We start from the raw sequence: 288,358 nt of genomic DNA on the forward strand, positions 1-288,358 counted from the left end.
GTGAGTTGGAGTAAATGGTGAGACATAACGAAAGCTCCAGCACTGGTGGTCAGTGTGAAAGAAATGGCTTGGTCATTGTAGGGATCCTTTATGGTGTTGCTGTGGGGTGGTGCCAACCTGGCGCAGCATGTGGCAGCCATATGGGTGTACAGCGTAAAGTTAAGTAAATCTGGCCATGATGGGGCCATCCCATGCCTCCCGGGCAGCAATGTGCTCAGGTACTGGTGCAATCTGGCCCATAGCTTCCTCCAGCTCCTCCTACTCCTCCTCCTCCTCTGTAGAGGCTGTGCGCTCAATGCCTTGCTCCTCATACAGCGCTAATCCTTGCTGCTGCATTACGTTGTGTAGGGCACAGCAGATCACGATGATTCTGGAGAACCTGGCTGATGCATACTGAAGGGCTCCTCCAGATCCGTCAAGGCATCTGAAGCGCATTTTGAGCATGCCTGTTGTCTGCTCTATGACACAACTGGTGGAAATGTGGCTTTCATTATATCTTTCCTGGGCCTCAATACTTGGCCTCCTCAAGGGTGTCATGAGCCATGTCTTCAGTGGATAGTCCTTGTCTCCAAGCAGCCAGCTGGAAAGTCTGTTAGGGTGGACTGGTGAAGGACAAGAGTCATGGCAGCTGCCAGGGAATTTGGCACACACATGCACGATGATCTTCCTATGATTGCAGACCAGCTGCACATTGAGGGAGTGGAAGCCCTTGCGGTTGACAAAGACACCTGGGTTATGATGGAGTGCCCTGATGGCCACATGAATGCAGTCGATGATGCGCTGCACCTGTGGGAAGCCAGCCAGAGTGGCAAAGCCGAACGCCCGCTCAGTAACACTGGCTTCATCAGTGGCCAAGTTGATATAATTGGCTGACTTGCCAAAGAGGGCATTGGTGACCTGTGTGATGCATCTGTGGGTGGCCGACTGCGAGATGCCGCGAATGTCTGCTGCAGATCCCTGGAAAGGGCCTGAGGCAAAGAAGTTGAGGGCACTGGTGACTATTGACAGCCACTGGTAAGGCATGTCTGATATACCTATCAATTCATCCAATGAAAAGCGACGAGTTAAGAAAGTAACTATAGGTTTTTATTGGCTAAATAACAGAGCCCACCCTCGTGGGTGATCGGATCCAACAAGGAGGAATACCAGCCAGTCGACCACCTTTATACCTGGGCAGGTAGGTGGAGCCATGGGCGGAGTCAGCAGTGGTCAGCCCAGGTATAACAGTGTGACAAGAGGCGACCTCATATAGTGATACAACAGTGTGAACAGTGATAACTATAGTGTAACGATAGTGAACGATAAAAGTGGTTTACCACAATGTCCACCAGGTCCTCTGGGCTGCAGGTCTTGCTCTAGCAATCTGCAAATGTCTGTGATGACCTGGCACAATAGCTTGAGCCTCCTTTGGCACAATAGCTTGAGCCTCCTTTGGCACTGCTGCGCAGTCATGTTGAGGAAGCTCATCCTCTGCCTGTATACCCTGTGTTGGGGGTACCGCCTCCAGCACGATGCAGTTCTGCACTGATGCCCTCTGTCCTGTGCAGCATCAGGTGGTTGAAGAGAAGGTTGGTGGTGTTGTTGCTGGTGTGGGGCTCATAGTGGTCTGATTCTGAGGACCAAGGTGACAGTATAAACGGCACCCATGTTGATGGAAATAGATGGCAGGTCAAGTAAAGATGAGAGAAGCAATCTGTCAATGGTGTGATAGGTTATACCAATGAGGTGAGACTGTATGGTGACTGCAGCCTGTAGAAAGCTACATCTGTGCTGGGAATGCAGTCAACAGCTTCTGTCTGATGAAAGTGATCAGCTGTGACATGGGATCTTTTATATTACATTTCATGTTGTCAACTAATCAGCTGGAGCAATGGCCACTCAACTCCTGCCTGAGGTTGGCAGACGTGGTTCCTGACCTACGTGAATCTGGTGGTCATTCAGGGAAATTTGAAAGGTAGGCTAAAAAAGGAGCTTAAGGGTCTGACAACAAGCTGATAATGATTTGAATTAGGTCGCCCGCCTCTGCCCTTCGGGTCGCTGTCGTACTGGCAAACACGCCCGAGGGAAAGGCGCGTGATCCCGACCCGCTCCAACTTATTTCAAATTTCCCACCCGACCCGCCTCCAATCGCACCCGCCTGGACCACAGAAAATTTCGACCAGTGTGTTTTAATCTTCATTGCTTATCCCCTGCCCCAGAACAATATATGTATTTTATTTTACCTGTTGGCATATACATTTATATTAATTTAAAAATTAATAAGTTATAAACTGTGACAAGCTTCCTCTTTGGGTGCATTTGTTGAATTTTTCTTCCCCCATTCTCCTCTCCTGCAGTCTCTCGACACCATTGTTTGAAATTTGCTCTGAATTACTGTCAGCTTTCTGGTGGTTTTGGGGTGGTAAACAGAGTAAATGTTACAGCTACCGCCTCAAAACAGCTGGTCAAAAATTGCACCTGCATTATCCTCAGTGCTATTTAAAGCCCACCCAACTGCATTTAAATGGGGGCTAGTGAGCTTAGCCTTCGGGATTCATTTTCCCCAACATAAGCTCTAAAGAAACCCCAAATTATGACCGGCACTATATAAGTGGAGATACGGGCATCACTAAGGAATCCCTGAGATGAATATTTAATTAAGGAGACCATTTGTTTTGTTGCAACTGAAGGGTGGTGTTATTTAACGTGCTTATCAAACTCCATAAGCCAGAAGTGTAACGTTTCCTTTGCCACCATCTATATCTAAAGATTAAGCAAGCGTACACAGAAATGAACTCTGAACTCTCTGTGGTCAAACAGTGTTTACTTTGCACAGAAGCATTCAAACAGTGCCAAGAAAAACATGCATTCTCTATAACTATTTTTACCACCATGTCTCCCCTTTGTGCTAGTTAGGTTGCTTGCTCCAGCTCCTAATCTAATGAGGTGTTCCCTGAGTGTACGAGGTTGAGCAGTGGGTGGCTGGGATGGTTCACCTGGAGCTCAGGCCTGAGGTGAAGCTGCTGTCCTGGAGAGCCAAGTTTGCGGCAGTCTTTCTCTTGCAGTGATAAGTGAAGATCCCTCATGCAGGCTTTGCAGGGCCTTTAAGGAAGCAGGTTCCTTGCCACTCTCCAGACAGACATATGTGACCACGTCTTGCAGTCTGTTGGTGCTCGACCCAGGAGCTGAAATGTTGCTGGTCGGTGTTATCACAGATGGAATAATCCCAACTAGATCTTGGAAATCCCGTGAAAGTGTCCTGTTCAAAGCAATCTTTGTAGCACTGTTAGCTGCCTCACTCGAAGCCACCAATATTCTTAGCTGCTGAATTGACACTCCCAAATGGGTCGTCAGAAACTTCCTGCAATATGTTGCTGATATGGATACTGGGCTCCTCCCACTTGTCCACCACCTTAGCCAGCTGCAGGGAAACCATCTCCACGAGATCGATGTTCCCTAATCACAGCTCTTTTGAAGACTGGGCCCCCATGCTTCTCAACGGAGGGCAACCATTTCTGCATCCTCTATGGAGGAATGACACCCTCACTCTCTTCCACTCCCAGGCCCTCATGTTGATTAGTACTCAGTGCCCAGTAACCCTCAAACTCTCTAATTACTTCCTCCCGAATGATGCCTCTGGCTGGTGCTGGAGTAGATGAGATGTGATAACTGAGTTACTGAGGATGGGGGCAGCTGTTGTGGCTCTGGGTGTGCCAACAGATTCAGATCTCAAAGAGCCTGGGTGATACTCTGAGTAGCCAGTTCTTTCCTGCAAAGTACCCATCTGGTGATCTGAACATAGAAGAGCTTGTTCAGTTGCACAGTGACATTTTCCCTTGAAGAAATAGTTGCCCAATTACATAATTTCTAGCTCATTGCAATTCAATTTGAATGAAACACCTATTTTAGGTTCAATGCCTGGACTACTGCCCAACCCCGATCAGAGTGCATATGAGGCACAAATAGAATGGAGGCCAGGCAAAGGGGTCTATGCCCATTTTATTCAGAAACACCACTAATGAGGTGCAATGAAGATGAAAATCAGCCCTGCAGTATCACAGCCAGTTCAAGTCACCCCACCTCACTAGGCTCTGGTGTTTCATAAGAACATAACATAAGAACATAAGAAGTAGGAGCAGGAGTAGGCCATACGGCCCATCGGGCCTGCTCCGCCATTCAATAGGATCATGGTTGATCCGAACTTAGACTCACATCCACTTCCTTGCCCGCTCCCCGTAACCCCTAATTCCCTTATCAGCTAGGAAACTGTCTATCTCCGTTTAAAATTTATTTAATGTCGCAGCTTCCACAGCTCTCTGAGGTAGCAAATTCCATAGATTTACTACCCTCTGAGTGAAGAAGTTTCTCCTCATCTCAGTTTTGAAAGGGCAGCCCCTTATTCTAAGATTATGCCCCCTAGTTCTAGTCTCACCCATCAGTGGAAACATCCTCACCGCTTCCACCCGATCAAGCCCCCTCACAATCTTATATGTTTCGATAAGATCGCCTCTCATTCTTCTGAACTCCAATGAGTAGAGGCCCAACCTACTCAACCTTTCCTCATAAGTCAACCCCCTCATCTCTGGAATCAACCGAGTGAACCTTCTCTGAACTGCCTCGAGAGCAAGTATATCTTTTCTTATGGATCAATGGATGTCCAGCAGAGGGCAAGAAAGCATAATCCTTCAACCACTTTCATGCACCTCCTGACAACCAATTTAGAGTGGCACAGGTGGACGTCTGGGAGCTGGGAGCTGACTGCCTGCCTGCCTGCCCTCCCTCCCTCCCTCCTTTGTAGCCACAGCTTTGGGAACCAGGCAAGAACAATAAAAAAGTTCATCATCAAAATAAAATGAATCAGCTTCACCACTTTGATTTAGTTCAATTCAAATTGTACATGCGCTGTTCTCTACATGTTACACACAAAGTAGTGGTTATTGTTCATTTGTTAATGCAAAAGTTACATGTATTTCAAAGGGCCCTATTTCTTTTCTAATCAAAATATACTCTAAATGGCTGTGCAACCCATCACTTATTAAAAAGCTGTCTTGTAAAGGAATAATGTTTGAGAATTTGCCATCAGTAGCTAAAAGTTAAAACTCCACACTGCTTGGGATGAATCTCCTTATGTCACTTGTGTCCTGGTTTTTCAATGTACTATAGTGTAGTAATTAGAGAATAGCTCTTCTCCCTTGTCTATGTCTCTAAGTGCCACAAGAACCACACATCGCAAGGGCCTGCAATATAAAACAAATGAAAATTTAAGGACCAGAAACAGATGAAGCAGTTAAATTTCAAAATCTGTAAGCACCACAAAGCATCATAGAAATTTAGGTACAGCAGGAAGCTATTTCAATCCATTGTGCCTGTGCTAGCTTCAGAGCTATCTATTTTAATCCTGTTTTCCTGCTCTTTCACTGTACCCTTTAATATTTGTTTTCAAGTGTTTATCCAACTCCCTCTTAATGATGAAATTGGCTTTAATAGTAATGTATTCCATTTTATAACACATTGCAGGAATAAAGCTTATTCTAACCTCCCTCTTTATGCTTCTAGCGCTAATCCAAAATTTATACCCATCTTATTACTGATTCACCTAACAGTGGAGATAATCTTTCACTATTTACCCTCTGAAATCCTTCATAAGTTTGAACACTTCAATTAGATCTTACCGTAACATTTTCTACTGCAGTGAATAAAGCCCTAGTTTTTCCAATTATAATTATACCCTCTCACCCCTGACATCCTCCTACTGAATCCATCTTACTCCTTTTCCATGGCTCCAATGTTTTTTCTTTTATTGGGAACTCCAAAGTGTGTTCCAACTGGGTCCAACCAGTGTCTTGTACAGATTCATCATCAACTCCATGCTTTAGTATTCATATAAAAGTCAGAGACCCATTAGCCTTTTTATGGCCCTTTCTTCCCAGAGTCCAGCTTTTAAAGTTCTGTATTATCTGTACCTCTAGATTTCACCGTTCTTCCATTCCATTGAGAATTGCACCATTTAGCATATATTTCCATTGTGTTCTTTTTTCCCAAAATGTACTACTTGACTTTTATCTTTGGTGAATTGCATTTGCCATATATTTGTTCACTCTCCTAGTCTGTCTAGGTCCTACTATAGTCTAGGTCCTACTATAGTCTAGGTCCGACAGTTTGCAAAGTCCCTGAATTTTGTATCATGAGCAACTTTGATATTATTCTCTCTATACCCAGGTCCAAAGTATTTATGTGTAGAGAACATGAGAAGTCTCAACACAGGACCCTGGGGTATACCATTAGCTCCATCTTAACAATCTGAGTAACATTCATTTGCACCTACTCTCTGTTCTTTTAGCCATGCCATTACTTTAGCTTTAATACCACGCCATTGATCTTTGCAACAAATTTCTTCAAAACCTATTTGAAAGTCTAAATATGTCACATCCCTTTGTCCATCTAGTCAGTAATTTTCACAAAGAATTTGATTAAGTTAGTCAAGTGTGACCTGTCCTTTACAAATCTATGTTGCCTATTCCTAATTAATCCATACATTTCTAAGTGCTTACTAATATCATCTCCTATTGTGGTTTCTAACAGTTTTTCTTTTTTTTTAAATTTCTTCATGGGATGTGGGCGTCGCTGGCGAGGCCAGCATTTATTGCCCATCCCTAATTGCCCTTGAGAAGGTGGTGGTGTGCCACCTTCTTGAACCGCTGCAGTCCATGTGGTGAAGATACTCCCATAGTGTTAGGGAGGGAGTTCCAGGATTTTGACCCAGCGATGATGAAGGAACAGCGATATATTTCCAAGTCAGGATGGTGTGTGACTTGGAGGGGAAATTGCAGGTGATGGTGCTCCCATGCGCTGGCTGCCCTTGTCCTTCTAGGTGGTAGCGGTCACGGGTTTGGGAGGTGCTGCAGTGCATCTTGTAGATAGTACACACTGCAGCCACAGAGCACCGGTGGTGGAGGGAGTGAATGTTTAAGGCGGTGGATGGGGTGCCAATCAAGCAGGCTGCTTTGTCCTGGATGGTGTCGAGCTTCTTGAGTGTTGTTGGAGCTGCACTCATTCAGGCAAGTGGAGAGTATTCCTTCACACTCCTGACTTGTGCCTTGTAGATGGTGGAAAGGCTTTGGGGAGTCAGGAGGTGAGATACTTGTCACAGAATACCTAGCCTCTGACCTGCTCTTGTAGCCACAGTATTTATGTGGCAGGTCCAGTTAATTTTCTGGTAAATGATGACCCCCCAGGATGTTGATGGTGGGGGATTCAGTGATGGTAATGCCGTTGAATGTCAAGGGGCGGTGGTTAGACGCTCTCTTGTTGGAGATAGTCATTGCCTGACACTTGTGTGGTGCAAATGTTACTGCTGCTACCTCCGTACAATCCTTTATCATTATGGTGACTTAACAACTTTAAGTCCCATTAACTCTTTTAATATTTATATCTATTATTAGTTGTTCCTCCACATCCTCCTCTAATACTTCTGCAGTCCTTCCTTCAACCTCGTTTGTACATTCAGAGGCAAAATCCTTATTATGCATCTCACATCTCCGCTTCAGGCCTGGGCCTGACACTGCAAGAGAAGGAAGCTGGACCCTCAAGGGGTTGAAATGACTAAGGGTCAAAGATGGTAATCTGATAGAGAATAAAAGAATGACAGAAGTGCCTAATTTCTTAGCCCTCCTAATCTTCCTTTGACTTCTTCCTTCTCTGCTTTTGGTATTGTTTATTGCTAGCTTTAATTTTGTTTCATGCTTCCTCGTTAAGACTTCATATTTGCCCTAATCTTTTTATTCATTCATGCAATTCAGGACTTTACATATGCAGCATATATATGAACAATAATGGAGTACAATGTACAGTTGAGGGCCCAACATTGTGTTAGCTTTTACCCTTTTACTCTTGGGGAAGGGACTGAATGATTATCTGACTGGTCACATGGTAAATGTGTCATATATGTGAAAATCATGAATGATAATGATAATTCTCATCTGGGAAATATAATTTAATCATCAGCAGTGCTTTAGAATTCATTTGAAGTGGTGTTTAAGGCTTTATAGAACAAATACAACCATAATAAAAAATATTTTCTTTTATTCTTCCAAAAACCGTGCATAATTAAATCCTGTCTATGGCACTTGAAAATTGTGTGCCTTTCCAACTTGAGAGAATTGTATAAGCCTCTGCTATTGGTGAGATATCCTGTATCTCAATAGTTTAAGAAATTTCCCGTACAAAATCCACTGCTTTGCTTGGTGACACATTTTATTTGAGGGTTTCCTCCCATTAGGCAAGAACTCCATTTTTTCCCCACAATTTGAAGGTCTGGAATACAACAACAACAACGTGTATTTATATAGCACCTTTAATGTAGTAAAACGTCCCAAGGCGCTGCACAGGAGCATAAAAAGACAAAAAATTTGACACCGAGCCACATAAGGAGAAATTAGGGCAGGTGACCAAAAGCTTGGTCAAAGAGGTAGGTTTTAAGGGGCGTCTTAAAGGAGGAAAGAGAGGTAGCGAGGCGGAGAAGTTTAGGCAGGGAATTCCAGAGGTTAGGGCCTAGGCAACAAAAGGCACGGCCACCAATGGTTGAGCGATTATAATCAGGGATGCTCAAGAGGACAGAATTAGAAGAGCGCAGATATCTCGGGGGGGGGGGGGGCGGGGTTGTGGGCTGGAAGAGATTAGAGAGATAGGGAGGGGTGAGACCATGGAGGGATATGAAAACAAGAATGAGAATTTTGAAATCGAGGCGCTGCTTAATCGAGAGCCAATGTAGGTCAGCGAGCACAGGGGTGATGGGCGAATGGGACTTGGTGCAAGTTAGGACACGGGCAGCCGAGTTTTGGATGACCTCAAGTTTACGTAGGGTAGAATGTGGGAGGCCGGCCAGGAGTGCGTTGGAATAGTCAAGTCTAGAGGTAACAAAGGTTCCCGTACTAATGTAACAAGGCCTTTCTTTTTATCTCGGCGCTCCAAACATGATTCAGTCTGTACCCCTTTCTGTACACCAACCCTCGCTGCAGCATGTACTGCCCCTTTTACCAATATTGCAACTCTACAAATATTATATCCTGAGACGTTTATTTTCCATTTTTGTCCAGTTTGCAGACAGGTTTTGTTAATGTTATTAAGTTTAGATCTTCCTATAAAATAATTGCTTCCAGTTCCCCCAGTTTATTTCCCACACTATGCGGATTGCAATAGATGCATTTTAAGCTTTCTTTGTTTTTTTAATACTATCCCTTTGCCCATTTTTTTGTCTAAACTACCCCTACCTTTACTTCAATCTTTTCCTCATCCATAACTAGTCCATTTGATTTTATTCCTTTACTCCATATACCTGTTGCTAAATTGTTTTCTGCATGAATATTATCCTCATCTATTTCTTCCTTCTCTATTAGCTGATCCTGGTTGATTTTATTTCCACCCCCTCTCCCCCCCGCCACCCCACCGTCTCCCTCCTAATTAAAATACCTCATCACTTCCCTATTTAACTGCTTTGCCAGTATATCCCTGTTCAGATGTAGCCCATAGAAACACAGAAGATAGGAGCAGGAGTAGGCCATTCGGCCCTTCGAGCCTGCTCCGCCATTCAATGAGATCATGGCTGATCATCCAAATTCAGTACCCTGTCCCTGCCTTCTCCCCATATCCCTTGATCCCTTTAGCCTCAAGAAACATATCCAACTCTTCCTTGAATATATTTAATGAACTGGCCTCCACCGCCCTCTGTGGCAGAGAATTCCACAGGTTCACCACTCTCTGGGTGAAGAAATTCCTCCTCATTTCTGTCCTAAATGGCTTACCCCTTATCCTTTGACTATGACCCCTGGTTCTGGACTCCCCGGCCATCAGAAACATCCTTTCTGCATCTAGTCTGTCCAGACCTGACAGAATTTTATAGGTTTCGATGAGATCCCCTCTCAATCTTCTAAACTCCAGTGAGTATAAGCCCAATCGACACAATCTCTCCTCGTACGTCATTCCTGCCATCCCAGGTATCAGCCTGGTGAATCTTCGCTGCACTCCCTCCATGGCAAGAACGTCCTTCCTCAGGTAAGGTGACCAAAACTGCACACAATACTCAAGGTGTGGTCTCACCAAGGCCCTGTACAACTGCAGCAAGACATCCTTGTTCTTGTACTCGAACCCTCTTGCTACGAAGGCCAACATACCATTTGCCTTCTTAACCGCCTGCTGCACCTGCATGCTTACCTTCGGAGATTGGTGCACAAGAACACCCAGGTCTCTTTGCACTTCCCCTTCTCCCAATCTATTGCCATTCAAATAATAATCTGCCTTCCTGTTTTTGCCACCAAAGTGGATAACCTCACATTTATCCACATTATAGTGCATTTGCCATGTTTCTGCCCAATCACCCAACCTGTCCAAATCGTACTGGAGTTTCACGACATCCTCCTCACAGCTTACCCTCCCACCCAGCTTTGTGTCGTCTGCAAATTTGGAGATATTACATCCAATTCCCTCGTCCAGATCATTAATATATATTGTGAACAGCTGGGGTCCTAGGACCGATCCTTGCGGTACCCCACTAGTCACTGCCTGCCACTCGGAAAACGACCCGTTTATTCCAACTCTTTGCTTTCTGTCCGCCAACCAGTTCTCTATCCAAGTCAATACCTTGCCCCCAATCCCTTGTGCCTTAATTTTGCATGCTAATCTCTTATGTGGGACCTTATCGAAAGCCTTCTGAAAGTCCAAATACAGCACATCCACTGGTTCTCCCTTATCTATTTTACCAGTTACATCCTCAAAAAATTCCAGTAGATTAGTCAAGCATGATTTACCTTTTGTAAATCCATGTTGACTTTGTCCGATCCTGTCACTGCTTTCCAAGTGCTCTGCTATTACATCTTTTATAATGGACTCTAGCATTTTCCCCACTACCGATGTCAGGTAATTCCCCGCTTTTTCTCTGCCACCTCTTTTGAATAGTGGGGTAACATTAGGTACCCTCCAATCCATGGGTACTGTTCCAGAGTCTATCGAGTTCTGGAAGATGACCAGCAATGCATCTACTATCTCTAGGGCCACTTCCTTAAGTACCCTGGGATGTAGACCATCAGGCCCTGGGGATTTATCGGCCTTCAGTCCCATCAATTTTCCTAACACCATTTCCCTACAGATACTGATTTCTTTCAGTTCCTCCCTCTCATTAGACCCTATGTTCCCCGGCATCTCTGGGAGGTTATTTGTGTCCTCCTTTGTGAAGACAGAACCAAAGTATGTATTTAGTTGGTCTGCCATTTCCTTGTTTCCCATTATAAATTCCCCTGATTCTGACTGTAAGGGACCTACGCTTGACTTCACCAATCTTTTTCTCTTCACATATCTATAAAAGCTTTTACAGTCAGTTTTTATGTTCCCTGCAAGCTTACTCTCATATTCTATTTTCCCTTTCTTAATTAATCCCTTTGTCCTCCTTTGTTGACTGCTAAACTGCTCCCAATCCTCAGGATTATTGCTTTTTCTAGCCAATTTATATGTCCTCTCCTTGGATCTTATGCTATCCCTAATTTCCCTTGTTAGCCACGGTTGAGTCACCTTTTTTGTTTTATTTTTATGCCAAACTGGGATGAACAAATTCTGTAGCTCATCCATTCGGTCTTTGAATGTTTGCCATTGCCTATCCATCATCAACCCTTTGAGTGCCATTCCCCAATCAATCCTACCCAACTCGCTCCTCAGACCATCGTAGTTTCCTTTATTTAAATTCAGGACCCTAGTCTCTGAGTCAAATACTTCATTCTCCATCTTAATGAAGAATTCGATCATATTATGATCGCTCCGACCCAAGGGGCCTCGCACAACAAGATTGCTAATTAATCCTTTCTCGTTACATAATACCCAGTCTAAGATGGCCTGATCTCTGGTTGGTTCCTCGACATATTGGTCCAGGAAGCCATCCCGTAAGCACTCCAGGAAGTCCTCCTCCACAGTATTGTTACTAATTTGGTTGGCCCAATCTATATGTAGATTAAAGTCACCCATGATGACTGCTGTGCCCTTATTGCACGCTTCTTTAATTTCCCTTTTAATGCCATCCCCAAACTCTGCCTTACTGTTTGGAGGTCTATATGCCACTTCCACTAATGTTTTTTTCCCAATTCTACCCATACAGATTCCACATCATCAGAGCTAATATCCTTCATTACAATTGTATTAATCCCTTCCTTAACCAGTAATGCTACCCCACCTCCCTTTCCTTTTTGCCTAAGTTTCCTGAATATCGAATACCCCTGGATGTTGAGTTCCCAGTCTTGGCCATCCTTGAGCCACGTTTCCGTAATCCCAACCAAATCATATTCGTTTACCTCTATTTGCGCAGCCAATTCATCCACCTTATTACAAATGCTCCTCGCATTAAGACACAAAGCCTTCAGGCTTGTTTTTTTAACACTCTTAGACCTATTAGAATTATTATTTATTGTGGCCATGTTTGATTTAAACCGTTGATTTCTCTGACTGCCACTTTTGTTTTTCTCCTTCCTATCTTTTGCTTTTATCCCTGTTTTCCTTTCCTCTGTCTCCCTGCTCAGGTTCCCAACCCCCTGCCATTTTAGTTTAAACCCCCCCGAACAGTGCTAGCAAACCTCCCCGCAAGGATATTTGTCCCGCTCTGGTTCAGGTGCAACCCGTCCAACTTGTACAAGTCCCACCTTCCCCAGAAGCAGGCCCAGTGATCCAGGAAACTAAAGCCCTCCCTCCTGCACCAACTCTTTAGCCACGCATTCATCTGCTCTATCCTCCTATTCCTATACTCACTAGCACGTGGCACCGGGAGTAATCCAGAGATTACAACCTTTGAGGTCCTACTCTTTAATCTGCTACCTAGCTCCCTAAATTCTTGCTGCAGGACCTCATCCCTCTTCCTACCCATGTTGTTGGTCCCAATTTGAACCACGACCTCTGCCTGTTCACCCTCCCCCTTCAGAATGCCCTGCAGCCGTTCAGTGACATCCTTGACCCTGGCACCAGGGAGGCAACAAACCATCCTGGAGTCACGTCTACGGCCACAGAAATGTCTATCTGTTCCCCTTACGATAGAATCCCCTACCACTATTGCTCTCTCACTCTTTTTCCTCCCTTCCTGAGCAGCAGAAGCACCCCTGGTGCCAGGAAGTTGGCTGCTGCTGCCTTCCTCTGGTAAGTCATCCCCCTCAACAGTATCCAAATTGGTATACCTGTTTGAAAGGGGGATGGCCACAGGGGTCCCCTGCACTACCTGCCTGTCTCTACTGCTCTGCCTGATGGTCACCCATTTCCCTTCTGCCTGTGCAGCCCTACCCTGCGGTGTGGCCAACTCACTATACGTGTTATCCACGACCCTCTCAGCATCGTGAATGCTCCACAACCCATCCATCCGCAGCTCCAGTGCCTCAATACGGCATCTTTGCAGTATAGCTCCCAATTGTCCCAGAACTGGTGCCAATGCCCAACAATGTAGAATCCCTCTTCCAAACACCACACCATTAGCTATGCATTGATCCCCTAATCTTCCTGTCCTTTCTTATTCTAGTGCATGGCTGCAGAATTAATCCTGAGATTTCCACCCATGAAATCCTGTTCCCAATATTGTTTCCTAATCTCCTAAATTTATTTTCCAGCATTTCAGGCCTTTCTTCACCTACATTATTGACTACCACATGGAACACGATGACTGGTTGCTTTCCCTCCCCTTGCACAATCCTTTTCAGTCTATGTGATGTATCCCTTACCCTAACATCTGGGAGGCAACAAAGCAACTGGGACTGTAAGTCTCGACTGCAAAAGATCATGTCAGCCCCTCTGACTATTGAATCCTTTATCACTACTGCACTTCTAGCTGTGTTGCTAAGCTCCCCTCCTTGAGCCATCTTTTGTTTATTGATGCCATTGATTATTTATTTCATGCCTTTACCCCGTGTCCTCATTTTCTTCACAAGATGCTGAAGCTTCGAATCAGTTTGACAGCATAAGTTGCTCTGGGTGTCCTGTTCTAATTTTTCCTTCCTGCCTTTCCCTGCCCCTTAAATAATCAACCATCGTTCCTCCTCCACTGCCTGCTCCGTATCTCTTATTGGTGTGACTACCAACGTTCCCGCTAAGCTGCGCAGCTCTCTGCTAGTCCCATGCAGCCTGGGACCGGCTTTTTCAATATTAAGTTTCACACATGCACGAAACTGTGAATGGGCCGCACAGCCCCTTAAAGGGGCCGTGCACCCCCCAAAATAATTAGGGGGAACATTGGTGACTACCCTCTCAAACTCTAGCTCCAAGAACTTCTCTCTCTGATGTATTAAATTGTCTCCATCTCCTTCTCACGTTCTGATATTTTGAGCTCGAGCAGTGTGAGTTGGTGACACTTCCCACAGACCAAGTCAACACCTGGTGCTCGAAACTCCCACATTTTGCAGGATTGATACATCCCTGTCCTTTTCTGTGCTGAGATTTTCAGTTTTAATTCGTTTGTTTTACTTTAAAATTTATATTAATTAAGATATATCAGCTTGTTTAATTAGCTCCTACTCCCCCTGTCTGCTTAATTCCCACTTTCACTTAATTCCTGTTTTAGAAGTCCTTACTCGCATTCTGTTCCTCTGTGACGTGCTCTCACTGGTACTGGAGCTCTTGCAGCAACCACTTTATATGCCTTTCATACACAAACCAGTTTTGACTGGCCAATCAGGCCAGCTACACAGTATCTAATTAACACCTGAACAGTGACGTACTTACAGGTGTTTTGCAGTTACACAAGTTAAAATCTAAACTTAAATTTCAGTCTAATAAAAAAACACAGGTTCTATACTACTTAGCCACAGCTCATCTCCAACTCACCATTGAATTCCCACTTTTACCAAATTCCTGTTTTAGAAATCCTCACTCTCGCACTGGTCCCATTTTACTCAACTACCAGCTATGATGGGCTCTCAAAACCGACTTTCTGCAAGCTCACAAGAAACCAAGGGAAATTTCCGAATTGAACAGGCAAGTGACAAATTCCCATCCTTTCAGTTCCTTTACAGGTTTGTAAACTAGTATTTTTGTGCACATACTTTAGACCAGATTCAATTCATTGAAAAAGATGTTATACCCTTAATCTTTTTTCCTAATTGCCTGCAAGTAGTTTCATGTGCTTTTTCTTTCATTTTCCTTTCCTGAATTGATGTGCATCAGATGCCTCATGATGCCTCAGAGGTAATATGTGCAGATCAATTTCCGTCTATCTGCTGACAAGACCTGGCTTTGAGTTTGCAGCACCGCCCTTGATTCTATGGCCTGTCATTCTCTCAGACTGCCTATGTAACATTATGTTCTGGATGAGCCGGAACTTTCTCCAAATAAGCAATAGGAGTGGTTCCCGCCAAAAACTACCATGGCCTCTAACTCTATCTCTGCCCCCACCCTTGGCTGTTTGCTCAGGCTAAATGAGAATGCATGTTACCTAGGTATACTGAGCTACTAAATGCTTCAAACTCCATATTATATCCATCATCAAGACCACCAGGTTCTGCCAGCTCCTTATTCATACTCCAATGCTGTCCTTTTGAGCTCCATCCAAAACATTCAAAATTCCACCGTTCACATCCAACACTTTTATCCTCATCGCCTTCACTGGTCCCCCATCCTCTAATGTATTGAGTTCAAAATCCTGGCCTTGTTTACAAATCCCTTCATTGCCTTGCCCCCACCCTACTTTTGCTACTGCCGACAGCATTGCATCCAAGCCTGCACTCATTGATCTCTGACTCTGGCCTCCTGTATGACCCTGCACCCACTGCTGCTTCTGCAGTGGCAGAGCCTTCAGCCACACTGGCTGTGCGCTGGAACTCCCTCCATACACCTCTTTGCCTTGCTACTTCTTTTCCTGCTTTTAAAAGTTGTTCATTCAGTCACCTCTCCTAATTCTTCAATTGCTTCTCAGTGTCTGACCATCATAGGAACAGGAGTCGAGCCAGTTCCGCCATTCAATTAGATCATTGCTGATCTGTAGCTTAACTCCATCTACCCGCCTTGGATCTGTAATCCTTAATACTCTTGGCTAACAAAAATCTATCAATCTCAGTTTTGAAATTTTCAATTGACGCCCAGCCGCAACAGATTTTTGGGGGAAGAGAGTTCCAGATTGCCAGTACCTTTTGTGTGAAGAAGTACTTTCTGACATTACCCCATAATGGCCTAGCTCTAATTTTAAGGTTATGCCCCCTTGTTCTGGACTCCCCCACCAGAGGAAATATTTTCTCTCTATCTACCCTAGCAACTCTTCCACGTGAAATGTTTTATTTCATTAAGGGTGCTATAAAAATGCAAATTGTTGTGCAGTTGCATGTTGTGCCATGTCACTGTCCTATGTATCATTTTGGTTGTGTTTTTAAATACAGAAACTAAATAAAACGCATCAAATACTTTGTACATAAATGACTAACAATTAGTGAGCAATATTTCATTTACTAAGCTTGCAGTACCTCTTCTATACATTAATTATGTGCAGTCACTGTCCAAATCTTTCTTAACTGAAGAAAGTTTTGGATAGATATTTATAAAACTTCTCATTCAATATATTCTGATGCTGCTTTTTGATGACAAAAATAATAAATCATAGCTCAAATGCCAATTGGGACCAACCTTTCCACATCGTGACCATAGTTGACATTAGGAATGTACTGACGGAGCTCTACAGGAAATGTCATAGGAACATCAAACTCCTGATAACATACATTAGCTGCTTTCTCTGAAACACAACAGTTTAAAGGATTAGTTTTTATTTAAACACACTAATGACATCTGCAGATTTTTTTTCTTTAATTTTCTGAATGCTTATTACTGTACTTGAAGTGCCTAGCTGCTGCCAGCTTTCAAATTCTGGTCTAATCCACAATTGTTAGCATGGCTTTTCATTGATCTTGCAGCATGTGTTACACACCTCTGGTAGTCTGCTCCTGAACATAGTGATAATTCCTCTGTCATTGCCTTGAACATCTCCAAAGCTTCTGACAGAGTCTGACATTGTGGACTTTTAAAAAAGTTTCCATCATATGGTTCTCCATCAAAGTTATATTCATGGCTAGTTTCGATCTGTGCTAGCTCATTTCCATTAACGGAGTTCCCCAGGAATTTGTTCTATTTCACATTCTACTTTTTCTTCATATCAATAACCTCCTGCATTCATCATCTAACACTATCTATTACTTTCCTTGGAGCAAGGGAGTTATCCCCAGTGTCCTGGTCAATATTTATCCCTCAATCAACATCACTAAAACAGATTATCTAGTCATTATCACATTGCTGTTTGTGGGAGCTTGCTGTGCACAAATTGGCTGCTGCGTTTCCTACATTACAACAGTGACTACACTTCAAAAAGTACTTCATTGGCTGTAAAGCGCTTTGGGACGCTTTGACGTTGCGAAAGGCGCTATATAAATGCAAGACTTTCTTTTTCTACACTCATCAATTCCTTCACATCACATGCTATCAGTTATTATGTCTATTAAGTATTACATTTGCTTCTTTCTTGTTAAGGTACATATGCGGTTAAGGTACATCTGCGATTAAAACTAAGTTCAATTAAAGAAATAACCGTGTCTGGCTGATACATATTTGTGCAGGAACATAGGGTCAATTTTAACTCCCCCTGCCTGGCAGAAACCAGGCGGGAACCAGTTACAATGGAGCAGGGGACTTGAACACTGCTTTCTGGCCCTGATCTGACTTACTGCAATTTTAAACTGCAGGCGACAAGGTCACTCGCCTGAAGTCAGCAGGGTCCTCTTTAAATATGCAGATATGACCCCACTGATGTAATTGGAGCCCCATCTGCTATTTTAACCTGAGGCCTGAGCGGGGGAACAGTGATGGCTTTCCCGCCGGCCTAAACCTGCCGAGAACAGAAGCCTCCTGGGCCAGAAGAGGCTCAGCAAGGTGAGTTTTAAAAAAATGTTCTTTTAATTTCCTTGTGGGCCGGGAGTAGCGTGAGGAGGAATAGTTAGATTCTATATTTCAGAAATTTGCTGTTTATTATAAGTGACAGGAAACAGAGAGTAGTGGCGAATAGTTGTTTTTCGGACTGGAGGACGGTGTTCCCCAGGTCCCAGTACCAGGACCACTGCTTTTCTTAATATATATTAATGACTTAGACTTGGGTGTACAGGGCACAATTTCAAAATTTGCAGAAGACACAAAACTTGGAAGTATAGTGAACAGTGAGGAGGATAGTGATAAGACTTCAAGAAAACATAGACAGGCTGGTGGAATGGGCAGAGACGTGACAGATGAAATATAATGCAGAAAAGTGTGAAGTGATACATTTTGGTAGGAGGAGCAAGGAGAGGCAATATAAATTAAAGGGTACAATTCTAAAGGGGCTGCATGAACAGAGAGACCTAGGGGTATATGTGCACAAATCGTTGAAGGTGGCAGGGCAGGTTGAGAAAGCGGTTAAAAAAGCATACGGGATCCTGGACTTCCTAAACAGAGGCATAAAGTACAAAAGCAAGGAAGTTATGATGAACCTTTATAAAACACTGATTCGACCTCAACTGGAGTATCGTGTCCAATTTTGGGCACCGCACTTTAGGAAGGATGTAAAGGCCTTAGCGAGGGTACAGAAAAGATTTACAAGAATGGTTCCAGGGATGAGGGACTTCAGTTATGTGGATAGACTGGAGAAGCTGGGGTTGTTCTCCTGAGAGCAGAGAAGGTTGAGAGATTAGATAGAAGTGTTCAAAATCATGAGGGGGCCAGATAGAGAGAAACTGTTCCCATTGGTGGAAGGGTTGAGAACCAGAGAACACAGATTTAAGGTGATTGGCAGAAGAACCAAAGGTAACATGAGGAAAAACTTTTTTACGCAGCGAGTGGTTAGGATCTAGATGCACTGCCTGAGAAGGTGGTGGCAGCAGATTCAAATGTGGCTTTCAAAAGGGGATTGGATAAGTATCTGAATTTTTTTTTTTTGCAGGACTACAGGGAAAGGGCGGGGGAGTGGGACTAGCTGAAGTGCTCTTGCAGAGAGCCGGCAGGGGCTCGATGGCCCAAATGGCCTCCTTCTGTACTGTAACCATTCTATGATTTGTTTATGTATTGTTAATAAATCTGATTGGTACTTCATAGCCTAAGCCATGTACTTATTCTATTGTCTTCTAAAGTTAAAGAGATTATGTGTGGCCATGGGACATATAAGTGAAGCTGAATACAGTGACAAGGCTTTGCTTTTTAAGCCCTGGGCTTGTTACAATTACCCAGGTACTAGGTGTGTGAAGTCATACTCTGGTTTGTAGGGAGCAAGAGCTTGCTTATGGGAGAGGTCTTCGACGCTGAACACAAGGAAAGTGTCTGAGATAAAAGTCCAAAGATGTATTAGGGTCTACACTTAGTTGTCTTCATCAATTGACTTTCTTGGTTTCACTATCTCCTCTGATCTCAAAGGGAACTCCCACATCTCTTCAATTGCTAATGCTGCCTCCAAGAATCTCAGTTTGCTCTTTGATGAGTTGCAAATTTATTAATTACACGGTTCCTATGCGTAGCAACATGTTTTACAAAGAAGATCCAAAAAGAATGCAACATACCATTAGAACAGTTGTTGACGTATTGACCCACACCTAATGGATTGAGTGGGGTTTCTGTAAGCCAAGTGACATCACTTGTTTTATAAGGACCAAGCCTGTACCGCCCGCTGCATGATCTGAAAGTAGGCAGAGGAAGAAAATGAAAAAAACTATCGATGCAAATTCACTTATTATGATAAATGTCTAAATAGTAAACCTTTCCTCAGCAAGCTACATTTTTTTTTTAATAAAAGTCCTCGGTAATGTAGTTTGTAGCATTCCATTAAATAACAGTTAAAAAGCTGGTCCAGTACTGCAACATGTCAGAGCTTTGACACACTGTATCACAAAATGATATGATCTGAGTGTGAACCTGCAATTAGCCACACACCAAATTCTCAGTCCCAGCTACGCCATCAGGGGGAGGTGCTGAGTGAAGCCAAGATGCTTAACCATGGAAGGGAAGGCAAAATTGGAGATAAGTCACGTGAGCCAGTGTTATGCACCTTCTACCAGATACTTAGAGTGTCAGGAATAAGAGGGCTAAGAACAAGTCACCTGCTCCTAATCTTGTCCAAGGAGGGTGCATTGAGACAACTAAAAAGTGAAGGGGGAAATAAGAGACTTCAAACATCTTTTGCTTCAGTCGTGAAAGATACAGACAAGATTAACAAACTGTTAAACATTCCAGAGGTGCTACTTACATCACCATATGTAACCAATTTTAAGGGCATTAATCTGGGGAATAAATTGGTCACATTGAATTTCCATTTTTAACTGAATGTGTGTCCAACATTACAGGGTGGGCTGGGACAGAGAGGAAGAAAACACACAGCTTTTGGGGATGGGAAGAAAGTGTCCCAGTGCGTTAAGATAAAGCTATACTGAAACTAAGCAATTCTAATTAGGTTTTTATTTTGCAATTGCTGAAACAAAAGGTTGAAATATTAAACTGTATTTTTTTTAAAGTTACCATTTTTGATTATTAATTGAATTTTTATAACTATGTTAAATATCTTTGAATGCCCTTTTCTTAGTTTGCTGCATAGAAACATAGAAGATAGGAGCAGGAGTAGGCCATTCGGCCCCTCGAGCCTGCTCCGCCACTTAATGAGATCATGGCTGATCATCCAAATTCAGTACCCTGTCCCTGCTTTCTCCCCATATCCCTTGATCCCTTTAGCCTCAAGAAATATACCCAACTCCTTCTTGAATAATATTTAATGAATTGGCCTCAACTGCCCTGTGTGGCAGAGAATTCCACAGGTTCACGACTCTCTGGGTGAAGAAATTCCTCCTCATCTCTGTCCTAAATGGCCTACCCCTTATCCTTAGACTGTGACCCCTGGTTCTGGACTCCCCCGCCATCGAGAACATCCTTTCTGCATCTAGTCTGTCTAGTCCTGTTAGAATTTTATAAGTTTCAATGAGATCCCCTCTCATTCTTCTAAACTCTAGCAAATATAAGCCTAATCGACCCAATCTCTCCTCATACGTCATTCCTGCCATCCCAGGTATCAGTCTGGTGAATCTTCGCTGCACTCCTTCCATGGCAAGAACATCCTTCCTCAGATAAGGTGACCAAAACTGCACACAATACTCAAGGTGTGGTCTCACCAAGGCCGTGTACAACTGCAGCAAGACATCCTTGCTCCTATACTCAAATCCTCTCGCTATGAAGGCCAACATACTATTTGCCTTCTTAACCGCCTGCTGCACCTGCATGCTTACCTTCAGCGACTGGTGCACAAGGACACCCAGGTCTCGTTGCACTTCCCCTTTTCCCAATCTATTGCTGTTCAGATAATAATCTGCCTTCCTGTTTTTGCCACCGAAGTGGATAACCTCGCATTTATCCACATTATACTGCATTTGCCATGCATCTGCCCAATCACCCAACCTGTCCAAATCATTCTGGAGTTTCTCTGCATCCTCCTCACAGCACACACGCCCACCCAGCTTTGTGTCGTCTGCAAACTTGGAGATATTACATCTAGTTCCCTCGGCTAGATCATTTATATATATTGTGAATAGCTGGGGTCCTAGCACCAATCCCTGTGGTACCCCACTAGTCACTGCCTGCCACTCGGAAAAAGACCCGTTTATTCCAACTCTTTGCTTCCTGTCTGCCAACCAGTTCTCTATCCAAAACAGTACCTTACCCCCAATCCCGTGTGCTTTAACTTTGCACGCTAATCTCTTATGTGGGACCTTATCGAAAGCCTTCTGAAAGTCCAAATACACCACATCCACTGGTTCTCCCTTATATCTATTCTACCAGTTACATCCTCAAAAAAAATCAGTAGATTAGTCAAGCATGATTTACCTTTTGTAAATCCATGTTGACTTTGTCCGATCCTGTCACTGTTTTCCAAGTGCTCTGCTATTACATCTTTTATAATGGACTCTAGCATTTTCCCCACTACCGATGTCAGGCTTACCGGTCTATAATTCCCCATTTTTCTCTACCACCCTTTTTAAATAGTGGGGTTACATTGGCTATCCTCCAATCCATGGAAACTGTTCCAGAGTCCATAGAATTTTGGAAGATGACCAGCAATGCATCTACTATTTCTAGGGCCACTTCCTTAAGTACCCTAGGATGTAGATTATCAGGCCCTGGTCAATCCCATCAATTTCCCTAACACCATTTCCCTACGAATACTGATTTCATTCAATTCCTCTCTCTCATTAGACCCTATGTTCCCCGACATCTCTGGGAGGTTATTTATGTCCTCCTTTGTGAAGACAGAACCAAACTATGTATTTAATTGGTCTGCCATTTCTTTGTTCCTGATTATAAATTCCCCTGATTCTGACTGCAAGGGACCTACGCTTGACTTCACCAATCTTTTTCTCTTCACATATCTACAAAGAGAATAGGAATGCAAACCCAATGGTAACCTCTTACTGGAGGCATTTTATTCAAATTGATCTCAAATTATGGTAAGAAGAGTGTTACTAAAAGCAAAATTAAAACAAAAAGCAGTGCAGTGATCCTTCAATATATCGGTTTTCTTCAGTTCCATGCAGCATACTTAGAAGCAGCAGAATTTTTTTCATACTTCAGAAAAAGTTCAAATAACTAATCGCTCTCCTGTGACATTGCGCAAGGGTAGTCATAACAATTTGAATTTTTCAGGTCAAGCAGGGTTAATGAATGGGGGATAATGGAATCAATTTTGAAGAGCAGGGAGGGTGAAGAGGAGGCAAATAGGAGGGGGACAGGGAAGCAGAATGGGTTAATGGCAGAAGAGGAGAGGCAGGAAAGATGAACAGGGAGAGAGAGGGTAAGGGGAGCGAAGAAGGGAGGGCGAGAGCGGAGGGGAGGCAGAAAACAGTAGTGGGGTAGAAGAACACAGTGGGATGAGGAGAGAGCGGAGGGGAGGGTGATGGGGCAAGGAGAGGGGAGAGATAGGAAAATGTTTGGGGTGACTAAGAGAGGAAATAAAGCGGAGTATGGCTAGTCTGTGAGAGGGTTGAGGGAAGGAGGGATTGGCAGCTAATAGGTGGGTTGGAACAGAAAATGCAAACAATAGAGGGAGGAGTCAAAATCTTGTTTGTCGGGGCTGGGGCTGAAATCTTGCTCAGTGTGGGGAGGTTTTGAGGGCTTAGTGGTGAGGAGAGGACATGAAGTCCAAAGGCTTGCTCTGTGTAGGGGTAGAGGACCAATAACTTGGTCAGTGGAGTTGCTGAGTGGTGAAAAAGGTTGAAATCTTTCTCAGTGGGGAGGGGTTGTGGTATTGGTTAGGGCAGAAAAATTGCTCAGTGGGGTGGTACGGGTGAAGGTTAAGAACTTGCTATGTAGGGGAGGGTAGAGGGCTAAATTCTTGCTGTTGTGGGGGGGAGGGGGAAGGAAAAGTGCCATGAGCTTGCTCAGTGGGGAGGAAAAGTGACGTGAATTTCCTCAGTTGAGGGGCCGAAATGTTGATCAGTGTTTTTTTAAATTCATTCATGGGATGTGAGCGTCGCTGGCAAGGCAGCATTTATTGCCCTTGAGAAGGTGGTGGTGAGCCGCCTTCTTGAACCACTTGTAGGGGGTGGTGTGGGGTGGCACGTACGCCCAGTCAGTTATGCCTCTGACTGTTTATGAGCGGTTCGAATCGCTCCCACGCCCCTGGGTTCTAGACACCGGACTTAGGTACAGGCGGCGATACAGAAAAGACTCGAGTAGACAGGTGGTTTGGAAGTGAGAAAACCAAGATTTTATTAAAGCAGAAATTAACAATCTTATGAAAAGTTACTAGTATAAAATTACAGGCAAGTACAAAATAACTATACTTAATACAGGGAATGGGGAACACACAGCACATCGAGGGAAAATGACTATCTTAACTATCCCCTTATCCTTATCCCACCCCCTATACCTAACTAGATTAAGCTATGAGGGGCCAGAATTCATGCTCACCAATCAAAAGATCTGCTGAATTCAAAACAGCGGTGGGGTTTGGGGTTCGCTCTTTGTGCTCTCTGGGGCCTGCCGTCATCACGTGGTCTCGGGGTGCTGCAAGGGCGTCATCCAGGTACAAGTACCCCAAAGTTAAAGTTTCTGCTTGGGTACTTTACCTCGCAGGGATGATGGTTCCTCTTCCTCGGCCGGCAGTTGGAGTTTGCATGAAGATAGTCGACGGTGAGCTGGATTGAAGGCCCGATTAGTCGAAGCTTTTCTTCAATCGTCTTCCCATTCGTCTCGCCTCCTCGCGTCCCGCCTGGCATGGCCTGGTTTGTCCGTGTCCGCCTGGTGCAATGCCGGGCGTTCCTGATGGAATGGGAAAGGCATGGGCAGTGGCCGGGCGGTAAGCGCGGGACGGGGAAGAGCAGCAGCCACGAGGGCGAGGGGCCAGAGCAGGAGCCAAGAGCAAGGGCAGAGAGCAGAGAGAGAAGGTTGCCAGTGGGCCTACAATTATACTCCTTCGGATGGCCCTTATCTGCGTGACAAATCAGGTTAGTTCATTGTCCCAATCTTGGCGGGCTAGTTTAAATAATTGTAGCAATCTAAACTAACCGTTTTTAGATGGCCGGTAATCGCACCTACTGGCCTGATTCCTGAGTTGCTTTTGTTATTAATACATCTTAATCGGCCTGCCCAGCTTCGATGGCTTCCCTAAGCTGTTTCCGATTATTTATGCAAACAACTTGATGGCCTTAAGTATAGGCCTCACTGGTTTTGATCTGTCTCCGATTTGACTTAATGCATAATTCAAAGTCCTGTCTGCTTTCAAAACACAAAAGTCTCTCTTCACAGAAACTGCAGCTTGGATTTCAATTTCCCAAAAGCTGCTCGTGCCACAGAGTCCAAGCTTTTTAAATCTTGCAGGCTTTTGGCCACGAGGTGCGGCCGCCATCTTTGGGTGCCCTTTTCATTAAAATGTCCACGCAGGGTCCCTTTTATTACTAATAACCTTTTGGGGAAATGTAGAAATTTTGCGAATTTTACACACTGCAGTCCGTGAGGTGAAGGTGCTCCTACAGTGCTGCTGGGGAGGGAGTTCCAGGATTTGACCCAGCGGCGATGAAGGAATGGCGATATACTTCCAAGTCAGGATGGTGTGTGATTTTGAGGGGAACTTGGAGGTGGTGGTGTTCCCATGCGCCTGCTGCCCTTGTCCTTCTAGGTGGTAGAGGTTGCAGGTTTGGGAGGTAATGGTAAAAAAAACTGCTCTATTTATATGGGGAGGGGGGCGGGTGCATGCCAAAATCTTACTTTGGATGAGGTAGCAAAGAATTCCTCAGCGGGGAGGGGAGTGGTAAGATTATTTGAGAATAACACATGTACCTTGCGATGTTAGTTGGGATGCTTACCTCTGCTGCAGTGTATTCCAAGTTGTCTCTTACTCTACAGAGCTTCAAGGTATAGAAACATAGAAACATAGAAACACAGAAACACAGAAACATAGAAACACAGAAACATAGAAACATAGAAACACAGAAACACAGAAACATAGAAACATAGAAACATAGAAACACAGAAACACAGAAACATAGAAACACAGAAACATAGAAACACAGAAACATAGAAACACAGAAACACAGAAACATAGAAACATAGAAACACAGAAACACAGAAACATAGAAACATAGAAACACAGAAACACAGAAACATAGAAACACAGAAACATAGAAACACAGAAACACAGAAACACAGAAACATAGAAACATAGAAACATAGAAACACAGAAACACAGAAACACAGAAACATAGAAACACAGAAACATAGAAACACAGAAACATAGAAGACAGGAGCAGGAGTAGGCCATTCGGCCCTTCGAGCCTGCTCCGCCATTCAATGAGATCATGGCTGATCATCCAAATTCAGTACCCTGTCCCTGCCTTCTCCCCATATCCCTTGATCCCTTTAGCCTTAAGAAATATATCCAACTCTTTCTTGAATATATTTAATGAACTGGCCTCCACCGCCCTCTGTGGCAGAGAATTCCACAGGTTCACCACTCTCTGGGTGAAGAAATTCCTCCTCATTTCAGTCCTAAATGTCCTACCCTTTATCCTTAGACTATGACCCCTGGTTCTGGACTCCCCGACCATCAGAAACATCCTTCCTGCATCTAGTCTGTCCAGACCTGACAGAATTTTATAGGTTTCGATGAGATCCCCTCTCAATCTTCTAAACTCCAGTGAGTATAAGCCCAATCGACACAATCTCTCCTCATACGTCATTCCTGCCATCCCAGGTATCAGCCTGGTGAATCTTCGCTGCACTCCCTCCATGGCAAGAACATCCTTCCTCAGATAAGGCGACCAAAACTGCACACAATACTCAAGGTGCGGTCTCACCAAGGCCCTGTACAACTGCAGCAAGACATCCTTGTTCCTGTACTCGAACCCTCTTGCTACGAAGGCCAACATACCATTTGCCTTCTTAACCGCCTGCTGCACCTGCATGCTTACCTTCAGCAACTGGTGCACAAGGACACCCAGGTCTCTTTGCACTTCCCCTTCTCCCAATCTATTGCCATTCAAATAATAATCTGCCTTCCTGTTTTTGCCACCAAAGTGGATAACCTCACATTTATCCACATTATAGTGCATTTGCCATGTTTCTGCCCAATCACCCAACCTGTCCAAATCATACTGGAGTTTCACGACATCCTCCTCACAGCTTACCCTCCCACCCAGCTTTGTGTCGTCTGCAAATTTGGAGATATTACATCCAATTCCCTCGTCCAGATCATGAATATATATTGTGAACAACTGGGGTCCTAGGACCGATCCTTGCGGTACCCCACTAGTCACTGCCTGCCACTCGGAAAACGACCCGTTTATTCCAACTCTTTGCTTTCTGTCCGCCAACCAGTTCTCTATCCAAGTCAATACTGTTGTATCCGTGTGTTAATGGAGACACGGAATGTAGGAGTTGCTTTAACAGGTGTTTACTGAACAAAGTCTAGAGGTGAACTAAAAGATACAAGACACTATACAGGCTTATATAGCCCGAGTGGCCACTACCGGCATTACAGTACACAGGGGCTCTTAAAGGCACATACACCACAATTCCTCCCCTTCTAGACAACCAGTACATAACATTTTTAAGTAATCATTAATTAACATGTTTACAAGAACAATAATCTACACATTTGCTGCAGTTAATCAATTATAAGTTAGTCTCTCTGGAGGCTTCCTGACTCGGTCCGGATAACGCCTCGGTGGTGTAGTAGTTTTTGGTGGTGTAGTAGGTTCTTTTGGCAAGGTCGATTCGGTTTGAATGCCAGTGTCGGGTTCATCTGGTTCCGGTATCACCGGATCGGAGGTAGATACTATGGGTATCTCTGCTTCATCATTAGGTGTATAGAGTTGTGGTGTAGGTTGTCCCTTTTCGGATGACTCTATGATCTGGTCAGCATGGCACCTTATTATGCTTTCTCCAATGTCCACGGTATACATCAGCGGTCCTAGTCGTGTGCAAATAGTTCCAGGCTGCCATTTCTCGGTACGGTAGTCCCGGGCCAAAACTTGTTGACCTATCTGGAAAGTTCTAGTTGGCCTTGAAATTGCCGGTTCTCTACGTCCCTTCTGATGTTTGGTTTGATCAAATCCAGCCGGCATCTTAGTCTTCTACTGAAAAACATCATGGCGGGAGTTTGGTTTGTAACCACGTGTTGCATTCCTGTATGCAAACAAGAAGTTATCTACCTTATGCTGTACTTTTATGTCTTCATTACCCATGGCCTTTATGGCCTTCTTGAAGGTCTGGACAAACCTTTCAGCCAATCCATTGGTGGCGGGATGGTATGGGGCGGACGTGTAGTGCTTAACCCCATTGTTTTTTAAGAACTTCCTGAATTCTTCGGACACAAATTGCGGTCCATTATCAGAACAGATCTGTTCAGGCAGCCCATTCCTGGCAAATATGGTCCTTAATACTGTGATGGTTTTTTCCGTGGTGGTGGAGGACATCTTTATTACCTCCGGCCACTTGGAGTGTGCATCAACCGCGATTAAGAACATTGGCCTAGAAATTGAGTTTGCGCTGCGCCAGGGCTTTAGCGCCGGAAGTTAGCGCCGGCGCTAAGTCCCTTTGCGCGCGCCAAAAATTCAGTAGCGCCGCCCCCAAACGGCTGCCGGCGCTACTGAAGGGTTTTAGCGCCTGAAAACTGGCGCAACGCGCCGCTATTCCGGCGCTGCGGCCCCCACTGCGGTGCGGCAGGCTCGGGAAGTGCAGGCCTCCTCCTTCCGTTAAGGAGGAGCTGCCTGCACCCGGCCGCGGCCCGCGCAAATCTCTTCAAAAATGAGCCCGGCACCTCGGACAAGTGCCGGGCTTGCATCTGTTCCGGGGGGGGGTGGGGAGAAGTCCGGGGAGGGAGCTGCGGGCAGGCGGCCGGCGGGAAAGCGGCCGGCCGCCGCGCCTCCTTAAAGCGCCGGCGCAGACTCCGGCAACACTCGTTTGCCGGAGTCTTAGTTGCGGCTGCCACTGGCGAGGCGGCCGCAACTGAATTTCGGCTTGGGGCCGGGTTACCACGGCAACCGGGACGCTGCGCACACCGATGACGTCATCGGTGCCGGCGCAGCGCTACCGGTCTACCGCCGCGGAAGGGCCCCAGGCAATTTAGGAACCGGCGCCAATTGCAGCGCTAGGCCCTCTTCGGACACAAATTGCGGTCCATTATCGGAACAGATCTGTTCAGGCAGCCCATTCCTGGCAAATATGGTCCTTAATACTGTGATGGTTTTTTCCGTGGTGGTGGAGGACATCTTTATTACCTCCGGCCACTTGGAGTGTGCATCAACCGCGATTAAGAACATTGAGTCCATAAATGGACCAGCAAAGTCGATGTGTACCCTTTGCCATGGAGATGAGGACCACTCCCATGGATGTAGAGGGGCTTGTGGTGGGGCGTTTTGGACCTTCTGGCATCCTAGACAGCCCTTGGTCATTTCTTTGATGTCTCCATCGATACCTGGCCACCACACAAACGCTCTGGCTAGGTTCTTCATTTTCACTCCACCCAGATGCCCCTCGTGAAGCTCCTTTAGCACTTTATCCTGGAGTTTGGGTGGAATCACCACTCTGGATCCACACATCAAGGTTCCTCGGCACACTGACAGCTGTTCTCTTCTTTGTGAGAATGCTGGCAACAGTGGTTCGCCATGTGCTGGCCATCCCTTCACCGTTAAATTGGAGACTCGTGAGAGAGTCGGGTCATTTCTCGTTTCCTTTTCAATGGTAGAATTTGTTACTGGTAGACATTCCACTATGGTTGAGTGGAACATCTCCACTGGGTCCACTGTAGGTGCCTCTTCTACCGTTGGCAACGGTAGACGCGATAAACCGTCAGCATTTCCATGCTGTTTTGATCCTTTGTATTCTATGTCATATTGGTCTGCCCCTAGGAAAAGGGACCACCTCTGTAGCCTTTGCACTGTCATAATGGGAACGCCCTTTTTAGGGTTGAATATGGAGACGAGGGGTTGATGGTCAGTCAACAAGGTAAATTTTTGTCCGTGTAGGTAATGGTTGAATTTCTTCACTCCCCATATCAGGCTGAGTGCTTCCCTGTCGATCTGGGCATAGTTACGCTCAGCTGAGTTCAATGAGCGTGACGCAAAAGCTATCGGCCGCTCCGAGCCATCGGGGAATCTATGCGATAATACCGCTCCTACGCCGTAAGGGAATGCATCGCACGCCAGTCTGATTGGCAGTGATGGGTTGTAATGAGCCAAAACTTCCTTGGACGTGATCAAGCCTTTGCATTTATGGAAGGCACGTTTAGAGTCTTCGCTCCATTTCCAAATTACTCCTGTTTGTAGCAGTTCATTAAGAGGGTGCAGAACAGTTGACAAGTTCGGTAAAAATTTATGATAGTAATTTATCAATCCCAGGAATTACCTTAATTGTGAGACATTTTCAGGTGGTGGGGCTTTTATGACCGCTTCAATTTTTTCAGGTGACTTATGCAACCCTTCTTCGTTAATTATGTGGCCACAATATGATATTTGTTTCTGGAAAAATTCGCACTTGGGGCGATTTGCTCGTAGGCCCTGTTCTCTCAGCCTAGTGAGCACCTGCTCCAAATTGGCAAGGTGCTCATTGTCGTTTTCTCCTGTTACAAGGATGTCGTCTAGGTAGCATTGAGTCCCCGGAATCCCTTGCAGGACTTGCTCCATAGCTCTTTGCCAGATAGCTGGAGCTGATGCTACTCCGAAAACCAGTCGATTGTACTGGTACAGGCCTTTGTGTGTGTTTATCGTGAGATACTTTTTAAGAGGCCTCCTCAACCTCCATCTGTAGATATGCCTGTGCCAAGTCAATTTTGGTGAAACGTTTCCCTCCGGATAGTGAGGCGAAAATATCTTCTATCCTCGGAAGAGGATACTGTACCGTGTGAAGGACCGGGTTTACATTCACCTTGAAGTCCCCACAGATGCGAATTTTTCTCTGTTCAGATTTATCATTATTCAACATTTTCTTCATGACCGGGACGATGGGTGTTGCCCACTCGCTCCAATCTATCTTGGATAACACGCCTGCCTTTTCCAAATTCTCCAGCTCTGCCTCGACTGCTGGACGAATTGCGTATGGCACCGGCCTTGCCTTAAAAAACTTGGGAATTGCCGCATCTTCCACTTTTATTGAGGCGGTGACGCCTTTCAAGGTTCCTAGTTCCTGTTGAAACACTTCTTTGGCGTTGGCCAAGATGTCTTTTAATCGTTCAGGTATGACGTCATCATCATTTTTTTTCTTACTGGTCACCGTCAGTGCCTGGATGGAGTGCCAGTCTAAACGTATCTTCCTGATCCATTCACGTCCCAACAGCGGTGGACCACCATCTTGCAGAACGTATAAATACAACTTCTGTATTTCCTTGCCGTTGTATACAACAGGCACCCTTATTTTCCCTCTGGGGTATACTTTCTGCCCCGTATATGTTTTCAAGATAATGGATGTGTCTTTCAAAGGTATATGCGGAAATAGCCGCTCGTAATCCCGTCGATTTATGATGGTCAGAGCTGATCCTGTATCTAGCTCCATTTTAACTGGGGACCCTGCTATCATGAGGGTAACCCAAATGGTCTGGTAATCTTCTTTGGCAATTACATTATGTAATTTGAGACAGCTTAGTCTCTCGTTTCCGGAGTCGCTATCGCTCTTCTGGTCTTCGGAGCTACTGTCCGTCATCATTTGTACCTTTCTGTACTTTTCCTTATTGATTTTTTTTCTGTCAGTGGATTTTTTGTTTCCAGATCGGCATACACGTGCAATGTGTCCCATCTTTCCGCATTGCCTGCATGCTTTGTCCTTGAACCAGCAGTCCCTCTGATCATGGGTGGATCTGCCGCCGCGATAACATCTCTCGAAACCCTGTGTCATTTCATGGGTGCCGAAGTCCTGTGGCTTTTGCTGTATCTCTGCAGCTCCTCTTGCTGCTGCTTCGTATGATACAGCTACACTAAAAGCCTTGTCCAGTGTTAAATCTTTCTCAGAAAGTAGCCTTTTCTGTGTTCCTTCACTTAGGAGACCGCAGACGAATTTGTCTCGAACAGAATCTGCCAGTCCTGCCCCGAATTGGCAGTGCTTTGACAGCTTCCTTAATTCGGTGAGGTAATCAGTGTTACTTTCATTCTTGTGCTGATTCCTCCTGAAGAATTTGAATCGTTCCGCTATCAGCAGCAGTGTTGGGTTTAAGTGCTCCTGTAGGGTATCAACAATCTCCTTAAAATTCTTGTCCATCGGTTTGGCTGGAGTGATTAAGTTTCGTAACAGCCCGTATGTCCTTGCGCCCATTAAATTTAGAAGTACCGATGCCTTTTTATCATCCTCTATTTCATTCGTTGTGCAATATACCTCCACTCTTTCCACATATGTGGTCCAATCCTCTACATCACTATCGAAAGCAGTAATATTGCCAGTCTTAGGCATCCTGAAAAAAAAATGGCGCCTCCCGCGCTTTCCTTTCTTCCCTGCCGAGAAAAAATGGCGCCTCCTGCGCTTTCCCGCCGCTGCCGCTGCTGACAACGCTGTTCTCCGCGGTTTTTATTTATACAGATATTTTTAATAGTTGGAGACTCGTTCCCGTCGGACTCTCTGGGACTTTTCCCTCCCTCTGCTTGGTCCGAACGCCGACCTGCTTTGCAGCGCTGGCCGTCTCCCGAGTGCTCCACCCTCCGTCTCTGTTTGCCTCCGCCTTCGCTGCTCGACCCCGCTGCAGAGCCAGCCGATCGAGCCCCAGCCCGCCGCCCAGGAAGGATTATTGCAGTACCTGCCACCAGCCCGGCTAGCTGGTGAAACCACAGTTTTTTTCCCCCTTTTTTTTTCTTCGACTTTCGTCTGAGGAATCGACCTCCTTGAGGTGCTGCCGAATTGCAGGTAAGTCCGTTTCCAATTCGTCGCCACTGTTGTATCCGTGTGTTAATGGAGACACGGAATGCAGGAGTTGGTTTATCAGGTGTTTACTGAACAAAGTCTGGAGGTGAACTAAAAGATACAAGACACTATACAGGCTTATATAGCCCGAATGACCGGCATTACAGTACACAGGGGCTCTTAAAGGCACATACACCACAAATACCTTGCCCCCAAACCCTTGTGCCTTAATTTTGCATGCTAATCTCTTATGTGGGGCCTTATCGAAAGCCTTCTGAAAGTCCAAATACACCACATCCACTGGTTCTCCCTTATCTATTTTACCAGTTACATCCTCAAAAAATTACAGTAGATTAGTCAAGCATGATTTACCTTTTGTAAATCCATGTTGACTTTGTCCGATCCTGTCACTGCTTTCCAAGTGCTCTGCTATTACATCTTTTATAATGGACTCTAGCATTTTCCCCACTACCGATGTCAGGCTTCCCCGCTTTTTCTCTGCCACCTTTTTTGAATAGTGGGGCAACATTAGCTACCCTCCAACCCATGGGTACTGTTCCAGAATCTATTGAGTTCTGGAAGATGACCAGCAATGCATCTACTATTTCTAGGGCCACTTCCTTAAGTACCCTGGGATGTAGATTATCAGGCCCTGGGGATTTATCGGCCTTCAGTCCCATCAATTTTCCTAACACCATTTCCCTACAAATACTGATTTCTTTCAGTTCCACCCTTTCATCAGACCCTATGTTCCCCGGTATTTCTGGGAGGTTATTTGTGTCCTCCTTTGTGAAGACAGAACCAAAATATGTATTTAGTTGGTCTGCCATTTCTTTGTTCCCCATTATAAATTCCCCCGATTCTGACTGCAAGGGACCTACGCTTGACTTCACCAATCTTTTTCTCTTCACATATCTATAAAAGCTTTTGCAGTCAGTTTTTATGTTCCCTGAAAGCTTACTCTCATATTCTATTTTCCCTTTCTTAATTAACCCCTTTGTCCTCCTTTGTTGAATCCTGAACTGCTCCCAATCCTCAGGATTATTGCTTTTTCTGGCCAATTTGTATGTCCTCTCCTTGGATGTTATGCTATCCCTAATTTCCCTTGTTAGCCACGGTTGAGTCACCTTTTTTGTTTTATTTTTATGCCAAACTGGGATGAACAAATTTTGTAGTTCATCCATGCGGTCTTTGAATGTTTGCCATTGCCTATCCACCGTCACCCTTTGAGTGCCATTCCCCAATCAATCCTACCCAACTCGCTCCTCAGACCATTGTAGTTTCCTTTATTTAAATTGATTGAGGACCCTAGTTTCTGAGTCAACTACTTCATTCTCCATCTTAATGAAGAATTCGATCATATTATGATCGCTCCGACCCAAGGGGCCTCGTACAACAAGATTGCTAATTAATCCTTTCTCATTACATAATACCCAGTCTAAGATGGCCTGATCTCTGGTTGGTTCCTCGACATATTGGTCCAGGAAACCATCCCGTAAACACTCCAGGAATTCCTCCTCCACAGTATTGTTACTAATTTGGTTAGCCCAATCTATATGTAGATTAAAGTCACCCATGATGACTGCTGTGCCCTTATTGCACGCTTCTTTAATTTCTCTTTTAATGCGATCCCCAACCTCCGCTTTACTGTTTGGAGGTCTATATACCACTCCCACTAATGTTTTTTTCCCCTTAGTATTTCTCAATTCTACCCATACAGATTCCACATCATCAGAGCTAATATCCTTCATTACAATTGTATTAATCCCTTCTTTAACCAGTAATGCTACCCCACCTCCCTTTCCTTTTTGCCTATCTTTCCTGAATATCGAATACCCCTGGATGTTGAGTTCCCAGTCTTGGCCATCCTTGAGCCACGTTTCCGTAATCCCAACCAAATCATATTCGTTTACCTCTATTTGCGCAGCCAATTCATCCACCTTATTACAAATGCTCCTCGCATTAAGACACAAAGCCTTCAGGCTTGTTTTTTTAACGCTCTTAAACCTATTAGAATTATTATTTACTGTGGCCACGTTTGATTTAAACCGTTGATTTCTCTGACTGCCACTTTTGTTTTTCTCCTTCCTATCTTTTGCTTTTATCCTTGTCTCCCTGCTCAGGTTCCCAACCCCCTTCCATTTTAGTTTAAACCCTCCCCCACAGCACTAGCTGAGCAGTTCTGCAGTCCTCTACCAGCAGTCAAGATGTAACATTATGTACATTGGAGTTAAGTAATTTTTTATGACAACAAATTTTTCAAGGTTGTTATAAAGCATTAGTCCATTCAGGAAAGAATGCACTTTTCAAGAGACAATAATATGAACTACACAGACACTGGTTCTTGAAAAATCACTTTCTAAAAAATGGTTTCTCCCAAGTGTACTATTGGACATCGGTGGCATGTTTTCCACAGTATATCTTGTACTTTCTATGTAATTCAGTAACATAAGCAATAGTGTCTGGATTTATTATGAGGGGCATTCACACAACAAGGTTTCTGTTTTAAGAATGTGATATGACTCACTGACATATTGCTAAATCCAATCAGGAAACATTTAATAGAATTAACAGTCAATGCTTAAGGGGTGAAGTCCTTAAGAACTCATTAATTGCTCTGAGCTTGCTCTTAATCCTTTAGTTACTAATATCGGAAATCTAAATAAGCATACCTAACTCAAGGGGAAAATTCCAACGTACCAGTGCATTCATTCCTGTTATACTTAAGTTCTGATTTGAAGCATAACATTTACTAGAAGATTAATTATATATTAATCAGGAGTCTTGTAAAATCCTACAATCTTTGAATAATAAGTAAATTGTACAAAGAGCACCTAGTCATCCCCTTGGTTGCTATTACAACAATAACATTTATATAGCACCTTTAACATAGTAAAAAGGTCCCAAGGCACTTCACAGAAGTGTTATCAAATAAAACTTTACACCAAGCCACATAAGGAGATATTAGGACCAAAAGCTTGGTCAAAGAGGTAGGTTTTAAGAAGCATCTTAAAGGAGGAGACAGAGGTAGAGAGGTGGAGAGGTTTAGGGAAGGAATTCCAGAGCTTAGGGCCTAGGCAGCTGAAGGCACGGTCGGCAATGGTGGAGTGATGAAAATACGGGAATGCGCATGAGGCCAGAATTGGAGGAGCGCAAACATCTCGGAGGGTTGGAGGGTTGGAGTAGGTTACAGAGATAGGGAGGGATGAGCCACTGAATTCAGTTATAAATTCCCACAATAGACTACTTTCACAAAATTACAGGTGCATCCAGGATTTTTAAAATGCACTCTGTGTTCACACCTGGAACTACAAGGTGAATAAAACTTACCTATAAATAACTTTAGAAATCCCTTTGTCGTTCCCATCAATCAACACACCATCTATACATCGAAAAATGAATGGGTTGCACATAGACTGGAAAAGGATTGGTTCATATTGTTGATAGACAGTACCTGTTACACATAAAAACAAAGCATCAGTTAAATACGGTTAAGGATGTGCTTCTTAGATTTTATATATGCACACATACAGACCTGTTGAGGGGAGGGGAAGAGTTTACTCAATGGGGATGAAGCTGTAATTTATCATAAGGTGAAATCTCTTAACTTTTCAAATTTAGCCAATGTTTAGTTTGGCTTCAGTGATTTGTACATTTACACACACAGTTTACAAGTACTTGTACCAAAGTTAGATAAGTAATACAAAGGGGAGGGGCATTCATTCTGCTTTATTTTATCGACTGAATCATACTCATTTTGCTAACTTAGGGGGAACAACTATTCCTCATGTTACTATACAATGTAGTCCCAATCTGAAACAAGTCCTTGCCTTGATTGGAACGTGCTCCTTGCCAGCATGTGGCCTCCATGGTACAACTTGACAGGGATGGGTGGTCAAGAGCCTGCTCTTTTGTGGAAAGAGATTTTTAAACTGTTTTCCCATGTGCTTAAGTTGGAAATTCAAATCGGCTTTGGGAGCAAAATTCATATAGGACAGCTGAATTTTGGCTCCAACACGCGACCATGACTATTGAGTGTAGCGTGATGTCTGTACCCTTGGGAAATATTAATTAAGCAACAACTTGCATTTATAAAGTGCCTCTAATGTAAAACGTCCCAAGGTGCTTCACATGAGCCTTATCAAAAACATTTGACACCGAGCCACATCAGGAGATATTAGGACAGGTGACCAAAAGCTTGATCAAAGAGGTAGGTTTTAAGGAGCATCATAAAGGAGGAGAGAGAGGTAGAAAGGAAGAGAGAGAGGCGGAGAGGTTTAAGAAGGGAATTCCAGAGCTTCGACCTAGGCAGCTGAAGGAATGGCTGCAAATGGCGGAGCGATGGAGTTCACAGGGCAATTCTCGTCAATATGTAAACCTGCAGGTAAATGACTTAAAATGTATAAGCAGATTTAAAAACACGAAAAAAAGTCATTGAGAATTGGCAGATGATGAAAGCAGAAATTTGCCATGTTAATGCCCCATCAGCAAGTATCATAGTGAACACAGACAGCCAGGATGCTCAATATAGTTGGCGCACAATGACGTCCATAATTCAGAACTAATGAGTTATAGTCCAGAGTTGATTAATATTGAATAATACTATCTGCATGTAATTTTTTAAATATATATTCACTGTGTTCACTATAACACTTGCTGATAGCAAAAGTAAGGGAAATATGGACAAAAATAGCCCTGTGAACTACATGGTGTACAAAAACCAATGGATATGCATACTCCCATATGAAATGGGTGGATGCGGGGAGGATGTTCCCGATGATGGGTGAAACTAGAACTAGGGGGCATAGTCTTAGAATAAGGGGCTGCTCTTTCAAAACTGAGATGAGGAGGAACTACTTCACTCAGAAGGTGTTAGGTCCATGGAATATGCTGCCCCAAAAAGCTGTAGAAGCTACATCATTACATAAATTTAAAACAGAAATAGAAAGTTTCCTAGAAGTAAAGGGAATTAAGGGTTACGGGGAGCGGGCAGGAATTTGGACATGAGTCTAGGTTCGGATCGGACATGGCCCTGTGGGTAGCGGAGCGGGCCCAGGGGCCGTGTAGCCTGATCCTGCTCCTATTTCGTGTGTCTAATTCTGTTAGATTCAGGAGATGGTTCTGTGATAGTAGATTGGCGGTTAGGATCAGATCAGCCATGATCTTATTGAATGGCGGAGCAGGCTCGAGGGGCCGATTGGCCTACTCCTGCTCCTATTTCTTATGTTCTTAAATACTCTTCTTCTTCTTAGGCAGTCCCTCGGAACCGAGGATGACTTACTTCCACATTAAAAATGAGATCTCAGGTGACTGAAGAGTCCAATGCGGGACCTACAGTCTGTGTCACAAGTGGGGCAGACAGTGGTTGAAGGGGCAGGTGGGTGGGGTGCTTGGGTTAAAATGCGCTCCTTGCGCTTGGCTTCCGCTTGCTCCCAGCGAAGAGACTCAAGGTGTTCGGCGCCTTCCCGGATGCTTCTTCTCCACTTTGTGCAGTCTTGGGCCAGGGATTCCCAGGTGTCGGTGGGGATGTTGCACTTTTTCAAGGAGGCTTTGAGGGTGTCCTTGAAGCGTTTCCTCTGCCCACCTAGGGCTCTCTTGCCGTGCTGGAGCTCCGAGTAGAGCGCTTGTTTTGGGAGTCTTGTATCAGGCATGCGGACAATGTGACCCGTCCATCGGAGCTGATTGAGCGTGGTCAAAGCTTCGATGCTGGGGATGTTGGCCTGAGCAAGACCACTGACGTTGGTGCACCTATCCTGCCAATGGATTTGCAGGATCTTGCGGAGGCAGCATTGGTGGTACCTCTCCAGTGCTTTGAGGTGCCTGCTGTACATGGTCCATGTCTCTGAGGCATACAGCAGGGCAGGTATCACTGCTGCTCTGTAGACCATGAGCTTAGTGCCGGGTTTGAGGTCCTGGTCTTCAAACACTCTCTTCCTCAGGCGACCGAAGACTGCACTGGCACACTGAAGGCAGTGTTGGACTTCCTTGTTGACATCTGCCCTTGTTGACTGTAGGCTCCCAAGGTATGGAAAGTGGTCCACATTGTCCAAGGCCTTGTCGTGGATTTTGATAATCGGGGGGCAGTACTGTGTGGCGGGGGCAGGTTGGTAGAGGACCTTTGTCTTACGGATGTTTAGTGTAAGGCCCATGCTCTCGTACGCTTCGGTGAAGGTGTTGACGATGGTTTGGAGTTCGACCTTCGAGTGAGCGCAGACGCAAGCGTCGTCTGCATACTGTAATTCGACGAGAGGATGTGACAATCTTGGATCTGGACTGGAGGTGACGGAGGTTGAACAGTTTCCCGTTTGTTATGTAAATTAGCTCCACTCCAGTGGGGAGCTTACTGAGGGTGAGATGGAGCATTGCAGCCAGAAAGAGCGAGAAGAGCGTTGGTTTGCAACAGTCAGTCTCAAAATGCTGTGAAAACTTGTCAGGGTTTGTCAATAGGAAAACCCATTTTTAAAGTGTCAACATTTATCCACAGTATCTCTTATGCCTGTAGATGATACTGTGATTGCCACTTATATTAAAAACCTGTCAACTAACAATATTTTTGGCCTTAAAGTCAGTATGTGTCTAAGCCTACAGTTCCATTAAAATTCCACTGGGTGGCAATGCAGAATAACTCTACAGTATATAGAAAGGTCGCTCTTCATAGCAGCAGAAATGGAGATATGTGAAGCCTCCTGCCATCTAGGAATTAAGGAGTCAGTCGCCAACTGTAAGCCCTCCCTTAGGCTCCTGGTCAGATCCCGAACTCAGAGTTACACTCCTATGCAGAAATATCAGACCACCCCGATCCGATCAGTCATTCCAGCTCATGCATCTGAAGCTCGAATGTGCACTGGCGATCAGCCTGCCTATGGTTCAACAAGAATTGTGACTCAGAATTTTCAGGTCACCCGCCTCCCCCCCGAACTGTGAGCACTCACCAGTGCTTTCCCTGTTGCCGTTCTCCCCAGTTACCCCAAAATAGTACGGCCTATTACAGCCTCCTCACATTCCAGCAACTTAACAATCAGCCTTGTGCTTTTCCCCCTCAACACCGTCAGGCACTGCCCCCAACAGGTTTTTCCAGCCCTGCATCCACCATCGCCCTCTCCCACCTTTGACTATTCTCAGATGGCAATCCTCCCTTAACAATGGAATGTCTGTCCTGGCAACCACCCCCCACCAAAACTGACGGACTTTCTGGTGATTGACAACCCTCCTCCCCCAGTTGCAGACTTGTGGGGTTGGTAAACCCCCCCCTCCCCCCCCGCTGCTGCCGCCCGCCCTACTGATCCTTTTTAAAGTCCTGTTAAAACCTTCCCGCCACCCCCCCCCCCCCCCCAACACTGACGGTCATTCTGAGCCTGTTGCTGAAGGACATTTGTTCCCCTCCCCCACTAATTATCTTTTTGGCACTGGAACCCCTCCCACAGGAGGAAAGTTGGCAGGGGAGAAGTGGGGAGGGGGTGAGAGCAGAGGAGGAGGTGACCGCGGGTGGGAGAGGGGGCAAGGGTGAGGGGAAGATGGGAGGGGGAACGAAGAGGAGGGAAGGGACAAAGGGGAATGAGATGGCAATGGGTAGGGCTAGAGAGGAATGGTGGGAAGGGGAGGGGTAAGAGGACAGGAGGAGATGGGTTAGGGGAGGAGAGCAGGCAAGAGATGAGGCGGTAGGGTCAAAGGAGATGGGGCAGGAAAGACTAAGTGGACAGGGGAAGAGGTGGTTACAGGGGAGGAGGTGGTTACAGGGGAGGAGGTGGTTACAGGGGAGGAGGTGGTTACAGGGGAGGAGGTGGTTACAGGGGAGGAGGTGGTTACAGGGGAGGAGGTGGTTACAGGGGAAGAGGTGGTTACAGGGGAAGAGGTGGTTACAGGGGAGGAGGAGAAGGGGAATGGAGGTATGAGCAGTGAAATACCGTACTCTTAGCAACTAGTGAAAGCGGTCTCATCAGACAGTATCTGAAGTAGTCCAGTACCACTCTAGTTAGAGATCAAAGCAAAGTGGTTGCACCATCACAGACAGTAATTTAACATTTCACATATAAAATGCTACCAAAGCATTGCAAGAAATAAAAGTTGTAAAAATGGCTTCAGTACCAGGATACATGCAAATGACTGCTCCTTTAGGCACCCTTCCTGTTGTAACAAACACCCCTCTTCCTGCAAAGGAAAGTGAACTAGTTGCTCGACTTAGAATGAATCCAAGTGTTTCAAGCATTGCCTCATCAGGGTTAAAAGCCATTCGATTTCCTTTTGTTTCTTTCTCGGTTTCTTTAATTGATTGAAAATGAGTTAACATATTCTTGTATTTTAATTGGATACTTTCTGACAGCAGATTAAGAAGCTCAGTTTGATTGCTCAAATCACTCAAGAACAAAGCATGAAATAGCTTCAGTAATGACGTCTCAATCACTTGGTCAGAAATAACTTTATCCAAAGAATCTTCGGCAACAAATCGTAGTGTCCTGCAATAACAAGAGAAAAAGATTAGTTATATGCTCTGGGAATGCCCTGCACCATTGCGCTTCTGGGGGGGGGGCGGCGGGGGGGGGGAGTAATCAAATTCCTTCAAGACTGACGACAAGTTCAGATTCTCTCAACCCTTATTACATCTTGCAGGTACAAACTACAAATGAAGAATGGTGCTTCTTGGACTGCATCCAGCTAGGACATGTATAATATATTGCTGGAATAGACATAGAAACATAGAAGATAGGAGCAGGAGTAGGCCATTCGGCCCCTTGAGCCTGCTCCGCCATTCAATGCGATTATGGCTGATCATCCAAATTCAGTACCTGGTCCCTGCTTTCTCCCCATACCCCTTGATCCCTTTAGCCTTGAGAAATATATCTAACTCCTTCTTGAATATATTTAATGAATTGGCCTCCACCGCCTTCTGTGGTAGAGAATTCCACAGGTTCACCACTCTCTGGGTGAAGAAATTCCTCCTCATTTCTGTACTAAATGGCCTACCCCTTATCCTTAGACTGTGACCCCTGGTTCTGGACTCCTCGACCATCGGGAACATCCTTCCAGCATCTAGTCTGTCTAGTCCTGTTAGAATTTTATAAGTTTCAATGAGATCCCCTCTCATTCTTCTAAACTCCAGCGAGTACAAGCCCAATTGATCCAATCTCTCCTCATACGTCATTCCTGCGATCCCAGGCATCAGCCTGGTGAATCTTCGCTGAACTCCTTCCATGGCAAGAACACCCTTCCTCAGATAAGGCAACCAAAACTGCACACAATACTCAAGATGTGGTCTCACCAAGGCCCTGTACAACTGGAGCAAGACATCCTTGTTCCTGTACTCAAACCCTCTCGCTACTAAGGCCAACATACCATTTGCCTTCTTAACCGCCTGCTGCACCTGCATGCTTACCTTCAGCGACTGGTGCACAAGAACACCCAGGTCTCGTTGCACTTCCCCTTCTCCCAATCTATTGCCATTCAGATAATAATCTGCCTTCCTGTTTTTGCTACCAAAGTGGATAACCTCACATTTATCCACGTTATATTGCATCTGCCATGCTTCTGCCCAATCACCCAACTTGTCTAAATCATCCTGGAGTTTCTCGGCATCCTCCTCACAGCACACACGCCCACCCAGCTTTGTGTCGTCTGCAAATTTGGAGATATTACATCTAGTTCCCTTGTCTAGATCATTAATATATATTGTGATAGCTGGGGTCCAAGGACCGATCCCTGCGGTACCCCACTAGTCACTGCCTGCCACTCGGAAAAAGACCCGTTTATTCCAACTCTTTGCTTTCTGTCTGCCAACCAGTTCTCTATCCAAGTCAGTACCTTGCCCCCAATCACATGTGCCTTAACTTTGCACGCTAATCTCTTATGCGGGACCTTATCGAAAGCCTTCTGAAAGTCCAAATACACCACATCCACTGGTTCTCCCTTATCTATTTTACCAGTTACATCCTCAAAAAATTACAGTAGATTAGTCAAGCACGATTTACCCCTTGTAAATCCATGTTGACTTTGTCCGATCCTGTCACTGTTTTCCAAGTGCTCTGCTATTACATCTTTTATAATGGACTCTAGCATTTTCCCCACTACCGATGTCAGGCTTACCGGTCTGTAATTCCCCGTTTTGTCTCTACCACCTTTTTTGAATAGTGGGGTAACATTAGCTACCCTCCAATCCATGGGTATTGTTCCAGATTCCATCGAATGTTGGAAGATGATCAGCAATGCATCTACTATTTCTAGGGCCACTTCCTTAAGTACCCTAGGATGTAGATTATCAGGCCCTGGGGATTTATCGGCCTTCAATCCCATCAATTTCCATAACACCATTTCCCTACAAATACTGATTTCTTTCAGTTCCTCCCTTTCATCAGACCCTATGTTCCCCGACATCTCTGGGAGGTTATTGAGACCGGTCAAATGAAACTAAGTCTCTGGTTGGAATTTTAGACACGTACGATCGGCTACCAGCAATTTCACCCCATTCATTTTAATGGACAGGAATATCATGGGCTGGCACAAGCTGAAAACCCCAGCTTCTAATTCTAAAGTGACTTGCAACAACCCACATCTCCCTGTTCGAGACCCTCCAATCCAGTTTCTGCCCTTGTCCCTCCACAGCACTGTGACTACACTGGTCAAAGTCACAAATGACATCCTGCGTCACTGCGACTCACTGTTGGCCTTCATCCTCTCTGCTGCTTTTGACAGAGAAACCTTGGGGGTGTATGTATACAAATTTTTGATGGTGGCAGGACAAGTTGAGAAGGCTGTTAAAAAGAAGCATATGCTATCCTAGGCTTTAACAGAGGAATAGAGCACAAAAGCAAGGAAGTTATGCTAAACCTTTAGAAAACATTGGTTAGGCCTCAGCTGGAGTATTGTGTTCAATTCTGGGCACCACACTTTAGGAAGGATGTCAAGGCTTTAGAGAGAGTACAAAAGAGATTTACTAGAATGGTTCCAGGGATGAGGGACTTCAGTTATGTGGAGAATCTGGAGAAGCTGGAGCTGTACTCCTTTGAGCAGAGAAGGATACGAGGAGATTTGATAGAGGTGTTCAAAATCATGAATGGTTTTGATAGAGTAAATAAAGAAAAACTGTTTCCAATGGCGGAAAGGTCGGTAACCAGCGGACACAGATTTAAGGTGGTTGGCAAAAGAACCAGAGTCGACATGAGGAAACGTTATTTTTTACACAGCGAGTTGTTGCGATCTGGAATGCATTGCCTGAAAGGGTGGTGGAAGCAGATTCAATAATAATTCAAAAGAGAATTGAATAAATACTTGAAGGGAAAAAATTACAGGGCTATGGGGAAAAAGTAGGGGAATGGGATTAATTGGATAGCTCTATGAAGGTGCCGGCATAGGCACGATGGGCTGTATCCTGTGCTGTATCATTCTATGATTCTATGAAACCACATCATCTCACTTCCAGAAACAAATGCTACAATAAATCAACTTTCTTCTAAAAGACCGTATCCTCTCACTTATCTATGGTAAATGCCACTGTAGATTTATTTTATATCACATACACACAAATATATGTACAGTAAGTATGAAGGTACAGAGTCTGTCCAGTTATACAAGTCTGAAGGTGTCACTATAGGTATATACTCCTATGAGGTAAAGGAGCCACTTTTGAGTACAGAATTTAATTTAGGATTTATACATTTTCCCAAGTTCAAAATAAGAAGGCTGCAGAAAACCTGGCTGCTTCTTCTCCTTTAATGATATACACCAAATAGGAGGTTGTGGTTGACGTAAAATGAGACAAAGCATCTAATTTCTTTGCTCCCCTCACTCACTCCAACCTACCTCCCTCTGAACTTGCAGCACTCCGTTCTCTCTGATCTAACCCTAACATTGTCATTAAGCCTGCTGACAAGGGTGGTGTTGTTGTTTGGCGAACCAACCTCTACCTTGCGGAGGCTGAACGGCAACTCTCTGACACCACCTCCTACCTCCCCCTGGACCATGACCCCACCATCAAACATCAAGCAATCATTTCCAAGACTGTCACTGACCTCATCTCCTCTGGAGATCTTCCCTCCATGGCCGCCAACCTCATAGTCCCCCAACCCCGCACAGCCCTCTTCTACCTCCTTCCTAAGATCCACAAACAGGACTGCCCTGGTAGACCCATCATTTCAGCCTGTTCTTGCCCCACAGAACTGATTTCTTCTTATCTCGACTCTATTTTTTCCTCCCCTTGTCCAGTCTCTTTCCACCTACATTCGCGACTCTTCCGACGCCCTCCGCCACTTTAACAGTTTCCAGTTTCCTGGCCCCAACCGTTTCCTTTTCACTATGGACGTCCAATCCCTCTACACCTCCATCCCCCACCAGGGCAGCCTGAGGGCGCTCCGCTTCTTCCTTGAACAGAGGACAAACAAGTCCCCATCCACCACCACCCTCCTCCACCTGGCTGAACTTGTTCTCACATTGAACAGCTTCTCCTTTGACTCCCCTCACTTCCTCCAAATTAAAGGTGTTGCTATTGGAACCCGCATGGGTCCTAGCTATGCCTGCCTTTTTGTAGGATACATGGAACATTCTTTGTTCCAGTCCTACACAGGTCCCCTCCCTCACCTCTTTTTCCGGTACACTGATGACAGTATTGGTGCCGTTTCCTGCTCTCACCCTGAACTAGAAAATTTCATTCACTTTGTTTCCAATTTCCACCCTTCCCTCACCTTCATATGGTCCATCTCTGACTTGTTCCTTCCTTTCCTCGACTTATCTGTCTCCATTTCTGGGGATAGGCTATCGACCAACATCCACTATAAGCCCACTGACTCCCACAGCTACCTGGACTACGCTTCCTCCCACCCTGCTTTCTGTAAGGACTCTATTCCATTCTCCCAGTTTCTCCGTCTCCACTGCATCTGTTCTGACGATGCCACCTTCCACATCAGTGCTTCCGACATGTCTTCCTTTTTCCTCAACCGAGGATTCCCCTCTACCGTGGTTGACATGGCCCTCGACCGTGTCCGTTCCATTTCCTGCACTTCTGCTCTCACCCCTTCCTCTCCCTCCCAGAACCACGATAGGGTTCCCCTTGTCCTCACCTTTCACCCCACCAGCCACCACATTCAACGGATCATCCTGCGCCATTTCCGTCACCTCCAGTGTGATCCCAGCACCAAACACAACTTCCCCTCCCCCCCTTCAGCATTCCGAAGGAACCGCTTCCTCCATGACACCCTGGTCCACTCCTCCATCACCCCCAACACCCCTTCCCCCGGCACCTTCCCGTGCAAGCGCAGGAGGTGCAACACCTGCCCTTTTACATCCTCCCTTCCCACTGTCCAGGGTCCCAAATACTCCTTCCAGGTGAAACAGCGATTTACTTGTACTTCTTACAATTTAGTATACTGTATTCGCTGCTTACGATGCAGTCTCCTCTACATTGGGGAGACCAAACGCAGATTGGGTGACTGCTTTGCGGGAACACTTCCGTTCAGTCCACAAGCGTGACCTCGAGCTTCTGGTCGCCTGTCACTTTAATTCTCCGCTCCACTCCCACTCTGATCTCTCCATCCTCGGCCTCTTACACTGTTCCAACGAAGCTCAACGTAAGCTCGAGGAGCAGCACCTCATCTTTCGATTAAGCACTTTAGAGCCTTCTGGACTTAACATCGTGTTCAACAATTTCAGAGTATACCCTCGGCCCCTATATTTTTTCCCCCTTGATTTCTCACATGATAACTGTTGGTGATTCTGCCATCACTATTCACACCTCTAGAGTCATCTTTTGTTTAACTTGTCCCATTGCCTCTCTTTTTGCCTTGCACCATCATCCTCTTTTGTCAGTCAATCTCTCCTGCTTTCCAGCCTATCACAGACCTTCCCTTTGTTCTTTCCTCCCCTCCTCCCTGCCCCTGCTTAAAAATCTCTCTTCAACTTTTTCCAGTTCTGATGAAGGGTCCTCGACCCAAAACGTTGACTCTGTTTCTCTCTCCACCTGCTGAGTGTTTCCAGCATTTTCTGTTGTTATTTCAGATTTCCAGTATTTTGCTATTGTATCTAATTTCAAATCTGTGGCAACCAAAGGCTGCAGTGATAAGCAGCCTACCAATTTTATTCTAATGAGGCCTGACCATAAAAATGGTTCAGTCCTCCTGCTGATATATTAATATTTGATTTAATGGTTCAGTCCTCCACGCATTGCGTGTAAGTAGAGAATATCTTGCCCCACTGCATTTGCACCACAGGTTGAAATTTTGCTCTATGTATTATTTTGCTATATTTATTGTACGGTGTGACATTTTGCTGTATTCATATTTTGTTCAATGTATTATATGGTTTGATATGATGTATTTATTATTTTGCTTTTATTATATGATTTAATATTTTGCTATATTCACAAAACTGGTTGATACATTGCTGTATTTAATATTTAGCTGTATTTGATTGGCTGTATTTGATATTTTGATCTATTTAATATTTTGTTGTAGTTATATAGTTTCATATTTTACTGCATTTAATATCTTGCTCTATTAAGTGGTTTAAAATGTTGCTAAATTTATTATTCGACTGTTCATAGAAACATAGAAGATAGGAGCAGGAGTAGGCCATTCGGTCCTTCGAGCCTGTTCTGCCATTTAATGAGATCATGGCTGATCATCCAAATTCAGTACCCTGTCCCTGCTTTCTCCCCATATCCCTTGATCCCTTTAGCCTTAAGAAATATATCTAACTCCTTCTTGAATATATTTAATAAGTTGGCCTCAACTGTCTTCTGTGGTAGAGAATTCCACAGGTTCACCACTCTCTGGGTAAAGAAATTCCTCATCTCTGTCCTAAATTGCTTACCCCTTATCCTTAGACTGTGACCCCTGGTTCTGGAATCCCCCAATAATTTCCTGTATTTATTATATGGTTTGATATGTTGCTCTATTAATTTGCTGAATTTTTTTTGTATTTAATATTTTTCTCAGTTTAATGTGTTTATTGTACAGTTTTAATATGGCTGTAATTTAATTTTTTGTTGTATTTAATTCAGTTTGCTGGTCTGGGGATTGATTTATTGATCACACGGTTTGATAGTTGGTGTTTTTACCTCGGGTTTTTCCCCATGTTCAGTGCGATCCAGGGCACCAACCTGTACTTGTAGCAATTCCAGCGGGAGAGAAGCCTTTTCAGCATCGCCGCGTCCCACAGCCCAAAGCCCGGCCTCAGCTCGGCTCCGGGGGAAGGCCCGAGCTCCGGGCCCCGCTCTCACCCTCCGGGGGAAGGCCCGAGCTCCGGGCCCCGCTCTCACCCTCCGGGGGAAGGCCCGAGCTCCGGGCCCCGCTCTCACCCTCCGGGGGAAGGACCGAGCTCCGGGCCCCGCTCTCACCCTCCGGGGGAAGGCCCGAGCTCCGGGCCCCGCTCTCACCCTCCGGGGGAAGGACCGAGCTCCTGGCCCCGCTCTCACCCTCCGGGGGAAGGCCCGAGCTCCGGGCCCCGCTCTCACCCTCCGGGGAAAGGACCAAACTCCTGGCCCCGCTCTCACTGGAGCGGCCTCGCGCTCTGAGCCGGAGGTCGACTGGTCGATGACAGGAATGCTGGGAGTGTGTGTGTGTGTATTAGTGAGTGTATGTGAGAGTATTAATGTACGTGAGAGAGTGTATTAGTGTGTGTGTGTGAGAGTGTAATGGTGTGTGTGTGTGTGTGAGCGTATTATTGAGTGTGTAAGTGAGAGTATTAGAGTGAATGTATAATTGTGAGTGTATTAGAGTGTGTGTGAGTGTATTAGAACATAAGAAATAGGTGCAAGAGTAGGCCCTTTGGGCCTGATTCAATAAGATCATGGCTGATCTTCTACCTCAACTCTACTTTCCTGCACTATCCCCATATCCTTTGATTCCATTAATATAAGAACATATACGTTAGTGTGAGTGAGCGAATTAGTGAGTGTGAGTGTATTAATGTGAGTGTGTATTAGTGTGAATGTATGTGTTATAGTGTGTGTGAGTGTATTCATGTGTGTGTGTGAATGTTGGTGTGCATGTCAATATAAGTGTGAGTATTAGTGTCAGCGTCAATGTTGGTGTCAGTTTATTAGCGTGAATGTATTTGTGTGAATGTCAGTGTTGGTGTCAGTGCATTAGTGCTGGTGTCACTGTTGGTGTGAATGTCAGTGAGAGTGTCAGTATTGGTGTCAATGTTGAAGTCAGTGCAAGTGTTCGTGCTCGTGTCAGTATGAGCACTAGCGTTAGTGTCAGTGTATGTCAATGTTAGTGCTATTATTAGTTACAGTGTTGGTGTTATTGTCAACGCTATTGTTGGTCAGTTTCAGTGTTATTGTTCATGTTGGTGTTAATGTCAGTGTTATCGGTGTGTGTATGGCTGTCACTGTTGCTAGTTTTAGTGTTACTATCCATGTTGATGTCAGTGTTAGAGTCCATGTCAGTGTTGGTGTCTGCCAGCGGCCTCTTCCCGCTGTGGTGCTCATAGAGCTATGCATAGAAACATAGAAAAATAGGCCATTCGGCCCTTCGAGCCTGCTTCACCATTCAATATGATCATGGCTGATCCTCTATTTCAATAGCACCTCCTTCTCTTCTTAGGCAGTCCTTCGGAACCAAGGATGACTTGCTTCCACACTAAAAAATGAGTTCTCAGGTGACTGATGAGTCCAATGCGGGACCTACAGTCTCTGTCACAGGTGGGGCAGACGGTGGTTGAAGGGGCGGGTGGGTGGGGTGCTTGGGTTGACGTGCGCTCCTTCCGCTGTTTGCGCTTGGCTTTCGCTTGCTCCCGGTGAAGAGACTCGAGGTGTTCGGCGCCTTCCCGGATGCTTCTCCTCCACTTTGTGCGGTCTTGGGCTAGGGATTCCCAGGTGTCGGTGGGGATATTGCACTTTCTCAAGGAGGCTTTGAGGGTGTCCTTGAAGCTTTTCCTCTGCCCACCTGGGGCTCTCTTGCCGTGCCAGAGCTCCAAATAGAGCGCTTGTTTTGGGAGTCTCGTATCGGGCATGCGGATGATGTGGCCCGTCCATCGGAGCTGATCGAGCGTGGTCAAAGCTTCGATGCTGGGGATGTTGGCCTGAGCAAGAACACTGGCATTGGTGTTGTAAGGTTCGCAAAATTTCGGCAGCCCCCGAAGATTATTTGATTAAAAAAAACTTGTTGGAATGTATTTTAAAAACCCAGGACATCAAAGATGGCTGCAGCAGGCCTCGTGGCAAAAGAGAAAGACAGCCTGTGTGAATATGTTTAAGTACTTGAGGCTGTCAATCAACTGCGGTTTAGGAAGTTTTCAATACGGAACAAAGGACTTTGTTTACAAGACCTCCACAGTGTTGACTCAAGGGCTTAAGTACTTGGAGCTGTCAATCAATTGCGGTTGGACTGTAACCACAGGACAAAGGATTGTTTACACTTGTTCTCAAGTACTGTCTACAGAGCACTCAAGGTTTGTTTGCCCAGCACTCAAGAGACCAGTGGGACATTTCAAACTGGGTCAGCTCCATTCACAGACCAGTTAAACGAATGGGAAACGCATCATAGCCACATTCAAACCCATTACGGTCAATGGGGACAGATTGGTCACTTTTGTGTAACCCAGATACGTCCAGATTTGGGCGAGAAGATAAGGGCTCCCAATGGGGTATAAAGGTAGCCCCTCAGGAAGCCATTCTCTCTTTCTCTACCGCCTTGCCTCCAGTGCCCTGCCTTCAAGAGGACCGCCACAGCCCGCCCAAAGAAGTGGAATACCAGCAGTTACTTTTGAATTACTGGGGTATCTCTACTTGGGCGGTGAAAAATCCAAGGCAGACTGCAGGGCACGGAGCAGGCGTCTCAACATCGTAGACTGGTGGGCATAAGCTTTCTGGCCCATTACAAGGCAACCTAGATAGGTATAAGGGATGGGAACTAAAGGGGAATTTTGTTAAATTGTAATTTTAGTCAATTTTCCCTCGATGTGCCCGTCTTTTCTCCTCCCCGTTAAGTAAAAGTGTGCTGTATTCATAATTATTTTCACTGTATAGCAATTTATTCTTTATTTCACTGTATAGCAATTTATTCTTTATTTTAATAAACATTGGTTTTCTTTGCACCCAACCACTGGTCTCGTCTTGTCTATATCGCTACTGAAATAAGTCCGGCGGTCAGAACCAAAGGGGAAGCGATTCGAACCGCACGGGGCTGGAACAGTTCAGACACACGGCTGACTGACCAGGCAAAATACCCCAATACCAAAATAAAACCCTACAAAAGTCCTGCCGCGGTCGCCATTTTGTCGGGGTTGTTTTTGGTATTGGGGTATTTTGCCTGGTCAGTCAGCCGTGTGTCTGAGCTGCTCCAGCCCCGTGCGGTTCGAATCGCTTCCCCTTTGGTTCTGACTGCCGGACTTATTTCAGTCGCGATGTAGACAAGACGAGACCAGTGGTTGGGTGCAAAGAAAACCAACGTTTATTGAAATAAAGAATAAATTGCTATACAGTGAAATAAAGAATAAATTGCTATACAGTGAAAATAATTATGAATACAGCACACTTTTACTTAACGGGGAGGAGAAAAGACGGACACATCGAGGGAAAATTGACTAAAATTACAATTTAACAAAATTCCCCTTTAGTTCCCACCCCTTATACCTATCTAGGTTGCCTTGTATTGGGCCAGAAAGTTTATGCTCACCAGTCTACGATGTTGAGACGCCTGCTCCGTGCCCTGCAGTCTGCCTTGGAATTTTCACCGCCCGAAGTAGAGATACCCCAGTAATTCAAAAGTAACTGCTGGTATTCCACTTCTTTGGGCAGGCTGTGACGGTCCTCTTGAAGGCAGGGCACCGGAGGCGAGGAGGTAGAGAGAGAGAGAATGGCTTCCTGAGGGGCTACCTTTATACCCCATTGGGAGCCCTTATCTTCGCGCCCAAATCTGGACGTATCTGGGTTACACAAAAGGGACCAATCTGTCCCCATTGACCGTAATGGGTTTGAATGTGGCTATGATGCGTTTCCCATTTGTTTAACTGGTCTGTGAATGGAGCTGACCCAGTTTGAAATGTCCCACTGGTCTCTTGAGTGCTGGGCAAACAAACCTTGAGTGCTCTGTAAACAGTATTTGAGAACAAGTGTAAACAATCCTTTGTCCTGTGGTTACAGTCCAACCGCAATTGATTGACAGCTCCAAGTACTTAAGCCCTTGAGTCAACACTGTTGAGGGCTTGTAAACAAAGTCCTTTGTTCCGTATTGAAAACTTCCTAAACCGCAGTTGATTGACAGCCTCAAGTACTTAAACATATTCACACAGGCTGTCTTTCTCTTTTGCCATGAGGCCTGCTGCAGCCATCTTTGATGTCCTGGGTTTTTAAAATACATTCCAACCAGATTTTCTTTAATCAAATAATCTTCGGGGGCTGCCGAAATTTTGCGAACCTTACTGTCTGCCCTTGGATACTAAAACTTGCTTGCAGTATCCTATTAAAGGTGAGCAAAAATTTCTGACCCCCCCACAAACAACCTTCCCTTATACTTATCTATATCTATCTCTGATCCCTCGACACCTCCATCCCCCTTACCCAGAGAGAATCGCAGTGCACGGTAGGCATCTATCGATAGAAAAACATGATTATTTACAATAATTCAAGCACGGAGGGGTCCAATGTCCCTGCACCACTTGTGACTTCATAGAGCTTTATCACGATACAACATCTTTAATGAAATTAACACCAAGCCAAAACATATTTGATAAAAATACAAACGGAAGAAAACGAGCTTCCCCTTTTCTTTTTCCTGTTTTTTATAATGCAATTGCCTGACACTTTAATAAATGGCACCATTCTTCAGCCATACATGTATTTCAAACTTACACAATCTGCAAACACAACAATTCACAGGCATATGCAATTTGTTCAATTGACTCCAAACAAATAGTACAATCTCACAGTTAGGAACTAAATTCACACATTATTTCCTTTGGAGTTGGGATCAGTACATAATACAAAATATACAATTAAGAAGCTTTTTGTAAACACTTTTAATCTGGATTTCCAATAACAGTTTAATTGCTGTGAACAATAATGTACCAAGTATTGTTACGCATCCTACACGTCAATCCATGTGTTCTAGTGTGTGAAACTGAATAGGAAATTTAAATTACTTCTCACGGATAGCGCAATTATTTTCTATGCTAAAGTAAACAGTTATTAAAATATTTTCCAATGCCGTTATCCTTTTGATTAAAAAAAACCGAATCTGCCATCACTCATGATTAGTTACAATTCGGTCTTATTGACCTCCGAAAAGTCAAATTTGCAGAATTTCCGAAACATCTTTTCTTTGGGGTGACGATTCGTATCCCCGGGCACTGGAGGGAGGCCTCCCCATACGTGAAGCCGGTCTCCCTAGAATATTGGGTTAAATTGGATCCCAGTCATCCTGGCCAGCTCCCCTCGTGGGCATCTGCCTTACGCAGACCCCTCCCGCGGTGGGCTAGGGGTGCTCCCTTCCCTGAGCATCCAAAGACACGATGGTCCTCCGCACCTTTCAAAACTCTGAAAAAGACTTTAAAAATATCTAGCCAGGCTCGGGGGAATGTGATCGGGTCCCGCGACCTCGGCTCACATAGATAACCTCTGGAACGGTTCCATACTTAAAACTTACACTTTAATACTTAAAACTACCGATTGCAATATAAAATTAAAATTAACACACTCTAACTTACTTGTACACATTATTAAACTTAAACAAAGCTATATACAAGCGCCACCCGTCTCCGGGCAGCTAGCCTAATCTCTGTTAGGACTGTTGCAGGCTACTGCCTGCAGCGAAGCTGGACTGATCCCAACTTCTAGTCCCTCACAGCTTATGGCTGCTGGTTGGGGACCTCTGTCTTTTGGCTTCTCCCTAACTCAGGAGACCGCCCTTTTTAACTGGAAAGCTGGTGACCATACTTTCCTGGGCTGGGGTGCCCGAAGAGACCTCCTAGGGAGTGTCGCTGGTGGGGCTACCCTGGCGAGCGGACCCTTAGCTCGGGTCACATTCCTTGCTGGCTGGGGACCTTCTCCCTCGGGTCCCTCCCCAAACCTGGGCTGAGGGCAAGTAACCCCTCACCACCGGCTGCCGGTGGCTGAGAGTCTTCCCCTTCTGGTTTAAAACCTGGTTCAGGCTCCTCCCCGAAGTCCCATAAGAGAGGGGGAATCGCTCGGGCCAAGTGCTGGGGAACTTCCCCTTTCACGCACGCGACTGCGCCTGCGTGTGCTGTCTGTGTGAGTGTACCCACTGCAGGCTGAGGATTTCCAACCTCGGGTTGGATCCCAACTGGCTGCTCTTTCTCTTCGGGTTTAAACTTACTTTGTTTAATATAACTAGCAGCCTGCCAGTAACCCTGTTCTAAATTCTTTCTCCTTACCAGGGCGGCCTTAAAGGCGGAATCTTGGGCTTGGACCTGCTTTTGGTCCGGGGCCAAAGCTATCCCCTGTGTGCCTCCCTTGTCCCGGATTGCTGCTACCGGGCCTGCTCTACAGGGGCCCCAGAACTCTCCTTCCCTGTCCCCCTGCTTGGCCACCTTGTCGGTCTTTTGGTTACCCTCCCATGTGGTATGGAGGGATCCTAAACCTATGGCCAAAGGTTTTGACCTTTCCCCAGCCTGCTCGTTCCCTGTGGGTCCCATTAAGCTAAATGGAACCTTGTTAGACCGGGGTGAATTGGTCAGGTCTTCCGAATGGACCACCGTGCTGGAAGCTCCAGTGTCCACCGAATATCTCCCCTGCACCATCTTCACCCCCATCTTAACATAGGGCCTGCTCCCCTCAGCATTTTCGCGGGGACACAGGTCGACAGGCTGCGCTGGCTCTAGTCATTGCTGGGAGTGGGAGGGGGCAGACGGAGTCAAAGCACTGGTGGTGGCTGCTACTCTCCCCTGGCCAGTCAGAAGAGACCGCATTGCCTCCAATAGTGACTCGACCGAGGCGGGAGGAATTCCTGTCTCTACCTTTTGGACTGGGGCTGTGGGATTCTTTCCCTTGTTATCTTTCCAGGGATTCTTACAGTCTTTTCTCCAGTGACCGTCTTTCCCGCACCAATAACAGTTTAACTTAGTCTGGGAGGGACGGTTCCCCTCCTGGTGCCACTCTTTCTTATTCGGGCCCCCAGGTTTAACCTCATGGACTTTTCCCTTGGGTTGGTGCGTCTCGGTACCCCTCATGTTTCTAAATGCTACTGTGAGCTGGCAGATCACCGCTTCTTCGGTGGTCCGGGGTTTCGGGGGTCAAACCAAGCCACGGCCTGGGCTTGGATCTGAGGTAGGCTGTTTGTCATAAGACAATGGAGCCAGTGAGTCAATTGGGCTGGGTTCAGTGCTACTCGCCCTGGCATTCCCGGGCATGCGCTCCGGTAGACTGGCCACAGCCTGTCTGCGAACTCCTGCGGGGTCTCCCCTGGGAGCTGTACCGTTCTTTCTACCCGGGCGAACGGACTACCATTATTGAGTCCCATGGCCTCCAATATCTCGTTCCTCAAATCCTCGTATTCTTTCTGCCCCCTTTTACATTCGCCAGATAGGGCCTGGAGGAGATCACCTCCCAGGGAAAACAGCAGCATTTTAGCTTGCTCTGCGTCATCGCAGTCATTAACACAAGCTGCTTGTTCTATCTCCCTGAAATGCAGAGAGGGGTCTCCCTTTTTAGTGAGCTTGGGGATGTGGCTAACCATGGCCCTGAGCTGTTGGGTGCCATACGGCACCACAAACTGATTCTGGATGGCCCCTGGGTCATCGTCATCAACGGGCGGACCGTACCTCCGTTGTCGGAGGGGGTACACTGGTCCTGGTCCCGGCCTATCTAGCGGGGCCTACTGTGCTTCTACCACCTCATCCTCCACCCCCCTTTGCTGCCAGAGCTCCTGAAAGCTCGGAGCTATGGGTGGCGGTCGTGGGACCTCTGATTCCCTAACCAACTTTGTTCTGGGTGTTGCCTGTGGGACGGTTCTATTTGGGTTGCCGGTAAAGTCCGACTGGCCTATCTTCGGGCTGATAAAAAAGATCATCCCCTTTGCCCTCCTTAAAGCCATATTCAAGCTTTCTATCTCTTCTCTACAGGGGCCATGATCTGCTTCCTCGAACCCTTGGTCGCAGGCCAGCTTATACGCTGCCTTTACCTCCCTAACCTTTTCCTCCTGCTCTCTTCTTGTATGAGGTGGGCGTTCTCCTCCCACACCCTCATCTCATTACTCTTGGCCTCTGTAACTAGGCACTTCAGGTACTCTAACTCGTGCCTCGTGTGGCTTTTGCCCTCACTAAACTGGTCCACCAGGCGCTCTATCTTGGCCTGGTATTCTTCAATCTCCATTTCCTTATCCCAACTCTCTGTTTTAACTTCCCTAAGCTTGCGGGTACCTAACCACAAACAAATCAGTGGTGTGATAAAAAGAAAACCAACAACTGCTGCTCTCTCCAGACCCAGACCACCGTCTGCTACGTCGCATACTGTCGCCGACGGTCCTGCCATGGTCGTCATTTTGTAGGGTTTTTTTTGTTGGTATTGGGGTATTTTGCCTGGTCAGTCAGCCATGTGTCTGAGCTGTTCCAGCCCCATGCGGTTCGAATCGTTTCCCCTTTGGTTCTGACTGCCGGACTTATTTCAGTAGCGATGTAGACAAGACGAGACCAGTGGTTGGGTGCAAAGAAAACCAACATTTATTGAAATAAAGAATAAATTGCTATACAGTGAAATAAAGAATAAATTGCTATACAGTGAAAATAATTATGAATACAGCACACTTTTACTTAACGGGGAGGAGAAAAGACGGGCACATCGAGGGAAAATTGACTAAAATTACAATTTAACAAAATTCCCCTTTAGTTCCCACCCCTTATACCTATCTAGGTTGCCTTGTATTGGGCCAGAAAGTTTATGCTCACCAGTCTACGATGTTGAGACGCCTGCTCCGTGCCCTGCAGTCTGCCTTGGAATTTTCACCGCCCGAAGTAGAGATACCCCAGTAATTCAAAAGTAACTGCTGGTATTCCACTTCTTTGGGCAGGCTGTGACGGTCCTCTTGAAGGCAGGGCACCGGAGGCGAGGAGGTAGAGAGAGAGAGAATGGCTTCCTGAGGGGCTACCTTTATACCCCATTGGGAGCCCTTATCTTCGCGCCCAAATCTGGACGTATCTGGGTTACACAAAAGGGACCAATCTGTCCCGATTGACCGTAATGGGTTTGAATGTGGCTATGATGCATTTCCCATTCGTTTAACTGGTCTGTGAATGGAGCTGACCCAGTTTGAAATGTCCCACTGGTCTCTTGAGTGCTGGACAAACAAACCTTGAGTGCTCTGTAAACAGTACTTGAGAACAAGTGTAAACAATCCTTTGTCCTGTGGTTACAGTCCAACCGCAATTGACTGACAGCTCCAAGTACTTAAGCCCTTGAGTCAACACTGTTGAGGGCTTGTAAACAAAGTCCTTTGTTCCGTATTGAAAACTTCCTAAACCACAGTTGATTGACAGCCTCAAGTACTTAAACATATTCACACAGGCTGTCTTTCTCTTTTGCCATGAGGCCTGCTGCAGCCATCTTTGATGTCCTGGGTTTTTAAAATACATTCCAACCAGGTTTTCTTTAATCAAATAATAATCTTCGGGGGCTGCTGAAATTTTGCAAACCTTACAGTGTGCCTATCCTGCCAATGGATTTGCAGGATCTTGCGGAGGCAGCATTCGTGGTACCTCTCCAGTGCTTTGAGGTGCCTGCTGTGCATGGGCCATGTCTCTGAAGCATACAGGAGGGTGGGTATCACTACTGCTTTGTTTGGTGCTGGGTTTGAGGTCCTGGTCTTCATATTCCCGCTCTCTCCCCATACCCCTTGATGCCTTTTGTGTCTAGAAATCTATCTATCTCCTTTTAAAATATATTCAGTGACTTGGCCTCCACAGCCTTCTGTGGTAGAGAATTCCACAGATTCACCACCCTCTGAGTGAAGGAATTTCTCCTCATCTCAGTCCTAAATGTCCTACCCCTTAACCTGAGACTGTGACCCCTCGTTCTAGACCCCCCAGCCAGGGGAAACATCCTCCCTGCATCCAGTCTGTCTAGCCCTGTCAGGATTTTATATGTTTCAATGAGATCCCCTCTTGTTCTTCTAAACTCTAGTGAATACAGGCCTAGTCAACCCAATCTCACTCATTCGACAGTGCTGCCATCCCAGGAATCAGTCTGGTGAACCTTCGCTGCACTCCCTCTATGGCAAGTATATCCTTTCTTAGGTAAGGAGACCAAAACTGCACACAGTACGCCAGATGTGGTCTCACCAAGGCCCTGTATAACTGTAATAAGACATCCTTGCTCCTGTACGCAAATCCTCTTGCAATGAAGACCAACAAACCATTTGCCTTCCTAACTGCTTGCTGCACCTGCATGTTTGCTTTCAGTGACTGGTGTACAAGGACACCCAGGTCCCTTTATACATCAACATTTCCCAGTCTATCACCATTTAAATAATACTCTGCCTTTCTGTTTTTCCTACCAAAGTGGATAACTTCACATTTATCCATGTTATACTGCATCTGCCATGTATTTGCCCACTCACTCAACTTGTTTAAATCGCCTTGAAGCCTCTTTGCATCCTCCTCACAACTCACAATCCCACCTAGTTTCGTGTCGTCAGCAAACTTGGAAATATTACATTTGGTTCCCTCATCCAAATCATTGCTATATATTGTGAATAGCTGGAGCCCAAGCGCTGATCCCTGCGGTACCCCACTAGTCACCACCTGCCACCCTGAAAAAGACCCATTTATTCCTACTATCTGTTTCCTGTCTGTTAACCAATTTTCAATCCATGCCAGTATATTACCCCCAATCCCATGTGCTTTAATTTTGCACACTAACCTCTTATGTGGGACTTTATCAAAGGCCTTCTGAAAATCCAAATACACCACATCCACTGGTTCTCCCTTATTTATTCTACCAGTTACGTCCTCAAAAAAACTCCAGTAGGTTTGTCAAACACGATTTCCCTTTCATAAATCCATGTTGACTTTGTCTAATCCCGTTGATATTTTCTAAGTGTCCTGCCCTCCTCCCAATACTCTCAGGTTTCATTCCTGGGTTAACTTTGTGTTTGGCCATTTATATAAATGTGATAAATATTACAGGCTGAATATCCACATTTTGGACTCAGGCCCTCAAACTCCTGGATTCAGAAAGGACAGAAAAGATTTCTTTGGGGTTGCTTTAAATTCCAGTCAGGCCTTCTTCCCCCCATGTTAAAGGGGCATGTTTGGGGAGTTTCCAAGCTACCCCATTCCATTCTTATAAGAATTCAAGCCAGTTAACAAAGGCCCAAAACCTTCACAAAGAAAAATAATCCCCAGTGGGTACAGGTCATCTTCCTCGAAAGGCCTGCATGCTCCATTGGGAGCAGAAGATGAAGAAAGACTGCTCTTTGTTACCTTGCTGGGCCTTATCTCCACTGCTGGAGTGGCATGGGGCTGCTCTGATATTCTAACAAATGGTTGAATGGTGGGCACTGCTGGTTACATGAAAATCAGTAATATCAGCGGCAATTGAAACTTCCTATGCTCTGCTGCGGTCTCTACATGAGCCACTGTGACTCAATTGTCATGGCCCCATACCTGAATCTGCTTTCATGCTTTTCAGACTGGGAGGCCGCTTTTGGATGTTCGGTTGTCTTCTTGATGACATTAGCTGGCAAGTTCTCGGTGAACTAACACACTCAGGGAGACCACGTGTAGGTTGCCATTAGCACAGGGCTTGTACGATGCAGCCACTTGCTCCACGACCCGAAGTGCGACTGTGGCCATGAGTCACATGAGTTGGGTAGAGATTCCACTTTGGGCACAAATTGTGCTCAAAATTGCACTAGTTTTCAGAAGTGATTTTTGCATATTACCAAATGTAAAATCTGCCAAATACCAGCGCAATCGGACTGCATTTTAGATAAATGTGCTTATCACAAAAAAAATCAGCATTTTTTAATCAGAATGTCTGATCCACCACCTGTGAGTAACCTGATTTTAAATAACTGAACATGACTTTAAAACTATACAGAACCATTTACTCGTTTTGTTCGTGTACAGTAGTCAGTTTCTTAGTAAATTCATTTTTGTATTTAAAAGCTTTTAAAGGGTGCCTATTAAATTCCATGCACCTTAAAAAAAACAGCGACATTTAAAGAGCCTCCTCAAAGGCCCGCAAATGGGTGTAATTGGTGGAAACTCGCAAGGTTGATTAATTCGATCTGGGGGCGTGGCCAATTTTGTGGGTGGGTCAGCTTCCGCGCGATGTTTTTTAAACTAGCGCAAAAGATCACGGAAACTCGATTTGTGCCGGATGTAATTTGTGCTTGAAATTCCTCGATCTTTTGCGCAGGTTTGGCTGATTTCGGGTGACTTGTGCTGAAAAAAACCAGTGAAACCTTGCGGAAACTCCACGACATATGCACTGTCGTCAAAAAATAATTATTTTACAGATATTGCTATTAATATCAATTTTAAATGAAAACTACTTCTAAAGTAAGATAATTACAGCTTTCCAAAGTAACTATCTTTTGATTTGAAGATATATGTCAAAGCTAACATGGGACAATAACCAACTTTGTGGAGCTAATAAACTTACTGCAGCAGCATACCGAACCACTAGGAAATGCTAATGCATAGTGTTAAAACCAAAGTTTGCAAATGTCAACCACACTGCATCAGAGCTCAAAACTATACACTATCTTAAATGAAAAATATAAAACACAAAAGGTAAACAAACTAAAATGACCATTTAAAGATATGTGTGAAGACATAATCAAGCAACATACAGTACCTGGTGAGAAAGCAGCGTGAGAAACTCAACCTTAATTAAAATCAGAAACTCATTTACTAATCATTTTCCTGCTGGTACATTCTGGATCTCCAGCATTAACAGAGTTATAAATGAAACACATAGTAATTAGAACTTTGTAATTCACATCAACACTCAGTAGGTAAATGTACTACCAACTGTTGTACCGAGTCACATAGACGACCAGACCAAGGACCAACCCCTTAGCTGATGAAACGGGGGGGGGGGGGGGGGGAGTTTAACCCAAAAAATGGGTGGGTTTGGGTCGGGCGGGAAGTTGGTGTTAAAAATTGGAATCCTGCCCTGAACCCGCCCACTTCCGGTTTTAACGGGGGCGGGCAGTCAACCTACTCCCAGGAGACGGGTTGGCCATTTAAATATTACAGAGAGGGTGCAGAAAAGATTTACAAGAATGGTTCCAGGGATGAGGGACTTCAATTACGTGGACAGACTGGAGAAGCTGGGGTTATTCTGCTTAGAGCAGAGAAGGTTGCGAGGAGATTTGATAGAGGTGTTCAAAATCATGAGTGGTCTGGACAAAGTAGATAAGAGAGAAACTGTTCCCATTGGTGGAAGGGTTGAGAACCAGAGGACACAGATTTAAGGTGATTGGCAGAGGAACCAAAGGCGACATGAGGAAAAACTTTGGTGTGCCAAAAAAAGAGGGTACAATGGCCTAGTGGTTATTGTATTGGATTAGCAATTGAGTTCAAATACCACTGTAGTGTATGTAACCTGTACCACCTTAAGAGGATACCTTAAGGTGATGGACTACTTTTTGATGGCTCCTGTACATTGTAGTACCGGTGGTGACCACACCGGTATATTGATATACCTATCAATTCGTCCAATAAAAAGCGACGAGTTAGGAACGTAACTAAAGGTTTTTATTGACTAAATAACAGAGCCCACCCTCGTGGGTGATCGGGTCCAACAAGGAGGAATACCAGCCAGTCGACTACCTTTATACCTGGGCAGGTAGGTGGAGCCATGGGCGGAGTCGGAGGTGGTCAGCCCAGGTATAACAGCGCGACAAGAGGCGACCTCGTATCGTGATACAACAGTGATAACGGTGATAACAATACAACAGTGATAACTATAGTGTAACGATAAAAGTGGTTTACCACATTCACCCCTTGTTTAGATTTGAGTCCGGCGGGGTGAAGTATACTACCAGTTCTGGTATGTCAGTCTGTCCGGAGGCCTCGTAAGCCTCTCCGATCGTCGCAGCGGCGGTGCTGCATTATCCGGTGTTAGTGCTGGTGTCTGCGTGGTCGGCGAAGGCTCGTGGGGTTCCGGCATGCCGTCTACCTGGGCTGGAATTGGGGGGGTGGTGGGGGGGGGTAAAGGTGGTGTCTCCGGAGTGCCCGAGGGTGCGAGGTCTCGTAAGGAGACAGTGTCCTCCCGCCCGTCTGGGTAAGCCACGTAGGCGTACTGGGGGTTGGCGTGCAGGAGGTTCACCCTCTCGACCAGGGGGTCTGTTTTATGGGCCCTCACGTGCTTTCGCAGCAAGACGGGCCCCGGAGAGGTCAGCCAGGTTGGTAGAGTGGTTCCCGTAGTCGACTTCCTGGGGAAAACAAACATTCGTTCATGGGGGGTGGCGTTAACGGCAGTGCAAAGTAGTGACCGGATGGAGTGCAGCGCTGTCGGGAGGACTTCCTGCCAGCGGGAGGTTGGGAGGCCCTTAGACTTTAAGGCTAAGAGGACGGCCTTCCATACCGTCGCGTTCTCTCTTTCCACCTGGCCGTTCCCTCGGGGGTTGTAGCTGGTGGTCCTACTTGCTGCAATACCTCTCGCTAGTAGGAACTGACGGAGTTCCTCGCTCATGAAAGAGGAGCCCCGGTCACTATGTATATAGTTTGGGAACCCGAACAAGGCGAAGAGGTCGTTCAGGCATTTAATGACCGTGGTACTGGTCATGTCTGGGCAGGGGAAGGCAAAGGGGAAACGGGAGTACTCATCAACAATGTTGAGGAAGTACACATTATGGTCAGAGGACGGGAGGGGCCCCTTAAAGTCGATGCTCAGGCGCTCGAAGGGGCGGGTGGCCTTGATCAGGCTTGCTCTGTCCGGCCTAAAGAAGTGCGGTTTGCACTCGGCACAGGTCTGGCAGTTCCTGGTTATGGTCCTGACCTCCTCGATGGAGTAGGGCAGGTTGCGGGCCTTAATGAAGTGGTAAAGTCTGGTGACCCCGGGGTGGCAGAGGTCGTTGTGGAGGGTCTGAAGTCTATCACTTTGCGCGCTGGCGCATGTAATTCGTGACAGAGCATCGGGGGGTTCGTTCAGCTTACCTGGCCGGTACAAGATATCATAATCGTAGGTGGAGAGCTCGATTCTCCACCTCAAGATCTTGTCATTCTTGATTTTGCCCCTCAGCTTGTTATTAAACATAAAAGCGACCGAACGTTGGTCGGTAAGGAGGGTAAATCGTTTGCCTGCCAGATAGTGCCTCCAGCGTCGTACCGCCTCCACAATCGCCTGGGCCTCCTTCTCGACCGACGAGTGTCGGATCTCAGGGCCCTGTAGGGTCCTTGCTTGTTGGACCCGATCACCCACGAGGGTGGGCTCTGTTATTTAGTCAATAAAATTGATATACCTATCAATTCGTCCAATAAAAAGCGACGAGTTAGGAACGTAACTAAAGGTTTTTATTGACTAAATAACAGAGCCCACCCTCGTGGGTGATCGGGTCCAACAAGGAGGAATACCAGCCAGTCGACTACCTTTATACCTGGGCAGGTAGGTGGAGCCATGGGCGGAGTTGGAGGTGGTCAGCCCAGGTATAACAGCGCGACAAGAGGCGACCTCGTATCGTGATACAACAGTGATAACGGTGATAACAATACAACAGTGATAACTATAGTGTAACGATAAAAGTGGTTTACCACATATATAAACCCTGTGGAGCAAAGTGTATTCCAGTTCAGCCCTGACCCTCAGTTACTAAAGACCTGTTTAAGTATTTCTGTAGTCTGTGTCCAGTTATTCAGCATAACTACCTTTGAAAGCGCAGACTCAACAGTGGCGACGAGTCTGATCTTACCTAGCGGCAGTTGCATCAAAGGAAGCTTCGCCTCTGAAACGGGCGTTGAACAAGGACATCCACCCTCAACATCCTGCTGGGCACTGCATAGCACGGGAGGCAATCGGGAACCCGGGTTGGGCTCTGGCCACGAAGTCTAACATCAGTGAACATCCCTTCGACGACAGCGGCGGGTAAGCCCGATCGAGCGGCACGGGGGGAAGTCGGCCGAGTTGTCAGTAAGAGAAGGGGAGGGAAACGACAAAAAGGGCGGAGAACACGACCGCAGCCGGTGTCAGGGGCCGGACTGCAATCGGGGCAGAGACGCGCAGCAGCCAGAAAAGCGTTTATGTCCACAAGGACCGCGGGAGCGGCGGGGAACAAGAGCAGCAGCGTCGGGGAAAATAAAGGACCGCTGGGAGGCGAGAACAGCAACAGCGCAGTAATCGCCATTTTTAGTCGGCGGGGGAAGAAGACAAGCGCGGGAAAAGCCGCCAAGCGCGGGAAGCCACCATTTTGAAAAATAAAATAAAATAATAATCATAATCCGAAGGAAAGGAAACTCAAGGATGCCAAAAACGGGTAACATCACTGCTTTTGATAGCGATGTGGAAGATTGGGCCACTTATGTGGAATGCGTTGAAGTTTACTGTACAACGAATGAGGTACCGGAGGATAAGAAAGCACTAACCCTATTAAACTCGATGGGTGCGAAGACGTACGGGTTATTAAGGAACCTTGTAACACCAGATAAACCGGTAGGAAAGAGTTTCGCGGATATTGTTACTATCCTGCAAGAGCATTTAAACCCCACACCGCTGCTGATAGCGGAACGATTTAAATTCTACAAAAGAATTCAACTTAAAGAGGAAAGCAACGCTGAATTCTTAATCGAACTGCGCAAGTTATCAAAGTACTGTCAGTTCGGTACAGGACTAGCAGACGCACTGAGAGATAAGTTTGTGTGTGGGCTCCTAAGAGAAGGAACCCAGAAGCGACTGCTAGAGGAAAAGGATCTTACGCTGGACAAAGCTTTCAGCATTGCAGCAGCAGCATGAGGCACTGCAGAAATGCAGCAAAGGCCATTGGAATTCAGCACCAATGAAATGGCATTGGGCGCAGTAAAGTGCTATCGTTGCGGAAGGACAACGCATGACCAGAACCAGTGCTGGTTCAAAGATAAAGAATGCAGGCAATGTGGCAAACTTGGTCACATAGCGAGAGTATGCCGGTCAGGAAAGAAGACCAGCAGCAAAAAGTTGCCGCAGGAGAAGTACAAAAAAGTACACAAGGTGACAGAGAACAGTTCGGATGAACAGAAGACGGATTCAGACTCCAGCAGTAAGGAACTGGGTTGTCTAAAAATACATAATGTGGGTAACACAGCAGACCACCAAACTATCTGGGTCATGCTTCGGATAGCAGGAGTCCAAGTGAAGATGGAATTGGACACTGGATCGGCATTGACGGTCATGAATAAGCAAGATTACAAAAGGTTATTCTCACACATTCCCCTGAGGGATACGGAGATTGTATTGAAAACATACACGGGGCAAAGAGTATACCCCATCAGAAAGATAAAGGTAAATGTGGTCTACAATGGTAAAGAAAGTCAGGAAATGGACTTGTATGTGTTACCTGATGGAGGTCCGCCACTACTGGGATGGGAATGGATCCGGAGAATAAATGTGGACTGGCATTCCATACAAGCACTAACTGTAGATTCCTGTAAAGAGGACGACGTCAAACCTAAACGACTGTCCAAAATATTGGACGATGCTAAGGAGGTGTTCCAACAGGGACTGGGAACACTAAAAGGAATTACGGCAAACATCAAGGTTGAAGAACATGCAAACCCAACATTTTTCAAAGCCAGACCGGTACCTTATGCGATACGACCTGCTGTGGAAGCAGAGCTGGAAGGGCTAGAATGTTCAGGAGTACTGTCAAAGGTGGACTGGAGTGAATGGGCCACACCCATTGTTCCTGTCATGAAGCGTTCATTGAGCAACAAGCCGGGGGAACCTGGGAAGGTTTGCATCTGTGGCGATTTCAAGATCACTGTTAATCCGGTTCTTCACACGGTGCAATATCCGCTTCCACGATTGAAGATATCTTCGCTTCGCTGTCTGGTGGGAAACACTTCACCAAGATAGACCTGGCGCAGGCGTACCTACAGATGGAAGTTGGAAGTTGATGAAGCGTCATGCCAGTATCTCACGATCAACACACATAAGGGCTTATATCGGTATAATAGACTGGTTTTTGGAGTGGCATCGGCTCCAGCGATTTGGCAAAGGGCCATGGAGCAGGTATTGCAGGGAATTCCAGGCACACAATGCTACCTGGATGACATTCTGATTACAGGAGATGATGATAAGGAGCACCTCGTGAATTTGGAGCAGGTGCTCACCAGATTGAAAGAATATGGACTCAAGAGTTAATCGCCAGAAATGTGAGTTCTTTCAAAAGCGAATCTCATACTGCGGCCACGTCATTGACCAGGAGGGGCTCCATAAGTCACCTGACAAGATCGAAGCTGTTGTGAAAGCTCCCGCTCCGGAAAATGTATCCCAGTTGAGGTCGTTCCTTGGGTTGGTTAACTATTACCACAAGTTTCTTCCAAATTTATCCACGGTGTTACACCCGCTGAACACTCTTTTGCAAATGGGAGTACCATGGAAGTGGAGCGAGCATTGTAAGCGGGCTTTTCAAAAAAGCAAGGCACTGATCACCTCTAAGGAAGTGTTGGCTCACTTTAACCCAACGCTGCCTATTCGCTTAGCTTGTGATGCTTCTCCATATGGTATTGGGGCAGTGCTCTCACATAAGTTGCCAAATGGCTTGGAAAGGCCAGTCGCGTTCACATCCAGATCATTGACCTCCGCAGAGCGCAACTATGCCCAGATAGATAGGGAGGCTCTCAGCCTCGTGTGGGGAGTTAAGAAATTTAACCATTACCTGCAAGGCCAAAAGTTTACACTGCTGACACGGCGCAGAGGCTTCAGAGATGGTCCCTTTTCCTAGGGGCACATCAATATGATATCGAATTCAAAGGTACAAAGCAACATGGTAATACTGATGGGCTGTCGCACCTGCCACTACCTACAGCGGAAGAGGCACCGGCAGTTGACCCTGTCGAGATATTTCACTCGACCATCATCGAGTGCTTACCAGTCACCAATGCGAGTATTGAGAGAGAGACCCGAAATGACCCGACACTGTCTCGGGTCTACGATTTGACAGTGAAGGGATGGCCAGCACATGGCGACCCACTGTTACCAGCATTCTCAGCCAGACGAGAACAGCTGTCCGTCTGTCAAGGAACATTGATGTATGGAACAAGGGTGATTATTCCTCCTAAATTAAGGGAGAGAGTTCTGAAGGAACTGCATGAAGGTCATCTGGGGGGAGTCAAGATGAAAAGCCTTGCTAGGGCTTATGTGTGGTGGCCAGGTATCGACAAACAAATAGAGGATCTGACTAAAAGCCGCTCAGGGTGCCAAAAAGTTCAAAACGCACCTCCAATTGCACCGCTGCGTCCGTGGGAATGGCCTTCAACCCCATGGCAACGTGTGCATATCGACTTTGCAGGTCCATTCATGGATTCCATGTTTTTGATAGCGGTAGACGCACATTCTAAATGGCCAGAAGTGATTAAGATGTTGACCACTACCTCTGAAAAGACGATCGCAGTTCTAAGAACCATATTTGCAAGGAATGGGTTGCCGGAACAAATATGTTCAGACAACGGACCACAGTTCGTGTCAGAAGAATTCCAGAAATTCATGAAAAAGAATGGGGTGAAACACTATACATCTGCCCCATATCATCCGGCTACCAATGGGTTGGCCGAGAGATTTGTACAAACGTTCAAAAAGGCGATAAAGGCCATGAGCGAAGACCATATTCCACTACAACACAAGGTGGACAATTTCCTGATGGCATATCGAAACGCCACGCATGCAGTGACAAATCAAAGCCCTGCCATAATGTTCTATAACAGGAGGTTGCGGTCCCAGTTGGATTTGTTAAAACCCAATGTGCGTAGGGAAGTCGAAAACAAGCAATTCCAGCACGTAAAAAACAAGGCCACTCGGAGTTTTGAAATAGGACAACCAGTGTTGGCCAGGGACTATAGGAATGATAAATGGCAATCCGGAACAATTCGTGCCCGACAAGGACCCTTGATGTACACGGTAGATGTTGGAGAGAACGTAATACGACGTCATGCTGACCAACTTGTGGAATCGAGAACAAGGGTCGACCCCATGTCTACGGCAGAGACACCAGTTGAAGAAGTTATTGAGCGTGTAGCATCTACCTCAGACTCGAACGTACATGATGATGTTCAATTCATAGGAGATCAAATGGATGAGTCACCCCAGCAACGAGAACCAGAGACCCCTGAAAGGCGTTATCCAGCCCGGATCAGGAGGCCTCCTCAGAGACTGAATCTTTGAACAGTTTTGTGTGAAAGTTGTATATATGTTATCCATGTAATGTTTAAATTGGGGTGTACACTGTTAAGCTAAAAGGGGAGGAATTGTAGTGTATGTAACCTGTACCACCTTAAGAGGATACCTTAAGGTGATGGACTACTTTTTGATGGCTCCTGTACATTGTAGTACCGGTGGTGACCCTGTGGAGCAAAGTGTATTCCAGTTCAGCCCTGACCCTCAGTTACTGAAGACCTGTTTAAGTATTTCTGTAGTCTGTGTCCAGTTATTCAGCATAACTACCTTTGAAAGCACAGACTCAACAACCACCATAACAAGTTGTGAAATTGAATTCAATGAATCAGGTAATCTATGAACTAGCACTAGAAAAATGACTGTGAAAGTTGCTGGATTGTCATAAAAACCCAATGACTAATATCCTTCAGGAAAGGGATCTGTCACCCCTAGCCAGTCTGGTCTACTGATTAATATTCTGAGGGCAATTAGGGGGATGGGCAATAAACACTGCCCCATCAGTGGCATCCACATTCCAAGAACAAATGATAAAGATAGAAACTGTGTGCTGACCTACCTACTGATCATCAAATAAGATGTATTTGAGAATTCTCTCCCAGATTATCTTTGCTGTATCTGTATTGTCTGAGCAAATGGAAATAATGACTAAATATCGTTAAGAAACTAACTTGGCTGTGCCTGCCCTCTATAGGAAGTAAAGAGGAATTCTAGGGTTGTGGGTCTGGGTGACGCTGACTGCCTCATTTCCCAATTTATATGAAATAGTAGGAAGTCCTAAATCAAGTTTAGCTACCTAAAGCTCTGATGAGAAATCTCTCCCAAACTACCTGCACTATATACATGCACCCAAGCACCATTGTTTTCAGCATCAAAAGGCTGATTTTGAGTGGGACCCTGGACGCTCAGGAAAACAAGTGAGAAAATATCTAAATTTGGAAAAACAAATTACAAAATGATTGGTGCAATAGATTAGACGCTGCTCTCAAGTTGAGTTGAAGCTCATTTGGTACACAGAAATTGGACAGAGCAAAAGATCAAAATAGCCTTGTTTTCCCATTGGAAAGAAAAAGAACCACATCACTATTATTGGATACAGTTGAGTGCCTCAACTGGGTCAGATATGAAATGTCACATCGGAAGGCAGCGAGACAAATCATCAATATCAAGCTAGAACTCAAAGGGCCTACTGCCCCAACTCTTGCCATCTGTGATTGGCATCCAAGATCCTTACCAAAGCAGCAATGGAATCTTCTATCATTTTCTGCAGAGCAGATGTCTGGGTTAAGCCAGAGTGGAGGGATCAGAGGAGGAGCCGGTAAGGGGGTGGGGGGGGAGATGCAAATTGACAACATACATTTTACTATGTGGTCTCCTCTACATTGGGGAGACCAAACGCAGATTGGGTGACCGCTTTGCGGAACACCTCCGTTCAGTCCGTAAGGGGGGACCCCGAGCTTCCGGTCGCCTGTTACTTTAATTCACCACCCCATTCCCACTCAGACCTCACTGTCCTCGGGCTCTTGCATTGTTCCACGGAAGCTCAACGTAAACTCGAGGAACAGCACCTCATCTTCCGATTAGGCACTTTACAGCCTTCCGGACTCAACATCGAGTTCAACAATTTCAGATCATAACCTTGGCCCCCATTACATTTTTGCTTATATTTTATCCACATCTTTGTTTTGGCCCTTTTCCCCCCTGCCTTTTTTTTCCCCACATGGCAGCTGTCTCTCATTCTGCCAGAACATTTCACACCTAATCTAGAGCCGTCTTTTGTCTCCACTAGTCCTATCATCATCTCGTCTCGTTTTCAATACCTCTTAATAACTCTTCACTTCTTTTGTTCTCTCCCAGCCCTGCCTTTCGATCTATTTCGTTTCCTTTCCAGTTTTGAAAAAGGGTTTGACCCAAAACATCGACTCTATTTTCTCTCCATGGATGTTGCCTGGCCTGCTGAGTTTTTCCAGCATTTTCTGTTGTTATTTTGGATTTCCAGCATCTGCAGTATTTTACTATCGTACATTTTACTAGGCTCACAATCTAGCCAGACATGGGAATGGGGCTTTGCCATGGGAGTACCTCCATAAAAGTATAGGATTGTTCTTTCATGACCTAAATATGTCTACTCTCCAGGATGCATTGCCAGTCAAAGCTCACAACTATAAAATTACAGTTATGACTGAAATTGCTCAGCTTTAAAAGATCTACTGCTCAGTAACCTATCTCGACAATGATCTAGATATACCTAAAATGGTAGGGGGTTGGGAAACATAGAAACATAGAAGATAGGAGGAGTAGGCCATTCGGCCCCTCGAGCCTGCTCTGCCATTCAATGCGATCATGGCTGATCATCCAAATTCAGTACCCTGTCCCTGCTTTCTCCCCATATCCCTTGATCCCTTTAGCCTTAAGAAATATATCCAACTCCTTCTTGAATATATTTAATGAATTGGCCTCAACTGCCTTCTGTGGTAGAGAATTCCACAGGTTCACCACTCTCTGGGTGAAGAAATTCCTCCTCATTTCTGTCCTAAATGGCTTACCCCTTATCCTTAGAATGTGACCACCTGGTTCTGGACTCCCCGACCACCGGGAACATCCTTCCTGCATCTAGTCTGTCCAGTCCTGTCAGAATTTTATAAGTTACAATGAGATCCCCTCTCATTCGTCTAAACTCCAGCAAGTATAAGCCCAATCGACCCAATCTCTCCTCGTACGTCATTCCTGCCATCCCAGGTATCAGCCTGGTGAATCTTCACTGAACTCCCTCCATGACAAGAACATCCTTCCTCAGATAAGGTGACCAAAACTGCACGCAATACTCAAGATGTGGTCTCACCAAGGCCCTGTACAACTGCAGCAAGACATCCTTGTTCCTGCACTCAAACCCTCTTGCTACGAAGGTCAACATACCATTTGCCTTCTTAAACGCCTGCTGCACCTGCATGCTTACCTTCAGCGACTGGTGCACAAGGACACCCAGGTCTCATTGCACTTCCCCTTCTCCCAATCTATTGCCATTCAGATAATAACCTGCCTTCTTGTTTTTGAAACCAAAGTGGATAATGTCGCATTTATCCACGTTATATTGCATCTGCCATGCTTCTGCCCAATCACCCAACCTGTCCAAATCATCCTGGAGTTTCTTGGCATCCTCCTTACAGCACATATGCCCACCCAGCTTTGTGTCGTCTGCAAACTTGGAGATATTACATCTAGTTCCCTTGTCTAGATCATTAATATATATTGTGAATAGCTGGGGTCCAAGGACCGATCCCTGCGGTACCCCACCAGTCACTGCCTGCCACTCGGAAAAAGACCCGTTTATTCCAACTCTGCTTTCTGTCTGCCAACCAGTTCTCTATCCAAGTCAATACCTTGCCCCCAATCCCATGTGCCTTAACTTTACACGCTAATCTCTTATGGAACCTGTGCAGGGAGACAGAGGAAAGGAAAGCAAGGATAGAAGCAAAAGACAGGAAGGAGAAAAGCAAAAGTGGCAGTCACAGAAATCAAGGGGTTAAATCAGACATGGCCACAGTAAATAATAATTCTAAAAGGTCTAAGAGTGTTAAAAAAACAAGCCTGAAGACTTTGTGTCTTAATGCGAGGAGCATTCGTAATAAGGTGGATGAATTAGCTGCACAAATAGATGTAAATGGATACGATATAATGGGGATTAAGGAGACATGGATCCAGGGTGACCAAGGCTGGGAATTCAACATCCAAGGGTATTCAATATTTAGGAAAGACAGGCAAAAAGGAAAAGGAGGTGGGTAGCATTGCTGGTTAAAGAGATAACACAATAGTAAGGAAGGATATTAGCTCTGATGATGTGGAATCTGTATGGGTAGAGCTGAGAAATACCAAGGGGCAGAAAACGTTAGTGGGAGTTGTATACAGACCCTCAAACATAGAAACATAGAAGATAGGAGGAGTAGTAGGCCATTCGGCCCCTCGAGCCTGCTCTGCCATTCAATGCGATCATGGCTGATCACCCAAATTCAGTACCCTGTCCCTGCCTTCTCTCCATATCCCTTGATCCTTTTAGCCTTAAGAAGTATATCTAACTCCTTCTTGAATATATTTAATGAATTGGCCTCTATTGCCTTCTGTGGTAGAGAATTCCACAGGTTCACCACTCTCTGGGTGAAGAAATTCCTCCTTATCTCAGTCCTAAATGGCTTGCCCCTTATCCTTATACTGTGACCCCTGGTTCTGGACTCCCCGACCATCGGGAACATCCTTCCTGCATCCAGTCTATCTAGTCCTGTTAGTATTTTATAAGTTTCAATGAGATCCTTTCTCATTCTTCTAAACTCCAGCGAATATAAGCCCAATCGACCCAATCACTCCTCATACGTCATTCCTGCCATCCCTGGTATCAGCCTGGTGAATCGTCGCTGAACTCCCTCCATGGCAAGAACATCCTTCCTCAGATAAGGCGACCAAAACTGCACACAATACTCCAGGTGTGGTCGCACCAAGGCCCTGTACAACTGCATCAAGACATCCTTGTTCCTGTACTCAAATCCTCTCGCTACGAAGGCCAACATACCATTTGCCTTCTTAACCGCCTGCTGCACCTGTATGCTTACCTTCAGCGACTGGTGCACAAGGACACCCAGGTCTCGTTGCACTTCCCCTTCTCCCAATCTATTGCCATTCAGATAATAATCTGCCTTCCTGTTTTTGACAACAAAGTGGATAACCTCGCATTTATCCACATTATATTGCATCTGCCATGCTTCTGCCCAATCACCCAACCTGTCCAAATCACACTTGAGCTTCTCGGCATCCTCCTTACAGCACACACTCCCACTCAGCTTTGTGTCGTCTGCAAACTTGGAGATATTACATCCAATTCCCTCGTCTAGATCATTAATATATATTGTGAATAGCTGGGGTCCCAGGACCGATCCCTGCGGTACCCCACTAGTCACTGCCCGCCACTCGGAAAAAGACCCATTTATTCCAACTCTTTGCTTTCGGTCTGCCAACCAGTTCTCTATCCAAGTCAATACCTTGCCCCCAATCCCATGTGCATTAACTTTACACGCTAATCTCTTATGCGGGACCTTATCGAAAGCCTTCTGAAAGTCCAAATACAGCACATCCACTGGTTCTTCCTTATCAATTTTACCAGTTACATCCTCAAAAAATTCCAGTAGATTAGTCAAGCACGATTTACCTTTTGTAAATCCATGTTGACTTTGTCCAATCCTGTCACTGTTTTCCAAGTGCTCTGCTATTACATCTTTCATAATGGACTCTAGCATTTTACCCACTACTGATGTCAGTCTTACAGGTCTATAGTTCCCCGTTTTCTCTCTACCACCTTTTTTGAATAGTGGGGTAACATTAGCTACCCTCCAATCCATGGGTACAGTTCCAGAGTCTATCGAATTTTGGAAGATGACCAGCAATGCATCTACTATTTCTAGGGCCATTTCCTTAAGTACCCTAGGATGTAGATTATCAGGCCCTGGGGATTTATCGGCCTTCAATCCCATCAATTTCCCTAACACCATTTCCCTACAAATACTGATTTCTTTCAGTTCCTCCCTCTCATTAGACCCTATGTTCCCCAACATCTCTGGGAGGTTATTTGTGTCCTCCTTTGTGAAGACAGAACCAAAGTATGTATTTAATTGGGCTGCCATTTCTTTGTTCCCCATTATAAATTCCCCTGATTCTGACTGCAAGGGACCTACGCTTGACTTCACCAATCTTTTTCCCGTCACATATCTATAAAAGCTTTTACAGTCAGTTTTTATGTTCCCTGAAAGCTTACTCTCATACTCTATTTTCCCCCTCTTAATTAATCCCTTTGTCCTCCTTTGCTGAATGCTAAACTGCTCCCAATCCTCACCTTTGCTGCTTTTTCTGGCCAATTTATATGTCCTCTCCTTGGATCTTATGCTATCCCTAATTTCCCTTGTTAGCCACGGTTGAGTCACCTTTTTTTTATTTTTATGCCAAACTGGGATGAACAGATTCTGTAGTTCATTCATGCGATCTCTGAATGTTTGCCATTGCCTATCCACCGTCAACCCTTTGAGTGATATTCCCCAATCAATCCTACCCAACTCTTGCCTCATACTATCATAGTTTCCTTTATTTAAATTCAGGACCCTAGTCTCTGAGTCAACTACTTCACTCTCCATCTTAATGAAGAATTCTATCATATTATGATTGCTCCGACCCAAGGGGCCTCGCACAACAAGATTGCTAATTAATCCTTTCTCATTACATAATACCCAGTCTAAGATGGCCTGATCTCTAGTTGGTTCTTCGACATATTGGTCCAGGAAACCATCCCATATACACTCCAGGAATTCCTCCTCCACAGTATTGTTACTAATTTGGTTAGCCCAATCTATATGTAGATTAAAGTCTCCCATGGTAACTGCAGTGCCCTTATTGCACGCATCTCTAATTTCCCTTTTAATGCCATCCCCAACCACCGCATTACTGTTTGGGGGTCAAAATACAACTCCCACTAACGTTTTCTGCCCCTTGGTATTTCTCAGTTCTACCCATACAGATTCCACATCATCTTTCCTTACAATTGTGTTAATCCCTTCTTTAACCAGCAATGCTACCCCACCTCCTTTTCCTTTTTGCCTATCTTTCCTGAATATTGAATACCCCTGTATTTTGAGTTCCCAGCCTTGGTCACCCTGGAGCCATGTTTCCGTAATCCCAATCATATGTTCATTTACCTCTATTTGTGCTGCCAATTCATCCACCTTATTACGAATGCTCCTCGCATTAAGACACAAAGCCTTCAGGCTTATTTTTTTAATGCTCTTGGACCTTTTAGAATTATTATTTACTGTAGCCATGTTTGATTTAAACCCTTGATTTCTCCGACTGCCACCTTTGTTTTTCTCCTTCCTGTCTTTTGCTTCTATCCTTGTTTCCCTTTCCTCTGTCTCCCTGCTCAGGTTTCTAACCCCTGCCATTTTAGTTTAAACCCTCCCCCAGAGCACTAGCAAACACTCCCCCTAGGACATCAGTCCCGGACCTGCTCAGGTGCAGACCGTCCGGTTTGAACCGGTTCCAATGTCCCAGGAATTTGAATCCCTCCCCCTTGCACCATTCCTCTAGCCACGTATTCATCTGAAATATCCTTCTATTTCTACTCTGACTAGCACGTGGCACTGGTAGCAATCCTGAGATTACTACGTTTGAGGTCCTATTTTTAAATTTACCTCCTAACTCCCTATATTCAGCTTTTAGGACTTCATCCCATTTATTACCTATATCGTTGGTACCTATATGCACCACGACAACAGTAATGCTGAGGTTGGGGATGGCATTAAATGGGAAATTAGAGACGCGTGCAATAAGGGCACAGCAGTTATCATGGGTGACTTTAATCTACATATAGATTGGGCTAACCAAATTAGTAACAATACTGTGGAGGAGGAATTCCTGGAGTGTATACAAGATGGTTTCCTGGACCAATATGTCGAGGAACCAACTAGAGATCAGGCCATCTTAGACTGGGTATTATGTAATGAGAAAGGATTAATTAGCAATCTTGTTGTGTGAGGCCCCTTGGGGCAGAGCGATCATATGATAGAATTCTTTATTAAGATGGAGAGTGAAGTAGTTGACTCAGAGACTAGGGTTCTGAATTTAAATAAAGGAAACTACGATGATATGAGGCGCAAGTTGGCTAGGATTGATTGGTGAATGTTACTCAAAGGGTTGATGGTGGATAAGCAATGGCAAACATTTAAAGATCGCATAGATGAACTACAGAATTTGTTCATCCCTGTTTCACATAAAAATAAAACAAAAAAGGTGACTCAACCGTGGCTAACAAGGGAAATTAGGGATAGCATAAGATCCAAGGAGAGGACAGAAAAAGCAGCAAAAGTGAGGATTGGGAGCAGTTTAGGATTCAGCAAAGGAGGACAAAGGGATTAATTAAGAAGGGGAAAATAGAGTATGAGAGTAAGCTGGCAAGGAACATAAAAACTGACTGTAAAAGCTTTTATAGATATGTGAAAAGAAAAAGATTGGTGAAGTCAAGCGTAGGACCCTTGCAGTCAGAATCAGGGGAATTTATAATCGGGAACAAAGAAATGGCAGACCAATTAAATACATACTTTGGTTCTGTCTTCACAAAGGAGGACACAAATAACCTCCCAGAGATATTGGGGAACATAGGGTCTAATGAGGGAGGAACTGAATGAAATCAGTATTTGTAGGGAAATGGTGTTAGGGAAATTGACAGGATTGAAGGCCTATAAATCCCCAGGGCCTGATAATCTACATCCTAGGGTACTTAAGGAAGTGGCCCTAGAAATAGTAGATGCATTGCTGGTCATCTTTCAAAATTCTATAGACTCTGGAACAGTTCCCATGGATTGGAGGGTAGCTAATGTAACCCCACTATTTAAAAAAGGTGGTAGAGAGAAAACGGGGAACTATAGACCGATATGCCTGATATCGGTTGTGGGGAAAATGCTAGAGTCCATTATAAAAGATGCAATAGCAGAGCACTTGGAAAACAGTGACAGGATCGGACAAAGTCAACATGGATTTACAAAAGGTAAATCGTGCTCAACTAACTACTGAAGTTTTTTGAGGATGTAACTGGTAGAATAGATAAGGGAGAACTAGTGGATGTGGTGTATTTAGACTTTCAGAAGGCTTTTGATAAGGTCCTGCATAAGAGATTAGCGTGTAACGTTAAAGCACATGGGATTGGGGGTAAGGTACTGACTTGGATAGAGAACTGGTTGGCAGACAGGAAGCAAAGAGTTGGAATAAATGGGTCGTCTTCTCCTCCCCCCCCTCCCCCGAGTGGCAGGCAGTGACTGGTGGGGTACCGCAGGGATCGGTCCTGGGACCCCAGCTATTCACAATATATATTAACGATCTAGACGAGGGAATTGGATGTAATATCTCCAAGTTTGCAGACGACACAAAGCTGGGTGGGCGTGTTTGCTGTGAGGAGGATGCAGAGAAACTCCAGTATGATTTGGACAGGTTGGGTGATTGGGCAGAAGCATGGCAGATGCAGTATAATGTGGATAAATGTGAGGTTATCCACTTTGGTGGCAATAACAGGAAGGCAGATTATTATCTGAACAGCAATAGATTGGGAGAAGGGGAAGTGCAACGAGACCTGGGTGTCCTTGTGCACCAGTCGCTGAAGGTAAGCATGCAGGTGCAGCAGGCGGTTAAGGCGGCAAATGGTATGTTGGCCTTCATAGCGAGAGGATGAGTACAGGAACAAGGATGTCTTGATGCAGTTGTACAGGGCCTTGGCGCGACCACACCTGGAGTATTGTGTGCAGTTTTGGTCGCCTTATCTGAGGAAGGATGTTCTTGTCATGGAGGGAGTTCAGCGAAGATTCACCAGACTGATAGCTGGGATGGCAGGAATGACATATGAAGAGAGATTGGGTCAATTGGGCTTATATTCACTGGAGTTTAGAAGAATGAGAGGGGATCTCATTGAAACTTACAAAATTCTAACAGGACTAGACAAGACTAGATGCAGGAAGGATGTTCCCAATGGCGGGGGAGTCGAGAACCAGGGGGTCACAGTCTAAAGGTAAGGGGTAAGCCATTTAGGACTGAGATGAGGAGGAATTTCTTCACCGAGTGGTGAACCTGTGGAATTCTCTACCACAGAAGGCAGTTGAGACCAATTCATTAAATACAAGGAGTTGGATATATTTCTTAAGGCTAAAGGGATCAAGGGATATGGGGAGAAAGCAGGGACAGGGTACCGAGTTTGGATGATCAGCCATGATCTCATTAAATCGCAGAGCAGGCTCGAGGGGCTGAATGGCCTACTCCTGCTCCTATCTTCTATGTAACTTGCAGGCACCACTAGGATCAGAGGTGAAATCATGTATGGAGTGCAAGAGTGGATAAGGGACATCGGAGGCAATTCTGGGATTTGGAGAAAAGGGGGAGGAACATATGCCAATAAAATTTGAGGAAATAGTTTCCCCCACCATCCCATAGTTGCACCTATGCAGAGCTGTATGGGAGGTGCCAATTATCACTCGAGTCCAAGATGCTTAGAGTAGCTAGGTTGTTCCCAGAGGTGCAATCAAAGGAGGTTGGGTCCACTCTTGGTTTTACGTGATTCATATGATTACAATTAAAATCGTTTGGGATCTACTGTGGGATTTAGTGAAACTAAAACATTTGTTGTATATAATGGCCCAGATTTACCTGTCAAAATAATGGTGCTCACTGTTATTTATGTGCAAATGGTACAGCAACTTCAGGTGAGGGGCAGATGTGTGGTTAAAAAATCCAAACGTTGCTGTCCAAGTTGTGCCACTCCACCGTTAACTTTGCAAAAACAGCATCTCGCTGTCTGCCTCACCATTGAAATGCATTGAATGGCGTGAAGTTGCTGTATTTGCGCAGTAGATACAAACTAAATTCACCACAGAAAGTTAAGTCTTGTCTATTCTAAGTACATAAGCATTAATTATTGCCAATCAACCTCTAAGCCACTGAAAGTTAACTATTACAAGTGTGAAGTCTCTTTCCTTCAGGTTTTAATTATTGGAGATTTTAATATAAAATTTAAATTAATTTTTTCACTTTTCCTTTCTCTTAATCCAATCTTTCTTTCTGCCCCTTTATTTCTTTCTGTACCTGATTTGACATTGAATTCACCCCCTCTAATTTACACTTCCTTCTCAGTTCTTGCACTGTAAATTTCACAATCCTTCAATCTGATTGGTTAAGGAGATACAGTTGCTTGCCCTGTTCATTCAGATCCCGATGTCCGGTTTCCCTCACTGTGACGTTATCAGCTCGCACTTTCAGCAACTTGCCATACAATAAATTAAAAAACTTAAACGTGCAAGGGCAACGAACAACAGATGCCGTTAGACACTGTCCGACAGCAAAATTTGAACCATTATTATTCATGGACACTGAGGGGGAGAAATTCAGTTGGTTAGCGCCTCCCGTTATAGCCTCTGGGGGCAATAACGGGGTGCTAATGACTTGCCAACTGGGCGCGGGAAGATGAACGACTCCTGCTAACTTGGCAGAGGGGTTTGCGGCCGGAGATCGTGACGTCATTGCTGTGCGCATCACCCCGGACCCTAACTTCGGTTCTGCCCCCTGCAGCAGCCAGGTGACAACACAGACAGCTGCAGGAGGCATTGTTCGGGAGGCACAAATAAAAGGGGATGTTGGCGCGGGTAGGAGAAAAATTTTAACGCTTCGTGATTTTTTTCGATTGCTCCTGGGCTACGATCGATCAACATGGCACTCTGCTGGAGTGCATGGGGCTGATTGGGCCGGATCGCGGATGCCATCGGGGACTAGCTAACTAATGCAGAGCCTGCAGCGATGGCCCTTCCCTTTAAGGGAGGGAAGGAGCCTCGGATCACGGCAGCGCTGCACCACTACCACCCCGCCTGCGTCCTTTAGCGCTCCAGGAATGAAGTGGAGCGCTTGATTTAGTGCTCCACTTCCTTCCTGGAGCACAAACACCAAATTTTGAAAAAGCTGGGAATCATTAGCGCCTGGCGCCAAGTTTCCCAGCTTTCAAAAGTTAGCGCCCCAAACGGGGCGATACTGAATTTCTGCCCGAGGCTTTTTATGGCAAAAATGTGTTTAACCTCTGGGGCATTATTTGCCTCTGAAGATCAATGGATAGTAACCTTACCACGATTAATTTATATTCTCGGGCTATTCAGATCAAAACATTGAAAAGAACAAACATTATTGGTAAGCTAACTCCCTAAATTACCATATTATTCTCCTGTAGGAAATTTGTAACTGAAAATAGTCTGAAAAAAATTAAAAGATTAATTGGATCAATAATTAGCCTGCTTCAGTTCTAAAAGCAAAGGTCAACAATTACCAATTCTAGTGGGTTATGCAGGCCGTTAGGTCTTCCTAGTCACGGTGATTTCAGACCCTATAACACCATTATTGAAGCTAGGGTCTGGCTAGTGGATGTGTTGGCAGACATTCCTACCAGTCCCTGCTTATTCTTGACCTGGATCTTTCCTTATGTGATGGTTAACAATTCATCCCGATGCTCTCCCTTTCTTCATTACCTTTTGTGCATCTTCCAGCTCATTCTCATGTGTATCTTTCTATTATGCTGGAAATACTTCAAGTTGATCAGCATCCATAACTCCAAAAATGGTGAGCTCCTCATCTCAACTGTGCTACTTTCTCTCCCATCTTTCTTGTAATGTGGTGACCAGAACTGCACGCAGTATTCTAGCTGTGGCCCAACTAGTGTTTTATACAGTTCTAGCATAACCTCCCTGCTCTTATATTCTATGCCTCGGCTAATAAAGGAAAGTATCCTGTATGCTTTCTTAACCAAATTGCTTCAGATTGGAAAATACAACAAACTAATTTGCCAGGTCACAAGGCAGTCTGGGACAAAGAAAGCCCTTTGAGCCCATTTGATCTCACCCTTCTAGGCACCAACTCTGCCATCTTCCAACTATAGCAGATGGCGGTTTCTTAAATGTCACTTAGTGTGTGCAGCGAAAAACAATGGAGATGCAGAAGTTGTTCCAAAAAAAAAACCTTTTATTTACTAGAAAGACAAAAACACCAAAATAGGTCCAAATTATGCTATAAAATGTTTCAAAATGGGGTAAAAATTTCAATAATTAAAATATTTGATATATTTAAAATTACAAAGGATACATTTAACCAAATCTCTCAACCCCAGAGGTTTTTTTAAAAAAAAATTTTGCTTGCACAGTAAGGTGCTAATAGAAGTTAGCCCTTAAGCCCTGGAAGTTTTAGAAATTACAGTCACATAGCAAATATAGTTTCATTGTGAAAGTGTACTTTGGTAGAAGAAAAACTATAGGACACCTGAGGTAGTAGAAACTGGAATAAAACAGCAGTAGACGTTATTTACAATTTAAGAAGTACCAAACAACATAACAGGAACAGCACAAATAATTACACATTACATTTTCAGTCCAGCTCTGATCCAAAGGAAAAGAATATTACATCACATGTGCATAAAATAAAAGAAGAAAATTACACAAAATACATCACAATCACCAGCAAGCTGAGGGCAATGCAAACAATCTCAATTAAAACGCATCTTGATAATAAAAAGCATCAACTTATTAAACAAGCCAGATGCTGAGATCTACGAAGTAATACTGATTAGCCGAGGTTCATCAGTTCAATGTTTTTGTCAGAAACAGTGAAAGTTGACAAAAACATTTCCAGTATAAAATGGCAAGAGTGCATCATTTAAAGCTCAAGAAAAAACACTTTTTAAACAAAACTTATTGACTTGACAGGAACCCAAAATATGATTCCAGGTTGTCAATAAATTAGAGTCACTGCTATGAAGTATGCTACATACATCTCTGTACATCTTTAACTCTTCAAGCAATAACAGCACCTTTTTAACCAATGAGGAATGTGATACAACATTAAAACATTCTTTAAAAAAATTAACATCTATACTTTCAGGGCTTCACATTATAATTTAAAAAAATTGAACATGGGGACAGAAACCCCTTATTTCATTGATAGTTAAAAGCCTCTTACATTTTTTTCAACCATGTATATCAATTTGACATGAATATTTTTATTTACTAAACTTGCCACAGTTAAAGTGGAAATAACAAGTAGTACAAATCTGTAAAGACAGTCAGACTTATTGCTGGAAGAGTTAAAATTCCCAAACTAAAATGTTTAAAGGATGCAAGCTTTTACAGCTAATCACTTCTCAAAACACTTACAAAATATTTAGATTCAACTAAAAAATGTCAAAGCAAAATGCCATTTTCCTTCAGTACTACACAAGTGTGAATTAATAGATATCTAATGTGAATAGTTCAATCAGAATTTGTCTTGCCGTTTAAAAAGATACATTGGTTGATGCAAATTATTTCATCTTTTCATTCGTTTTCAATCCAATAGTACTATTTTACATACAGCAATATGTATCTGCCTTTTCTTTACTCGTCTTCATGTGAAGACATAAAAACATTTAAATACCATAAAACAGCAGTAGGGTTTACTTAATGGCATGTCCTGAAATGTGGACTTAAGTCTAATTCAAACTTCTGTTCCCCCTCATCCTTAGTTTAAGGAAGTAAGGTGTTGGAAACACTAATACTCTTTAAAGTTATCAAAGTCTTGCATGCAGTTTTGTAACATGCTTGTAATTCAACTAAGGTTTCAGGATACTGCATTAAATTACATCTGCCCTTAAGCGGATTTGTGACTGAAGGCCAACATTCAAAATAACTATTCCGAAAAGAGGACCAATTGGACTAAAACCAATGTTAAAGACATTGCAATGAAACAACAATTTTAAGTTCTATCCTAAGAAATATGGCAACAATGAGTTAAGCCTTTTGCTGAAGGAAAACTGCAGACCAAGCTTTGAATATAACATTTTTGCTGTTTTTTTTTTTTGTTTAAGAAAAGGTAGAGACAGTAAGACTTTCTTGCAAAGATTCCAGAATCTTACAGCAGCAGCCGAAGGTGAAGTTCAACTGATTGAAACGTTTACGTTTCAAAGTTGAACAGAAGGCTTCAAAACAGTAGCACAACTGAAACCACAGCATGGCTGCTGCTTAACATTCATCAACTGAAACTGAGTAACAGGTTTAAACAGCAGGTGCTACCGTAAAAGTTCTGTAACGGGCACAGTGATGGTATGACACTGGAATTGTAAAGGTAATCTGTTCAGCATCTTACAAGAAATAGTACACATCAATAAACTGTAAAAACCAAGTAATTTTTCAGTAACTTTGTAACCCAAACGGCTGAATTATGGCAAACAGTTTTACAAATACAAATTTTGAAAATAGATTTCACACATAACCCTTCCCTGAATATTAAACAAATTAAGCCGCAAGTGAATACCACAGAATTCCTTTCAATTACAACAGCTAGTAAAACGACCCGTTCATTAAGACTGGACAAAGATACAGCAGGCACCTTTCTAGTAAATCGTCCAGCAGGCACCTTGCTAGTAAATTGTCCAATCAGCTTAGATGATTTTCTAACTTGGCTATCTTCCACAATGAAAACCTTATAATCAAGTACTTAAGTGGACCGTTGAAGATATTAAAGAGTAGAGTTTCCGCTAGGCTGCGCTGCAATTCGCCAAAAATTGACCAAACCAGTGCAAAAGATTGCGGAATTTCAAGCGCAAATTGAGTTTCCGCGATCTTTTGCGCTAGTTAAAAAAAAAAAATCATACTGGAAGTCGGCCCCATCCACAAAACTGGCCAAGCCCTCAGATCAAATTAATCAGCATGGCGAGTTTCTGCTGATTGCCACAGTTTGCAGGCCTTTGAGGTTTAGGCGCAAGGACACTAACAGGCACCTTTTAAAAATTAAAAAATGTAATTTACTAAGAAACTGAATACTGTACACCAATGAAACTTAAATGTTTCTGTATAGTTTTATAAAGTAATTTTCAGTGATTTAAAATTGGGTTACTCAAGCATGGACTCGACACATTAAAAATGCTTATTTTTTGTGATAGACCCATTTTCAGCTGTATTAATAAAACTGCAGTAGTTTACCACTCAAATATATCAAGGAACATTTTTTAATGCAAGAAAAAGAAAACAAATAATTATGTTCTAAAACACTGCCTGATTGCACTGGTTCATGGAAGATTTACGTTCAGTGATATGCAAATGAGTTAACAGAAACTTGAGCAAAAAATTCAATTTGGAAAACGCGCAATTTTTTGCGCCCAAAGCGGAAACTCTACCCAAAAAGGTCTCAGTATTAAACCCAGAAAAAAACCCTTTTCAGAATCATTTTGTAAGTAAGGAGTTTAACAGGGAGAATCTGGCAATATTAATATATCCTCAGTTTACTTCAGAAATGTATAAACCATAACCAGTGGCAGTTTAAAAACAGCAAAAACTCCAAGGAGCCACTCAGCTGCTAGCATTTGCTGAAAAAGTGCTCTGACAGAACAATGTTCTTCCCAACTGCCCCACAGCTTTCAACTGGCAGATCCAAACTACATTTCTGAGCGCTAAGGCCAAGTCTGATCAATAGGAAGGCACAACTTTTACAAGCAAGAACAAGACATTTGCATACTATTTTAAACGTATAGATCCTTGTGTGGCAGTTGTTTACTGAGACACAGGCTCCTTTTGGCCTTTGCTGATTTTATTTCAAACTTGAGGCCAATTAACTTATTTATGCAGCTCTACAGTGCACTGCAGGACAACACAAGCATTTTCTTTGTTTCAGTAGTTTCTTCTTGCACAGCTTTTATTTGCAATGGTCTCCATCACCACGTTCGGAAGACTGGGTGTTTCAGAAGCTCCCGTGATGGAGGTCTATCCTGGGGCTGAAGTTCCAGGCACCGGAGAGCCACATCCCGCAATGCAGGGGATAAATGGCTTGGAATTGTTGGGGCACTTGTTGCACTGGCAATCTGTTGAATTTTGAGATAAGATGCAATATTTAGAAATATTTGCTAGTATGCATTATAGTAGTCGAATTCAACCACAATATCGTCAGCAGTTTCCTTAACACCCTGTGCAAATGTATTAATAGGTAGTACTCAAAAATAGTCTTAAATTGTAATCGTCAGCAAGTGAGGGCATTGCACTATAATTCTATACACATTTATATACATCTTTATTTAAGAGCATAATCCTATATTTAATTTTATTTGAGCATTGTTGTCCTTTCTTCCAATTGGTTACAAGTTCAAAAATGTTTTACTAATGCTCAGTACAATAAATTGTCAAATCAGACAAGTTCATATTTATTGTGGGTTTGTAATAATGGTTTAAAAAGTTAACAGTGCTCAATACACAAAACACACTATTGCAATAATTGTACTTTTTAAATAATGCATCCAATCTTTCAGTATTTAACCGGGATAATTTTCTGCCAATTTACCTACCTTAAATATTAGAGCAAGGTGATTGGAGTGCTTCTCTGCATTCCAAGGAGGTTTGGCACAGGCCATCTCTATAATAACACAGCCAACACTCCACACGTCACAGCTTCTGCCATATTGTTGGCCCCGTAACACCTAAAAAAGTAAACGCAAGGGTTTGGATCAATGTAGAATGTGATTGACTATTGAGGGCTGGCTTCTGTAAACATCTAGTGTGATTTGGAAAGCAGAACATGAAAACCTATACCACCAGTAAAGCATGCATTACAACTGAAGCTACGACAACATTCTCAACTAATGCATGGTGGCATAGTGGTTAGCACTGTTGCCTCACAGCGCCAGGGACCCGGGTTCGAATCCGGCCTCGGGTGGCTGTCTGTGTGGAGTTTGCACATTCTCCCCATGTTTGCGTGGGTTTCCTCCGGGTGCTCCGGTTTCCTCCCACAGTCCAAAGATGTGCGGGTTAGGTTGATTGGCCATGATAAATTGACCCTTAGTGTTAGGGGGATTAAAATATGTGGGGTTACGGGGATAGGGTGGGATATGTGTTGGTGCAGGGGTTACGGGGATCGGGTGGGATATGTGTCGGTGCAGGCTCGATGGGCCGAAATGGCCTCTATCTGCACTGTGGGGTTTCTGTGATTCTGTGTGAATATGAAAGAAGAATCCTTAATGTCTAACTCAACCATTTTCTGTATAACAGGGCAGTTGAAACAAATTCTACCGCTGCCAACATATTGTATTAGGAGATTGTGTGTGTGTGGTCTAGGACAGGAACAATGACATACAGCGGAATGCGTTACAATGAAACTCCCAATTCACTAATTATTTTAATGAATCATATTTTGCACAAAATAGAAATTATTTACAGGCATTACTGTTCTTCAGAAATCATGTTAAAAATTTGCTTAAACAATGTTATATTTTCCACATGTTAGAGGGATCTTGAGTGGTCGCTTAAGCAGCAATGCATCATAGTTGAGCGCTCCAAAAATCAGGGTAGAGACACGACAGATGGAGGACAGCCAAATTAAAAAAAAGACAATTTAAAAATTGTTCAAGTAGGAAGATTAAACAAAGTCTGGATTATTTAAAGCTTCGATTTTTTGCTCATTGTGAATGATATGTGGAAACAATGGATGTTGACAATGGGAATACACTTATAAGATGCAGTAAAGGGGCCAGGGAAATGAGGGAGATCACTGTTACTCTGCACCACTGTCACAACTCCTAGTGGCTTTCTCACCAGAAGGTTTGGCCATAGGTCACAGCCTGTCCAGGGAGGTACGTGCGAGAAGAGTACTCAGAATATAGGAAAGGGGGAGAAAGATATCGGAAACGGGGGAAAAAAGTGTCCGTCAGTTAAAGCAAATACAGTTTGCTCCACAAATAAGGATGCATTCCACAATTTTCCAAAATTATTCATGAGAATATCAGAATACACAAAGATTTCTGCAGCACTGACACAATCTGTAAAAATGGATCACTTAGAGGAAATAATTTTTAACAAGATTTGCAGCCTGTAACTTTTCTTGCATTTGTCCTTTAATCTCAATACAGGCTACCATCATATTTAAACCCTTTGCCTAAAACAATTATGCCAAGGTAAAACTCCAATATTTAGTGTTGATAGGTTACTTTAATGTCAATGGTAATGCCAATGACTGGAGAGCAGCAGCAACAAAAGTATTGCATAAATACATAATATAATAAAGTTTACAGTCCATTTCACCTCAGGTGCCATGAATGCAATAGTTCCCAACAGCTGCCCTTGAAATTCGCCTGCACCAGTGCCTTTTGATGCCAACCTGGCTGCAGCTCCAAAATCGGCTATTCTTAGTCGCTGTCCTGTGCTGTCAATTAGCAGATTGGCACCTAGAAAACCAAATACTGCAAGTTAGTACAGTAATCAGTAGAGGAAGCAAATACCTTTCCCTAGTTACAATCCCAAATATTCTCTTAAATGCCACATACACATTCCAAAGAGACCCCATTCCTTGACAACTGCAGGGAGGCATGTATTCTTAAAAGTAGTAACCATGTTATTGGATATGGTTCATACTCAGTTAAAGGCTTCTAAATCAAAAGGTCAGGGCAAGATCATGCTCTTGCTCTACTGTGACAGCACCACAAAGCATGGTTGCTCACAGCAGGGCCTGCTCTCATTTCATCCATTTGTCTTTTGAACCCTTTGTATTTAGCTGTGGATCAAGGCATTCTTACCTTTGATGTCCCGGTGGATGATTTGGTTCTCATGGAGATAAGCCAGGCCACGCAGCAGCTGCTCATTGTAATTAATAATAACTTGTTCCTTGAAAGCACCGTACTTGTTCAACAAATGAGAAACCGATCCACCTAAAAATAAAATGCAATGTAAAGAGATTCTGAAACGTATCAGAACTGCTCAACATAGCATATCCCCCCACTTCATTTAATTGCAAAATCAAAAATTAAATTTTCATGTGATGCAGCACTTAAGTCTGTTTAAGGTTTCACCAGGAGCCACAGAATCAGGAATCTCTTACCATTAACAAAGTTCCAGACATTTCTTTCAACTTATGTAAAAATACTTGTAATTATTCATGAACCACTGTAAAAGTCAAATCAAGGGTATAGAATCAGAGAACGACAGGACAGAAGGCCATTCAGCCCATCATGCCTGTGCCAGCTCTCAAAGAGCTAGCCAATTAGTCCTAACCTCCTGCTCTTTCCCCATAGTTCAGCATATTTTTCCCTTTTCAAGTATTTATCCAATTCCCTTTTGAAAGTTATTATTGAATCTGCTTCCACCACCTTTTCAGGCAGTGCATTCCAGATTACAACAACTCGCTGCATTAAAAAAAAGTTTATAAAAAAGCCAGTGACAGCATGCGGAAAGTACACTCCCAACAGCAGGAGTCACTGGATGGGTATCAAGAATAAGACTCCAGGCTGACTTTCTCTCCTCTCCAGCCTAGGCGTGCCAGATCCATTTTAGCACCCTTCCAACACCCCAGCAGGGATCAGCTAATTTAGCATAGATTGGCACATACGTCTCAGTTCTACAATGGATAGTGGACTTACTGAGCAATTGGAAGAGCTCAAAGTATAAATTCAAAACTAATTACAAGCTAATTAGAAGTGGAAAAGGTAGAAGCAATGGAAGGGGTGAAAATTGAGAGACAGGATGTACTAGAAAGGCTGGGTATGCTTAGAGTGGACAAGTCGCCTGGTCCAGATGGCTTGCATCCCAGGTTGCAAAGGAAATTGGGGGAGGAGATAGTGGAAGGGCTTGCCATCATTTTCCAATCTTCCCTAGATGCGGGGGAGATGCCTGAGGATTGGAAAGTGGCAAATGTGACACCATTGTTCAAGAAAGGGTGCAAGGACAATCCTAGTAACTACAGGTCGGTCAGTTTAACATCAGTGGTGGGTAAAGTTTTAGAAACAATAATCAAGGAAAAAATTATGCACTTGGAGAGGTTTAAGCTAATTAAGGAGAGCCAACACGGGTTTGTAAAAGGAAGATAGTGTCTGACTAATCTAATTGAATTTATTGATGAAGTAACAGAGAGGATTGATGAAGAGAATGCAATGGATGTTGTCTACATGGATTTTCAGAAGGCATTTGATAAAGTATCACATAGAAGGCTGGTTAACAAAATTGAGGCTCATGGAATAGGTGGGTCAGTGGCAGCTTGGATAAGGAATTGGCTTAAGGACAGAAAACAGCGAGTTGTGGTAAATGGATGTTTTTCAGACTGGAAAACTGGTAGACAGTGGTGTTTCCCAAGGGTCAGTGCTGGGGCCACTGCTTTTTTTGATATATATACATAAATGACCTGGCTATTGGAATACAGAGTAGAATTTCTAAATTTGCCAATGACACTAAACTTGGGGGTGTGGCAAACAATGATGATATCATCAATCGACTGCAAAAAAAATAGAAAGGCTGGCAAAATGGGCACACAAGTGGCAGATGGAATTTAATAGAGAGAAGTGTGAGCTGATGCATTTTGACAGAAGGAACAGGGAGAGGCAATATACACTTAATGGCACAGTTTTAAAGAGTGTGCAGGAACACAGGGACCTGGGAGTTAATGTGCATAGGTCCCTGAAGGTGACAGGACATATTGAGAGAGTGGTTAACAGAGCATATGGAATCTTGGGCTTTATGAATAGAGGTATTGAGTACAAACGTAGAGAAGTTATGCTGAACCTTTATAAAGCGCTGGTTAGGCCACAACTGGAGTATTGCATCCAGTTCTGGTCACCACACTTTAGGAAGGATGTGAAGGCCCTTCAGAGGGTGCAGAGGAGATTTACCAGAATGGTTCCGGGGATGGGGGATCTTAGCTACAAGGACAGGTTGGAGAAGCTGGATTTGTTTTCATTAGAGCAAAGGAGGTTGAGGGGTGATTTGATAGAGGTGTACAAGATTATGACAGGTACAGCAAGTGATTAAGAAGGCCAATGGAATGTTGGCTTTCATTGCTAGGGGGATAGAATATAAAAATAGGGAGGTATTGCTTCAGTTGTACAAGGTATTGGTGAGTCCGCACCTGGAATACTGCATACAGTTTTGGTGTCCATACTTAAGAAAGGACATACTTGCTCTCGAGTCAGTACAAAGAAGGTTCACTCGGTTAATCCCGGGGATGAGGGGATGGACATATGAGGAGAGGTTGAGTAGATTGGGACTCTACTCATTGGAGTTCAGAAGAATGAGAGGCGATCTTATTGAAACATATAAGATTGTGAAGGGGTTGGATCGGGTGGATGCGGGGAGGATGTTCTCGATGATGGGTGAAACTAGAACTAGGGGGCATAGTCTTAGAATAAGGGGCTGCTCTTTCAAAACTGAGATGAGGAGGAACTACTTCACTCAGAGGGTGGTGGGTCCATGGAATATGCTGCCCCAAAAAGCTGTAGAAACTACATCATTACATAAATTTAAAACAGAAATAGAGTTTCCTAGAAGTAAAGGGAATTAAGGGTTACGGGGAGCGGGCAGGAATTTGGACATGAGTCTAGGTTTGGATCGGTCATGGCCCTGTGGGTAGTGGAGCGGGCCCAGGGGCCGTGTAGCCTGATCCTGCTCCTATTTCGTGTGTCTACTTCTGTTAGATTCAGGAGATGGTTCTGTGATAGTGGATTGGCGGTTAGGATCAGATCAGCCATGATCTTATTGAATGGCGGAGCAGGCTCGAGGGGCCGATTGGCCTACTCCTGCTCCTATTTCTTATGATGTCACTGAGCAGCTGCAGGTCATTCTGAGGGGGGGGGGGGGGGGGGGGGGGGGGGGAGAGAAGAGTGACAGCCGGAGGTTGTGGTCCATATTGGTACCAACGACATAGGTAGAAAAAGCGATGAGGTCCTGCAGGCAGATTTTAGGGTGCTAAGAAAGAGATTAATATGCAGGATCTCAAAGGTAGTAATCTCCAGATTACTCCCGGTGCCACGAGCTAGCGAGTGCAGAAATAGGAGGATAGAGCAGATGAATGCGTGGCTAGATAGACGGTGCTGGAGGGGAGGGCTTTAGATTGCTGAGGCATTGGGATTGTTCTGGGGGAGGTGGGACCGATTGGCCTACTCCTGCTCCTATTTCTTATGTTTGGATAGGCTAGACGGGGAAAGGCTGTTCCTGCTAGTTGATGGAACAAGGACTAGGACACAGATTTAAGGTTTTGGGCAAGAGATGGGGGGATGTGAGGAAAAACTTTTTTACGCAGCGAGTGGTGAGGACCTGGAACTTGCTGCCGACAGAAGTGGTGGAAGTGGAGACACTCAATGTTTTCAAGGGGAGACTGGATAAGCACTTGAGGGAAATAAACTTGCAGGGCTACGGGGATAGAGCGGGGGAATGGGACTGACTGGATTACGCTACAGAGCGCTGGCACGGACTCGATGGGCTGAATGGCCTCCTTCTGTGGCGTTATGACTATGACAAGGTCAGGCATAGTATAATCAAAACATGTTTTTTGCTGTCTATTTGATGCTTCCATTCTTTCCAATGGGATGAACAATGACAATTTTCCAAAACTGGCAGCTAGAAACAAGCCAGTTAGAAAAATAAAATGACTTCAGATTACAGATAATTTATTGATTTAAAAAATGTTCAGTCTCACCTGCCATCCATTCAACAAACAGATTATAGTTACTCTTCTCACAGGTGGCACCTAACATCCGAATTATATTAGGATGGTTAAGGTGGGCCATCATCCTGATTTCTTCTCTTAGGGTTTGTACCACTTCTTCTTGCTCAGATGATGTGTTCCTAACGTAAGTCACCTGTTTACAAAGTTAGAAAAATAAATTTAGAACTCTAAATTGATAAAATTAAATTGCATATACTTACAACAGTGACTACGGTTCAAATAGTACTTAATTGGCTATGACATGAAAAGTACTACATAATGAAAGTTCATACTGCCACACACACACACAACCAGTGAAACAGGGAGAACTAAGAAAAATCTTCAAATTCAGGTCAGGTGATTTTCTCCACACTGTTATAGAAGGCCTGTTATGAGGTCCATCCTTTTTTATTTGGAGAAGCCAGTATTAAGGCTCCAATTAACAGCACTGAATACAACAGTAAAGAATGTTGCTCCAAGCAATACTAATCAAAGAGAAATGAGGGTTGGATAGAAGGGAGCTAAATGTAAATATTGAAGTCCATTCAAGAGCACAGAAAAACATACCTTTGATAAATAATGTACCATTCTTCCACATTCACTTAACCATCACATAGGAAAAACAACAAAAAGTACACAAATTGGTGGTGGGGTCTGGAGGGCCAAGATCTTTAGGCTGGCTTGAAACGCACATGCTGATGTGCTCACCAGTCTGATCTAGCAAAACAATAATACTTAATACAAATGTGAATATTTCTACTCATCACTGCCTTGCAAATGGCATCCAGACAACCCCCAATATGTTAGCCCAAGAAGTGGTCACACCACAAGTAGAACAAACTAATTTTAAACTTGCTTTTAAACTCTTCCGAGAGAGAGTGCACAAGAGCAAGAGAGATAAAAATGGCCCTGATGTGATCACTTACATGGCACTGTTGTGAAACACTATTCTCTAACAAAGCATGAGCAATGCCACAAGAGTTCTGCTATTCCACAAAAATAAAATTAGCATTAGAATACCTGAAGAGGACATACAAATGGAGAATTACTAACTGTGATGTAAATTAATCTTTGTTAATTGAGATGAAAGTGCAATTAAACAAAAATAAAACATGATAAAAGCTCCTGGCATAATAAGAGTGGCAAAAATCAAATATATTGCATGTTTTCACTTAATTGCCAAAAGCAGTTCACTCGGAGCACCAAGACATTGCTCGCTGTGGGATGAATTTGAAATGCTGTCACATCTTTACTCCAACATTTTGTTGATGGTGGGATCAGCAGAATATTTGAAAATTACCTGTTTCACAGCCATTAATGTCCCTGTTCCCACATCTTGTGCCTGGTAACATGAAGAAAAGGCCCCAAGGCCTATCTGTTGTCCTTTGAACCATTCTACACCCTCTCTGTAAGCGAGTTTTGCTTTGGTATGTCCAGGGAGGGTTTCTGGTGTCTGCAAGTTAAATCATTATAAATAAATAATACATATTTATAAAAACTTATTCAATTTACAATTCAAATTTAATACTACATATTAAAATACTGTTCTGATATGTACAATAGTTTCACAATTATGGAAGAAAGCTATGCACATTATTCAACATTATTTTTTGTTTGGAAGTAGGTTTGAGCATTTACTGTGTCCCATTTCTGATAACGGAGAACAGTTCAGCAGTAAAGCCAAGTGATTTAGAGTTATAAAGCTCTGCGCAAATAAATTGACTTACATTTTCAAATAAGGTTCGACAGAACTCGTGTACTAGAGATGTTTTACAATCTATTATATACAGTACAACAGATTGAAATGTTAAGTGCCTACAGTACCTGTTATTCCAGTAGATGGTGTTATGATAGGTATTTTCAAGGTTAAATGTGTCATACGTGAGACACATAGCTGCAAGTTTATAGTTAAGAGCAAATGTTCCCTCTAATTTATTTTTGGGTGCGTGGCTCATTTAAATTTCCGCGCACGTGTGGTTTTTCATAGAAACATAGAAGATAGGAGTAGGCTATTCGGCCCTTCGAGCCTGCTCCACCATTCAATGAGATCATGGCTGATCATCCAAATTCAGTACCCTGTCCCTGCCTTCTCCCCATATCCCTTGATCCCTTTAGCCTCAAGAAACATATCCAACTCTTTCTTGAATATATTTAATGAACTGGCCTCCACCGCCCTCTATGGCAGAGAATTCCACAGGTTCACCACTCTCTGGGTGAAGAAATTCCTCCTCATTTCAGTCCTAAATGGCTTACCCCTTATCCTTAGACTATGTCCCCTGGTTCTGGACTCCCCGGCCATCAGAAACATCCTTCCTGCATCTAGTCTGTCCAGACCCGACAGAATTTTATAGGTTTCGATGAGATCCCCTCTCAATCTTCTAAACTCCAGTGAGTATAAGCCCAATCGACACAATCTCTCCTCATATGTCATTCCTGCCATCCCAGGTATCAGCCTGGTGAATCTTCGCTGCACTCCCTCCGTGGCAAGAACGTCCTTCCTCAGGTAAGGCGACCAAAACTGCACACAATACTCAAGGTGCGGTCTCACCAAGGCCCTGTACAACTGTAGCAAGACATCCTTGTTCCTGTACTCGAACCCTCTTGCTACGAAGGCCAACATACCATTTGCCTTCTTAACCGCCTGCTGCACCTGCATGCTTACCTTCAGCGACTGGTGCACAAGGACACCCAGGTCTCTTTGCACTTCCCCTTCTCCCAATCTATTGCCATTCAAATAATAATCTGCCTTCCTGTTTTTGCCACCAAAGTGGATAACCTCACATTTATCCACATTATAGTGCATTTGCCATGTTTCTGCCCAATCACCCAATCTGTCCAAATCGTACTGGAGTTTCACGACATCCTCCTCACAGCTTACCCTCCCACCCAGCTTTGTCTCGTCTGCAAATCTGGAGATATTACATCCAATTCCCTCGTCCAGATCATTAATATATATTGTGAACAGCTGGGGTCCTAGGACCGATCCTTGCGGTACCCCACTAGTCACTGCCTGCCACTCGGAAAACGACCCGTTTATTCCAACTCTTTGCTTTCTGTCCGCCAACCAGTTCTCTATCCAAGTCAATACCTTGCCCCCAATCCCATGTGCCTTAATTTTGCACGCTAATCTCTTGTGGGACCTTATCGAAAGCCTTCTGAAAGTCCAAATACACCACATCCACTGGTTCTCCCTTATCTATTTTACCAGTTACATCCTCAAAAAATTCCAGTAGATTAGTCAAGCATGATTTACCTTTTGTAAATCCATGTCGACTTTGTCCGATCCTGTCACTGCTTTCCAAGTGCTCTGCTATTACATCTTCTATAATAGACTCTAGCATTTTCCCCACTACCGATGTCAGGCTTACCGGTCTATAATTCCCCGCTTTTTCTCTACCACCTTTTTTGAATAGTGGGGTAACATTAGCTACCCTCCAATCCATGGGTACTGTTCCAGAGTCTATCGAGTGCTGGCAGATGACCAGTAATGCATCCACTATCTCTAGGGCCACTTCCTTAAGGACCCTAGGATGTAGACCATCAGGCCCTGGGGATTTATCGGCCTTCAGTCCCATCAATTTTCCCAACACCATTTTCCTACAAATACTGATTTCTTTCAGTTCCTCTCTTTCATCATTGAGAAACCGCCAACTGAGCTGCATGGGGGCTTCAGACAGCTGCGCAGCTAAACGGGAACATTGGTTAAAAGTTTATTGCAGTGCAGTCTAGCCACCGGTTCCCATAACACTTTAAACGCTTCCTGAATTATTATTATTATTATTTTTTTTTTTTTAAAGCCATGTTCCCCTTACGCAAGAACATAAGAAATAGGAGGAGTAGGCCATATGGCCCCTCGAGCCTGCTCCGCCATTCAATATGATCATAGCTGAACTTCAACCTCAACCCCATTTTCTCGTCCGATTCCCATATCGCCAAAAATCTACCTATCTCAGCCTTGAATATGCTCAACGACTGAGCATCCACATCCCGCTGGGGTAGAGAATTCCAAAGATTCACAACCCTCTGAGTGAAGAAATTTCTCCTCATCTCAGTCCTAAATAGCCGAACCCTTATCCCGAGACTATTCCCCTTAGTTCTAGACTCTCCAGCCAGGGGAAACAGCCTCTCAGCATCTACCCTGTTAATCCCCCTCAGAATCTTGTATGTTTCAATGAGATCATCTCTCATTCTTCTAAACGGCAGAGTGTATAGGCCCAATCTACTCAATCTCTCCTCATAGGACAACCTTCTCATCCCAGGAATCAATCTACTGAACCTTTGTTGCACTCTCTCAAAGGCAAGTATATCCTCTTTCTCAGATAAGGAAACCAAAATTGTACACAGTACTCCAGGTGTGGTCTCACCAAAGCCCTGTACAATTGTAGCAAGACTTCCTTACTCTTGTACTCCAAACCACTTGCAATAAAGGCCAACATACCATTTGCTTTCCTAACTGCTTGCTGTACCGGCATGTTAACTTTGTGTTTCGTGTACAAGGACACCCAAATCCCTCTGAACAAACATTTAATAGTTCCTCACCATTAAAAAAAATCAATTTTCTATTTTTCCTACCAAAGTGAATAACCTCACATTTCCCCACATTATACTCCATCTGCCACCTTCTTGCTCACACACTCAGTCTATCTATATTCTTTTGCAGACTGTGTCTTTCTCAGCTTACTTTCCCACCTAGCTTTGTATCATCAGTAAACTTGGATACATTACACTCGGTTCCTTCATGCAAGTCATTAATATAGATTGTAAATAGTGGAGGTGCCAACACTGATCCTTGCGGCACACCCCACTAGTAACAGCCTGCCAATCTGAAAATGACCAGTTTATCCCTACTCTCTGTTTTCTGTCTGTTAACCAATCCTCTATCCACACTAATATATTACCCCCAACCCAATACCCCCTTATCTTGTGTAACAACCTTTCATGTGGCAGCTTATCGAATGCCTTCTGAAAATCCAAATAGCCTACATCCACTGGTTCCCTTTGATCTACCCCGCTAGTTACATCCTCAAATAACTAATAAATTTGTCAAACACGATTTCCCTCTCATAAAACCATATTGACTCTGCCTAATCATATGCCCCGTTACCACTTCCTTAATAATGGATTCCAGCATTTTTCCCGACGACTGAGGTCAGGCTAACTGGCCTGCAGGTCCCTGTTCTATCTCCCTCCTTTCCCTGAGTAAATTATATTTTAAATGCCCAAAATAAAAGTTTAAACAAAATAAATTCAAACACATAATTCACAATAATGTGATTAAATTTATCCATTGAATTGTCTTTTGTGTCTTTAAATGCTGTCATTAAGTTTTTATGTGTAGCCCTCATCCCCTTACAACAGCTTTGGCTTGGCCGTGATATTTGTGCCCAAAGCTGCAACTCTCAGCTGAATTTGGATTGTGCACAGAACATGTACATTATACCCGATTTCCCAGGATGCATCAGTACTAGTCCACTGCACTGCTGAGATTTTTTTCCTTTACCTCCTACCACTTTCTGTCCAGTAGTTTTTCTTCAAATAATTGAAAAACGAGAACACAAATTTCAAATGCTTTACTGAGGCAAAATATATATAAGAGAGGCCGTGTGGCTGTGAGAGTGCAAGGAAAAAAGTGAGTGTCTGATCACACACTTGTAGTAGCTTTTACTTTGCATTCTATAAACTAAAAATCTATATTAAGCTGAAGTGTAGCGAGACAGAAAAAAGAGGTTTGCAAGAGAGCACGCAAGAGGGATAAAAAGTGATTTTGTTTTTGTATAAAAAGAGATTTTTTCATTTAAGGTTTCTTCAATTTATGAAATGAAAACTCCAGTTGAATTTTTATGCCAACTAATTATTTCCATCCGACAGAAAATAATTTGCATTTATATAGCACCTTAATGCAGAAAAACATGCCAAACACTTCACAGTGGCATAGTCAGAGAGGAGGGATTAGGATGGGTGTCCAAAAGCTTGGTAGATTTTAAGGAGGATCTTTGAGGAGAGGCAGAGGGGTTTAGGGCATGAGGTCTAGGCCGCTGAAGGTGCGGCCACCAATTGTGGGGGAATAGGATGGTTGTGATACACAAGGGGCAAAAATCAGAGGAACGTAGAGTTGGGAGAGGAAGGGCTGTTGGGCTGGAGGAAGTTAGAGATAGGGAGGAATGCGACCATGAAGGGTTTTAAACAGTAGGATGAGAATTTTAAATTTGAAACACTGGGGGACCGGGAGCCAATGCTGGTCAGATAGGACAGGGATGACGAGTGAGCAGGACAGGATATAGGTTGGAAGTTTTGGATGAGCTGAATTTTGCAGAGGGCGGAGAGTAGGAAGCTGGCCAGGAAGGCAGTGAAATAGAGTCTGGAGGTGACAAAGGCATGGATAAGAGTTTCAGCAGCAAATGGGCTGAGGTTGGGGAGTGGGTTGGGTTTAAGAGGAGTCAACTGCTGGTAGATGTGGAAGTCGGTAGCCATTGTAATTGGTGGACAGAGTCGTAAGCTCAGCTCGGGCACACGGGACATCAAGGTCGTGAACAGTCTGGTTCAGTCAAGGGAGCTTGTGGTGAGGACTGAAGATGATGGCTTTGGTCCTCCCAATGTTCAGCTGGAGGAAATTGCAGCTCATCCAAGACTCGTTGTTGTTAGGCTGTCTGCCAAGCACCAAGGCACTGAAGAGTTCGAGAGAGCTGGTGCGGAGGTAAAGCTGGATTTTGTCAGCATACATGTAGGAGCTGACCCCATCCTGCAAATGACATCACCAAAGGGCAGCACGTAAGTGAGGAAAAGGACAAGGGCAAGGATAGATCCTTGGGATACTCTGGATGCAAGGGTGAGGGGGTAGGAAGAAAAGCCATTGCTGGAAATATACTGGCTACAATCAGATAGCTAAGAGTGTGGTAGGGCAGACACCGGATTGGAGGGATTCAAACCTGGAGTTGCGAGAAAGACAAGGCACAGATTTGGAAGGCAACAACTCATTCAAGGAATTTGGAGATGAAAGGGAGGCTGGAGCTAGGGTGGTAGTCTGCAAGCACAAAGGGGTGGAGGATGGAGTGAGGATGGTGGTTTTAAAAAGGGAAGGAGACATTTTGTGGAGAGAAAACCATTTACAACATCAGCTAGCATGGAGCCAGAAAAGTAAATTGGGTGGTTAGCAATTTTGGATGAATGGGGTCAAAGGAGCAGAAGGCAAGTCTCATGGAAAAGGTATGGGTGACGATGGGATAGAAGCTAGAAAAGTGGATTTGGAGCAACCAGGGAAGGAAGCAGCAGATGGTCTCAATCTTAGTGACAAAAAAGTCCATGAGCACATCACATTTCTTGTTGGCGGTGAGTGTAAAGGGGGTAGGGAAGAGGGACTCAAGTAGACAGCAGGAGTGAAGAAGCTGGGGTTGGGGTGTATATTTAACTCCAGAATGATTCTGGAATAGCGGGCAGCTTTGAGGAGAGTGAGGTTTGAAAGCGATGTGTTCCAGCCTGATCTGGTGATGGGTGACTAAAGCAGTTGCGCACCAGATATGGTCCAATGCTAATGGCTCACATGAGAGACAAGAGATTCCAATTTCTAAAACCTGAGACAAGGAAAAGGAGGGAGAAAAGGGCAGAGAGAAAGGCAGCTTTCCCCCCCATCTAATTTGAAATGCATCATCTCACTGGCAGAACTTCAAATTTCCACCCCAACAATAGCCCTTTAAATATTAGTTATACTAAAGCTAAAACATTTTCAAGCATTTTTGAGACCACTAGGTGAACCAATTAGATTAGAGCAGGATCCCACTCCGGAGGGGTTTTATTTTAACATGTCAAAAGATGCAGCTTTTGGGCCCATCCTTCCTGAACCTCCACCAGTCCATTTTAGAAATTTTTGCCAGTTAGGCATCAATGTTAATCTGGATGAGGAGCAAACCATCACTTCAAGATAACTCACCTGCATTCTTTCGGATATGGTCACTTTCAAAAGGTGAGGTTCTGCAGCACAAGTCAACTTCACATGCATTCTTAGGCAACAATAGAACAGCTATATTTCTCTAGTTAACTAAAATTGAGTATGCATTTGACACAAAATTAGGTTTCATTCCTTCTATTTTCATCAACTGTCAAGTTTTTGTTTCAGAGTTTCTTAATTTCCTCCCCAACACACCTCTTCTACCAAGTATGGAAAATATGGAAATTTGGCAACTGATTTGTTACAATTATTTCAAATGCTCTTTGGTATGGCACATACAGATCATATAATTGGTAAATGTGTACAGTGTTTCATTTTCACACAAGAACATGAGTTGCAATGGTTTGAAACATATGAAACAAAACCAAGATGGTCACTGTCAAAATTTAATTTAGTTATCAGTATTTATAAGATTAATGGCTCCAAAAGGCCAACACACTATAGTCAACAAACAGCATTGCTGTATTTGCAACTGTACCACACTAGTCTTGGTCATTATTTTGACCGTGATCATTTTTCAGGATGGTTCACATGCTGCATTTTCTAGTTATTTAGAGTTATGGGCAGTGGCAATACCAGTCTGAGCCTTTCACTCGTGTAAAAATTAGTTTAAGGAAAAGACATTTTCCAAAGGGATTTTAATGGCTGATACCACCCATCTTGTACACTGCAGTCTTTACAGAAAAAAAGTATATTGAAAATATATAAAATTCCCCAGAGGCACAGGACAGGATGAGAATTAAAGACCTTTTTGGAGGGGGGTGGGGAAAGAACACTTACATCCAACTGAATGAGAATGACATCCTCTCCATTCTGAACCTGTAGTTGAGGAATAGCAGGCAGGGCATCCTGGGATGCTGACATAGCTAAGACAACAGCTAGTGCCTCCTCCTCCTCTGCTTCCATCTTTTCTTTGCATTTCTGATTCTGATTAACATCATCATTGTAGGTACAGTCAGTCTCTGCCCTCTCAGGAGAGAGCACGGCAACTTCAGATTTAAATGTAACAGTACTATCACACGTAGGCATCGAAGCTTCAAGCAGATCTTCCATACTGGAGTTCAGTTCTGCTGAAGTATCCAGGCGAAAAGTATCCTCCACTGGAGTAAATACAGTTACATCACTGGGAATAACTGGATTGCTACTACAATGGTCACTAAGCGTCAGATCTTTTAGTTCAAGCATCATACAGCTTCTGCTTAAGTCACATGGTGATTTCCCTGCTTCGTTCTGGCACGGCCGAGATGGTTTTGGTCTGTGGATCTGACTGGATGCAGGGGGCCGTGCCTGGGTAAAAATTGGAGACAGCTTTTCAGTCTCTTTACCTCCAGTGACATCCTTAGAACAGTTGTTCTGAATCTGAAGAGAAAACTTGCGCTGTGCTTTTGGGGAAGACGATGCAAATTTGCTAGGAACAAAACCCTGAGGTCTTAATTTGGAAGTATCAATAGCTGTTTGTCCAGCTAAAGGACTTGATGATGATGGGGAAGGCAAAGATGGGTAGGAAGGCTGGGAATGATTTAATGGAGTCACTGATGAACATGAGTTTACACACTGACTCAGTGGCCTGGGACGTGCTTGAATGGCTGTCTTTGGTTGCTCACAGGGCACTGTTGTCAATGCAAGTCTTGTAGATGAATTATTTCGTAGTATCTCTCCCACTTCATCTGGATTAGCACCAGATTTAGTATCAGGACTTAACACACTTTTTATTGCTCTTCCAGATAACTGCACGGTGTTGACTGGGGAGTTGTTTTCTGTAGCATATGGAGAGTTATGTGGTGCTGAGGGCTCTACAAAATCATCATGTCTTCCTTCCACAGTTTGTACGTTCTCTATACGTAACTGAATGGTGTCAAGAATGTCCATTTCCTCTGCTATAGCCATCAAGCGCCGCCGCATACGTGTGTAATGGGTCGAGCTGGTTACACTCAGCATATGTATCAGTTTCACAAAAACATGAGGCACTCTTGCAACCATCCGTGCAGCACTGAGAAAGACTCTCCGGGACATTTTCCCAACCATTGAATGGGAATTATCAATGGACTGCAGTGCAAAGTTCAAAAGTGACAGTAGCTTCTTGTATCTAGAAAATAAACCAGAACATAGTAAGAAACAAGAACTTCTCTATAATCAATTTGCTAAGCTGAATGCAGAGATGGGGACACATAGACCATAGGTTTTCAATATGTAATGTTCAAGCATTGAAATCACAGTACGCACTGCAAGTGGTTATGGAAAGTCTCTCTTATACATTCTATTATGGTAAGCAGTAATAAAAACCATGAAGCCTCAACTTTCAACATAAAGTCTACTTATCAGATTAGACTGTTCTCAGGTCCTATAATAAAATGCCTTCAAGATTGGCCAATCTGCTGTTCTTGCAGCGATACAATGCCTAGCACTAGGCAATATCGATTTCTTTGAGGGATTTTCAGGCCTTACCAACACAAATTTTAACAATAATTCACTCCATTGTGTCCAGCCCTGCCCCCCCCCCCCCCAACCTATTGCACCGAGTAGGCCTCATTTCATATAGAATAAAAATCTCCACTCCTCTTCAGCCCTCTGATTGCACCTGGCAACCTCCAACAGCACCGCATGTGACACTCTACCCCTCAAATGGCTCCTGGATCCACCCACACTGCACAACTGACTCCAAACCTGGACATTGGTTTGTGGACACTTCAAGCTTGAATTTTGTAATATCATCTCCTCGCCATCCTGTTTATGATCAAGACATATCTTGCCTAATCTCTGTTGCCCATGTAGCCCAAACTCCCTTTGCACCTATTTGCATGTGTATTTTGGTTGCGGCTCTGGAACCAAGCCCATTACTTCCATCTTTTCTGTTAACTCTCCTCCCGTTCCTGTCACCTGGCCGTGCCACCTTTATTTCTCCCCTCATCCCTCCACCCCATCACTACACCGCTGCATTTATATTCTCTAGTCGTCAACCCAGGCCTGAATCCCTCATCAATATAGATAGTTACCATCTGTGCCTCTTGGCATTCTCCATAACACCCGTTGAACCATCTATTGCTGCCTTATGAGCAGCAACTTGGAACTGCCCCATCCTCCTCTCATGAACTTGCTGCACAGCACATCTGCTGGGGGATACCTTCACCAACCGCCTGCCCATTTCCACTGTCCTCTTAGACTCTGCTGGTGGATTAATCAATGCCCTGCTCTGCATTTCCCTCCAGAATGTCTGTTCACTTGCAAATAAAGCCCATACCATCCATGATCCCCTCCACCACAGACATTTATGCTTCGACCAAAACTTGGCTCACAAGTGGCAACGCCTTGTCTCTTCCCAAAGTCTTCCCACCAGCTATACTTTCCACCACCTGCCCAAACTGCCACTCTTTCAGCGTGGCCCTTATCAAGTCACACCGCAGTTTCTTCTCCCTATTCTTGAGATATTTTTTTCTTCTTCGAGCACCTCAATCTATTCCACCCCTCTCCTTTAAAATCCTTGTTGACAACTGTACACCAAGCCCCAACCTGTTGCTCCCAGAGGCAGCCTCCTTCCCTTGGCCTCTGCATGGAACAAAACCGTATCCTCATTCAGCTCTCCAGCTCAGCTCCCTTTGCCCTCCTGTCCTTCCTAAACCCCTCACTCCATATAAACCACTCATATTTATGGCCACTCCCTCGACCTCACCATCTCCTATGGCCTCTGGCTTCTAATGGTTTTGATCACTGTTGAGGCCATCTCCAATCGCTTCCCTCAGCACCCACATCCCCCTATACCGGTCAAAACCACTTTCTTCTGCATTTGCTCTTTGGGGTTGGGGGGGGGGGGGGGGGGGGGGCGGGGGGGGGTGGAGAACTCCAGTAATTTAAAACTGCACTTTCCAACTCTCAAACCTTTGGCCCTCCATTCACAATAGCTTTGTGACTGTAAGTTTGCTCAAATCACTCCCTCAACTCTACTTTTGATATCCATGTCCGGATCAAAACCGTCATCTCCCATCCTGATTTTCCCCCCGGTACAGACCGCATCTTTGCTACCCAGAGAGAAAGGGGCACAGACTTGAGCGTATCTGGCACACAACTGGTTTAGCCATCCACTGTCAGATCTGGCTGGACCACATTAAGCTCTATCAGGCTTCACTCCCCTCTGCTGTCCAAGATGACCACGGTATCATTTTTCCTCACAACTAACCAGCTCCTTAAACCACCCCTCCCTGCACGCTCCACTTTCCTCTAACAAGAAGTTTGAAGAACTCATTGATTTCTTTGTCACCATGATAAAGACCATCCATTCAGCTGCTCTGCTTTATCATCGCACCCCCACCCCACCTCTCCTTGCACACTATCCAAACCGGCTCCACCACCCTAGCTCAGAACTCGTTCTGTTCTCTCCCATCTCACCCACATGCCTATCTTATTCAGCAGATCCACCTATTGTTCCGTTAACTCCATTCCCACTGAACTGACCACTCAATGTCTTTCCTGGCTTGCATGCTAGCTGACATTGCAAATGGTTCCCTCTTCTTGGACACTGTCACCCTCCCTTTAAAAACTACAGTCATCACCCCACAAAAAAATCTTCAACCCCTCTTCCATTGCAAATTACAGCCCCATCAATAATATCCCTTTCCCCTCCCAGAACTCTGCCCATTTGTCTTGCAACTCTGTTAGAATCCCTACAATTTTAAATTTCCACCCCTCCCACAGCACTAAAATGGCAATAATCAGTCACAAACAACATTCACTGACTGTGACCATGGTGCATTATTTCTCATCTACAACCTTTGCGCGGTTACATCAATCCCAAAAATCTATTAACCCCACCCTTCTCAACTACATGCTGCCCTTTAGTGACATCATCCAGACATGGGGCCAGCTTCCACATGTGGATGACACCCAACTCTACCTCTCCACTCCCGTGCTGCGAGACTGCTGGTCTAACATCTAATCTTGGATGAACCACAATTTCTTCCGGCTAAACAGTGGGAACACCAAAGCTACTGGTTTCAGATTCTGCCACAAGTTTTTGGGGAGAAATTTGGCAAGTTAGCGCCTCCCGCTAGCATCCCCGGGGGTGGGGGGGCGATAATGGGCACTAACGACTTACCGCCCGGGTGCAGCGAGAGGAACGACTCCCGCTAACTTAGCCGGGAGGTTTGCGGCGGTGGCAACACTTTGCGCCATGATCTCCGGGCACGCGGAGATCACGACGTCATTACCGTGCGCATCGCCCCGGACCCGAACTTCAGTTCCACCCCCTGCAGCATTGCCAGGCGTAAACACAGACAGCTGCAGGAGGCGTTGTTTGGGAGGCCGGACGCTTTGGTGGCAGAAGTTAAAGGGGAGGTTGCCAAGGTAAGTAGGAAAATATCAAGTGCTTTTTTCCCCAATTCTCCTGGGCCGCGACCCGGCACTCTGCTGGAGTGCATGGCGCTGATCGGGCCGGATAGCGGACGCCATCGGGGACCAGCTAACTGGTCCCAATGCAGAGCCTGCAGCAATGGCCCTTCCCTTTAAGGGAGGGAAGGAGCCTCGGATCGCGGCAGCGCTGCACCACTAATGCCCCGCCTGCGTCCTTTAGCACTCCAGGAATGAAGTGGCGCGCTTGATTTAGCGCTCCACTTCCTTCCTGAAGCGCAAACACCGAATTTAGAAAAAGCTGGTAATTAGTGCTTGGCGCGAAGTTTCCCAGCTTTCAAAAGTTACCGCCCCCAAATGGGGCGATACTGAATTTCTCCCCCTTTATACCCTCACCGATTCCATCTCCCATCCAGTCCAGCGTCTCTGGTTGAACCAGGCTACTCGCAACCTCGGTATCCTACCCGACTCAGAGCTGAGCTTCTGACCCAATATAATCATCACAAAGATCACTTACCACTACCCCGGCAACATCACCTGCCTCTGCCCTACCTCAGCCCATCTGCTGCTGGAACCCTGATTTATGGCTGTGTCACCTTCAAATTAGACTATGCCACTGCTGTCCTGGCTGGTCTCCCATTCTGTACCCTCCGCAAACTTCAACTCATGCAAAATGTCGCTACCTGTATCATATCCCAGACCAAGTCCCGCTCACCCAGCCCTGGTCCTCGGGCCAAGTCCCGCTCACTCAGCCCTGGTCCCCAGGCCAAGTGCCGCTCACCCAGCCCTGGTCCTCAGACCAAGTGCCGCTCACCCAGCCCTGGTCCCCAGACAAAGTCCCGCTCACCCAGCCCTGGTCCCCAGACCAAGTCCTGCTCACCCAGCCCTGGTCCCCAGACCAAGTCCCGCTCACCCAGCCCTGGTCCCCAGCCCAAGTCCCGCTCACCCAGCCCTGGTCCCCGGACCAACTCCCGCTCACCCAGCCCTGGTCCCCGGACCAACTCCCGCTCACCCAGCCCTGGTTCTCGGGCCAAGTCCCGCTCACTCAGCCCTGGTCCCCAGACCAAGTCCCGCTCACCCAGCCCTGGTCCTCAGACCAACTCCCGCTCACCCAGCCCTGGTCCCCAGACCAAGTCACGCTCACCCAGCCCTGGTCCTCTCTAACCGACATTAGCTCCCAGTCCCCCAATGCCTCAAATTTAAAATTCTTATCCATGTGTTTAAATCCTTCCATGGCCTCATCTCATCCTATCCCTGTATTCTTCTCCAGTGCTACAACTCTCCCTGAAGTCTCATTCTCTGATTCTGTCCTCATGCATGTCCCCCACACCACTGGCAGCCAAGCCTTCACCCACCTAGGCCCTAAACACCTGTAATTTTCTCTCTATTTCATTCTGCCTCTCCGTGTTCCTCTCTTCCTTTGATTCTCCTTAAAACCCACCTCGTTTGACCTATCTTTTGGTCACCCGTCCTAATTTCTCCTCCTTTGGCTCAACGTTCATTTTTTTCCCCTGCACCTGTGAAGCCCACTGGAATATTTTTCTAGATTAAAAGATGCCAATATAAATCCAAGTTGTTGTACAGGAGAGTTGGATTTTTAAGAAGCATCTACTACTCTCTACTGCAGGCTCTACAACCATCACAGGTTTTACCAATTCTCCAGTGTATAAAGTTTACAACCTCACGCCTTTATACAAGATCCCTGCTTCTCCATTATGCACTTCACAGGCAAATTATAGATTATAAACATTTCAACCCATAGTACATGCTGGCAGTGCATGGCTGGCTCAAAAATATAAAGAATATTGCATTCCCCTTTCTACATTGCACCAAGCACATCATTGTTGGTATGACTAGCAAGTCTCAAACTTTTTAACATGCATCACAGAGACGAGCTTCTATTAATTATTTTATGCTACTGCCAATTATTGCATTTCTATGCACTTTTGAGTGAACCAAGACTTTTTGGGCTATATCTTTGACAGGCTGGATATGGTTAGAATAATAAAGGAACAGAAGCAAGAGAGTTAAAATCCACTCACTGAGCCAATAAATCATAATAGGATTCTACAAAATTAACATTAAAAAAATCAAGTCCACTGATGGCATCCAGTGTGCAACTATTAAACCAATTTATTGCATTGCAGAACAGCTCTCAGCTGCCAGAAGCTGGCCCTGCAAAAGGCACTAGATCGAGACCCACCAAATGCAAAAGTGTTGATAGGCTTGACTAAAGCAGACAGGCCTCTCTCATGACCCATGTGACAGTTGAAGTGCACTACTGTGAACTAGTGTTTGGCTCAAAGCAATGCCAGAGGTGTGCAACTGGCTCATTACTTAAAATCCCACACCCTAGCCAAGCTGTTCCAGTACAGCTACAACACTGGCATCTACCCAGCAATGTGGAAAATTGCCCAAGTATGTCCTGTCTACAAAAAGCAGGACAAATCCGACCCGGCCAATTACCGTCCCATCAGTCTACTCTCAATCATCAGCAAAGTGATGGAAGGTGTCATCGACAGTGCTATCAAGCGGCACTTACTCAGCAATAACCTGCTAACTGACGCCCAGTTTGGGTTCCGCCAGGGCCACTCAGCTCCTGACCTCATTACAGCCTTGGTCCAAACATGGACAAAAGAGCTGAACTCAAGAAGTGAGGGGAGAGTGACTGCCCTTGACATCAAGGCAGCATTTGATCGAGTGTGCCATCAAGGAGCCCTAGCAAAACTGAAGTCAATGGGAATCAAGGGGAAAACTCTCCATTGGTTGGAATCATACCTAGCACAAAGGAAGTTGGCTGTGGTTGTTGGATGTCATTCATCCCAATCGCATGACATCACTGCAGGAGTTCCTCAGGGCAGTGTCCTAGGCCCAACCATCTTCAGCTGTTTCATCAATGACCTTCCCTCCATCATAAGGTCAGAAGTGGGGATGTTCGCTGATGATTGCACACTGTTCAGCACCATTCGAGACTTGTCAGATACTGACGCAGTCCGTGTCCATATGCAGCAAGACCTGGACAACATTCAGACTTGGGCTGACAAGTGGCAAGTAACATTCGCACCACACAAGTGCCAGGCAATGACCATCTCCAACAAGCGAGACTCTAACCATCTCCCCTTGACATTCAATGGCATTACCATCGCTGAATCCCCCACTATCAACATCCTGGGGGTTACCATTGATCAGAAACTGAACTGGACCAGCCATATAAGTACTGTGGCTACTAGAGCAGGCCAGAGGCTGGGAATTCTGCGGCGAGTGTCTCACCTCCTGACTCCCCAAAGCCTTTCCACCATCTACAAGGCACAAGTCAGGAGTGTGATGGAATACTCTCCACTTGCCTGGATGAGTGCAGCTCCAACAACACTCAAGAAGCTCGACACCATTCAGGATAAAGCAGCCCGCTTGATTGGCACTCCATCCACCACCGGCGCACTGTGGCTGCAGTGTGTACCATCTACAAGATGCACTGCAGCCACTCGCCAAAGCTCCTTCAACAGCACCTTCCAAACCCACGACCTCTACCACTTAGAAGGACAAGGGCAGCAGACGCATGGGAACATCACCACCTACAAGTTCCCCTCCAAGCCACACGCCATCCTGACTTGGACCTGTATTGCCGTTCCTTCACTGTCGCTGGGCCAAAATCCTGGAACTCCCTTCCTAACAGCATTGTGGGTGTACCTACACCATATGGACTGCAGCGGTTCAAGGCGGCGGCTCACCACCATCTTCTCAAGAGCAATTAGGGATGGGCACTAAATGCAGGCCTAGCCAGCCAGCGACGCCCACATCCCATCAATGAATTAAAAAAAAAAAATGATCAATGTTGACAGTTCCACATAATCAGCAAAGCTCATGCAATATACTGCAGAAAATGACCTTCCTAATAATGAATCCAAAACCTACATACATTTTAAAATAAAAAGCAGGACATTGAAAATTACTGGACCCGTTTAGCCCATGTAGCTTACTTTGGCAGAATCTATATGTAGCTGTAGACATCAAGTCAAATATCTTTATTAAACTATTGTCTCAGATGTAAAACATATACAGTAAAGCAATACATTCCCATCAAGTTGTAAAGGCAATTTAAAAAGAAATACCATTACCTTTCTAGCACAAGTTCTGTTTGAGAAACTGGGCCCTCACTACCAGAGACAATGTGAGGATAGAATTCAGCAGGGAATTCCAGTAAAAGTCGGTCGATAAGACACAGACGGCCAAGCAAAGCCTGCCAATTAGTGGATTCTGTTGAGGTGCCCAGAATACAGTTTAAGACATAGTCAACACCTCCAACCCCAATGGACCCTATGAAAAGAAGGAAATAACAGGTTACATTTTAGGACTTAAATTTCAAAAGCAGGATGGCTAATTAATATTATTTTCTTCTACAACTAGCAAGCATAGGTCACAAGGATATTAGTCACTGGAGTTAATAGCCGTGAATGGGGAACCACCACCACTGCAGTAGCCACAGACTACTGCATCACACAAGCACTAAAATATGCCAGTTTTCGCTCTCTTCACTCCATTACATTCCCCTTTAAGGAACATAGGAACAGGCCTAGGCTACTCAACCACTTGAGCCCATTCCCCCATTCAATTAGATCACGGCTGATCTGTACCTCAACTCCATTTACCTGCGATTGATCCATATCCCTGGATACCCCACCTAATAAAAATCTGCCAATCTCGGTCTTGAAAATTTCAATTGACCCCCTGGATCCACAGCCTTTGAGGGAAGATAATTCCAGATTTCCACTAACCTCTGTATGAAAAAGATTGTGTCCCCTTGTTCTGGATTTCCCCACCAGAAAAAATAGCTTCTCTCTATCTACCCCATCAAATCCCTCAGATTTAAAACTCAATTAAATCATCCCTCAATCTTATAAATTAAAGGGAATAAAAGCCAAGTTTATGCAACCTGTCCTCATAATTTAACCCTTTAAGCCCTGGTATCATTCTGGCGAATTTGTGTTGTACCTCCTCAAAGGCCAATATATACTTCCTGAGGTGCGATGCTCAAAACTGGGGGTCTGACCAAGGCTCTGTACAACTGAAGCATCACTTCCTCCCTTTTGTTATCCAGCCACCTTGAGATAAAGGTCAACATTCCTTTAGCCTTTTTGATTACTTTTTGCACCTGCTCTAGCTCTTACTAATTTGCATACATTGACACCCAAATCCCATCTCTCCTCTACACTTCTATTAATATATAGGGGACCAATACAGATCCCTGGAAAACACCAAATGTCACATTATGCCAACCAACCAGAGTACATTCCCTTTACAAAGAAACATAGAAGATAGGAGCAGGAGTAGGCCATTTGGCCCCTCGAGCCTGCTCCGCCATTCAATGTGAGCATCCAAATTCAGTACCCGGTCCCTGCTTTCTCCCCATACCCCTTGATGCCTTTAGCCTTAAGAAATATATCCAACTCCTTCTTGAATATATTTAATGAATTGGCCTCTACTGCCTTCTGTGGTAGAGAATTCCACAGGTTCACCACTCTCTGGGTGAAGAAATTCCTCCTCATTTCTGTCCTAAATGGCCTACCCCTTATCCTTAGACTGTGACCCCTGGTTCTGGACTCCCCGACCATCGGGAACATCCTTCCTGCATCTAGTCTGTCCAGTCCTGTCAGAATTTTATAAGTTTCAATGAGATCCCCTCTCAATCTTCTAAACTCCAGTGAGTACAAGCCCAATCGACCCAATCTCTCCTCGTACGTCATTCCTGCCATCCCAGGTATCAGCCTGGTGAAGCTTCGCTGACCTCCTTCCATGGCAAGAACATCCTTCCTCAGATAAGGCGACCAAAACTGCACACAATACTCCAGATGTGGTCTCACCAAGGCCCTGTACAACTGGAGCAAGACATCCTTGTTCCTGTACTCAAACCCTCTCGCTACGAAGGCCAACATACCATTTGCCTTCTTAACCGCCTGCTGCACCTGCATGCTTACCTTCAGCGACTGGTGCACAAGGACGCCCAGGTCTCGTTGCACGTCCCCTTCTCCCAATCTATTGCCATTCAGATAATAATCTGCCTTTCTGTTTTTGCCACCAAAGTGGATAACCTCACATTTATCCACGTTATATTGCATCTGCCATACTTCTGCCTAATCACGCAACCTGCCCAGATCATCCTGGAGTTTCTCGGCATCCTCCTCACCGCACACACGCCCACCCAGCTTTGTGTCGTCTGCAAATTTGGAGATATTACATCTAGCTCCCTTGTCTAGATCATTAATATATATTGTGAATAGCTGGGGTCCAAGGACCGATCCCTGCGGTACCCCACTAGTCACTGCCTGCCACTCGGAAAAAGACCTGTTTATTCCAACTATCCCGACACTGTCTCCTACCTCCCAACCAATTTTCAATCCATGTCACAAGGATAACTCCAATATCATGCGCTTTTATTTTTGTTAATTTCTTGTATGGATCCTTATCAAATGACTTCTGAAAGTCCACATAGACAACATTCAGATATTCCCCTGTTCACCATGTTGGTGATAGCCTCAGAAAATTCAACCAAATTAGTCAGACATGACCTATCCCTCACAAATCCATGCGGACTCTCCTGACAGCTCGTACTTGTACAAGTGCTCAGTTACTCTGTACCTGATGATAGATTCCAGACCTTCACCACAACTGACAGGTCTGTAGTTTCCTGGTTTCTCCCTCTCTCCTTTCTTAGAGGAAAATTGGAAATGTCACAATACAAAAGGCAGAATTCCCCAATCTAGTCTGTGGGAAAATTATGACCAACACATCGGCAATTTCCACACCCGTTTCTTTTAATACCCTCAGGGTGGAAAACATCAGATCCTGAAGATTTATTTATCTCAAGTCCCATTGTTTTCGCCATTACCATTTTGTTACTAATATTAGATTCAATAAGTTCCTCCTCTTGACTTCTTTTTAAGTTCTCTTGTACTGCTGGTACTTTGTTCTATTTCTCTACCATGAAATGGATACAAAATGTGTTCAATTAACATGTCTGCCATTTCCTAATTGTCCACTAAAGTAGCACCTGTGCCTATCTTGGATGGGTCCACATTCCCCCTTGCCACTCTCTCGATGTATTTATAAAAACTTTTAATGTTAGCTGTGATATCCGATTCAAGTTTTTTTCATACTCCTTTTTGCAGTTCTTATTTTCTTTGTAGCCCATTTTGCATTTTATAGCTCTCCCAGCCTACTGCATTTCCACTTTTCCTTGCATTTGTAAGCTTTTTTTTAAAGCTTGATACTGTATCATACCATTTGTTGATTATGGTTACTTAATTACACAAGTGTAGCAGCTGCTTTTTAGGGATATGTACTGGTTTTGTACTACATCAAAAACTTCTTTGGATACTTCCCACTGTTTGTCTGCACGTTCATCCATTAACAACTCAGTCCAATTTACTGTGGTCAACTTAGTTCTCATCCCTTCAAATACTGTCTTAATTCAATTTAAAACCTTGGTTTGTGACTCTCACTTCTTCCTCTCAAACTCAACATCAAATTCAATCATATTATGGTCACTATTCACAAGATGTCCATTTAGTCAGATTGGTTTGTTACTCATCACTAAATCTAGTATGGCCTTATCCCTCGTCGATTCTAAAACATATTGTTCATGGAAAATGAATGGCCCAAAATACATTCTAGAAATGTGTTGCCTTTACTACTTGAGCTATTCGGATTCTCCCAGAATGTGTGAAAATTACAATCTCCCATTGTAACCACAGTTTCTGCTACATGCTTCCCTGACCTCCGAATTTATACAACAGGCTCAGGTGGTCTTGATTTAGCAATGACACTTGCTGGGGTACTGTTCAACAAACACTGGAGCCTAACTATCCAGGCTTCATGTATGAACCTGGTACAGCATGTTGCTGATTTATTGTCCCAAGGGAGCCACCACAACCAAGTCTGATCCTGTCCTCACCCAATGTCCACTTCCATTTTGAGCAGGGCCAGTTCAGGAGCAAGAATCCTCTCTAATATTTCCACCTTGGCTAGGGTGCTGAGGCTAATTGCAGCATTTCTAGCAGTACCCCCAGCCTAGATGGGCTAACTAAGTTTCAAACAGGATCATACTTAGAGGCTCCCTGATTTATATGGAGCACTTTTATAGGTGTGCTCTTGTAGACATTCATTTCTGCAGAGACCGAACCAAATAGATTCCTGTAATGCAGTGAGATATGAACTATTGGCAATTTTCAAGTCAACTGGCCTTGTGGTATCTGATTTCAACAGCCACATTTATGAAATAAAATGACAAGACATCCATTCCTAATTTCAGAAAGATGTGCATCAGTTATTCCCCAACATTACTTTATGTCCAACTCAATCCATGCTGTACCCTATTAAACAAAAGGGATCAACAGTTTTGCTTTTTCAGCTATGAGAGACAGTTTAAAAAAGACACTTACACAAAGGTGTAGCATTAAATACAAATTATTTGTAATAGCAACTGTTTCTTGCCTGATTTAAGAATTTCTCTGCCCACAGCAAGCTCTCCTGACTGGCCTTTGCACAGTTCCAGCAGTGTAGAAATAGAAAGCTGACTTGTACGACTGGAAATAAAGTGCAAAAAAAGTGATAATGTAGTTTTGTGCATACTGCTGTGCTTCGAATCTAAATTATCACATTATTATTTCCTAAATACTTGTACAGTTTATATTTGAACAAAACTCATTCAACACAGCTTTTTAAATATAGGCCAACTAATACACCTGAAAAATAACTTCTGTGTTTCTAAATGTACAAGTAATTTTGGAAAACAGCTCAGTTATTGTTAAGTGCCAGAAGGTTGCTGTTGCAACAGTCAAATTGCTTTGATGTACAAAATAAAAAGACTGACCAGGTTAAGTTGGCAGGTTATAGCCTCAAGTTTTAATAAACCAGTATCTTTGTATCAAAATATTTTAGTTCCAAGAAACCAATTTATTGCAGGATTAGATTTTTAAACATTGCTAACTATATGGCTAATACTAGAATGTTACTTCAAGATTCAGGCCAAGAAACTTGTGATAAAATAACTAGATTTACATTTAATGGGCCATAAATTCCACTATAATCATTGCAGAACACAATCTAGATACCTTTGAAAAAAATCACATGACAATTTACTGTGTGAGATTACAATTAGGGTTGTATAGCTGCTAGTACTTTCAGCTTTGTTGCAATCAACTAGTAAAGCCTAAGTGCTATTTATAAAGAGAACAAGAAAATGAAGCATGGAGTAGCTGAATTTAGATATAAATAGTGAGGGCAAAAGGATTGCAAAACAAATTTGGGATTGGAAAGAATCAAAAAATTTGAGTGTCTGCAACCAGAGGACACAGATTTAAGATAATTGGTAAATGAACCAGAGGGGAGAGGAGTTTTTTTTTTTAAAACACAGTGATTGGTTATGATCTGGAATTCACTGCCTGAAGGGGTGGAAGCAGATTCTATAGTAACTTTCAAAAGGGAATTGAATATATACTTGAAACAGGGATATGAGGAAAGAGCAGGGGAGCGAGTGGGTCCAATTAGATAGCTCTTTCAAAGAGCGCTGTATGATTCTATCTATGTTTCGAAAAGGATGCTTTGGAGCCTCAGAGTAAACAGAGCCCATTGATCAAGGACATCAATTCACCCTTAGTTCACAATATATATCGCACCATAATAAATGGTTACTAGACAATTAAGGTAACTGAACGGACAAAAAAACCCTCAAACAAATTCTCACTTCAGATTAAGTATTACTTGCCAAGCAATTTTTTAATTTAAAAAAATGAACAGATATTGTGGAGGAATTTAAGCATTTAATATTTTAGTTACATAAATTTTCATATAACATTAAAAACTCCATTGTAGGACACTACCCAACCACCATTTATACACTACACACTACAAAGCAGAAAATATTTTAAAAACTGCCCAAGTCCAATAAAACCAATGCTCAATTTGCCTCACAGGAGAGGGATACCTCATCTAGCTTTACAACTGTAATGAACCAGTTCACTTCATATTATAAGGCATTCCAGAGATTACTTATGCTTACTAGTTAAATATAGCCAAGTGCTCCAAAATGAACATAGGGACATTGTAATCACTGGAGTGGCCTGATAAGTGGGTAGCCACTTATGACCAGAAAGGCCAAAACAGAAGTCTTAATCAGTTTTTACTTCACGGAGCGCAGTTACTATCCCCAATATATTACATAGGATATATAGCACAGAAACAGGCTATTCAGTCTAACCAGTCCATGCCGGCGTTTATGCTCCACACTAGCCTCCTCCTGTCTTTCCTCATCTAAATCTATCAGCAAAACCCTCTATTCCCTTTTCCCTCATATGCTTGCCTCGTTTCCCCTTAAATGCATCTATACTATTCGCTTCAACTACTCCCTGTGGTAGCGATTTCCACATTCTCACCACTCTTTGGGTAATGAAGTTTCTTCTGAATTCCCTATTGCATTTCTTGGTGACTATCTTACATTGATGGCCTCTAGTTATGCTCTTCCCCACATGTGGAAACGATCTCACTGTATCCACGCTATCAAAACCTTTCATAATTTTAAAGACCTCAGTGAGGTCACCCCTCAGCCTTCTTTTTTCAAGAGAAAAAAAAGAGACCCAGCCTGTTCATCCTTTCCGGATATGTATACCCTCACATTTCTGGCATCATCCTTGTTAATCTTCTCTGCACCCTCTCCAGTGCCTCTCTATCCTTTTTATAATACGGTGACCAGAACTGTACACAGTACTCCAAGTGTGATCTAACCAAGGTTCGATACAGGTTTAGCATAACTTCCCTACTTTTCAATTCTATACCTCTAGAAATAAACCCTAGTGCTTGGTTTGCTTTTTTTTTTTAAAATGACCTTGCTAACCTTTGTCACAACTTTTAGTGATTTGTGTATTTGTACTCAGAGATCCCTTTGCTCCTCTACTCCACCTAGACTCGCACCCTCCAAGTAATAAGTGACCTCCCTATTCTTCCTACAAAAATGTAATACCTCACATTTGCCTGTGTTGAACTTCATTTGCCAATTATATGCCCATTCTGCAAGTTTAATAATGTCCTCCTGTAATTTGTTGCAGTTCTCCTCAGTATTGACCATCTCCCCTCCCTCCCCCCATTTGGTGTCATCCGCAAATTTAGAAATTGTGTTTTTGATTCCAAAGTTTAAATTGTTAATGTAAATTGTGAACAGCAGCGGTCCCAGCACTGATCCTTGTGGAACAGCACTACCCACCTTCTACCACTGTGAATAGCTACTCTTTACTCCTACTCTCCGCTTTCTGTCCTGAAGCCAGCCAGCAATCCATTCTGCTACTTGTCACCTGACTCCGCATTCTCTGACCTTGTTCATCAGTCTGTTATGGGGTACCTTATCAAAGGTATGTTATATATGTTCCTTTAACTACCCCTTTACTATCTTAAACCTTTATTTGCAATTAAAAATTAAATACAAATATCAAATACAGAGATCTCTATTTGGTGAATTATTTACTTTCATATATTTCTCAACAATACTAAAACTGCCAGAGTTTTTAGATCTACCCACTAGTCAGTTACCTGTTAGCATCTGCACATTTGACCAATATAGTTTCAACTACTGGCCTGAGAAGTCGTTGAAGTCGTGTCCTTTCTGCCATTGCATGACAAGGTGTGTAGACCAACATGGCTCGTAAGGTTTTCTATTAAGACAAGAAACGGAAAATAATGAATTCAGTTACCAAGTTTCATTTTACAAGCTTCTAATACATTAAGGATGAGCAAACACCAAGAGCCTGGGACGTGGAAATACGTTGGAGATAATTTGGTAGGGTTTGTTCTTATTCCATTGAGCAAACCAAAAGAAGCTTGATAGAAGTTAGCCTAACTTATTCAGTTATTTATATTTTGCTGGCCAATTAACCCATTTACTAAAGACTCTTAACTGTTTGAAACAAAACTTTGCCTATACATTTTATAAAATGGTCAAATAAATTACTTTTTGAAAGCAGATTATATATTTATTAAATTTCAAACTAAATGAAAATCAATATTTTGGTGCACAGGTTCATGTTTACCTCACTGATACATTCATAAATCACCAAGCAGCCTAAAACCTTGAGACTTGAAATTCATGTCACCATTCCACACCTTTTCCCTTAGCTTAAGACACCCATATTGCAGGCAGATTATTGATCATTCAAGTATCATGTGTCCATCAGGACATTAGCATTGATACCATATGCTGAACTGATAAAATAGACATAAAACACATTACTAGGTTTTGCTTACAGGCACATGACAACCATAAACTTTAGGACTAATGTCCCCCATTTCCTTGCATACACCAACAGCAACAGATAGCACCAGTGTTTAAAATCAAGTTGACAGTTGGTTATGCAGTCTGAACATCCAGCACCTGACTTAGAGGCAGCACAATGTGTAACACAATAAAACACTAACGTGCAATGCCACAGTAGTGAGAACATATATTCCATCTTCCATTCTGCTATGGGGATATGACGAGTGCAGGACAAAGAGGGAATCATCCCTAAACTACTGGTATATTACTTCCTTGAAACTGGCTCAAACTTGCATTTAGGGAGGGTGGGAGGGATCAAGGAGGACAGGAAGGGGATAAAGGATTTTACACTAAAAATACAAATTTAGCACATTTTGTCTTGGGAATGTAATGGCTAGTCAGTAGTAGAGTTTAATAGATGAACCATTTGCTGGGAATGTTCATGAGAATTTATCAGCAGCAGCACAAATTGACACAGAAGTACTGAGGAAGCACTTAAGGTGCTATATAGATGTAAAAAGAGGGAAGTCACAGACTGGTGCAAGAACTCAAGGGACAGCCTGAATTAGCCAGAGAGAAATTACTCCAGAGTTGTTAGTCATTGTTTAAATTCCAGAAAAAATGTAATGTAAACAAGAATATATTGTCTCCATCTATAGTTGACACATTGTTAGCTATAAAGCAGTGTGCACAATATTGACAGATTCCAATTTTAATCACAGTGCTTTATAGCTATGTAGAACTGTAAATACACATCATGCCGTAAGAACAGTACTTCCCACTGCACATTTTGTTGCATGAACAATGATGTACAGCTGCAGCACCGAGATTTAACTTTCATTAATAGCCATTGTTTCCAGGTTTAACAACAACTAACTGCAGTGGTTTTTTTTATAGTATACAAGTACAGGATGCCAGAAACAGATCAGTGTAAAGTTAAGCTGATCTCAACTGGGGCCCTACAATTATGACTCAGCATGCCTGGATTTGGCAAGGGTAATTCATCGCGCCCCTGCTCGACTGGCTTCTAGTAACTCCTGCTGGAAAATGCACCTGTTGGCACTGTGCAAAAACAGGATTGGGCTCAGCTGTGATACTCTCAGATAATGGACACGGTCTAGGTTCACACAAATAAATCAATCAATCACTTGGTTAAGGTCCTAGAGGTCTCAGCACTTATGGAATGATATCCCAACAAGAGTCAGCACCTCAGGAGAGAAGGGGAGGTAAGCCTTTAACAATTTGGAGCCCAGTCCAAATAAAAAGTTGGAGATGGTCACGGACACAAAACATTCAAAATGCTCAATTATTTAATATTTGAAAGTATGATAAAGCTACATGGCAGGAAGAGGTTACTGCCCAAAAAACAGTAGTAAACATTTATACGGTGACTTAACGAACAGCAACATTTTGTTCTGCTGGCCATTTGTATCCTTGAAGACACTATTCATTCAATTGATTAACCAGATATCATGGAAATCTTAACTACCAACTAGTTATTCTTAAAAAGTCTTGTTTTAGCATTTGTATCAAGAGCCTGTTATAGTATGTGTTAATATTTGCCTTTTCTATTACCACCAAATTTCCCCCACTCATCGTTTTTTCCCCCTGCTCCTAATTCTTATGTTTTTAGGTTGATGTTCTTGCCCCCACCCCCAAAGAAGTAGTGCATTCAGTACAAGGGTAGAGTCCACTGGGACGATCCACAAGATCCTGCAAATTCATTGGCAGGATAGGCGCACCAACGTCAGCGTTCTCGCTCAGGCCAACATCGAAGCTCTGACCGCGCTCGAGCAGCTCCGATGGACGGGTCACATTGTCCGCATGCCCGATACGAGACTCCCAAAACAAGCGCTCTACTCGGAGCTCTGACACGGCAAGAGAGCCCCAGGTGGGCAGAAGAACCGCTTCAAGGACACCCTCAAAGCCTCCTTGAAAAAGTGCAACATCCCCACCGACACCTGGGAATCGCACAAAGTGGAGGAGAAGCATTCGGGAAGGCGCCAAACACCTCGAGTCTCTTCGCTGGGAGCAAGCGGAAGCCAAGCGCAGGCAGCGCACGTCAACCCAAGCACCCCACCCACCCCTTCAACCACCGTCTGCCCCACCTGTGACAGAGACTGTAGGTCCCGCATTGGACTCATCAGTCACCTGCGAACTCATTTTTAGTGTGGAAGCAAGTCATCCTCGGTTCCGAGGGACTGCCGAAGAGGAGGCGAGTCCATTACAAAGCAGCTATCACTCCATCTGTTTGGCCATATGTATTAAAGTGAAGATCACCTGTGTTCATCAAGTCTAAACAATAATGCTTTGTTAAGTTCTGTAGATTACGCCAGGTCAGCTCTCAACAGAAAAGTAGCTTTGATTGGCCCATTAGGAAGCGGTGATCAGAGGGGAGCATCTTTTGAACACAAAGTTTTCCTGCTTGCTGTGTGATGAACAACGGAGACAGATTTGCCAAGAAGCTTTGGGTCAGGATATGAAGAGTTGTTGAACCTACAAATGGACTGTATTCAGTCTACATAAAAAGCTAGTTGCCAATGTGCTAGTAGCAGACCCTGGACTTCATTTAAAAAATTGGCCCCTGTTCCATATGAAACTGAAAATCCACCACCTGAAAGAAATCTCACAAAGATGTAGGACTGTATGAACTTTTTGCATATTAGATATCATTCTTTTAAATTCCTCAATATGACTACACATAATTTCATAAAACTTTCTAAACTACAAACCCCTATGCATTGATAGGGGTGCTGTGGCTTACTCACTCACTATCCCATATTCCCAAATTACCTGAAACAAAACAAGTACATAGTGTACACTAATCAGACAAAGTAAATCATGTAATCAGACTTCTCCAGTGTGCACAGGGAATGAAAATCTAATTTCCCTTTGGGGGGGGGGGGGGGGGGGGGGCTGGGGGGAGAAAGAGAATCACTTTTCTGGACAAATGAACTCTCGTCTATATTAATAGAACAACTGGAACAGATGTTTAAAAAGAATGATGACACTTGCATCCTGGTGTCATCCTCCATTACTGAGGCATAGTATTATAATGGTGGATACTGTAGCCAAAACACACACAATTGACCACTTCATTAATAGTGGAGCATTCTACAGTGATACAGATCAGGGTTGAATGCTCAGATGTTTGCCCATGAATGTGCCCGTGTGCAGGGAAGAAAAAAAGTTAGTCCTGTGTCTTCTATGTAAAAACATTTTTCTTGATGTGATGTGTGATGAAATATTCGAGTACTAACCATTAATTTTTTATAGATATTGTCTTTACCAGTTATTTATAGGCCTGGATGCTCCTTTTTACTACAGCAGCATAATATAAATGTGCAACAGAAGACCCTTTCTACAAGTCACATGCTGGCAAACCTAAATGAACAATGCTTTTCTATGTTCATGCATGCCAACCTCTCTAAACAAAATGCCACAAGCAAATGTCAGCCTCAGTAAAGTGACTATGAATTCAAAGGGACAGTGTTGACAATACTAAGAAGGAATGATTGGGTTTCAAATTTCACCCTTTTGCACTGCTGAAAGTCATAAATGCTTAGTTAAAATTACTCCCATCTTTCACAGGTCAGGAAACCACAGAACCCAAGTATGGCTATTTTCCCATAACCATCAATAAGACTATTTTGAATGTAATGAACCAAAGTTTTGTTTTACTTTAACAAGCACAATGAACACCTAAATATCATGCATCACATCACAATAAGTGTGTAAAAAAAACTTAAAAATCTAGGATGTCAGAAGTCTTCTGTCACAATCAATTTCAATTTTTTTTTATTCGTTCATGGGATGTGGGCGTCGTTGGCAAGGCCAGCATTTATTGCCCATCCCCAATTGCCCTCGAGAAGGTGGTGGTGAGTCACCTCCTTGAACCGCTGCAGTCCATGTGGTGAAGGTACTCCCATAGTGCTGTTAGGGAGGGAGCTCCAGGATTTTGACCCAGCGACGATGAAGGAAGGTCAGGATTTTCAAGTCAGGATGGTTTGAGAGTTGGAGGGGAAGTTGGAGGTGGTGGTCTCATGTGTCTACTGCCCTTGCCCTTCTAGGTGGTAGAGGTCGCAGGTGTGAGATGAGCTGCTGAAGAAACCTTGGTAAGTTGCTGCAGTGCATCTTGTACATGGTACATTGCAGACACAGTGAAGGAGGGAGTGGATGGTGTGCCAATCAAGCAGGGTGCTTTGTCTTGGATATATCACAGACAGACACACACCAATATTGACCCGAGGGGCATTGGATATACCTCCAGTCTGGAAAAACATCCATTAACCATTACTCTCCTTTCTGTTCTTTAACAAACTCCTTAAACATGTTTCCACATGTCCTTTAATACGAGGAACCTTATTGTATTAACAAGTCTCCCATGCAGCACTTGACCAAATGCCCTTTCAAAATCTATATACTGTACACAAATTCCATGATTTTCCCACTACTTGCCTTTTATAAATAAATGTTGATTGCCCTTAAATTGTGTAATCATAAATGCAGTTCCTCCTTCGGTTTTATAGAAATGTGATTCCCATACCATTAAATAAATACAATCTCAAGGTTAAGCAACATCAACCCATTTTGGGGTGGGGATGTGCCCACTGCAAAAAAAACATGAACGGCAATCTCATTCAAACTACAGGGAGGCTATTGTGGGAAATGGATTTAAAAAAAATCATATTTGGTGCAGAGAGGATGCACTTCTGAGTTTGGGATTGACACACATTACAGGGGCAGAGTCAAGGAGTGTTGTGCTTTACCCAAGTTGAGAGGTAATTAAAACTTGGGAGTGATTAATGCTGACACGGAGGACCTGAAGTAGGGAAGTGTTCCATTCCCAACTCAAACATAACTCAACCTAATAAACACAAATGTTACAAGAAAACAAAGCAATCTAACTTCAACTGGCCCATGCAAAATTGAGAGGTTTGCCATTTTGAAAATGCTAGTGACATAAAACTAAACTAACATAGTAGCCAACATGAATTTGAGAGAGAATTACATTAGGCCAGGGCAGGCTGGGACATGCAGATTTCAGGAAAATAATAAATTGTATCTCTGTACATAAATATTGGTGCCTAGGCAAAGAGGAATCAAACACACCAAACATTTTGATGCCATAAATCAAATACAGCACGGTCGCTTGTCTGTGAAGAAAACATTTCACTTATGAACTGACTGATAGTCACTTCTACCACTTGACACCACAAAATATAGAAATACAAATAATTAAAAAATGGACAGCTGTGGAAGAATAAATTTAAGATAGAAAAGGCAAAAGTAAGGCAGTGAAAAGAAAGATAATGAAATTAAAGTTGTAAAATTCAAGTGATTCCTATTTGTATACAAGTTAGGTAACAGTAAAAGGAAAAACAAAATCAAGTAAATAAGGAAATAAAAAGCAGTCAGAAGATATGAAAAGAGTGAAAAAAGTACCAACAAAAGACAGATCTGAAGGCAAATGTGCCTTGCATTTGAAAAAAAGACATTAAGGCTAGAAACTACTGCTTGCAATATCAGTCGACGCACAGCACATTCATATGACATTTCTTAGCCTGCTAGTCCAATGCAGACATTAACCTATTTAAAATTAAAGAGTTAATGCCTCCACTAAACTAGGAGACAGGCAAATGTCACAGAAGAACATTAAATGTCCGTCTGCTGGTAATGCCAAGTCATTTCTCAGCTTCGGTTTTTAGAAAGTGAGAATTAATCTATACAAATAAAAAATACCAAAAAATGAATTACTTACTTTTCTACGGGGTTTTTCTACCAGTCAGACACAATTAATGAAATTACCGCCATAAAATAAATTACATGTGAAATAATAAACTCTGTGCCGGTTACAAGCCTATAACATAGCTAGATGTCTTGGTGGCAAATTTTGAGAGCAATTGAATTGTATCAGCACCGTAAAATATTATACCTTAACATCTGTATAGATTTTTTTTTTTTTAAATTCCAATTTTTAAAAAGTCCAATTTTTAAAATCAGACCTACTTGAGCAGTCTGGATTTTTTGCACTCTAACTGCGGGATTCGAGATGATGTGATTTGCACAATACGTTAATGGAATTGTTGCCCAGTTTCAGTATTTCATAGATTGAGCATTTTGTATAAATAGTGCTATATTGCATTCTAAACATTAGATTAGCAGTATCTTACCAAAGCAGCGACATATACTTTGTAGACTGGGTCAGCACAGACCATAGAGAGTACACTGCAACATGACTCCACCACCACGTCTCCTGAGATATCAGTCTGAGATGACCCACTGGCTCGTGTCAGACTACTAGATCCAGTGTCGCTTCCATTACTACAGGAGGAACTTCCAGTACGGATTTCGCCATTTGCCAACAGCAAGGCACCACTAACATCATGTGAAAGACGCCTTAACGCCATCTCGCGTACATTCCAGTTCCGAGAAAAGAGACAACTAACCAGTTCCATTCCAAATACCTAAATAAGAAAATGGACAGCATCACAGCAACAGACCAAGGATAAAGTTCTAAATCATTAGGAGCATAACATCTTCTAAATAGAACATACCGCATTTTGGTAACTAGAATTTTTTTTTTTTTTGTTGAAAAAAAAACCAATTTTAAAGAAGTATCTTAGAAGCATAGAAAAATAGGAGCAGGAATAGGCCATTCGACCTTTCAAGCCTGCTCCACCATTCAATATGATCATGGCTGATCCTCTATCTCAATACCATATTCCCGCTCTCTCCCCATACCCCTTGATGCCTTTTGTGTCTAGAAATCTATCTATCTCCTTCTTAAATATATTCAGTGACTTGGCCTCCACAGCCTCCTGTGGTAGAGAATTCCACAGGTTCACCACCCTCTGAGTAAAGAAATTTCTCCTCATCAGGCCTAAATGTCCTACCCCGTATCCTGAGACTGTGACCCCTCGTTCTAGACCCCCCCCCCCCCCCAGGGGAAACATCCTCCCTGCATCCAGTCTGTCTAGCCCTGTCAGAATTTTATACATTTCAATGAGATCCCCTCTCATTCTTCTAAACTCTAGTGAATACAGGCCTAGTCGACCCAATCTCTCCTCATTTGACAGTGCTGCCATCCCAGGAATCAATCAGTCTGGTGAACCTTCGCTGCACTCCCTCTATGGCAAGTATATCCTTTCTTAGGTAAGGAGACCAAAACTGCACACAGTGCTCCAGGTGTGGTCTCACCAGGGCCCTGTAGAACTGTAGTAAGACATCCTTGCTCCTGTACTCAAATCCTCTTGCAATGAAGGCCAACATACCATCTTAGTGCTGGCTTTACCATGTAAACCCTCCACCAATTTCTTGCAATTAGGTGTAAGCCTAATTTGACCATAATCAAATAAAGTTTCAAAACATTCACAGTAGGAATTATGTTGTACTTTTTAAAATTTCCAAAGCATTTGTACCAAGCTGCAACAACTGTTCTTGTGGCAAAAAATAATTTATAATTTTGAAATCCCCTCACCTGAATCCAGGGTTCTGCCAACTCTTTGTAAGCTTGTGGGATTTGTTGAACCCCATAATGAAGCAGGTTAAAGTCACTGTCCTGCTGTCGCCGCTGTGCATCTACCTCCAGCGGCTGGTTCTGGATTTGTATTGAACTTTGTGCTTCATGGCTTTAAAAAGGCAAAAGTATAAAACTGCATTGTGAAATTTAGTGATAAATGCGTTCAACAAATGAGCGTTAATTAATTATTAGATTCCTGTGAAACCATTATTTGAAGGAATGTCTTCCATGCATACATAATCTTGCAACTGATCATCAAGCTGAAGTTGAAGGAAATAAGGCCTTCCAAAGTCCTGTTACCTGTAGTTTTAGCCAGATTTAGGTAGTGTATGTAAAAAGCTAAAATTCAATTTTGCTGAAGCAACATTAACATATTGTGAGGAGGTACATGTGCATGTGGAGACATCACAACTGCTGAAACAGAGACAATTCATAATTATGAAAATGATTTGTGTCGATACTTGGGTCACATCTGATGGACTACTCACAACTACAACTCCAGGTTTTATACAGTGAATACCAAGCATCTTCAATAAACCTACAGCTGCATAAAATCTTGTGATTGAATATAGGTCTACCACAGTTGGACTTGATGAATAATATCTCAAATATCAAGATGGTGATGGTGTGTTGTGTCAATAGGAACCTCCTTTGGGTGCCCTGATGAAACATTCATCCAGGCACAGAGCTGATGCTCTAAATTTTAGTGGCTACAACTGAAAGAGATTTGATGAATTCCAATAGTACTATCTAGCACAGAACAGGACGTATCTCCATCAATACTGTATGGGAATATAGAGCAATTTTGGTCCCAAAGGACACCATTTTGAGCTATTCTCACTTGACAATCTATTCAAATTTACAAGATCTAAAATGTAGTGGGGGAATTGAAGCCCAAAATGCAATATTCCATAACCAACATTGAGTAGTTTGAACTTTATACCGCATAAAGCAGTTTCCCTACCTGTGCAGTTCATGGGACTTCCATTTGGCTCTACAAAGAGGACAGATGAGAGTCTCCTGGTTTCTTCTGCATTCCTCAGCCCCTGGAATAAAGTCCAACATAACTGAATACACCCATCAAGCTTCACTTTAAAATTTGTAGCAAACCCATATATTTTGTTTTGCTTTCAACATCTAGATATTTTGTAGACCACCACCTCCCCATTCCATGTTAAGACATGATGCATTCCTCAGTGATATCTAGGTGACTACTCCTCATGCAATCACATTGTACAGTATATAGCACTACACATGGAAATCACACTCATATTTTAGGGCATACACCATGAAAGCAATCCAGGCACTTGGATCTCTGCTCATGTTTTGCTCCAGTAAAGTAGCTGGACAAGGCTGGTCTTTAACCACTTCCTAAATAGCAGCTGGATTGGCAATGTCATCATAAGTCATGATTTTAATAAGCATAGACCCCACACAGAAGATTTACAAGATTCTTATACCAATTTAAAACTTGTTTTCAAGCATATCCAGAAAATGGGGCCCAGTAATTCTCACTTCAGGAGTTTAAATTTCAATTGAAGACAATTCTCAACTGTTTGCTAAGAAAACATTTTAAAATGGTGCAAGAATCTTCTAAAATCAATCAATATCATCATCAGTTAGGTGCATGGTCAAAGGCCAAAAAATGTAGACTAGAACCTAGCAACCAAAAACAAAAGTAAAGGAACAAGTAACCAATATATCAATTTAAAGTTACGAAACACCAACATGAGCTTTTCAAACATGTATAGATCCACATTTTTTAATTTTTTTTTTTAATAAATGAAAATGAAAAATTGAGCTATCAAGCAAGTAAAATAAAGGTTCCAGGCAACCTTGCTATCCACTGGTCCCCAGATAAAACAGCCCCAACTCAAAAAATGACCGATTAGTAACAAGCCACTAGCAAACCAAAATAGTTCAACATTGGATAAAAAGAAACTGCTTTGAAGTTGAAACATTTCATCTGTTTAAAAATTAACTGAACATAAAAAATTAAATCTCTAAAAACTTACAGATTGACATGCAGTGATGGTGAAGTTTATTCCTACAGCCTTCTTCACACACTGTCAAGCTTTCCTCATCAAGCATATCCAGCAGACAAATGGGACACATTTGTTCTTCTTCATCCTTCAAGCTAGAAAAACAAAGAAAATTTATATGTTTATAACTTCATGTAGTTCAGGAGTTTCCAAACTTTTTGTATGTGGGTCACTTAGATGCACATCACAGAATCTCAGAAATTTAAACAGGTTTAAATCAATGTTCCTATTAATATGCATAGTTCTCAATCTGCAGATACCGAGAGATCTTGGAGTTCCATTTTAGGAGGCAATCTTCAATAATGAGGCAATCAACAAAAGTCCCTTTCAAATACGCAGGCCCTTAAAATTCAAACAAGTAAACTAGTGAGTATAGAAAGGAGTTGCTTTGTCTTCGCGAGCTGCAGTGCCGGGGCTTGCCAACTGTATGTAGCCCACAGGTGTGCATTCGTTCTGCAAAAATGAAAAATTAAATCGGCAATCTAATTAAGTACCATCAACTTACAAGTGTCTTTGATTTGAGTCATTACTGCAAGTTGTACAAGTTGGTCTCCTTACCTAAGGAAGGATATACTTGCCTTAGAGGGGGTGCAAATAAGGTTAATTAGATTAATTCCTGGGATGAGAGGGTTGCCCTAGGAGAGATGGAGTAGGATGGGCCAATATTCTCTGGAGTTTAGAAGAATGAGGCGATCTCACTGAAAGTACAAAATTCTTGGAGAGCTCGACAGGGAAGATGCCGAGAAGCTGTTTCCCCTGGCTAGATCTAGGAGGTTGGCCATTTAGGACCGAGATGAGGAGAAATTTCTTCACTCAGGGCTGTGAATCTTTGGAATTCTCTACCCCAGAGGGCTGTGGGTACTCACTCACTGAGTACATTCAAGACGGAGATCGATAAGATTTTTGGACACTAAGGGAATCAAGGGATATGGGGATAGGTGGGAAAGTGAAATTGAGGTCAAAAATCAGCCATGATCTTATTGAATGGCAGAGCAGGCTTGAGGCGCCGTATGGCCTACTGCTGCTCCTCTTTCTTCTGTTCAAGACAATCATTTTCCACAGGAGCCAATGAATGTTACAGTACTCTACTTTTTGTTTTTAAATAAATGATCAGAGTGAAGCTGAAGTGTAGGGGGGAGAAAGAGAGAGAGAGAGAAGTATGGAAGAAGGATAAAAGTAGCTATCACAAAATGCTCGACTTCTGCACTTTATGATTTCCAAGACTTTTGACATTATCATGGCTCAACATTTTTGTCCCCCGACGAATCCACGATTCTCCCAAAAAATTACCATAACAAAACTATATCCACATTAGGAACATAGTAAAGTACAGAACTAGAAGAGTACAGACCATCTGACTAGTTCCAAATACTAATGGCCCTCAATCACCCAACTCATTACCTTATTTTGCTCACATTAAATGCTATTTGCCAATCACAACCTCACCCCCAAACCTATCTAGTTCTTTTTATATTTAGTATGCCAGTTCCCTAATGTGCAATCCCCTCTGCCCCAAAATTTGGCAGCATCTGCAAACTAGACAGCTTTGTTCTGCCCCAGCTCCAAATCATTTATATATACACACTAAAAGCAACAATGGCCCCAGCACTGATCCCTGTATCACCCTGCTAGTGAACAGATAATGATGCAGATCCATTCATAACCAACCTTTTGCTTTCTCTGGTTTAATCAATTTTCATTCCACTCCTATTCTATGCCTGCCTAACTTTGGACTAATCACTTTTCTGGCACAGGGTCAAAAGCTTTGCTGAAATCCATCACATCTACAGAATTTCCAGTCAACAAGGCCAGTCATTTCCTTGTAAAATTGCAATAAATTTGTTAGCCAAATGATCCCTTCCATAAATACACACCAACTCCCTCTTAACATATTATATTCATCTAGATGTTTATCTCTCCTCCTGATCTGGGGTCTATAGCAGACACCCATAGTTAATTTCATATCCCCATGTCTCATCCCTTTTCATAAAGTTTCCACCCAGGTCATAGGTCCATTTGTTATAATCAGATTTTCTTCCACATAAAAGGCTACACACCCTCCCAATTTATCTTTCCTACTTCTACAAAATAGCCTTTACATTCACCCAATCTACATCATTACTGAAGCAGATCTCATTCATAATATACTGTAGAATTTGTAGATGCCATTAACCAATGATCTTCCAAATATGGCCCATCACCGTGAACAAAATCAAAAGACTAACTTCAGGAGGACAGATTCATTGAACACCTGTTTGAAGAGATTTCCTCCCCACCCCCCGTATGTTGGGGATGAAATTGGATAACGCCTAAAAACGGGCGCGGGGAGCTACTCTTAATTTTTTTGCCTTGAATGGTGGTGCTTAGTTGGGTACCGTGCGAATTTCAGGAATTATAGGTTTCTGTTATTATTTCTGAGAACTGACCAGTGCTTTACTTAATAGCAGGATTTTTGATCTACAGTCCAGTTCCTCTTTTTATGCAACCCAGCACCTCTGTCTTTAACAGCAGTCAACATTGGCTTCATCATTGGCGGAATCTATCTACTACAACTCCCAGATCCGTCTTGATCATTATTTTCCCATTAATCACATAATACCTGTCTGTTCCCCAACTCCAAGTCTGTTCCCCAACTCCAAGTGCTTCCCAAACAGTCTAAACCCTTTTGAAGCTTGCCTTAATTTTCCATCATATTAACCATCCCTGTTTTTTTCTGTTACTCACAACACTTTGAAATGAACCTTCTAATGGATCACTTATGGAAGGAAGCATTGAAGAGTACTGGTCCCAATGCAAAAGCCTGTGGGATTCTATTTGTCCAGTCATACAGACCCTGCATCTCCTATTGTCCAGCCTCAATTCAATCCATCTCCGTACATTGCCGCCAATGCCATGTCTTCTAATTTTCATTCATTTTATATCGGGTACCTTATCAAAAGCCTTACTAAAATCCAAGAATATTATACATTTTCACCTTTATCTAAATATTTTGTTACTTCATAAAAGAATTCTTAATTCTTCTGGCACGACTTCCCTTTTGCAATTCCATGCCATCTCTTATTAATTAGTTTATATCTCTCAATGCTTCACTACCTTTGTCCTCGTTCACATTCCCTACTATCAGCTGAGTCAGAAGGTTGTGGGTTCCAGTCCCACTCCAGGAACTTGGGCACAAAATCTAGGCCGACATTCCAGTGCAGTATTGATGGAGTACTGCACTATTTGAGGTGCTGCTTTTCAGATGAGAAGTTAAACAGAGGTCCCGTCTGCCCTCTCAAGTGGACGTAAAAGATCCCATGGCACTATTTTGAAGAGCAGGGCAGTTCTCCCGGTGTCCTGGCCAACATTTATCCCTCAACCAACATCACTAAATAAAAACAGATTATCTTGTCATTCCCACAAACAGCAATGTGACACCTCGCTGTGTGCAATTTGGCTGCCATGTTTCCCTACATTACAACAGTGACTACACTTCAAAAGTACTTCATTGGCTGTAAAGTACTTTGGGACATCCTGATGTCGTGAAAGGCGCTATATAAATGCAAGTTCTTTCTTTCTGATGAGGCTAAATTGTCTCTGGAACTCCCCCCCACCCAGAGATCTCTTAAGTAAGGTTATTTATTACCGAATACCTACCTATGTTCTGCACTGGATGTAGAGGTACTGGATGAAGCAGATATATGCGAGTTAGACATACGGGAAACAAATTTTTGTATGGTGTTACGTGATGGAGCTTTGATACGTGAACTCCGTCTACTGTGGTATTTCTGAAACAGACTCTCCACCTTTTGAGAAAAAAAACAAATTTAATTCCTAACCTCAAAGCATGCAGTTCATCAACTTTTTGTTTAAAACCAATCTCTTGCAGTCTCTCAAATAACTCTACTTTCAATACTAGAGCTTCTGAAAAAGCTTCCTTCTTCCCGAGCAGAGGTTGCACCTACACAGTAATCGACAGTACCCTTTGACCGGGTCCGACCCATTTCCCTCTGTTCTCATTCCTCCCCCTCCACTCTCAAGAGTCCCTTGCAGTCATCTTCCATCCCATAAGCCTCTGTATTCACCATCACATCATCTGCCAAATACAACATGATCCCATCACCAAAGATATATTCTCCTTCGGGATATCCTTCGTCACTCTTGTACCACCTGCACGTCCAGCTGTTCCCATCTTCCCACACAACTCAGATCCATTTCGCTCAGGCCCAAACATTATTTCCATTTTACAATTTACACTTATTTGTTGTCCACGGTGCAGCCACTTCTAGAATGGTGAAGCCGAATGCAGCCAAATTAGCCCCTCTTCTCGCCATCACTAATCTCATCAGTATTCTTTAGTGTAGAGCATCAGGGTCTGGTGACTTAAGTTCAAGTCCCGTTAACTTTAATATAATTTACTTTTAATTCTCGCTATCAATTTGTTGCTCTTCCACGCCCTTCTGGTATTTCTGTAGTCTTTCTTCACCTATCTCTAATTAAAAGGTAAACATCTCTGCCATAAAATTATTTTCTTCGACCTTTAGGTCTGCCCAATAATTAATCATAAGAACATAAGAAATAGGAGCAGGAGTAGGCCATTTGGCCCTTCGAGCCTTCTCCGCCATTCATCAAGATCATGGCTGATCTTCTACCTCAACTCCACCTTCCCGCACTATCCCCATATCCCTTAATTCTCTTCGTTCCTAAAAATTTATCAACCTCTGTCTCGAATATACTCAATGACTGAGCATCCACAGCTCTCTGGGGTAGAGAATTCCAAAGATTCACAGCCCTTTGAGTGAAGAAATTTCTCCTCATCTCAGTCCTAAATGGCCGACCCCTAATTCTGTGACTGTAATCTCATGTTCTAGATTCCCCAGCCAGGGGAAACATTTTCCCAACATTAACCTTGTCAAGCCAGTTAAGAATTTTATATTTCAATTAGATCACCTCTCATTCTTCTAAACTCTAAGGAATATAGGCCTAGTCTACTCAATCTCTCCTCATAGGGCAATCCTCTCATCTCAGGAACCAGTATAGTGAACCTTTGCTGCACTCCCTCTAAGGCAAGTATGTCTTTCCTTAGGTAAGGAGACCAGAATCCATTCTGCAATATGTTTATAAGTAGTCTGCATGTAGTTAGGATGTAGATGTTCGAGAGTCTTCAGCATGGATACTTTTCTGTTCATTATATCAAATATTTATATTACCTCTGCAAATAGCAAAGTGACAAGTAATAATGCAAAAATATACACTGCCGTCTTACGGATGAGTCGTTACACCGAGGCCCTGTCTGCCCTCTCAGGTGGACTTAAAAGATCTCACGGCACTATTTTGAAGAGGAACAGGGGTGTTCTCGTGGTATCCTAGCTAATATTATTCCCTCAACCAACACCATTTATCTCTGCCATTTGTGGGACATTGCTGTGTGCAAAATTAGCTGTCGTGTTTCCCACATTACAACAGTGACTGCCCTTCAAAAGTACTTCACTGGCTGTAAAACGCTTTGGGACATTGTCATGAAAGGTGCTCTATAAATTCAAATTTTCTTTCTTTAAGCACATCTTAAAAATTATGAATTCATAGCCCCCAAAAGTTAGGAATGAGTTTTATTTTTCTGCTTACCTCAAAGTTTTTTAATGTCTTTCTCCACAGCAATGAGTCAGAAGGCTCTAACTGGAAGACTCGTAGCATAACAAACAGAACATGAATGCAGAATGTTCCACGTCCACAACTGCAGGTCTATAAAAGATTGAAGAGTTATAATCTTGACAGAAACTAGATCAAAGCCCAATAGCATAACACTCAATTTTCTCAGTAAATAATTTTCAATACATTTGAAAACAGCAGGAAAGTCTACCATAGGTGTTGTTAATATCAACTCACCCACATACTTTTCTTCCTATCCTCCCCTAGGATAGTTACTCCATACATCTCACTCCTCAGCTGGGAGTGAGCATGCAACTTTACCAAAATAACTAAAATGGCATGTTTCCCCTTTCTAGTAGCAAAAGAACAATGTGAATTATGTATAACTACACTATACAGTACAAGCTCAGTATCTCACACACATTGTGTCCTGAATAGTCTTTGCGAGACTAGACGTTCTGTCCACCCTGCGGCCAAAGCCATCCAGGTGCCGAAAGTCGCACGAAGCCCTGATTCCACTGGGTGTATTGAGGAAGCACAAGCGTGTAGAGCGGTCCCGCCTGATCTTCCTCCCATTTGGGCGGAATTTCTCAATCGCTGCAGGGCTGTGAAATCTCCACCTCTTGGAAATTCCTTCCGTGCCATTCCACTGTGTGGAGGGATTTCCTGTACGAGTACACTCTCCACTTACTCGTCCTTGATCCAGACAAGTCCTGTTTTTCAAATCTTGCCGTTCAGCAGAAACTGGAGTCGGGGTTGCGCGCAAGAAGATTTGAACTTATTTCACAAATTCTCAGGCCGCTTACAACTTTTGCGCCCTGGATGAGTCTGTGTTCCAAATTTTTGTACAGCGCGAATGGTTTTAGCCCCTATTTAGTTATTTGAAGGGGCTCTCTCAATTTTTAGTTGCACTTCAGCCCTACACTCCTTATCTTTGGCCAGGCAGTGCAGGAGGGGTGGGCAAGTTGGAGGACTTTGTCAGTCTTTTCCTGGGCCTGGCGAAAACGGATATTCATAGGTCCAGGATGGATGCGGGCCATGGGGAGAGGTGGGGTTCGCTCTGGCTGCCTCCCTCTCCTCTGCGGCTCTGTCATGTCCGGATGGCCCTGGGAAGGAAGCATGCCGCACCCGAGGCGTTCTGTGACCGTTGGGCATCGCAGGAAATAGTGTCTACTAGACACGCAATAACATTATGATTTAGTTTTAGAAGTTTCATTTTGCTTCTGTTAAAATCAGACTTTATGTTTCAATTATTTTATTAGTTGCACCTCCTCAAAACAAAAGGGGCATCTGCACAGTTGGTTCTCGGTTGATGACATTGATCGATTAAAAAAGGCACCAGAAGGCACCTAAGCAGCTCCTGCGCTGCAAACTCCACATTTAAATAACAAGGTGAATAACCTCAGAAGTTAAATCTCAGAAAGGACAATCATGTTTTTCACTTAATTGTAAGTGGTTATAGTAATCTACATCATTACAGATTTAGAATTTGCTAGGGAATGCTCTAGATCTTGGCAAACAGAAAGTACCAAAATCAAGAATTTATCAAATTCATTTCTAATGCAAGAACCCATAACATTTCATATAATTTGAAAAACAATGAATAGTTTTGCATAGATAATGCAATGTTTACTGGACATTATACGGATTTCAGGAGTTTCTTAGGTGACAGAAGAAATGGGATTGTAGCAGATGGTACCGTGCACATTTCATTACCCTATTTAGCAGTAATACAATATAATAGATGTAAATACTGTAATGGTTTCTGGATATACAAAGTATTTTGCCTGCTTTGAATGCAAAAGGCTCTGAATGCACAGAGTTCTCGAAGCAGAGACATCATTAGGATTATGCTTTCCATTTTACCTTAAAGCATACCAGAAAACAGCAGGGCTCCCTGGCACGTGAATGTTCACTATCCACTACTCTCTACATTTCTCACTCTCCCACCACTAGTTTTGTTAGTTTTTTTTAAATGCTTATGAACACACCAGGCATCCAAATGACAACATCCATGAATATAGAATGACAGGGTTACTATCATTGAAGCCAAGTCAATATATCCTTTTGTGTAAAGGCAACACCTTCCATTCCTCATAAGGAGACCTGTAGCATTTTGGTTGCCCCACACCCCTTTTAAGGGCAGACACATTTTTCCTATGGTATGGTGCCTAATACTGTACAAAGTACTCCAAAATGAGTGTTACATCATTGCCTTCCATCCAAACACCTACTTAAATTTGCACATGGTGAGAAGGTTGGAGCAAGATCAATCTAAAAGAGCCAAACTTGTTGGGCCAAATAGACTTTTCTGAATATAAATTTTCCTATTCTCCCAATCTCATACACATGATGAGCCTGTACATTTTGCTGACAATAGGTGAAAGAGATGGTCAAGAGGGGAAGGTCGGTCAGGTTATGGGATAAAATAATTTGTTCTTAAAATATTCCCAAAAAGATAAAACAAAACAAATAACTCTAGGGGATTTGTAGTTTTAAGGAATGCCCATAATATGTGCACAAGAATAATAGAAAGAAGAAATGCGTCACCTGCCAGGATCTTTAGTGTAATTTTCTCTTTGGTCGTATGTAGATACATTTTGCTTGTTAAATACCATTCACAATGCATTGCATTTTCCAATAGGTTTAGGGTATTATAAGAATATATAAATAGTAACTTGATTATCTACAATCCAATTATCTGCCAGAATCTTCACTGGATAAAAACTTTGCACAAGGCATCAAAGCTACATAATGTTTATCTTGTTATGGAAACTACATAAGTGAGCGTCATCAAGTGCCTTGCCTTGCACGTTTCTTCCCCCAAAACAAAACCAAGATGGTATTAACACAAGACATTAGACATTGCTATCCAACTGACCTGAGGACCAATAAACACCCTGTACTTGTTATCAGGAACATCACCTCCAATAAGGAAGGAGTTTGGCCCTATTTGCTGCAGCAAGTACAGTCGTGCTCGCATTACTTTGTTGACTCTACGGTTAGTTTCCTCGGGGCTGTAAGGTGAGAAGCCATCTGGTGAAGGAGCTCTCCTAGGAGGAGTCACACGTCCACTCTGAAACTACAAAATAATTTAAAAAATTTCAATCTTCTGGCACAGACCCATCAATCAAGCTACATTAGATTTCCACTTATTTTTTATTTTAAAAAACTCCTCTGTTCATAAGCTGCAAGAGCAATTATCCTTGATCGGTACAGACTTGACAAACCAACTATACACACAAGCAGAGGGAGTTTACCATTCAAACATACTATGGCTTGAGCCACATTCAAAAATAAAGAGAACTTAAAGACAGAATGAGATTCTTATCACAATTAGACATTACACAATTTAGATTTGTAAAATTTGATGCATTTGGGAGTTTTTTTTTGGTGGGGGGGGGGGGGGGGGGGAAGGAAGAAAGAGAAAAACATTTACACCAAAAAATAATCATTTGAGGTAACTTTCCAGCAACACTATTTATAAGTACAATGTTGATAAAAATAAGACACTGAAAATATTTAGCACTGATGTGAGCCAGAAGTGGACCACTTCTGGCTTCCTCTTCTTCTCTTAGGCAGTTCCTCGGAACTGAGGATGACTTGCTTCCATATTAAAAATGAGCTCGCAGGTGGCTGATTAGTCCAATACGGGGCCTACAGTCTCTGTCACAGGTGGGGCAGACGGTGGTTGAAGGGGCGGTTGGGTGGGGTGCTTGGGTTGACGTGCACTCTTTGCGCTTGCTCCCGAAGAGACTGGAGGTGTTCGGCGCCTTCCCGGATGCTTCTCCTCCACTTTGTGCGGTCTTGGGCCAGGGATTCCCAGGTGTCGGTGGGGATGTTGCACTTTTTCAAGGAGGCTTTGAGGGTGTCCTTGAAGCGTTTCCTCTGCCCACCTGGGGCTCTCTTGCCGTGCCGGAGCTCCGAGTAGAGCGTTTGTTTTGGGAGTCTCGTATCGGGCATGCGGACAATGTGACCCGTCCATCGGAGCTGATTGAGCGTGGTCAGAGCTTCGATGCTGGGGATGTTGGCCTGAGCAAGAACACGGACGTTGGTGCACCTATCCTGCCAATGGATTTGCAGGATCTTGCGGAGGCAGCGTTGGTGGTACCTCTCCAGTGCTTTGAGGTGCCTGCTGTACATGGTCCATGTCTCCGAGGCATACAGCAGGGCAAGTATCACTGCTGCCCTGTAGACCATGAGCTTAGTGCCGGGTTCGAGGTCCTGGTCTTCAACACTCTCTTCCTCAGGCGACTGAAGGCTGAAGAGCTCCTCAACTCATTCCAATCTCAGACAACCACCAACGCCTACTGCACAAGTATGAATTCTATGCATTTTCACACGTTGCCCGTAGAGATTGAGCGAGATTTCCGATTTGTGCTGTAACTAACAGCTGGTGCCAAAACAACACTTAATGAAGCCTGGTCAAACTAGTTAGAAATGCAGGTGCAAATCCAACCCACCCTCGAGTTGGAATGACTCAACAGTAATATGATTGATGTTTATGCAGCTAGTGGAAAGAAATGCAAGTACAGCAGGCAATTTGCATATAGTAAGGTCCAACAATCAGCAATGAAAGAAATGACCAATTATTCTGTTTTTTTTTTAAAAAAAAAGTGGTGTTGGATGATGGTTACATGTTTGTCAGAATGCCAGAACTCCCCACTTCTTCAAATTGTGTCATGGGACCTTGGTGGAAAACTGAGTCAAGTACAAATTTGCTACGCACATAATATTGGCATGGCAGGGCAGCAGTCGGATCCAGTTGCAATCTCCCACTCTTAAATCCCTGATTTTAGCCACATGGCTGTAGGGATGGAGAGTGGTCACTGGGCTATTCATGCACAGGGCCATCTTAAGAATTGGATTAGCAGAGGGCTGAAAGACTTTGATCCGAAGTGGACAGTCATTCAGGAAGACCAGAAAGCATGGAAAGAAAAGGAAGAGGATGTTTAAATTTAGACTAAAACTTTGCACATAAAATGCTTATGGCAAAACCAATGCAGGTTCAAATGCATTTAACACTATTTAAGCTATTCTACCAATAGCTGTTCCTTAACAAAATGGCTTCCATTTTGTGCAATTTCTCAGTAAGTCAGGCAACGTTCCCTGTAAGCTGTGCTCTGTTCGGTTTCTTTTAATGCGCGGTCCCTTTAAATTTTTGTGCGTGTGGTATTTACAATGTAAAAGCCGGTAAGCGGCCTGCGCGGGACCTTTGAGATTACTGTGCACCTTAGGGGAACATTGGCGTCATGTTCTACCACAGAAACTACTAAAAAGAACTTTATCCCCTTACTGCGTTATTTGAATGAACCCTCTCCACTTCGAATCCCATCCCAATTGTTCCAACTTGTACATTCTTCGGTTGTCATGCTTTTAACATGCTGAATATAACTAGGTACTTAGATTTCCAGCAGTGGTGGTTCACACTGGTTATAGGGAAATGTTACCGATGGGAACTTGAAGTTTTCCAAAGCCCACAAGTAGTAGAATACTTTAGGACACCCAGAACATTACACTGTCAGAGGTGCCCTTTCTCATTTGGATGTTAAACCAAGATTTGTCTGCTTTTCTTTTATTTGTTCTTAGGATGTGGGCAAAGCCAGAAAGGCACATTTGTTACCCATCCCTAGCTACCCTAAAGTGGTAGTAGGGCTTCTCCTTGAACCATAGTCCTTTCAACAATGGTGCTGCACGATGGCGTTGGGTAGGGAAATCCAGTAATCAAAATATTGGCCTTTATCCAAGGGAATTGGAATACAAAGGGGGGGAAGTGATGCTTTTGTTGTAGAGTACTGGGTTCAGTTTTGAGTACCGAACCTCAGGAAGGTTATATTGGCCTTGGAAGAGGTACAGCATAGATTCACCAGGATGATACCAGGGCTTAAAGGGCTAAATTATGAGGGCAGGTTGCATAAACGTGACTTGTATTTGTATATTGTAACAGAACAGAGGTTATAACATCAGGAAAGACGAACACGCTGGGCTGTTCTCTGGAGGAAAAAAAAAAGGCTGAGGGGTGACCTAGCAGTGGTCTTTGAAAGTATGACGGGTAGGGGAGACGTAGAGATGTTGCCACTTGTGGGGGGCATTGAAAACTAGGGGTCATAAATACAAGATAGTCACGAATAAATCCAATAAGGAATTCAGGAGAAAGTTCTTGGTTAGAAACACAGAGCTTGCTACCACATGGAGTAATTGAGGCAACTAGCATAAGTGCATCAAGGGGAAACTAGCTCAGTACATGAGGGAAAAGGAATAGAAGGATATGCTGATAGGGTTACATGAAATAGGGTGGGGAAGGCTCTTGGAGTCTAAACACTGGCATAGACCAGTTGGGCCTAATGGCCTGTTTCTATGCTGTATATTCTATGTATCTCATGCAGTTATAGCTGCAATTTCAGTTTCAAATGGTGGCAGTGCTGACACTATAATCACAACATCCAGTGCATGCATTGAACAGTTCTGGAAAATCCCCACTAATAAGCCAGGAGCTATTATTTTCCACCATGACTGGCAAGTTGAAACCGAACAACATTCCATCTTCCAACTATCAGCATATTTCTCACTCCAAGTTTAATCTTTATGGATTCATTTTTCATTTTATCCCATCTTTTGTGGACTATGGCAGTTCTATCGCACCACAGACCAACTCATTTATCCCAAAGGTGCACTTAATTTTAGTATTAAATGTCCACAGGTTAACTTCAAATATCATTAACAACTGAAGAATTAAGTTAGCAACATTCAAAAGAAGTCCTATTCAGCAAGCTGAAAATAACTTAAAACTCAGTACTGGGAAAAGAAGGTTTTAAACTCAGTACTGGGATAAGAAGGTTTTAAACTCAGTACTGGGATAAGAAGGTTTTAAACTCAGTACTGGGATAAGAAGGTTTTAAACTCAGTACTGGGATAAGAAGGTTTTAAACTCAGTACTGGGATAAGAAGGTTTCATCAGTCTTCCATGTTAAAGGTGTGGTAGAATCTGGCCAGCCTGCTTCTCTAGATGGGCAGATTGTGAGATATGAATGTGAAAGACGACAAAAAGGCTAATTCAGATGAGTTATCATATTTTGATACTCATTCAGCTTGTGGAAATTTGGCTTCTTGTACATCTAATATACTAATTTAGATTTTTCCGAAGTAATTGGAGGGGATAGAAATTCTTACTTCTTGCACTTACAGGAACTGGTGATACTCTTTTCCTTCTTACACCGGGAGATTCAGACTTTGCAGTAGTTTTTGAGGAAGATGAAGACGACGTGACAGATGAAGATGAACTGCCAGGGGAAGGACTACGCCTCCCCCGTTGCATTTGTGGGGAGGCAATTACACCTGTCTGACAGTCAGTCGCTTGCTTGCCAAACTCTGTCCCATCAGCTTTCACTGGAATAGGTTTCACAACCTGCAAGGCAGACAGAAAAGGCTAATCATTAATGCATTTCAGATTAATGCGATTGGGATTTCAAAGGAAAATGAATGATTTAAAAATCTTGTAAAACATTATTTGCAATTTCTGCCAAACATATATAGGCAAAACTTAGAACTCTCACAGGTCACAGTCTACAAAATTAATCTAACATATTCTGACCATTTATTTCACCAAGGAACTTTAATGCATCAATAAGGTTCTCAAAGTATTCTAATTTGGTTATTTACCGTCAGCATTTTATAATCTCTGATCATTTACCCATGAAGTTGCCACTTTACTGTAATGCTACTTATTTGTAATGTCATTAAAATGCATTTTGTTACTTATTAAAAGAACTTTCATAAAGGTGAAAAAGACCTAATATTTTTAAGTCCATCAAATCTGAATCTTTGTTTCCATTAATAGATTTGAACAAAACTTCAAAGTTTGTATTCTATATTTACAGATATTTATGAGGCATGCATGATCTTTCACAATTATACATGTCTGAAAATTTAAATCTTAATCAAATAGTTTAATTAACATACCCAAGGAACATTAGACATATATCAATGTCTATTCTATATTCATGGTGCATATTTCAAGGAAACTGGTTATAAGTACCCGCAATACCTGCTATGTCTGTAGGTGGCGCTGTGATAAAGCTTTTTAATGTTAACCGAATCAACAGTCCATCACATCACTGATACAATAGCTGCTATTTTACAATGAGGATAGCAATATGGTTAATGGTTTCCCACAAATCGCTCAACGCTTTCTGAAAATATTATTCAGTACCATTATTTTCCCTCACTAAATGAAATTTCTAATGTTCAAAATGAGGGTTTAAACAAAAAAATGACAATGTTATTAACTCATGCACTGAATTGTCTTCTGTCTTTTAATGCCTTCATTAAAAGTTTTTATTTGAAAGGCTCAATCTTTCCCAAAAGCCCGGGCTTTGTCTTGATCATTTTGCATAGAGCCATCACGGAGCTGTATTTGGATTGTACAGTCTGAGCATGTGCAGTATACCTAATTCCCCAGGATGCATTAGTGCTGTTCTGTCAGCTGTACCGATAGAATTCTAACAGCCTCTGCTCAAGTTTTTCCAAAACTATTTGAACAGCAGCTAGAGAGTAAACTTCAAAATTTTTACGCAGCATGTATGACAAAGAGAACGAGCAAATAAGACATACAGATAACACCTTCAGAAACCACTCACAAAACACCAAATTGAATGTTGACAAAGATGCTTCAAAAGTCAAACCAATGCTGCTAGACATTGGAGTTTCTCCCAAACAATGCTATCAGCCCATGCCTTGCCCCTTGCTTCACTGCTGACAAGGCACATTCAACCTTCAGTTATGCAAAACCCCAGGTTCACTGTCCATAGTTCAGCCAAACCCCAGTTTCTACTCCACAGTTATGCCAGATCAAAGGAGTGCTGAACTTCAACAGCCCCACTGCAGTACATCAAACTCCAGGACCCTTAACCCAGTTCCACCAAAGCAAACTATCCCCCACTGATACTAAATACAAAGATTTCCCCCATTGCTACCAGAGTGCTTGTAAACATAGAAACATAGAAGATAGGAGTAGGCCATTCGGCCCCTCGAGCCTGTTCCACCATTTAATGAGATCATGGCTGATCATCCAAATTCAGTACCCTGTCCCTGCTTTCTCCCCATATCCCTTGATCCCTTTAGCCTTAATATATCCAACTCCTTCTTGAATATATTTAATGAATTTGCCTCAACTGCCTTCTGTGGTAGAGAATTCCACAGGTTCACCACTCTCTGGGTGAAGAAATTCCTCCTCATCTCTGTCCTAAATGGCCTACCCCTTATCCTTAGACTGTGACCCCTGGTTCTGGACTCCCCTGCCATCGGGAACATCCTTCCTGCATCTAGTCCTGTTAGGATTTTATAAGTTTCAATGAGATCCCCCCTCATTTCTTCTAAACTCTAGCAAATATAAGCCTAATCAGCCCAATCTCTCCTCATACGTCATTCCTGCCATCCCAGATATCAGTCTGGTGAATCTTCGCTGCACTCTCTCCATGGCAAGAACATCCTTCCTCAGATAAGGCGACCAAAACTGCACACAATACTCCAGGTGTGGTCTCACCAAGGCCTTGTACAACTGCAGCAAGACATCCTTGCTCCTGTACTCGAATCCTCTCGCTATGAAGGCCAACATACCATTTGCCTTCTTAACCGCCTGCTGCACCTGCATGCTTACCTTCAGCGACTGGTGCACAAGGACACCCAGGTCTCGTTGCACTTCCCCTTTTCCCAATCTATTGCCGTTCAGATAATAATCTGTCTTCCTATTTTTGCCACCAAAGTGGATAACCTCGCATTTATCCACATTATACTGCATTTGCCATGCATCTGCCCAATCACCCAACCTGTCCAAATCATACTGGAGTTTCTCTGCATCCTCCTCACAGCACACACGCCCGCCCAGCTTTGTGTCGTCTGCAAACTTGGAGATATTACATCTAGTTCCCTTGTCTAGATCATTTATATATATTGTGTATAGCTGGGGTCCTAGCACCGACCCCTGCGGTACCCCACTAGTCACTGCCTGCCACTCGGAAAAAGACCCTTTTATTCAAACTCTTTGCTTCCTGTCTGCCAACTAGTTCTCTGACCAAGACAATACCTTACCCCCAATCCCGTGTGCTTTAACTTTGCACGCTAATCTCTTATGCGGGACCTTATCGAAAGCCTTCTGAAAGTCCAAATACACCACATCCACTGGTTCTCCCTTATCTATTCTACCAGTTACATCCTCAAAAAATTCCAGTAGATTAGTCAAGCATGATTTACCTTTTGTAGGAATAGCTAAATCTCACCCCCTTTCCAATATTGCCAAATGCCAACCTCCAAATGAAGCCTCTTGTATACCATCTTGAGTTATTCTCAGCTTTATTTTAATTTTAAATCTCTTAAACACATAGGTAAAGGTATATAAAATCACATCATTTCCAGTTGTACTTACTATAGGTCCTCGCCTGTTCCTTCTTTCTAGCCATTCATGTTTCCAGGCTGGCATGCATGTCACTTTGAGCTTTTCCCTGATCATGCGCTCCTCTGGGCGGTCATCCATTTTCGGTAACCCCCTGAGTGTCTCCTTATTTTCAAAGTCATGACTGGAAGAAGAAAAAAATTAACAAAATCTATTGACTTTTTAAAAATTACACCATCATACAGTGTTCATTAGTTCTTTTTTTCCTTCAATACAGTTGCAGTTTATCGTATCATGAGCCAACTGTCATAGTAACAGCCAATAACAAGTCCAAGGGTGGGGCAGGATTGTAAGGTAGTCTGCTTGGCTCTTCGAGCTAAACACGTTTCAACAGCAAACAGGTTACAAAGTCTGTAGTTGCCAGAAGACATGTTTGTTCAGATATTTTGGTGATCAAGTGCCTGAATGCAAAACTTCAATTGCAATTATACAAATTAATTCTGTAACAATTTTAAATGCAAAACAAGTTAAATATGCATGCACTGGGGAGAGCGAGGTAAAGAAGTACCAAGAAAGTAGCTGCTATATAAAATAATGAACAAGTCCGTCCTTTTTTAACGAATTCTCCAAACTTCATACGCCTACGTGCCCTTGCCACATGAGATGGGGAGAGAAGATCAATACCAAAATGTGAGCACACTGACCCCAAGGCCAGTTACAGAATGTTCAGGCATTTTACAGCAGTCCAGTGTTGTCATGCTGTAAACTTGTTTCGGACACTAGAGGCCCTCAGCAAACTAGCAGCAGGGACACTTTACAGTAGATGCACACAATAGATTACAGTGAGCAACCACTCATGCACACACAAATAAGTCAACATACGATCAAAAAAATATAGAAACGTATTAGGACAGTGCATTTAACCCATTTACAATAACTGCAACATGTTGGAACAGAGCACAGAACCTTTCAGTAACGGAAAAAACAATGCAGGTATGTATTAGGTACAGGACGACAGCAACATCACTAATTTATCTCCAAGTTCAAGGGCACAGAAGCTATTTTTGAGAGTGTACACAACTGCTTTGACAGAATGTTGTTATGCTCAGGGTAAAGACAAGAAATCGTAGGAAATCAGCCCATATATTACAACTTTATGCCAGAGTCTTGAAAAATAAACCGCACAAATTTTCAGTATTGCAACGATATAAAAAAAAATTGCCCCCACCTTTTCAGCCAAAGTTTACAAATTCATCCTCGCCAAGATTCACATAAACACAGTTTTGCTTCTTGCCAAATGGTGCAGTGCTAGATTGCCATTTATAAAATCCTTAAACTGGATCTTCTGTTGAAGTATATCTACATAATAATCTTGCATATGGCACACATTTCCTGCTCAAATACTTGACTTCCTGTTATGATTTTTGGTTATTCTCTTCTGCTGCAGGGGGGGGAATCATAGCTGGCAGGGGAGCCAGCCTAAAAGCTGCTAGTGGAGCTAGGGCAATTTAGATTCAATGGCAACAGATGCAGTATCAGGATTATTGATGCAATTACCTAGGACTCTACACTAAATGGATGAGTGAGTCATTGCAGGTGTAATTGCAGAGAGTGCTTCAAAAAACATTCAGAAATTCCTGAAAGAGCAGAAGATCATGGGACAGTTGGTGTGCACTTTATTCTTCTTCACGTTGGCTTACATACGGGACAACTGTGTCAACCAGAGGGGAAACCCACAATGACTCGAGTGCAGGGAAAGGGGGGGTTAGACCATGACAATGGAACAGGCCACTGGAATACCATCGATGGGAAGGGAGAAGCATCTGCATCCTACCAGCTGTGATAGATCTGGAGCGGGAGAAGGATGGTGGAGAATAGGAACAAGACTGGGGAGATGGAGGAGCAGGGAGCAAGGTGGAGGGGACTGGGAGAGGAGGAAGAAGGGTGGAGGGGATTGGGAGAGGAGGAAGAAGGGTTGAATGAATGGAGGGTGGGGAGCACAGAAGGCTTATTAAATTAAATTTGTTTAAAATATTTAATTTAATGTAAACTCATTTTTAAAAATGTTTTAAAAAAAATGTAATTAATGTTTGTGTCTTTTTTAGGCAGTATTGTTTAGTAACTGCACCTCAGCCGTTGAAATCAGGGAGGGTTTATTGAGTAGACTAGGTCTATATTCCCTAGAGTTTAGAAGAATGAGAGATGATCTCATTAATGGCCCGTATTTTCCGATCCCTACCAGGTGGGTATGCGCGGTGTACACACCCGTAGGGACATCGGAAATGCTGGTTTCAGGCATGCAAAGCGCATGCGCCGAAAACCGGCATTTCCGATCGGTCAAGAATGCTCGACCGATCGGACGCCTGCCATGGAGAAGGGCTTCTGTGGGTGGAGAGTTCCGCTTTTTGCAGAACCTCAGCTGAAAACACTTAGAAATCTTGCGCCTGGTTTTACCAGCGTAAGAGTTGAAAAAAGTTTTTTTTTTTTTAAATTTCCCACTCATTTAGAATTTAAAAATACTTTTAAAAAAGTTTATTTTTAGCCCTGTAAAAAACTAATTATTAAAAAAATGTTTAAACTTGTTTAAAATATTTAATTTAATGCAATTAAATCTTACATTTTTTTTTTTTTAAATTTATTTAATGTTTGTGTCTTTTTGGGGTGATATCCATTCATACTTAAGGGAGATTTCCCTTCTCCTATTGGCTGGCCTGGCCCACGTGATCCAAGGGACGCTTGCGAACTGCATGCGCCCCTCGACTGTGGAGAGGCTCAACATCGGAAATGCCTGGACCTCGGGAGCCCTCAAGTAAGATTTTTTTCCCCAATAGGAGGCATCTGCACGCAGGAAGCCTCCCATTGGAAATTACAGGCCATAAAATACTTCCAGGGCTTGACAGGGTAGACGCTGGGAGGATGTTTCCCCTGGCTGGGGTGTCTAGAACTAGGGGTCACAATTTCAGAATAAGGGGTCGGCCATTTAAGACCAAGCTGAGAAATTTCTTCACTCAGAGGGTGGTGAATCTTTGGAATTCTCTACCCCAGAGGGCTGTGGAGGCTCAGTCGTTGAGTATATTCAAGGAGGAGATCGAGAGATTTTTGGATACTAAGGGAATCAAGGGATATGGCGATAGTGCAGCAAAGTGGAGTTGAGGTAGAAGATCAGTCATGATTTTATTAAATGGCGGAGCAGGCTCGAAGGGCCGAATGGCCTATGCCTGCTCCTATTTCTTATGTTCTTGGGATGCCAATGGCAGAAGGTTCAGCCAGCAGTGGGCTCGAAGAGATGTAGGCAGCAATGAACAGATGGAAATGAGAGATGGGGATGGGAAAGGGTTTGAGTGCAAACCATAACTTGCTGCTCAGTGGGGTTAGGGAAGGGGTTCAAGTTTCCTGCTCAGGCATGGGGGTACTTGCTTATTAGGTGAGGGTGGGAAACTTGTTTTCTTTGCCACTCATTTCACAGCTTCTTCAGGTTTTCTACATCTAACATATTGCCAGCTACTTGGACTCATTGCCTTCCAGTCATTTGAGTGCGGTTCTTCATTTTAGTGAGGAGGACAGGAATGGGGACTGAATGCATGCTCAGCAGGGGAGGGGGTAGAAGCGGGGGCAGAATGCACACTCAACAGTTGGGGGGGGGGGGGCGCAAAAATGGGGTTGGGATTGAGGTGAGGAATGAAGTGCGAATAGGTGCTCGGCAGTGCGGGGAAGAACTACCACTACGCAGATTGGTACAGATTAAGTAGAGCAGTTTTTAGAAGGTTGCCGATTCAGTTCATCTCCCACTTCCTGTTCTGGTCACTCTGCTGCTATAGGACCGCCAGTCAAAGATTTTTCAGTCTTTGCCTTTTGGGGTTCTCCAACACGCTCCATGTGTGTCGCTTTTTCCACTTAGAATGTCTATTTAAGCTAGCATTTAACAATGTTACTTGGAAAGACAAGGGCAGCAGGCGCATGGGAACACCATCACCTGCAAGGTCCCCTCCAAGTTACACACCATCCTGACTTGGAAGTATATCATTGCTCCTTCATCGTCGCTGGGTCAAAATCCTGGAACTCCCTACCCAACAGCACTGTGGGAGTACCTTCACCACATGGACTGCAGCGGTTCAAGGCAACAGCTCACCACCACCTTCTCGAGGGCAATTAGGGATCTGCAATAAATACTGGCCTTGCCACCCATGCCCACATCCCATGAGTGAAAAAAAATCTAAACACAACATGTATACACCTATTTTGCATAGATTAAAGCATATTTTAAGAAAAATAGGTGATGGTAAGAAAACCAATTTCTAGTATAGGCAATTCACCGCAAATATTAAGTCTTTCTAATTTAGGTATGGTCTTCCTTAATACTTTGCATGTAGTTCATCCTGATGGCTTGGTTGGTGAGGATAGGTTGTAAATAAAGCCATACAGGCGTTCCCAGGTTCAAAGCTAGATATGTGCGGAGGTACTTGATCTCACCCAGGACAGAAGTTGAGTCACTGCAATTGGCTACAGTGCTCTTAGCTCATTAATAGCCATGGTGTGGAGATGCCGGAGTTGGACTGGGGTGGACAAATGTAAGAAGTCACACAACACCAGGTTATAGTCCAACAGCTTTATTTGAAATCACAAGCTTTCAGAGCGCTGCTCCTTCGTCAGGTGAAGTGGAGAAATGCATAAAGACACAGCTTATATAGTCAGAGAATAATGTCAGATGTTTACAGGTAATCGTGCCAACTGCCATTTATCACACCTCGGCAGAGAGATAATCACAGCAATCAAAGGTGTGAATGGTGTCCAAACAGGTCAGTCAGGAAAACATTACATCAAAGAACAATGAGGTGGGGTCACAAGGGGTCAAATATTGCAGATGCTGGGGTCTGTATGAAAAACAAAAAAAGACAAAACACATTTTTTTTGCTGGAAATCACAGCAGGTCCGGCCGCATCTGTGTAGAGAGAACAAGCCAATGTCGACTCGAGTCCTATCGCATCAGGCAACGGAACCCTGTGTGAGAACCTCTCTGGATATGTCGAGGGCATCCTGAAACCCATCGTACAGGGAACCCCCAGCTTCTGTCGCGATACTACAGACTTCTTACAGAAACTCAGCACCCACGGACCAGTTGAACCAGGAACACTCCTCGCCACGATGGACGTCTCGGCACTCTACACCAGTATCCCCCACGATGATGGCATCGCTGCGACAGCCTCAGTACTCAACACCAACAGCCGCCAATCTCCAGACGCCATCCTACAACTCATCCGCTTCATCCTTGACCACAATGTCTTCACCTTCGACAACCAGTTCTTTACCCAAACACACGGAACAGCCATGGGGACCAAATTCGCACCCCAATACGCAAACATCTTCATGCACAAGTTCGAGCAAGACTTCTTCGCTGCACAGGATCTCCAACCAACGCTATACACCAGATACATCGACGACATTTTCTTCCTATGGACCCACGGCGAAGAATCACTGAAAAGACTACATGATAACATCAACAAGTTCCATCCCACCATCAAACTCACCATGGACTACTCCTCAGAATCGGTTTCATTCTTGGACACACGAATCTCCATCAAAGACGGACACCTCAGCACTTCACTCTACCGCAAGCCCACGGACAACCTCACGATGCTTCACTTCTCCAGCTTCCACCCTAATCACGTTAAAGAAGCCATCCCCTATGGACAAGCCCTGCGAACACACAGGATCTGCTCAGACAAGGAGGAACGCGATGGACACCTACAGACACTGAAAGACGCCCTTGTAAGAACGGGATATGACGCTCGACTCATCGATCGACAGTTCCGACGGGCCACAGCGAAAAATCGCAGAGACCTCCTCAGAAGACAAACACGGGACACAACCAGAGTACCCTTCGTCGTCCAGTACTTCCCCGGAGCGGAGAAACTACGCCATGTTCTTCGCAGCCTTCAACGTCATCGATGACGACAAACACCTCACTAAGGCCATCCCCACGCCTCCACTACTCGCTTTCAAACAGCCGCCTAACCTCAAACAGACCATCGTTCGCAGCAAATTACCCAGCTTTCAGGAGAACAGCGACCACGACACCACACAACCCTGCCACAGCAACCTCTGCAAGACATGCCAGATCATCAACACAGATACCATCATCACACGTGAGGACACCACCCACCAGGTACATGGTACATACTCATGTGACTCGGCCAACGTTGTCTACCTCATACGTTGCAGGAAAGGATGCCCCGGAGCATGGTACATCGGCGAGACCATGCAGACACTGCGACAACGGATGAACGGACACCGCGCAACAATCGCCAGGCAGGAGTGTTCCCTCCCAGTCGGGGAACACTTCAGCAGACAAGGATATTCAGCCTCTGATCTTTGGGTAAGCATTCTCCAAGGTGGCCTTCGAGACACACGACAACGCAAAATCGTCGAGCAGAAACTGATAGCCAAGTTCCGCACCCATGAGGACGGCCTCAACCGAGATCTTGGGTTCATGTCACGCTACATGTAACCCCACCTGACGCAGGGTCATCCAGACTCGAGTCGACATTGGCTTGTTCTCTCTACACAGATGCGGCCGGACCTGCCGGTGATTTCCAGCAAAAAAAAAAGTTTTTTGTCTGTTTTTTTGTTTTTCATACAGACCCCAGCATCTGCAATATCGGACCCCTTGTGACCCCACCTCATTGTTCTTTGATGTAATGGTTTCCTGACTGACCTGTTTGGACACCATTCACACCTTTGATTGCTGTGATTATCTCTCTGCCGAGGTGTGATAAATGGCAGTTGGAAAGATTACCTGTAACCATCTGACATTCTCTGACTATACAAGCTGTGTCTTTATGCATTTCTCCACTTCACCTGACGAAGGAGCAGCGCTCCGAAAGCTTGTGATTTCAAATAAAGCTGTTGGACTATAACCTGGTGTTGTGTGACTTCTTACATTAGCTCTTTAAGGAATAAGACACTTGGGGTTCCTGATTGCTATCCAGTGACCCCCAGTGGACAAGGTGAAGATGTGGACAGAATCAAGCTCAACTATTATAGCCCTCCATAGTCAAATATCCTGGTAACCGTCTAGGCTCACAAAAGAATGTGGCGAGTTGCTGGAGACCGACATGCCCATGGAACCATACCGCAGCAACACTCAACCCACTCAACCCATTCAGGAGAAAATTGAGACAAAAGGATTTTTTAAAATATAAATGCAGTTCAAATTGTCCATACAATTATCACCCAAACAAGGAAATCTTCTGGACACGGATGTGTTATTAATACAAATACATTGACAGCTGTACCCCTCATCAACACCAATATGAAAAAAATGTACTCTGCACCTCCAGTGCATCTAGGATCTAACTTTGCGTGGATGCAGAGAACTGGTTTCAGAGGTAGCACAAAATGCATGCTTCCTTCTGACTGGGCCTCTAATAAATCCTTGAGACCCAACACAGCAAAAGGAAAAGGGGCAGAGAATCATTTGCAGATCATGGATCTCCACATGCCTTTCCTGATCCCTGCAATCAACATAAAAGTGCCTTTAGAGTTTGGGAATATACAGGTGGCATATTGCACATGCAAGATCCCACCTTAGCCCACTGTATTTAGGCTTAGCTTTCCAAATACATGTTATTTTGAAGGTTTATAGAAACAGTTATGATTGATTTAAACACAGTTTGGAGCAAAAATGGGCTAAAAAAAACTGGAAGTAGATCACTGGCTTGTAAAGTGTCAAACTCAAAGCTTCAAAAACGTAACAGAAAATTAAGTTTGCAAAGTATAACAATATGACAAGGTACAGGGTCAGACAACTGGAGGGGAGGGGGAAATGATGAACTTTACACCTGGTGTGCTAACAGAACAAACTGTTGCTGCTTCCTTTACAGCAAACTCAAAAGGGGCAGTTTCAAACTGGTTTCTTTCCTCCCTTCCTCTCTCTCTCTCCTCCACTACAGAGATTGGATAGATAGAGAGAGAGAGAGAGAGAGAGAGAGAGAGAGAGAGAGAGAGAAAGAGAAAGAGAAAAAGAGAGAATGACCTACATGGAACAGAGATTGAACGATGAGGAAGAACGCACAATAAATGCATATCCTATGTAATACAAGGGAATAAGAAAGTGACAGTTGCTGGACCTCAGTTTGGTGCTCGAGTGAATCCTGTGCTTAACATATTGGAGGGTTTGTGTGTTTAGGAGTGGAACACTGCCACCTTTACTGCACATCCTACATTGCAGCTTTTCTGACTTAATGGATAAGATTATTTGAACCACATATTTAGCGCATAGCTTTTTTTCAAATTGCCAGATGCAGAGTGCTGCGCTGGCTTATTTAAATTGACTTCAGGTGCAATGCTAGGGTGATTCCAGTTTACTGGTGATCTGTGAACTCCGAGGTTCAAACATTCCCAGGTCAAGTATAGCATTTGCAAAGTCAAACACCATTTACTTTGCCAAATATGGCTTAGCCACTACCTCAGAAGGACTCTCTGAATTTTTCTATTTTCCCCAGTCATCCTTACTATGCCTTCAATAGCCACTCACTATAATGTATTCCATATTCTAATCTCTATTAGCATTAAACAACTCTTTCATAAACCTTTCACAATTTTGAACACTTCTACCAGATTTCCCTTCTCTGCTCTATGGAATATAGCTCTAGTTTTTCCAAGTCTTTCTTCATAACCGTATCCCCTCAATGCTAGTATCATCCTGATATCAGAAGTGAGGAAAGTGGGATTAAAGTAGACGGCTCTCGCCGCTTAAAAATAACAAAAGACTTTGATGAACTAAAATGGTTTTACCCTGTATTGTAACAGAATGGGAAGTGGTAACTGGAGTGGGAGGAGGGTCATGTGGAGTATAAACACTGGCATACACCAGCTAGACTGAATGGCTTGTTACTGTGCTGTAAATTCTATGCAGTTCTATCATCCCAGTGAATCCACATTGTGCCTTTTCCATGGCCCCAATATCCATTCTATAGTGGGGTGCCCAAAACATCACAACACTCCAACTGGAGTCTAACGGTGAACCATTTCCACTGCGGTTTGTAAACTGGAGCACATCCAATTTCTAGCATGGCGATTTACAAATCCTCATTTAAACACTGACTGCTGAGCAGAACATTCAATGCCCAAGATTGTTTGTAGAGTCCACAGATCACCAGTAAACTGGAATCACCCTAGCATTGCACCTGGAGTCAATTTAAATAAGCCAGAGCAGCACTCTGCATCTGGCAATATGAAAAAAAGCTATGTGCTAATATATGGTTCAAATAGTCAGAATCTTATCCATTAAGTCAGAAAAGCTGCAATATAAGATATGCAGTAAAGTACACAATGGTACATAACCAGTTGTGCAATTAACTAAGTTATTTAACAAAGCTGGACGTTTTGTAGTCAAGAAATTTGAAAAAAAATCTCTAGCTTACACTGTATGCATTGGCACATGACCATCAGTGGCATGCAATTAGGGGTGGATACCAGAGCATTCATTAGTTTTCAAGGAGCTTTAGAGCAAATATACAGCTTTTAAATAATTGTCCTCTTCCATTTTTTCTTCTGCCTGCCCAATTTGCTTCAAATTGAACTTCATTTTGCATCTACCTAATCAGATTTTCCCTTGCCAGTTTTGATTTTCACCCCATCAAGCCAAATAATTTTCTCCTGGCAATGACCAATTTCACTAGAACTTTTGGGCTTCACTGGCTAAAGTAATGAAAATGTAAAGTTTAAAAAAAACTATTACATGCCTAGATATAATCCCTTATAAATATAATAATCATTGAATAATTTCTGAATTCAGTTCTAAGAGCTGGCTTAACAGAAGCTCCTTGCAACCACACATTCAGCTGTTATAAAAATAACATTTTGTATTCATACACAAGTGTGTGCATGGTATCCTAAAACATAGTAACATTTGCTTCATTTCATAACAGTTTGGTTATTGAAGTTTATAGAAACCACTGTATGCACAAAACTTTCTAGCAAGGGAATGGTGCATTTCTTAACTATTTTAAAAACCACTCCAGAAAACCTCCCGTGACACGCTTACAATAAATCAGAACTTCCACTGTTGCAAAGGTTGGGGGGGGGGGGGGGGGGGGGAAAGAGAGGAGAGAAGAAAGGGGGATATGCAAATCTACAGTGAAATCATTTGCAATGAAGCTGAAGTTGGAGATTTTCCCAGTGACTGAAGTAAATATATGTTTTTTGGATTGTTTCCTGGAACCTAAATTGTTTTCCTTACCCATTGCAAATAAATGAATAAATAAATACCAGTTATAAAAAATAAATCTCCACGTCTTTTACTGTCTATCTGTTTAGAGCCTAGCATGTAATACCAAAGGTTAATATATTTAAAACATTTTAGTTTCTTCTTGCATGTATTTTCATATTTACCAAAGATCTCTGTCAAGTGCATATAAGGAAAGCATTTCACTTTGTGCATTAATTCTTAATAATGAGAAACTATGAACAACGGAATTTGAATGTCCATGTATACAAATTACTAAAAGCTAGTGCACAGATACACAGGCTAATGGAATGTTGGCCTTGATTTCAAGGGGCCTGGAATACAAAGGGGAGGAAGTTATGCTTCAGTTATACAGAGCCTTGGTCAGACCCCATCTGGAGTACAGTCCCTACCAACAGTCCACACTTAGCTCAGGCAGCCGCCTATAAAATCAGGCAAATGATGCGAACCATTTGCAAGTACAATATTGAGTGAACTGCAAAGATGCCGCTTATAATGTATTAAGCACGCTGGCTATTTCAGACAGTTCAATAGGTACTTACCCATTTAAAAGGCTCCTGCCTTCCTGTCTATCACAGACATTTCCCTTCATTCATAGAATGATATGGCATGGGGCCATTCAGCCCATTGTGCCTTGCTAGCTCTTTGAAAGAACTATCCAATTAGTCCCATTTCCCTGCTCTTTCTCCATAGCCCTGTCATTTTTTTCTCCGTATTTATACAATTCCCTTTTGAACGTTATTATTGAATCTGTTTCCACCAATCTTTCGGGTAGTGCATTCCAGATCACAACAACTTGCTGCATAAATGTTTTTCCTCATGTCGTCTCTGGGTCTTTTGCCAATCATCTTAAATCGGTGTCCTCTGGTTACCGACCCTTCTGCCACTAGAAACAGTTTTTCCTTATTTTCTATCAAAACCGTTCATGATGTTGAACACCGCCATCAAATCTCTTAGCTTTCTCTGCTCAAAGGAGAACAACTCCAGCCTCTCCACATAACAGAAGTCGCTCATCCCTCAACCCAGGTACCATTCTAGTAAATCTCTGTTGCACCCTCTCCAAAGCCTTGACACCAATGTTCCTGCATGGCCCCTTTTTACAGGCTGTGCGGGCCATTCAAAATTCCGCACATGCGCATTTTTTCTATTTATAAGCCAGCTCACCAGCTACGCTGGGCCTTCAGAGCGCTAAAAGGAACATTGATCGACACCCTTCCCAAAGTATGGTGCCCAGAATTGAACACAATACTCCAGTTGAAGCCTAACCAGTATTTTATGAAAGGTTTAGCATAACTTCCAGTTCTGATGAAAGATCATTCACTTAAAACGTTCACTCTCTCCACAAATGTTGCCTGACCTGCTGAGTGTTTCTACCATTTTCTGTTTTTATTTCAGATTTCCAGCATCCCCAGTAATTTGCTTTCATTTAAAAAGTTAGGCTGATTTCAGACCAAGTCAGGTCTTTGACCAAGTGTGAACAGCTGGATTGAACCCGGTTAGTCCCTGTATTGCATCAACAAATTAAAAGGTTGTGCTGATTTCAGCCAAGGTTGGGTCTTTAAGCAATTTGAATTAGCTGTTCACACCTCGTTAAAGTGCTGGGTCAATTGTGTTTACTAAGACTGGGGAGCCCGCTGCTGCAAAATACGGTGGTCACTAGATTAAACTATAGCAACAGTTAGTTTGTTTTACATGACAAGAATTTCCCCTCCCTCCCCAAATCACAACCGTTACTTTAATTTCTACGAATGGAAACAGGCTACATCCAGCGGAGTCAAACACACCAACAGGTGAAACAAGAACTTATTTGTCCATTTTGGTTTTGGATGTTGTTCAGTCTACTCATAAATCACTTAATTCAAATTCAAGGACAAAATTCCCATTTTTGTTGCATTGTTTACTTCAAATCATTGGATAATGTAATTTTTTACATTAAAAAATTTAAATCAGAATGAGACTACTTTTAGAGAGGAAGCACACTTTTACTGCTACAACTGTGAACTTGTTCAAAACAAAGTTTAAAGAAACACTTTGAAATTAGGTTTCCGTACAGTTATAAGTATTCAGAAAGTTGCTCCTACTAAAATAAACTCTTCGTACCACACAATATTTCCTTCAGGTAGCCAGGATTTTTCAAGTTTACTGGATCAGAATGAGGTGTCTAAGGAAGATGAACTTCCCTACGTTATACCTTTGTGCAAAAACATGCATTTGCTACAAAGCAAGAGTTTATGCTGCCACTGGGCCATCACAATTACTCGTTTCCAGCTGCCTGCAATACATGTGCTTGGAATTTGCACCACTTGTATAAATTATCTGTGCTTTATCTCCTGTAAGCTACCAATTCTTGATTATGAAAACATTTAAATTTAATGCTTTTAAAACTAAGTTACAAATGACAGAAAATGCACTTTCATCCAGCTCACTAAAGGTTAAGGTGTAATGTTACCATTATTTGCAGTTATCATTTAAGTTGTCAGAAGATAAATGCCGTGGCCTTACATGGTGCAACCCAGGATAAAAATTTGCTGAGGAAGCAGTAGCTATCTACAGTTCGCTATCAAACTCCATTCCAATCTGCCAAGGAACAAAGATCTTTTTGTTCTATATAGTGTAGGTGCGACATTACAGCCATCCACATAAAGTAAGTTAGGTTCTACGATGTGAATTGACAGTACATGGAGCTGCCTACTTCCCCAATAGGCATTTACTCCCCCATGGTAGAGGTCCACTAGTTCTGAATATACTATATGCAAAAACACAAAAAGCAGATACTTATGGAGCTATCTCCTATAAAGGGATATAATGTAAAACAAACAAAAAAAAAGCATTTTTAACAATGGTTATGTCCACCTGTACTCTAATTACCACAAGTTTCAACAGATTTAGACAGGACCACTTAGTGAACTGCAGGAAAACCATTAAAACATATTTTCATTTAAGAACTAGGCATTAATATAGTTTCAAAAACTTGAACAAATTTTAAAACTTGGCATTATTAACTACTAACCACTGGAATAAAGCTTAAGCTGCATTCACCCTGCAAATATTATGACAAATGCTTCTAGAGGTTTAAGTTTGCAAAACATTTCTGTAAACAATTGAAAAACTTTTAATAAAGTGAACCTCCCATACAATTCTGAGCCAGTAATGATCCCAAGATCTAAATGGTACCATAAAAAGTAGGTTACTTAACACTTATGAGATTACACAGAACCACTGGCGTGACTAAAATAGAGAATAAAAAACAGAAGGCTTGGTTAGACTGAGGCTGGACAACCAAGAGTGTGAAAATTTAAAAAAAAGTGACAACCCCTCTTGAACTCACCCCACCAAACCATCACAAAGACAATCCCAAAATCTGTTCTGTTACTACATGCACCACACCACCGCAATCCTTTATAACACTTACCACATTCTGATAATTACATGCCTTTTGATTTGCTAGGTTTCAAACCCAGTATTCAAACAGTTCAAACTTGATCAAGCCTCAAATTAATTATACATTATTTTAAGCACATGCTTAAACAGCAAGTTTTCATAAATATGCTTCACATGACTTATGGTTTGTTTCAGTTTAGCTGGGGCATTCTACTTTATTAATTCACTGGGACAAACTTGCCCATCATTACTTCACAAATTTGAATGAATTATGCAATAATTTCCACATCAATACAAAAGACCAAGGACACCAACTTGTTAATACACTCTAGGCAGAATGCTCAATACTTCAGGAAAGAGGATGGCCTTTCAAAGCCAATAAATATTGCTCGATACTTGGCAGATGGATATCTTTTATTGTACACCCACAAGGATCGTCTCCAGAAATACTTCAAGTTGGGTAAGTCATCCTCAGAATGTTGCAAGTGTTGTTTGGGATTATGATGTGGCTTGCGTAAACACAGCACATGACAGAAATTAGTATGATTTTCAGATAAATATATATCCATCAATATAATTCTTAGTCAGCTGAGGAATTGCTCAATGCAGGTATGCTCCACACATCTGCCAGTCCATTAAAATTAATGAATCTAAAATTGTGGGGAGTGGGAGTGGATGTGGGATTTCCCAAAATACATTTCTGATACACGAGGCTTCCTACAGAGAGTGTGATTCCAAATCAACCCATATACAAGAAACTTGGAAAGAGGTTTAAAAATATTTGGCCACAACAAATTTAATTACATAAAATGTGAATCCATCAGCCAAGTTCATAACAAAACTGACCTTAAGCTCCATTTACCTTCGCTTTGCTGCTAACAGTTGAATCTTCAGTGCCAGCAGCACAAGGTAAATAAGGCAGCGCTGCTGCCTTCAAAAAAGGTACGGAGAACCATCTCAAAGACAATGGCCCAGATTTTGCTGGATCAGGGAATCTCGTGCCATGCCCAGTTAGTTAAACTTTTCCCCTCTCCCTTCAGAGCAAAAGGTTTTTTGCCCTGCAAGTTGCTGGAAGTGTGAGCGGATAACAGCACACCAAGTGAAACGGGGCATCTGGGACCTTAGTGAATGACGGGACCAACTGTGTGGCAAACTGCCCACAAAAAGTAGGACAAATCCAATCCAGCCAATTACCGCCCCATCAGACTACTCTCAATCATCAGCAAAGTGATGGAAGGTGTCATCGACAGTGCTATCAAGCAGCACTTACTCACCAATAACCTGCTCACTGATGCCCAGTTTGGGTTCCGCCAAGACCATTCGGCTCCAGACCTCATTACAGCCTTGGTCCAAACATGGACAAAGGAGCTGAATTCCAGAGGTGAGGAGAGAGTGACTGCAGTTAACATCAAGGCAGCATTTGACCGAATGTGGCATCAAGGAGCCCTAGCAAAACTGAAGTCAATGGGAATCTCTCCACTGGCCGGAGTCATACCTAGCACAAAGGAAGATGGCTGTGGTGATCGAAGGTCAATCATCACAGCCCCAGGACATCGCTGCAGGAGTTCCTCAAGGTAGTGTCCGAGGCCCAACCATCTTCAGCTGCTTCATCAATGACCTTCCCTCCAACATAAGGTCAGAAATGGGGATGTTCGCTGATGACTGCACAGTGTTCAGTGCCATTCACAACTGTTCAGATAATGAAGCAGTCCATGCCCGCATGCAACAAGAACCGGACGACCTTCAGGCTTGGGCAGATAAGTGGCAGATAACATTGCACCACAGAAGTGCCAGGCAATGACTATATCCAACAAGAGAGTCTAACTGCCACCCCATGACATTTCAACGGCATTACCATCGCCGAATCCCCCATCATAAGAACATAAGAAATAAGAGCAGGCGTAGGCCATACGGCCCCTCGAGCCTGCTCCGCCATTCAATAAGATCATGGCTAATCATCGACCTCAACTCCACTTTCCCGCCCGAGCTCTATATCCCTTGATTCCTCTAGAGTCCAAAAATCTATCTATCTCAGCCTTGAATATACTCAAAGACTCAGCATTCACAGCCCTCTGGGGCAGAGAATTCCAAAGATTCACAAACCTCAGTGAAAAAAATGCCTCATCTCAGTTTTAAATGGCCTGCCCCTTATCCTGAGACTATACCCCCTAGTTCTAGACACTCCAGCCAGGGGAAACAACCTCAGTATCTACCCTGTCAATCCCCTTCAGAATCTTGTTTCAATCTAATGCTATCCTTAACTTCTTTAGTTAGCCACAGTTGGATCACTTTTCCTGTGAAGTTTTTGTTTCTCAGTGGAATGTATATTTGAGAATTATGAAATATTTCTTTAAATGCTCGCCACTACTTATCTACCGCCATATCTTTTAATCTATTTTTCCAATTTATCTTGGCCTACTCGCCCCTCATACCTATGTAATTGGCTTTATTTAAGTTCAAGACTCTAGTTTTGGACTTAGGCAAGTCACTCTCAAAATTAACGTGAGATTCTATCATATTATGATCACTCTGCCCCAGAGGATCCTTTACTATGGAGATTGCTAATTAACTCTGTCTTATTACACAATACAAGATCTAAAATAGCCTGTCCCCTGGTTGGTTACATGACATATTGTTCTAGGAAACTGTCTCGAATGTATTCCAGGAACTCGTCCTCCAGACTACCTTTGCCAATTTGATTTGTCTAGTCTATATGAAGATTAAAGTCCCTCAAGATTACTGCATTACCTTTGTTGCAAGTTCCTACTATTTGATTAATATTCTGTCCAAAAGGATCCTCTGGGGCAGTGTGATCATAATATGATAGAATTAAAATGAAATTCTGAGAGCAACTTACCAAAGTCCGAAACTAGAGTCAACATCCTGGGGGTCACCATTGACCAGAAACTTAACTGGACCAGCCACATAAATACTGTGGCAACAAGAGCAGGTCAGAGGCTAGGTATTCTGCGGCGAGTGTCTCATCTCCTGACTCCCCAAAGCCTTTCCACCATCTACAAGACACAAATAAGGAGTGAGATGGAATACTCTCCACTTGCCTGGATGAGTGCAGCTCCAACAACACTCAAGAAGCTAGACACCATCCAGGACAAAGCAGCCCACTTGATTGGCACCCCATCCACCACTTTAAACATTCACTCCCTCCACCACCGACGTACTGTGGCTGCAGTGTGTACCATCTACAAAGATGCATTGCAGCAACTTGCCAAGGCTTCTTCGGCAGCACCTCCAAAACCAGTGACCTCTTCCACCTAGAAGGACAAGGGCAGCAGGCGCATGGGAACACCACCACCTCCAAGTTACCCTCCAAGTCACACACCATCCTGACTTAGAAGTATATCACCGTTCCTTCATCATCACTGGGTCAAAATCCTGGAATTCCCTCCCTAACAGCACCGAGAATACTTTCACCATATGGATTGCGGCGGTTCAAAAAGGCGGCTCACACCACCTTCGAGGGCAATTAGGGATGGGCAATAAATGCTGGCCTTGCCAGCGACACCCACATCCCATAAATGAAAAAACTGTTCATCGCCTTAACCAATGAGATTGAAGGATTGAAAAAAGAAACAAAGAGGGACAACGGAGTAGGACAGTGTGAGAATTAGGAAAGAGTGTGAATTAGAGTCAAATCAGGTAGAGAGAAAAACGGCGAGGGAAATAAAGATTGGATTAAGAGTTTTAAGAAGTAAAATTTTAAACTTTAAAAATCTCTACAATTTACTACCTGTAGGAATGAGACTCCATAGTTTCAATTGTTCCATTTCTGAGCCAAGAGGTTGAGCTGCAATGTAGGAACATAAAAATCATTAAAAAGGTACTTACGCTGTTACGTTCCAGCCCTAACTTTCTGCAGCAAGTTTAATTGCCAATTAATACATAAAATTGTGCATCTGTGCAAGGAGGGCATGCTGCAATTCACAGGATCTCTCTTCCTCACCACAAGTTGCTAGACGATTTACACATTAGTAACGGTGTGCGCATTAAACTCGCTGTTATTTTGGTAGCAAAATCTGGGCCATTGGATTTCCACGTGGCTTTTGAAGCAACCATGCAAAAAATGTTATGACCTGGCAAGGCTGCCAGCTCTTCTGACTGATGGCAGGCCAAGCAGCTCAAACTACACATACAGGCTAACTAAATTTTATTTATATATATTGTACTGGCCTGTGTTGCCCTTACCCAAATATTGAGAGGTTTAGTGGCCAGAAAAAGTGTCATAATTGAATTGCAAAACTACATGCAGTTTGATTACCCCAAATTGTAATTGGGGTACATTTCATTCACCATTAAAAATGTCTAGAATCTGGTCATGCCCTTTACACTTATTTGTTTAAGCTACTTCCAAAACACTCCTATTCAAAATATCCTTGTATCAGCTGTTTTTTTTTTAGAAATGGGTACGTGTCCAGCATGGGTTGATTTTTTCCCCCTCAGGTTCCCTGCCAATACTGATGAGCGAAATCCTGTTTTCAACTCTATAGTACTATTTTTTTCCCCCACTAGAAGCCATTCACAATGACAAATTATTGTCAAAAGATACTGTTTACTTGAACTTCATGTAGCTACAGGTCAACAGTGCAAAACAGATCATTTGCTCCATTTAAACAGAAGCAATTTTAATAATGCATGAGATAGCATAGTAGTTTTGAATGAAACTTTATCAAAAACAATTTTTAATCACCCAGTCAAATACAATCTGACTGCAGGACAAAGCAAGAGCTCAAACCCCGATACACTAGAATGAGTGGTTAATGTCTCCCTTGGCCCAAGAAATATAGCCATCCAGTAAGGGAAAGGACTATTTCTACTCCCAATTCTATTATTTAGAAAATGTGAAGCCAAGCAGAAAAAAATATTATGTAACATTCATACATGGAAGCCTTTGGTTCATTTTTCTTGCACTGTTTTAAGCTAAATGAGACAGGAAACATTTGTTTGGGTTTCAATTCCTGGGGCACTGGCGCCAGTACTGGGATAAGAGGGAGCTGTCCAGTCAGAACGGGCTTCATTTGAACCTGGCTGGAACCAGTGTCCTGGCGAATTGAATAACTAGGGCTGTAGATAGGGCTTTAAACTAAATAGTGTGTGGGGGGGGGGGGGGGGGGGGGGAAGGAGGGATACGCTAAGCGGAAATTAAAAAAAAGTCAAAAGAAAAAATGAGAAGGCAAAAGTGCAGGGTAGCGATAGGGGTAATGATAACCAGAGTGTGACAGGAAGGGACAGAGCGTATACACATAAGAGTGCATCAGAAAGAGGGCTGAGTAGGAAAAAATGGTAAAAAGGCAAAATTAAAAGCTCTATATCTGAACGCATGCAGCACTCGTAACAAGGTAGAGGAGTTGACAGCACAAATAGAAATAAATGGGTATGATCTGATAGCCATTACAGAGACGTGGTTGCAAGGTGACCAAGGCTGGGAACTGAATATTCAGGGGCATTTGCCATTTCGTAAGGATAGGCAGAAAGGAAAAGGAGGTGGTGTAGCTCTGTTAAGAGATGAGATCAGTGCAGTAATGAGAAATGATATTGGCTTAGAAGATCAAGACGTAGAATCAGTTTGGGTGGAGATAAGAAATAATAAGGGTAAAAAGTTACTGGTGGGAGTGGTCTACAGGCCCCCCAAACAGTAGCCACACTGTAGGAAAGAGAATAAATCAAGAAATAATAGAGGCTTGTAAGAAAGGTATGGCTATAATCATGGGAGATTTTAATCTTCATATTGATTGGACAAAGCAAATTGGCAAAGGTAGAGTTGAGGAAGAGTTCTTAGTGTATACGGGATGGTTTCTTGGAACAATATGTTGTGGAACCAACCAGGGAGAAGACTATTTTAGATCTGGTAATGTGTAACGAGGCTGGATTAATTAATGATCTCGAAGTGAAGGATCCTCTTGGAAGAGTGATCATAGCATGGTAGAATTTCAAATTCAGTTTGAGGGTGAGAAAGCTAGGTCTCAAACTAGTGTCCTGAACTTAAACAAAGGTAATTACAAAGGTATGAAGGCAGACTTGGTTAACGCGGACTGGGAAAATACATTACAGGGTAAGACTGTAGAAAAGCAGTGACAAACATTTAAGGAGGTATTTCATAACTCTCAGCAAAGATATATTCCAGTGAGAAAGAAAGACTTGGAGAGAAGGTTGAACCATCCGTGGCTAACTAAGGAAGTAAAGGATGGTATGAAATTGAAAACAAAAGCATACAATGTTGCGAAGAATAGTGGAAGGCCAGAGGATTGGGAAATGTTTTAAAAACCAGCAAAGGACGACTAAAAAAATGATAGAGAAGATAGCTTATGAGAGTAAGCTAGCAAGAAATATAAAAACAGACAGTAAGAGCTTCTACATGTATATAATAAAAAGAGGTAACTAAAGTAAACGTTGGTCCTAGAGGATGAGTCTGGGGAATTAATAATGGGAAATAGGGAAATGGCGGAGACTTTGAACAAATATTTTGTATCGGTCTTCACGGTAGAAGACACTAAAAGCATCCCAATAATGGATAATCAAAGGGCTATTGGGGTGGGGAGGAACTTAAAACAATCACACTCACTAGAGAGAAAGTACTAGGCAAACTAATGGGACTAAATGGTGGACAAGTGCCCTGGATCTGATGGCCTGCATTCTAGAGTCTTAAAAGAGATAGTGGATGCATTGGTTGTAATCTACCAAAATTCCCTGGATTCTGGAGAGGTCCCAGCGGACTAGAAAACCGCAAATGTAATGCCCCTATTTAAGAAAGGAGGGAGTCAGAAAGTAGGCAACTATCGACCAGTTAGCCTAACATCTGTCATTGGGAAAATGCTGGAAGCGATAGCAGGACATTTAGAAAATCATAATATATTCAAGCAGAAAGGGAAATCAGGTTTGACAAATTTGCTGGAGTTCTTTGAGGATGTAACGAGCAGGGTGGATAAAGGGGAACCAGTAGGTGTAGTGTATTTGGATTTCCAGAAGGCACATGATAAGGTGCCACATAAAAGGTTACTACACAAGATACGAGCTCACGGGATTGGCTAACTAACAGAAAATAGAGTCGGGATAAATGGGTCATTTTCAGGTTGGCAAACTGTAACTAGTGGGGTGCCGCAGGGGTCAGTGCTGGGGCCTGAACTTTACAATCTATATTAATGACTTGGATGAAGGGATTGAATGTAATGTAGCCAAATTTGCTGCTGATAAAGATAGGTGAGAAAGTAAACTATGTGGAGGATGCAAAGAATCTCCAACGGGATATAGATAGGCCAAGTGAGTGGGCAAAAATCTGGCAGATGGAGTTTAATGTGGGAAAATGCAAGGTTATCCACTTTGGTAGGAAAAATAAAAAAGCAAATTATTTTTTAAACAGGGAGAGATTACAAAATGCTGAGGTACAGAGGGATTTGGGGGTCCTTGTATATGAATCACAAAAAATTAGCATGCAGGTACAGCAAGTAATTAGGAAGGCAAATGGAATGTTGGCTTTTATTGCCAAGGGAATGGAGTACAAAAGTAGGGAAGTCCTGTTACAGCTGTACAGGGTTTTAGTGAGACCACACCTGAAGTACTGCGTACAGTTTTGGTCTCCTTATTTAAGGAAGGATATACTTGCATTGGAGGCAGTTCAGAGAAGGTTCACGAGGTTGATTCTGGAGATGAAGGGGTTGTCTTATGAAGAAAGGTTGAACCATACTCATTGGAGTTTAGAAGAATGAGAGGGGATCTTATTGAAACATAAGATTCTGAAGGGGCTCGACAGGGTAGATGCAGACAGGATGTTTCCCCTTGTGGGGGAATCTAGAACTAGGGGGCATAATTTCAGAATAAGGGGAAACCCTTTAAAATCAGAAATGAGGAGGAGTTTCCTCGAGAGGGTCGTGAATCTTTGGAATTCTCTTCCCCAGAGAGCTGTGGAGGCTGGGTCATTGAATATATTTAAGGTGGAGATAGGCAGATTTTTGAACGATAAGGGAGTCAAGGGTTATGGGGAGCGGGCAGGGAAGTGCAGTTAAGGCAAAGATTAGATCAGCCATGATCTTATTGAATGGCGGAGCAGGCTCAAGGGGCCAAATGACCTGCTCCTGCGCCTACATCTTATGTTTGGGGTTTCTGCAATTTTCTAGATCTCTAGTTTGATTACTTAAGTTATTAAAACTTTTTCCACCCCAAAAAACTTATGTTTTTGCAGCGACAGTTTACTGGAACCACTTACATAATGGTGTCACGATATTCAGCATTGAACAGTGTCTAATTAAATAACCACCTTTCAGAGTTAAAGCACTTATCTCTGCCAGCTAAAACTGCCTTTATCAGAATAGGATTTTTGATCCAACACAAAAGTATGCATTAGCTCAAAAAGTCTCAACTGGTATTTTGATAAACAGGAAGTGCCTTAGGTTGATACAACAGATTAGCTTTGTGTTGATGTACTGATAATGCAAGCTAGTTTTTATTTGTTTTGAAAACATTTTAATTCTCACACACTGCAAGTTTACTAATTATTACTTTCCTCAAGTCCACACAAGCCTTGTTCAAGACAGCCCTATAACCAAACATCATCATGTTGATACCAGGTTAGCAAACTACTAGTGTTAGGTGCCCCTCCCTCTCACAGGGGTTGGGAAGAAAGAGACCAGATGTTGATTTGCAACTTAGTGGGAAAAGATTACCAATGCTTGTAACCAGAAGCCATGCCATCCAGAGGAGGCGGGGGTCCCCAATGGAGGGCTCTCTACACAGAAGGCCGCCCCTTTTCTATTGGGGACTTGGCGTGTTGGGGTTGGGGGGGGGTGGGGGGGGGGGGAGTTAGTGTTGCATGGAGCAGTCCCGTGCAACAAATTTTTAAGTAGGTTAACGGACTCCTAGGCTGCCTGCAATTTCTGTGGCCTGGAGGAGTCCGTGTTCCATGTATACACCGAATGTGAGAGGTTGCAGCCCCTCTTCCAATTTTTGAAGGGGCTGCTCCTCAATTTTTGGTTGCACTTCAGTCCCACGCTCCTGATCCTTGGGCACCTGGTATGGAGGAGAGCAGGCAGATCAGAGGAACTCCTTGTTGGGCTGCTCCTGGGCCTGGCCAAGGTGGCCATTAACAGGTCCAGGCAGGTGGTCGTTCGGCCCGACTGCCTGCCTCTCTTCCACGGTCATGTTCGCGCCTGGGTGTCCCTGGAGATGGAGCACGCGCTGTCCGCTAGTACGCTCAAGGCCTTCCGCGATCAGTGGGCACTGAAGGGACTAGAGTGCTACATCACCCCCAGAAACAAAATTGTGATTTGATTTGTTAAGTTTCATTTAAACTTGGCTTAATTTGCGGTTTATTGGTTGTGCCCTGTTAAAGGGAGCACTTGCTTACCTGTCTTATTGTTGATGGCACCAGCCATCAATCACTGAATTTGAACATAAAAAGGTGTAACCAGAAGCCACCAGTTCTCTCCATTTCAAGGAAATCTAACAGTTCATTAGCACTGCAGCATTTGCTGGATTCTCCACTGTTTTGTATGCTTGAAAAATACACTATGTTCATGCAAATACATTTTTCACACAAAAGAATGAACGTTGAATAATTTGCCAGACAGGGTTGGAAATGTGCAGACTTCCAAGAGCATTCAAACTAGCTAGATGCTAGGCTGCAAGAGTTAATGTATTAGAGTAAAATTTCACTGGGACAAATTGCCATAGCTGGTCATTGACTTTTATGCTACTTTGCTATTCCAATTAATAGGGATTTCACTCAGCAATTGACATTAAGAAACATGAATTATTGATTGAAGTCTCTTACTTTGATCAAACTGGTCCCCATCCCTGTAAGTCTGTCTTAATTTTTTTTTAAAGAATATATTTGATTGAACACATCTAATTTTCTTATCTCAACTGTGATGTCAGTTACAGGCATGGCCAGTGCCAGCACCAGTGAAACTGCATTCATTAATGGCAAACGTTTCAGACCAACCAGGACTCAGTGATTGTAGAAAATCACTACCAGTTGGTAGTTCTTTTGATAGCCACTCTCTGGACTGACCCTAAGTGCTGGCTCCTTCAGGAATCAATGAATTCACTTTAGTACATATGCAAGCGGTGGAGCCACTGAAGGAGGCTAAAACAACTTGTATTTATATAGTGCCTTTAATTAATGTAGTAAAACATCCCAAGGTGCTGCACAGGAGTATTTCACGACAAAAATTTGACACCGAGCCACATAAGGATAAATTAGGACAGGTGACAAAAAGCTTGGTCAGAGGTAGATTTTAAGGAGCGCCTTAAAGGAGGAAAGAGGTAGAGAGGTGGAGAGGTTTAGGGAAGGAATTCCAGAGCTTAGGGCCTAGGCAACAGAAGGCACGGTCACCAGTGGTTGAGCGATTATAAATCAGGGATCCTCAAGAGGGCAGAATTAGGAGAAGCGCAGATCTCTCGGGGGTTGTGGGGCTGGAGGAGATTACAGAGATAGGGAGGGACGAAGCCATGGAGGGATTTGAAAACAAGGACGAGAATTTTGAAATCGCGGCGCTGCTAAACCAGGAGCCAATGTAGGTCAGCGAGCACAGGGGAGATGGGTGAACGGGACTTGGTGCGAGTTAGGACACGGGCAGCTGAGTTTTGGATGACCTCAAGTTTACGTAGGGTGGAATGCGAGAGGCCAGCCAGGAGTGTGTTGGAATAGTCAAGTCTAGAAGGTAACAAAGGCATGGATGAGGGTTTCAGCAGCGGATGAACTGAGGCAAGGGCAGAGACGGGCGATGTTATGGGAGGTGGAAGTAGGCGGTCTTTGTTATGCTGCGGATATGTGGTCGGAAGCTCATTTCAGGGTCAACTATGACACCAAGGTTGCGAACAGTGTGGCTCAGCCTCAGACAGATGTTACGGAGAAGGATGGAGTCAGTGGTTAGGGAACGGAGCTTGTGGCAGGGGCCGAAAACAATGGCTTCGGTCTTCCCAATATTTAATTGGGGAAAAATTTTGCTCATCTAGAACTGTATGAGCATCTGCTGTGGCTAGAGCCCCCAAATTTTCTGATGAAGTCGTGAATGCATTATTGACAGATATACGATCAAGGGGACACCAGCTCTTTGGCACCATAATTAGAAGCCCTAGAAGAGAGGGTGGCACAGACAGTCAGTACCACCCCACAAATGTTACAATGTTAGCAACAGTTTAATGATCTTATGAGGTTACTAAAGTAAGTCATGTCACGAGTTCCCATGCACCTACCAAAGGCAACACACTAAACAGCCATATCAATCTGCAGATCAAGTGAACCACAGATCATGCTGCAAAGTGCAAGGCAACGATCGCCGCCTCCTGTAGTGCAGCCGCCTGCATTTAAATTTTCCCTTCGGGACAGAATCGGACTTCAGAAATTGGCTCAATCCATATTAGAAGTGCCATGTTACATCTTTCAGGATATCCAAGAGGTTACTTTTGAAGTGCAGTCACTATTATATAGGCAAACTCAGCAGCCAATTGCCTTTGGCAAATGTTGGTTCTGACACGCTACGACATCCACAATGAGGCATGGTTTGCTTCACTACAATGTATTGCACGAGTTAATGCTGGGTCACACTTGGGTGCAGAATGTAAAATTAGTCCTTAAGCTAATGCTCTCCTGTGTTTTCACCCATCTTTATTGGTTTTCTAAATGCCCATCCGGGGAGCAAAGGAGTAGTCATTTGTACTACCGTACAACCCAAAGAATAATGCACAGAAGGTTAGTTTGTGCTGACAGGCTGGCACCAGCAGCGACCAGCACATTGCTGTTGAGGCAGGAGGACCACTCCTAGTGCCCCTGGCTCCACATGAAGGGAAGTTTAAAAAAGTTCAAGAACCTTTAAGGACTGCTGGTTAGGCTGGGCTCCTAAATTGGACTGCCAGGAAAACAAAAATCGCAAAAAGATCCAATTTCACCCCCAGTCTTTCTTTTGTATACTTACCCTGAAAAACGGATAATGTAGGTTCATTCTTTGGAACGAATATCTAGGCTCCAGGAAAATTGGAAAGACACAAAAACCTGACCAGCAAGAGTACACAACAGATTGTTTGTTCAATCTAACCTACTCCTGCAGAGGCTGCTGACTTTGTACCAATCTTTGGTGCCAAGAGGTCTGGCGTGAGAAACAAAGAACCTTTAGCTGTGAAAGCGAACTGGCAAAGGTCCTGGGGCTTTACAGGATACCGATGTAGATGACCATGTGTGGCACCGCCTATCTGCAACATCATGACGACACTTTCATGCAGATGGCTTCCCCAGAACCCAGGCTCCACTCCGATTGTGTGTGGTGGATGAAGAATGGAGGAAGTCTATTTTCCTTTGAATAAGTGAGATTTACTTTTAGCATGCATATTCTTTGGTGGTTAAACAATTAAACAGCATCACAATGCAATATGTTTAATTACTCATCCAAGTGAAATCAATATTCTTTCATGAGAAATATATATGAAACAAATAAACTACAATTAGTCGTCAATTGCCATAGATCAGCATTTACATTACAGGAAAAAGCTGAAAGTAATTTGAGTGGCTTAGAAGCAAGAATTTTCTAGCAGTCTGACCACTTCCTGCAAGTCTGCAACAAAGCTGTGCCACTGTGGGTGTGGTATCCCACAATGTGCCAGATATGGATCTCAACTTTTGGGGGGGGGGGGGGGGTAAAAATGGGATGGAGATCAGTTTCAGTATTTTGTACAATTTTATATATTTTACTGTTTTTAACTGGTTGTTATTACTAGGTTCTCATTTTTACTGCTATCTGCAACTGTTAGCAGTCAAGTTGTTTACAAAGGAAACCTAGAATATGCTGTCTGTATCGATAAGACATTCCTTAGTATTTAATACAGAAAGGAGAGTTTTCCCCGCCATCTTCCAAGTTCGCTGTTAAGTTTCACCAATATGGTGTTGTCTGTGCACAGGGGAGGTTACTATATCAGAAATGCTAATCAGACCATTCCTGCCCACTGACCAGCTTAATTAACAATGCTGAGAACAATCCAGAAAGCAATGTCTGCATGCAGGAAACGATTCACAAGAAACCCTGAAGGAATGTTAGGCTACAGGCCCTTTCTACAGAAGAGCTAGTAGCAGACAATTGCTACTAATCAACAGTAGAGACAACTGACCCGCAACATTAAACTGGTCTCTCATCTACATAGACAGAGAAATAAAATCATTAGCAGTTGGCTCAGGTAAATCCCATTGTCTGTATTTGCTTTAATTCTAATGGTTTCTTTCCTCATCCACTCCTCTGCCCCAAAATAGATTTTCCTAGTTTTTTTTCTTAAAAAGCATAAATTTCTTTACATTGAAGATTTATAATCCTGGACAAATTTCCTTTTCAAATCTTGCCGATTTTAAAACAATAGTACCACATGAACTTTGTAAAGGCAGCAAATGATTCAAATCCAGCCTCAGCAACTCTCATCTACTTCCTCCCTCCACCCACCCCTCTCCAGAAAGGGAAAGGCAATCCAATCCACTTTGTACTTCAGAGTCTTATATCTTCTATATTTAATCTACTTCAAGTAGTAGAGATTCTAAGTATGCTGGGCTGCCAGTGTAGCAGAATCTGTCCTATTTACATTGCAGAGCACTGTCAGCAACACAAGAAAGCTACTGATGTACTAGTTTGTGCATGCGGTTATTTGGTCGAGATAGTAACTTTCATTTCAAGCTGCGAGTACCCCACCACAGCACAGAGAAGCTCCATGCAAAGCAGCAATGCAGAAACCACAGTGCTGCTCTATGGTCGCGCTGAGCACTCCGCCTAATCATGGGTAGAAAAATGCTAGCATGTACCACTTGCCATCATTTAACACTGCTATCAGCCGCGGCTCAGTGGGTAGCACCCTCGCCTGAGTCAGAAGGTTGTGGGTTCAAGTCCTAATCCAGAGACATGAGCACGAAAATCTAGGCCGACACTGCAGTGCAGTACTGAGGGAGTGCTGCACTGTCGGAGGTGCCATCTTTCGGATGAGACGTTAAACTGAGGCCCCGTCTGCGCTCTCAGGTGGATGTAAAAGACCCCATGGCATTATTTCAAAGAGCAGGGGAGTTATCCCGGTGTCCTGGCCAATATTTAGCCTTCAATCTACTGTACACCACTTAACACAGATTATCTGGTCATTACCACATTGCTATTTGTGGGAGCTTGCTATGCACAAATTGGTTGCCGCATTTCCTACATTACAACAGTGACTACATTTCAAATTGTACTTCATTGGCTGTAAAGTGCTTTGGGACGTCCTGTGGTCGTGAAAGGCACTATAGAAACACACAAGTCTTTTTTCTAGATTAGAAACAATTCACCACCACTTGGATAAGAAATTCTTCTGACTTACTGGTTCATGGTCTCAGGAGTACTCGTCAGTCATAATTTGGTTCCTAGGCATTTCCTTGGGTGTCTCCATCTTGCACAGCACAAAGAATTACTGTGAAATCTGCCCTGCAGTCTGAATAGGACAGATTCCACAGCATGGTCAATATAAAATTTTAGTTAAAATGGAAAGAGATTCTTCTCCTCTTCGTGAAGAGATGCATAATGGTGCAAAGTCAGGTTGTCATTTAAAAAATAAAACTGATGGGGGCAAAGTAAGAAAAATCTATGGAGAAAAATTACACTCCAAAAAAGATAAATTGAGAAAAATCAGTAAAATACAATTTTATTTGAAACATTAAAAGCCACAAAAACAAGGCTTTAAAACAAAAGGTAGTCAAGCTAAATAACAACCCACAATTATTTACACAGACAACTTTAACAAGGCTCAGCATCATATTCTCACTCAACTAGTAGTTTAAAAAAATGTAGAATTGAAGAACCAAGGTTTATTATTGCAGCTCCAGCCACTTACCCATCATTAGGATAGTGCCATAATAGAAATTAAGATTAAGCACAGGGGAACAGTTGACATTATGGGGATGGCTCCAGGAGACTCTGTGGTAACCTTATCAGTGCACTGCTGCCATTCCTCCCTATCTAGCCCGGAATGAAAGACTAGATATTTTTGTGAGGATGCAATTTTTTGTACTGCAGCAAATGTCAAAGATAAGTCAGGCCCCTAAAAAAAAAGCATCCTTCATTTTTTTCCCTGTCGAGGATCCAAATCCAGTCCAGAGTACATGCACAATGCTTTGGTGATGTCAACATAGTACGTACAGCACACAACCTACACGCTGAATGAAGTCACAGATGCAATCAAGATGATTCCTCCAATGACACAGCTGGTTGTGGCAGCATATAGCCCAAACAGGCCCCAGGTCATGCTACATCAGATGATTTCAGCTGGGGTGACTAGGACTGCTACAATTGACATCAGCACCCCCAGAACAAGCAATGGAAAACAAAATTAGATGTTCCATCTTGATTGCTATCCAGTGATCCTTACTTGAATTGTGTGTGTAGCCAGATAATTGGTGAGGCAGGATTTGGTTCGGTGAACCTCTTCCCTCCCACCCCCTCAGTTGAATAATCCACTGATACTCTCTATCTAAGTTCACACTTTGAGCGCAGCAACTTTGGCAAGGTGCCCAGAAACAAATGGTACCATATCCATGCAGGAGTTAGTACTTGCAGATATGATAAAGAAAATTGTCAGAAAAGGGGAAGAAAAAGTACTTCAATTTCCCACTTTTGATGTGTCATTTGTAATTCCTGTTCAGTAATGGAGTGCAGAACTGAAATTAGAGGTTCTAAAGCAATACTTAAAAATTAAAACTTAAGAACTACGGCACAGGACCAGCAGAAACAACTCTCTAATCTGCCAACACAACCCAAAAAAATGTACTTGCTGTAGATTATACACACAAAGCTTCCAGTTAGCTTATTAACTCTGGAATGCATTCACACATCTGACAGTAGTTACACACCCACTGTCACTGGTTGATTGCTATAAATGGCCTTGCTTTATAAGCTCTTCTGAAAGCAAACAAATTGAGACATCAATATCATATGTATATAGAAAAGTTGCAGAAATTGGCACTAAAAAACATGGTGATCATGTAACTCAAGTCAGTAGTAAAGTCTCAAATAAAGTCCAATAAAATATTATGACGACCAGCATTAAGTACAAGAGGTGTTGCACATTTTATTGAAGGAATGCTACAAGAAATGGTCACAAGAATCATATTCATCTGTATAACTAGTAGCTACAAGTTAAATGCCTGTCCCTGTTATTTTATAATAATTTATAAGTCACAAGGCAATCACAATATTTGATCAGTTCATCCAGCATCTCATTTCTAGAATGCCATTTGATGTAGAATCCTTGCTCTCATTTAGGTGAAGACTCACCTAAATAAAAGTCTTACTTTTAATATATCCAGCCTTCTAGCAAAGTCAAAGTTACTTGTAAATGTCCTGCTCTTCTCCCTTCTCCCTTCTTTCCCATCTGCCCCCTCTCTTCTCTCCCCCCACCCCCAAATTAGGAACTTGCAATTCCTAGGATTAGACTTAAATGCAATTTTTGCAAAAATTCCTGGCATATACACTTTAAATTAAAGTCAGAGTTTGGAAATGGAGATAAAACTATTGGCTGTTATTGCTTTATTACGACCTTGAATTGTAAAATTAGGATGTATTTGATGACCCAGGAACTGAAGAGGGTAGTAAAGTTTCTCCTTCAGTAATAATGCACGTCAGTCAAATTTAAACTTTGGAATTCAAAAACATTCGGCTACCGTGACTCAAACTGGGAGCATACTAGGCAATCTGCTAAGACTGATGAATTACAACATTTTACATAGAGTAATTACAAAGCTTATTGGAAGTAAACTACATAGTGCGAAGGAGTGGTAGGATGCATGATCAATCCCCAAAGCTAGAGCTCCTCATCTCGGCCACACGGTTCACATATACTGGTACTCCCAACACATCTGAACATTGGCCGCCCTATGGTGCACAGAATATTTCTTTTAATTATAACTTCCACTGAGAGAAAAAAGTTGAAAGAACAAATTACACTGTAGGCAATATTCTTAAAACATTATTGTACAATATTCTTGTTCAAGTTGTCAGTTCAAAACAAAAAAACTTAAATTTTTACAATTCAGCTTGAGCTCAAGCACCCACACATATAACCAAGCCTCATTGTGAATGTGCTAGCATTTTTACTAGTAGAATCCAAGTTTCACCAAGAAAATGAATGGTAAGCCCCCATTTTTGTGTTTGTTTTAGTAGAGTTTACCCACTGATGCAGAATTGTCCATGCCATTTATACCAGCAAACAGGAGCCAAAAGGAGTGTTTTCCCCATTAAAAACAAGGCTGACAAAGGCAACAACACCAAGTTGTATAACACTATAAAGTTTAAACAGTAAACACTCTAGAAGTAAAAACAGAAAACAGAACAAACTAGTGCTGTTTCAGTTCAGCTAGACAACAGCTTGATCATGGCAGAGACATTAGCTGCAGGTTAGAACATAGGTAAAACATTAGCAAATAATACGCTTCCTAGCTACAGCAAAAATATATTTACCCAGATCTTGTATTTTATCCATTAGAGTAAATACTCTAACTCAGCCCCCAGTCACAGGATCTAAAGCACAAAATGCAAAGAAAACCTTGCAGAAATACATGCTATGTTGAGAATTTTGCAATACAAATGCATGAAAAGCCAGTCACAAGATTACTGAATATCAGAATACCAAGGAAGACTGCAGCAGAGTTTGAATCATGTGATGTGCATCTGGTTCAAAGTTCCTCTCCTCAATTTAAAATGATTTGACAAAATTTGAGGTAGTTTCTTCCACCCTAATTACAAAATCAACTGGAGCCAAGCATATTCGACAAGATACACATTTATGATCAATGTTGCAAATGAGAACAAGCAAACTGGAGAGATCCTGAGAAAAGAACCAAATATTTAGCAGCACTGAACCACTGCATATCATTTAAACTCTTGATTTTATTTTTTCTGAAATCACTTTTCCACCCACTATTTTGAAGGCCCTATACAATCCCTCATTCTTTGTCTAGAGCTAATCTACAAGCTCTTCCTCAAAATATTGGACAGCATAACACATGAAGACGATGATGGTAACAAGGCAATTAAATTGATTTCGCAAGTGCCGAGAATTTAGAAGAGCTAGAAAGCCTTTACTGGGCAATCAATGGGCAAGCCAGAGCTTTTCCACTGCCTAGTATATGCTCCAACAGCCCTGCTTCAGCAAATGACAAATGCCTTTTTGGCAGGTCTGATTAAGGTAGGGATGTCAAGGATAGGAAATGGAACCTCTTTCCAGTTGCACCAAACACTCCGAAGATGATATAGCGCATCCAAATTGGTACACTAATGGCCCGATCGGAAGTTGCCAATTCACGTGTAGTTTTGTGCAGTGGTTGCACACCCGTTATCAGTTGGTTGAAACTGTCCATACTCATTTCATTTGGGACCATTACATTTAGGCTGAAAACCCACATTCTGCCAACCATTATACTGAATTCAGACCCAGCCAGAGATAAAGAACCATGTGCTGCTACTCCACTGCATCAGTTTTTAAAAAAATGTTTACAACACATTTGTAAAAGGGCAAAAGTAAAAACTTATGAAAATTCTAAAAAGTTTAAATTTACATCAGGTTTCCATTTTATCCTAAAATTTTTATAAAACCCATTTCAGTAGAATTAACCTGCTAATGGATAAACTATTCTGAAGTACATAAAAAGTGTGAACTACCAATTATACAATAGGATGCAGATTAATTAGATTTCCTCGAACTATTTATACAAGTTGTACTAGATGTGAGCAGACAAGTCTTCCAGTAACCTCTTTAGCAAACAGTCCACTAAAATAAAATTAACTGATCTGCAAATAAGTCAGAAATCTCCAGTTATAGTTCAGCACTTGAAATACTTGTATTTTTAAAACATTTTCACACCGGCTGCTCAAAAGGACCAGCTAATGGCTACAGCAGAAAAACCAATGTCCCTGTTCTAGAAGTGGCTCACTATTCCCTATTCTACCATCTAGGCATTTTTGTAGTTATGATGAGAATTCCTAAAACAGATTTTTAAAAGATACTTATATCCTAAAGTACAAGGTTAAGATTTATTAGAGCAATTGAAACATGCATTTTTTTGTAGAATATATTTTGAGAACAATTTATAGTTATATAAATTTCCCTTATTCCTTCAAAATAACAAACTGAATGTCAAATCCATGCAAATATTTGTTAATTTAGTTCAAGCAAAGCCACTAAAATGGAATGGATACTGGGGAAGGAATAAAATAAAAGTTAACTCCAACCCCTTCCTGAAAACAGGCAGGTGTGTTCTCAGAGGTCCCACAAGCAAATAGTCCATGGACACTTGCTGTTCAGACTCACATGAAATACAGCCTCTAAAAGAAAGATATAAGGCAGTCACCAACACCCAAGGAATCATAACCAACATTTGGAAAAACAAAATCTATGACTGCACTACTGGATGCTTTTCCACAGTGCAAGTAAAAATTGTATGGAAATTTCATACACCTCTCACACTTCACTGAAATCCTAGTTACAATACTATCCCAGCATATCCTCTATATGATTTCACTGTACTGCATATCTGTTCCCATGCCGAATTAACTATTCTTAATGCAGTACATTAGTTATCCTAATTTGAACAGAATTGTTTTGCAAACTGTTCAGATAAATGGCTTATAACTAATAAGCTTGCAGCTCTATTCCACCATATAAACAAAAGACAAATATTTCAGGAGTGGCCTTTTAGCACACAATAACCCCTATTCTTATGGTCCATTGGATCCATAATTTTCATCTGCAAGCAGTGCAATATGATCTTTCACAAACATAGCAGCATTCGAAGTTCACAGGCCTATGCATTACCAATCCTTATTGGAAATAGGACTTTAGTGTGAGGCAGTTCATTTTGGCAAAAGGAATAACAAGATCACATTCCTTTTAACGGCAAGAAACTAAATGGAGTAAAAGAGAAGATCTGGGAATACAGATTCATAAATCACAAAAAGTAGCAACACAAGTTGATGAGGCAAAGAGTGCAAACAAAGTACCGAAGTTAATTTCTAGAAGAATACAGTACAAAAGTAGGGAGACAATATTAAATTTATATAAAGCCTTGGTTAGATCACACTTGGGAGTACTGTGTGCAGTTCTTGTCTCCATGAAGTACCGGAGAAAGTGCAGAAAAGATTTACCAGGATGTTAGCAGAATTGAGAGGATGCAATTATCAGGAAAGATCCAATAGGCTGGGGCTCTTTTCTCTGGAAAATGAAAGACTGAGGAGATCTGATACAGATCTTTAAAATTATGAAGGGGTTCAATAGGGTGGATGTGGAGAAACTTTCCACTTGTGAGCAAGTCGTCAGTGTTATGTATTGTGTGTTCTATTGAGTGTTCTCCTCCCACCTGTGGTGGCGCTGTCACAGGAGATAAATGGTTGGGTGTTCTCGGTTAAGTTTAGCTCTCTTTGTTCGGAACTTTCCAGAACTTCCTTTCCTTCCAATAAAGCACTTCATGTTTGAATCTCTGAGTTCTGAGTCCTAAATTGTGTCTAGGTAGAAAGGTACCGACACAACAAGTGGCAACGAGGAGCGGATGAATCTGCGTATGTTACAGGTGCAGCGATTAGACAGAAAATTTAATTTGAAACATGAGATGGCTACTATATTAGGAAACATCGGTGATTTTGATGAAAATGTGGAGCAATGGAGCGCATATACGGAACGTTTTGACTATTTTGTATTGGCGAATGCGGTGGCAAATGAAACGGTCGTGCCTACCTTTGAGTGTAATCGGGCCGAAGACATTCAATTTACTTTGCAGCCTCGTGCAGCCAGATAAGCCAGGAACTAAAACATAAGCAACTAGTGGAAATTCTTGGAGCACATTTTTCACCAAAACCTCTGAAATCTAAATCTCTCAGCAATAACCAAACGGAATCAAGGAGGGGGAAATCAGTGACGATGTTTATTGCTGCTTTAAAAAGGTTGTCGGAACACTGCCAGTTCAAGGAGGTGCTGAAGGACACCATTAGAGACAGACTTGTGTGTGGTCTGCAAAATGCAGCCACACAGAAGCGCCTTCTTACTGAGGACAACCTTACTCTTGAAAAGGCCATTGAAGTTAGTGTCTCCATGGAGATGGCGGAAAAGGAGGCTCACCAGTGGAGTTCAACAGGGAGAGTTCACAAGGTGTCGTCTGAGCCTAAAGGTGCGCGGAACGGCACGTTACCGTTGTGGGAAAACGGGCCATCACGCCAATGACTGCTGGTGTACAGCGCTGGAATGCCGAAATTGTGGCAAAAAGGGTCACATTGAACGCGCCTGTAGGAGGTAAAAAAAGAACAGACAGAGCTGGGAAGCATAGAAGCAAAATGTCTGTATTTGGACAAGAGGAAAAAGAGTGTTCATTCAGTGCAGTATGATGGAACAAGCAAAACAAAGGAGAGCGACACCTCTGAGGAGGAAGAGGTGCACATACTGACGGTTGCAGGCGATTCAAATGGCTACTGGGTGTCACCACTGGTGGAGGGACAATCAGTGCGGATGGAGGTGGACACAGGCGCGGCTGTGTCCCTTGTTTCAGACACTGTCTGCAACAAAATGCTAAAGCATCTTACCCGTGCAGCTAGCATGTGATGCATCACCATATGGTGTGGGAGCAGTCATATCCCCACATCATGCCTTCGGGTGAAGAGAAACTTATCGCCTTCGCATCACGCACCTTGAACAAGGCCAAGAGTAACTATGCGCAAATCGAGCGCGAGGCCTTGGGAATCATTTTTGGAATTCGAAAATTTCATCAGTACCTGTTTGGGAGAAGGTTCACACTCCTGACGGACCACCGTCCATTGACTTCAATCTTCGGGCCCCACACCGGAATTCCGTCTCTCGCTGCAAGCAGGATGCAAAGGTGGACTTTACTGTTGTCAGGACACACATACGACATCAAATATCGCAAATCAGACTTGCACGGCAACGCAGACGGTCTCTCGAGGCTACCCTTGCCTGTTACTCCCCTAGAGCCTCGTCAGATAGACATCTTCTACTTTAGACAAGTGGAGGGAGCACCTGTCACTGCAGTTCAGGTGCGAAGGTACACCCGCAACGATCCAGTCCTGTCTGAGGTAATGGACGATGTCATTCGAGGGAGAGCTATAGGAGATTCTCCTAGTTTGAAACCTTACGTTTCAAAAAGAAATGAGCTCTCCGTCCAGGCAGGTTGTCTTCTTTGGGGACGCCGTGTCATCATTCCGCCACCTCTGAGGGAACCTATACTGCAACAACTTCACACAGGTCACAGTGGGATGGTTCGGATGAAGGAAATGGCAAGAAGCTACTTCGGGTGGCCAGGTCTCGATGGGAATATTGAGGAGAAAGCCAAAACATGTTCCCCATGTCAAAGGGTCCGGAATGTTCCACAGCTGGCAACCCTACACCCCTGGGATCGGCCTGTAGAAGTGTGGCAGCGAGTACATGTGGACTTCGCCGGTCCTTTCGAAGAGATGATGTTTATGGTGGTTGTGGACGCTCGTAGGGTCGCGGAGATAAGGTCTACCACGGCAGAGAAAACAATTGAGAAACTTGGTGAGATGTTCAGCCGTTATGGCTCACCGGAACAACTCGTAAGTGACAACGGTCCACAATTTGTATCACAGGAGTTTGCAACCTTCCTGCATGTGAATGGTGTCCAACACATCGGGTCTGCGCCCTATCATCCCTCTACTAACGGCCAGGCAGAAAGGTTTGTGCAAACTTTGAAGCACGCCTTGAAGGCATCGCAAGGTCAGGGCTCAATCCACCAACGTCTGAACAGCTTCCTGTTGTCCTACAAGAACGAGCCGCATGCCACAACCAAAACTTCCCCCGCTTCGCTCATGATGAAGAGGCAGTTGCGGACAAGTTTTTACTTACTCAAACCTCCCAGGGCAGAACAGGTTGTCCATTGTCAACAACAAGCTCAAGTTGAAAAGAGAGAGAAAAGAGCCAAGGAGAGACAGTTTCACCCTGGAGAGCACGTCCTTGCTCGAAACTACAACACTGGACCGAAATGGGTTCCTGCTACGGTGATCGCGCAGACGGGCCCTGTGTCTTACACGGTTGAGACTGCTGAGGACGTCGTCTGGAGAAGACACACAGATCAACTGTTGCTAGGAGCAGAGACAGCCACAGAGGCTCCAACGGCTGGTTGGCTTGAACTGTTTCCGGATGATACCGCAAACCAGCATCCTTTGCCACAGTGCTCTTCTCCAACACAGGAAGTCAAAGAGACTGTTCCACCTGTGCAAACTCCTGACTTTCAACTGACACAGGCACCTTCTCCATCCAGGCCTGTGTCAATGCCTGCTGCTGTGGAAGCCAGCGATGACCGCCGGTATCCTGTCAGAGCGGCGGCCTCCAAGACGCTTGGATCTGTAGGCTTAGTGATTTACCCACAAGACTGGGGCAGAATAAACCCCAGGGTAAAGTCAGGGGTTGAGGCAGTCTACCTCTACCCTAGGTTCATTGAGTGCACTGAAAGTAACTTACCTGTTGAGGAATAATGTGGACCTTCCATTTAAGAGGGGAGGAAATGTTATGTATTGTGTGTTCTCCTCCCACCTGTGGTGGCGCTGTCACAGGAGATAAATGGTTGGGTGTTCTCGGTTAAGTTTAGCTCTCTTTGTTCGGAACTTTCCAGAACTTCCTTTCCTTCCAATAAAGCACTTCATGTTTGAATCTCTGAGTTCTGAGTCCTAAATTGTGTCTAGGTAGAAAGGTACCGACACCAGTCAGGAACAAGGGGACATAAATAAAAGATAGCTGCCAACAGATCAAAAGGAGGAAGTTATTTTAAAAAGAGTGGTGAGAATGTGGAACTCGCTGCCACGTGGAGTGGTTGAAGCAGACTGCATTGATGCATTTAAGGGGAAGCTTGATGCTTACCTGAGGGAGAAAGAAATAGAGGAATGAGGGCCAGGGTGGGAAGAGGTGATTAGAGTGAGACGAAGCTTGTGTGGAGTATAAATACCAGTATAGACAGGTGGGTTGAATGGCCTGCTTCTGTGCTGTAAATTCTATGTAGGTTATTTGATGTACCTCGGAGGCTTAGTTATAGATTCTCCTAGACTCCATGCTATAATGGATTTTGGTTCCAAAAATGCCCAATCTTGACTTTCCTCTTACAAATTACCCAATCCCAATTTGGGAAATGTTGTGCCTTTTACATTAGAGAACTATTACTGGCAGAAGCCATGGATTTAGCAGCAGCACTGTAAATTAAATAAGGCAATATCTTCAGAGCAACAAAGAACCGCCTCAACAGGTGGCGTTTACCTGCAGCCATCAGAGGTGCTGCAGACGAGCATTTAACTAGTATAGATCAGCAACAGGGTTTTCATTTATGACCAGAAAAGACTTTTGCATTGAGAGATGTTCTGCAGCCAGAAGTGATGGCCACAGTTCATAATTTTAAAACTGGGCACTTACAGAACCATGCCATGGCAATTATTTCACCATTACCTTCAGTGCTGTACTATTTATTGCACAATATAAATGGAAAAGCATCAACATCCTCTTAAAAAAAAAATCACAACTGCTTCTGCATGAAGTCATGGATGTGTTGCACACACAGCTCTGGACTCCATTTTCAATAGGAAAAAGAATCAAAATCTGTATAATTTGATATTTTTGGATATCAACTTTAGGTACTGCTTTGAGGACAATATTCTTTATAATACAGCAAATGCCAGTCTTTCATTCCCAGTTAGATATGGAGCAAGGACAGTCATGCACTGACAGTTGCCACACTGATGGGCTTGGACGACCTCAGTCGCGAGGGGGCCTAAAAACTAAGGTCGTCAAAACCACACGCCAAGACAATGTTTACTAATAGCAAGATCACTGCTGCTCCCGTTTGCATCATCTGCAACACTTTTTAATATCCCATCCGAATAGCTGGAGCCACAATAATAAACATAGATTCTTGGGATTAAGCAAGAGTCTGATGAATTCAATAAAAGTGGTGCTTGTGAACTAGTTAAATAATTGTGGGTTGTCAATTAGCTTGACTGTAAATTTAGTTTCAGTCCCTTGATCATTTTGAGCAAATTTATCAGGCTCTTTGGGGTTGAATTTTCCCCACTAATTTTATAAATACCAATAATACCTGAAAAGCAAAACAATATTTTTCAATTAGCCATGAAACTGACTTTAAAAAAAAGAGTCCATAATATATCCTAACTTAAATATTCACGGTGCAGTGGTCCTCAGAGCCCATAGTATTGTGCTCAAGACTACTTGCAAGGTTCAAACTGCCCTCTGTTCGCAAACCATGGTTAATGTGCAATTAAAGTTCTGTGCTACATACATTTACAAATGTCTGGATGTATGGAATACTTATAAAATTGGTTTGATAGAATTATCTCCTTTGTGACAAAATAATCTACAACAGTGTTGTCCAATATATTAGACACAGTCACTGAGCACGAGATTGGAATACTCACATTCCCACGGCGTATGCACATGTACAAAAATGTTAAAGTACATTTGTTAGTAACCCTTTTGTGCATTTATTGGTAAAACAGCAAGACGAAAAGCAGTGTCCGAATGTTTTTTGATTGCAGTGTGTACTTTACTTCCTTGATAACTGCTGATTGGTCACCTTCTAAAATGGTGTGCATCACGGGTGAAAACTGAATGATGGTAGATATTTGTTAAATAAGTATACACGTGGAGTACATTTAACCTTATTGTGCAAGGTGTCTTTTACTAAAAAGAGTGCATGCAGTTCGTCGGCGATTTCTGATGGACAATGCCGACTGCACTTTCTAGGTCACCCGAGGAAAGAAAATCTCCAGATTGGAAATCCAGGTCAGTTCTGAGCCACGCCTTTTGTGTTTGCCACTATTTTCCACAGTAGACAAGTTGTTTGATACAAGCTAGTTAGAACACACACGCACGCACACAAAGGTTATAAAACAAGAAATTTAAAAATGCACAGGGACATGCAGCTAAATCACCCAATGAAGAACTATATCTGTAATTTGCTTAATCAGAGATTACAATTCAGTTCAATAAAGTATTTCTTTAAAATTCAAATATTGAATTCTGTGTAATGCTTCTAAAACATTAACTGAAACAAATTTGTCAGTGAACAGTGGCTCAGTTGTAAAAACAAGCTGCTGTGTTTTTAAGAACAAGTCTATCCATTTGTGTTTCCTCTACAGCTGCAGGGCAAAGAAATGCATCAATTCAACCAGACATGCAGTGTTCTCATTTGTTTCAATAAACACAAACCCCTGCAATAATGCAACATGGTCTGTTTCCTATCCAACACATTCATTTACAGTACTACTCTTTTATACTCCAAAAGGATTAGGAAATGTAAGATTTAAACCAAATACCCCATGGGCAGTCAGCAACAGTACACAGAGGATTCAACTATTTTATGAACTCCTGCTTTCAATTTTATAAGTGCTATCTTGAGATGCATAAATTCCCTAAAGCTAAACTAACAATATTTTGGTTTTTTTACACTGTTAACTAGATAGTTTTAAATATCCAACTTAAAAAGAACATCCTCAAAATATCCTTAGTCACTAATCACATCATATTTAGAATTGAGCAGGTGACAATTAAAGCATTTTAAACACACGAGATTAGGTACAAACATACAAGCAGTTATTTGAGGGGCATAACTTACAGCACCACGGCACAACATCATAACTGTGGTGGAACATGGGTTTGTCCACGTTGCCACTGATCCTGATCAGTTTAGCCTAGGAAAAATAAGCTACTTTTATGTTGAAAGGCTCCACATGGACGCACTTTGAACATATTATATGGCATGTTCCCTTTCAATCAAAAACTTATGCGGTTACTATAACAGTTCACTGCTTGCACCCGTGACCGTGGGTGCTACGTGTCAAGTAACGTAGCAGGGAGATTTCTTAATTTTATTATTTCTAATTATATTGCAAACTCTGACAAAATGCATTTAGGATTTAGCTAGAACTATCAGAGACAAAATACAGCAAGTCACAGTTGATTTACAAGAGCAGCAGCATTATACCACATAATGCACAATGTATTATTCTGTTGGTGAGGTGCAAATGTGTAACCTGATGTACCCCATTAACAACCTGCATTTATGAAGCACCTTTACTGTAGTGTGTGTCCCAGGACAATTCAAAGATGAAGAAAGGAATGACAGCCTTAGTGCGACAGATAGGAGAGATGACCAAAAGGTTGGTTGAAGAGATGAGTTTTCAGGAGACTTAAAAAAAAAAGTGGTGGGGACAGGGGGTTGTTTATGGATGGAGTTCCAGAGGGTATGGGTAGTCTGCAAGGTTACTGGAATTAGAGGTAGTGAAGCGGAGGACATGGTCAGAGATAGCATTTAATCTGTGATCAAAAGCTCCAAGAGGTGGCAAGGGTGAGCTTGAGGGGGTGACCATTGGTATGAAGGAAGCACGAGATTGAACAAAGACAGGAGCAATGAGGATATGGGACAAGAGAAATTTAGATGGAGGTTAAAAGCGTCAAGGGATACAAAAGTTCAGGGAGGAGACCTCTGAGTGAGAATAGCCATATAGACCACAATGGCCTTTTCCAGTTTTGTGCATTGAGTTGCTGTGGAGCTTTGAGGAGAGAGGAAGCAGTTGGACAGGAAGGATTTTGAAGTGGCAGAGGTGTTCGAATGAGAAAATAGTTCCAGAGGAATAAGGGGAGAGGCCAAGACAACCGCAGGAAGTTTTGGCAGGAAGTTCAAGAAAAGATGAAACTGGGCAGTTTAGCTTCATTAAAGAGCAAGGAGTTACTGGCCATTAGCCAGTTTTAATAATTCTGGAGGGCAACGGTTATTGATCCTTAATGGGCAAAAGTCTAAATCCTGCACTCAAGTGAAAAGCAAGAGGTGAATGCTTCTTTGGCAGATCCTGATGTTAATTAGAGGCCAGGAAATGTCTCATATTTCTAAGTGTTATTATATATTACTCTACGGTGAGAGAGATGGCAATAAATTCCAATAAGAATTTCCATGCATGACACCTGAAGTATGACCAACATGCATCAAAACCAAGAAATACTGAGATGCTGTAGCTAGGCTTCATGAAGGAAGTAACAGCTGCATACATGCACTCTTCAAATATTTCTGTGTATGTTTTGGGTGAACATTTCCAGGGTCTTCATTAACAGAAATATTAGATATCACTCAGTAAAACAGATCTATTGGCACTCTCCCTTGGCTTTTCACACAATGACACTTACAAGATGAAAGGAGAGAGATAACTGTAGTCACTGTTCTAATGTAGAAAAACAGGACAACCAATTTGTGCACAGCAAGATCCCACAAACAGCAATTAGACAAACGATCAGATAATCTGTTTTAGTGGTATTGGTTGATGGATAAATGTTGGCCGGGACACGGGGAGAATGCCCTTGCTCCTCTTTGAATAGTTCCATAGGATCTTATGTCCACCCAAGGTGGCAGACAGGACCTTGCTTTAAGCATCTCACCTGAACAACAGCACCTGACAGTGCATCATTCCCTCAGTATTGCACTGAAGCGTCAGTCTAGATTAAATTCTCAAAGTGAGAGAGATGGCAATAAACCAAGGCCGATACCTAATTTTCCACTGGTTTAAACAACTCCATGGAACAAAAGCTGGCAGTCTATAGCAGTTTGTACTGTAATTTTGAAAACTCAGCATTTAGTCATCAAAACTAACATTTCAAACAGAATGCAACCATAGATCTGGTCCGAAACTAAACAGTGAGAATCAAAAAGGCCTAGAAAAATATGAACATGAATGATTGCAGTTCATTAGAGAGAGAGCAACTGAGTTAACATTTCTGGTCGATGACCTTTCATCAAAACCTTTCTGACGACAGGTCATCAATCTGAAACGTTAACTCTGTTTCTCTCACATATAAGCAGGAGCAGGAGTAGGCCATACGGCCCCTCAGGCCTGCTCCGCCATTCAATAGGATCATGGCTGATCCGAACTTAGACTCACGTCCACTTCCCTGCCCTCGCCCCGTAACCCCTTATTCCCTTATCAGCTAGGAAACTGTCGATCTCAGTTTTAAATTTATTTAATGTCGCAGCTTCCACAGCTCTCTGAGGTAACAAATTCCATAGATTTACTACCCTCTGAGTGAAGAAGTTTCTCCTCATCTCAGTTTTGAAAGGGCAGCCCCTTATTCTAAGATTATGCCCCCTAGTTCTAGTCTCACCCATCAGTGGAAACATCCTCACCGCATCCACCTGATCAAGCCCCCTCAAAATCTTATATGTTTCGATAAGATCGCCTCTCATTCTTCTGAATTCCAATGAGTAGAGGCCCAACCTACTCAACCTTTCCTCACAAGTCAACCCCCTCATCTCCGGAATCAACCAAGTGAACCTTCTCTGAACTGCCTCGAGAGCAAGTATATCTTTTCTTAAATATGGAAACCAAAACTGTACGCAGTATTCCAGGTGTGGCCTCACCAGTACCTTGTATAACTGCAGCAAGACTTCCCTGCTTTTATACTCCATCCCCCTTGCAATAAAAGCCAAGATTCCATTGGCCTTCCTGATCACCTGCTGTACCTGCATACTAACCTTCTGTGTTTCATGCACCAGGACCCCCAGATCCCTTTGTACTGTATCACTTTGCAGTTTCTCTCCATTTAGATAATAACTTGCTCTTTGATTTTTTCTGCCAAAGTGCATAACCTCACACTTTCCAACATTATATTCCATCTGCCAAATTTTTGCCCACTCACTTAGCCTGTCTATGTCCTTTTGCAGGTTTTTTTTATGTCCTCCTCACTCATTGCTTTCCCTCCCATCTTTGTATCGTCGGCAAACTTGGATACGTTGCACTCGGTCCCTGCCTACAATCTATATTAACGATTTGGAAAGAGTTGGAGTCCCAGCGCTGAGCCCTGCGGAACACCACTAGTTACTGATTGCCAACCCGAGAATAAACCATTTATCCCCACTCTGTTTTCTGTTAGGTAGCCAATCTTCCACCCATGCCAGTATATTGCCCCCAATCCTGTGATTTTTTAATCTTGTGCAGTAATCTTGTGTGGCACCTTGTCAAATGCCTTTTGGAAGTCCAAATACACCACATCCACTGGTTCCCCTTTATCCACCCCGTTTGTTACGTCCTCAAAGAATTCGAGCAAATTTGTCAAACATGACTTCCCCCTTCGTAAAACCATGCTGACTCTGTCCTATTAAATTATGCTTATCCAAATGTCCTGTTACTGCTTCCTTAATTATGGACTCCAACATTTTACCAACCACAGATGTTAGGCTAACTGGTCTATAGTTTCCAGCCTTAGGTCAGCCTCTCTTTTTAAATAAGGGCGTTACATTAGCAGTTTTCCAATCTGCTGGGACCTTTCCTGAATCCAGGGAGTTTTGGAAAATTACCACCAATGCAGCCACAATCCCTACCGCTACTTCTCTCAAGACCCTAGGATGTAAGCCATCAGGTCCAGGGGATTTATCCGCCTTTAGTCCCATTATCTTACCGAGTACCACCTCCTTAGTGATTTTAATCATGTTTAGCTCTCCCCCCCCCCCCCCCCCCCCCCCCCAATAGCCCCCTGTTTGTCCAGTGTTGGGATATTTTTAGTGTCCTCTACTGTAAAGACTGATACAAAATATTTGTTCAGCGTTTTTGCCATCTCCATGTTCCCCACCACTAATTTCCCGGTCTTGTCCTCTAAGGAACCAACATTCACTTTAGCCACCCTTTTTCTTTTTATATAACTGTAGAAACTCTTGCTATCTGTTTTTATATTTTTTGCTAGTTTACTTTCATAATCTATCTTCCCTTTCTTAATTAATCTTTTAGTTATTCTTTGCTGGCTTTTAAATGCTTCCCAATCTTCTATCCTCCCACTAGATTTGGCTACTTTATATGCCCTTGTTTTCAGTCGGATACTATCCTTTATTATTTTACTTAGCCACGGATGGCTGTCTTTTCTTTTACGCCCCTTTTTCCGCACTGGAATATATTTTTCTTGAAAGTTGTGAAATATCTCCTTGAATGTACACTACTGCTCATGTACCGTCTTACACCTTAATCTATTTGCCCAGTCCACTTTAGTTAACTCTGCTCTCATACCTTCATGGTCTCTTTTATTTAAGCTTAGTACGCTGGTTTGAGATCCAACTCTCACCCTCCAACTAAATTCGGAATTCAACCATGTTATGGTCACTCATTTCAAAGGCATCCTTTACTAGGACATTTTTTATTAATCCTGTCTCATTACACAGGACCAGATCTAAGATTGCCTGCCCCCTGGTTGGTTCAGTTACATACTGCTCAAGGAACCCATCCCTAATGCACTCTATGAACTCTTCCTCAAGGCTGCCCTGTCCAATTTGATTAGTCCAGTCAATATGAAAGTTAAAATCCCCCATGATTATAGCTGTTCCCTTATTACAAGCCCCAACTATTTCCTGATTTATACTCCGACCAACAGAGTTGCAACTGTTAAGAGACCTATAGACTATGCCCACTAGTGACTTTTTCCCCTTATTATTCCTTATCTCCACCCAAACTGTTTCACTATCCTGATCCTTTGACCCAATATTATTTCTCACTATTGCAGTGATTCCATCCTTTATTAACATAGTCACCCCACCTCCTTTTCCTTCCTGTCTGTCCTTCCTAATTGTCAAATACCCCTGGATGTTTAGTTCCCAGTCATGGTCACCTTGCAGCCATGTTTCTGTAATGGCCACCAGATCATACCCATGTGTAGTTATTTGTACCGTCAACTCGTCTATTTTGTTACGAATGCTGCGTGCATTCAGATAAAGAACTTTTAAATATGTTTCTCCACAGATGCTGCCTGACCTGCTGAGTATTTCCAGCATTTTCTGTTTATATTTCAGATTTCCAACATCCAAAGTTTTATACTTTTGCAGTTCTACAACTTATTTAAGTAATACTTGCCTAAATACTTTGAAACATAAAAGATACTGAGGGGGCTCAACAAGGTAGATGCAGAGAGGATATGTCCCCTCGTGGGGAAATCTAGAACTCGGGGCATAGTTTCAGAATAAAGGGTCGCCCTTTTAGAGCTGAGATGAGGAGGAATTTCTTCTGAGGGACGTAAATCTGTGTACTTCTCTGCCCCAGAGAGCCGTGGAGGCTGTGTCATTAAATACATTTAAGGTGGAGATAGACAGATTTTTGCAAGATAAGGGAGTGAAGGGTTATGGGGAGCAGGCAGGGAAGTGGCTTTGAGCCCATCTTATTGAACGGCAGAGCAGGCTCGAGGGGCCAAGTGGCCTATTCCTGCTCCTATTTTTTTATAAAAAAGTGATACGCAACAATTGACAGGTTTGAAAAGTTTGCCATCTCATCGCCTTTAGTTGCCATTGCACAATTTGCCAAAATGTAATTTAGCCCACAGCACAATATACTGAAAGCTAACTTTGAAATTAGTTCCATTACAAAAGGAAAATCTAATACAGTAATCCAATTTTACAATCAAAATATGAAAAAGTTACCAAAAAAGCTACAAAAATTTACAGGCTGCATTTTACAAACAGAAGGCTCTTTCTGATAGAATGGCAAATTTAATTAACCACTTGCAGTTCAGAATACTACATTCCCAGCCTTCAAAACTGCACCCTGCCCACCACCCGCCACCCCCAAAAAAATCTTCTCAAAGATCTTCAGGATTTAAAAGCCTTTCTAACCCTTATTTCATTACCTCTATACTGTCAACTATGGGAAGTGTGGGACACAGGGGTCAGCACCAACACAGCTCTGCCTATGTGATTATACACAAATGCAGTTACCGCTCCCTTCACCTGGGCAACTAATTAAACAGCAGGCAGCTGGGTCAGCCCAACATTTGCACAAGCTGCAGATATACTATTCCTGGAGGAAACAGCAACCAATGAAAGATGGCCTATGGAGAGGGTCTCGCACCACTTGGGGCTTTGGTGCGTTCAAGGTGTGGGACCCGACTCCCAGGTTAAGCTACAAATCTTTATGTTGATGCTCAAATTGTTTTACATCAAAACAAAAAGGTACGAAATATTTTTAAACTTCACAAACCAGGTTACTCATTCACTGGACGTTAAAATGATGGGATTCTATTCAGATTCAGAGATTCTCTGTGCAAGCAAGCTTCATATAATAGAGGCTCAAACTCTCAGGCTGAGCAGTTCTATATAAAATACCTTATGACTGACAAAGAATCGGCAATACAATTTTAATTCTTTACTCAACATCTAGTTAATCCAAGAAAACAGCCCTACCGTTCACAAAATTATCCATTTTTCCACATAATTCAGTCGTGGTGCACGGACAAAGGTTTAGCTTTGGTGTGAAGTGATTTCGGCTTTTCACCGACACTAATCTGTGTAGTGAAAGTTAGGGGTTAAGGTCCACACCAACTCCAAAGCAAAGAAAAATCCATTCTGTTCTTGTAACGAACCCTCACCTTTGGAAGTGGACTATTTGTTGCAATTATGCAGCACAGTATCAGGAAGAGAGCATCTGTTTCCCTGCAGGGCAAACTGACCCAGATCTTTAAATCCTGTCACACCACCTTAACTCTACCCAGGATTCACATTACTGGCAAACAAACATAACTTCTGAATTTACAGTGCAGACATTGTTCCACTGACTGAAAACATCCATGAAACTTCAGACAGTTTCTATTGGTTGAATTTAAATAGTCAATACAGCATTCTTTGTCTTGTTAAAAATGTTAAATCTGACCTTTTTAAAAAAAAAATCAAAGAATGGCACCATTGTGCAGTAGTTAAAGAAACAGAACAAATTGCAGCAGGGCAAACCATGTCAAATACTTTTATAAGCCTAACCAGAAAATAGTTACATCTTGTCTGTGTAAACAAAATGGTTAATGCTTTGATATACTTAATACAGCTCAAACGATAATGAGGCAGGCCATTTGGCCCATCTTAGTTCATTTATCCAGAATGCCCCTAAAGCTAATTGGTGATTCAGGAATTTTCTTCACCACTCTACCCGAGAGTTCATTCCATGTACTGATTCCTTGTGCGAAGTTCCCAGTATCAATTTTAAATTTACCGTTAACTAGTTTGAACTTCCAGACCAAAGACCATTACTACAATCTCCATCCCCACCCACCACAAACCCTAACCGTCACCCCAGCCATAATCGCTTTTCATTTCGCCCCTCTAAAAAGGTAACCTACCACTCTAATTCATAACTACTCACCTGTCTTCCTCCTGCTACCATCCCAGGCTTGAAACCCCTTTGAATAAGCCCATAGCTACTACGTGCCTCCTGATGAGCAGCAACCCCAACTTAGTGATCTTTCTTTCGTACCAAGTACACCTGCTGGGGGCAAACTCTACCCAGCCTCCTTCCCATCCCACGTACCCCACTTGCCACAGTCCCCTTGGATTCTGCCAGCAGGCCAACAATCACCACCCCGCTGTATTTTATTCCAGGAATGCCGGTTCACTTGTAAAACAAGCCCGTTGCCAGCCTTGTGGACAATTATACTGACATCTTGGTTTTGAACGAAACTTGGCTCACAGGTGGAGATACCTTGCCCCTCCCTCACTAAAGCCTCTGTGCCTGCTTATACTTTCCACCATCTACGCTGCACAAACTACCACAGTAGCAGCATGGCTATAAGCACAAGTTCACACCTTGGTCTCTTCAATACTTTATCCTCAGCTTTTATTTCACGCCTCCCACCTTATTTTAAATCCTCACCATCTACCACCCACACCCTGAGTTTCTCCCAAGAGAGATCCTCTCAGCGCCTTGGATTTCAATCTTCACTGCTTCCGTTGCATTCTCTCCTCTTAATCACTGCTCTCCTGTCCTCCCTAAACCTCTCCCTCCATATAAACTCTCTGAAATAGTCATGTCTACCAACATGGTCTCTGTACTCCCATCCTCAATCACCAACAAGGATATCTTTGGCCACATTCTCATACCACTTTCATTCCACACACACGTTGTTAGATACCTCTACAAGATCACCTCTCAGGCACTTGCTTTCAAGGGTGAAAAGCCCAGGTATCTCCAGTCTTTCCCCGTAACTCAGATCAGCCTTGTGGTTCATCTCTGCACTGCCTTCAGTACTTGAAAGTCTATCTTGAGTCTTGGTGACTAGAACTGTGTAGTTTAACCTGAGCACTGTGCAGTAAGATTGTGCCTTTCTATTGGTTTTATTGACCACTTCTCCACAATGGTTGAACATGAAAGCTACATATTATAGGGTTTACAGTCAATTACTTCATAATAGGAAAAAGAGCTGTGCTTTTTTAGCACGAGTCCAAATGCATAAATAAGTAGATGCTTGGCTTTCAGCAGTGGTACAAAAATTATGTACTACAAATGACTGTGGTAGAATCACAAGCTTATTCTACATTTGAGAACTGTTTTAGTAGTTAAAATTACAACCAACAAAGCAATGCCCAGGAACTTCCAGTCATAAGGCAGAGGAAAAAATGAGCACAATGGAGGCCATGCTGGGCAGCTGTGTACCTACAAGAAAATTAGTACTTGGAAAAAACAGTTGCATGTGATGTGAAGAGGACATTACCTGAGCGTGGTGGTAAGGCATCTGGGATCGACAGTGTACTGCTGGACATAACTGCCAATAGTGGAAAATCTAGCAACAATTTAGACTTAAATGGCTAGTGGTTGGTTTCAGATCAGTGTTGTCCAATAGAAATTGCTGACTAGCCCCAGGTGTGGCTACGCAGACATCGGTTTAGCCACATGCACCAATTTGAATAGAAAATGTCTTACATACACTCACACAATACAGGTAAAAGTACTTCACTTGTGTATATTTACTTAACATCTGCCACCAGAGTGCTAGAGTGCAAGTGGTGCTACATGAGGCACTTATGAGGGTGGCCCACTGTGCCCATAGTTCAGCAGGTCATCAAGGAGGTGGAGCTAAATTAGAGTAACACTGACCATTAACGGTCATGGATGCACCTGCCCCATGCTGTATGGTAGCCACGTGTCCTTGCTGCAAATGCACACGCTGCACCTGGCTTTCTACTGAAGTGGATTCAAAGACAGTTCCCCAACACTATAGCACAGAGAAAGTCCATTCTGTCTATCAAATCTGTACAAGCCACCTAGTCTAAAGCCACTAGCCTGCTTGCTCCCCAAACTCTAATATTCATTTTCATGCATACTATACTAAACTGAACCCCCATTTACAATAATATAATTCACCTGCATAATATTTGAAACAGTCAAAATACTCAAGAGTAAAGTTTCTGTTGGTAAAGATCTAAAGATTATGGCGGTCTGTTCCATTCAAAGTTTGAGTAATTTTGGTCAACAGGAAAATAGGGGGTGGGGGCAGGCATAAACATACTTACTATTCCAGATCCAGAGTCATGAGTCATTGAGGGCACTGTCTAGTTGTTCGGCATCCTGCATCAGAATTTCAGCAAACGTTTTGTTCTGATGATTAGCTACAGACCTTTTTCTGGCTAACCCCATTCGTCTAATGAAATCCAAGACATGTTGCAAAGCAATGTCTATAAGGCTGTACTTCATCCCTGCTGAAACTGATTGAATCACATTGTGAACCTTGTTGAGGTGAGCAAAGAGGACCATGAGGTTTTGTCAACACGTTGAAATTTTGCATACTATTTAGACATAGGAAATAGAGGTGTTTCATGTAGAATCTCTAATTTGTGACAGACCTCATTTTTGAAAGAGCTAGCCAAACTGCTTGCAGCACAAGCTAGATGTATTCCAGGAAGTACAGGATTGGATCCACACTCCTTGAGCCGATAATTATATGCCCCGTTCTACAAAGCAAGCACCACTCATCAGGGCAAAATGTCGAAGGTGGTGATTATAACCAGTCACCAAAGCATATCTGTCTCAAGAGCAATCAACTGAGGCTGGCTCCTGCTGATCTGTTCTTGGGAGTGTAGTGCAGGCTCCACTGAAGGCTAATTACAGCTGGAATAATTGATTACTAGTGGCTGCTTTGGTGCAGGCAATAGCTACGTAGATGTTGAAGTTTACATTGCCAGTGTATTAGTTGAAAATTTTGACTACGCTCAGTTTCTTTGCTTAGGTGTCATGCTTGCAGGCATGTTAGTATGTGTGGACAATCAGGCCAGACTGATCACCCTAGCAGATCTTCTTTCAGGCAGTGCCACCAAAAGCACAACATACTACAGAAGCATCCAACACTATAGTTAGCAAGGCATTCAAATACCTTTGTGGTGCCATCGGGTCTGCTGTTCCCAACTCCTCTGGGAACAGGAGCTTCCACAAGCACCAAGTGTCTCCCAAAGAAAGGTCTGACCCCCCCACCCCCCCATCTGCAGAGAAAAAAAAAAATGTACTTGTGCCATTTAGATTAGCCACCACCAGTTCATTCCCTAGCAAAGCTTATGGCTGCCTTTTGCAAATGATGTCCTGCATTTCTGAATGCCATTGGGAAACTGCACAGGGTATCCCCAGCCCCAAATGAATACAAAAACCATCTGCCTGTTTGAGCAGGGCATTTCTAGCACTGCTGGCCCACACACCCATAGACTCAGATAAAGCATGAGAGCAGAAAACAAATCCTGTGTTGAGACCACCTGGAGCTAGGAACACCAAGCAAAATGCGTATGTAGGATCTGGCAGTCTATATTTTTTTTAAAGCACGAAAATTATTTGGGCGAAATCAGAATCTGCTGTTAAGAGCATGCAGTACAGTATACAGTACACTCATTGTGCTGATGCTAGCCTAATGTATGAGCTTTGTATTAATTTGAATACTGGGAGACCATGAATCACAAGCCAGCTTCTGGTGTTTTTACTACTAAATTCAGCTCCTTTATTGCAACATATGCTTAGACGCAGAGGAAAAAAAAGTCAGCTTCCCAGAATCGGAGTTAAAAGAAAGCCAATATAAAATCCAATTCAGTCCTATCAAACAAATCTCTTTTCAAAAGATAATTATGTACAATATAGAACTTTTAAACAGAACTTTTCTTTTGCAGACATAACATCTCTAGATAGATACCTTGCAATTTACTATCCATCACGTAGAACTTTAAAACTAGTGGCACAATTAAGAGCAGAGGACTGTATTTTCTGTCATGTCCCCTACATTCTACCCTTCTGCAAAGTTCAACACTAATTATTATGGGATATACTTATTTCACTGGAACAAGAGGCTTTCAACTCAGAAGTAGCTGGAGGAATAAATATTTATGGAATTATTAAAACCTATATCCCACTTTTAATCTATTAACACTATATTTGGTAAACAATTGTGTCAATCAGTGCTGTATCTCCAGTAATTAGAATAAACTTCTTATTTTTGAAGAAAAACAGAATGATCCATGTAATGAAGAATGGGTTTCATGACCAAGAACTATGGCCAAGGAAAAGAAAACACTTTTATGATCTATTGAACACCATATATGGTTTCAGTCATTCCATTATTGAATATAATTCTTCAACACAATTATATTTCTTAGAGAGAAGTTATACATCTGATGTTTTAATAGGATCAGTTCCTGTGGGGTTTTCATCCAGTGAGAATCATATTTTTCCTCCCACTACTACACAAGATATAAAAGGTCTGGAAAAATGCCCACTTTTTTTTAAACTTACTGTCATGAGTGGGAATACTGGCAACATTTAAAAGGCTCTGGTGTTACAAGCTAACTTTTGAAAGCATCATCCTCCAAATCTCAAATATATCTACATTTAAAATAAAATCAGAACGGCTCTTGCTAGGATCACACTATCCGTTTATGCTAGCCACCAGAGAACAACCCATCAAAGCTCAAATGTTAAGGCTCGGAAATTTGAAGTACTTGTAGTTTTCTGATATTTTATACTGTTGAGTTGAAGCTGATGTTTTGTCAATTCCTCTCAAAGAAAAATCAAAAATTACATTTACAAAGTCTCAGTTGATGAATGCTCTTTTATGCCTTGCAGCCATAGAAATCCGAATCATCCCAGGGGGTGGTTGCAAAATGTTACAATTAACCTCAGGTAACCCTGGACTGAGAGAAAAAGAACTGGAGTTTCCAAACCTTATTACTGTTCAGTTGCCCTTGCTGGAAAGTGTAGCTTTACAGATTTTTTTTTTTATTAAAAAAGACAACTTTAGACTTGGTTGTGAGGTCACTGTAGTAAAATAACCGGCATTACTAATTTAGCTTAGGCATGACAAATGGCTACTTGGGTACCAGATGGCTGCCACCACCTGTGGAATCATCCCTCAGCAAAAGTCATCACTTTTTTTTGTGGGGGGGGGGGGGGGGGGGGGGAAAAAGAGAAAAAGACAGAACATTGGAAAACACAAAATTGGTAGTCCATTGAAAGAGATCATACTAGATGATTTTCTCCATGATAAATCACACACTGGTGAAACAGGTGTGGAAAAACTGTACATCATACAACAGTTGTTTGAAATCAGGCATGTTAAAATGTATAGTTTGATTTTTTTATGCTGCAATTGATCAAGTAATCATGAGGACTCGAGATTAAAAAGAAACTGCCAGGATGCTCATACCTAGCGTACACTATAATATATTTAATTCTACATTGTCATTTATTGGGCCGAGGATAGTAATCATCACACTTGGCTCTATATATGCTTTAACTGGAGTGCAGTACACAAGTATCTCTTCCTCCTCACACCCCACCCTTCCACTACTATAGGCAATTCTGTATCAACCTATATGTAACTAAATAATATTATATTCTCCAAAGAACATGTAATCTCCTCCATTGGCATGTAATGGATTATTTTGCAATCTATACAGGCAGACGATATAGTTAGATAATTAATTAATGGTGGGTGTGCCTGGGACAGAACTAAGACTAGATCAAAAGAAGGACACAAATTATAGAACGTGGTTTGGAAATAAAGCACGCAAAGCAATGTGAGAAAGCAGGAAACATGCACCAAGAAAATAAAGTTAAAATACAACAACAATACTTCAGAAAACAGGATGAATATCTCCAGTTACTATTACAGAAATCATGACGACAATTTTTGGGGTATATTTGATTTCTTAAAACTAAGAACAGTGAAGAATAAAGGAATCCTCTAGGTGAAAACTGGGAATTGGAGGGAAAAAGGACACCCCACCCCCCCCACCCAAACTACTAATACACACTTCAGGAAATGTCAGCAGACTCTAGATTTTCTCTCCTCTTCTGCCCGCCCCACCCCCCACCACCACCACCGCTGGATTTGATATCTGATAATTCCTAAGGAATTAGCAGGTGTTCTATGAAATATCCCTAGTTAAAACACATCATGTCAAAAGACGAGAGCTCAACAGAGGGTAATCAATTCCAAAATTCCATGATGAGAACAGGAATTAATGAGTAAATTCCAAGCACTGGGAATGATTTACATCTCGAAACACGTATCTTGTAGCATAAAGGTACTACAACAGATGACATTAATTTTCTTTAAGGCATAGAAATATTCTGCCTTCCAGTGGAAGTCTCTTGCTAGGAGCAGTTATTGAAATACACCCTATCCCATGACTGTATAAAAGAGTACCACACATTTCTGTAATCATTCGGTGCGTTAAAAGCAATGCTTGCCTTCAGCTGTAGGTCTTCAAGATGGTTGTGCCAACAAATCAACCAATATCCTGCAAGACCCAACTCAATTCCCAGTTACTTTACAGAGGTCAAAATGACTCTGCAAACATTAATATTCAGTAAATCCCTGGGGGAGAACACAAAGACTATTAAAAGACTCCATAACATTTTGGATCTCATTTACAATTTAACAAATGCCAACTGCAGTCATTTCCCCCCACATTTTCTTTCTAATATCTCTTAATATGGAGAAAGTATTAAATAAAATAGTATTGAATTTCAGGAAAGCTCCTGCTTTCACTCTGGAACTAATGCCATAATAAAGCTATGCACATGATTTTCCATATTTGCTGAGAAAAGGGACGTTTTAAATTCTTTTTCACCTTTATTTACCAGGATTATATGTATTCTCATTTACAGCAGTTATTGAAATACACCCTATCCCATGACTGGGAGAAAAAAAAAATCTACTAGCTCTCTTGCCAGCATTGGGTATGTGAGTAAGGCATGCTAGATATGATGAGCACTATGTCATTTCCTCCCACAAGTTCTACAAACTTTCACAAAGAAATATTAAATACTATTATTGCTACACTTGTGAATGTTTATACTAACCTGGCAATGTAAGAAATTTGTGGGAAATTATAGCCGGACCCACCATGACAGTCTCTTGTAGAGGCATCCCAGGTCTAAACATTTCAAAAATTAATCTATAACAATTATGCACAGATCCTTTCCCAACCTCACTGACACCAAATCCCATTTCACATGCCCCAAACAAAAGATGTAACGCGGTGGAATAAGTTGCCAAAAGATGGTATAACTATAAAAGTCTGACGTAATCATGCCATTCATCAATAAAGTGACCTAACCTTTCACCACAATCAAGAAATCATAAATGACCAAGTCTATTAAAAATAAAAGTATACATACTTATATGAACTTCATACCACAGATGAAACTAACCATATATGTGATGAACAAGGTTACAAGCCAGCTATGTTAATTGAGCCTCCAACTAAAATGGCAGGGGGTTGGGAACCTGTGCAGGGAGAGAGGAAAGGGAAAGGGAAACAAGGATAGAAGCAAAAGTCAGGAAGGAGAAAAGCAAAAGTGGCAGTCAGAGAAATCAAGGGTTTAAATCAAACATGGCCACAGTAAATAATAATTCTAAAAGGTCTAAGAGTGTTAAAAAAACAAGCCTGAAGGCTTTGTGTCTTAATGCGAGCATTCGTAATAAGGTGGATGAATTAGCTGCGCAAATAGATATGATATGACTGGGATTATGGAAACATGGCTCCAGGGTGACCAAGGCTGGGAACTCAACATCCAGGGATGTTCATTATTCAGGAAAGACAAGCAAAAAGGAAAAGGAGGTGGGGTAGCATTGCTGGTTAAAGAGATTAACACAATTGTAAGGAAGGATACAGGTAGACTATCCTTTATCCGAAAACCTCGGGACCAGCCGGCCGAGTTTCGGATAAAGGAGAATTTCGGAAGGTGGGTCGGCGGGGGTTCGTGCGCACGACTTGCGCTGACGCTCAGCGTAAGTCAGTCGGGGTCGGCGGGGGTCGGGGCCGGCGGGGGGGGGGGTCGTCGGTTGTCGGGGCTGGCGGGGTCGGTGGTTGTCGGGGCTGGCGGTTGTCGGGGCCGGCAGGGTCCGCGGGGGGGGGGGGGGGGGGGGGGGTGGTCGGCGGTTGTCGGGGCCGGCGGGGGGTCGTGCGCACGACTTACCCTTTATCCGAACTTCCGAAACCGGAACCCTCTAAAAACCGAAGGTTTTTTCGTTCGTACGCACGACTTACGCTGAACGAAAAAACCTTCGGTTTTTAGAGGGTTTCGGTTTTCGGAAGTCCGGATAAAGGGTAGTCTACCTGTATTAGCTCTGATGTGGAATCTGTATGGGTAGAACTGAGAAATACCATGGGGCAGTAAACGCTAGTGGGAGTTGTATACAGACCCCCAAACAGTAATGCGGAGGTTGGGGATGGCATTAAACGGGAAATTAGAGACGTGTGCAATAAGGGCACAGCAGTTATCATGGGTGACTTTAATCTACATATAGATTGGGCTAACCAAATTTGTAGCAATACTGTGGAGGAGGAATTCCTGGAGTGTATACGGGATGGTTTCCTGGACCAATATGTCAAGGAACCAACTAGAGATCAGGCCATCTTAGACTGGGCATTATGTAATGAGAAAGGAATAATTAGCAATCTTGTGTGAGGCCCCTTGGGGAGGAGCGATCATAATATGATCGAATTCTTCATTAAGATGGAGAGTGAAGTAGTTGACTCAGAGACTAGGGTCCTGAATTTCAATAAAGGAAACTACGATGGTATAAGGCGCGAGTTGGGTAGGATTGATTGGGGAATGTTACTCAAAGGGTTGACGGTGGGTAGGCAATGGCAAACATTTAAAGATCGCATGGATGAAATACAGAATTTGTTCATCCCTGTTTGGCATAAAAAAACAAAAAAGGTGACTCAACCATGGCTAACAAGGGAAATTAGGATAGCATAAGATCCAAGGAGGACATATAAATTGGCCAGAAAAAAGCAGTATACTTGAGGATTGGGAGCAGTTTAGGATTCAGCAAAGGAGGACAAAGGGATTAATTAACAGGGGGAAAATAGAGTGCAAGTGTAAGCTTGCAGGGAACATAAAAACTGACTGTAAAAGCTTCTATAGATATGTGAAGAGAAAAAGATTGGTGAAGTCAAGCGTAGGTCCCTTGCAGTCAGAATTAGGGGAATTTTAATGGGGAACAAAGAAATGACAGGCCAATTAAATACATACTTTGGTTCTGTCTTCACAAAGGAGGACACAAATAACCTCCCAGAGATGTCGGGGAACATAGGGTCTAATGAGAGGGAGGAACTGAATGAAATCAGTATTTGTAGGGAAATGGTGTTAGGGAAATTGACGGGATTGAAGGCTGATAAATCCCCAGGGCCTGATAATCTACATCCTAGGGTACTTAAGGAAGTGGCCCTATAAATAGTAGATGCATTGCTGGTCATCTTCCAAACTTCTATAGACTCTAGAACAGTTCCCATGGATTGGAGGGTAGCTAATGTTATCCCACTATTCAAAAAAGGTGGTAGAGAGAAAACAGGGAATTATAGACCGGTAAGCCTGACATCGGTAGTTGGGGAAAATGCTAGAGTCCATTATAAAAGATGTAATAGCAGAGCACTTGGAAAACAGTGACAGGATCGGACAAAGTCAACATGGATTTACAAAAGGTAAATCGTGCTTGACTAATCTACTGAAATTTTTTTGAGGATGTAACTGGTAGAACAGATATGGGGGAACCAGTGGATGTGGTGTATTTGGACTTCCAGAAGGCTTTCTATAAGGTCCTGCATAAGAGATTAGCGTGTAAAGTTAAGGCACATGGGATTGGGGGCAAGGTACTGACTTGGATAGAGAACTGGTTGGCAGACAGGAAGCAAAGAGTTGGAATAAACGGGTCTTTTTCCGAGTGGCAGGCAGTGACTAGTGGGGTACCGTAGGGATTGGTCCTAGGACCCCAGCTATTCACAATATATATTAATGATCTAGACGAGGGAACTAGATGTAATATCTCCAAGTTTGCAGACGACACAAAGCTGGGTGGGCTTGTGTGCTATGAGGAGGATGCCAAGAAACTCCAGTATGATTTGGGCAGGTTGGGTGATTATACTGCATCTGCCCAATGTGGATAAATGCGAGGTTATCCACTTTGGTGGCAAAAACCAGGAAGGCAGATTATTATCTGAACGGCAATAGATTGGGAGAAGGGGAAGTGCAACGAGACTTGGGTGTCCTTGTGCACCAGTCGCTGAAGGTAAGCATGCAGGTGCAGCAGGCGGTTAAGAAGGCAAATGGTATGTTGGCCTTCGTAGCGAGAGGGTTCGAGTATAGGAACAAGGATGTCTTGCTGCAGTTGTATAGGGCCTTGGTGCGACCACACCTGAAGTATTGTGTGCAGTTTTGGTCGCCTTATCTGAGGAAGGATGTTCTTGCCATGGAGGGAGTGCAGCGAAAATTCACCAGAATGATACCTGGGATGGCAGGAATGACGTACGAGGAGAGATTGGGCTTATACTCGCTGGAGTTTAGAAGAATGAGAGGGGATCTCATTGAAACTTATAAAATTCTAACAGGACTAGACAGACTAGATGCAGGAAGGATGTTCCCAATGGCGGGGGAGTCCAGAACCAGGGGTCACAGTCTAAAGATAAGGAGTAAGCCATTTAGGACAGAGATGAGGAGGAATTTCTTCACCCAGAGAGTGGTGAACCTGTGGAATTCTCTACCACAGAAGGCAGTTGAGGCCAATTCATTAAATATATTCAAGAAGGAGTTAGATATATTTCTTAAGGCTAAAGGGATCAAGGGATATGGGGAGAAAGCAGGGACAGGGTACTGAGTTTGGATGATCAGCCATGATCTCATTGAATGGCGGAGCAGGCTCGAGGGGCCGAATGGCCTACTCCTGTTCCTATCTTCTATGTTTCTATGTAAGTGACAAAAACCATCGTAGGTCAAAACAAAAAACTCCAGCCTGGTTAGATCTCCATGCTACAATCCAGAACCATAGTATAATACAAACTACAGATTATACTTGATAACTGCCAACAAAATTCAACTGTACTGGAGTCAAGGACAATGTATCTAAACATCTAGCATAGGGGCAGTTGTGATCCAGAGAAGGCATCTGCAAGTTTTATTTCACACATCTGAATGGACAGGCTTTAAAAAAGTCAGAAATACAGTGACAGTGGACTTGCAAACTGTACCATTTTCACTACAATTCAAAAAAGTGAGGAAGTGGCGCTTTAGTTGTACAAAGCCTTGGTCCGACCCCATTTGGAATACTGCGTTTAATTTTAGACATGATACTGTGGCAACAGAAGGGGTACAGCACGGATTCACTAGAATGATAACAAAGATTAAAGGATTAAATTAGGAGGACAGGTTGCCTAAACATGGCTTGTATTCCCTTGAGTATAGATGATTGAGGGGTGATCTGATTGAGATCTTTAAAATTATTTCGGGATTCAATAGCAAAGATAGAGAGGAACTATTTCCTCCGCTTTCTCCCCATTCAAGTATCGATTAATGGGTGCACTGTCTTCACTTGTTGATCTGCCTAGGTGAGCATGCTATCGTCCATGCAGAGTGTCTTAATCTGATGTCCATGTGGCTGGCCGAGAAAATCTGGTAACCACCAGCTCTGGGGGTTGTCAAGCAGCATGTCCAAAGAAGCACAATAGTCAACTTGCAAACATTTCCATTAATGCAGTAACATTAGTCCTTTGATTGATGGTGACACTTGTGATGTATCGGTGCCAGTTGATTCAGAGTAGGCACCATTGGTTTTGCAAGTCAAAGGCCAATAGTCACTGCAGTTAGGTCCTAAGCAGAGTCAAGAGTCTTGGCACCATTAAGCACTGTCAGTAGCATAGAGACATATAAAAGTCAACACTTTGCATGCAGGTTATCTATTGTTCTCGCCACCAGTGTTGTTGAGGGCCGAATATTATGAACATGACATTACAATGATTCGATTTTGGCATCATTGTACTGGACCAATGTAGATGAGCTGCTCAACACAAAATCAAAATTATTTCTGACTTGTAGACAAGCAGCTGACAGCTAGTCAATGAAAACGTATAGCTTTCATTTTGGGCCAGTTAACTCACCCCAAATTTGGCAGTTTCTTTGAATACAACCGAGGGCCCCAGACAGTTGACCAGCTTAGCACACATTAATAAATGAAAAATGCCAGTTAAATAACCCAATATACTCTCTCTCCAGGGGTCACACATGAAGAATGACTATTTGGGCATGGTGCTGGGACAACACCTCAGTCCAAGGCACTGCTTCCAGAGAGAAATGAAAAGAAAACTGGGAAGGTAGAAAGAGAAATAACAACAGAAAATGCTGGAAAAACTCAGCAGGTAGAGAGAGAGGCAGGAGAAACAAATATATACTTATTTTCATTTTCTAGTTAAGGGAGAGTGGGGGGTAGTGTGGTTTGGAACACTCCATTTATTTGTATTGGAACCAGTGTCCTCCACAAGAAAAAAGCAATTGGATTAGACCAGCATTTGTTAAACATCTAAACATACCAGCTGTATACAAAAATATTCCGAGAGACAATGAAGGCTCTCCATCAGGACTTAACCTAAGTTTCTAAAAATACCACCGCCCGCCGTTTAAAAGCACCTACTAAATAAATTAAAACTTGCTTAGGTTACTACTAGAAAGTTTATGAAGAGTTTGAAAAATCAAATACACACAAGGTCAAATTTTGTACTCGGGTCATCTCACAATTCACATATAGAAGTTTGTGTCTCACCTCCCTTCCCAATCCAAAACATAGTATTACTTGGGACAAAATTCAAAAATACAAGCAAACTTTTTAAAAGCAGCAGGCAATGACAACTGGAAGCCAGAGACAGGCAAAGTTTTGCAAAACCAACACACAGACAAAAATGGCAAACAACTTCCTTTCAAATTTATCAGTCCATGCACCAAATGCAGCACATGTAAAGTATATTAAATGTTAAGACATACTGTATGCTTGCTTTATTAAAAGTTGACAAGTTTTGTTTGTTTCCTTACAATGATTATTGTATCACGATAGGGCACTGACAGAAAACTACCAGTAAATTGTTCAATCTTATTTTGATGAATTAGAAAACCAAAACTATGCTACTACTCCAATGACACTTCAATTCTACAAATGTGGAACACTCATAAGCAAAGTCAAAAGTTAGGGCGAAAAACGAATGTTCAAAATATGTGTGTTTGAATTTTCCCAAAAAGTGTTTGGCTACATCTTTAATCGATTTTCAAATTTAGACGCAAATTGTGATTGATTTAATGTAGTACCCTCATGTACTTTGTACTGGAATTCCTTCCTAAATCCCTCCACCTCCCTCTCCTCTTTTAAGACCCTCCTTAAAACCCACTTTTGACTAAAGATATCTCCTTTTATTATGCCTCTGAAGCGCCTTGGAACGTTAAAAGGCGCTATATAAAATGAAAGGTACTGTATTGATTTTAAATGTAATTACAGCCGTTAATCTGGTAAAATTTTACAAATTAATACGGTCACTGATCTTCTATCACCCAAGCTGGCATTCGGTAATTACAGTATTTAAATGCAATATGACAATAGTCCGGTACATTACTTCACTCGCACAGAAAACGTTCATATAAGTACCTAGCATAATTACAAATGCACAAGAAGCTACTGGAATCTGGCGTGTACGCATAGACCCTGCGCTCGTGCGCACGGGAGGTGAAAATGTTAAGACACCTAGTGTCTGAAACCCAAAATATCAGGAAAAACTAAACGCGTGTCTCAGTTCACGTGTTAAGAGCAATCTACTACGTTGCTTAAATTCACAGACGGAAACCAAAGCTATAACCTAACTTACTGTCGCGGGCAGAAAAAAAACTTTCATCCCATTATCCAAAGTTACGGGGGGGGAAAAGTTTACAGTAACTCCACGGTGAATTATCCATTTCTCTTTTAACCCGAGGCTGTAGTAGTACCATAAAATGCTACAAAGTCCTCGACTACACGTACGCGGCAATAAAAACTGCAATCAACTTCAGCAACACCACGTTCGCTAACTTTTCAAATGAACATGACTCAAACCGGGGGGGGGGGGGTACACACATCCTTGATTACAGATATATAAATAAAAGAACAAGGCTTGGTCCTTCACCGAAGATCAAACAGGATCATATGACGGTACAACAACCGACAACACATTCAAAATCTGTACAGGAAGCTGGGCTCGGCCAGCACTTCGGGGCAGACTCAACTTGACAGAGAAAAAAAAACACCCCCACAAAACACAAAGCCTTGGATTTTAACACAGACTGAATCACATGTAGCGGCGCCCAAACTTGTCCGACTCACACAGGACTCCAAGCGTTTTATAAACAGTGTTTACATTGAGGCTGAATTCCTGTCCCTCCGGCCTGATACTCACTCCAGCAGCAGCGAGTCCTGTCGCCCCCCACCCCCGCACTCACAGTCCAAGTCTGACCATCGTCACCCTTTGCACGCATTTCATGGGTTCATTACAGGTCAGATTTTAACGGTTACAAAGCCTCCCACCATCGGCCGACATTACAAATGAAGTTGCCCCCAACACGCCAGGTCGAGAAGGGCTCCCCGCTCCTGCTGTCCTGTCCGCCTCCCGCCCTCCATTCGCGACGCTCACAGCAAGTTCATGTCACCGAGGAAGCAGCACCTTACCTGAGAGGAGCGCCTATATCCATGAGGATGGCCCCGGCCGAGCCGCCATATCCCGCCGCCGTTGCCCCCGCAGTGCCGCAATGCGCGGGCTGCTCCGCACCGGGCTCGGCCTGGGGTCCCGGCTCCGGACCCGGCTCCTTCTCCACCGAGGCGTCGAAATCGACGCTCTTGACTTTACGGAGGTGCTTCCTGTACGAGGCGAGCTGTCGTTGGGCCGAGCCTGGCTCTTCCCTCGGCTCCGTGATCTTGCCGCCGTTACCGAGGCCGGTGCCGCGGGTCCCGGCGCTGTTGTCCGCGGTAAACGCCACCCGGCTCCCCGTCGCCGCCATTTTGTGCTGTTTTAGTTCATGGGCCCCAGTGTCAAGGAGAGACGATCGGCCTCCTCCAGCACAGCCGGGCGGAGCGCCTCCTCACACCGGGCCAGAGAGACAGACACACGCACAGTAAATAAGCACCAGCCCCGCGGCCGCACTCACATCCTCCCCTCGCAGAACGGCTCGGGCACCAGCCGCACTCGTCAGCCCCGCGTCCACCTGCGCTAAACCGGGTTACCGTCCGAGCTCAGGGTTCGTGCCGCGGCCGCCGTTAATAACATCTCTCTCCGGGTGAGAAGCTGTTGCTCGGACCGACCAACGCACCGATCCGGCTTAACTCTTATTTACACAAACTTCGCGTTTTCTTTTCCTCGCTCTCAAAAGTGAAGGAGGAGGAGCAACCGAGCTGCTTGGTGATGTCGGTCCGTCCCAATCCCTTATATGGACAAACTTCCCTGGAGTTAACCCCCCCCAAGTTCCCCCTCCAACCAACCAACCTACTGCTTCCCAGCTACACGTTGGCCGGACGCAGAGCCTCCTGTATGTCGGTCAGTCATTTCATTCATTCATTCATTCATTAAGGCGAATTGTTCTTCTAAACTAGTGCACAGTCAGGTATTTGCAACATAAAATCTATCATGCACCAAACATTTTCAATTCCGTGGTGGGGGTCTGGAACTCACTGCCTGAAAGGGTGGTAGAGGCAGAGACCGAGACCCTCAACACATTTAAAACATGCTTGGATGTGCACTTGAAGTGCCATAACCGACAAGGCTACTGATCAAGTGCTGAAAAGTGCGATTAGGGTGGATAGCTCTCTGTGGGCAGGCACAGACAAGATGGGCCGAATGGCCTCCTTTTGTGCTGTAAATTTCTATGATTCTATGAATTGAGAAACCTAGCTGAGAGTACCACTGAGTTAATAAAGCTATTTTCTATAGTTTTGGGCAGGTGAGATAAGTGTCAATTTGAACTGCCATTTAGGAGAGGCGATAATAATGTTTTAATATGCAGAAGGTTATTAGGATATGAAATACCCCACCAGAAGCACAATCCATAGCTTTGAAAGGGGTAGTGACAGAGACTTTAGGTCCCGCATTGGACTCATCAGTCACCTGAGAACTCTTTAATGTGGAAGCAAGTCATCCTTGGTTCCGAGGGACTGCCTAAGAAGAAGAAGAGTGGGTAAAAAATTGAAAAGAACAATTATAAGGGTAGGGGAATGAGACTAAATGGATAGCTCTTTCAGAGAGGCATCATGAACTCCTTCTGTGCTGCCATTCTATGATTCCAGGTAAAACTCATGAAAACAGAGTAGAGGTACTGTTCACTGCTTGGATGGATCACCTGCTCGTTGTAGAGCTCATCCGTTCCGACATATTGCCGCCCAAGCAGTAAAGGTGAAAATTCCCCTAGGAATAACTCCCCTAGGAGTTAAGGGCAGTTTTTCAGAGTAGTTGGAAGTGGCTATTGGTGTTGCACAGGGTTTCGTTCTGAAGTCACTCCTGTTCACTGTGTTTATGAATGATTTGGATATAGGCCTAGAGAGAGTGGCTTTCAAGTTTGCAAATGATACCAAAATAAGAGGGCTAGTTACCTCTTTACAACAACAACAATTTGTATTTATATTGTGCCTTTAATGTAATAAAATATCCCAAGGCGCTTCACAGGAGTATTATAAGACAAAAAATTTGACACCAAGCCACATAAGGAGAAATGAGGGCAGTTCAAAGAGGTAGGTTTTAAGGAGCGTCTTAAAGGAGGAAAGAGAGGCGGAGAGGTTTAGGGAGGCAATTCCAGAGCTTAGGGCCTAGGCAACAAAAGGCACGGCCACCAATGGTTGAGCGATTATAATCAGGGATGCTCAAGAGGGCAGAATTAGAGGAGTGCAGATACCTCAGGGTTGTGGGGTTGGAGGTGATTATAGAGATAGGGAGGGGCGAGGCCATAGAGGGACTAGAAAACAAGGATGAGAATTTTGAAGTCAAGGCATTGCTTAACCGGGAGCTGATGTAGGTCAGCAAACACAGGGGTGATGGATGAACAGGACTTGGTGCGAGTTAGGACACGGGCAGCCGAGTTTTGGATCACCTCAATTTTACGTAAGGTAGAAAGTGGGAGGCCAGCCAGGAGTGCATTGGAATAGTCAAGTCTAGAGGTAACAAAGGCATGGATGAGGGTTTCAGCAGCAGATGAGCTGAGGCAAGGGTGGAGAAGGGCGATGTTATAGAGGTGGAAATAGGCGGTCTTAGTTATGCTGCGGATAAGTAGTCGGAAGCTCATTTGAGGTTCAAATATGACACCAAGGTTGCGAACAGTGTGGTTCAGCCTCAGAAAGATGTTAGGGGGAGGGATGGAGTCAGTGGGTAGGGAACGGAGTTTGTGGCAGGGACCGGAAACAATGGCTTCGGTCTTCCCAATATTTAGTTGGAGAGAATTTCTGCTCATCCAGCACTGGATGTCAGACAAACAGTCTGACAATTTAGAGATCGTGGAGGGGTCAAGAGAAGTGGTGGTGAGGTAGAGCTGAGTGTCGTCAGTGTATATATGGAAACTGACGCTGTGTTTTCGGATGATGTCGCCAAGGGGCAGCATGCAGATGAGAAATAGGAGAGGGCCAAGGATAGATCCTTGGGGGGACACAAGAGGTAACGATGCGGGAGACCAAAGGAAGCTGTAAAGGGACATTGATAAGATGAGGAGGTGGGCTAATAAGTGACAGGTGAAATTCAATGTCAGTTAAGTGTGAGGCGATAAATTTGGGTTCAAAAAGTAACTAATTATATTCTGAATAGAATTAGGCTTGACGTTGTGGAAAAGCAGAGGGATTGGGGGGCACAAGTTTACTGGACATTAAAGGCAACACCTTAGGTTGATAAAGCTGTAAAAAAAACTAATGTAATTCTAGGTTTTATCGCAAAAGGTATAGAATATAAAAGCTCAAGAGATAATGATGAGCCTATATAAAACTTTAATAAGACCCCTGTTAGAGTACTGTGTGCAGTATTAAGCTCTACACTATAGAAATGACACTGAGGCTTTAGAGAAGGTACAAGGCATAATACCAGGATGCTGCAGGATACGAGGAAATACAAAGAAAAACTTGAAAATGGGCTATTTTTTTCATTAGAACAATGCAGATTACAAGGCAATATGACAGAAGTTTTTAAAATATGAGAGGATGGGACAGGGTATATAGAAGCAGACTGTTTCCAGTACAGGTAGTTGAGGGATCTAGAATGCAGGGGCATAGATATATGAAACATAGAAGATAGGAGCAGGAGTAGGCCATTCGGCCCCTCGAGCCTGCTCCGCCATTCAATGAGATCATGGCTGATCATCCAAACTCAGTACCCTGTCCCTGCTTTCTCCCCATATCCCTTGATCCCTTTAGCCTTAAGAAATATATCTAACTCCTTCTTGAATATATTTAATGAATTGGCCTCAACTGCCTTCTGTGGTAGAGAATTCCACAGGTTCACCACTCTCTGGGTGAAGAAATTCCTCCTCATCTCAGTCCTAAATGGCTTACCCCTTATCTTTAGACTGTGACACCTGGTTCTGGACTCCCCGGCCATCGGGAACATCCTTCCTGCATCTAGTCTGTCTAGTCCTGTTAGAATTTTATAAGTTTCAATGAGATCCCCTCTCATTCTTCTAAACTCCAGCGAGTACAAGCCCAATCGACCCAATCTCTCCTCATACGTCATTCCTACCATCCCAGGTATCAGTCTGGTTAATCTTCGCTGCACTCCCTCCATGGCAAGAACATCCTTCCTCAGATAAGGCAACCAAAACTGCACACAATGCTCAAGGTGTAGTCTCACCAAGGCCCTGTACAACTGCAGCAAGACATCCTTGTTCCTGTACTCGAATCCTCTCGCTACGAAGGCCAACATACCATTTGCCTTCTTAACCGCCTGCTGCACCTGCATGCTTACCTTCAGCGACTGGTGCACAAGGACATCCAGGTCTCGTTGCACTTCCCCTTCTGCCAATCTATTGCCATTCAGATAATAATCTGCCTTTCTGTTTTTGCCACCAAAGTGGATAACCTCGCATTTATCCACATTATACTGCATCTGCCATGCATCTGCCCAATCACCCAACCTGTCCAAATCATACTGGAGTTTCTCGGCATCCTCCTCACAGCACACACGCCCACCCAGCTTTGTTTCGTCTGCAAACTTGGAGATATTACATCTAGTTCCCTTGTCTAGATCATTAATATATATTGTGAATAGCTGGGGTCCTAGCAGTGATACCTGCGGTACCCCACTAGTCACTGCCTGCCACTCGGAAAAAGACCCGTTTATTCCAATTCTTTGCTTCCTGTCTGCCAACCAGTTCTCTATCCAAGTCAGTACCTTGCTCCCAATCCCTTGTGCTTTAACTTTACACGCTAATCTCTTATGCGGGACCTTATCGAAAGCCTTCTGAAAGTCCAAATACACCACATCCACTGGTTCTCCCTTATCTATTCTACCAGTTACATCCTCAAAAAATTCCAGTAGATTAGTCAAGCACGATTTACCTTTTGTAAATCCATGTTGACTTTGTCCGATCCTGTCACTGTTTTCCAAGTGCTCTGCTATTACATCTTTCATAATGGACTCTAGCATTTTCCTCACTACCAATGTCAGGCTTACCGGTCTATAATTCCTCGTTTTCTCTCTACCACCTTTTTTGAATAGTGGGGTAACATTAGCTACCCTCCAATCCATGGGAACTGTTCCAGAGTCTATAGAATTTTGGAAGACGACCAGCAATGCATCTACTATTTCAAAGGGACACTTCCTTAAGTACCCTAGGATGTAGATTATCAGGCCCTGGGGATTTATCGGCCTTCAATCCCGTCAATTTCCCTAACACCATTTCCCTACAAATACTGATTTCATTCAGTTCCTCCCTCTCATTAGACCCTATGTTCCCCAGCATCTCTGGGAGGTTATTTGTGTCCTCCTTTGTGAAGACAGAACCAAAGTATGTATTTAATTGGCCTGCCATTTCTTTGTTCCCCATTATAAATTCCCCTGATTCTGACTGCAAGGGACCTATGCTTCACCAATCTTTTTCTCTTCACATATCTATAGAAGCTTTTACAGTCAGTTTTTATGTTCCCTGTAAGCTTACTCTCATACTCTATTTTCCCCCTCTTAATTAATCCCTTTGTCCTCCTTTGCTGAATCGTAAACTGCTCCCAATCCTCAGCTTTGCTGCTTTTTCTGGCCAATTTATATGTCCTCTCCTTGGATCTTATGCTATCCCTAATTTCCCTTGTTAGCCACGGTTGAGTCACCTTTTTTGTTTTATTTTTATGCCCAGCAGGGATGAACAAATTCTGTAGTTCTTCCATGTGATCTTTAAATGTTTGCCATTGCCTATCCACCGTCAACCCTTTAAGTAATGTTCCCCAATCCATCCTACCCAACTCGCGCCTCATACCATCGTAGTTTCCTTCATTTAAATTCAGGACCCTAGTCTCTGAGTCAAATACTTCACTCTCCATTTTAAATGAAGAATTCTATCATCTTATGATCGCTCCGTCCCAAGGGGCCTCGCACAACAAGATTGCTAATTAATCCTTTCTCGTTACATAATACCCAGCCTAAGATGGCCTGATCTCTAGTTGGTTCCTTGACATATTGGTCCAGGAAACCATCCCGTATACACTCCAGGAATTCCTCCTCCACAGTATTGTTACTAATTTGGTTAGCCCAATCTATATGTAGATTAAAGTCACCCATGATAACTGCCGTGCCCTTATTGCACGCGTCTCTAATTTCCCGTTTAATGCCATCCCCAACCTTAGCATTACTGTTTGGGGGTCTGGATACAACTCCCACTAACGTTTTCTGCCCCTTGGTATTTCTCAGCTCTACCCATACAGATTCCACATCATCAGAGCTAATATCCTTCCTTACTATTGTGTTTATCTCCTCTTTCACCAGCAGTGCTACCCCACCTCCTTTTCCTTTGTGCCTGTCTTTCCTGAATATTGAATACCCCTGGATGTTGAGTTCCCAGCCTTGGTCACCCTGGAGCCATGTTTCCGTAATCCCAATCATATCATATCCATATGATTAAATGTTCGAGATTTAACAGAGAATAAGAGAAGCTTCTTTACACATAGAGTTGTAAGGTTGTGGAATTCACTTCCAGGATTAGTAATTGAGGCAGAAACTATGTGAATATTTAAGATTAGATTGGATAAGTGGATGTAGGAAAAGGGATTTGGGTACAGGTGGGGAAAGCTGAATTGCTTGCTTGCATAGAGGATAAATGTTGACACGGATTGGTTGGGCCAAATGGTCTGTTTCTGTGTTCTAACTTCTATGTATTAATACAATGATGTATATTGACCATTTTTAAGTTGTTACTTTCAGATATTTCATCAGAAGCAAGTATTTTGGAACTTCTTTTCCCAATCATACAAATTGCTGAGTGTCACTGTTAAATATATTAATGAAACTAGCCAAATATTTGAGTAAACTGCACAAGGTGTAATGTACCTCCCCATTCTTTCTCATTTATTTATCCTCCACACACATCACAATGGGATCATTATCTAGCAGGAGGCATCAATGTCATATGACAATGTTCCTTTAAGAGAAACACTTACATTTATACAGCACCTGATCACATTTCAGAAACATCTCAAAGCACTTCACATATAATGAATTAAGTGCAGTGATTTATGTTATGTAAGAAAATATGACAATTATTTTGTAGACAACAAGATCCCACACATAGCAAGAAAATGATGAGCAATGAGTTAATCTCTGTTTGGTGGTGTTCATTGAGAGAGGAATGTTGGTTCCAACACTGTTTCTTGTGATCTTTAACGTACAATTGAGCCACCGGAAGGAGACAGGATCTTAGGTTAATATTTAATACAAAGATTACCTGGAAAACTACCTGCACACCCTTGAATAATACCATGGAGTTTTTAATAAACAGATAGGACTTGGTTTAGCACCTAATCCAAAGGACAGTGCCTACCGTTCTCTCCTGATCAAGGTAGCTTGACTATCTCGCCTTCAATGATGCTACCATAATATTACAGATGGTTTGATCTGATCACCCCACAGATTCTCAGAGGTACCCTATAACTTGAAGAGGGTAACCCTCTCTGATAGTTTCTAGGATCCATACATTTGGGAAAGGAATATTTGGTAAGTTATTGATCCCCATCTAGAGTCTCTGGGTATGGAATCCATTCAAAAACAAGAAGACACTGAGTATAACGGGACTTCAGGTTGAATTTTGCTATATTCTACCTGTTGAGAAAGTTGGACCCTTGAAATGGATCTTGCTATTCATAGCCATCTGTGCCTTACTATGTATGTTCTACAAATTTATTTTAAAAGATTTCAGCAGTTCCTCTACCTATTTATGGCCACCACCCGCCACACACTACCCCACCCCACCACCCCGAAATGCCTGTTGACAGAGTAGTTATAATAGTTTCTGCTTTAGCTTTCATGGGAGTGACACTAAATGTAACCCTATCAATCTGCATGGACCAATGCACTGAAAATGACAGATCTTGTTGCATTGTCCAAGGCATAAATTGCTGCTTCCTGTTGTAGTGCTGCTGCCTATATTTTGTTCTCCCATCAGGCACAGCAACTGACTTAAGAAATTGGCTCAATCTATTTTAGGAGAACTTGCATACCATATCATGTCTCTCAGGACATCTTACTTTTTGAAATGCACTCACTGTTATTATGTCAATAAATGCACAGCAGTCAATTTGCACACAGCAAGTTCCAACATATAGCAAATGAGACAGATAACGTGTTAATCTTGGTGGTGTTGTTTGAGGGTGCAATGTTGGCAGAACAGTGGGCGAACTCGCTGCTCTTTGCACAGTGCCATGGAGTTCTTTTTACATCCACCTGAACCACTGGAATAGCTAGATAAGGTCTCAGTTTAGCATTGCTTCTAGAAGACACCATCTCTGAAATGCAGCACACCCTCAGTACTCGCTGAAGTGTCAGCCTAGATTATGTGCTCAGGTCCTGGACTGGAGTTTGAACCTACAACTCTCTTACTCAGTGTTACCAACTGAACCAAACATGCATTATTTCTGAAGCCTCATGATAGTCACATGAATGTTTTTTGCTCTCATGCTATGTCAGAGCCTCAGCCTGCAATAATTACTTAGTTCTTTCTTTCCGATTGCTGGCAGCTAGTGTGTCAATATTTGTAGGGGTCCCTCACACAAAAATTTGGAAACCACTACTCGAGTGTCTTATGTGAGGGACCCCTACAAATATTGACAATAGCTACCCAATGAAAATGTTTTTAGTAATATACAGCAACAGAAATAATATGGTAGTAAGTCAAGAAATACACTGACAAACCGTGAAAATTGGGCAAAGTACTGAAGGGTAAACAGTGCCGGTAGAATTTTACATCAGCATGAGTCAGAGCTTTCAGGAGAGGATGGGGGAAAATGGGCATAAACAAGAACAGGAAGGGATTAATTTTCATCTGTGCAATTTTGTTCATTAACAACCTAATTTTGCATTCCTTTTGCTAAATGTACATAATTGGAAAAACAAAAAGCTTTTGTAGAAATAACCATGCACAGCTAGGATTGCCTGGAATTCTCCTGAAATGAGCCGCTGCTGGCGACCCCGGAGAAGTTCCTTATATGCGCGGTTCGCTCATGCGCACTATCCTGGCCGTCTTCATTTGCAGTTAATTAGCAAAGCATTACAAAGTCCCTGCTGGTCGCGCAACCGCTGCAAAGCTCTCACTTCCTTGCTTATACCGGGCATGTACATTTCATAATGAAACATTAAAGTGTCTTTTTCTATTCTTGAGACATCCAGCTTGCAGAAAACTAAGCCACATACTTTCTTTTTCTATTCCGACCTCACGCAACTCATGACTCCCCATGCACTGTTTTCTATCTCCCACCTCGCCTCGGGCACGTACAATTCTACTCTTTCAATTGTACAATTAGGGCCACACTGGGTTACCCCAGTGCATTAAAACAAAGTAACTAAAGTGTCCCCTTTTTAAAGAGGCACAAACAATAAATGCCCAAATCATAAAAACCAAAGAAAATTATCAAATTAAATAACATTTGAGTTCAACAATTTCAGATCATAACCTCTGCCCCCATTTTTTTCGGTTGGCAGCTGATGATTCTGCTATTCCCATTTACACCTCCTCTAGACCCATAATGACAGCAGAAAATGCTGGAAACACTCAGCAGGTCAGGCAGCATTGAGGAGAAACAGAGTTAACATTTCGAGTCGGGGACCCTTCCTCAGAACGGACGAAGGGTCCCGACTTGAAATGTTTCTCCGTTTCTCTCTCCTCGATGCTGCCTGAGCTGCTGAGTGTTTCCAGCATTTTCTGTGTTTAATTTTAAATAAGAATATTGTTTGTCGTGTTGACTATACAGGCCAGTCCCTGCGGTACACACCAGTCGTGGAAGGTCTAAAGTGTAACGGTGGACTCCGCAGGTGCCTTCTCCAGGGCCACCCGGGCGCGGACCTAGGAAGAGTGGCAGGCAGCCAGAGCGAACACCGTACTGGCTAGCTAGTTTTTTTTGTTTCTCCCTGTTCCATTGTATGTTTTGCTCTCTCTCACCCTCTTCGTCGGTGTATGTCTCACAGTTTGTGTCTCTGTCTCTCTCGCTTTCTCTTGTACAGTGGTGGTGATGGTGGAGGAGCTGCTGCAAGAGTAGCAGGATGGACGCAGATTTGGAATTTTGAAGTAAGATAGAGAGGATTGCAAAGAGCTGAGCTGGGAGTACATGGAAGTCAGGGGAAAAGATCTTTCGTGCACTGCATGTAGCCAATCCAGAGAGGAAATACTTACTCGTCCTCTATCTTCTGCAATTTCACTTTGATTATTTTTAACTTGAGTAGGAATATCTATTTAAAAAGAAAACGTGTATAAGGAATGAATGAATATATAATGGGTTCATCTTTCTTTGTCGTTGTAGTAATTTAGGAGCTGCTAGCCCTCCCGGGATGGACGATTGATCTCCCAAACACTGGCGACCCAGGAGAAAAGGACTTTTGAATGCGCGGTTCGTGCCTGTGACACTCCGTAATCTGGACTCTCAGTTTCCGTCTGCACCATCCTGGCTGCCTCCCAGGTATTCAAAGTGCTGCCCATCTTTGGTTTCAGCCAATCAGCCATTCATTCTATGCTGAAATTTCTTTGTGGCTGGTCGCCCCACTGCTGGAAATGTCAAGAACTGGTTTAAGAAGAAAAAAACTGCATGCAAAGCCACTCCACTACAGGAACCCCAAGCTTTATTTAAGTATACTCTTCTGGTTAGAACAATAAAACTGTAACTGAACAAAAACCATTCAAAGAAACTTAACAACTTAAATAAAAATGTTGTTGCCGGGGTGATGATGCACTCCAGTCCCTGCGGTGCCCATCGGTCGCGGAAGGCCTCGAGTGTACCAGCAGACACCGTGTGCTCCATCTCAAGGGCCACCCGGGCACGAACATGGCCGCGGAAGAGAGGATGGCAGTCGGGCTAAACAACCCCCTACTATAAGGTATGTGTAATAATATTTGCAAATTGCAGCGATTGAGTCTCACGTGATCAAATGTCACCTAATCAAACCTACAAGCATATGTCCAACCAGAGCTGGTAACCCTGTGCACAGCTCATTTGCATTACAGTGTGGAGGACTCTAAATGGTTGGCCATTATAGAGGGAACACTGAGTTTCACAACACTTATTTTTGCCTTTTATGGAACATCTAGATTAATTTTATTTTACCAACCTATTACACCAAAGGTTAGCAGAACTTTGATTTGTGCCTGCATTTTCATCAGGAAGAGGCATTGAGTACAAACCACACACTTTCCAGATGTAAGGGGGCAATAGTTAATGGATGAGTCACTCCAGACTACTTTCATACATGTCTTACTATCTAGCTCATGGGTAACATTGACAAAGGTCAAGCGCTTGTTTACACTCTTGACCTTGGAAAAGTCAGGCTGAGACACAAGTTTTGTTAACTAATGGTGCATTGAAAGAAAGAAATACTTTTATTTATATAGCAACACCTGTACGACCTCAGGTTGTCCCAAAGCGTTTTACAGCTAATGAAGTACTTTTGAAGTGTAATCACAGTTGTAATGTAGGAAAGACAGCAGCCAATTTGTGCACAGAAAGGTCTCACAAACAGCAATGTGATAATGACCAGATAATTTGTTTTTTAGTCATGTTGGTTCAGGGATAAATATTGACCAGGACACTGGGGAGAACTCCCCCGCTCTGCTTTAAATTGTGCCATGGGATCTTTTACCACCTGACGAGGCATAAGAGGCCTTGGTTTAACATCTCGACCAAAAGACAGCACCTCTGATAGTGCAGCACTCCCTCCCTCTGTACTGCACTGGAGTGTTGGCCTAGATTTTGTGCTCATGGCTTTGGAGTGAGATTTGAACCCACAACCTTCTGACTCAGGCGAGAGTGCTACCACTGAGCCATAAATTTTGCGCACGTGGTTTTTTTCCCAAAATAAAAGCGGAAATTTTGCATGCACATTAGATTCAGGAATTGTGCTTTTGTAATGCAAATTTGCAAGTATCACTCCACTACTAAAGAAGGGTCAGAGGGAGAAACCAGGTAACTGGTTAAGGAGAATGTTACAGTGTTGGATGCCCTGGAGGGGTCAAGGACAGAAACTGTATGGTGAGAGTTAAGAAATAATAGAGGTGCCATTACACTACTAGGTGTATTCTATAGGCCACCAACTAGTGGTAAAGATATGGAGGAGCAATTTTGCAGAGAAATTACAGAGAGGTACAAGAACTATAGAGTAGTGATAATGGGAGGCTTCAACTATCCTAATATAGACTGAGATAGTAATTGTATAAAGGGCAGCGAGAAGGAAGAATTTCTGTAGTGTGTTCAGGAGAACTTTCTTGATCAGTATGTTTCCGGCCCAATGAGGAAGGAGGCATTGCTGGATCTGGTTCTGGAGAATGAGGTAGGTCAAGTGGAACAAGTTTCAGTAGGTGAACATTTAGGGATCAGTGATCATAGTATCATAATGTTTAGATTAGCTATGGAAAAGGACAGGGAGCAATCTAGAATAAAAAATACTTAATTGGAGGAAGGCCAATTTCAGTGGGATGAGAACGGATCTGGCCCGGGTAAATTGGAATCAAAGATTGGCAGGCAAAACTGTAATGGAACAATAGGCTGCCTTTAAAGAGGAAATAGTTCGGGTACAGTCGAGGTACATTCCCACTGGGGGAAAGGTAGGGCAACTAAAGTCAGAGCTCCCTGGATGACGAAAGAGATAGAAACATAGAAGATAGGAGCAGGAGTAGGCCATTCGGCCCCTCGAGCCTACTCTGCCATTCAATGAGATCATGGCTGATCATCCAAACTCATTACCCTGTCCCTGCCTTCTCCCCATATCCCTTGATCCCTTTAGCCTTAAGAAATATATCTAACTCCTTCTTGAATATATTTAATGAATTGGCCTCAACTGCCTTCTGTGGTAGAGAATTCCACAGGTTCACCACTCTCTGGGTGAAGAAATTCCTCCTCATCTCTGTCCTAAATGGCTTACCCCTTATCCTTAGACTGTGACCCCTGGTTCTGGACTCCCCTGCCATCGGGAACATCCTTCCTGCATCTAGTCTGTCTAGTCCTGTTAGAATTTTATAAGTTTCAATGAGATCCCCTCTCATTCTTCTAAACTCCAGCGAGTATAAGCCCAATCGACCCAATCTCTCCTCATACGTCATTCCTGCCATCCCAGGTATCAGTCTGGTGAATCTTCACTGCACTCCCTCCAAGGCAAGTACATCTTTCCTCAGATAAGGTGACCAAAACTGCACACAATACTCAAGTTGTGGTCTCACCAAGGCCCTGTACAACTGCAGCATACAACAACATAGAGAGTAAGATGAAGCAGAAAAAGAGCGTGTATGACAGATGTCAGGTTGAGAATACATCTGAGAATCATGCTAAATATAGAAAGTTCAGAGGAGAAGTGAAAAAGAAAATAAGAAGGGCAAAGAAAGGGTATGAGAATAGAATGGCAGCTAACATAAAAGGTAATCCAAAAGTCTTCTATAGGCATATAAATAGTAAATGGGTAGTAAGAGGAAGGGTGGGGCCGATTAGGGACCAAAAAGGAGACCTACGCATGGAGGCAGAGGCTGAGTTGCTAAATGAGTACTTTGCATCTGTCTTCACCAAGGAAGAAGATGCTGCCAAAGTCATAGTGAAGGAGGAGGTAGAGGAGATACTGGATCGGATAAAAATTGATAAAGAGGAGGTACTAGAAAGGCTAGCTGTACTTGGTTGTACTTAAAGCAGATAAGTCACCAGGACCAGATGGGATGCATCCTGGGATGCTGAGGGAAGTGAAGGAAGAAATTGCGGAGGTGCTGGCCATAATATTTCAATCCTCCTTAGAAATGGCAGTGGTGCCAGAGGACTGGAGAATTGCAAATGTTACACCCTTGTTCAAAAAAGGGTGTAAAGATAAACCCAGCAACTACAGGCTAGTCCGTTTAACCTCAGCAGAGGGGAAGCTCTTAGAAACAGTAATCAGGGACAAAATTAACAGTCACTTGGACAAGTGTGGATTAATTAAGGAAAGCCAGCACGGACTTGTTAAAGGCAAATCGTGTTTAACCAACTTGATCGAGTTTTTTGATGAGGTAACAGAGAGGGTTGATGTGGGCAATGCGGTTGGTGTAGTGTACATGGATTTCTAAAAGGCATTCGACAAAGTGCCACATAATAGGCTTGCCAGCAAAGTTGAAGCCTATGGAATAAAAGGGAAGTGGCAGCATGGATAGGAAATTAACTAAGTGACAGGGAACAGAGAGTAGTGGTGAACGGTTGTTTTTCGGACTGGAGGAAGGTATACAGTGGTGTTCCCCAGGGGTTAGTACTAGGACCACTGCTTTTCTTGATATATATTAATGACTTGGATGTGGGTGTACAGGGCACAATTTAAAATTTTGCAGATGACACAAAACTTGGAAGTTTAGTGAACAGTGAGGAGGATAGTGATGGACTTCAAGAGGACATAGACAGGCTGGTGGAATGTGTGGACACATGGCAGATGAAATTTAACACAGAAAAGTGCGAAGTGATACATTTTGGTAGAAAGAATGAAGAGAAGAAATATAAACTAAAGGTACAATCCTAAAGGGGGTACATGAACAGAGAGACCTAGGGGTATATGTGCACAAATCGTTGTGGCAGGGCAGATTGAAAAAGCAGTTAAAAATGCTTACGGGATCCTGGGCTTCATGAATAGAGGTATAGGGTTGGATTTTCATTCTGGAGGCATGTAGGAGGCGGGACTACAACTTTCGGGGTTGTAGTCCCGCCTCCATCGAGTTGTGGCCAACCCACGCGATTTTAACTTGATTGACCTTGTTGACAGGCCAATTAAGGGCCACCCGGCAACATGTGATGTCACAGATTGACATTTCATCTGTCAAGAGATTTTGACAGATGAAATATTAGCGTTTCACAACTCTTTGAAGCTGTCAAACACTGACAATCTGTACTCCCAAGTTAATTCCTTCCTCTCAGGCAGATTTAGAGATCTCTCCGGAACAGAAAGCTGAATCCTGCAACCTTTGACAGCTCGCGGCCATTCTGCTTTCTGTGCCGGTGAGATGAGGGACTCCCGAGACCTGAAGGAAGGAAGGCTGTAAAGGTAAGTAAAGGTAAGTAAAACTTCTTTAAACACTTTACACACACCAAACACACTTACCTCTTCACTCATGCACCCATCACTCACCTGAGCACCGGACATCTCGAACCCTCCAAGTCCTTCTGCCCGATGGCCCGCCTCGCTAACTTGGCGTGGTTTGGAGCCGTCGGGAATCCAACACTTCAGGAATAAAAATAGGGATTAGGCTAAAAACTGCCTGTTAACTACCTGTTAACAGGCAGTTAATTGGCACTAATCCCCTTCCTGCCTCGGGGAGGCAGGTCCCAGCACAGGTCGGGTATCCGCCTCCTTTGAAACTGGCATGGAGGTGGGTTGGGGGCGTGATGGGTTTGTGGCCCCTGATTTTGAGATTTTAACCCCCACACGCCTCCAATCCCGCCTCCACGGCCCAATGAAAATCCTGCCCATAGAGTACAAAAGCGTGGAAATTATGATGAACCTTTATAAAACACTGGTTCGGCCTCAGCTGGAGTATTGTGTCCAATTCTGGGCACCACACTTTAGGAAGGATGTGAAGGCCTTAGAGAGGATGCAGAAAAGATTTACGAGAATGATTCCAGGGATGAGGGACTTCAATTATGTGGATAGACTGTAGAAACTGGGGTTGTTCTCCTTAGAGCAGAGAAGATCGAGAGGAGGTTTGATAGAGGTGTTCAAAATCATGAGGGGTCTGAACAGAGTAGCAAGAAAGAAACTGTTCCCATTGGCAGAAGGGTCGAGAACCAGAGAATACAGATTTAAGGTGATTGGCAGAAAAACCAAAGGCGACATGAGGAAAAACCTTTTTACTCAGCAAGTGGTTAAGATCTGGAATGCAATGCCTGAAAGAGTGGTGGAGACAGACTCAATCACGGCTTTCAAAAGGGAGTTGCATAAGTACCTGAAGGAATTTTTTTTGCAGGGCTACGGGAAAAGGGCGGGGGAGTGGGACTAGCTGAAGTGCTCTTGCAGAGAGCGGGCACGGGCTCGACGAGCCGAGTGGCCGCCTTCCGTGCTGTAACCATTCGATGATTCTATGATTCTAACTACAGACCTGTTAGTTTAACATAAATTTTGGGGAGGTTACTAGAATCTATCATCAGAGGGACTGAGCACTTGGACAAGTATTCATTGATCAAAGAGAGTCAGCATAGATTTGTGACAGGTAGGTCATGTCTGACTAACCTAGTTGAATTTTTGAGGAGGTCACTAGCATGGTGGATAGCAGCATGTCTATGGATGTTGTTTATATGGCATTCTAGAAGACATTTGATAGGGTTCCGCACAAGAGATTATTAGTAAAAATGAGACCACACGGAATTGGTTATAACCTTCTGACATGGGTTGGTAATTGGTTTGGATGTAGGGGACAGAGAGTAGGGATAAAGGGAATGTAATCTGATTGGCGGGTTGTGACAAGTGGCATTCCCCAAGGATTGCTATTAGAGCCTTAGTTTTTCACCATATGTATTAATGACTTGGATGAAGGAATAGAGAGTTGTATATCCAAGTTTCCAGATTACATTAAATTAGGTGGCACAGTAAGTTTTATGGGTGGGAGCAGGAAGTTACAAAGCGATGTAGACAGACTAAGTGAGTGGGCAAAATGATGGCAGATGGAGTTCAATGTGTGGTCATCCCCTTTGGATCCGTGAAAGACAAATCAAAATATTTTCTTAATGGTGAGAGACTAGGAGCTGTGGAAGAGCAAAGGGATTTGGGTGTCCACGTACACAAAAAACTAAAAGCTAGTGCACAGGTACAAAAAGTAATCAAAAAGGCTAATGGGATATTGGCCTTTATCTCAAAGGGGCCTGGAATACAAAGGGGAGGAAGTTATGCTTCAGTTGTACAGAGCCTTGGTCAGACCCCATCTGGAGTACAGTGTTCAGTTTTAGGTACCACACCTCAGAAAGGATATATTGGCCTTGGAGGTGGTATAGTGCAGATTCACCAGAATGATACCAGGTCTTAAAGGGTTAAATTATGAGGACAGTTTGCATAAACTTGGCTGATATTCCATTGAATTTAGAAGGATGAGGGGTGATCTATTTGAGCTGTTTAAAATGGTAAAGGGATTCAATATACAGGTACTAGATACAGGGAAACTATTTCCTCTGGTGGGGAATCCAGAATAAGAGGGCATAATCTTAAAATGAGAGCTAGACCATTTAGGAGTGAAATCAGGAAGCACTTTGTTGTACAAATGATAGTGGAAATCTCCAAAAGGCTGTGGATGCTGGGTCAATTGAAATTTTCAAGACTGTGATCAATAGATTTTTGTTGGGTAAGGGTACCAAGGGAAATGGATCAAAGGCTGTTAAATGGAGTTGAGGTACAGATCAGCCATGATCTAATTGAATGGAGAAACAGGTTTGTGGGATTGAATGGCCTACTCCTGTTCCTATGTCCTCAATACCATTCTAATTCGTGGGATAGCAGCATTTAAATCCAGACTATGCCTAAAATGCAGGATGGCAGAATATTTTTTATCATCATCACAGTGTAATCACATGTCCTTACTCACACCAAGTACTGTTCACCCATCTCCCCTGTGCTTACTGACCTACATTGGCTCCCAGTTAAGCAACGCCTCGATTTCAAAATTCTCATCTTTGATTTCAAATCCCTCCATGGCCTTGCCCCTCCCTATCTCTGTAATCTCCTCCAGCCCCACAACCCCCTGAGATATCTGCACTCTTCTAATTCTGGCCTCTTGTGTATCCCTGATTTTAATTGCTTAACCATTGGTAACCATGCCTTCAGCTGCCTAGGCCCTAGGCTCTGGAATTCCCTCCATAAACATCTCTACCTCTCTTTCCTCTTTTAAGCTGCTCCTTAAAACCTACCTCTTTGACCAAGCTTTTAGTCATCTGCCCTAATATCGCCTTAACTTGGTGTGAAATTTTGTTTTATAATGCTCCTGTGCAGTGCCTTGGGACCAATGATCCCTGTAATTTTTTTTGGGTGGCACGGCCCCTTTAAGAGGCTGCGCGGCCCATTCAAAATACCATGCATGCATGGTTTTGCGATTGAAAAACTGGCTGCGCAGGACACTGGCCGTACAGCTTACAGGGAACATTGCTTGGGACATTTTACTACGTTAAAGGTGCTATATAAATATATAAGTTGCTGTTGTTGAGACTGATGATTGGACAATAGATAGATCTTTCCTAAAGTGTTGTGCCCAGAATTGGACACAGCACTCTAGCTGAGGCCTAACCAGTGATTTATAAAGGTTTAGCATAACTTCCTTGCATCTGTACTCTAGGGCCAAGAGTTTCCACTTTGTATGCAATCGGCGATCCAGGTGAAAATTGCACTCAAAATTGCTCTAGTGTTTGTTTTTCTCAAGTTTCTGCTTAAACTTATTTGTTTATCGCCAAATGCAAAATCTGCCATGAACCAGCGCAATTCGGCAGCGTTTTAGAATGTAATTTAAAAAAAAATTTCATTAAAAAATATTCCTTGATATATTTAAGAGTGGAACCTGGTGCAGTTTTATTAATGCAGCTGAAAATGGGTTTATCACAAAAAATAAGCCTTTTAATCAGTGTCTAGTCGACCACCTGTGAGAAACCCGATTTTAAATAACTGAAAATGACTTTAAAAAAAAGTACAATACCATTTACGAATTTCATTGGTGTACAGTAGTCAGTTTCTTAGTAAATTAAAAAATATATATATTTAAAAGCTTTTAAAAGGGGCCTATTCATGTCATTTTATCTAAAAGAAAACCCAGCTTAATTTTAAGAGCCTCCTCGAAGGCCTGCAAATGGGTGGAATTAGCGGAAACTCGCAATGCTGATTAATTTGGCTTCCAGCGCGATGTTTTTTAAACTAGCACAATAGATCGCGGAAACTTGATTTGACCGCGATCCTCAGGACAGCAAATTAAAATCATGGACTGCGGGATCCTGGCAGTTTTCCGGCAGGTAAATAATCTCGGCGATTTTAACGGTCCAGCTGCCCGGTTTCCAGCTAGGGTAAAAGTCCCCGCCGCGTAGTTTCAGCTTTAAATTCACTACAAAGGAAAAGCCAGGCCAAGTGCAATCTCCACTCAGAGAAGCCCAATTTCTCAGAAGGGTCCTAAAACAGATGTTAGGCTCCCTCATTAGCATATGCAAGGGGCTAACGACTGCTTTAGGTGGCCGGCCCGGATGCGTGAAAAATGGGCCGACCCAATATCGAATCGGTCACCATTCAGGCGTACTTTGGACATGGGACGGACACAAAGAGATCCAATTTCCAGGCCAAAGTACATAAAACTAGGTGGAGGAGGAGAATAAATCTATTGTCGTCATATAGGCTAGCCTCATCTATCAAGGCTAAATAGACTAAATGACAATGTATGACTTGAAACCTTAGGAATGACCATCCCCTCACCTGTCATGGAACAGTTAGGCACTGGACTTCACATCAAAATATATGAAATGCTCAAGTTGCATTTTAAATATTAGAGTAATTCAGGAGGAATGCTGCAATATTCCCCAGAAGGCCTATCAGTTCTTTGTGTGCTTCATAATCTTGCTACCTGAATTCCTAAAAGCTATAAAAGACATTGATATAATTGTGTTAACAGAAACATGGTGCCAAAAGGACGTGCCGACCCACTGTCCTCCAATGTACCATGAAATCATTGTGCCCTCAGTAAAGAACACTAAAACACGCAAGGGCAGAACCTCCGGGGGAATATTGGTGTGGTATAAGGGAGAACTGGACAAACACATCTCACCGGTAAAACAGGGAAAATCACACGTATGGCTAAAACTAGATAAAAATATAGGAATATCAAAAAAAGATGTTTACTTATGTGCGATCTACATACCTCCAATAGAATCGCCATATTTCGAAGAGGAGTTATTTGATACTCTCCACATGGAAATCAGCCATTTCCAGGCCCAAGGAAAGGTGATAATATGTGGGGACCTAAATGCAAGGACTGGTTGTGAACCTGACTTCATAGACCCACAGGGAAACAACCATGTGTTTGGCCAGACCCCTTTAGATGTCACACCAGCCATCGCAAATCGGAACAACCTTGATCGTGAAATAAATAAAAGCGGTAGGGAGGTAGTGCAACTCTGCCGAGCCTTAGGCCTGTACATAGTTAACGGTAGGTTCAGAGGGGACACCCTAGGGAGACTCACATACTCCTCAACTCTTGGGTCTAGTGTGGTGGACTATACAATCACTGACCTGGACCCCTGCGATATCAACTCATTCACTGTCAGGCAGCAATCCCCCCTCTCAGACCATAACCAAATAAATATGTACCTTAAACTATCTGCCCAAAATACAGACACAAAAAAGGAACCCAGTAAGCTCCATAAAATAAACCAGACATACAGATGGGCCCCAGACAGTGGAGAAAAATTCATCACAGCACTAAAGTCACCTGATCTCACAAGTAAAATATCAAAATTTAAAGAAAACCCATACGAGATCACCAGACATGGTGTAAACATGGCCATAGAGGATATAAATATGATCTTCCATGAGGCAGCTGTAAAAGACGACCTTGTGAAACAGAAGAGGAAGCGTCACAAAAGACAAAATAAAAATAAGAAATGGTTTGACCACGAATGCAAAAATGCCAGAAAAGACCTGAGAAAAATATCAAACCAAAAGCATCGCCATCCAAACAATCCGGACCTACGTACTAGATACAATGAAACCCTCAAAAGATATAAACACACCATTAGGAACAAAACACAAAACTATACCCACAAAATACTCGAAGAAATTGAAAACTCCACCAATCCAAAACAATTCTGGGAAATGTGGAATAACCTGAGTACAACACAATTGCAAGCATTACCAATCCAAGATGGCGACATCTGGAGAACACATTTTGAAAACCTCTACAAAGACATCCCAATAAACGAAACAAACCCAAGTCAACATCAGGTCACAGAAAAACTCCACACATTAGAAGCAACAATTAAAGACAACCAAAACCCTCTAGACTCCCCAATCACATGGAAAGAACTGGCCACAAAAACAAAATCTCTCCACCTAAAGAAAGACTGTGGCCCAGACAACATCAAAAATGAAATGCTCAAGTTCAGCAATATGGAGATGCAGGGTGCGGTACTCAAATTATTCAACATCATATTACGTTCAGGCTGTTTTCCCGATATCTGGTGCCAAGGACTAATCTCCCCCATATATAAAAGTGGAAACAAATCAGACCCAAATAACTACCGCGGCATCTGTGTCAACAGTTGTCTAGGGAAGTTATTCTGCAGTATTCTAAATAGTAGATTACTTGATTTTCTTAACAAACATAATATCCTCAGAAAAAAACAAATAGGCTTTCTTCCAAAACACCGCACCGCCGACCATATCTATACCCTTCACACCCTCATTGAAAAACATATACACCAAACAAAAAATGGGAAAATATTCGCCTGTTTCATCGACTTCAAGAAAGCCTTTGACTCTATATGGCACGAAGGGCTCTATTATAAACTTCTTCAGTGTGGAATAGGGGGCAAAGTCTATGACCTTATTAAATCAATGTATCTGAAAAACAAATGCGGGGTCAAAATTGGAGACAAACGCACCGATTTCTTCACCCAGAGAAGAGGCGTCCGGCAGGGCTGCAATTTGAGCCCGACCCTGTTCAACATATACATAAATGAATTAGCAGACATGCTGGAGCAAAGCGAGTCACCAGGTCTCCGTCTCCTGGATGGAGAAGTGAAATCCCTGTTCTATGCGGACGACCTGGTTCTGCTGTCTCCCACAGAACAGGGATTACAGCAACAACTAGACCTACTCGACAAATACTGCCAAAATTGGGCTCTAACAGTAAATCTAAAGAAAACCAACATCATGATTTTTCAAAAAAGGCCCAGATGTCAGGAAAACAAATACCAGTTTACCCTCAGTGATACCACTATAGGACACACTATGAGCTACACCTACCTTGGTCTAACTATTACAGCATCAGGGAGCTTCAGCATAGCAGTGAATGCACTAAAAGAAAAAGCCCGAAGAGCCCTATATGCAATAAAAAGAAAATTCTACAACATCCAAATCCCAATCAAAATCTGGCTCAAAATATTTGACAGCATAATCCTGCCCATTGCACTGTACGGTAGTGAAGTATGGGGCCCGCTAAATCACCAAAGCTACACTAAATGGGAAAAACACACAATAGAAGCCCTACATGCAGAATTCTGCCGAAGCATCCTTCGCACCCAAAGAAAAACGCCAACAAATGCATGCAGAGCCGAACTAGGCAGATACCCACTGATAATAAACATCCAAAAACGAGCACTAAACTTCCTAAATCACCTCAAATCTAGCTCCCCAGACACCCTTCATTTCAAAGCCTTTCAGACCCAAGAGCTAAACCCAGAAAAGAGTCCCCTGAGTCAGCTGCTACTGAAACTAAGTACTCAGCCGGACCCTGACCAGCCCCAGACCAACACAGCCGTCCAAACACCAATCCGAGTGAACCAAATCATTAAACAATGCAAAGAAACCTACCTGGAACATTGGAACAAAATAACCGAAAGCCAAAGCAGATTAGAATGTTACCGGGCCCTAAAAAGAGAATATAAACTGGCAGACTACCTCACGACCATCAGAGACACAAAACAGAGACAGACCCTCACCAGGTACAGACTAAGCGACCACCAACTGGAAATTGAAAAAGGCAGATACAAGAAATCCTGGCAGCCTAGAGAGAATAGAATATGCGATCAATGTCTGGCCGGCGAGGTTGAAACAGAAATGCATTTCCTCCTAAAATGCGAAAAATTCAACACATCAAGAAACATATTATTCAACAAGCTAAGCCAAACAACCCCAGATTTCAAGGAATTGGATGACCTGTCAAAATTGAGATTAGTCCTCGGAGAAGGAGACAGACCATACCTTGGGGCCAAATATGTAACAACATGTCACAACCTGAGGACTGTTTAAAATTAAGACTGTTTAAAATTAATATTGAACGTACCAAATGAAGTACAAAGACTGTTTAAAATTAATATTGTTTAAAAGTAATATTGTATGTACCCAACAAATGTCAAATCGATTGACACCTACAAAATGTTTGAAAATGTACCTTTTTGCTATGTAAGCTTTGGCAATATGGTTCTCTGTAAACTTTCATGCCAATAAAGCATTTGAATTTGAATTTGAATTTAATTGGTTGATGTTTCTGAGGTGATTCGTGGACTGATCTTCTGAATCCAAATACTGGCCAGTTATGACATTGAACTGTTCCAGACCCTTATGAATGCCTAAATAACAGGCCTTCTGAATGCTTTGATCCTGGAGCTGAGGGGGGGAGGGAAGGAGGGGGGAGAGGGGAGGGGGGTAGGGAAGGGGGGGTAGGGAAGGGAGGGGGGAGAAGGTGGGGGAGGGAAGAGAGGGGGAGGGAGGAGAGGGGGAGAGAGGAGAGGGGGAGAGAGGAGAGGGAGAGAGGGGAGGCAGAGGGAAGGAGAGCGAGAGAGAGAGAGGGAAGGAGAGAGAGAGAGAGAGGGAAGGAGAGAGAGAGAGAGAGGGAAGGAGAGAGAGAGGGAAGGAGACAGAGAGAGAGAGGGAAGGAGAGAGAGAGAGAGGGAAGGAGAGAGAGAGAGATTGGGAGTGTGAGAGAGATTGGGAGTGTGAGAGAGAGAGATTGGGAGTGAGAGAGAGAGAGATTGGGAGTGAGAGAGAGAGAGAGAGCGAGACTGGGAGTGTGAGAGAGAGAGATTGGGAGTGTGAGAGAGAGATTGGGAGTGTGAGAGAGAGAGAGACTGGGAGTGTGAGAGATTGGGAGTGTGAGAGAGAGAGATTGGGAGTGTGAGAGAGAGAGATTGGGAGTGTGAGAGAGAGAGATTGGGAGTGTGAGAGAGAGAGATTGGGAGTGTGAGAGAGAGAGAGATTGGGAGTGAGAGAGAGAGAGAGAGAGAGCGAGACTGGGAGTGTGAGAGAGAGAGATTGGGAGTGTGAGAGAGAGATTGGGAGTGTGAGAGAGAGAGAGACTGGGAGTGTGAGAGAAAGAGAGATTGGTAGTGTGAGAAAGAGAGATTGGGAGTGTGAGAGAGAGAGAGATTGGGAGTGTGAGCGAGAGAGAGATTGGGAGTGTGAGAGAGAGAGAGATTGGGAGTGTGAGAGAGAGAGAGATTGGGAGTGTGAGAGAGAGAGATTGGGAGTGTGAGAGAGAGATTGCGAGTGTGAGAGAGAGAGAAATTGGGAGTGAGAGAGAGAGAGATTGGGAGTGTGTGAGAGAGAGAGATTGGGAGTGTGAGAGAGAGAGAGATTGGGAGTGTGAGAGAGAGAGATTGGGAGTGTGAGAGAGAGAGAGATTGGGAGTGCGAGAGAGAGAGAGATTGGGAGTGTGAGAGAGAGATTGGGAGTGCGAGAGAAAGAGAGATTGGGAGTGTGAGAGAGAGAGATTGGGAGTGTGAGAGAGAGATTGGGAGTGTGAGAGAGAGAGATTGGGAGTGTGAGAGAGAGAGAGATTGGGAGTGTGAGAGAGAGAGAGAGATTGGGAGTGTGAGAGAGAGAGATTGGGAGTGTGAGAGAGAGAGAGATTGGGAGTGTGAGAGAGAGAGAGATTGGGAGTGTGAGAGAGAGAGAGATTGGGAGTGTGAGAGAGTGAGAGATTGGGAGTGTGAGAGAGAGAGAGATTGGGAGTGTGAGAGAGATTGGGAGTGTGAGAGAGAGAGAGATTGGGAGTGTGAGAGAGAGAGAGACTGGGAGTGAGAGAGAGAGATTGGGAGTGTGAGAGAGAGAGATTGGGAGTGTGAGAGAGAGAGACTGGGAGTGAGAGAGAGAGAGAGAGATTGGGAGTATGAGAGAGAGAGAGATTGGGAGTATGAGAGAGAGAGATTGGGAGTGTGAGAGAGAGAGAGATTGGGAGTGTGAGAGAGAGAAATTGGGAGTGTGAGAGAGAGAGAGATTGGGAGTGTGAGAGAGAGAGAGATTGGGAGTGTGAGAGAGAGAGAGAGATTGGGAGTGTGAGAGAGAGAGAGATTGGGAGTGTGAGAGAGAGATTGGGAGTGTGAGAGAGAGAGAGAGATTGGGAGTGTGAGAGAGAGAGAGATTGGGAGTGAGAGAGAGAGAGATTGGGAGTGTGAGAGAGAGAGAGATTGGGAGTGTGAGAGAGAGAGAGATTGGGAGTGTGAGAGAGAGAGATTGGGAGTGTGAGAGAGAGAGAGATTGGGAGTGTGAGAGAGAGAGAGATTGGGAGTGTGAGAGAGAGATTGGGAGTGTGAGAGAGAGAGAGATTGGGAGTGTGAGAGAGAGAGAGACTGGGAGTGAGAGAGAGAGATTGGGAGTGTGAGAGAGAGAGAGATTGGGAGTGTGAGAGAGAGAGACTGGGAGTGAGAGAGAGAGAGAGAGATTGGGAGTGTGAGAGAGAGAGATTGGGAGTGTGAGAGAGAGAGAGATTGGGAGTGTGAGAGAGAGAGAGATTGGGAGTGTGAGGGAGAGAGAGAGATTGGGAGTGTGAGAGAGAGAGAGATTGGGAGTGTGAGAGAGAGATTGGGAGTGTGAGAGAGATTGGGAGTGTGAGAGAGAGATTGGGAGTGAGAGAGAGAGAGATTGGGAGTGAGAGAGAGAGAGATTGGGAGTGTGAGAGAGAGATTGGAAGTGTGAGAGACAGAGATTGGGAGTGTGAGCGAGAGAGAGAGATTGGAAGTGTGAGAGAGAGAGATTGGGAGTGTGAGAGAGAGAGAGAGATTGGGAGTGAGAGAGAGAGAGATTGGGAGTGTGAGAGAGAGAGAGAGAGACTGGGCCGCTGCGGCCGCTAACCTGATGTCTTTGGGTCGGGCTCTGGGGCGGGGCTGTTGATGCCGCGGGGAGGTTTTGTGCGCGGCAGCTCCCTGCACGGCCCGCCGCGGCCAGTAACCTGGTGGCTTTGGGTCGGGCTCTCGGGCGGGGCTGTTGATGCCGCAGGGAAGTTTTGTGCGCGGCAGCTCCCGGCACGGCCCGCCACGGCCGGTGACCTGGTGGCTTTGGGTCGGGCTCGTTGACGCCGCGGGGACGTTTTGTGCGCGGCGGCTCCCGGCACGGCCCGCAACTCAAGGCCCAGGCATCCCGGGCTGCTAGGCCGCACCCGGCGCCAGCACAGCCGCTCGAAATGGCCGTTAAATTAGGCGAGCCTCCGGGCGAAGGGCATGGGATCACTTCATTTCCTACTGTTGCTAAATACAATTTAAAACTCAAATAAATTGTTATTTTCCTTAGTTCCCTAACACACAGAAAGTGTGGGAAAAAAATCGTGAAGAATCAAGATGGCGGCCACTCACCTCGGTTCAGAATGATAAGGCCCGCCCACACACGCACCGATTGGTCAACCGTCAGGTCACTGAACTGTAGGATTGGTCAATCGTCAAGTCACTCAACACTCAACTGTAGGATGGCCCGCCCGCACGCGCAATGAACCCGCCCCCGTGACGCAGCGATTGGTCAACCGTCGGTCAACTGTCAGGTCGCTCGACCACACGATTGGTCAACCTTCACGTCACTCAATGCTAATGAGCAAATGAGCGGAACTTTTCCCATTTAATGAGCGGAATTTTGAACGTTTTTTGGACACCGTGGGCACGATTTTTGTCTGACGGAAAAGTAAATATGCCTATGATCGGTCCGTAATCGTAAGCTTTTTTTAGATGTGACGCACGTGTAGGTACGCTCTATAACTTTCGAACGTATAGAGAACGGACAGACAGACAGACAGACAAGAGGTCTTTTATATATATAGAAGACTAGCTAGGGGTGCCCGGCGGTGCCGAGGCTTTTTTGAGGGCATGTTGTTGTTGGAAGAGAGAGAGAGAGAGCGAGTTGGGGAGAAGAGAGAGAGCGACTGGGGGGAAGAGAGAGAGCGACTGGGGGGAAGAGAGAGAGCGACTGGGGGGGAAGAGAGAGAGCGACTGGGGGGGGAAGAGAGAGAGCGACTGGGGGGGAAGAGAGAGAGCGACTGGGGGGGAAGAGAGAGAGCGACTGGGGGGGAAGAGAGAGAGCGACTGGGGGGGGAAGAGAGAGAGCGACTGGGGGGGAAGAGAGAGAGCGACTGGGGGGGGAAGAGAGAGAGCGACTGGGGGGGAAGAGAGAGAGCGACTGGGGGGAAGAGAGAGAGCGACGGGGGGAAGAGAGAGAGCGACGGGGGGAAGAGAGAGAGCGACGGGGGGGGAAGAGAGAGAGCGACTGGGGGGGAAGAGAGAGAGCGACTGGGGGGAAGAGAGAGAGCGACGGGGGGAAGAGAGAGAGCGACGGGGGGAAGAGAGAGAGCGACTGGGGGGAAGAGAGAGAGCGACTGGGGGGGAAGAGAGAGCGACTGGGGGGAAGAGAGAGAGCGACTGGGGGGAAGAGAGAGAGCGACTGGGGGGGAAGAGAGAGAGCGACTGGGGGAAGAGAGAGCGACTGGGGGGGAAGAGAGAGAGCGACTGGGGGGAAGAGAGAGCGAGTGGGGGGGAAGAGAGAGCGACTGGGGGGGAAGAGAGAGAGCGACTGGGGGGGAAGAGAGAGAGCGACTGGGGGGAAGAGAGAGAGCGACGGGGGGGAAGAAAGAGAGCGACTGAGGGGGAAGAGAGAGAGCGACTGGGGGAAGAGAGAGAGCGACTGGGGGGAAGAGAGAGAGCGACTGGGGGGAAGAGAGAGCGATGGGGGGGAAGAGTGAGAGCGACTGGGGGGGAAGAGAGAGAGCGACTGGGGGGGAAGAGAGAGAGCGACTGGGGGGAAGAGAGAGAGCGACTGGGGGGGAAGAGAGAGAGCGACTGGGGGGGAAGAGAGAGAGCGACTGGGGGGCAAGATAGAGAGCGACTGGGAGGGGGAAGAGAGGCTAATGAGGTTATTTAGTCAGTTTTTTTGAACATTTAAAAAAAACTAAACACGCCTATAACACCCCCCCCTCCCTCACATACACACTCCCCCCCTCCCTCACACACACACACCCCCTCCCACACACACACACACCCCCCCCACACACACTCACCCCCCTCCCTCACACACACACTCCACCCCCTCCCTCACACACACACTCCCCCCCCTCCCTCACACACACACTCCCCCCCCTCCCTCACACACACACTCCCCCCCTCCCTCACACACAAACCCCCCCTCCCTCACACACACACTCCCCCCCTCCCTCACACACACACTCCCCCCCTCACTCACACACACTCCCCCCTCCCTCACACACACACTCCCCCCCTCCCTCCCTCACACACACTCCCTCCCCTCCCTCACACACACACTCCCCCCCTCCCTCACACACACACTCCCCCCCCTCCCTCACACACACACACTCCCCTCCCTCCCTCACACACGACTGGGGGGGAAGAGAGAGAGCGACTGGGGGGGGAAGAGAGAGAGCGACTGGGGCGGAAGATGAAAATTTCCCGTAGAACTGATTTTTAAGCCCAAGTATGTGTAGTTAGTGGTTTGTTCAATTTTGGTTGTTCCTAGTGTGAAATTTATTTTGGGTCCCTGATGTCTGGACCTTTGCTGGAACACAAGGACTTTGGTTTTTTGGGGATTTATTGTCAGGGCCCAGGTCTGGCAGAACGACTCCAGCAGATCCAGGTTCTGCTGTAGACCCTCCTTAGTTGGTGACAGCAGAACCAGGTCATCTGCATAGAGGAGGAATTTAACCTTGGATTCATATAGGGTGAGGCCGGGTGCTGTAGATTGTTCAAGTAGTTTTGCCAATTCATTTATGTAAATATTGAAGAGTGTCGGTGAGATGGGCAAGCCCTGCATCACCCCCCGCCCCTGTGGGAAGTATTTTGTTTGTTTGTCTCCAATTTTAACTGCACATTTGTTGTTTGTATACATTGATTTAATTACATCATATGTTTTTCCCCCTACCCCGCTTTCGATAAGTTTCAGGAATAAACCGTCGTGCCAGATGGAATCGAAAGCCTTCTGGAAATCTATAAAGCATGCGTAGATTTTGCTTTTGTTTTGATGAACGTGTTTGCCAATTAGGGTCTGTAGGGTGAAGATATGATCTGATGTTCTATAGTTTGGCAGGAATCCAATTTGGTTTTTACTCAAGACATTGTGCTCCTCAAGGAAGTTTATAAGTCTTTTGTTTATGATACTACAGAATACCTTCCCCAGGTTACTGTTTACACAGATGCCTCGATAGTTATTTGGGTCGACTTTGTCCCCACTTTTGTATATGGGCATTATGAGTCCTTTGTTCCAGATATCAGGGAAGTAACCGACACTCAGAACCAAGTTGAAGAGTTTTAGGATAGCCAGTTTCATTTTATCGTCTGTGTGTTTAATCATCTCGCTTAGTATGCCGTCTGCACCGCAAGCTTTTCCTGGTCGCAGGTCCTTGAGTTTTTCAACTAGTTCTTTTTCTGTTATTATGGAGTCTAGCGGGTTTTGGTTATCTTTTATGGACATTTCGAGCTTTTCCAGTTTTTTGCATATTTGGTGTTGCTCTGGCCTTAGTGTGTTTTTCTGGTATAATTTTTCAAAGTGGTTTTCCCATGTGTCTCCATTTTGAATGGCCAATTCGTCATGTTGTTTTTTGTGTAATGTATTCCAGTTGTCCCAGAAACAATTGGAATCAATGGATTCCTCAATGGAGCTGAGTGTATTCTTAATATACTGCTCTTTTTTGGTTCTGAGTGTGTTTCTGTATTGTGTTAGTGTCTGACAATAAGTAAGGCGTAATTCCTCGTTTTCTGGCTGTCTGTGTTTTTGGTTTGATATTTTTCTAAGTTTTTTCCTCATGTTATGGCAATCTGGGTCAAAGCATTTTTCATAGTGTTTTGTTTTGGGTTTGTTCTTGCGAGCTTTCAAGTTTGACCTTGTTGCCAAATTATCAAAAATATTGTTTAGGTTATTCACTGCCCGGTTTACGCCTTCTTTATTGTGAGTGTATATGTTATCCAGAAAGGTGTCCAATAGAGCTTGAGTTGATTCATTGCTAATTGCTTTCTGGTATTTTTCTGTGCTGTTTTTGGCCCATCTGTACGATTTTTTGGTGTTGTACAGCTTACTGGGTTGTGTTTCTGTGTTGGTTGTTTCTGTCTTTTTAAGATACATAGTAATTTGACTGTGGTCTGACAGTGTTGTTTGTGGTTTGACTGTGAATGCTCTGAAAGAGGATGGGTCCAAATCCGTAATCATATAGTCTACGGTGCTACAGCCAAGAGGTGAGCAATAGGTCGATCTTCCTAGGAGGTCTCCCATGAACCTACCATTGACAATGTACAGACCCAGGCTTCGACAGAGCTGCAGGAGCTGTTTTCCGTTGGTATTTGTCTGCTTGTCGCAGTTATGCCTGTATGGAAGGGAAGGGATATCGAAGTGGTTATTCCCGAATATGTAATTTTTTCCCTGATTATTGGTGAAGTCTGGTTCTTCGCCAGCTCTTGAATTGAGGTCACCACAGATCAACACGTTCCCCTGGGCCTGGAATTGGATAATCTCCCTCTCAATGTTGGAGAAGGTGTCTTCTTTAAAGTACGGGGATTCCATTGGGGGGGAGTATAGAGTGCGCAAATGAAAACATCTTGGGTGTTAGAGATAATCCCCCTCTCAATTTTCAGCCACATGTGGTTTTCGCCCTTTTTTATAAATTTGATGCAATTCTTAAGCTCTGTTTTAAACCAAATCAGTATGCCTCCGGAGTCTCTGCCTTGGGTTACTCCTGGCAATTTATTGGAGGGGACCACCAGCTCTGTGTACCCTTGGGGACGGCCAGTGTGTCCTTTTCCTCTATACCAAGTTTCCTGTAAAATGATAATATCCAGATCTTTAGTTTCATCTATGAACTCTGGGGTCCTACTCTTCACGTCGAGCACCGAAGAGCGTAGACCTTGGATATTCCAGGTCGAAATATATAAGGATTTCATGTTAAGTTTGATCTTTTACTATGATAGGTGAAAGAATGATATGTGTTTGTCGTGTCTAAATGGGGGAAAAAAAGATCATCTCAATTGTCTATAAATGCTAATACTACTTGGTTACAGTTCTTTCTAGTAATTAGTCCTTGATTATTTTTATTTATTTTTTTCTTTTCTGATCCATAAGGCGGAAGTAGATGCTGCTGCATGTCTGCTTAGTGTCTCTTAATGGATTGTCTCTGCCTGAGGTATTGCGTACGCCCTGTGCATCTCTCCCTCTGTCTGGCTGGGAGCGGACCTGTTCCCCTGTATGACAGGAGTGGTGCAGGTCTGATATTGTTGTTGTGCATGGGGATCCTCTCTGGTCCCGGTTGGTGTGGTGGTGGTCTCTGTAGTAGTCCTGGTATGTACCCCGCTGATCTCTGGTGGTTGGGGTGGGGGGTCCTCCTGGAGTCTGGGTATGGACCCGATTAAAAGCGACGTCCTTCAGGGCTTTAGCAAAGATCGGTATTCGTTTCCTGTGGATGTGGACGCGGTCGTGAAGACATTCCAAATCGAGGGTGGGGTGTTGGGCCAGGTACACGTTGTGTTTTAATTCACAGTCTCTTGCTATGCTGGCATTTATCTCATGAATTGTGTTGTTGTTAAAGTCTGTTTCTGTCTGCACAGGGCGTACGCAATACCTCAGGCAGAGACAATCCATTAAGAGACACTAAGCAGACGTGCAGCAGCATCTACTTCCGCCTTATGGACCAGAAAAGAAAAAAAAATCAAGGACTAATTACTCCAAATCTCTCTCTCTCACTCCCAATCTCTCTCTCTCTCACTCCTAATCTCTCTCTCACACTCCCAATCTCTCTCTCTCTCTCACACTCCCAATCTCTCTCTCTCACTCCCAGTCTCTCTCTCTCTCACACTCCCAATCTCTCTCTCTCTCACTCCCAGTCTCTCTTTCTCACACTCCCAATCTCTCTCTCACACTCCCAATCTCTCTCTCTCTCATACTCCCAATCTCTCTCTCTCTCTCACTCCCAGTCTCTCTCTCTCACACTCCCAATCTCTCTCTCTCACTCCCAATCTCTCTCTCTCTCACACTCCCAATCTCTCTCTCTCACTCCCACTCCCTCTCACTCCCACTCTCTCTCACTCCCAGTCTCTCTCTCTCTCACACTCCCAATCTCTCTCTCTCACACTCCCAATCTCTCTCTCTCACACTCCCAATCTCTTCTCTCTCACACTCCCAATCTCTTCTCTCTCACACTCCCAATCTCTCTCTCTCACACTCCCAATCTCTTTCTCTCTCACACTCCCAATCTCTCTCTCTCTCACACTCTCAATCTCTCTCTCTCACACACTCCCAATCTCTCTCTCTCACTCCCAGTCTCTCTCTCTCTCACACTCCCAATCTCTCTCTCTCTCACTCCCAGTCTCTCTTTCTCACACTCCCAATCTCTCTCTCTCACACTCCCAATCTCTCTCTCTCTCATACTCCCAATCTCTCTCTCTCTCTCACTCCCAGTCTCTCTCTCTCACACTCCCAATCTCTCTCTCTCACTCCCAATCTCTCTCTCTCTCACACTCCCAATCTCTCTCTCTCACTCCCACTCCCTCTCACTCCCACTCTCTCTCACTCCCAGTCTCTCTCTCTCTCACACTCCCAATCTCTCTCTCTCACAATCCCAATCTCTCTCTCTCACACTCCCAATCTCTTTCTCTCTCACACTCCCAATCTGTCTCTCTCTCACACTCTCAATCTCTCTCTCTCACACACTCCCAATCTCTCTCTCTCTCACACTCCCAATCTCTCTCTCTCTCACACTCCCAATCTCTCTCTCTCACACTCCCAATCTCTCTCTCTCTCACACTCCCAATCTCTCTCTCGCTCACACTCCCAATCTCTCTCTCTCTCACTCCCAGTCTCTCTCTCTCACACTCCCAATCTCTCTCTCTCTCACACTCCCAATCTCTCTCTCTCACTCCCAATCTCTCTCTCACACTCCCAATCTCTCTCTCACACTCCCAATCTCTCTCTCTCTCATACTCCCAATCTCTCTCTCTCACTCCCAGTCTCTCTCTCTCACACTCCCAATCGCTCTCTCTCTCACACTCCCAATCTCTTTCTCTCTCACACTCCCAATCTCTCTCTCTCACACTCCCAATCTCTCTCTCTCACACTCCCAATCTCTCTCTCTCACTCCCAATCTCTCTCTCTCTCACACTCCCAATCTCTCTCTCACACTCCCAATCTCTCTCTCTCTCATACTCCCAATCTCTTTCTCTCTCACACTCCCAGTCTCTCTCTCTCACACTCCCAATCTCTCTCTCTCTCACACTCCCAATCTCTCTCTCACACACTCCCAATCTCTCTCTCACACACTCCCAATCTCTCTCTCTCTCACACTCCCAATCTCTCTCTCTCTCTCACACTCCCAATCTCTCTCTCTCTCACACTCCCAATCTCTCTCTCTCACACTCCCAATCTCTCTCTCTCTCACTCCCAGTCTCTCTCACACTCCCAACCTCTCTCTCTCTCACTCCCAATCTCTCTCTCTCACACTCCTAATCTCTCTCTCTCTCACACTCCTAATCTCTCTCTCTCACACTCCCAATCTCTCTCTCTCACACTCCCAATCTCTCTCTCTCACACTCCCAATCTCTCTCTCTCTCTCCCAATCTCTCTCTCTCTCACACTCCCAGTCCCTCTCTCTCTCTCACACTCCCAGTCTCTCTCTCTCTCACACTCCCAATCTCTCTCTCTCTCTCCCAATCTCTCTCTCTCACTCGCAGTCCCTCTCTCTCTCTCACACTCCCAGTCTCTCTCTCTCTCACACTCCCAATCTCTCTCTCTCTCACTCCCAATCTCTCTCTCTGTCACTCCCAGTCTCTCTCTCTCACACTCCCAATCTCTCTCTCTCTCACACTCCCAATCTCACTCTGACACTCCCAATCTCTCTCTCTCTCACTCCCAGTCTCTCTCTCTCACTCCCAGTCTCTCTCTCTCTCTCTCACTCCCAATCACTCTCTCTCACACTCCCAATCTCTCTCTCACACTCCCAATCTCTCTCTCTCACACTCCCAACCTCTCTCACACTCCCAATCTCTCTCTCACACACTCCCAATCTCTCTCTCTCTCACACTCCCAATCTCTCTCTCTCTCACTCCCAGTCTCTCTCTCTCTCACACTCCCAATCTCTCTCTCTCTCACACTCCCAATCTCTCTCTCTCTCATACTCCCAATCTCTCTCTCTCGCTCACTCCCAGTCTCTCTCTCTCACACTCCCAATCTCTCTCTCTCTCTCACACTCCCAGTCTCTCTCTCTCTCACACTCCCAATCTCTCTCTCTCACTCCCAGTCTCTCACACTCCCAATCTCTCTCTCTCTCACACTCCCAATCTCTCTCTCTCTCACACTCCCAATCTCTCTCTCTCTCACACTCCCAATCTCTCTCTCTCTCATATTCCCAATCTCTCTCGCTCACTCCCAGTCTCTCTCTCTCACACTCCCAATCTCTCTCTCTCACTCCCAGTCTCTCTCTCTCTCACACTCCCAGTCTCTCTCTCTCTCACACTCCCAATCTGTCTCTCTCACTCCCACTCTCTCACACTCCCAATCTCTCTCTCTCTCACACTCCCAATCTCTCTCTCTCACACTCCCAATCTCTCTCTCACACTCCCAATCTCTCTCTCTCTCACACTCCTAATCTCTCTCTCTCACACTCCCAATCTCTCTCTCTCTCACATTCCCAATCTCTCTCTCTCTCACACTCCCAATCTCTCTCTCTCTCACACTCCCAATCTCTCTCTCTCACACTCCCAATCTCTCTCTCTCTCCCAATCTCTCTCTCTCTCGCACTCCCAATCTCTCTCTCTCTCTCACTCCCAGTCTCTCTCTCTCTCACACTCCCAGTCTCTCTCTCACTCCCAATCTCTCTCTCTCACACTCCCAATCTCTCTCTCTCTCACTCCCAGTCTCTCTCTCTCACACTCCCAATCTCTCTCTCACACTCCCAATCTCACTCTCACACTCCCAATCTCTCTCTCTCACACTCCCAATCTCTCTCTCTCACTCCCAGTCTCTCTCTCTCTCTCACTCCCAGTCTCTCTCTCTCTCTCACCCCGAGTCTCTCTCTCTCTCTCTCTCACTCCCAATCTCTCTCTCTCTCACACTCCCAATCTCTCTCTCTCACTCCCAGTCTCTCTCTCTCACACCCCCAATCTCTCTCTCTCTCACACTCCCAATCTCTCTCTCACACTCCCAGTCTCTCTCTCTCACAGACTCCCAGTCTCTCTTTCTCACACTCCCAGTCTCTCTCTCTCACACTCCCAATCTCTCTCTCTCACATTCCCAATCTCTCTCTCTCTCACTCCCAATCTCTCTCTCTCTCACACTCCCAATCTCTCTCTCTCACACTCCCAATCTGTCTCTCTGACACTCCCAATCTCTCTCTCTCTCTCACACTCCCAATCTCTCTCTCTCACACTCCCAATCTCTCTCTCTCTCACACTCCCAGTCTCTCTCTCTCTCACACTCCCAATCTCTCTCTCTCACACTCCCAATCTCTCTCTCTCTCACACTCCCAATCTCTCTCTCTCACACTCCCAATCTCTCTCTCTCTCACACTCCCAATCTCTCTCTCTCTCACACTCCCAATCTCTCTCTCTCTCACACTCCCAATCTCTCTCTCTCACACTCCCAATCCCTCTCTCTCTCACACTCCCAATCTCTCTCTCTCTCACACTCCCAGTCTCTCTCTCTCACACTCCCGGTCTCGCTCTCTCACACTCCCAGTCTCTCTCTCTCACACTCCCAGTCTCTCTCTCTCTCACACTCCCAGTCTCTCTCACACTCCCAATCTCTCTCTCTCTCACACTCCCAATCTCCCTCTCTCTCACACTCCCAATCTCTCTCTCTCTCTCTCACACTCCCAATCTCTCTCTCTCTCACACTCCCAATCTCTCTCTCTCTCACACTCCCAGTCTCTCTCTCTCACACACTCCCAGTCTCTCTCTCTCTCTCACACTCCCAATCTCTCTCTCTCACACTCCCAATCTCTCTCTCTCACACTCCCAATCTCTCTCTCACACTCCCAATCTCTCTCTCTCTCACACTCCGAATCTCTCTCTCTCTCACACTCCCAATCTCTCTCTCTCTCACACTCCCAATCTCTCTCTCTCTCTCTCTCACACTCCCAATCTCTCTCTCTCACACTCCCAATCTCTCTCTCTCTCACACTCCCAATCTCTCTCTCTCTCACACTCCCAGTCTCTCTCTCTCACACACTCCCAGTCTCTCTTTGTCGCACTCCCAATCTCTCTCTCTCGCACTCCCAATCTCTCTCTCTTGCACTTCCAATCTCTCTCTCTCTCACACTCCCAATCTCTCTCTCTCACACTCCCAATCTCTCTCTCTCTCTCACACTCCCAATCTCTCTCTCTCTCACACTCCCAATCTCTCTTTCTCACACTCCCAATCTCTCTCTCTCTCTCACACTCCCAATCTCTCTCTCTCTCACACTCCCAATCTCTCTCTCTCTCACACTCCCAATCTCTCTCTCTCTCACACTCCCAATCTCTCTCTCTCTCACACTCCCAATCTCTCTCTCTCACACTCCCAATCTCTTTCTCTTTCACACTCCCAATCTCTCTCTCTCACACTCCCAATCCCTCTCTCTCACACTCCCAATCCCTCTCTCTCACACTCCCAGTCTCTCTCTCTCTCACACTCCCAATCTCTCTCTCTCTCACACTACCAATCTCTCTCTCTCACACTCCCAATCTCTCTCTCTCTCACACTCCCAGTCTCTCTCTCTCTCTCACACTCCCAATCTCTCTCTCTCTCACACTCCCAATCTCTCTCTCTCTCACACTCCCAGTCGCTCTCTCTCTCTCTCTCTCTCTCACTCCCAATCTCTCTCTCTCTCACACTCCCAATCTCTCTCTCTCTCACACTCCCAATCTCTCTCTCTCACACTCCCAATCTCTCTCTCTGTCCTTCCCTCTCTCTCCTTCCCTCTCTCTCTCCTTCCCTCTCTCTCTCTGTCTCTCTCTCCTTCCCTCTCTCTCTCTCTCTCTCCTTCCCTCTCTCTCTCTCTCTCTCCTTCCCTCTGCCTCCCCTCTCCCCCTCCCCTCTCTCCCCCTTTCCTCCCTCCCCCTCTCCTCCCTCCCCCTCCCCTCCCTCCCCCACCTTCTCCCCCCCTCCCTTCCCTACCCCCGTTCCCTCCCCCCTCCCCTCTCCCCCCTCCTGCTCCCCCCTTCCCTCCCTCCCCCTCCCCTCCCCCTCCTCCCCCTTCCCTTGCTCCCCCTTCCCCTTCCTCCCCCTTCCCCCCAGTCGCTCTCTCTCTTCCCCCCAGTCTCTCGCTCTCTCTCTCTTCCCCCCAGTCTCTCGCTCTCTCTCTTCCCCGCAGTCTCTCGCTCTCTCTCTTCCCCCCAGTCTCTTGCTCTCTCTCTTCCCCCCCATCTCTCGCTCTCTCTCTTCCCCCCAAGTCTCTCGCTCTCTTCCCCCCCAGTCGCTCTCTCTTTTCCCCCCCAGTCGCCCTCACTCCCCCCATCTCTCGCTCTCTCTCTTCCCCCCCAGTCGCTCTCTCTCTTCCCCCCCAGTCGCTCTCTCTCTTCCCCCAGTCGCTCCCTCTCTTCCCCCCCAGTCGTTCCCTCTCTTCCCCCCCAGTCGCTCTCTCTCTTCCCCCAGTCGCTCCCTCTCTTCCCCCCCAGTCGCTCCCTCTCTTCCCCCCCAGTCGTTCCCTCTCTCTCTTCCAACAACAACATGCCCTCAAAAAAGCCTCGGCACCGCCGGGCACCCCTAGCTAGTTCAGAATAAGGGAACATAATCTTAAAATTAGAACTAAGCCAGTTAAAAGCAAATCAGAATACATCGGGTAATGAAAACGTGGAATGCACTGTCCGAAATGACTGTAGATGCTGAGTCATTTAAGCGGGTAGAATTTCCACAAGGGTTCTCCTGATCTCCTGTTCTAACTTGGATGGAAGATTGGCAGAAACCCCGGAGAAATGGTGTAAGTGGCCATTTATGCCATTTTTGGGGGTTTCCGCCTATCCTCCACTGAAGTTACAGTGGGACAACGGAGAGCAGTCATGGAAATCCTGTCACCGGGTGTTTAAAGAGAGATAGATACTCACTTGAAAGTAAGGGTATTACGGGATATGGGGAAAGGGTGAATTGGGATTAAAAAATAATAAACAGCTACCCTGACTAACATAATGGTGGAGCTCAATGGGTTGAATGGTATACTCCTGAATGCCATACAGCAATAGCAACAGTACTTCAACATCATTAATTGTGTGCAAGCACTTCAGGACATCATGAGAGCCGTATAAAGCTTGCTTTCTTTCCTTCCTTTTCATTTGAACAAATCCACTTTCAAAACAGTTGCCCAACATCCAATTGATTTTTTTGTTTGTTTTTATTCAAATTTGAACAATTTTTCATTAAGTTTTTTTAACAAGTCCAAAGAAGTTTGAACATCTGTAATACTTTAAAAATATAAGAATCTTAAATGTTAAACCTTGTCTGGTTTTTTCTCTCTATTTTTGACTTTTTGTTTTAAACAGTGGGTGCTTATGAGTTGATTGAGGGAATTATCTGGGTGGAGTTACTGAGCCTGACTATGAATTGGGTGAATTACATCAGAGACATAGTTATTAACCCAGGGTGCTTCACTGATCTTATCATTTAAACTGTATATTAATAGAGCTTCCTCACATTGTTGGACACAGACAGCAACTCCACCAAGCTGAGATAATACCCTCAGAATTCATGGTTTAAAGAAAATATTTTTGAAATTCAAAAGAAATACATCACAAAGTGCTTATGCCAAGAAACATAATTTTTAAAACTGTTTATAATGTTAAATGGATATAACTTCTTCTTTAAACCAAAATTCTTCACTTCTGTTTGATACGCTTAAAAGATTAATAGTTTCAATACTGTAGGTTTGCTGCAGTGAATAAAGAATCTATATATTATTTGAGGAATAAATATAAATGCACAACTAGGAATTTAGGATATGCAATTTATACCATGGTAATGAAAACTTTGTTATTGACAGGCAAAGTCACGAGGAATTATAAAAGTCCTTGCTCATCAATCCACTCAATGCCCAGCTCTTTCATTGAGTTCAGTTTATATTACAGATTATTAAAATATTCTTGGAATAATATGGAAAACACCTGAGGTAGTTAATCTTCTTTATGAGATTGTGAAGAGTGTCGGCGGGAGGCGCGAGCGGGAAGCTTGAAAAAGCTTCAGAGACCCAGGTAAGGCCTCAGACCGCGGGTGTCGGCGGGAGGCGCGAGCGGAAAGCTTGAAAAGGCTTCAGAGACACAGGTAAGGCCTCAGACCGTGGGTGTCGATGGGAGGCGCGAGCGGGAAGCTTGAAAAAGCTTCAGAGACACAGGTAAGGCCTCAGACCGCGGGTGTTGGCGGGAGGCGCGAGCGGGAAGCTTGAAAAGGCTTCAGAGACCCAGGTAAGGCCTCAGACCGCGGGTGTCGGCGGGAGGCACGAGCGGGAAGCTTTAAAAAGCTTCAGAGACCCAGGTAAGGCCTACCAGTCTCCAGTCTCCGAAGTCAGAGGGAAGGAGAGAGGTAAAAAGTAATCCAAGTGTGACATCACCAGAAAGCGGGTAAGTGATTGGTTGGTGAGTATTTCTCTCTTTTGAAGCTTAAACTCTGTGGTTTATAGTTTCTAAGGTGCGATATTCATCATCTTGAATCGGGGCAGAGGGTATTTAGGAATAATATTAATAAATTTAATTAATTACATAGAATGGGAGATCAGGTGATGTGTTGCTGCTGCAATAGGTGGGAGCTGGTGGACACCATTGATGCTCACAGTGATCACATTTGCAGTAAGTGTTGGCTGCTCGAGGAATTCCGGCTCCGTGTCGAAGAGCTGGAGTCCGAGCTTCAAACACTGAGACACATCAGGGAGGGGGAGAGTTACCTGGACTCTGTGTATCAGGAGGTAGTCACACCAATTAGATTAATTAATTCAGATGTAGTCCGTGGCCAGGGTCAGGATGGTGTGACTAGAAGTGAGGCAGGTACGGGGATCTAGGAGGTAGTGTTGGAGGAGCCGCAGCCCTTGCTCTTGTCCAACAGGTTTGAGGCTCTTACTCCCTGTGAGGATGGGAACGGGGATTGCGGGGAGGATGAGCAACCCGGCCACAGCACCGTGGAGCGGGGGGCCATTCAAGTGGGGGGAGATAAAAGAAATGTTATAGTGGTAGGGGATAGTATCGTTAGGGGGATAGATAGAGTTCTTTGCAGCCGAGAGCGAGAGTCCCGAAGGCTGTGTTGCCTGCCCAGTGCCAGGGTTAAGGACATCTCCTCTGGGCTGGAGAGAAACTTGGAGTGGGAGGGGGAGGATCCAGTTGTCGTGGTCCATGTTGGTACCAACGACATAGATAGGACAAGGAAGGAGGTTCTGCTGAGGGAGTTTGAGCAGCTAGGGGCCAAATTAAAAAGCAGAACCACAAGGGTAATCTCTGGATTACTACCTGAGCCACGTGCAAATTTGGCTAGGGTAAATAAAATTAGAGAGTTAAATGCGTGGCTCAAAGCCTGGTGTGGGAGAAATGGGTTTTGTTTCCTGGGACACTGGCATCAGTACTGGGACAGGAGAGAGCTGTTCCGTTGGGACAGACTTCACTTGGCCAGTGCTGGGACTAGAGTCCTGGCGAATCGAATAACTAGGGCTGTAGAGAGGGCTTTAAACTAATTAGTGGGGGGGAGGTTTTAAGCGAGCGAAAAATAAAAATGACAGCGGAGAAGGCAATAGAGCAAGGTAGCAGTGGGGTAATTAAAAACCAGAGCGTGTCAGGAAGGGACAGAATGTATAATGATAAAGGTAAAGTAGTAAAAGGGGTAAAAGCAGGAATAAATTGTCAGAAAACATATTTGAAAGTTCTTTATCTGAATGCACGCAGCATTCGTAACAAAATTGACGAGTTGACGGTACAAATAACTACACATGGGTATGATCTGGTGGCCATTACGGAAACATGGCTGCAAGATAATCATGACTGGGAACTAAACATACAAGGGTATTTGACAATTAGGAAGGACAGACAGGAAGGAAAGGGAGGTGGGGTTGCTATGTTAATCAAGGATGGAATCACTGCAATAGTCAGAATTGATATTGGGTCAAAGGATCAGGATAGTGAAATAGTTTGGGTGGAGATAAGGAATAAGAAGGGGAAAAAGTCACTAGTGGGCGTAGTCTATAGGCCTCCTAACAGTTGCAACTCTGTTGGTCGGAGTATAAATCAGGAAATAGTTGGGGCTTGTAATAAGGGAACAGTTATAATCATGGGGGATTTTAACTTTCATATTGACTGGACTAATCAAATTGGGCATGGCAGCCTTGAGGAAGAGTTCATAGAGTGTATTAGGGACAGGTTCCTTGAGCAGTATGTAACTGAACCAACCAGGGGACAGGCAATCTTAGATCTGGTCCTGTGTAATGAAACAGGATTAATAAAAAATGTCCTAGTAAAGGATCCCCTTGGAATGAGTGACCATAATATGGTTGAATTCCAAATTCAGTTTGAGGGTGAGAGAGTTGGATCTCAAACCAGCATACTGAGTTTAAATAAAGGAGACTATGAAGGTATGAGAGTAGAATTGACTAAAGTGGACTGGGAAAACAGATTAAAGTGTAAGACGGTACAAGAGCAGTGGTCAACATTCAAGGAGATATTTCACATCTTTCAAGATAAATATATTCCACTGAGGAAAAAGGGGAGTAAAAGAAAAGACAGCCATCCGTGGCTTAGTAAAGTAATAAAGGATAGTATCCGACTGAAAACAAGGGCATATAAAGTAGCCAAATCTAGTGGGAGGATAGAAGATTGGGAAGCATTTAAAAGCCAGCAAACAATAACTAAAATATTAATTAAAAAAGGGAAGATAGATTATGAAAGTAAACTAGCAAAAAATATAAAAACAGATAGCAAGAGTTTCTACAGCTATATAAAAAGAAAAAGGATGACTAAAGTGAACGTTGGTCCCTTAGAGGATGTGACCGGGAAACTAGTGGTGGGGAACATGGAGATGGCAAAGACGCTGAACAAATATTTTGTATCAGTCTTTACAGTAGAGGACACTAAAAATATCCCAACACTGGACAAACAGGGGGCAATGGGGGGGGAGGAGCTAAAGACGATTAAAACCACTAAGGAGATGGTACTCAGTAAAATAATGGGACTTAAGGCGGATAAATCCCCCGGACCTGATAGCCTACATCCTAGGGTCTTGAGAGAAGTGGCGGTAGGGATTGTGGATGCATTGGTGATTATTTTCCAGAACTCCCTGGACTCAGGAAAGGTCCCGGCAGATTGGAAAACTGCTAATGTAACACCCTTATTTAAGAAGGGAAGTAGACAAAAAGCTGGAAGCTATAGACCAGTTAGCCTAACATCTGTGGTTGGCAAAATGTTGGAGTCCATTATTAAGGAAACAGTAACAGAGCATTTGGATAAACATAATTTAATAGGACAGAGTCAGCATGGTTTTATGAAGGGGAAGTCATGTTTGACAAATTTGCTTGAATTCTTTGAGGATGTAACATACAGGGTGGATAAAGGGGAACCAGTGGATGTAGTGTATTTGGACTTCCAAAAGGCATTTGACAAGGTTCCACACAAAAGATTACTGATCAAGATAAGAAATCACGGGATTGGGGGTAATATACTGGCATGGGTGGAAGATTGGCTATCTAACAGAAAACAAAGAGTTGGGATAAATGGTTCATTCTCGGGCTGGCAATCAGTAACTAGTGGTGTTCCGCAGGGGTCAGTGCTGGGACCCCAACTCTTTACAATCTATATTAACGATTTGGAGGAAGGGACCGAGGGCAACATATCCAAGTTTGCCGACGATACAAAGATGGGAGGGAAAGCAATGAGTGAGGATGACATAAAAAACCTGCAAAAGGACATAGACAGGCTAAGTGAGTGGGCAGAGATTTGGCAGATGCAATATAATGTTGGAAAGTGTGAGGTTATGCACTTTGGCAGAAAAAATCAAAGAGCAAGTTATTATCTAAATGGAGAGAAACTGCAAAGTGCTACAGTACAAAGGGATCTGGGGGTCCTGGTGCATGAAACACAAAAAGTTAGTATGCAGGTGCAGCAGGTGATCAGGAAGGCCAATGGAATCTTGGCTTTTATTGCAAGGGGGATGGAGTACAAAAACAGGGAAGTCTTGCTGCAGTTATACAGGGTATTGGTGAGGCCACACCTGGAATACTGCGTGCAGTTTTGGTTTCCATATTTAAGAAAAGATACACTTGCTCTCGAGGCGGTTCAGAGAAGGTTCACTCGGTTGATTCCGGAGATGAGGGGGTTGACGTATGAGGAAAGGTTGAGTAGGTTGGGACTCTACTCATTGGAGTTCAGAAGAATGAGAGGCGATCTTATCGAAACATATAAGATTGTGAGGGGGCTTGATCGGGTGGATGTGGTGAGGATGTTTCCACTGATGGGTGAGACTAGAACTAGGGGGCATAATCTAAGAGTAAGGGGCTGCCCTTTCACAACTGAGATGTGGAGAAACTTCTTCACTCAGAGGGTAGTAAATCTATGGAATTTGCTACCCCAGAGAGCTGTGAAAGCTGCAACATTAAATACATTTAAAATGGAGATAGACAGTTTCCTAGCAGATAAGGGAATTAGGGGTTACGGGGAGAGGGCAGGGAAGTGGACGTGAGTCTAGATTCAGATCAGCCATGGTCCTATTGAATGGCGGAGCAGGCCCAAGGGGCCGTATGGCCTACTCCTGCTCCTACTTCTTATGTTCTTATTATAAAGAGAATATTACTCAATACTTATTATCACATAAACACAAATATTGAAATACTGATTTATTTGTCTTAACTGTCATTAATAATCATGTGCATTCAATTTTTAGGTTCAAAGGGCTGCTTAAATGTCCACTTCTTATGCTTGCTTCTTAAATATAATGCAATTTCTTTCCTCATTTGCATATTTTGTTTAAACTATGGTACCTTCCCAGATGACGAATATACCCTGTACTCAAAACCAGCATAAATTACACATTTAAAATCGCAGATCACACAACATACACCAAGTGCTGCAGGATGAATCGTTTTGCCTATATAGGGTAATGCAGCTGTATTTGCTGATCAGGCTGCAAACAGTCTCCTTAAATTTGTTCTTTAATCTAATTTTAGCCTCCTGGGAGGGTATGACCTGTGTTATAATTACAGTAAAAATAGCATCCCAGAGTAAACCTGGTTTTAACAACTAGGAGAGTAAGAGGGTGTAGGATGTTTTCTGCTGCTAATGCTAGGTCATGTAAAGGCCACTTAACCGAGTACACTTTTTTCTTTAATATGTCACAGGATACGACTTTCAATATGCTTGCACCTCAACAGTATCAGCTACATGATAAGGTACACTCGATTAACGGGTGTAAAGTGGATGTAATCAATGGAAACATGGGTGTACATATGCTAATTTTTTATTCATTTAACACTCCATCCAGTTTTTCAGTTGGACTTTGTACTGGTACTAGAAACTACCAGTATTTTGCAGTCAATTATAAAACAATTAGGCCTCAATGACACCAGTTAGAATTACACTACAGAATTTCCAGCGTTAACAGCAGCATACCACTGTATCATGTACTCAGTACTCACCCATATGAAATGGGCATCAGGGCTACTAGGGCTAGTACAATAGCAAAATACTGCGGATGCTGGAAATCTGAAATAACAACAGAAAATGCTGGAAGTACTCAGCAGGTCAGGCAGTATTGAGGAGAGAGAAACAGAGTTAACGTTTCAGGTCTATGATCCTTCGTCAGAACTGGAAAAAGTTAGAGATGTAACAGGTTTTAAACAAGTGTAGGGGCAGGGAAAGGGGGGAGGGGAGGAAAGAACAAAAGGGTCGGTCTGGGATAGGGTGGAAGGCAGGAGAGATTAAATGTTGCAAATGGGGATAACAGAATCATCAACACCTGCCGCCTAAAAAATAGGGGCAGAGGTTATGATCTGAAATTGTTGAACTCAATGTTGAGTCCAGAAGGCTGTAAAATGCCTAATTGAAAGATGAGGTGCTGTTCCTCGAGCTTCATTCGAACAGTGTAAGAGGCCGAGGACAGAGAGGTCAGAGTGGGAGTGGAGCGGACAATTAAAGTGACAGGCGACCGGAAGCTCGGGGTCACCCTTAAAGACTGAACGGCGATGTTCCGCAAAGCAGTCACCCAATCTGCGTTTGGTCTCCCCAATGTAGAGGAGACCGCAGCATGAGCAGCAAATACAGTATACTAGATTGCAAGAAATACAAGTAACTCACTGTTTCACCTGGAAGGGGTGTTTGGGCCCTGGATAGTGGGAAGGGAGGAAGTGAAAGGGCAAGTGTTGCATCTCCTGCGCTTGCACGGGAAGGTACCATGGGAAGGGGAGGGGGTGTTGGGGGTGATTGAGGACTGGATCAGGGTGTTGCGGAGGGAGCGGTACCTTCGGAATGCTGAAAGGGGAGGGGAAGATGCGTCTGGTGGTGGGATCACGCTGGAGGTGGCGGAAATGGCGGAGGATGATCCATTGAATGTGGAGGCTGGCGGGGTGAAAGGTGAGGACGAGGGGAACCCTATCGTGGTTCTGGGAGGGAGGGGATGGGGTGAGAGCAGAAGTACGAGAAATGGAATGGACACAGTCAAGGGCTGTGTCGACCACGGTAGAGGGGAATCCTCAGTTGAGGAAAAAGGAAGACATATCAGAAGCACTAGTATGGAAGGTGGCATCGTCAGAACAGATGCAGCGGAGATGGAGAAACTGGAAGAATGGAATAGAGTCTTTACAGGAAGCGGGGTGGGAGGAAGTGTAGTCCAGGTAGCTGTAGGAGTCAGTGGGCTTATAGTGGATGTTTTTCGATAGACTATCCCCAGAAATGGAGACAGAGAAGTCGAGGAAGGGAAGGGAAGAGTCGGAGATGGGCCATGTGAAGCTGAGGGTAGGGTGGAAATTGGAAGCAAAGTGAATGAAATTTTCTAGTTCAGGGCAAGAGCAGGAAACGGCACCAATACAGTCATCAATGTACCGGAAAAAGAGGTGAGGAAGGGGACCTGAGTACGACTGGAACAAAGAGTGTTCCACATATCCCACGAAAAGGCAGGTATAGCTAGGGCCCATGTGGGTTCCCATAGCAACACCTTTAATTTGGAGGAAGTGAGTGGAGTCAAAGGAGAAGTTGTTCAATGTGAGAACAAGTTCAGCCAGGTGGAGGAGGGTGGTGGAGGATGGGGACTTGTTGGGCCTCTGTTGAAGGAAGAAGCGGAGTGCCCTCAGGCCATCCCGGTGGGGGATGGAGGTGTAGAGGGATTGGACGTCCATAGTGAAAAGGAGACGGTTGGGGCCAGGAAACTGTTAAAGTGGCGGAGGGCGTCGGAAGAGTCGTGAATGTAGGTGGGAAGAGACTGGACAAAGAGAGTCAAGGTAGGAAGAAATCAGTTCTGTGGGGCAAGAGCAGGCTCAAACAATGGGTTTACCAGGGTAGTCCTGTTTGTGGATCTTGGGAAGGAGGTAGAAGCGGATTGTGCGGGGTTGGGGGACTATGAGGTTGGCGGCCATGGAGGGAAGATCCCCAGAGGAGATGAGGTCAGCGACAGTCTTGGAAACAATGGCTTGATGTTTGGTAGTGGAGTCATGGCCCAGGGGGAGGTAGGAGAAGGTGTCAGAGAGTTGGCATTCAGCCTCCGCACGGTAGAGGTCGGTTCGCCAAACAACAACAGCACCACCCTTGTCAGCAGGTTTAATGACAATGTTAGGGTTGGATCGGAGAGAACGGAGTGCAGCAAGTGCAGAGGGAGGTAGGTTGGAGTGAGTGAGCGGAGCAGAGAAATTGAGACGGCCGATGTCACGTCGGCAGTTAGCGATGAAAAGATTTGAGAGGGTAAGAGGCCAGAGGGAGGGGTCCAGGTAGAACGAGAATTCTGAAAGCAGGAGGAAGGGTCTGCTGTGCGGGGGGAAGACTCCTGGCCAGAGAATTGGGCACCGAGACGAAGGTGACGGAAAAAGAGCTCGGCAGCATGTCAAAATTCATTGAGATGGGGGCATAAGAGGATGAAGCTCAGGCCTTTGCTGAGGCCTTTACTAAGACTAGTGTTTACCAATTTGCATTTAAGCAGTCCTACAGTAAGACGTAGCAACATTTAGAGGCTTTTTCTGAACCCTTTTCTTTTGCTTCTTTCCTTTTTCTGTTTACTTAGTCGGGAAGCCATTTTTGGTATATCCATGATATTGGGACAATAGACTTTTCCAACAGGAATTATTTTTTACTTGTATATTTTGGAAGAAGAGCAATTAAGAGATGCCAAATAGGTCAGGCCACATTAGTAATAGACTATATCCACCTGCCAATAACTTCCTACCCACATTTACAGGCAATGGTACCTGATAGTGACCATGGGGAACTGGCTACACCGTTTTGAGGTTAGGAGACAACCAGATAAAGAGCTGTGCTGTCTGCTGTGAGGATATCTGTAGATAACATTCTCCATTGGGAAAATCTTGCCAGTAGTAGTAATGTTCAGCTGTGCCCTCAAGTCCTCTGCCTCCTCCCAGGCATGCTGCAATGCTGACACATGGGGAAGGTGTACCAGAGTGGGAAGCAGGACCACTTTCCTTGCTGCCACCTAATCCTGCACCAGCCACCAAACAGGGCATTGGAGTGTTGTATCAATTCATCATTTGGCCACAGACTTGGTTACCAGCCTCCCTGTTTATTGTAAGAAGTCACACAACACCAGGTTATAGTCCAACAGCTTTATTTGAAATCACAAGCTTTCGGAGCGCTGCTCCTTCTTCAGGTGAAGTGGAGAAATGCATAAAGACACAGCTTATATAGTCAGAGAATCATGTCAGATGTTTACAGGTAATCTTTCCAACTGCCATTTATCACACCTCGGCAGAGAGATAATCACAGCAGTCAAAGGTGTGAATGGTGTCCAAACAGGTCAGTCAGGGAAACATTACATCAAAGAACAATGAGGTGGGGTCACAAGGGGTCAAATATTGCAGATGCTGGGGTCTGTATGAAAAACAAAAAAACAGACAAAAAACATTTTTTTTGGCTGGAAATCACAGCAGGTCCGGCCGGAACAGCAGACAGAGGGATCCGCAGTGCAGCAACCGAAGAAGAAAGAGTCAAATTGGACCCCTCCGGAGGGTCGCTGCCCTAAGCTTGACATGTATGCTCAAGCTGTCAGGAGATGCATCAACGCCAGATTCATCAGCCGCACTCACAAGACAGTCCAGAATGTCACCCGAGCACAACGCAACGCCATCCACGCTCTCAAGACCAACCGCAACATCGTCATCAAACCAGTAGACAAAGGAGGTGCCATCGTCATACAGAACAGAACGGACTATTGCAAAGAAGTATACCGACAACTGGACAACCAGGAACACTACAGACAGTTACCCGCAGATCCGACCAAAGAACACACCCGCCAACTCAACAGACTGATCAAAACCTTCGATCCAGACCTTCAAAGCATCCTACATGCTCTCATCCCACGTACTCCCCGCGTGGGAGACTTCTACTGCCTCCCAAAGATACACAAAGCCAACACACCTGGACGTCCTATCGCATCAGGCAGCGGAACCCTGTGTGAGAACCTCTCTGGATATGTCGAGGGCATCCTGAAACCCATTGTACAGGGAACCCCCAGCTTCTGTCGCGACACTACAGACTTCTTACAGAAGCTCATCACCCACGGACCAGTTGAACCAGGAACACTCCTCGCCACGATGGACGTCTCGGCACTCTACACCAGTATCCCCCACGATGATGGCATCGCTGCGACAGCCTCAGTACTCAACACCAACAACAGCCAATCTCCAGACGCCATCCTACAACTCATCCGCTTCATCCTTGACCACAATGTCTTCACCTTCGACAACCAGTTCTTTACCCAAACACACAGAACAGCCATGGGGACCAAATTCGCACCCCAATACGCAAACATCTTCATGCACAAGTTCGAGCAAGACTTCTTCGCTGCACAGGATCTCCAACCAACGCTATACACCAGATACATCGACGACATTTTCTTCCTATGGACCCACGGTGAAGAATCACTGAAAAGACTACACGATAACATCAACAAGTTCCATCCCACCATCAAACTCACCATGGACTACTCCTCAGAATCAGTCTCATTCCTGGACACACGAATCTCCATCAAAGACGGACACCTCAGCACTTCACTCTACCGCAAGCCCACGGACAACCTCACGGTGCTTCACTTCTCCAGCTTCCACCCTAACCACGTTAAAGAAGCCATCCCCTATGGACAAGCCCTGCGAATACACAGGATCTGCTCAGACAAGGAGGAATGCGATGGACACCTACAGACACTGAAAGACGCCCTTGTAAGAACGGGATATGACGCTCGACTCGTCGATCGACAGTTCCGACGGGCCACAGCGAAAAATCGCAGAGACCTCCTCAGAAGACAAACACGGGACACAACCAACAGAGTACCCTTCGTCGCCCAGTACTTCCCCGGAGCGGAAAAACTACGCCATGTTCTTCGCAGCCTTCAACATGTCATTGATGATGACGAACACCTCGCTAAGGCCATCCCCACGCCTCCACTACTCGCTTTCAAACAGCCGCCTAACCTCAAACAGACCATCGTTCACAGCAAATTACCCAGCTTTCAGGAGAACAGCGACCACGACACCACACAACCCTGCCACAGCAACCTCTGCAAGACATGCCAGATCATCAACACAGATACCATCATCACACGTGAGGACACCACCCACGAGGTACATGGTACATACTCATGTGACTCGGCCAACGTTATCTACCTCATACGTTGCAGGAAAGGATGCCCCGGAGCATGGTACATCGGCGAGACCATGCAGACACTGCGACAACGGATGAACGGACACCGCGCAACAATCACCAGGCAGGAGTGTTCCCTCCCAGTCGGGGAACACTTCAGCAGTCAAGGACATTCAGCCTCCGATCTTCGGGTAAGCATTCTCCAAGGTGGCCTTCGAGACACACGACAACGCAAAATCGTCGAGCAGAAACTGATAGCCAAGTTCCGCACTCATGAGGATGGCCTCAACCGAGATCTTGGGTTCATGTCACGCTACATGTAACCCCACCTGATGCAGGGTCATCCAGACTCGAGTCGACATTGGCTTGTTCTCTCTACACAGATGCGGCCGGACCTGCTGTGATTTCCAGCCAAAAAAAATGTTTTTTGTCTTTTTTTGTTTTTCATACAGACCCCAACATCTGCAATATTTGACCCCTTGTGACCCCACCTCATTGTTCTTTGATGTAATGTTTCCCTGACTGACCTGTTTGGACACCATTCACACCTTTGACTGCTGTGATTATCTCTCTGCCGAGGTGTGATAAATGGCAGTTGGAAAGGTTACCTGTAAACATCTGACATGATTCTCTGACTATATAAGCTGTGTCTTTATGCATTTCTCCACTTCACCTGAAGAAGGAGCAGCGCTCCGAAAGCTTGTGATTTCAAATAAAGCTGTTGGACTATAACCTGGTGTTGTGTGACTTCTTACATTTGTCCACCCCAGTCCAACTCCGGCATCTCCACACCTGTTTATTGTGACAGCCATTGGGATTTGCCATACATTTTTGTTACCAAATAAGCCTATGCAAAGGCTGAAATATACATTAAAAATAATAGTACACTTTGTAAAGGCCAATAACATTGTAACCCCAATATGCAGACACTTACCTTTAAGTGGCTGCATCCCTTTAAATGTATGCATCATTGCTTGTAATCAGCCCTTTAAGGGCTTATACATTTTTCCGGTGCCCAATTCCAGGCCAGATATAGGTCGGGAGCTCACCTACATTACGTAAATGAAGCTGACCCTTCAAAGTCAGGCTAGGCTAAGAGTAAATCTTGTCATTTAACAATTCAAAATCACTTTAAGGGCAAATTCACCTTGTGCCCATTTTCCCACATAGAATGAATGAATGAATGAATCAACAACAACAACTTGTATTCAAGAATAACACTGGAGAAATGAAAACCTGACAACCGCAAAAGAGAAAGAAAAGACTTGCATTTTTATAGCACCTTATCATTGTCACTCAGAAATGGCTCAAAGCACTTCATATTAATAATGTGTTGCCCTATTCCTACTCAGTATCATCCATTTGTTCTGTAGCTAAAATATTGTGCAACTTTTTACTGATTTAAGTTTAAAAATCTATGGGCTGGATTTTGCCGGCGCTCAGAGGGCGGGTTTGGAGGCGGGTCCGCTGTCAAAATAGCAAGATTGACAGCGGGTAGGGAACCCGCTGTCAACCCGCCTCCACGCGAGTCTCCCAGGTGTCGAGTCTGTCTGCGCAGAACTGACAATTTAGATAATTAAATGGCTTGTTAACATAAGAACATAAGAAATAAGAGCAGGAGTAGGCCATATGGCCCCTTGAGCCAACAACCAATTTAATTCTATTTTGAGCCTACCTTGTAATTTTACATGCTCCCCCACGGGTTACCCATGTCTCGGGGAACACGCCAGGTCTGCTCTGATTTATCTGATAACCTGACAGCTGCAGAAATAGTATAAAGTGGGGGGGGGGGGGATTGGGGTGGCGGGGGGAAGTTATGTCTCAACATTCACTGGAACTCAGTAAGACACTTCTCAAGGTGCGCACAGATCTGTCCAATAAGGTGAAGTGTTGAAAATATAGATTTCAATGTATGACAACACATTACCAGAAAGTTCACATGAACATTGGCTAAACCTCTCAAGTGCCTACCCTTGTGTGTCATTAGTTGGTATGCTTGCAGTAGGATGAGGGTGAGTGTGAGCGGTGGCTAGTGAGATGGGGATGTGATAATGTAGATAGAGAGGGGTGGGTGGAGGCGCAAGGTAAGTTGGTGCGAGTAAGGATGTGCAGGAGTAGGGTAGAAAAGGCAGAGTGATGGGGATGTGATGAGTGGCACAGCAGCATGAGGTTGAGTGTGGCTTTGCGTGATCTACTGAGATCATTGAAAGGTTGGCGCCACTGCAGCCTGGTCCTCCTGACGACATCCCTGCTTGTGTTCTCCTGTGGAATGTGCAACCAGACTGCGTTGATCTCCTGGGGCGGTCTCTTCTGCCCATGGGAAGGGAAGAGAATCTCCCTGTGTGCTGTGACTCCCTCCAGAAGCATATGGAGGGAGTCATGGGAGAGCCTGGGTGCAGCCGTGTACCTCTGTGCAGTGCTTGTCAGTGTTTGCAGCACCTCAATGCTGCAGAACACTGAGAGCACAACTGTCAAAATCAATGTGTCCGTGGTCCCTTTAAGGAAACCGGCTGATGACGCATCATCAAATGACATCATCAGACCCACTTCCTGTTAATTGGCCAGGAACCCCGCAGGGCGGGCTTAACCAGGCCAATCTACAGAAAATCATTTTCCCAGAGCGGCTGCAGACGAGAGTGGGAACGGAACCCGCCAAACAGCTCTCCCGCCGCCGTCCCACCTCCGCAGGGAAAATCCAGCCCTATTTTGATTTTGGGTGTCTATGAATATAAGATTGTGAAAATCTTCAGTTTTACTGTATTATTTCACTCTTATTATCATCATCAGTTACCATTATACTTACTAAGTCAAAATTAAGACTCATCCCTACAGTAATTTTTAAACTCTTCTTTGATTGTGGAACCTATGATTATTCTTGGGACTATTTACTGTGCTGAAATGGGGAAATTTAGGATCTCTCTGGATGGATGAATTGAGATGGGTGGAATGGCCTTCTTCATCTGTAATTATCTCATGATCTTGCTTATCTATACATAGCAGACCCTCTATGTTACTGGCCTGGTTTTCTGTATGCCTGAGATTTTCAGAGAAGCTACATGGTCATAGAAACCGACTGCCTTTCAGCGACAGGAATGAATGTGTACAAGTATTTGAAGTGCCATTCTAAATATTGATGGGGTCAATTTTGACTGCCTTCACCTGGTGTTAACAGGGTGGCAACAGCCTCAAAATGTGGTCGGTAGTCTTAGTGCCCCATTAACACCGGCGATGCAATTGGCTCCATTTTGAAAGGAGCCTACCGCTGGGTGTCCAAAGCACTTGTCTGTTTCAGGTGATAGGCCCCTTTGAATATTAAATCGGGGTTCTATGACATAAGTAGGACCCCGATTGCCATTTTAGGTGGAACTGAAGAAACTTTCTAATGGTAAGTGTCAAATTATTTTTGTGGGTCCCAAAGGAGCAGGAGTGCTCTTCCGGGGTTTGCAAAAATAATCTGGGCTACCGCTGCCCCAGGACACCCACCCATCACAATCGTGACCCCCCACCCCACAACTTACCTTGTTGCCGGCTGTCCCGGCTGATCTTGGAGCCTCAATCTGGCAAGCTGCACCAGGACACCTGTCTGGTGCCCTGCAGCTCATCTGCCCAATTTAAATGAGGCTGGTGCCTCAAAATCATGAGGGCCTCTTTGCTACCGGAATGGGCGGCCAACCAGCATGCTCCACCGGTCAGTGGCTCACAAGGTAAAGTAGACCCTAATAACCTCATAACTGCGTAATGACTTTGTCTGATATCAGTTCTTGTCTTGAAATGCATTTCAAGACAAGAACTGATTGAAGGGTTCAAATGGCATAATATGATATGCAAATGAAGCTCAACTGATTTATTAGCACCATCTGAATCCTGAGATGTGTTTCTATCTGGAAACTCATTCTTATCTGTTTTGTAAATAAAAACATAAGTTGGCTTCTCAGTGGCTCCACTGGTAAGTACCCAAATGATCTCGTGTTTGTGCAGAACTAGCTGATTTCAGCTGACTCTTCTTGTTACAACAACAACAACTTGTATTTATATAGCGCCTTTAACGTAGTAAAAGGTCCCAAGGCACTGCACAGGAGTATTATAAGACAAAAAATGTAACACCGATCCACATAAGGACAAATTAGGGCAGATGACCAAAAGCTTGGTCAAAGAGGCAGGTTTTAAGGAGCATCTTAAAGGCAATTGCCTATTAAAAGTCAAGCATGTGCCCCCTCTTTAAAGGGGCACAACTAATAAAAACTGTAACTTAACAAAGAAGTTTAAAGGAACCTTAACAAATTAAATTAAAATGCTATACCCGGGGGTGATGATGCACTCTAGTCCCTCCGGTGTCCACCGATCACGGAAGGCCTTGAGCATGCCTGATTTCAGCTGGGGTGGCACCAGGAGACCCACAATTGGCCTGAGCATTTTTGAGCTATGAGCCAGGGCTCATACTTCTTATTGCTATCCAGTGACTCCTTCTGGAAAGTGCCTATGTATTGACGCCAAGTGAGGACAGGATCAAGTTTGCTTGCCCCTCCCCCAAATGCCTGAATAACCTGTGGGCATTCACTGTTCAGGCTCACATATCAAGAATAATTACTTGGACCATGTACCAGAGGGCAGCTGGTGCCCGTGAAACCTTACCCTAGTAGGAGTCAGTGCCTTCATGAGACTAGCAGGAGGAAAAGTAGTTCTGAGAATCTCTAGTAGAACTGAGTGCAAAGGTACTCAACAGCAAACATCTGGAACTCAAACTAAAGTAATACTTCAATTCTATCATGTTATGTGGTTCATACTACTGTGAAACAAGATTTTATTTTACTAAATATTACAAGGAAATAATGGTCTGTAATATAAAACAGTATCACTAAATGAACAGGCAATGGAGGACGAGCATTTAGCGTTCTCCTTCAGCTTGAATGAAATTAGGGTGGTGCAGTGACAAAACTTAGATTCACAGTTGGGGCACTGCTGTGAAGGCAAAGTTCAGACCTTCAAAAGATGGAGACAATTCGGCTTCATTTGAAAGGCGAAGAGCCAAATGCATGTGCTTAAAGCCAATTAACTATTCATCTTCATAAAACATCTCAAATATGCAACTCATTTTTGTTAGTCAAAAGCAATTTGTTTAGTGTTCTATTACTTAAATATGGTGTAAAAATAAAAATTGTATTTAGTGGCTTTTCTTACAATTGAGAATACTTTGCTCACAAATATAAAAATGTTGTCCATCCATTTTATGTACTCTTGATTCAGAGGTTCTCATTCCCTGATGAAGCTTCTTTAACCTCTTCGAGATATCTGAGTAATTTGGCAGAATTGCATTTTGGCCACAGATAAAAGATTTTGCAGGAGGAACTTGAGGGAGTTCTGATTTGACATTGATAGTCGGAGCTTATTGACTATGTTTCATTAAAAGCAACTTTCACTCCCCACATTTCCAAATGGCTAGAGATTTCTCACGGTGGAAACTCAAATATTTTCCAATTTGGTTGACAAGAAGAAAGACAAATATTTTTTAATGTTTCTGAAATCAAAGAAGGTTGCTAAGATCCTAAAAATATTGCACATCATAAATTATGGCAGTCAGTGGCCTTCAGTCGATGCAAGAAAGCCATCTGTTAGCTCTGACAGTTGTGATTTTCACTGCCTTGTACAGAGCCTGGCAGAAGAACTTGTAATACTGGAACTGATTAGAACTTAGTTGAATAAAGTAATGGCTGAATTATACTACAGAATGAGATTTATTTAAAACTAGATTAATTTACCATCATAATTTGGCGAACCTGATCACTAGGAATATTGTTTTTCAATATAATCATAAAATTAAAGTTCTAACAAAGTTTTTTTTGGTATGTAGTGGAAATACCTATAAATATTTGTATGAAACATATAGACTCTAACATCCAGTAAATCAATCTTGTGCCTTATTGATAGCCTGGGGGAAATATAGACATCAAATACCTACAAAGCAGGTTGAAGTTGATAAATGTATTATCACTAGCTGTCAACTCAACTTACATCAGTCGAGATATATCAGTACTATAAAGGATTTCAGCCTTTTGAGAAAGCCTTGAGTATTAAGTGTGCATGATCTACAAACTGTCAGCAAACACAGCAAAATCTAAAAAAACCAAAATATATATGGATGGCTGGCACAGACAGCAAGTCCATCCAGAGAATATAAAAGTAGCTTTTGCTTTCTCCTGATTTTAATTATTTCCACAAAGATGATCACAACTTTGTATTGTCTATTATTTTAGAAGAATTGTCCACAAGTCTGCAAAGTTTAATAGTATATACAAAAATTCCTATAAACAATGCCATTAAATTTCATACTGACAGGCAGGCACATGTGCCTCCAGTTGGCCTGCCAGCAGGTTTAGGGTTTAGGATATCGGGAGGTCAAGTACTGTAACTGCAAGACTGATGACTGTCACCTCCCATCCACCCCTAATTTCAAAAAAGACTTGTTAGTGGAAAAAATAACATCTTTAAATGATAGCTTGCTTAATTAATATTTCACCTCATGGCTCAGTGAGTAAGTGCACTGCCCAGCATGGTATTGAACCACAGAGGCCAGGAGGGTCCCAGATTTGATCCGTTGGCTGTACTGGGTTATCTGATCTCAGTCAGAGTGGTGGTAGTGGTATTACAATTAGTCTTTGTTCTCCTGTGCTGGGGATGTAAGATTTGCAACATTTCTACATTTCCCCAAAGGTTATTAATAAGAAAAGGGACCCTGCATGGATATTTTAATGAAAAAGGGTACCCAAGATGGCGTCTGCGCCTCGTGGCAGAAAGCCTGTGAGATTTTTAAAACTTGGACTCTGCGGCAGCTCGTGGAGAAATCGAAACCAAAGCTGCAGTTTCTGTGAAGAGAGACTTTGCATTTTGAAAACCAGACAGGACTTTGAATTATGTATTAGACCAAATCGGAGACAGATCAAACCCAGTTAGGCCTATAGTTAAGGCCATCAAGCAGTTTGCATAAATAATCGGGAACAGCTTAAGGAAGCCATCGAGGCTGGACAGGCCCATTAAGATGTATTAATAATAACAAAACAAGTCAATTACCAGGCCAGTAGATGCGATTACCGGCCATCTAAAAACAGTTAGTTTAAATTGCTACAATTATTTAAACTAGCCCGCCAAGATTGAGACAATGAACCAACCTGATTTGGCACACAGATAAGGGCTATCGAAAGGAGTATAACTGCAGGCCCCGGGCTCACTCACTCGCTCGCTCTCTTGACTCTGCTCTCTGCTCTCGTGGCTCCGGCCTCTTGGGCTGCCGCTTGTACTCGTGCCCTGGCCTCGTGGCGGGTTCCCTTCCTGGAGCAGATTTTCAGTAGCTAAGGACACCATACCAACTGCTAGGAAGGGGAATGAGGCCCAAGTCCATAGCCATCCAGGACGCCCAGGCCGCAGAAAGGGGCAAGACGAAGTTGAGCAGGTAGCCCAGGACTTGTATAGTAGTCCGACGAGACGAGACGAGTGGAGACGAAGAAGACAATAATAACTCAATAAGGGCAGAGCAGGGCAGCGAAAAACGTATCGATAAGTAAACCAAGCGCCTAGTTATAAGCTGACACTTGGGGAAGAAAGTCCTTGTGGACGGTGAAGACAAACACCTTGTTAAACACTGCGAGAATGCAGGTGTCTACGCCGCAATGAATATACAGGCGTTTGATGCATGGCTAGAAAAATCTAAACGGTAATGACTGATGACTGTTCGATAAATATAACGTTACTGCTGACGACCGCCCGAGGGAGAAGAAGAGGCGAACCCATCGAGGCGAGACGACGACAGTAGCGTAGGGGAGAAGGTGTGTCGCAGTTGCAGACCCAGCACCGCGCCCTTGAAGACCACGTGGCGACGGGGTACCTAGAAGGACCAGAGACCATACTTCAAAACTCGCACTCGTTAACAGTTGGCTTTTATTTTTGATTGGTGAGCATGAATTCTGACCCCTCATAGCTTAACCTAGTTAGGTATAGGGGTGGGATAAGGATAAGGGGATTGTTAAGATAGTTTGTTTTCCCTCGATGTGCCGTGTGTTCCCCATTCCCTGTATAAGTATAGTTATTTTGTATTTTGCCTGTAAAGTTTATACTAGTAACTTTTCATAAGATTGTGTTAATTTCTTTTTCAATAAAAATCTTGGTTTTTCTTACATCCAAACCACCTATCTACTCGAGTCTTTTCTGTATCGCCGCCTTGTACCTAAGTCCGGTGTGTAGAACCCAGGGGCGTGGGAGCGATTCGAACTGCTCATAAACAGTCAGAGGCATAATTGACTGGGCGCATGCGCCACCCCACACCACCCCCTACAGGAAGGGGAAAAATGAGCCAGGGCTCCCACGCTTGATCACTGTTTGGTAATTCCTGCTCAAAACTACTTGTATGGTCATTGGTTTAGGATAGGATCAGCTAAGCTGTGATGCGTGTAATGTCCGTGTGTAATTGAGACACGGACTGCAGAAGTTGGTTATAACAGGTGTTTACTGAATGGAGACAAAACTGGAACTACTATACAAAGTTACTACACAGGTTTATATACAGCGGTGGTCACTACTGGTACTACAGTATACAGGGGCTGCAGAATATAGTTCCTTCTTCAAGGTACATACACTACAATTCCTCCCCTTTTAGCTAAACAGTACATAACATTCGATTAATAATTAAATAACATATTTACAATTACAGTTGCTATATACATTAGCTGAAGTTAATCAATTATAAATTCAGTCTTTGAGGAGGCTTCCTGATTCTGTCCGGATAACGCCTCTTTGGGGTATCAGGTTCTTCTGGCAAAGTTGATTCGGGATCAACGTCGTTGTTTGGTTCGTCTGCTTCCAATATCACCGATTCTGAGGTAGATGCAATTGGTACTTCGGTTTCATCACCAGGTGTATAGGATCGTGGTGTAGATTTGATGTTTTCCAGTGACTCTAGAATCTGGTCAGCATGGCGTCTTACAATGCTCTCTTCAATGTCCACAGTATACATTAGAGGTCCTTGCCGTGTGCAGATCGTTCCTGGCTGCCATTTCTCTGTGCGGTAGTCCCGGGCCAAAACTGGTTGACCTATCTTGAAACTCCTGGTTGGCCTTTCATTCATATTCTGAAACTGCCTGTTCTCCACATCTCTTCTGATGTTTGGCTTAACCAAATCCAAGCGGCATCTTAGTCTTCAATTGAAGAACATCATGGCTGGAGTTTGGTTGGTAACCGCATGTGTCGCATTCCGGTAGGCAAACAAGAAGTTATCCACCTTGTGTTGTAGGGGTATGTCTTCATTACACATTGCCTTGATAGCCTTCTTGAGTGTTTGAACGAACCTCTCAGCCAATCCATTGGTGGCTGGATGATATGGGGCGGATGTGTAATGCTTAACACCATTGTTCTTTAAGAACCTCCGGAACTCTTCAGACACAAACTGTGGTCCATTGTCGGAGCAAATCTGTTCAGGCAGCCCATTTCTGGCGAATATGGTTCGTAAGACTGTGATAGTTTTTTCTGTGGTGGTTGAGGACATTTTTATTACCTCTGGCCACTTTGAATGTGCATCCACCGCAATTAAAAACATCGAGTCTATAAATGGACCAGCAAAATCCATGTGCACCCTTTGCCATGGAGATGAGGGCCACTCCCATGGGTGTAGAGGGGCTTGTGGTGGGGCGTTTTGGACCTTCTGGCATCCTGTACAGCTCTTGGTCACCTCTTCGATTTCTCTATCGATTCCCGGCCACCACACAAACGCTCTGGCTAAGTTCTTCATTTTTACCCCTCCCAGATGACCCTCATGAAGCTCATTGAGCACTCTATCCTTCAATTTGGGTGGAATTACTACTCTGGATCCACACATCAAGGTTCCTCTGCACACTGACAGCTGTTCTCTTCTCGGCGAGAATGCTGGCAACAGTGGTTCGCCATGTGTTGGCCATCCCTTCACCATTAAATCATAGACCCTGGAGAGTGTCGGGTCATTTCGTGTATCCTTTTCTATGTTTGCATTCGTCACAGGTAGACATTCGACTATGGTCGAGTGGAATATCTCCACAGGTGGAACAAGTCCTGCAAGGGATTCCGGGGGCTCAGTGTTACTTGGACGACATCCTAGCACTGCAGGTGCTTCTTCCACCGTCGGCAACGGTAGGCGCGACAATCCATCAGCATTCCCATGCTGTTTAGTTCCTTTGTACTCGATGTCATATTGGTGTGCCCCTAGGAAAAGGGACCACCTCTGTAGCCGTTGTGCTGTCATTATCGGGACGCCCTTCTTAGGGTTGAAAATGGAGACAAGAGGTTGATGATCAGTCAGTAGAGTAAATTTCTGTCCGTGCAGGTAGTGATTGAACTTCTTCACCCCCCACACCAGGCTGAGGGCCTCTCTGTCAATCTGGGCATAGCTACGCTTGGCTGCAGTTAACGAGCATGACGCAAAAGCTATCGGCCTCTCTGAACCATCAAGGGATTTATGTGACAGTACCGCTCCAACGCCGTAGGGAGACGCATCACACGCCAGTCTTATCGGTAGTGATGGGTTGTAGTGAGCCAATACTTTTCTTGAAGTGATCAAGCCTTTACACTTCTGAAAGGCCCGCTTACATTCATCGCTCCATTTCCATGCTACTCCAGTTTGTAGCAGGGCGTTCAGTGGGTGCAGAATTGTGGACAAATTCGGCAAAAACTTATGGTAGTAATTCACCAATCCGAGGAATGACCTCAGTTGCGACACATTTTCAGGCGCTGGAGCCTTAACTACCACTTCAATTTTGTCAGGGGACTTATGTAACCCCTCTTCATCAATCACGTGGCCACAATACGATATTTGTTTCTTAAAAAACTCGCACTTGGGCCGATTGGCTCGTAGCCCATGTTCTCTTAGTCTAGTGAGCACCTGCTCTAGGTTGGCAAGGTGTTCACTGTCATTTTCACCTGTCACTAGGATGTCGTCCAAGTAACACTGAGTCCCCGGAATCCCTTGCAGGACTTGTTCCATCGCTCTTTGCCATATAGCCGGAGCTGATGCTACTCCGAATACCAGTCGATTATACTGGTAAAGACCTTTGTGAGTGTTTATCGTGAGATATTTCCTAGAGGATTCTTCAACCTCCATCTGCAAATATGCTTGTGCTAGGTCAATTTTTGTAAAACGTTTCCCTCCAGATAGTGAGGCGAAAATATCTTCTATCCTCGGAAGAGGATACTGTACTGTGTGAAGGACTGGGTTCACAGTCACCTTGAAGTCCCCACAGATGCGAACCTTCCTTGGCTCCTCAGACTTATTGTTTAACGTTTTCTTCATGACAGGAACGATGGGTGTCGCCCACTCGCTCCAGTCTACCTTAGATAACACGCCTGCATTCTCCAGATTCTCCAGCTCTGCCTCGACGGCTGGGCGAATTGCATACGGTACCGGTCTTGCTTTGAAAAACTTGGGAATTGCATTCTCTTCTATTTTTATCGAGGCGGTTACGCCTTTAAGAGTTCCCAGTCCTTGTTGAAATACCTCTTTAGCGTTAGCTAAGATTTTTGACAATCGTCCAGGTGTGACGCCGTCATCCTTTTTACCAGCCACAGTCAGTGCCTGAATGGAGTGCCAGTCTAAACTTATCTTTCTGATCCATTCACGTCCCAATAACGGTGGTCCACCATCTTGCAGTATGTACAGATACAATTTCTGTATTTCCTTGCCGTTGTATTCGACAGGCACCCTTATTTTCCCTCTGGGGTATACTTTCTGCCCCGTATATGTCTTCAAGACAATGGATGTGTCTTTCAAGGGTATGTGTGAGAATAGCCGCTCGTAGTCTCGTCGATTCATGACGGTCAGGGCTGATCCTGTATCCAATTCCATTTTGACTTGGGACCCTGCTATCGTGAGGGTGACCCAAATGGTTCGGTGATCCTCTTTTGTGATTACATTGTGTAGTTTGAGACAGCTTAGTCTCTTGTTCCCGGATTCACTATCGCTCTTCTGGTCTTCGGAACTACTGTCCGTCATCTTTTGTACTTTCCTGTACTTTTCCTTAGTAGTCTTTTTGTTGTCGTTAGTCTTCTTCCCGGACCTGCAAACTCGTGCAATGTGTCCCATCTTTCCGCATTGCCTGCATGTTTTGTCCTTGGGCCAGCAGTCCTTCTGGTCATGGGTTGTTCTGCCGCAGCGATAACATTTTTCAAATCCCCGCGTCATTTCATGCGTGCTGTATTCCTGTGGCTTTTGCTGTATTTCCGCAGCTCCCCTTGCTGCTGCTTCGTACGATACTGCCACGCTGATAGCCTTATCTAGCGTCAGCTCTTTCTCTGAGAGTAACCTCTTCTGGGTTCCTTCACTCAGGAGTCCACAGACAAATTTGTCCCGTAGGGTATCTGCCAGTCCTGCTCCGAACTGGCAGTGCTTTGATAGCTTGCGTAGTTCTGTAAGGTAATCAGCATTGCTCTCATCTTTATGCTGATTTCTCTTGTGGAATTTAAATCTTTCTGCTATCAGCAGCGGTGTAGGATTTAAGTGTTCCTGTAGGATATCAAAAATTTCGTTAAAACTCTTCTCCATCGGTTTGACTGGAGTGATCAGGTTCCGCAATAGGCCGTACGTTCTTGCGCCCATTAAGTTTAGTAGTACCGATGTCTTTTTCTCATCGGCTACTTCATTTGCCTTGCAATATACTTCGCTCTTTCCACATACATGGTCTAGTCTTCTATTGCATTATCGAAGGCAATGATATTGCCAGTCTTCGGCATCTTGGAGATCTAAGATGACGCCTCCCGCGCTTTGCCTTCTTCCCCGCTGGATTAAGATGGCGCCTCCCGCGCTTTCTGTCTTTTCCTCTGCTGCCAGCGCTGTTGCTGGCGTTTTTATGCCTTGATGGCGATGCCCTATGGTCTTCGCGTGCTTCCCCCCGCGCTGCTGCCAACGCCGCTCTCCGCCGTCCCCGTGGCAAACTGCAGCTCCTCACGGCTTTCTGCACTTCTAATTTCTTTTTCTTTTCTTTTAATTACTGTTCCCGTCGTCAGAGCAGACCCTATGGGACACTTCCCTCCCTCTTCTCGGGTCTGTATGCTGCCCGGCTTCGTAGCACCGGCCGCGCGCTGTGTGCTCCACCCTCTCTCTCTCTCTCTCCTCTTCCCGACAACGCTGCTCGGCCCCATTGAAAAGCCACCCGATCGAGCTCTAGCCCGCCGCAGCCCAGGAAGGATCAGTGTACTACCTGCCACCAGCCCGATTAGCTGGAACACCATAGACTGGATAACCAAGCCCAGCTCTCTACAGCCTCTCCTGCAAATCTTCGAATTCGATGAATCAGAGAGCGGTTGCCCACGGTCGACGCCCGTTTCTTCTGTTTGTTTGTTGTTTTTTTTTTGGATTTCTTCCTTCTGGCTTCGACCTCTAATAACTTTGCTTCAGGGATGGATCCCCGTGAGGTGGTGCAGAACTGTAGGTAAGTTCGGATCTGTTCGTCGCCAATGTAATGTCCGTGTGTAATTGAGACACGGACTGCAGAAGTTGGTTATAACAGGTGTTTACTGAATGGAGACAAAACTGGAACTACTATACAAAGTTACTTCACAGGCTTATATACAGGGGTGGTCACTACTGGTACTGCAGTATACAGGGGCTGCAGAATATAGTTCCTTCTTCAAGGTACATACACTACAATGCGCTCCCCTTTCCTCAATCAAAAAGCATCCTGACACTCACTATCTAGGCAGAAAATAGGGAAGGGAGTCGACTTAGGTCCCAAATGGGCCATAAAACGGGGAGATCAGCAGGGTGGCAGCTCAGAGTGCCATAAAATATCTTGAACGGGTTGGAGGGAGGGAGGTGCAGATGGAAAGGGGCAGTGGGGGGAAGGGAAGGTAGAGTATTATTTAAATGGTGATAGATTAGGAAATGCTGATGTACAAAGGGACCTGGGTGTCCTTGTACACCAGTCACTGAAAGCAAAAATACAGGTGCAGCAAGCAGTTAGGAAGGCAAATGGTATGTTGGCCTTCATTACAAGAGGATTTGAGTACAGGTGCAAGGATATCTTACTATAGTTATACTTCCTTCTTAGGCAGTCCCTTGGAACCGAGGATGACTTGCATCCACATTAAAAATGAGTTCGCAGGTGACTGATGAGTCCAATGCGGGACCTACAGTTTCTGTCACAGGTGGGGCAGACGGTGGTTGGAGGGGCGGGTGGGTGGGGTGCTTGGGTTGACGTGCGCTCCTTCCGCTGTTTGCGCTTGGCTTCCGCTTGCTCCCGGCGAAGGGACTCGAGGTGTTCGGCGCCTTCCTGGATGCTTCTCCTCCACTATGTGTGGTCTTGGGCCAGGGGATTCCCAGGTGTCGATGGGGATGTTACACTTTTTCAAGGAGGCTTTGAGGGTGTCCTTGAAGCATTTCCTCTGCCCACCTGGGGCTCTCTTGCCGTGCCGGAGCTCCGAGTAGAGCGATTGTTTTGGGAGTCTCGCATCGGGCATGTGGACAATGTGACCCGTCCATCGGAGCTGATTGAGCGTGGTCAAAGCTTCGATGCTGGGGATGTTGGCCTGAGCAAGAACACTGACGTTGGTACACCTATCCTGCCAATGGATTTGCAGGATTTTGTGGAGGCAGCGTTGGTGGTACCTCTCCAGTGCTTTGAGATGCCTGCTGTACATGGTCCATGTCTCTGAGGCATACAGCAGGGTGGGTATCACTGCTGCTCTGTAGACCATGAGCTTGGTGCCGGGTTTGAGGTCCTGGTCTTCAAACACTCTCTTCCTCAGGCGACCGAAGATTGCACTGGCACACTGAAGGCGGTGTTGGACAGTTATACAGGGCCTTGGTGAGACCACACCTGGAGTACTGTGTGCAGTTTTGGTCTCCTTACCTAAGAAAGGATATACTTGCCATAGAGGGAGTGCAGCGAAGATTCACCAGACTGATTCCTGGGATGGCAGGACTGTCGTATGAGGAGAGATTGTGTCGACTAGGCCTGTATTCACTAGAGTTTAGAAGAATGAAAGGGGATCTCATTGAAACATATAAAATTCTGACAGGGCTAGATAGACTGGATGCAGGGAGGATGTTTCTCCTGGCTGGGGGGTCTAGAACGAGGGGTCACAGCCTCAGGATACGGGGTAGGACATTTAGGACTGAGATGAGAAATTTCTTCACTCAGAGGGTGGTGAACCTGTGGAATTCTCTACCACAGAAGGCTGTGGAGGCCAAGTCACTGAATATATTTAAGAAGGAGATAGATAGATTTCTAGACACAAGGCGCATCAAGGGGTATGGGGAGCGAGCAGGAATATGGTATTGAGATAGAGGATCAGCCATGATCATATTGAATGGCGGAGCAGGCTCAAAGGGCCGAATGGCCTACTCCTGCTCCTATTTTTCTATGTTTCTAAATCTTTATTCTAATACCTCCATCTAAAAAGTAACTTTTAAATGGTTTGAATTATAACATTTTGCAGCACAAGTCTGATTTTTTTTTCATGTGCCATTTTTCACAATAGCTTCTAGTCACTGTGTACTTAACTATGTTCATTCGGCTTCCTGGATCTGTGTGCGTACATCAACAAGGCAGGACACTTTGCTGCCTGAAGCCAGTCAGGATCTGTTATTAAAACATGAAGCAGAACCCTGTCTGCAAAAATGTAGGCCATCTGATCACAGGACTTTTTCAAAAAGAATAAGTGAACCATTATTTAAAGGGACATTGTATATAGGAATCGTATTTGGAAAACCTTTTTTAGTTTGGGGAGGGAAAACAGACAGAAAGCCACATGTTATTCATTACAATGTCATTTGCATGTGTCACAATGCTAGGTTTTTAATATATTTTATGTTATTGCTTTGAGTGCATCATTTTTTATGAAGTGGTATCCAATAATATAAATGACTGCTCTGTCATATACCTACAAATAGATCTCCTGCTGCATTGTTCACAGAATGAGGGAGACTGTGTTCATCAAGGCATGGTGAGGGTGGGTGCTCGGTTGAGGTTTGAGATGTGTGGGTAGCAGGACTAGATAGGGGGAATCAGGTTGTTTTATAAAAGGAAGAAAACATTTTTTAAAGTTATCCCAGCAGTGGAGCACTGTTGAGCCTGAAAGTGGAATACAGATGGAGGCTGGAGTGAATGACGAGAGTCAGAGTTAGAGTCAGAGTTATACAGCACAGAAAGAGGCCCTTCGGCCCATCGTGTCCATTTAAATGAAAAAGGTCCATACCAACCTTTTGCCATGGTGCTGTTGGTAAGTCAGCTACTATCATTGGTTCCTTTGCTTGTTTGTTTTGGTGTTTCTGACATGTCTCACATTTGCCTATCATGTTCTCAATGTCCTTATTTATGCCAGGCCAATAAACAGTGTCTCTTGCTCTCCTTTTGCATTTTTCAATTCCGAGGTGTCCCTCATGAATCCTTTTGAGCATGTCTTGACGTAGAGCCTGTGGAATGACTATTCTGTTCTGTTTTAGCAATAGTCCACTTGCGACACTCAATTCTGACCTTATGTGAAAATATTTTGGACAGGAACCTTTTGGCCAACCATGATGAATGTTCTCTATTACTGTTTGTAATACTGTATCTTTTACTGTTTCTTCTGCTATTTGCTTTGATTTTGTGTCTGACACGGGCAGCGCAGCAGTGACCATACTCACATGAACATCCACGTCTTCTTCAGTAGAGCTCACATGACTCATTGTGGGTGCTCGGGATAGTGCATCTGCTAACACTATGTATTTGCCTGGTGTGTAGATCAGTTCAAAGTCATATCTTTGCAGCTTCATCATGAGTCGTTGAATCCTTGGAGACATCTCATTCAGGTTTTTTTTTATGATGGCAACCAGAGGGCTGTGGTCTGTCTCAACTGTGAAGGTGGGAAGTCCATATATGTAGCCATGAAACTTTTCTAGTCCAACTACCAAGCCTAGACATTCCTTTTCAATCTGGGCGTATCGACACTCAGTATCAGTCATAGACCTGGAGGCATAGGCAACAGGCTTCCAATCTTCACCCTCTGCTTGTAGCAAGACCGCACCTAGGCCATCTTTTGATGCATCCATTGACACTTTGATTCTTTTGGTTGGGTCAAAGAAGGTGAGTACAGGTGTGGTTGTCAGCACTGTTTTGAGGTTTATCCACTCTTGTTCATGTCTTTCTGTCCATGCGAACTCATTTGGTTTATGTAGCAGGTCTCGCAGACAGGCTGTCTTGGCTGACAAGTTAGGAATGAACTTTCCAATGAAGTTTATCATCCCCATGATGCATAGCACTCCTTTTTTGTCAGTGGGTCGGGGCATTTTGAGTATGGCGTTTACTTTTTCCATATCTGGCTCTATTCCTTTACCAGATAGATTATCTCCTAGGAAAGTGACTTCCTGGATGCCAAACTGACACTTGGCTTTGTTGAGCTTCAGTCCATTCCGGCGTATGCTCTGTAGCACTTTAGTCAGTCTCTCATTGTGTTCTTTCAGTGTGGAGCCCCAGGTGATGATGTCATCAACATAGACCCGAACTCCTTCCAGACCTTCAATTATGTGTTCCATCGCTCTATGAAAGATTTCAGATGCAGATATTATCCCGAAAGGCATTCTGAGGAAACAATACCTGCCAAATGGTGTGTTGAAGGTACAGTATTTGGTGCTCTCTTCATCCAGTTTTAGTTGCCAAAATCCTTGTGAGGCATCGAGCTTTGTAAAGTATCTGGCACCTGACATTTCACTGGTAATTTCTTCTCGCTTGGGAATCTGGTAGTGTTCATGTTTTACGTTTGCATTTAAGTCCTTTGGATCCATGCATATTCTTAGATCATTGTTCTTTTTCTTTACACATACCATGGAGTTAACCCAGTCTGTTGGCTCTTCGACTTTCCTGATGACTCCTAGTGTGGTCATTCTGTCCAGTTCATTCTTGAGCCGGTCACGCAGGGGTGCTGGAACTCTTCGTGGAGCATGTACCACTGGCTGAGCATCCTGCTTTAGCTGGATCTTGTAAGTGAATGGTAGAACTCCAAATCCTTTGAACACATCCTGGAAATTATTCACTACAGAATCCACCGAGTCATCTGGTCTGCTTATGGCACAGTTTATACGGTAGACTCTTTTGACCAGTTCTAAGTCCTCACAAGCTTTGTCACCCAGTAGTGAATCAAGCCTTTCAGCCACAACAGAAAACATGAGATGATGCACTTTGTCTTTGGCTGTCACTTTAAGTCTGCATACACCTAAGCTATCTATTTTCTGTCCATTATAGTCCTTCAGTAGTACTGACTTTTTCTGTATTTTGGGCTTTTCTTTCATATTGTTAATGTCACTCATACTGATTAAGTTTGCTTTTGCCCCAGTGTCTAGTTTCAAGGTAACTAATGCTCCATTTACCTGCAGTGGGATCATCCATTTGTCCTCTTTTACTGCATTAACTTTATGTTCAGCATTGTCCATTTCTGAGGGCTGCACATTTTCTGTATCCTTTTTGATATTGTCACATGACACCATTCCTACAAAAAATGTCTCACTTAAATCAGTGTCCTCAATTACATTAACTCGTTGCCCTTTCTTAGTTTGTACTTTTGAAAAGCATTGTTTGGCAAAGTGATTCTTTCCATTACACTTTGTGCACATTTTTCCAAACGCTGGGCATTGTCTTAACTGGTGTTTGTAACCACAGCGTTTACAATTGAAAATGTCATCCTCCGATTGCTTTTCATTTCTGTTCTGCCCATGTTTCTTCCCCTGATAGGACACAGCACCGACAGCAGCATTATCACTCGTTACAATCGCATCATTATTGATTTCACTGAAAGTCTTCGCGTGCTTTCGAGCTAGCTCGCTGGCTTGGCATATTTTCACCGCATTTTCCAAATTTAGTTCGGTTTCTCTCAACAGACGTTCCCTGACTTTTTTATCATGAATACCAAACACAATCTGGTCACGAATCATGGATGCTTTGAGCTCAGAGAAATTACATGTCTGTGCTTTCAGTTTCAGATCAGTTATAAAGCTATCAAAAGTCTCATTTTGCTGCTGTGTCCGAGAACAGAAGATGTATCTTTCATAGGTCTCATTCTTTTTGGGAGAGCAATGTGCATCAAATTTTTTTAGCACATCTTCTAATTTTTCTCTGTTCTCCACTGGATTAAATACAAATGTATTAAATACCTCTATCGCCTGTGGGCCTGCAACCGTAAGCAGCAACGCTATCTTCCTTGCGTCTGGCTTCGTACCGAATCCGATGGCTGCAATGTAGAGTTCGAATTGTTGTTTAAGAGTCTGCCAATTGTAGTCGATGTTTCCTGTGAGTTTCAAACGCTCTGGTGGCTTCAAATTCTCCATGTCGCTTTTCACAATTTTCAGCAGATCTTCACCACCCTGGCACCATCTTATGTTCATTAATAAATAGACATTCTTATTATGAACACAGCTAGCTTTTGCTAGTTACTTTATTGAGCACATGTGGACTGGTACAGTATCTGTAGAGGCTTCCATCTTGACTGTTGCCTTGTGGGTAGCCTAGTGCCTCATGGGTAATGTAGTCTTAATATATATATAGAGCTGGGTAGTGTAGTCTTATATACAGCTCTACACAGCTCTACGGCTCCACCTAGTGTCCACTATAGAATGACATGTTATTGATCATTACACCCCCTCAGCCTTCTCTGCTGAGGAGCATGGGTTTCTTAGATCATGTCTGAGAATTGTGGATCCGCCAGACTTCTTTACCTTAGAGTATTGTATATGGAGTTGCAGTTTATTTCTCTGACTGTGTATTTCTAGGATTGGATGATAAACTACTCCGCTTAGAATTAATTAAGGACTGAAATTTTACCAGTGCTATTGCGTCATCATAACTGAGGTGGGGCAGAACCCTTGAGATCGTGGCACTGACCCTGCCATAGGATCAGCTAATTTAAATGCGCAGTGATATCCAATCTATCTAAATATTGTCTGCAACACCTCAGATACACTGCAGGTGGGAATTTTGATGGAAAAATCCTGCAGAGTTGGGAATTGGGCCCCAAACAAGCTTGGGTGTTTGAAGATTTCGGCCTATAAATTTCTATTACAAACTTCCTGGCAGAAACCCAGCGATGTCTGGATCAGCCCTCGCAAAATGGCATGGAACCCAGTGCTGCCATGATTCCACCCCATTTTTTTTTTGTTTAGCCATTTTCCAGTGGGGGAGGGCATGGGTAGACTTTCCATCTGCCCTCCCTGCTGAGTCGAAAAGGCCCAAAATCTTAGGTAGACTAAGGTAATTGATCCTGGAGGGAATGGATTACCTTTTGACTGCAGGCTAGTTCTATAAATTTTAGAGAGAGAAAAGAGAGACAGTTCAGGTCAATTTTTTTTTAAGAAATACAATAAGCAAAACTACAATAAGCCAAAACATTAAAAAAAGAGAAGCACGGATTGTTTAGGAAGGATCAAGATATCAAATAACTAAAGTTTGTTTTAGTAATTAAATATAAAGGCAATCATTTCCAGTCAATATTGGTTTTATAAATAGAGGCACAGAGAACAAAAGCAAAGGAGTAAACATACATTTTTACAAACCAATGGTCAGGCCACAGATAGGTGTTTTGAGCACCCCATATAGAAAGGACATTAAAGTCATAGAGAACATATGGTGTAGCTTCACCAAGATAATGCTAGAAATTCAAAACTATAGCTATGAGAAGACAGTTGAGATTATGGGACTGTTTCCTTTGGAACAGAGAAGGTTGCGGAGATTTAATAAAGGTTTTTAAAATTATGAAGAGTTTTCATCGCGTGAATAAGAAAAGACTATTTCCTCTGGAAGGGTGATCAATTTAAAATTGTTACTAAGAGAATAAAATAAAGGAGAAATTTCCTTATTTAAAACATTTTTAGAGCATGGAATGCTTTGCCCTATGGAATACATTGGATTACATACATAGGATATATGGTGCAGAAACAGGCCATTCGGCCCAACCAGTCCATGCCGGCATTTATGCTCCACACGAGCCTCCTCCCGTCTTTCCTCATCTAATTCCATCAGCATAACCCTCTATTCCCTTCTCCCCCATATGCTTATCTAGCCTCTCCTTAAATGCATCTATACTATTCGCTTCAACCACTCCCTGTGGTAGCGAGTTCCACATTCTCACCACTCTTTGGGTAAAGAAGTTTCTTGATTGGATTTCTTGGTGACTATCTTATATTGATGGCCTCTAGTTATGCTCTTCCTCACAAGTGGAAACATTCTCTCTCTATCCACTCTATCAACATTTTTCATAATTTTAAAGACCTCTATTAGGTCACCCCTCAGCCTTTTTTCAAGAGAAAAGAGACCCAGCCTGTTCATCCTTTCCTGATATGTATACCCTCGCATTTCTGGTATCATCCTTGTAAATCTTCTCTGCACCCTCTCCAGTGCCTCTATATCCTTTTTATAATATGGTGACCAGAACTGTCAGCAGTACTCTAAGTGTGGTCTAACCAAGGTTTGATACAGGTTTAGCATAGTTGAGGAAGAGACCATTGCACATTTAAATATGGATACATATTTTAAGCAGAGAGAAATACAGGGCAATGGGGAGAGAGCAGGGCTTTAGAATTAGTTTTAGAATGCTCTAGCAAAGAGCCAGCACAGACACAATGGGCTGAATGGCCTCTTGTCCTGTTATCTTCTATGGTTCTACGAAAGGCAGGTCATTCATAATAAACTGATCAGGTATTTTTAAGGATGTATGTTGGTGGATGGTGGAAATGTTTATAATAAATATCTTGACTTTGGGAAAGCATCTGATAAAAGTCTTCACGAGAGACTTATTGCTTAAGTAAAAGCCTGTGAGAGGGGGAGGGTATTTTAAATTAGATATTGAATCCATTAAATAACAGGAAATAAAAACGAATTATCAGTGGAACTAGTTTTATTACCAGGGAAGTAGCCCATAGGTTGATTCTGGGGCCTATTCTGTGTATCATTTATTAATGAACTTCTGAGAATATCGTAGGTAAACTGCCAATGTTGTATAGAAAAGCAGGATGTGGAAGAAAATAATAATCTTCAAAGTTTTCTACAGAAACCTAACTGGGTGGATGAGAAACATATGTTTATAATTTTAGAAATGCAAGATAATGCACATTGCTGCTAAAACAGAAATATGATTGCTGAATGAGCAGTGAAATCAAAAAGGATCTGAGTAAGCCTGCTGTGGTAATTGACCCAATGTTGAACATGCCATTATCGTCTATGTTAGTGATGCCAGAGGTCAAGCAGAATACTGAGGTGTGTAAAATCAATCTCAGGAATGTAATGTTAACGAAATGATTTGAGCACTCTTTAAAACTTTGATGTTAAATGGAAGAATAATCCCAATTAACATTTCTGCTAAAAAAAAATGTAAACATCCTCTGCTCCTGAAACTAACCTGGTGACTCTGAGGGCAAATGCACGATACTGTAAGATTTGATCACTGGTCTGTGCTGAGTTAGCTGAGCAGCAGTGTGGGTTGCTACAGTTTCCCTCAGCATCCCAGGGCTATGGCAGGAACAAAAAAAATCACACTGGGTTCCCAGTCCTAATCTATCCAGTGATCCACTGCTGGTATTGTGCAATAGCAAAATACTGCGGATGCTGGAAATCCGAAATAACAACAGAAAACGCTGGAAAAACTCAGCAGGCCAGGCAATATCCATGGAGAGAGAAACAGAGTTAACGTTTCAGGTCGAAGACCCTTCGTCAGAACTGAGAAAAAAGCAGGAAATGAAACAGATTAAAAAGCAAGTTTGGGGGCTGAGAAATGGGGGAGGGGATGAAAGAACAAAAGGGAAGGTCTGAGAGGGGTGAAGAGACATTAAGAGATAGTCAAGACGAGATGGTAATAGGACAGGTAAAGAAACAAAGGATGGCTCTAGATGAAGTGTGAAATACGCTGGCAGAATGAGAGACAGCTGCCATGTGGGAGAGAAAAAAAAGGAAAAGGCACAAACCAAAAGCGTGGATAAAAAATATATTGTGCATATGTGGATGCTGAGGGAGGACATTATTGTGCTCAGCTGTGATGGCCCCCATAGTCAAATAGTCTACTGATATTCACTGTCCACAGCAACAAAAACTTACGCACTTATGTAACGCCTTAAAAATAGCAAAATGTATAAGGACCTTTTCAAGGAATAGTGGAATCACCAAGCAGTAATGAAGGTGTCCCTGAAGAGCTAGGTTTTGAGATGGCTTTTGAAGGTAGAGAGAGTTGTAGCAAGGCAGAGCAATTTAGGGAGAAAATTCCAGCATGCAACAGCCTGATGGTGCAACAGAGTCAAGGAGAAATACAGAGCAGACCACTGTTGGAAAAGCAGTGGGTGTGAGTGGGGAGGTAGGCCTGGAGGACATAACAGAAATAGGGTGCGGCAAGACCTTGAAGCATTTGTGAATGAGGAAAAATATTTTGAAATCGATGCATTGAAGGTTCATGAGGACAGGAGTGATAGATGAATGGGACTTAGTATGGGATAGCATACAGGAATTGGAGTTTTGGATGAATGGAGTTTATGTAGGGTGGAGCCCAGTAGAACAATGAGGAGAGCATTGGGAAGGCCAAGCCTGGAGACGACAAAGTCACAGATGAGTGTCTAAGAAAGAAAGAAAGACTTGCATTTATATAACGCCTTTCATGACCATTGGGCGTCTGAAAGCGCCTTACAGCCAATTAAGTACTTTTGAAGTGCAGTCACTGTTGTAATGTGGGAAATGCACACAACAAGCTCCCACAAACAGCAATGTGATAATGACCAGATAATCTGTTTTTGTTATGTGATTGAGGGATAAATATTGGCCAGGACACCAGGGATAACTCCCCTGGTCTTCTTCAAAATAGTGCCTTGGTATCTTTTATGTCCATCTGAGAGAGCAGACAGGGCCTCGGTTTAACATCTCATCCGAAAGACGGTACCTCCGACAGTGCAGCACACTCCCTCAGCACTGCACTGGAGTGTCAGCCTAGCTTTATGTGCTCAAGTCCCTGGAGTGGGACTTGAACCCACAACCTTCTGACTCAGAGGTGAGTGTGCTACCAACTGAGCCACAGCTCACAGCTGACACAGATTGGGTGAGGTAGGGTCAGAGGTGGACTCACATGAAACATGGTCAGTTGGGCAAGAGACTTGCATGCTCATGGAGACATATCCCAGGGTGATTACTGCCTTCAAGAAGGGTAATGAGAGAATATTAGAGGGAAAAAAACTTGTTCTTCAGTTCCTAATGTATCTGTATCCGATGTTATTGGAGCAGAGCTCTGGCATAAGGCAGCTGAGAAATGACAGGTCAGCATAGGGAAAGAGAATCAATGTGGTTAATCATGATATCTTCTAAACAATAGGAAGGTTTTGCACCATTTTTATATTGCATAGATGGGAAAATAAAGAGGATTCTTCTCTTCAAAGGCGGAGTTCTGGTGGGACTTCCGCCTGCCCTCTGAATTCATCCCAACCCCGTCCCATTTCCCTGGGTCGGGTCTCATTAGAGATGTATGGCTCAGGCGGCATCTCTGTCATCAAGAGAGATCCAACCAGTGCAAAGAGGAAGATCTCTACGATGCTGACAAGGGGCCAAGACTGGGGCCATTAGCAGGTAATTGTTGAGGGAGAATGGACAGAGAGGAGGCCACTACAAGATCACCTGGCTTCATGGTGGCTCCAGGAAGTGCTGGTAACATGGATGGACAAGAGTGAAATCCACTAGGGACCCAGGCCCCACTTCCCAGCCACAATATACATGTGGCCAGAGGGCAGGGAAGGAGAGGCCAGTGGCAGTCCCACTGGGGAAAAGAAATACAAGTTAGATGGTGAGGTGGTGGTAGGCCTTAATGCCTGAATTTTTCTTAATTTTTCACCATTGTCCTGTCCAATTATAAAGCAAAATCCTGGCCTTCATATGAAAATGACTTCCCCTCTGCTGCCTTCTCCTTTTTAGCTTGCACGGGTACCATATTTATTTAGTTTTCCTTTCTCTTCAGCTTATCCCTGCACAGCAGTAATTAAAAACCACCATGTATGAAAATGAATCGCTGCAGGAGGGTGAGCATAGTAAGATTAGGTAATAGTAATAGTCTTTTTCCCTAGTTACCATCTCATGAAACCATTCCTTTTTAAGCTAAGCAGTTTAACAATCTCGTAGGAAGATGGATTCATCTGAACTCAATCCCAATTATCTCTCCAATTTCCTCCCTATACTTTTCTCAAGATATTGACTCCAGTGGTAGGTTTTCATGGGCGATGGTCACCCTTTGATATGCAACCAAGTACATACAATTGATGTGTGAGGATTGACAGTGTGTGCCGCCTGGCTGTCTGACTGTGGAGGACATCACAACCAAGCCTGATTTTGTCATTATACCCTTCCTTGTCACTTGGCATCTGTGCATTCCAGCAGGGATCACAGGAGTGGGAATTAAGAACATAAGAACATAAGAAATAGGAGCAGGAGTAGGCCATTCAGCCCTTCGAGCCTGCTCCGCCATTCAATGAGATCATGGCTGATCTTCTGCCTCAGCTCCATTCACCGGCCCTATCGCCATATCCCTTGATGCCCTTACTAGTCAGAAATCTATCGACTTCTGTTTTGAATATACCCAATAACTGAGCCTCCACAGCCCTCTGGGGTAGAGAATGCCAAAGATTCACCACCCTTTGTGTGAAGAAATTTCTTCTCATCTCAGTCCTGAATGGCCTACCCTTTATCCTGAGGCTGTGGCCCCTGGTTCTAGACTCCCCAGCCAAGGGAAACATTCTCCCAGCATCCATCCTATCAAGCCCTGTAATAATTTTGTATGCTTCAATGAGATCCCCTTTCATTCTTCTGAATTCAAGAGAATACAGGCCTAATTTACTCAATCTCTTCTCATACGACAGTCCCGCCATCCCAGGAATCAATCTCGTGAACCTTCGTTGCACTCCCTCTATGGCAAGTATATCCCTCCTTAGGTAAGGTGACCAAAATTGTACACAGTACTCCAGGCGTGGTCTCATCAAAGCCTTATATAATTGGAGTAAGACTTCTTTACTCCTGTACTCAAATCCTCTTGTAATGAAGGCCAGCATACCATTTCCCTTCCTAATGGCTTGCTGCACCTGCACATTCACTTTCAGTGACTCATGTACAAGGACACCCAGGTCCCTTTGAGCATCTGCATTCCCCAATCTTTCACCATTTAGGAAATACTCTGCCTTTCTGTTTTTCTACCAAAGTGAATAACTTCACACATTTATCCACATTATATTCTATCTGCCATGTTCTCACCCACTCACTGAGCCTGTCGAGATCCCCTTGCAGCCTCTTCACATCCTCTTCGCAACTGACACTGGCATCTAGCTTTGTATCATCAGCAAATTTGGAAATGTTACATTTAGTCCCCTCATCCAAATTGTAAGATTTGCAAAATTTCTACATTTTCCCGAAGGTTATTAATAAGAAAAGGGATCCTGCATGGACATTTTTTATGAAAAAGGGTACCCAAAATGGCGTCAGCGCCTCGTAGCAGAAAGCCTGTGAGATTTTAAAACTTAGACTCTGCAACGAAGGCAGCTTGTGGAGAAATTGAAACCAAAGCTGCAGTTTCTGTGAAGAGAGACTTTGTATTTTGAAACCAGACAGGACTTTGAATTATGTATTAGATCGAATTAGAGACAAATCTAAATTCAGTTAGGCCTATAGTTAAGGCCATCAAGCAGTTTACATATATAATCGACAACAAATTAAGGAAGCCATCGAGGCTGGACAGGCCCATCAAGGAACATTCATGACAAAACAAGTCAATTATCGGGCCGGTAGATGTGATTACTGGCCATCTAAAACCAGTTAGTATGGATCGCTACCATTATTTAAAATAGCCTGCCAAAATTAAGACAAAGAACTAACCTGATTTGGCACGCAGATAAGATCTTCGAAAGAAGTATAATTGAAGGCCCCGGGTAGCAATCGCTCTCTGCTCTGGTGTGCTCTGCTCTCTGCTCGGCTCTTCTGCCCCTCGCCCTCATGGCTGTCGCTCTTTCCCCGTCCCGCGCTTACCCCCTGGCCTTTGCCCGTGCCTTTCCCCACTCCATCTGGAAACCGCCCAGGCACTGCACCGGGCGGACACGGACAATTCAGGCCAGGCGAGGCGGGACGCGATGAGGGGAGGAGGGAAGACCAACTGAGGAAGACCAACTGAGGAAGACCAACTGAGGAAGACGGACTGAGGGTAGGCTTCGAATCATCGGGCCTTCAGCCTCAGCCAACCTGCAACTATCTTCATATAAACTCAAACTGTCGGCCGAAGAAGAAGAATCATCCCTGCAAGGTAAAGTGCCTAAGCAGAGACTTTAACTTTGGGGTACGTGTACCTGGACAACGCCCTTGCAGCACTCGGAGACCACGTGAAGACGGCAGGCTCCAGAGAGCACCAAGAGCGAACCCCGAACCCCACCGCTGTTTTGAGTTCAGCAGACCCCTGTTGATTGGTGAGCATGAAGTTCTGACCCCTCATAGCTTAATCTACTTAGGTATAGGGGGTGGGATAAGGATAAGGGGATTGTTAAGATAGTTGTTTTCCCTCGATGTGCCGTGTGTTCCCCATTCCCTATATAAGAATAGTTATTTTTTTTTGTTGTAATTTGTCTGTAGAAGTGTACACTAGTAATTTTCCATAAGACTGTATTAATTTTCCTCTTCAGTAAAATCTTGGTTTTTGTTTACATCCAACCACCTGTCTACTCGAGTCTTCTCTGTACCGCCGCCTTGTACCTAAGTCCGGTGTCTAGAACCCAGGGGCGTGGGAGCGATTCGAACCGCTCATAAACAGTCAGGGGCATAACTGACCGGGCGCACGCGCCACCCCACAGGCCACCCCCTACATAATGGCGACCGCGGCAGGACACCGGCAACAAGGTTGCGATGCAGTGGACAGTGGTTCGGATGAGCGAACCATGATGGAGGAAAGGATTTCTGATTACGTGTTTAGCAAGGTGTGTAGTGTCCGCGTATCAATAACACACGGACTGCAGGAGAACGGTAATAAGAGGTGTTTACTGAACAGAGGGTATGCTGGAACTGAAAGTACAGAAGCCTGCTACTGCTTTATATACAGGTGTGGTCACTGCCGGTACTACAGTATAAAAGCAGTTCTCTCTTAAAGGTACATACACAACAATTCCTCCCCTTTTAGATAAACAGTACATAACATTCATTTAACAATTGAATAATAACTAATTACAATTACAATTTTCTTTGTACTATATACATCAGCTGAAAGTAATCATTTATAAATTCAGTCTTTGAGGAGGCTTCCTGATCCTGTCTGGATAGCGCCTTTCTCGAGTATCCTGTTCTTGCGGCGGAGTCGATTCTGGCTCATTGTCATTGGTTGGTTCGTCAGCTTCCAATACCACTGATTCTGAGGTAGACGCAATCTGTATTTCGGGTTCATCACCAGGTGCGCATGCTCGTGGTATGGGTTTGACTTGTTCCTGTGACTCTAGAATCTGGTCAGCATGGCGTCTCACGATGCTCTCTCCAACGTCCACTGTGTACATTAGTGGTCCCTGCCGTGTGCATATCGTTCCTGGCTGCCATTTTTCTGTTCGGTAGTCGCAGGCCAAGACTGGTTGCCCTATCTTGAAGCTCCTGGTTGGCTTTTCATTGATCTGCTGGAATTGCTTATTCTCAACATCTCGTCTTATGTTTGGTTTGAGCAAGTCCAGGCGACATCTTAACCCGCGGTTAAAGAACATCATGGCTGGAGCTTGGTTGGTGACTGCATGTGTCGCATTTCGGTAAGCGAACAAGAAATTATCTACCTTGTGTTGCAGTGGTATGTTGTCATTATACATCGCCTTTATTGCTTTTTTAAAGGTTTGAACAAACCTCTCAGCCAATCCGTTTGTGGCTGGATGATATGGGGCGGATGTGTAATGCTTTACCCCATTATTCCTCAAAAACGTCCGGAAATCCTCGGACACAAACTGTGGTCCATTGTCGGAGCAAATCTGTTCTGGCAAGCCATTCCTGGCGAAGATGGTCCGTAGGACTGCAATAGTTTTCTCCGTGGTGGTGGAGGACATTTTGATGACCTCTGGCCATTTCGAATGTGCATCCACAGCGATTAAAAATATTGAATCCATAAATGGACCAGCAAAATCAATGTGTACCCGTTGCCATGGAGATGAGGGCCACTCCCATGGGTGTAGCGGGGCCTGTGGTGGAGCGTTTTGGACTTTCTGGCATCCTGTGCATCTCTTGGTCATTTCCTTGATTTCTTTGTTGATTCCCGGCCACCACACAAACGCCCTGGCTAGGCTCTTCATTTTTACCCCTCCCAGATGACCCTCATGAAGCTCATTGAGCACTCTTTCTCTCAACTTGGGTGGCATTACCACTCGGGATCCACACATCAAGGTCCCCCGGCACACTGACAGCTGTTCTCTCCTTGACAAGAATGCTGGCAACAGTGAGTCGCCATGTGCTGGCCATCCCTTCACCGTCAAATCATAGACCCGAGAGAGTGTCGGGTCATTTCGGGTTTCCTTCTTTATACTTGAGTTTGTAACAGGTAGACATTCGACTATGGTTGAATGGAATATCTCAACAGGGTCCACTGCAGGTGCTTCCCCCACCGTAGGCAGCGGCAGGCGCGACAGCCCATCAGCGTTTCCATGCTGTTTCGTGCCCTTATACTCTATGTCGTATTGATGTGGCCCTAGAAAAAGGGACCATCTTTGCAGCCGTTGCGCCGTCATCACCGGAACGCCCTTCTTTGGGTTAAAAATGGAGACAAGAGGCTGGTGATCAGTCAGTAAGGTGAATTTCTGCCCGTGCAGATAGTGATTGAACTTCTTCACCCCCCACACCAGGCTGAGGGCCTCCCTGTCAATCTGGGCGTAGTTACGCTCGGCTGATGTTAACGAGCGTGACGCAAAGGCTATTGGCCTCTCTGAACCGTCAAGGAATTTGTGCGACAGCACCGCTCCAATGCCGTAGGGAGACGCTTCACATGCCAACCGAATCGGTAGTGATGGATTGTAGTGAGCCAATACTTCTTTTGAAGTGATTAGGCATTTACATTTCTGAAAGGCACGCTTACACTCATCACTCTATTTCCATGCTACTCTAGTTTGCAGCAGGGCATTCAGCGGGTGCAGAATTGTAGACAAATTTGGCAAGAACTTATGGTAGTAGTTCACCAACCCGAGGAACGACCTCATTTGTGACACATTTTCCGGTGCTGGAGCCTTGACTACTGCCTCAATCTTGTCTGGGGACTTATGTAACCCCTCTTCATCAATCACGTGACCACAATACGAGATTTATTTCCTGAAAAACTCGCATTTGGGGCGATTGGCTCGTAGCCCATATTCTTGTAATCAAGTGAGCACCTGCTCCAGGTTGGCAAGGTGTTCACTGTCATTTCCGCCCGTAACCAGGATGTCGTCCAAATAACACTGGGTCCCCGAGATCCCTTGCAGGACTTGTTCCATCGCCCTCTGCCAAATAGCCGGAGCTGATGCTACCCCGAATACCAGTCGGTTGTACTGGTAGAGACCTTTGTGAGTGTTTATCGTGAGGTATTTCCTAGATGATTCACCGACCTCCATTTGTAGATACGCTTGGGCCAGATCAATCTTCGTAAAGCGTTTCCCTCCAGATAGTGAGGCGAAAATATCTTCTATCCGCGGAAGTGGATATTGTACTGTGTGAAGGACTGGGTTCACAGTTACCTTAAAGTCCCCACAGATGCGAACCTTCTTCGGTTCCCCAGGCGTGCTGCTCAATGATTTCTTCATTACAGGAACGATGGGTGTGGCCCACTCGCTCCAGTCCACCTTGGACAGCACACCCGAATGCTCCAGACTCTCCAGCTCTGCTTCGACGGCTGGGCGGATCGCATACGGTACCGGTCTGGCCTTAAAAAATTTTGGGTCTGCGTTATCTTCATTTTTTATCGTTGCCGTTACGCCTTTTAGAGTCCCAAGTCCTTGCTGGAACACCTCTTTCGCGTCAGTTAGAATTTTTGACAGTCATCCCGGTGTGGCGTCGTCATCTTTTTTGTCAGCCACAGTTAGCGCCTGAATGGAATGCCAATCCAATTGTATTTTTTGGATCCATTCATGTCCCAATAATGGTGGTCCTCCATCTTGTAGTATATATAGATACAGTTCCTGTGTTTCCTTGCCGTTGTATTTAACGGGCACCCTTATTTTTCCTCTGGGGTAGACTTTTTGCCCCGTATATGTCTTCAAGACAATGGACGTATCCTTCAAGGGAATGTGTGAGAATAGCCGCTCGTAGTCTTGTCGATTCATGACTGTTAGGGCTGATCCTGTGTCCAATTCCATCTTTACTTGGGACCCTGCTATCATGAGGGTGACCCAAATGGTTCGGTGATCCTCCTTTGCGATCACGTTGTGTAGCTTTAGACAACTTAATCCCCTGCTCCCGGAGTCATTATCACTCTTCTGGTCTTCTGAACTACTGTCCGTCATCTTTTGTACTTTCTTGTACTTTTCCTTAGTTGTTCTTTTAGTGTTGGTTTTCTTTCCCGACCTGCAGACTCGTGCTATGTGTCCCATTTTTCCACATTGCCTGCATACTTTGTCCTTAGCCCAGCAATCCTTCTGGTCATGGGTTGTTCTGCCGCAGCGATAGCACTTTTCTGCTCCATATGCCATTTCATTGGTGCTATATTCTTGCGGTTTCTGTTGTATTTCCGCAGCTCCCCATGCTGCTGCTTCGTAGGATACTGCAACGCTGAAAGTCTTTTCTAGCCTAAGGTCCTTTTCCGAAAGTAGTCGTTTCTGGGTTCCTTCGCTCTGGAGCCCGCAGACAAACTTATCCCTTAAGGTATCTGCCAGTCCTGCTCCGAACTGGCAGTGTGTCGATAACTTGCGTAGTTCCGTAAGATAGTCAGCATTACTCTCGTCTTTGTGCTGGTTTCGTTTATGGAACTTGAATCTTTCTGCTATCAGCAGCGGTGTAGGGTTTAGATGTTCCTGTAAGATATTGACAATCTCTTCAAAACTTTTCTCCATTGGTTTAGCTGGGGTAATTACATTTCGCAATAGGCCGTACGTTCTCGCGCCCATCAAATTTAATAATACCGACGCCTTCTTTTCAGCGGCCACCTCATTTGCCCTGCAGTACACTTCAATTCTTTCCACATACGTGGTCCAGTCTTCTATTTCGTTATCGAAAACAGTGATGCTGTCACTCTTCGGCATCTTGGGTGGTTCAAAATTGCGCCTCCTGCACTTTTCCTTCTTCCCCAATGGATTAAAATGGCGCCTCCCGCGCTTTTCCTTCTTCCCCCTGCTGCCAATGCTGCTCCTCACATTCTAACAGGTAATGGCGGTGCCCCGCGGCTTTCTGCGCATCTCTTTTCCTTCCCCTTTTTTCTTTTTTTTTCCAACGCTGCCCGACTCTTGAGCACCAGCCGCGCCCTGTGCGCTCCACCCTCTCTCTCTCTTTTTCTTCCCGACGATGCTGCTCGGCCCCCTTACAGAGCCGCTCACTCGAGCTCTAGCCCGCCGCAGTCCGGGAAGGGTCAGCACACTACCTGCTACCAGCCCGATTTGCTGGGACACCTTGACTGGAGAACCAGGCCCAGCTCTCCACAGCTTCCCCTGCGATTCTCTGAACTCCGATGGATCACTGGGCGGTTGCCCACGGTCGACGCCCGTTGCTCTGGCTTCGACCTCCAAGAAGCTTCTTTCCAGGGATGGATCCCCGTGAGGTGATGCAGTACTGCAGGTGAGTTCGAACCTGCTCGTCGCCACTGTAGTGTCCGCGTATCAATAACACACGGACTGCAGGAGAACGGTAATAAGAGGTGTTTACTGAACAGAGGGTATGCTGGAACTGAAAGTACAGAAGCCTGCTACTGCTTTATATACAGGTGTGGTCACTGCCGGTACTACAGTATAAAAGCAGTTCTCTCTTAAAGGTACATACACAACAAGGTGAATATCACTAAGAAGTGGATCACCACTCTGTTAAGGGCTGGGCGTCCGATAGATGCAGCAGCTAAGTGGACAGAGGGAAAGGAACACAAGAAGACCTTAGAGAAGGCAATTTGGCTGATGTGCTTTAAAAAGCAGGTCCAGCTCTTGGACGGGCTCTTTGCAGCACAGGCAGTCGAGTTAAGGGAGTCAGCCCTGGAGATCCAGGGTAAGGCTCTTGTGGGGAAAAAGTTATGAGTAGCTTTGCAGGCTTTGAATCAGGAGAGAGTGCATTTAGTGGGCGAACACAAGGCCCAGTTGGAATACCTACGGTGCCAAGTCACCGAGGCCAAGGGAAATGAGTTCAGGTTGCGGGAGAAGAACGCCCGCTTGGCAAGGCAGATCAGGGAACAGGAAGAGAAAGTACAGGAGGTAAAGGCAGCGTATAAGCTAGCGAGTGAACAGGGGTTTGAGGAGGCAGACCACGACCCCTGTAAAGAGAGGATAGAAAATCTGAGCCGGGCCCTCCGGAAGGCAAAAGGCATGGTATGCCTCATAAGCCCAAAGGTAGGCCAGGCAGATTTCTTGGGGAACAAGGGGAGAACAGTTCCAACGTCACCGGTAGTGTCTAGGGACGACCCGGTTGAGAGAGAGGAGACCTCACGCCAAGTTTCAGCGAGGTTTGGCAGCAAGGGGGGGTGGAACCGGGGGTGGAACCCAAAGTAGAGCCAGAGGTGGAGGCGGAGGTAGAGCAACCCCCGCCAGAGAGGTCGGAGCCGGGACCGATATGCCCAGCACGGCATCGGAGGTTCGGCCCACCCGTTAATGGCGACATTGAGGGACCCCTCCAAAACCAGTTCGTATTACCCTTTAACACCCAACAGCTTAGGGCGATGGTCAGCCATCTTCCGAGGCTCTCCGAAAAGGGAGACCCCTCGATCCACTCCAGGGAAGTAGAGCAAACCGTCAACGACTGCGATGACGCGGAGAAGGCCAAAATGCTACTATTCTCCCTGGAGAGTAATCTCCTCCAATCCCTCTCTGACGAGTGTAAAAGGGGGCAGTGCGGGTACGAGGAGCTTAGAGATGCAGTTCTGGAGGCCATGGGAATGAATGAGGGAAGTCCTTTCTCCCGTGTGGAGAAAACGATCCAGCTCTCAGGGGAAACCCCGCAGGCTTTTTCGGACCAGCTGTGGCCGGTGTACCGGAGGGCCTGCCGGGGGACGCCGGACCGGGCGTTCCTGAACGGGGATTCTCTGACGCATTGGCTCCGTTGCCTGGTGGCAAACAGCTTGCCACAGGTCCGGGCCAAGGCAGAAGCCTGGTTCGATCCCAAAAATCCCCAGACCACCGAACTCACGGTAATTAGGCAGCTCACCCTGGCTTACAAAAACGGTAGGGGAGCCGATGCACACCCACCCAAGGGAAAGATGCATGAGGTAAAACCCGGACCGGGTAGGAAAGTGTGGCACCAGGAAGGGAGTAACCCCTTCACCACTAAGACCAATTGTTACGGGTGTGGGAAGGATGGTCACTGGCGGAAGGAGTGCAAAAACCCTTGGAAAGATAACAAGGAAAGCATCCCACAGCCCCAGCCCAAAAGGCGGGGGCAGGGACCTGTTCCGCAGAGGTT

General features: G+C 43.9%; 2 protein-coding genes across 6 annotated transcripts; both read right to left on the bottom strand.

Annotated features, from left to right (window-relative positions):
• Positions 1 to 1,064: 1,064 nt before the first annotated feature.
• On the bottom strand, positions 1,065 to 47,874 carry setd9 (SET domain containing 9). 3 transcript variants are annotated; one of them, XM_085971850.1, is made up of 6 exons: positions 47,375 to 47,861; positions 40,423 to 40,790; positions 35,668 to 35,791; positions 19,542 to 19,657; positions 16,600 to 16,705; positions 1,065 to 5,216 (listed from the first exon to the last, which is right to left on the bottom strand). In XM_085971850.1, exons 1-6 carry the CDS (start codon positions 47,458 to 47,460, stop codon positions 5,129 to 5,131), a joined length of 888 nt encoding a protein of 295 aa, XP_085827976.1. In that variant the 5' UTR covers positions 47,461 to 47,861; the 3' UTR covers positions 1,065 to 5,128. The 3 variants fall into 3 exon arrangements, 1 of the variants encoding a protein (XP_085827976.1); XR_015074335.1 differs by lacking the exon at positions 1,065 to 5,216 and adding an exon at positions 24,087 to 24,279 and having other exon boundaries at positions 16,617 to 16,705; positions 47,375 to 47,874; XR_015074334.1 differs by lacking the exons at positions 1,065 to 5,216; positions 16,600 to 16,705 and adding an exon at positions 23,929 to 24,279 and having other exon boundaries at positions 47,375 to 47,874.
• Positions 47,875 to 80,478: 32,604 nt separating this feature from the next.
• On the bottom strand, positions 80,479 to 204,896 carry map3k1 (mitogen-activated protein kinase kinase kinase 1, E3 ubiquitin protein ligase). Of its 3 annotated transcripts, none has more exons than XM_085971871.1 (20): positions 204,168 to 204,896; positions 141,791 to 141,941; positions 138,554 to 138,775; positions 134,252 to 134,452; positions 131,347 to 131,463; positions 129,379 to 129,527; positions 125,716 to 125,837; positions 124,665 to 124,746; positions 123,659 to 123,809; positions 122,352 to 122,645; positions 115,458 to 115,579; positions 112,371 to 112,462; positions 107,999 to 108,197; positions 99,327 to 100,632; positions 91,905 to 92,057; positions 90,596 to 90,758; positions 86,712 to 86,843; positions 86,221 to 86,363; positions 84,492 to 84,623; positions 80,479 to 84,014 (listed from the first exon to the last, which is right to left on the bottom strand). In XM_085971871.1, the coding sequence occupies exons 1-20, from the start codon at positions 204,494 to 204,496 to the stop codon at positions 83,868 to 83,870; spliced, it is 4,407 nt and encodes a 1,468-aa protein (XP_085827997.1). In that variant the 5' UTR covers positions 204,497 to 204,896; the 3' UTR covers positions 80,479 to 83,867. The 3 variants fall into 3 exon arrangements, with proteins under 3 accessions (XP_085827997.1, XP_085828006.1, XP_085828015.1); XM_085971880.1 differs by lacking the exon at positions 204,168 to 204,896 and adding an exon at positions 159,133 to 159,230; XM_085971889.1 differs by lacking the exons at positions 141,791 to 141,941; positions 204,168 to 204,896 and having other exon boundaries at positions 138,541 to 138,630.
• Positions 204,897 to 288,358: the final 83,462 nt, after the last annotated feature.

Source organism: Somniosus microcephalus, chromosome 2, assembly GCF_052327205.1.
Source record: "Somniosus microcephalus isolate GS21.2 chromosome 2, FLI_Smic_1.0, whole genome shotgun sequence".
NCBI classification, from domain to species: Eukaryota; Metazoa; Chordata; class Chondrichthyes; order Squaliformes; family Somniosidae; genus Somniosus; species Somniosus microcephalus.

What these genes read in the sequence shown, in the direction of transcription:
- setd9 (XM_085971850.1), bottom strand. Translation starts at nt 47,460, where the DNA reads ATGCTGAAAAGGCTTCTCTCCCGCTGGAATTGCTACAAGTACAGGTTG. An exon ending in AGTCATTTGCATGTATCCTG is followed by an intron (nt 35,792 to 40,422) that starts GTACTGAAGCCA and finishes TATGTGTAACAG; the next exon opens with GTACTGTCTATCAACAATAT. An exon ending in TATGGTCACGATGTGGAAAG is followed by an intron (nt 5,217 to 16,599) that starts GTTGGTCCCAAT and finishes TTTATATTGCAG; the next exon opens with GCCCTTGCGATGTGTGGTTC.
- map3k1 (XM_085971871.1), bottom strand. Translation starts at nt 204,496, where the DNA reads ATGGCGGCGACGGGGAGCCGGGTGGCGTTTACCGCGGACAACAGCGCC. An exon ending in ACAGAACTTGTGCTAGAAAG is followed by an intron (nt 100,633 to 107,998) that starts GTAATGGTATTT and finishes TTTATTTTCTAG; the next exon opens with ATACAAGAAGCTACTGTCAC. An exon ending in TCATTCTCATTCAGTTGGAT is followed by an intron (nt 92,058 to 99,326) that starts GTAAGTGTTCTT and finishes TTTAACTTGCAG; the next exon opens with ACACCAGAAACCCTCCCTGG.